The 227500-nt window shown below is 26.0% G+C and overlaps 27 protein-coding genes across 80 annotated transcripts in view; 10 read left to right on the top strand and 17 right to left on the bottom strand.

Annotated features, from left to right (window-relative positions):
• LOC124953372 (beta-1-syntrophin) overlaps window positions 1–4551 on the bottom strand; it is a 544606-nt gene extending 540055 nt beyond the window's left edge. Inside the window, exon 1 of the mRNA XM_047504641.1 lies at window positions 4320–4551. Coding sequence (XP_047360597.1) covers window positions 4320–4343 — 24 coding nt within the window. The 5' untranslated portion in view covers window positions 4344–4551. The remainder of the gene's footprint in view (window positions 1–4319) is intronic.
• A 13125-nt stretch (window positions 4552–17676) lies between these two features.
• On the bottom strand, window positions 17677–21719 carry LOC124953455. Its single transcript, XM_047504866.1, has 9 exons — window positions 21514–21719; window positions 21205–21324; window positions 21003–21120; window positions 20666–20924; window positions 20478–20582; window positions 18276–18289; window positions 18043–18176; window positions 17871–17964; window positions 17677–17764 (listed from the first exon to the last, which is right to left on the bottom strand). The coding sequence occupies exons 1-6, from the start codon at window positions 21673–21675 to the stop codon at window positions 18277–18279; spliced, it is 777 nt and encodes a 258-aa protein (XP_047360822.1). The 5' UTR covers window positions 21676–21719; the 3' UTR covers window positions 17677–17764; window positions 17871–17964; window positions 18043–18176; window position 18276.
• Window positions 21720–26812: 5093 nt separating this feature from the next.
• On the bottom strand, window positions 26813–29884 carry LOC124953540. The gene is made up of 10 exons (XM_047505065.1): window positions 29795–29884; window positions 29607–29609; window positions 29403–29522; window positions 29200–29290; window positions 28862–29120; window positions 28683–28787; window positions 28500–28590; window positions 27854–27999; window positions 27560–27692; window positions 26813–26846 (listed from the first exon to the last, which is right to left on the bottom strand). Exons 1-10 carry the CDS (start codon window positions 29882–29884, stop codon window positions 26835–26837), a joined length of 1050 nt encoding a protein of 349 aa, XP_047361021.1. The 3' UTR covers window positions 26813–26834.
• A 3106-nt stretch (window positions 29885–32990) lies between these two features.
• Window positions 32991–35828, bottom strand: LOC124953539. Its single transcript, XM_047505064.1, has 10 exons — window positions 35739–35828; window positions 35616–35694; window positions 35454–35525; window positions 34882–35140; window positions 34694–34798; window positions 34511–34601; window positions 33977–33994; window positions 33849–33886; window positions 33555–33687; window positions 32991–33125 (listed from the first exon to the last, which is right to left on the bottom strand). The coding sequence occupies exons 1-10, from the start codon at window positions 35826–35828 to the stop codon at window positions 33093–33095; spliced, it is 918 nt and encodes a 305-aa protein (XP_047361020.1). The 3' UTR covers window positions 32991–33092.
• An 875-nt stretch (window positions 35829–36703) lies between these two features.
• LOC124953453 lies at window positions 36704–40068 on the bottom strand. Of its 3 annotated transcripts, XM_047504863.1 has the most exons (9): window positions 39976–40068; window positions 39539–39658; window positions 39278–39453; window positions 38819–38923; window positions 38636–38726; window positions 37990–38135; window positions 37696–37828; window positions 36934–36988; window positions 36704–36779 (listed from the first exon to the last, which is right to left on the bottom strand). In XM_047504863.1, the coding sequence occupies exons 1-8, from the start codon at window positions 40018–40020 to the stop codon at window positions 36977–36979; spliced, it is 828 nt and encodes a 275-aa protein (XP_047360819.1). In that variant the 5' UTR covers window positions 40021–40068; the 3' UTR covers window positions 36704–36779; window positions 36934–36976. The 3 variants fall into 3 exon arrangements, with proteins under 3 accessions (XP_047360819.1, XP_047360818.1, XP_047360816.1); XM_047504862.1 differs by having other exon boundaries at window positions 36709–36988; XM_047504860.1 differs by lacking the exons at window positions 36704–36779; window positions 36934–36988 and adding an exon at window positions 37525–37628.
• Window positions 40069–41674: 1606 nt separating this feature from the next.
• On the bottom strand, window positions 41675–44445 carry LOC124953449. Of its 9 annotated transcripts, none has more exons than XM_047504845.1 (8): window positions 44138–44445; window positions 43750–43869; window positions 43209–43663; window positions 43030–43134; window positions 42845–42935; window positions 42202–42347; window positions 41908–42040; window positions 41675–41840 (listed from the first exon to the last, which is right to left on the bottom strand). In XM_047504845.1, exons 1-8 carry the CDS (start codon window positions 44351–44353, stop codon window positions 41790–41792), a joined length of 1317 nt encoding a protein of 438 aa, XP_047360801.1. In that variant the 5' UTR covers window positions 44354–44445; the 3' UTR covers window positions 41675–41789. The 9 variants fall into 9 exon arrangements, with proteins under 9 accessions (XP_047360801.1, XP_047360799.1, XP_047360800.1 ...); XM_047504843.1 differs by having other exon boundaries at window positions 41675–42040; window positions 42202–42239; window positions 42330–42347; XM_047504844.1 differs by having other exon boundaries at window positions 41675–42040; window positions 43209–43305; window positions 43399–43663.
• Window positions 44446–49134: 4689 nt separating this feature from the next.
• LOC124953450 lies at window positions 49135–52816 on the bottom strand. 2 transcript variants are annotated; one of them, XM_047504849.1, is made up of 9 exons: window positions 52701–52816; window positions 52246–52365; window positions 52036–52153; window positions 51650–51908; window positions 51440–51565; window positions 51235–51325; window positions 49609–49754; window positions 49339–49471; window positions 49135–49276 (listed from the first exon to the last, which is right to left on the bottom strand). In XM_047504849.1, exons 1-9 carry the CDS (start codon window positions 52788–52790, stop codon window positions 49226–49228), a joined length of 1134 nt encoding a protein of 377 aa, XP_047360805.1. In that variant the 5' UTR covers window positions 52791–52816; the 3' UTR covers window positions 49135–49225. The 2 variants fall into 2 exon arrangements, with proteins under 2 accessions (XP_047360805.1, XP_047360806.1); XM_047504850.1 differs by having other exon boundaries at window positions 51650–51716.
• A 14814-nt stretch (window positions 52817–67630) lies between these two features.
• On the bottom strand, window positions 67631–71129 carry LOC124953538. The gene is made up of 8 exons (XM_047505063.1): window positions 70810–71129; window positions 69925–70044; window positions 69653–69774; window positions 69323–69541; window positions 69109–69235; window positions 68527–68672; window positions 68240–68372; window positions 67631–67735 (listed from the first exon to the last, which is right to left on the bottom strand). The coding sequence occupies exons 1-8, from the start codon at window positions 70966–70968 to the stop codon at window positions 67631–67633; spliced, it is 1131 nt and encodes a 376-aa protein (XP_047361019.1). The 5' UTR covers window positions 70969–71129.
• Window positions 71130–71678: 549 nt separating this feature from the next.
• LOC124953537 lies at window positions 71679–73047 on the bottom strand. Its single transcript, XM_047505062.1, has 7 exons — window positions 73044–73047; window positions 72915–72981; window positions 72705–72821; window positions 72529–72619; window positions 72198–72343; window positions 71884–72016; window positions 71679–71732 (listed from the first exon to the last, which is right to left on the bottom strand). The coding sequence occupies exons 1-7, from the start codon at window positions 73045–73047 to the stop codon at window positions 71679–71681; spliced, it is 612 nt and encodes a 203-aa protein (XP_047361018.1).
• Window positions 73048–83113: 10066 nt separating this feature from the next.
• Window positions 83114–86093, bottom strand: LOC124953536. The gene is made up of 8 exons (XM_047505061.1): window positions 85935–86093; window positions 84956–85073; window positions 84620–84878; window positions 84298–84423; window positions 83738–83807; window positions 83570–83592; window positions 83248–83380; window positions 83114–83170 (listed from the first exon to the last, which is right to left on the bottom strand). Exons 1-8 carry the CDS (start codon window positions 86091–86093, stop codon window positions 83114–83116), a joined length of 945 nt encoding a protein of 314 aa, XP_047361017.1.
• Window positions 86094–94299: 8206 nt separating this feature from the next.
• LOC124953456 lies at window positions 94300–95800 on the bottom strand. Its single transcript, XM_047504867.1, has 5 exons — window positions 95673–95800; window positions 95301–95391; window positions 95037–95182; window positions 94728–94860; window positions 94300–94665 (listed from the first exon to the last, which is right to left on the bottom strand). The coding sequence occupies exons 2-5, from the start codon at window positions 95358–95360 to the stop codon at window positions 94615–94617; spliced, it is 390 nt and encodes a 129-aa protein (XP_047360823.1). The 5' UTR covers window positions 95361–95391; window positions 95673–95800; the 3' UTR covers window positions 94300–94614.
• Window positions 95801–96737: 937 nt separating this feature from the next.
• On the bottom strand, window positions 96738–109322 carry LOC124953452 (purine nucleoside phosphorylase). Of its 7 annotated transcripts, none has more exons than XM_047504854.1 (7): window positions 109304–109322; window positions 107289–107423; window positions 103267–103361; window positions 102808–103016; window positions 101897–102072; window positions 101132–101322; window positions 96738–100481 (listed from the first exon to the last, which is right to left on the bottom strand). In XM_047504854.1, the coding sequence occupies exons 2-7, from the start codon at window positions 107408–107410 to the stop codon at window positions 100258–100260; spliced, it is 1017 nt and encodes a 338-aa protein (XP_047360810.1). In that variant the 5' UTR covers window positions 107411–107423; window positions 109304–109322; the 3' UTR covers window positions 96738–100257. The 7 variants fall into 7 exon arrangements, with proteins under 7 accessions (XP_047360810.1, XP_047360809.1, XP_047360814.1 ...); XM_047504853.1 differs by lacking the exon at window positions 109304–109322 and adding an exon at window positions 107899–108065; XM_047504858.1 differs by lacking the exon at window positions 103267–103361 and having other exon boundaries at window positions 109304–109320.
• A 2133-nt stretch (window positions 109323–111455) lies between these two features.
• Window positions 111456–113014, top strand: LOC124953454 (phosducin-like protein). 2 transcript variants are annotated; one of them, XM_047504865.1, is made up of 4 exons: window positions 111456–111490; window positions 111795–112091; window positions 112172–112586; window positions 112703–113014. In XM_047504865.1, exons 2-4 carry the CDS (start codon window positions 111873–111875, stop codon window positions 112924–112926), a joined length of 858 nt encoding a protein of 285 aa, XP_047360821.1. In that variant the 5' UTR covers window positions 111456–111490; window positions 111795–111872; the 3' UTR covers window positions 112927–113014. The 2 variants fall into 2 exon arrangements, with proteins under 2 accessions (XP_047360821.1, XP_047360820.1); XM_047504864.1 differs by having other exon boundaries at window positions 111460–111620.
• On the bottom strand, window positions 112962–115901 carry LOC124953451. The gene is made up of 4 exons (XM_047504852.1): window positions 115600–115901; window positions 114363–114437; window positions 113812–114292; window positions 112962–113743 (listed from the first exon to the last, which is right to left on the bottom strand). The coding sequence occupies exons 2-4, from the start codon at window positions 114391–114393 to the stop codon at window positions 113227–113229; spliced, it is 1029 nt and encodes a 342-aa protein (XP_047360808.1). The 5' UTR covers window positions 114394–114437; window positions 115600–115901; the 3' UTR covers window positions 112962–113226.
• A 1568-nt stretch (window positions 115902–117469) lies between these two features.
• On the top strand, window positions 117470–118530 carry LOC124953368. Its single transcript, XM_047504633.1, has 4 exons — window positions 117470–117602; window positions 117879–118067; window positions 118136–118297; window positions 118372–118530. Exons 1-4 carry the CDS (start codon window positions 117543–117545, stop codon window positions 118471–118473), a joined length of 513 nt encoding a protein of 170 aa, XP_047360589.1. The 5' UTR covers window positions 117470–117542; the 3' UTR covers window positions 118474–118530.
• A 152-nt stretch (window positions 118531–118682) lies between these two features.
• On the top strand, window positions 118683–120485 carry LOC124953367 (polycomb protein EED-like). Its single transcript, XM_047504631.1, has 2 exons — window positions 118683–118917; window positions 119066–120485. Coding segments are annotated over exons 1-2 (1278 nt in total). The 5' UTR covers window positions 118683–118915; the 3' UTR covers window positions 120342–120485.
• Window positions 120486–120918: 433 nt separating this feature from the next.
• LOC124953366 (geranylgeranyl transferase type-2 subunit alpha) lies at window positions 120919–123949 on the top strand. 2 transcript variants are annotated; one of them, XM_047504629.1, is made up of 7 exons: window positions 120919–121157; window positions 121561–121671; window positions 121906–122030; window positions 122110–122297; window positions 122400–122597; window positions 122668–123276; window positions 123397–123949. In XM_047504629.1, exons 1-7 carry the CDS (start codon window positions 121155–121157, stop codon window positions 123834–123836), a joined length of 1674 nt encoding a protein of 557 aa, XP_047360585.1. In that variant the 5' UTR covers window positions 120919–121154; the 3' UTR covers window positions 123837–123949. The 2 variants fall into 2 exon arrangements, with proteins under 2 accessions (XP_047360585.1, XP_047360586.1); XM_047504630.1 differs by lacking the exon at window positions 120919–121157 and adding an exon at window positions 121232–121253.
• An 844-nt stretch (window positions 123950–124793) lies between these two features.
• LOC124953471 (receptor-type guanylate cyclase daf-11) lies at window positions 124794–152145 on the top strand. 15 transcript variants are annotated; one of them, XM_047504893.1, is made up of 18 exons: window positions 124795–125190; window positions 125372–125665; window positions 126467–127327; window positions 128753–129082; window positions 132283–132547; window positions 137551–137648; window positions 141285–141437; window positions 146610–146735; window positions 147747–147986; window positions 148453–148581; window positions 148693–148822; window positions 149034–149156; window positions 149291–149380; window positions 150651–150774; window positions 151069–151287; window positions 151454–151545; window positions 151709–151838; window positions 151992–152145. In XM_047504893.1, exons 4-18 carry the CDS (start codon window positions 129063–129065, stop codon window positions 152000–152002), a joined length of 1950 nt encoding a protein of 649 aa, XP_047360849.1. In that variant the 5' UTR covers window positions 124795–125190; window positions 125372–125665; window positions 126467–127327; window positions 128753–129062; the 3' UTR covers window positions 152003–152145. The 15 variants fall into 15 exon arrangements, with proteins under 15 accessions (XP_047360862.1, XP_047360849.1, XP_047360851.1 ...); XM_047504901.1 differs by lacking the exon at window positions 126467–127327 and adding an exon at window positions 131146–131291 and having other exon boundaries at window positions 124797–125190; window positions 128993–129082; XM_047504895.1 differs by lacking the exon at window positions 126467–127327 and having other exon boundaries at window positions 125551–125665; window positions 128993–129082.
• Window positions 152146–152282: 137 nt separating this feature from the next.
• On the top strand, window positions 152283–155376 carry LOC124953473. Its single transcript, XM_047504907.1, has one exon. The coding sequence runs from the start codon at window positions 152357–152359 to the stop codon at window positions 154253–154255; it is 1899 nt and encodes a 632-aa protein (XP_047360863.1). The 5' UTR covers window positions 152283–152356; the 3' UTR covers window positions 154256–155376.
• An 818-nt stretch (window positions 155377–156194) lies between these two features.
• Window positions 156195–158330, bottom strand: LOC124953470 (complement component 1 Q subcomponent-binding protein, mitochondrial). Its single transcript, XM_047504890.1, has 5 exons — window positions 158002–158330; window positions 157563–157713; window positions 157211–157413; window positions 156847–156935; window positions 156195–156760 (listed from the first exon to the last, which is right to left on the bottom strand). The coding sequence occupies exons 1-5, from the start codon at window positions 158213–158215 to the stop codon at window positions 156611–156613; spliced, it is 807 nt and encodes a 268-aa protein (XP_047360846.1). The 5' UTR covers window positions 158216–158330; the 3' UTR covers window positions 156195–156610.
• A 162-nt stretch (window positions 158331–158492) lies between these two features.
• On the top strand, window positions 158493–162368 carry LOC124953468 (nucleotide exchange factor Sil1). The gene is made up of 4 exons (XM_047504886.1): window positions 158493–159118; window positions 159493–159791; window positions 159904–160166; window positions 160249–162368. Exons 1-4 carry the CDS (start codon window positions 158998–159000, stop codon window positions 160997–160999), a joined length of 1434 nt encoding a protein of 477 aa, XP_047360842.1. The 5' UTR covers window positions 158493–158997; the 3' UTR covers window positions 161000–162368.
• A 1575-nt stretch (window positions 162369–163943) lies between these two features.
• Window positions 163944–180551, bottom strand: LOC124953469 (zinc transporter ZIP13 homolog). 3 transcript variants are annotated; one of them, XR_007102227.1, is made up of 7 exons: window positions 179856–180551; window positions 178640–179421; window positions 167113–167223; window positions 165983–166248; window positions 165291–165876; window positions 164468–164780; window positions 163944–164323 (listed from the first exon to the last, which is right to left on the bottom strand). XR_007102227.1 is itself a non-coding variant. In XM_047504888.1 (6 exons), exons 2-6 carry the CDS (start codon window positions 178860–178862, stop codon window positions 164605–164607), a joined length of 1362 nt encoding a protein of 453 aa, XP_047360844.1. In that variant the 5' UTR covers window positions 178863–179421; window positions 179836–180551; the 3' UTR covers window positions 163944–164604. The 3 variants fall into 3 exon arrangements, 2 of the variants coding, with proteins under 2 accessions (XP_047360844.1, XP_047360843.1); XM_047504888.1 differs by having other exon boundaries at window positions 163944–164780; window positions 179836–180551; XM_047504887.1 differs by having other exon boundaries at window positions 163944–164780.
• A 2811-nt stretch (window positions 180552–183362) lies between these two features.
• Window positions 183363–194792, top strand: LOC124953369 (F-box/LRR-repeat protein 7). Of its 5 annotated transcripts, none has more exons than XM_047504635.1 (9): window positions 183363–183542; window positions 184587–184686; window positions 190774–190973; window positions 191454–191728; window positions 192140–192406; window positions 192608–192977; window positions 193460–193663; window positions 193789–194010; window positions 194577–194792. In XM_047504635.1, the coding sequence occupies exons 1-8, from the start codon at window positions 183535–183537 to the stop codon at window positions 193922–193924; spliced, it is 1560 nt and encodes a 519-aa protein (XP_047360591.1). In that variant the 5' UTR covers window positions 183363–183534; the 3' UTR covers window positions 193925–194010; window positions 194577–194792. The 5 variants fall into 5 exon arrangements, with proteins under 5 accessions (XP_047360591.1, XP_047360590.1, XP_047360594.1 ...); XM_047504638.1 differs by lacking the exon at window positions 183363–183542 and adding an exon at window positions 190042–190133 and having other exon boundaries at window positions 184550–184686; XM_047504636.1 differs by lacking the exon at window positions 183363–183542 and adding an exon at window positions 186109–186237 and having other exon boundaries at window positions 184552–184686.
• An 838-nt stretch (window positions 194793–195630) lies between these two features.
• On the top strand, window positions 195631–203232 carry LOC124953339 (ras-related protein Rab-28-like). Of its 12 annotated transcripts, none has more exons than XM_047504572.1 (8): window positions 195631–195952; window positions 196047–196117; window positions 196252–196328; window positions 197336–197884; window positions 198034–200544; window positions 201744–201929; window positions 202024–202257; window positions 202369–203232. In XM_047504572.1, the coding sequence occupies exons 5-8, from the start codon at window positions 200470–200472 to the stop codon at window positions 202591–202593; spliced, it is 720 nt and encodes a 239-aa protein (XP_047360528.1). In that variant the 5' UTR covers window positions 195631–195952; window positions 196047–196117; window positions 196252–196328; window positions 197336–197884; window positions 198034–200469; the 3' UTR covers window positions 202594–203232. The 12 variants fall into 12 exon arrangements, with proteins under 12 accessions (XP_047360528.1, XP_047360532.1, XP_047360522.1 ...); XM_047504566.1 differs by lacking the exon at window positions 195631–195952 and having other exon boundaries at window positions 195959–196117; window positions 197336–197687; window positions 197795–197884; XM_047504568.1 differs by lacking the exon at window positions 195631–195952 and having other exon boundaries at window positions 195959–196117; window positions 198034–198268; window positions 200192–200544.
• LOC124953338 (hexosaminidase D-like) lies at window positions 202776–205848 on the bottom strand. Its single transcript, XM_047504564.1, has one exon. The coding sequence runs from the start codon at window positions 205397–205399 to the stop codon at window positions 203651–203653; it is 1749 nt and encodes a 582-aa protein (XP_047360520.1). The 5' UTR covers window positions 205400–205848; the 3' UTR covers window positions 202776–203650.
• A 4676-nt stretch (window positions 205849–210524) lies between these two features.
• LOC124953328 (shootin-1) lies at window positions 210525–219359 on the top strand. Of its 4 annotated transcripts, none has more exons than XM_047504546.1 (10): window positions 210525–210838; window positions 214251–214721; window positions 216047–216160; window positions 216489–216583; window positions 216681–216834; window positions 217250–217378; window positions 217684–217829; window positions 217922–218477; window positions 218558–218616; window positions 218693–219359. In XM_047504546.1, the coding sequence occupies exons 2-10, from the start codon at window positions 214256–214258 to the stop codon at window positions 218837–218839; spliced, it is 1866 nt and encodes a 621-aa protein (XP_047360502.1). In that variant the 5' UTR covers window positions 210525–210838; window positions 214251–214255; the 3' UTR covers window positions 218840–219359. The 4 variants fall into 4 exon arrangements, with proteins under 4 accessions (XP_047360502.1, XP_047360503.1, XP_047360505.1 ...); XM_047504547.1 differs by having other exon boundaries at window positions 214248–214721; XM_047504548.1 differs by lacking the exon at window positions 210525–210838 and adding an exon at window positions 213074–213340.
• Window positions 217126–220744, bottom strand: LOC124953329 (protein BCCIP homolog). Its single transcript, XM_047504551.1, has 3 exons — window positions 220567–220744; window positions 220022–220279; window positions 217126–219943 (listed from the first exon to the last, which is right to left on the bottom strand). The coding sequence occupies exons 1-3, from the start codon at window positions 220684–220686 to the stop codon at window positions 219404–219406; spliced, it is 918 nt and encodes a 305-aa protein (XP_047360507.1). The 5' UTR covers window positions 220687–220744; the 3' UTR covers window positions 217126–219403.
• Window positions 220745–227500: the final 6756 nt, after the last annotated feature.

Here is a 227500-nt window from a genome sequence, read left to right as displayed (position 1 = left end):
AAAAAAAAAGGCATTGTTTGAAAATGATAATAAAAAGAAGGAAAACGAAAAAAAAAAAATTATAAGACGTAATATTCATAATTGCGTGAGTACATTACGAACATTAAAGAATAAAATTAATGGCCTATCGTATTCCTTTTTGTTTTTATTTTTTTTTTTTCTTTGCTTTGCTTTTTCTTCTTTAATCCATGAAATAGTCAAACCATCATAATATACAATATAACAAAGTCGTCATAATAAACAAATTAAAAACGTATCAGGCATGGCGTGATTTTAAAATTATTTCAAGGAAAAAAAAGAAAAAAAAAAGAAAAGGAAAAGAAAAAAGGAAAAAGGAAATAATAAGAAAGAAGGAAAAGGAAACTAACCTGGGGGGGGGGGGGGGGGGGGGAAAAAAGCTACGTGAACTATGCGCGGAAACGATCCTAGAGGAGGGGAAAAACAAAAATAAGAAAACAAACAAAAAAGAAACAAACAGAAAAACATAAAAAAAGAAAACAACAAAAAAAAAAAAAAAAAAAAAAAAAAAAGGGGGGGAATAGAAAAGCAAACGAGGTTTACGCGCGAACGCGTTTGAAATTGGTGTGCGATTTTCGGGAACGAAAAAAAAAATAAAATGAAATAAAACAACAACAAGAAAAAAAAAAGAAAAAGAAAAAGAAAAGTTTAAAAGAGGACTTTAAAAAGAGAAAGAGAGAGACAGAGAGAGAGAGAGAAAGGGAAAAAAGAAAAAAAAAAAAAGAAACAAGAAAAACGGCGATATTACGGGAAAATGCGACATTGAACTAACGAACGATGCAGATAGAAATAATTAGAAATATCGAGGGAGAGTGGTGATTGCGTCGGAGGGAGGAGAAGTAAACATAACCCCGACTGACCAATAGGATTTGTTGTTCAATGTATGAGAGAGAAGACCTATTCCTTCCCCCCCCCTCTCTCTCTCTCTCTCTCGTACGCACACATACATGCGGACATACTAACGCACGTACAAGTACGCATGCGCGCGCGCGCGCGCAGTGATTCATCGGGGGAAAATAAAGAAAGAAAAAAAAAAAATAGAAGAAAAAAAAATAGAGATTAAAAAAAAAAAAAAAAAAAAGAAAAAAGAAAGAAAAACAAAAAGAAAGAAAGAAAAATTGGCTACACGGCCGAACGCGTCGCGTTTGTTCCGATTTGACTTCGGGCGAGATGACAGAAGTTTGTTAACGTTCTCTAGCTTTGTGCCATCGTCTACTATGCTTCGCAAAACTCGAAAAGTCGGGCACACTATGATATTCTCTTTCTTTCTTTCTTTCTTTCCCTCTCCCACTCTCACTCTCTCTCTCTCTCTCTCTCTCTCTCTCTCTCTCTCTCTCTCTCTCTCTCTATTTCTTTATCTCTCTTTAACTTTGTCTTTCTCTTTATCTCTTTATCTCTTTATACATGTTATATATATATATATATATATATCTCCCAAAGAGAGACAAAGACGAAGAAGAAAAAAAAGGGGGGGGGGGGGGGGGACAAAAAAAAAAGAAAAGAATCGCGACACATTGTAATATGATGAAACGAAACACGAACGTAAACTGAACTGAACTGAACTGAACTGAACTGAACTGAACTGAACTGAACTGAACGAAACGAAACGAAGGGAAACAAAAAAAAAAAGAAAAAAAAAAAAAAAAAGGAAAAAAGAGGTAGAGGAGAAGGAGGAGAAAGAGGGAACGCAACAAAAACAAGAGGAATATCAATAAAATAAGATAAACACGGGGCTCTAGCGCGTTGGAGAAATTTATGGCACCGATAAAACGACAAATCGTGAAACATGGCGTCGCAATAAAATCAATCGCGTCGTTCGTGCGTCCGAACGTAAAGAGAGAGAGAGAGAGAGAGAGAGAGAGAGAGAGAGAGAAAGAGATTAGAAAGGGATAGAACTACTTTGAAATTCAACATTTTTTACCACCCTTTTTTCTTTTCTTTTTCTTTTCCTTCACTTTCTTTTCTTTCTTCTTTCTTCCCCAATCCCCACTTTGATTTTTTTTTCTTCTTTTCTTTTTTTCTTTTTTTAATTCTTTGTACTTCCTTTCGTAAAGTAAAACTCGGAGTCATTGAAAACAGAGACACAAATTTTAATGACCCCTACGTACACATAAGACTCGCTAATAATTATGTACCAGTTTTGATGCTTTTGAAACGAACGTGATAACAGTTCTTGAATATTTTCTTTCCTCTTTCTTTCTTTTTCGTTTCATCTTAATTTTTCTTCTTCTTTTCTTATGTTTTCTTTTTTTTTTTTTTTTTTTTTTTTTTTTTTTTTTTCTCTCTCCCATAAGAGAAAAACGACAACGTGAAATTATTATCACAAGAGAATGAATAAAATATAAAGAATTAAGATTGAAAATAAAAAAAAAAAAAAAAAAATGAAGGGAGAATGAGGAAGATGCAAAGGGAAGACGGGGGGAGGAAAATAAGAAGAATAAGAAGAAAATAGAAAAAAAACAAAAAAAAAAAAAAAAGAACAAAAAAAGAAGCAGTCGCAATCATCGTACGAGTAGTAATAAATGCGTTAACAATTTTTGTTCGATTTGTTAGAGCTTTCGATATTCGTTAGACAAACTTTCTTTAGAAACGAACGAAATGAAATACGCCTGTGTACGTATATAGCGATTAAAATGATTGGCGTTAAATAGTTGGTTGTAAAAAAAAAAGAAGACAAAAAAAAAAGAAAGAAAGAAAAAAAGTGCGCCTAAGAAAAGAACAAAAAGGGAAAGCCGAAACAAAAAAAACCTTCTAAGAAATGAAAAATAAGAAAAAAAAAATGATGCTAAATATATACATAGCGTTTATGGCATAATATATAGCGTTTTCGTGCGCTTACGGATCACGTGCGCGGAAAGAAAACAAAAATAAAAATAAGAAAAAAAAAAAAACAAACAAGCAAACAAACGAAAACAAAGTACAAAGTACAAAATGAAAAGAAATTGAACGAGAAGCAAAAAACAAAAATTTCGAAGAAAAATATGAAAACAAAAATATGGAAAAAAAAAAAAAAACTCGAGACGAAACGGAAACGCAACAAAACGCAAAAAAAAAAACAAAATAAAACAGAAAATACTACAATTTCCTAAATAATAATAGACGAATAAAATTAATACGTAAATATTATTTGACGAAAAAAAAAAAAACTACAAAAAACGCGAAACTTTAATTGGTCCTTCTCTTTTTCTTTTTATCTTTCATATATTTTTTTACTTTTAATCCTTAATTCTCATCTTCTCCTTCTCCTCCTCCTCCTCCTCCTCCACCTCTTCCTCCATCTCGTGATAATAATTCTTTATTATAATCTTTTTTCTTTTATGGAAGGAAAAAAAAAGGATAAAAAGGAAGAAAAATAAAAAGCAAAGAAAAAAAAAGGAAGAAAAAGAAAAAGAAAAAGGAAAAAAGAACATTAAATGATTAGAATATCAAATACTTCACATGAACCTAACTATAATAATATAATTCTACGAAATATAAATAACAATAACAATGACAATGACAATAACAAGAACAACAACAATAATAATAATAATAATAATAATAATAATATAATAATAATAAGAAATATTTCGAATCGTTCGATGGAACAAATTGCATTTATTTATTTATTTTTTTTTTTTTTTTTTCTAACAAATGTCATTATTATTTAACAAGTCGTATAACGCACTAACACAAAACATTATTGATCGACACAACGAATTTGTAAATCCGTTATAATATTCGATAAATTATTATTTTCAAATATAAAACATTATATCTACGACAGATTAGTTGAGATAACTATATACATAAATACGATCATTTTTGTTTAAAATGTATAAAAATTTATTTTAACGAGCTCGTATATCTTTCGTTCGAGATATTTATAATAACTACGATGACGATATTGTTAATAGAACAAATATATAAATAATAACATTTACTCTAATCAAATAAGTGTTTCTATTGATCTCAGTGTCGTCAATCATCGATCACGATTTATGACGCTATAGATAAATTCAATTGATAGAAGGATGGTAAGTAAGGGTAGGTAGAAAGAGTTACCGATCGGTGACCTCTTCAACCTACCCCCGTCCCCCATGCCAACATCGCACCCTATCCTCGTGCCATTATATTCCCTCCATAACGTTCTGTTAATGTGTCGTTAATGTACCAAAGAAAAAAAAAAAAAAAAGAGAAAAAAAAAAAGAAAGAAAGAAAGAAGCAAAGCGATTGTATGTTACAGATGGCGGAAAAAAAAAAAAGAGAAAAAGGAGAGGAAAAGAAAAAAAAGTACAATAAGAAAAAGATGGAGAACTTACCGTTCTTCGCGCGTGTATGGGCATATGACTTCCGGATAGGCGAGAATGATGATTGTATGCGTTTGTTGCCTTTCGCTTCGCTCAAAGGGGCTCCTTCAGGCGACACCAGTTTGAAATTTATCGAATAAAACGTACGTGGGAAGGTACCAAAGAGAGAGACAGAGAGAGACTGAGAGAGAGAGAGAGAGAGAGAGAAAGAAAGGAGAAAGGAAGGAGAATTAAAGAGAAGGAGAAAGAGAGAGAGAAGGAAAGAGAGAGGAAAAGAGAGATAGATAAAGAGAGAGAGAGAGGGGAGAGAGTGAGAGGAGAAGATGAAGGAAGGAAAAAAAAAATTTTAAAGAATAAGAAATAATTCGATATTCGCGTTCTCCTTTTTCTTTCCTCTCTTTCTTTTTTTCCTTTTCTTTTTTCTTCTTCTTCGTCCTCCTTTAACAGGTTCGCCGATCTTCTTGACGAACTTGCCACCAATTTTCGTTGACATAACCGCCGGTGGGTTCGGCTTTTAACGGCGTCGACGACATCTCTTAGTTTCGGTAGATAAAAATTTTGCAACTTTTTATTTTGATCTGTACTTGATCTGCGTTAAAGAGAACTAAAGGTGACAACGGGTTCTAGTTGCGTCAAGGGTTGAAAAAGGTGGAGGGTTGATCGGTCAGAGTTTCGTCGATGATCCCAATGGATGTGGAGGGGGAGGGGAGGAAGGGAAGTTGCGGATTTACTTTTGATCGGTAAAAAAAATCACACTCTATCACTGTTTAAAACGACACTTGTTGTTAAGTGTTGTTAACGACACTTTCAAAGTCTCACCAACTATTTTTCTTCCTTTTCTTCGTTTACTTTCTCTTTATATATATATATATATATATATATATATATATATATATATATATATATGCATACATATATATATATATATATCCTCTAATCGTAATAAATAACCAAGTAAATAAATATAGATAGATAAAAATATAGAAAAAAACTCTTCTCTTTTTTTATATTATATCGATGCGATATAGTGAATGGAAGAGTATATAAATGAAATAAATAAACATATATAAATATATATATATATATATATATATATAAATATATAATATAAATAAATAAATAAATATATATTAATAAATAAATAAATAAATAAATAAATAAAAAAATATATATATATAAAGAGAGAGAGAGAGAGAGAGAGAGAGAGAGAGAGAGAAAATAAAGAGAAGAAAAGAAAAGAAAAAATTGAAAAAAGTTCGTCGAAGTGATCGACGAATTTTCACTGAGACGACATGTTATAAAGAAAAAAATCAACGAAGTCTCTCACTTTTCGTACCGTACGTACGAATTAACGAACGAGAGAAAAGACGCGACGCGTAACAACGGCACGACGATGACGAAGATGACGACGAAGATGAAGACGAAGAAATCCGAACGAGGAAGCTCCGTTTGCTTGCTCGCTCAGTCACTCGCACGCACGCACGCACGCACGTAGGGCATGTAGGGCACGCACGTACGGACTCTCGCCCGCCAAAAACTTCCTTTCGAACTAATTTTTCTTTATGTATATTTTTTCTTCTTTACGTAATCCTCATTCGAAGACGAAAATCATAGGCAACTTAAACGCGTCGGACGCGTGGGAAACGCGCGCCACGCGATACACACATAACCCCAATGTTGTATTGTGTCGTGTGTAGAAAGGACATCTGTTGAGAGAGAGAGAGAGAGAGAGAGAGAGAGAGAGAGAGAGAGAGAGAAAGATAAAAAGATAGAAAGATAGAATGGTAGATAGATTTTATACGAGAAAATTACGAAGCATTATACGCGTAAGAAAGAGAAACATTGAAACACGTATTACGTTTGTGTAAATGCATATATGTGTGTTTGAATGTTAAAGCACGATATGTAATATATATATGTGTTATATATATATATTATGTACGTTTAATATATAGATATATATATATATGTGTATGTGTGTAGTATGTAATACAGAATATACGGAAAAAATAAGATCGACCGACGTCGAGGACGTCACGAGTCGTACTGACTCGCTCGTCGACTCGTCCTAATCCCGTGCTCCTGGTTCCCCTCTACCAACTATGTTATTCGATGGTGGGGGTAGTCCTACTCCTCGCTTCAACGAATTGCAGCGACATCTCTTGGTAATCTCTTGACCTATCTATTAGGTTTCTACTCTTATCGACATAAGAATACTTTTTTACCGGCCTATTTATCTTCTTTTAATTATTAATATATTATATGATAGTATTGTATGTAAAAATATATAGTGACCGTAAAAAGTATTTGTACGTTAATGAACTTGAATAAAAACTTTGTAGAACTTGGTTTATTATAAAAAAAATTTTAAGGAAAAATATATATACATATTCTTAAAAATCTTTAAAACGAATATTATTAAAACATTATTATTATTTATTTAAATTTGTTATATTTATGAATTTTCCAAAATTAATAGAAAATATACGCGTAATAAGTATTTTTACATTTCTACGTTTACAAACAAAAACTATACATTTTAATACATAAACGTAAGAAAAAAGCAATTTATTTGCAATTTTAATATTTAATGAGATAGATTTTATAATCGTTTTAAGACTTTATGGCATCGAATTTATTAAATTTTTGATTTTAATACTAAAAATTTTATTTCACTCTAATAACAGTGCATTTTTTAAATTTTTCTTGAAAGAAATATGATAATTAAGAATGTTTTCTTCAAGATAATCCCATAAGTTATCTATAATACCTCATAAATTCTGTAACATTCAATTCTGAAAATTGTGAGAGAACTTTTAATTGATTTGATAAATTATATAGGATCCATTGCGTATTGTAAATATTGTGCTTTAATATATAAATCATTACCTTGTAAGAACACATAATTGTTCTGTAATACGATTTTATTTACATCAGCTTGAAGATGTTGTTTTAAAATATCAATATACAATTTATGATCCATGATAACATCGATAAAATGGAAAGATCCAACTACGTTTGCATTCATGCAGATCCCAAAACTGTGATCAAGCCTCCTCCATGCTTGCAAATTATTTTTCTCATATTCGATATTTTTTTTGTTTTCTCCATACAGTACATCGTCCATTAGACGATAATTATGTTAAATTTACTTTCATCGGTAAATATAAAATGATTTCAGTACTCTATAGAAACATTTATATATTCTTTCTATTGAATTCATTTACGAAATATTTTCTATGAGCTACTTTGCCATGGTATCTCGTAAACTCGTAAAAAATTACACACTGTATTATTGTACTACAAATTAATATTAAAATTATTTTTAAACTTAGCAGCGATATTTGTTGCACTTATTTTTAAATTTTGTTTTATTTTTCGAATTATCCATCGGTCAGTGTAATCATTTATTTTGCGTTTATATCCATTTCGTGGATTTATTTTTTAAAAGTTTTTTGGTCTCCATATCTTTCAATGATTCCTTAAATCGTGGAACATAGTCTATTTACAATTTTCAAAATTTCATTCAGTGTTTTGCCCTTATTATATAAATTTGTAATAATTTTCCTTTCTTCTTCTGTAATTTCCTTGCCTTTTTGTTCTATTTTACGATTATCACTGTTTAATATATATATATTTATATAAATTTAGAACACTATCTGTATTGACAACACAGTCTTCAAATATTCTAAATATTCTGATATATTGATCCTAAATATATTGATATAAGATGTATTATCTTGTATTTATCTTATGTACAATTATCACGAATTAAAATCAGAAAAACTCTACGAATACTTATTACGCAAATATTTTCTGCTAATTTATGAAAATTTGTTAATAATTTCATAAGAAATATAAGAGAATAATTATATTTTTATAACATTCGTTTTACAGATTTCTAAGAATATGTATATATATTTTTTTATTAAGATTTTTTTTTAAATAAACAAAGTTCTACAAAGTTTTTATTCAAATTGACTGTTGTACGAATATTTTTTAAGACTCACTGTATACAATTTAGCGTTTTCTTTCTTTATCTCGTTCTCTTTTGATTTTCGCATAATTAAGAGCAAGGAATATATTAAACGTTTTGATAATAAATCTATATGAACAAAAAAAAAAAAAAGATATTAAAAAAGTAAAATTACTTTTTTCTACACAAGTTAATTTATATTTTATACGAGTTTCCTATTCTCATTTCTTTTTTGTTCCTTTTAGATAACATTTCATATATCGAATAAGTCATCTGAAATTAGAAAATTTGGAATTTTAAGATCACTTTCTGTAAAAAAAAAAAAAAAAAGATAAAAAAAGGAATATTTCTGATGAAGAAAATATCTTTTCTTCTTCTTCTTCTTTTTTTTTTTGGCTTTTTCTCAAACATTTTACATATAAATATTCCCAATAGAAATAACATTTCGTTAAATATTTGTATAAAATATATATTATAATGTATACATTGGAATATAAAGAGAACAATTTTATGATAAAAAAGAAAAAATATGTTAGATAATTAAAAGACAGATTCACAAGAAGTATTTTAATATTAACTGTCGTATTATTGATAAACATTAATGATCAATGATTATGTTCGATTATTATCGAAAAGAAATAAAATCTCGGAATATGTAATAATATTAGATAACACATTATTATCGTTATATGATCATTTGAAATTATCGAAGATTGTAATAAACCGTAGAAAACGAAAAAGCTTTTTGCATTAACTAAAATAAAAGATTAATCGTTATAATTAAATACGTCAAACATATTTCTAATTAAATTCTTTTCTTTTTCTTTTTTTTTTTTGTTATTTTTTTTTTTTTCTTTTTTTTTTCTTTATCTTTCTTACCCAAGCAAAAACTTCGTGCGATGATACGAACATACCACCGATTGATAGTATGCACGGTTTCATACTTCTCATGATCGCAAATAATAAGAGTTTTTGAGTTTTCACTGAAAGAACGTAGAAAGGAACTTGACACCTGCAAACAGATATGTTATAAAAAATAATTAATATTACAACGATTAGAAAACTTTTCAAATACAGCTATGTCAAACTTAAAAATGGCTGTATTAATTTCTTTTTCTTTCTCTCTCTTTTTTTTTTTGTTTTTTTTTTGCTTTTTTAATATTTAAAAAAAATTTTTTTTAATTAAATTATATTAAACTTTATAAATACGAAGATATTAATTATTTCGTTCCATTGTGCACGACTTTTGAATATATTATTGTAGTTATCAATGAAATGAAATATTCTGTTGTATCTTAGAAATCTTACAATTCATTAGATGCGGCATTGCTATGATTCAAAAGCCGTTGTCCAATGTAAAAGTTAATGTATGTAGTTAATAGAGTGGAAATAATGTAGCTACTGCATTCAATTATTTCAATTTTCCTTTTCAATTCCGTATATAATTCAAACATCTGTGAGGAAAGATTAGATGTACAAGAAAATATTTATAAAAATATCCACAAAAAAAGTTTCTTCAATATTTTCCCATAAAGACATATATGCATATAAATACTCTGTAAAATAGCATAATATACAAACCATCATTTTTCTTTCTCTTTAAATGTAATCATATAATGTAAATCTTAAAAGCATTAAATATTCGTATATAAACCAACAATATATATGCAATTTTCTGAAATTTTATTTAACAAAAATCTATGTATAATTCTAAAGATATTAAAAGAATATAATTAACATATAAATTAGATTCATCGAAAAGTTTCTCTGTAAACGTTTGATTATTATTTTAAAAAATAATTTATCAAAAGGAAAAACAAAAAAAAAGAGCACAACTTTTTTATCCAATAATTGTTTACATACAAATCACAACAATATTTATCTCGAATAATTACATCATTATATGACATATTAGTTAAGTTTATTTGAGGATAAAAAATAAAATAAAATAAAATTTAGAATATATAGAAATATTAATGCCATACTTCAAAGTTACTGGAATTTATAGAAAATAATTTTTATCAATAAAAACAAATTAATATTGTGGACTTATATATAGCGAATATTTTACTTTAATTTAATAACTTACGTAAAGAAAATTAAAAACAATGAGGAACATTCCAAAAGAAATTATAATAAAGTAGATTGTCTCCGAAAAATCATTAATCAAGTCAACAAATCTTGAAAAGAGAATAAAAGATGAATTATCATATAATATAAATTAATGTATATATATATATATATATATATATATATATATATATATATATATATAGGTTTTAGATACACTAGCTCATTCATAATGCATTAATTAATATAAATTTATCTCAGACTAACTCGGTGACTCTTACAAAACGCTTTATTATATCAAATATCCAATCGAATTCCTCTTTAGGTGTTCTATTATAACTAATTTTACGTAAACACATCTGATGCTTTTGAAAAGGTTGATGTATCCTTCGTCTGTAACGAGAACAATTTCTAAAATAATGTTGAGATATCTGTCAAAAACGCGGGTTGATGATTAAGATAAAAAAAAATAAATAAATAAATAAAAAGAAAAATAAAAAAATAAATAGAAAACGTAACATTGCGAAAAATTAAATACATACATTATAATGCTAAATTGACTACAAGCGTGTTGTATCAATGTCCAATATGATGAAAAACATGCAGAGGCTATTGTCAATAACATATAAATCACTATCACTTGATAAATGAGTAAACTATAATACGACCATAAGCTTAAATCATTATTAATAGATATGGGTAATGTTAATTGATCATTATTCTTTTTACCAAAGAGATATAAGAAAAGATTTAAAATACTTGATGATATCAAAGAGCAACCATATAGAAAGTAAATAACTGCAATAGAATGCAAAAATGATAACTAAATAATATTCTATCCGTTAATTGTACGATTTTATACAATTATGTACATACCCACAATGACGTACGTATAAATTTTACTTCTTTTCGTATATTTTTCCATAATGTTAAATTCCTCCTCGTCGTATGTCCGATCATAATCGGATTTTATATGGGAACATAGTCTTTTCATCTTAAAAAAAAAAAAAAATAAAAAAAGAAAAAAATAAAAAGAAATATAACGCACTAACTTTCACAAATCCAAAAATATTTTCATTTTATAATGTAGATCAATCAGTATAATAAAATTATTACAAACTGCTACGTATTTAATGGAAGTTGCACTGTAGGTACATAGGATACATGTTGCAGTACACATTTGCTGAAGCACTTTGACGGACGATTCCAATTTAATATCTGTCGTTAATAGCTGGTAAAGCTGCAATTGCGAAACGTTTGTAAATATCAAATGTGAACATAATTTTTTTTTTATGCATATATACGTATATACATAATTAATACAGTAATTACTATAGAATAATCATCGTATGATAAATATATAAAATATAATAAATAATATAACTATCATGTAATTAAAAATAAAACAAAAAAAAAAAAGAAAAAGAAAAGTAATAACGACGCATATAAATCGAAAACAGAACAGAAGCAATTACCTGATGCAAAATCCCTGGTAACACGTAAATGGTTACTGTAGAAAATAGAAAAAAATGATTGGTTGAATTTTGATGGGGATGTATGCCTATTAAAAATTGTACCAATCGATTCGAAAAAAGAAAGTGTTGTTCGAAATTCGATGTTAGGCCTTTCAGAATCATTTCGACGTACATGTGTATGCATATCTACCATAAACTTGGTCAAAGTAAACAATGAACCTTGCTGCTTCTTTTTCCTTGGGTATTCTAATTGTCGATCATTATTTCATAGATAATAAAAGTAGTAAAAGAGATGAATTGAAAATAGTACTATTAATAATTCGATCGATAGAATGTAATGTTACAATGTTTTATCCGTTTCTTCATTCTCACAATAGACAGTTAACATGTTTTTTGTTCTCCCTCTCTCTCTCTCTCTCTCTCTCTCTCTCTCTCTCTCTCTCTCTTTCTCTCTCTCTCTCTCTTCGATACAATTTACTTTTCGTACGTAAGGGTTGAAACAGGTGATAGTTCTCGAACTATTAAACGAGGGGAGTTCTCCCCTTTTTTCTTTTATTTTTGAAAAACATGCACAGATGGCACTGTTTATCTGCAAGACCGTTCAGTCGATGTTCGACCGCCGTAGAAGAAGGAACGGAAAAATTATTATGTTAGTTTTTTTTTTTTAGTGAGATATAGTTGACTATATCGATGACATAATATTGCGCACGTTTTATATATATTATATATATATATATATTTATTATATATATATATATTTATATATATAATAAATATACGTTTTATATATATACATATATATTTATGAGGAAAAAATTATGCAATGATAAAATGTCGATAGATATATAATAAATCGTTTCTTAATTAAATAAAAAGATATCTTGTGATTGAAGGAATGCAATATACAAAATGTAAGTTATTTAACGTTAAATATTTTATTGGTAATTAATTATTTCGTTGCATTTTATTATTTAATACGAATGTATATATTCGATTTTTTTTTCTTTTTCATTTGCTTTTTATTTTACTTTTTGTTTATATAGAAGTAATTCAATTTTCCTTTTTTGTAATATATTTCATATATCCATTATTCCGATATAACTTTGAATTATTGTACATTGTAATACATTAAAGAAAATGAAAATGCTTTCTGTATCATCTGTAATAGATATATATATATAATATTTATATAATATATATATAATATATATATAATATATATAATATATATAATATATATAATATATATTATACATATATATATATATATATTTAATTAAATTAATTTTTACCGCAGCAAAAACTTCATGCGACGACACGAAGAAACCACCTATTGATAGTTCACATGGCTTCATGGTTCTTGTTAAAACGAATAACAGAAGCTTTTGAGTTCTAATAGAAAGATTGTAGAAGGGTACTTGACATCTATAAAAAACCAAAAAAAAAATTAATAATAATAATAATAAATATATGTATATAGAAAAAAAATTTTTATTTAAAAAATAATTCATTTGCATCTAATTAAAAAACGCGATAATAGATTTCAATTAATATAATATTTATTTTAATATTGATTACGATCAACATAAATTTCGTTTTAGATATAAAATATTATATAAGAAAATCGAGTGAGACAGAAAGAGAGAGAGAGAGAGAGAGAGAGAGAGAGAGAGAGAGAGAGAAATAAATATTTGGTAATTTTTTGCGATTTTTACAATTCTTCGAAAGTTGCGTTGCTGTGATTTATAAGCTTTTGTCCACAATAAAAATTAATATATATCGTAAATATAGAACAAAAGATATAAATGCTTTGTTCAATTATTTCAACGTTACTTTTCAATTTCAATGATATTTGAAATATCTGAAAACAAATTGCGATATATCACATATGAATGTTGATTGAAAACGAATTTACAATACAATATTTTTGTAAATAAATAAATATTGTGCCAAAATGTTTTATAAATTTTAATTGGAAAAAAATGACTGATCGACAATTTTTATTTCTTTTTTTTCTTATCTTCCACTTTTTCTTTTTTTTTCATTTTTTTTTTTTTTTTTCTTATACAAATGATCTATGAAAAATGAGGTTTTGCTTGAAAATAATTTTACTCTATGTCTCTTGAACTTTTCAGTATTTAAAACAGATACGTATGTATTGGATTCTTCCATATACGATGTTGATATTATCGAATTTTTTCCTCTTTTTCTTTTCTTTCTTTTTTTTTTTTTTTTTTTTAACATTTCTGCACTATCTATTAGCTTTTCTAATATAAGGAAAAGCTGGCAAAAGATAATTAAAAGGTAATTAAGTAAGTGTAAAATTATAGCTATATAATTAAATAATTTAGAAAACATTTATGGTTATGTGTGCGTATGCGGGCATGCGTATATGCATGAGTGTTTGTGTGTGTGTGTGTGTGATCATTTAAGTTTATAAAGAAATTTTACATTTAATTTTATTTTAAATTAAATTTTAATAAAATAATAAATAATTATCACATTTATTATAATTTAATTACTCACATAAAGGAAATCGATAACGATGAGGAACATAGCTAAGAAAACTAGAATTAAGTATAATATCTTGGAAAAATTGTTTAGCAAATTGACAAACCTTGAAAGAAGAGAAAAAAAAAAGATAAAAAGAAAAAAAGCAAACAAAATATAAAATTATTATAATAAAATATAATTAAATTAAATATTCATCGTAAACATATGCTTGCTCATTTATAATCCGTAAATTAAAGAAGATATGAATTAATTCGGACTAACTTGATAACTCTTTTATAACGAATAATAATCTCAATTATCCAATATAATTCGTCATAATTATGTATTTCATCGAGGCAAGTATTTTTTATATATTTTCGATTCTTAAATAATTGCCGTATTTTATACCTGCAATAAACTAAAATGAAATAATTATGTTTAAAAATGAAATATCCTTTATAAATTGATCATATACATTATAATACTAAATTGACTGCATGCGTGTTGTATTACTATCAAATATAATGAAAAATATATAGCAGCTACCATCAACAAAATATAAAGTGCTATTATTTGATAAATAAGCAAAATATAATATAATAATCCTGCTTTTGTAATATTATTATTGATGGAAAATGGTAATATCAAATCAACGTTATCCAATCCATAAAAGGTGTACAATAAAATATTCAAAATACACGGTGATATCACGGAAATAGCATAGAGGTTGTAAATAACTGCAAAAATTCAAAAACATATATGTATATATATATATATATATATATATATATATATATATATTTGAGTATATCTGTGTGTGTGTGTGTGTGTGTGTGTGTGTGTGTGTATAATTGCAATATTATATATATAATTATTGGCATATTTTTTTTCATACTTACTCAGGACTATCAACGTATAAAATTTGCTTTGTTTCATATATTTATTTATAATATATAATTCATCCTCGTGAAATATTAGCTCGTAATCAAGCTTAAAATGAGCAAATATTGATCTCATCTGAGGAAATAATATTTCTTTATAATTGTCAAAAGTATCTTCAATATGGAAAAAATAAATGAAATATAAGACAAATATAGTACGTGCCGTTACGAAACTGAAATAAGTTGTGCTATAGGTACATATAAAACTCATAGCTGTAAATATTTTCTGAAGTACATTGATAACCAATTTAAAATTAACCTCTAATATAAATAATTGATATAACTGAAAATATAAAATATTAGTAACAAATCAATGTGTTAATACGTTTAATCACATTTTAAAAAGTAATTAATATACATATTTATGTTCATCGAATCGAATAGAATAAAACAAATTTTCAATAAAAAAAAAAAAATTATATTAATAAATATTAATTAAATTAATTTAATAATAATTTTTATATTAATTCTTTAATAAAAATTACACTTTAATAAAAAATTATTAATGAAACATTAATTTAAAAAAAAAAAAAAAAAAATATATATATATATATATATATATATATATATATATATATATATAATTATGATAATGACAATGAGTAAATTAATCACGATAACATTTACCTGATGTAAAAATATTGGTGACGAGTACAATGTTACTACAGAGATAAATAATAATTGATCGTACGAATTTTGATATGGACGTAGGCCCATTATAAATTGAACCACTCGATACGAAAGGAGAAAGTGCTTTTCGTAATAAGTTAGACCTCTCAAAGACATTTCGAAATATGTAACTTTCAAAGTATCAAGATAAAAAATAATTTCCTAGAATTTTTCTTCATTAAGAATTTAAATAACTCTTCGTTTTACTTCGTAATAACTTGTCAAATAGTGACATGAAAATAATACCATAATGATCGGATCAATAGTATACAATCATAAAATATATTTTTCTTATAGATGTACCATATTCGTGATATTGAACCCTTCTTGATAAAACTATTATACATGTAATTACGAAAATAGTTGTTTCTTCCGAACGATTAAATGAAATAATTCATACCGTTTCAATCGAGAGTCATGCGCAGAAAGATATATTGTTTGCAACCATAGTCAGTCGTTGTCCGACCGCGGTACAGGACATATGGTTAAACAAACGCGATATACATTGTGCAATAAATCAATTAAATTCAATCGATTTCCATTAACGACACATTTCGTTTCAGTGTAGTGTCTTTTTATTAATGAAAAAAAAATCGATTGGATATACAAAAAAAAAAAAGAAAAAAGAAAAAAAATTATTCCTTTAGTAGTGCGATCAATGTTTCAAGTGTCGTTATTAAGAGAAATAAATAAAATTTCTAGAAAAAAAAAAAAAGGAAAGAAAAATATGCATCTAAATCTTCACAACATTTGCTTGTATTTCATACGAGTAAGTACATACTTTTATTCCTAAAAAAAAATCGTAGAACGATAGGAATAATTTTTCATATTTTTATTACGTCAAAATTTGTTTTGAAGTTAACGAACGTTCCGACAAACAAATAAACATCGCAAAAAAAAATGCTTTTCGCATTAATTGTAAAATAATTGAAGATAATCGTATTCGCAAAAAGAACAGACTATTCTCCACTTTCATATATTTTATTAATTCAAATAGCTGTTAAGCAAATTAACAAATCTTAAACAAAAACAATATAATGAATTTATACAAAGTGAAAAAAAAAATAAAAAACGTATTATAAATAATTTTCATCAAACATTGTCAATCCGATAAAATAAATAATTATTATGCACTAATTCCGTGACTCTTTTATAACTTTTTACAATATTATCTCGACAATCCAATTTGATTCATTCGAAATTTTTACGTTAGATCAAATCTTTCGATTAAATTTTTTATCTTCTAGAAATGATTTATATATTTTCAATCTGCAATAATGACGTACTAAAATGACATTTATATTCGATAAAATAATACTTCTGATAAAGATATACGTTTCTAAGATAAACTTAATAAATTATTTTATCAAGTACGCTTCATTGACAACAATTGTGCGTTGTACCATTATCAAATACAATGAAAAAAATATACTGGATAGAATTAATAAGATACAGAGTGTTGTAATTTTGTAAATAAGCAAATTATAATAAATCGCTAAGGGCTTTGGAATATTATTCATAAGAAAAGGTAATTTTAAATGATCATTTTCTAATCTACCAAAGCGATATTAGATAGTATTTAAAATGCACGAAGTTTTTATTGAAATGCAATAAACACATAAGATATCTACAATAAACAAACAAATAAATAAAAAACTTTTACATAATTGTAATAATAAATTTTCGGTTATCTGCATAAATAACAATGTGCTTATCCATGATAGAATGAGCATATACTTTATTCCCTTTAATATATCCATTGATAATTTCAAATTCATCTTTATTGGTAAGCTGTTCGGAATCAAACTTAAAGCGGGAAACAATTAATTTTATCTGAAAGCAAAATGTTCATTTTCTTTTTTTTACTTCATCAATCTTTTTTTCTTTTTTTTTGGAACATTGAACAATGAAGCTAATTTATTTAAAAAATGATACGAACTTGTAGGAATTTAAAGTATGTAGTACGATAACACAATCTGCAAAATTTCGACAGTTGATTCCAGGATGACATCTGACATGATGAACTGACAAAACTGAAATCAAAAACTCCTTATAAGATTTCCTAATGATTATTAATCATGACTTCTTAACAATAGATGATTAATAAGTACCTATTCAATCTTATTTCAGCACAAAAATTCCATTCATCTGAATATCTGAATAAATAAGGCCAAATGATGGTAAAGTATTATTCCGATCGAACAATGTAATTCGTTTGGCGTAACTTTAAAACATATCTCTTAGTCTTTTAATTTCGTAAAAAAAAATTCGGCAATATAATAACAATGATTACAATAATTCTAATTGCAATAATTACGTATAGATTAAAAAGAAATACATTTACCTCAATTCCAATCACTGGAAATATGTAAACAGTTATTACATAAAATAAAAATAAATCACCAATCGAACTTTGATTGGTTCAAACGTCAATTATTACATTGAGCAAATTTGTTTGAACAAAGAAAATGTTATTCGAAGAAGATCAGAACATTCACAGACATAATGAAGTATCTGACGTTCATTGTATCGAAGTAAACAACAAATTTTACGCTTCTTCATCGTTGAGCATTCAAATTGCTCCTCATTATAATCGAGAGAATAATAAGTAGAACAGTGAAATGAAAATAGTATGAATATTGATCGAATCTATAGAAAAAAAATCGTAGAATGTGTCATTCTTATAAATTTAAGTAATATTGAAAAACAAACGATATGATTCAAGTGAATTGAAAAACAAAAACAGATGGTAGATATCCTTTCGAAAATATAATTCAGAAGGACATTTGCAGTAGGATATATTGATCGCAACCCTTCTTAGCCGTATTCCGATCGTTGTATACGATGCACGATAAAAGCAATACGCAGTGCGTTCCGAGGTAATCGTCAGTGAAGTCCATCGACTTCATTCAGGTCAAAGTTCGTCTAAACTACGTTTCTATGGAAAAATAAAACGTTCGGAAGCGGAATATAAAAACATTCTTTAGTTAATTTTAAAAGTTTCCCAGAGATTATCTTGAAACAGATCGATATTTACATATATATGAATATATAATATTCATATATATATATATATATATATATATATATATATATATAATAAGCCATACATAAAACGGATAAAATTTTTATAAAAAAAATTCTGCACGTAACTATTCAAAAGTTTCGCTATATTTAATTCCAGTGACTACAATTTTGTATTCTCAGAAGGAAAGAAATGGTCGAATGATGATCATAATAATACTTTACAGATTTATATTGGCCAAAATTAGGTAAAGTTAATGTACACTGCGGTACACCGATGCGAAAGAGAATGCTTTTTGGAATAACTAAAATAAAAGATTCTTTTTTAGGATAATGAGATTTAATATCTATGATTTATCTTCTTCTACTTACCCCAGCGAATGCTTTATGTGACATAACGAACATACCTCCGATTGAAAGCACGCATGGCTTAGACCATCTCAATATCATAAATAACAGTAATTTTTGAACTCTAATTGAAAGAATATAGAATGGTATTTTACACCTACAAAATAATATTTGATCTCTTATACAACACATAACTTAATAGCTTCTACGTATAGACTAGTTATAAAAAGGTAGTTTTCTAATTAATGTTACGCATCATTTTAGTTATATTTGAAACAAGAGAAATAAATATTCCATATTATTCAATAAAAATCTCACAATTCTTCGCGAGCTTTTTCGCTATGGTTTATAAGCGTCTGTCCAACATAAAAATTAATAAATGTAACAAATATAGAGCATGCAATGTAGGAACTACATTCGATAACTTGGATTATATTTTCCCTTAATGATGAAACATGAAATATCTAAAAGCAAAGAAAAAATGTTATAAATTCTGTTTTTGCAGATGACTTAAATAAACATAGACTGCAAGGAAATATATTAAATCTCTAGAATCCAATTTCTTAATTTGTTCCATAAAAATGACATAAAGCGGTGAAATTGCTAAATTAACAATCGATTGTTAACTAATCACTTCTTTATAATCTCGTATATTTTCATTAAAAAAGGAACGATTTACTTCTCAGGGAAAAAAAAAATTATTATAATTGTATATAGAAAGCAATTTCAGAACGTTCCACCAAATTAATATACACGATTTAGTTATTTACATTAGTGTAATTTTACTAAAAAAGAATTTATAATAAAAATATTTAAGAGAATTAAAGTTAATAAGAAAAAACGGAATTTTAAACATGAATGTATTACAACATGTATTACACGAATGTATTACACGATAATGTAAAATATAATCATAACGATAGAGAAATTAAAATATTATCTAATTCTATCACCCCATTTATCGTAAAGGATTTACATACAAAAAACTTACATACAAAAAATCCAATATAATGAAGAGCATAATAAAGAAAATTTCGATTAAGTAAATTCTCTTTGTACAAGAGTTGAGAAAATCAACGTATCTTAAACAAAGGAAATAATAAAAAATATGTATCTTAAATCACGTTTATACAGATGGATATTTCGATAAAATGAACGATTATTCCAAACTTACCTCATGATCCTTTCATGACGCTTTATTACATCGACTATCCAATCAAAATCATTCCTAATTTGAATAAACTTCTGGCGTCTCTTAAAAGGATGGCCAATTTTGAATCTGCAATAAATATATTATAAAATAACATTAAAATACATAAGATAAGACTAAACGATTATTAGTTTAAATGATTATCTTCATACCTTATAACACTTAATTGACAACATGCGTGATTTATGAATACCAAATATGTTGAAAAACAAATAATTGCTACAGATATTGATATATAGATTTCTGTTGCTTGGTAAATAAGTAAACTGTAATATACCGGCCCAAGGTTTAAAACATTATTAATAGGAATAGGTAAAGTTAAATTAACATTTTCCAATGTACCCAATTGATATGAAAAAATACTTAAAAAGCAGGGAGTTATTGTTGCAAGAAAATACACGTTGAAGATAACTACAAAAGAACGTACATACAAAAATTTAATTGTAGTATTGCATTTTGGGATATCCGTGTAGTATTTCACGTCCATACCCATGATTGAAAACGTATGTAGTTTGCTCTCTTTAATATATCTTTCCGTAATATCGAAATCATATTTATTAGACATATGCTCATAATCAAACTTAATATGAGAAACAATTGCTTTTATCTGAAAGTAAATTTTCTTTCTTCTTATATATATCAGTTCCTATCTATTGGAAAAAAATAAAAAGTTTAAAAAAATGGTACGAACTTGTACATATTTAAAGTAATAATTAGAGTAAGTATATAGAAAACATATAGCTGCGAACATATACTGCAGTACTTTGATAGTTGTTGCTAGAGGGACTTCTGAAATGGCGAGCTGATAAAACTGAAGTCAAAAAACCTTTATAATGTTTCATTATTGTTAATCTATGAGTTTTATTCGCTCAACACACTGTAATTCTTAATCAAACCACTTATACTTGACATTAATTTAAATAAACCCGCAATAAAAAACAATGATTATAATAATTCTAATAGCCATAATTAAGTACACATTAATGAAAAATATATTTACTTGGTGTGCTATTCCTGGAAATAAATAAACAGTTATTATACACACATGAAACAAGAGATCTCTCGAATTTTGATAAGGTCTCAAACCCATAGTATATTGAAACAATTTGTTCGAAAAAAGAAAATGTTGCTCGAAGTAGGTAAGACCACTCGCTGCAGACATAATGAACAATCTGACAAAAATTGCACCGAGGTAAACACCACTCTTCACGTTTATTCCTTATTGCGCATTCAAATTGACCTTCATTACAGTTTAAAAAACGATTTAGAAAACAATGAAAAGAAAATAGTGTAAATGTCGATCGAATCTACCGCAACAATTCGCATAATATATTCCTCTCATACATTAACGTAGTATTGAACCTTTCCAGATACGAGTCAAGTACATCGAAACAAAAAAACAGATGGTGGTTCTCAGCAATTAAACGAAAGGAGTTGTGGTTACTTCTTTTCATAATGAAAGACATGCGCAATGTAGCTTGTTGATCTGCAATCTTCTCAGTCGTCGTTAGACCGCGGAATAAGATACAAGCTAAACCAGGCGTTACGAAGAAATAGTCAGTGAAGTGAAATCGATATTATTGACAAGAGTAAAAGTGTGTCGTAAGTTATACGGAAATAAGAAAAATAATAATTTATTATTTCGACTATCTTATGGGACATTTTCATTGAAATCAAATATATGATTCGATGAATATGTATATTCAAAGAAATCGAGGTGTAGGAAAATTTATTGATAACGAAGTTAATCTGTTACGAAACTCATAAGATGTTTCTTAATTTAAAAGAATTGTGACACTGTAAAATGTAAATAACTAATCTTCCGTAAATAAATAACTAATCACCGATAAAATTCGGTGAATTCCTGATGTGTCGTTGTTAATTTTATCGAAACAAAAATGAGGAGAGATATTTTGACTGAAATTATTCTTAAGCATAATGTAAACTACAATAATAATGATAGTCGATCCATATGTAACAAGTAATGGTAGACACATTTTATTTCTGCGGGAGGAAAGAAGTTCTTTTATTCGTATTAACAATCATTGCATTTCTTTTTCCTAAAATAAATTTTGCAGTTACCGTGGAAATTTAATATACATTTACAAAAGGAAATACTTTTTGCATTAACAAAAATAAAATATCGTTAATTAAAATAACTAAAATAATTAATAGATTCTATAATTGTATGATGTTTTCACCGAAAAATACTTACTGAGATGAGGCAAATAAATAATGGATTGAAAGCCAGCACGGCCTCATGCTTCTTGCTATTACGAATAACAGGACCTTTTGATTTCTTACAGAAAGAGAATAGAAAGAGTTTTTATCTCGGTATAAATATCTTTAAGTAAGCTATTTACAAAAATTCTTCACAAAAATGAAAAGTTGGTGGATATGTCTCCAATTTTGTAATTCTGAAGGATATGCTTAGTGGAGTATATTGATCGCAAACCTTCGCAGCCAGTTTTCGTTCGTTGTGTAGGGTGCACGACAAAAACAGCACGCAGTGTGTTACGAGGTAACCGTCAGTGAAGTCATCGATTTTATTCACGTCAATATTAATCTAAACAACGTTTCTATAAAAAAGGAAACATCAGCACGAGAAAAATAAAAATATTCGTTAGTTAATTTTAAAAGTGTCTCAGCGATTATCTTGAAAACTGTCGATAAATGAATATACATAAAAGTATATATAATAAGCCATGCATAATGGATAACAATTTTATAAAAAAAATTCTGCGTGTAACTATTCAAAACTTTGGTTATATTTAATTCCAATTACTACAATTTTGTATTCTTAAAATTAAAAAAATAGTCAAATAATGATGATAATAATACATCACAGATATATATAAGTAAGGTAATGTTAATGTATATTGCGGTACACCGATGCGAAAGAGAATGCTTTTTGCAATAACTAAAATAAAAGATTCTTCTTTAAGATAAGGAGATTTAATATCTATAATATATCTTTTTCCACTTACCCCAGCGAATGCTTTATACGACGATACGAATATATCTCCGATTGAAAGCACGCATGGCTTCGACCATCTCATTAACATAAATAAGAACAATTTTTGAACTCTAATTGAAAGATTATAGAATGGTATTTTACACCTGCAATATAATATTTGATCTTTTATACAACACATAACTTAATAGCTTCTACGTATAGACTAGTTATATAAAGATAGTTTTATAATTAATGTTACGCATCATTTTAGTTACATTTGAAACAAGAGAAATAAATATTCCATATTATTCAATAAAAATCTCACAATTCATCACGTGCTTCTACGCTATGGTTTATAAGCGTCTGTCCAACATAAAAATTAACGAATGTAACAAATATAGAACATGCAATGTAGGAACTACATTCGATAAATTGGCTTATATTTTCCACCACCGATGAAACATGAAATATCTAAAAGCAAAGGAAAGAGGTTTTAAATTTCTTTTTGCAGATGTCTTAAATAAACATAGACTGCAGGAAAATATATTAAATATCTAGAATCCATTTTGTTGGCGCGTTAATAAAGGAAAACATAATACAGTGTAATTAGGAAAAATACTAAATTAATTATAAATGTATGTAAAAAGCAATTTCGGAACGATCTTTCTTAATAATACATACGAAGTAGTTATTTACAATAGAATAATTATATATAAAAAAGAATTTATAATAAAAATATTTAGAAGAATTAAAGTTAATGAAAAAAAAAACGGAATTTTAAACAATTTTAAAAATGCGTGAAAGTATTACTACAAAATTACTTGATGTTATAAAATATAATCGTAATGATAGAGAAATTAAAATAATTTCTTATTCCAACATCCCACTTATCACAAATAAATTACTTACACATAAAAAATCCAATATAATGAAGATCATAACAAATGAAATCACGACTAAATAAATGCTCTTTGAAAAGGAGTTGAGCAACGTAATATATCTTAAATAAAAACAAAAAAATAAAAAATATGTATTATACATCACATCACTGAATAATATTGACAGTTCAATAAAATAGACGATTACTGTGAATTTACCTCAAGATCCTTTCATGACACTGTATTACGTCCACGATCCAATCGAATTCATCCATAACTTGTTTAAATTTCTGTGATTTTACAAAAGGATGTCCAATTTTCAATCTGCAATAAGTATATTGTAAAATGACATTATAATACATGAGATAAAACTAAACGTTTCTTAGTCATCTGCATACCTTATAATGCTTAATTGACAACACGCGTGATTTATGAATACCAAATATGTTGAAAAACAAATAATTGCTACAGATATTGATATATAGATTTCTGTTGCTTGGTAAATAAGTAAACTGTAATATACTGGCCCAAAGTTTAAAACATTATTAATAGGAATAGGTAAAGTTAAATTAACATTTTCCAATGTACCCAATTGATATGAAAAAATACTTAAAAAGCAGGGAGTTATTGTTGCAAGAAAATACAGGTTGAAGATAACTACAAAAGAACGTACATACAAAAATTTAATTGTAGTATTGTATTTTGGGATTTCCGTGTAGTATTTCACGTCCATACCTATGATTGAAAACGTATGTAATTTGCTCTCTTTAATATATCTTTCCGTAATATCGAAATCATATTTATTAGACATATGCTCATAATCAAACTTAATATGAGAAACAATTGCTTTCATCTGAAAGTAAATTTTCTTTCTTCTTATATATATCAGCTCCTATTTATTGAGAAAAAATAAAAAGTTAAAAAAAAATGGTACGAACTTGTACGTATTTTAAGTAATAATTACTGTAAGTATACAGAAAACATATAGCTGCGAACACATACTGCAGCACTTTGATAGTTGTTGCTAGAGGGACTTCTGAAATAGCGAGCTGATAAAACTGAAGTCAAAAAATCTTTATAATGTTTCATTATTGTTAATCTATGAGTTCTTATTCGCTCAACACACTGTAATTCTTAATCAAAGCACTTATACTTGACATTAATTTAAATAAATCCGCAACAAAAAAACCATGATTATAATAATTCTAATAGCCATAATTAGGTACACATTAATGAAAAATATATTTACTTGGTGTGCTATTCCTGGAAATAAATAAATAGTTATTATACACACTTGAAACAACAGATCTCTCGAATTTTGATAAGGTCTCAAACCCATAGTATATTGAAACAATTTGTTCGAAAAAAGAAAATGTTGCTCGAAGTAGGTAAGACCGCTTCCTACAGACATAGTAAATAATCTGACGAAAATTGCACCGAGGTAAACATCACACTTCCCACTTCTTCCTTATTGCGCATTCAAATTGACCTTCATTACAGTTTAAAAAACGATTTGGAAAACAATGGAAAGAAAATAGTGTAAATGTCGATCGAATCTATAGCAACAATTCGCATAATATATTCCTCTCATACATTAACGTAGTATTGAACCCTTCCAGATACAAGTCAAATACATTGAAACATAAAAACAGATGTTGGTTCTCAGCAATTAAACGAGAGGAGTTGTGGTTGCTTCTTTTCATAATGAAAGACATGCGCAATGTAGTTTGTTGATCTGCAATCTTCTCAGTCGTCGTTAGACCGCGGAATAAGATACAAGCTAAACCAGGCGTTACGAGGAAATAGTCAGTTAAGTGAAATTGATATTATTGACAAGAGTAAAAGTGTGTCGTAAGTTATACGGAAATAAGAAAAATAATAATTTATTATTTCGACTATCTTATGGGACATTTTCATTGAAATCAAATATATGATTCGATGAATATGTATATTCAAAGCAATCGAGATGTAGGAAAATTTATTGATAACGAAGTTAATCTGTTACGAAACTCATAAGATGTTTCTTAATTTAAAAGAATTGTGACACTGTAAAATGTAAATAACTAATCTTCCGTGATAAAATTCAGTGAATTCTTGAAGTATCGTTGTTAATTTTATCGGAACAAAAATGAGGAGAGATATTTTGACTGAAATTGTTGGTAAGCATAATGTAAACTACAATAAAAATGATAGTCGATCCATATGTAACAAGTAATGGTAGACACATTTTATTTCTGCGGGAGAAAAGAAGTTCTTTTATTCGTATTAACAATCATTGCATTTCTTTTTCCTAAAATAAATTTTGTAGTTAGCGTGGAAATTTAATACACCTTTGCAAAAGAAAATGCTTTTGTATTAACAAAAACAAAATATGGATAATTAAAACAAATAAAATAATTAATAGATTCTATAATTGAATGATGTTTTCACCGAAAAATACTTACTGAGATGAGGCAAATAAATAATGGATTGAAAGCCTGCACGGTCTCATGCTTCTTGCTATTAGGAATAACGAGATTATTTGACTTTTTACAGAAATAGAATCGAATGAAGTTTTATCTCGGTATAAATATCTTTAAGTAAGCTATTTAAAAAAATTCTTCACAAAAATGAAAAGTTGGTGGATATGGCTTCAATTTCTTAATTCAGAAGTATATGCTTAGTGGAATATATTGATTGCAAACGTTCGCAGCCAATTTTCGATCATTGTGTAGGATGCACGATAAAAACAGCACGCAGTGTGTTACGAGGTCAGTGAAGTCTATCGATTTTATTCATGTCAATATTAATCTCAACAACGTTTTTATAAAAAAAGGAAACATCAGCACGAGGAAAATAAAAATATTCGTTAGTTAATTTTAAAAGTGTCTCAGCGATTATCTTGAAAACTGTCGATAAATGAATACATATAAAAGTATATATAATAAGCCATACATAACGGATAACAATTTTATAAAGAGAATTCTGCATGTAACTATTCAAAACTTTGGTTATATTTAATTCCAATTACTACAATTTTGTATTCTTAGAAGTTAAAACATGTCCGAATAATGATGATAATAATACATCACAGATTTATATAAGTAAGGTCAAGTTAGTGTATATTGCGGTACACCGATGCAAAAGAAAATGCTTTGTACAATAACTAAAATAAAAAATTCTTCTTTAAGATAATAAGATTTAATACATATAATTTATTGTTTTTCACTTACCCCAGCGAATGCTTTATGCGACGATACGAATACATCTCCGATTGAAAGCACGCATGGCTTCGACCATCTCATTAACATAAATAACAACAATTTTTGAACTCTAATTGAAAGATTATAGAATGGTATTTTACACCTGCAATATAATATTTGATCTTTTATACAACACATAACTTAATAGCTTCTACGTATAGACTAGTTATAAAAAGGTAGTTTTCTAATTAATGTTACGCATCATTTTAGTTATATTTGAAACAAGAGAAATAAATATTCCATATTATTCAATAAAAATCTCACAATTCATCGCGAGCTTCTACGCTATGGTTAATAAGCGTCTGTCCAATATAAAAATTAACAAAAGTAACAAATATAGAGCATGCAATGTAGGAACTACATTCGATAATTTGGGTTATATTTTCCCTCACCGATGAAACTTGAAATATCTAAAAGCAAAGAAAAAATGTTTTAAATTCCCGTTATCAGATGACTTAAATAAATATAGACTGCAAAGAAATATATTAAATCTCTAGAATCGAGATTCTTAATTTGTTCCATAATGTGATGGAATTGCTAAATTAATAGTCAATTGTTAACTAATCATTTCTTTTCTACCTCATATATTTTCATTAAAAAAGAAACGATTTATTTCTCTGGGAAAAAAAATTGATTATAATTGTATGTAGAGAACAATTTCAGAACGTTCCACCAAATTAATATATACGATATAGTTATTTTCATAAGAGTAATTTTATCTAAAAAGAAATTATAATAAAAATATTTCAGAGAATTCAAGTTAATAAGAAAAATCGGAATTTTGAACATGTCTCAGGAGACATAAATTACTACAAAATTACTCAATGATGTAGAATATAATCGTAATGATAGAAAATTTAAAATATTTTCTAATTCCATACACCCCACTTATAGTAAATGAATTACTTACAAACAAGAAATCCAATATAATGAAGAGCATAATAAAGGAAATTTCGATTAAGTAAATTCTCTTTGAACTACAATTGAGGAAATCAACATATCTTAAACAAAGAAAATAATAAAAAATATGTATTTTAAATCACGTTCATTCAGATAGATATTCTGATAAAACGAACGATTATTCCGAACTTACTCCATGATCCTTTCATGATGCTTTATTACGTCGACTATCCAATTGTATTCATTCCAAATTTGGTTAAATTTCTGAGATTCTCGAAAAGGATGGCCAATTTTCAATCTGCAATGAGTATTTTGTAAAATGATATTATAATACATAAGATAAAACTAAACGTTTCTTAGTCATCTGCATACCTTACAACGCTTAATTGACAACACGCATGATTTACGAATACCAAATACGTTGAAAAACATATGATTGCTAAAGTTATTGATATATAGATTTCTATTGCTTGATAAATAAGCAAAGTATAATATATCGGCCCAGGATTTAAAACATAATTAATAGGAAAGGGTAAAGTTAAATTAACATTTTTCAATGTACTGGGTTGATATGATACAACATTTAAGAAACAGGGTGTTATTGTTGCAAGAAAATAGATGTTAAAGATAACTACAAAAAAAACATATATACAAAAATTTAATTGTAGTATTGCGTATTCGGACTTCCGTGTAGCATTTCACATCCATACCAATGATTGAAAACGTATATAGTTTGCTCTCTTTAATATATCTTTCCGTAATATCGAAATCATATTTACTAGACATATGCTCATAATCAAACTTAATATGAGAAACAATTGCTTTCATCTGAAAGTAAATTTTCTTTCTTCTTATAGATATCAGTTCCTATCTATTGAGAAAAAATAAAAAGTTAAAAAAAAATGGTACGAACTTGTACGTATTTTAAGTAATAATTACTGTAAGTATACAGAAAACATATAGCTGCGAACACATACTGCAGCACTTTGATAGTTGTCACTAGAGGGACTTTTGAAAAGGCGAGCTGATAAAACTAAAATCAAAAAACCTTTATAATGTTTCATTATTGTTATTCTACGAGTTCCTTCAAAAAAAGATTATTTATAGATGACTATACCATCTACGTTTAACACAAAATATTTATCCACACACTAATTATTTAATTTTATTCGCTCAACGCACTGTAATTTTGATTCAAATCACTTATATTAGAAATTAATTTGAATCAACTCACAAAACAATAATAATAAATACAATAATTATAATAGGAATAATCATGTAATTATTGAAGAAAAATACATTTACTTGGTGTGCTATTATTGGAAATCCATAAAGACCAGCTGAACATACTTGAATCAAGAGATCATTCGAACTTTGATAAGGTCTCAAACCCATAGTACATTGAAAAAATTTATTCGAAAAAAGAAAATGTTGCTCGAAGTAGGTAAGTCCACTCGCTGCAGACATAATGAACAATCTGACACAAATTGCACCGAGGAAAACATCACACTTCATACATCTTCCTTATTGCGCATTCAAATTGACCTTCATTACAGTTTAAAGAACGATTTGAAAAACAATGAAAAGAAAATAGTGTAAATGTCGATCGAATCTATCGCAACAATTCGCATAATATATTCCTCTCATACATTAACGTAGTATTGAACCCTTCCAGATACGAGTCAAGTACATCGAAACATAAAAACAGATGGTGGTTCTCAGCAATTAAACGAAAGGAGTTGTGGTTGCTTCTTTTCATAATGAAAGACATGCGCAGTGTGGTTTGTTGATCTGCAATCTTCTCAGTCGTCGTTAGACCGCGGAATAAGATACATGCTAAACCAGACGTTACGAGGAAATAGTCTGTGAAGTGAAATCAATATTATTGACAAGAGTAAAAGTGTGTCGTAAGTTATACGGAAATAAAAAAAATAATAATTTATTATTTCGACTATCTTATGGGACATTTTCATTGAAATCAAATATATGATTCGATGAATATGTATATTCAAAGAAATCGAGATGTAGGAAAATGTATTGATAACGAAGTTAATCTGTTACGAAACTCATAAGATGTTTCTTAATTTAAAAGAATTGTGACACTGTAAAATGTAAATAACTAATCTTCCGTGATAAAATTCAGTGAATTCCTGATGAGTCGTTGTTAATTTTATCGGAACAAAAATGAGGAGAGATATTTTGACTGAAATTATTCTTAAGCATAATGTAAACTACAATAGAAATGATAGTCGATCCATATGTAACAAGTAATAGTAGGCACATTTTATTTCTGCTAGAGGAAGGAAGTTCTTTTATTCCTATTAACCATCATTGCATTTCTTTTTCCTAAAATAAATTTTGCAGTTAGCGTGGAAATTTAATACACCTTTGCAAAAGAAAATGCTTTTGTATTAACAAAAACAAAATATGGATAATTAAAACAAATAAAATAATTAATAGATTCTATAATTGTATGATGTTTTCACCGAAAAATACTTACTGAGATGAAGCAAATAAATCATGGATTGAAAGCCAGCACGGCCTCATGCTTCTTGCTATTTCAAATAACAGGAACTTTTGATTTTTTACAGAAAAAGAATAGAATGAATTTTTATCTCGGTATAAATATAAAAGAAAAAGAAATATTAATTGTATGTTTTCGTATGGAACAATTTGTCATTATGACAATAAAATAACGCTTGAAATAAACTTTATTGATATTATCAACTAGATTAACACGTATATAGTAATATCGATTTTGGTTAATTAGTTATAGCCAATGAAAAGAAACAATTCCATATAATAATTAGAATTCTTCCAATTCTTCGAAAATTTCGATATTATGATTTATATGATTTGTCCGACATAAAAATTAATACATGCTATAATTATGGAATTAACAATATAACACCTCGCTACTATTATTTTGATCAAATTTTGAGGATCTTGGACAATGGTTGACATATTTTGAATTTGCAATAACCTCAATATAATACATTGTTAATTCTAGTTTAATTATCTAATAATACTTCCAAAAAAAAAAAAAACTAACACAATCGCGTACATTATTAAGCTTAATTAAAAATATGCATATTGTATCATTACCAAATATGATGGAAACGATAAACTAGCTATAATTAATACGACATAGATCGCTAACGTTTCATATATAAGCAAACTGTAATATAACGTCCGAAGATTTGAAACATAATTTGTTGTAATGGGTAATTAACATTTTCCGATGTATCAATGTAGTATCAAAAAACATTACAAATACACGGAGTTATTATTCCAGTAAAAGTGAGACTGAATATAACTACAAAATAAGGAAACAAAGAGAATATATATTAACATTGTTGTGTCCGTAGATATTTTCATATAACTTCACATGATTACGCACGAAACAACACGTGAATGTTCTCCTTTGTTTCGTGTACTATTCGACAATGGTTAATTAATCGACAAAAAAAAACTGCTAATAATTGTGTTTTAGATGAGTAAAAATTAACTTCGACTGGAGAAAGGAAAAACAAATGTTCTTCCTACTTAGTCAAATGTGTTTTAAAAAGGAAATCGCAAAAAAAAAGAGGAAAAAAATAGAAAAAAGGCGAAAAAAAGCTAAGCCACTGCAATGTAAATATAAACTGTTACGAAAATCATGCAAATAATGCTTTAATTATACAAAATACATAATACAGAAAACATGCTTTGGAGTGAATCAAGGGACGATTCTAATGTGATGCCTGTCGTAAAAGCTGATAAAACTAAAAAGCAAAAAATACGTTTACAGAAATCCTATAAAACAAATGGATTATTTGTATTTAAAACTATATAACACATAAATAGCTTACTTTGCTATTCAAATAAACAATTAATTTAATAGTAAGAGAAGTAATACGTGATCGTATTAAAATGCATAAAAAGTCGTGTTAATTCATGCAACAATTGCATTCAGTTGAAATATAAAAAAAAATTCGAAATGCAAATTCGAATTTCGACAATTCAAGAATGACGATAACAATAATAAATATATGATAAATTTACCTGATGAACGATTATTGTTTAAATGCAAAAAAAAAAGAAGTAAAATTTTCTGGATTTTTGGAAATACACCAATAATTATTCGAACAAATTTCTTTAAAATAAGAAAATGATTTTCGTAATAGCTATAGTATGTCAATGACATCATGAAATATTTGTTCTTCTCTGCTACGTAGTAAAAAGAACAAGACACAACAACGCATCATTACGCATTCTAAATAATTATCAATTCTAAACAGTAGTACAAATTGTAAAACACTGACATGAAGATAGTAGGATAATTATAGTATCAATAGAACGATAAATTAAAAATTTTCTATCCCCCTATAAAAATGGATATTATCGAACACATAGTAGTAAAAATATATTTCACGTAACTATAGAGATACATATATATTCACAAAAATTACAAGATGGTAGATATGCCTTCAATTTTTTAATTCTGAAGGATATGCGTAGTGGAGTATATTGATCGTAAACCTTCGTAGTCAGTTTTCGATCGTTGTGTAGGATGCACGATAAAAACAGCACGCAATGTGTTATGAGGTAATCGTCAGTGAAGTCAATCGATTTTATTCACGTCTAAACAACGTTTCTATGGAAAAAGAATACATCCAAGCGTGGAAAATAAAAATATTCGTTAGTTAATTTTAAAAATGTCCCAGGGATTATTTTGAAACTAATATATATTTACATATATATATATGAATATATATAAATGTATATATAATAAGACATACACAACGGATAAAATTTTTATAAAAAAATTTCTGCACGTAACTATTCAAAAGTTTCGCTATATTTAATTCCAGTGACTACAATTTTGTATTCTTAAAAGTAAAGAAATGGTCAAATAATAATCATAATAATAATTTACAGATTCATATTGGCCAAAATAAGATAAAGTTAATGTACACTGCGATATACCGATGCGAAAGAGAATGCTTTTTGGAATAACTAAAATAAAAGATTCTTTTTTAGGATAATGAGATTTAATATCTATGACTTATCTTCTTCTACTTACCCCAGCGAATGCTTTATGTGACATAACGAACATACCTCCGATTGAAAGCACGCATGGCTTCGACCATCTCAATATCAAAAATAACAATAATTTTTGAACTCTAATTGAAAGAATATAGAATGGTATTTTACACCTGCAATATAATATTTGATCTTTTATACAACACATAACTTAATAGTTTCTAGGTATAGACTAGTTATAAAAAGGTAGTTTTCTAATTAATGTTACGCATCATTTTAGTTACATTTGAAACAAGAGAAATAAATATTCCATATTATTCAATAAAAATCTCACAATTCATCGCGAGCTTCTACGCTATGATTAATAAGCGTCTGTCCAATATAAAAATTAACAAAAGTAACAAATATAGAGCATGCAATGTAGGAACTACATTCGATAATTTGGGTTATATTTTCCCTCACCGATGAAACTTGAAATATCTAAAAGCAAAGAAAAAATGTTTTAAATTCCCGTTATCAGATGACTTAAATAAATATAGACTGCAAAGAAATATATTAAATCTCTAGAATCCAGTTTCTTAAATTGTTCCATAATGTGGTGGAATTGCTAAATTAACAGTCAATTGATAACTAATTATATCTTTTCAATCTCGTATATTTTCATTAAAAAAGGAACGATTTACTTCTCAGTAAAAAAAAAAAATGATTATAATTGTATATAGAAAGCAATTTCAGAACGTTCCACCAAATTAATATACACGATTTAGTTATTTACATTAGTGTAATTTTACTTAAAAAGAATTTATAATAAAAATATTTAAGAGAATTAAAGTTAATAAGAAAAAACGGAATTTTAAACATGAATGTATTACAACATGTATTACACGAATGTATTACACGATAATGTAAAATATAATCATAACGATAGAGAAATTAAAATATTATCTAATTCTATCACCCCATTTATCATAAAGGATTTACATACAAAAAACTTACATACAAAAAATCCAATATAATGAAGAGCATAATAAAGAAAATTTCGATTAAGTAAATTCTCTTTGTACAGGAGTTGAGAAAATCAACGTATCTTAAACAAAGAAAATAATAAAAAATATGTATCTTAAATCACGTTTATACAGATGGATATTTCGATAAAATGAACGATTATTCCGAACTTACCCCATGATCCTTTCATGACGCTTTATTACGTCGACTATCCAATCAAAATCATTCCTAATTTGAATAAACTTCTGGCGTCCCTTAAAAGGATGGCCAATTTTGAATCTGCAATAAGTATATTATAAAATAACATTATAATACATAAGATAAGACTAAACGATTATTAGTTTAAATGATTATCTCCATACCTTATAACACTTAATTGACAACACGCGTGATTTATGAATACCAAATATGTTGAAAAACAAATAATTGCTACAGATATTGATATATAGATTTCTGTTGTTTGGTAAATAAGTAAACTGTAATATATCGGCCCAAGGTTTAAAACATTATTAATAGGAATAGGTAAAGTTAAATTAACATTTTCCAATGTACCAAATTGATATGAAAAAATACTTAAAAGGCAGGGAGTTATTGTTGCAAGAAAATACAGGTTGAAGATAACTACAAAAACAAATCATACATACAAAAATTTTTAATTGTATTATTAAGTATTCGGATATTGGTGTAGTATTTCACGTCCGTACCCACGATAGAAAACGAATATAGTTTACTCTCTTTAATATATTTTTCGATAATATCGAATTCATATTTATTAGACATATGCTCGTAATCAAGCTTAATATGAGAAAGAATTGCTTTCATCTAAAAGTAAATATTCTTGCTACTTATTTAAATCAATTCCCATCGATTGAAAAAAATATAATAAGTATAAAATAAATGATACGAACTTGTATGTATTTAAAGTAATAATTACTGTAAGTATAAAGAAAACATATAGCTGCGAACATATATTGCAGTACTTTGATAGTTGTTGCTAGAGGAACTTCTGAAATAGCGAGCTGATAAAACTGAAGTCAAAAAATCTTTATAATGTTTCATTATTGTTAATCTATGAGTTCTTATTCGCTCAACACACTGTAATTCTTAATCAAAGCACTTATACTTGACATTAATTTAAATGAATCCGCAACAAAAAAACCATGATTATAATAATTCTAATAGCCATAATTAGGTACACATTAATGAAAAATATATTTACTTGGTGTGCTATTCCTGGAAATAAATAAATAGTTATTATACACACTTGAAACAACAGATTTCTCGAATTTTGATAAGGTCTCAAACCCATAGTATATTGAAACAATTTGTTCGAAAAAAGAAAATGTTGCTCGAAGTAGGTAAGACCGCTTGCTACAGACATAGTAAATAATCTGACGAAAATTGCACCGAGGTAAACATCACACTTCCCACTTCTTCCTTATTGCGCATTCAAATTGACCTTCATTACAGTTTAAAAAACGATTTGGAAAACAATGGAAAGAAAATAGTGTAAATGTCGATCGAATCTGTAGCAACAATTCGCATAATATATTCCTCTCATACATTAACGTAGTATTGAACCCTTCCAGATACAAGTCAAATACATTGAAACATAAAAACAGATGTTGGTTCTCAGCAATTAAACGAGAGGAGTTGTGGTTGCTTCTTTTCATAATGAAAGACATGCGCAATGTGGTTTCTTGATCTGCAATCTCCTCAGTCGTCGTTAGACTGCGGAATAAGATACATGCTGAACCAGGCGTTACGAGGACATAGCCAGTGAAGTGAAATCGATATTATTGACAAGAGTAAAAGTGTGTCGTAAGTTATACGGAAATAAGAAAAATAATAATTTATTATTTCGACTATCTTATGGGACATTTTCATTGAAATCAAATATATGATTCGATGAATATGTATATTCAAAGAAATCGAGATGTAGGAAAATTTATTGATAACGAAGTTAATCTGTTACGAAACTCATAAGATGTTTCTTAATTTAAAAGAATTGTGACACTGTAAAATGTAAATAACTAATCTTCCGTGATAAAATTCAGTGAATTCCTGATGTGTCGTTGTTAATTTTATCGAAACAAAAATGAGGAGAGATATTTTGACTGAAATTATTCTTAAGCATAATGTAAACTTCAATAATAATGATAGTCGATCCATATGTAACAAGTAATGGTAGACACATTTTATTTCTGCGGGAGGAAAGAAGTTCTTTTATTCGTATTAACAATCATTGCATTTCTTTTTCCTAAAATAAATTTTGCAGTTAGCGTGCACTTTAATATACATTTACAAAAGAAAATACTTTTTGCATTAACAAAAATAAAATATCCTTAATTTAAATAACTAAAATAATTAATAGATTCTATAATTGTATGATGTTTTTTCCGGAAAATACTTACTGAGATGAGGCAAATAAATAATGGATTGAAAGCCTGCACGGTCTCATGCTTCTTGCTATTAGGAATAACGAGATCATTTGACTTTTTACAGAAATAGAATCGAATGAAGTTTTATCTCGGTATAAATATCTTTAAGTAAGCTATTTAAAAAAATTCTTCACAAAAATGAAAAGTTGGTGGATATGGCTTCAATTTCTTAATTCAGAAGTATATGCTTAGTGAAATATATTGATTGCAAACGTTCGCAGCCAGTTTTCGATCATTGTGTAGGATGCACGATAAAAACAGCACGCAGTGTGTTACGAGGTCAGTGAAGTCTATCGATTTTATTCATGTCAATATTAATCTCAACAACGTTTTTATAAAAAAAGGAAACATCAGCACGAGGAAAATAAAAATATTCGTTAGTTAAAAGTGTCTCAGCGATTATCTTGAAAACTGTCGATAAATGAATACATATAAAAGTATATATAATAAGCCATACATAACGGATAACAATTTTATAAAAAGAATTCTGCATGTAACTATTCAAAACTTTGGTTATATTTAATTCCAATTACTACAATTTTGTATTCTTAGAAATTAAAACATGTCCGAATAATGATGATAATAATACATCACAGATTTATATAAGTAAGGTCAAGTTAGTGTATATTGCGGTACACCGATGCAAAAGAAAATGCTTTGTACAATAACTAAAATAAAAAATTCTTCTTTAAGATAATAAGATTTAATACATATAATTTATTGTTTTTCACTTACCCCAGCGAATGCTTTATGCGACGATACGAATACATCTCCGATTGAAAGCACGCATGGCTTCGACCATCTCATTAACATAAATAACAACAATTTTTGAACTCTAATTGAAAGATTATAGAATGGTATTTTACACCTGCAATATAATATTTGATCTTTTATACAACACATAACTTAATAGCTTCTACGTATAGACTAGTTATAAAAAGGTAGTTTTCTAATTAATGTTACGCATCATTTTAGTTATATTTGAAACAAGAGAAATAAATATTCCATATTATTCAATAAAAATCTCACAATTCATCGCGAGCTTCTACGCTATGGTTAATAAGCGTCTGTCCAATATAAAAATTAACAAAAGTAACAAATATAGAGCATGCAATGTAGGAACTACATTCGATAATTTGGGTTATATTTTCCCTCACCGATGAAACTTGAAATATCTAAAAGCAAAGAAAAAATGTTTTAAATTCCCGTTATCAGATGACTTAAATAAATATAGACTGCAAAGAAATGTATTAAATCTCTAGAATCGAGATTCTTAATTTGTTCCATAATGTGATGGAATTGCTAAATTAATAGTCAATTGTTAACTAATCATTTCTTTTCTACCTTATATATTTTCATTAAAAAAGAAACGATTTATTTCTCTGGGAAAAAAAATTGATTATAATTGTATGTAGAGAACAATTTCAGAACGTTCCACCAAATTAATATATACGATATAGTTATTTTCATAAGAGTAATTTTGTCTAAAAAGAAATTGTAATAAAAATATTTCAGAGAATTCAAGTTAATAAGAAAAATCGGAATTTTGAACATGTCTCAGGAGACATAAATTACTACAAAATTATTCAATGATGTAGAATATAATCGTAATGATAGAAAATTTAAAATATTTTCTAATTCCATACACCCCACTTATAGTAAATGAATTACTTACAAACAAGAAATCCAATATAATGAAGAGCATAATAAAGGAAATTTCGATTAAGTAAATTCTCTTTGAACTACAATTGAGGAAATCAACATATCTTAAACAAAGAAAATAATAAAAAATATGTATTTTAAATCACGTTCATTCAGATAGATATTCTGATAAAACGAACGATTATTCCGAACTTACTCCATGATCCTTTCATGATGCTTTATTACGTCGACTATCCAATTGTATTCATTCCAAATTTGGTTAAATTTCTGAGATTCTCGAAAAGGATGGCCAATTTTCAATCTGCAATGAGTATTTTGTAAAATGATATTATAATACATAAGATAAAACTAAACGTTTCTTAGTCATCTGCATACCTTACAACGCTTAATTGACAACACGCATGATTTACGAATACCAAATACGTTGAAAAACATATGATTGCTAAAGTTATTGATATATAGATTTCTATTGCTTGATAAATAAGCAAAGTATAATATATCGGCCCAGGATTTAAAACATAATTAATAGGAATGGGTAAAGTTAAATTAACATTTTTCAATGTACTGGGTTGATATGATACAACATTTAAGAAACAGGGTGTTATTGTTGCAAGAAAATAGATGTTAAAGATAACTACAAAAAAAACATATATACAAAAATTTAATTGTAGTATTGCGTATTCGGACTTCCGTGTAGCATTCCACATCCATACCAATGATTGAAAACGTATATAGTTTGCTCTCTTTAATATATCTTTCCGTAATATCGAAATCATATTTACTAGACATATGCTCATAATCAAACTTAATATGAGAAACAATTGCTTTCATCTGAAAGTAAATTTTCTTTCTTCTTATATATATCAGTTCCTATTTATTGACAAAAAATAAAAAGTTAAAAAAAAATGGTACGAACTTGTACGTATTTTAAGTAATAATTACTGTAAGTATACAGAAAACATATAGCTGCGAACACATACTGCAGCACTTTGATAGTTGTCACTAGAGGGACTTTTGAAAAGGCGAGCTGATAAAACTAAAATCAAAAAACCTTTATAATGTTTCATTATTGTTATTCTACGAGTTCCTTCAAAAAAAGATTATTTATAGATGACTATACCATCTACGTTTAACGCAAAATATTTATCCACACACTAATTATTTAATTTTATTCGCTCAACGCACTGTAATTTTGATTCAAATCACTTATATTAGAAATTAATTTGAATCAACTCACAAAACAATAATAATAAATACAATAATTCTGATAGGCATAATCATGTAATTATTAAAGAAAAATAAATTTACTTGGTGTGCTATCATTGGAAATCCATAAAGAACAACTGAACATACTTGAACAAAGAGATCATTTGAACTTTGATAAGGTCTCAAACCCATAGCATATTGAAACAATTTGTTCGAAAAAAAAAATGTTGCTCGAAGTAGGTAAGACCGCTCGCTACAGACATAACGAATAATCTGACGAAAATTGCACCGAGGTAAACAACACACTTCACGCTTCTTCCTTATTGCGCATTCAAATTGACCTTCATTACAATTTAAAAAACGATTTAGAAAACAATGGAAAGAAAATAGTGTAAATGTCGATCGAATCTATTGCAACAATTCGCATAATATATTCCTCTCATACATTAACGTAGTATTGAACCTATCCAGATACAAGTCAATTACATCGAAATATAAAAACAAATGGTGGTTCTCAGCAATTAAACGAAAGGAGTTGTGGTTGCTTCTTTTCATAATGAAAGACATGCGCAGTGTGGTTTGTTGATCTGCAATCTTCTCAGTCGTCGTTAGACCGCGGAATAAGATACATGCTAAACCAGGCGTTACGAAGAAATAATCAGTGAAGTGAAATCGATGTTATTGACAAGAGTAAAAGTGTGTCGTAAATTATACGGAAATAAGAAAAATAATAATTTATTATTTCGTCTACCTTATGGGACATTTTCATTGAAATCAAATATATGATTCGATGAATATGTATATTCAAAGCAATTGAGATGTAGGAAAATTTGTTGATAATGAAGTTAATCTGTTACGAAACTGATAAGATGTTTCTTAATGTAAAAGAATTATGCCAATGTAAAATATGAATGACTAATCATTGGTGATAAAATTCAGTGAATCCTTGAAGTATCGTTGTTAATTTTATCGGAACAAAAATGAGGAGAGATATTTTGACTGAAATTGTTGGTAAGCATAATGTAAACTACAATAGAAATGATAGTCGATCCATATGTAACAAGTAATAGTAGGCACATTTTATTTCTGCTAGAGGAAGGAAGTTCTTTTATTACTATTAACCATCATTGCATTTCCTTTTCCTAAAATAAATTTTGCAGTTAGCGTGCACTTTAATACACATTTACAAAAGAATATACTTTTTGCATTAACGAAAATAAAATATCGTAAATTAAAATAACTAAAATAATTAATAGATTCTATAATTGTATGATGTTTTTTCCGGAAAATACTTACTGAGATGAGGCAAATAAATCATAGATTGAAAGCCTGCACGGTCTCATGATTCTTGCTATTACGAATAACGAGACCTTTTGACGTTTTACAGAAATACAATAGAATGAATTTTTATCAAAGTATAAATATCTTTAAGTAAGCTATTTACAAAAATTCTTCACAAAAATTAAAACATGATGGATATGTCTCTAATTTTGTAATTCTGAAGGATATGCTTAGTGGAGTATATTGATCGCAAACCTTCGCAGCCAGTTTTCGTTCGTTGTGTAGGGTGCACGACAAAAACAGCATGCAGTGTGTTACGAGGTAACCGTCAGTGAAGTAATCGATTTTATTCACGTCAATATTAATCTAAACAACGTTTCTATAAAAAAGGAAACATCAGCACGAGAAAAATAAAAATATTCGTTAGTTAATTTTAAAAGTGTCTCAGCGATTATCTTCAAAACTGTCGATAAATGAATATATATAAGAATATATATAAGAATATATATAATAAGCCATGCATAATGGATAACAATTTTATAAAGAAAATTTTGCGTGTAACTATTCAAAACTTTGGTTATATTTAATTCCAATTACTACAATTTTGTATTCTTAAAATTAAAAAATGGTCAAATAATGATGATAATAATACATCACAGATATATATAAGTAAGGTAATGTTAATGTATATTGCGGTACACCGATGCGAAAGAGAATGCTTTTTGCAATAACTAAAATAAAAGATTCTTCTTTAAGATAAGGAGATTTAATATCTATAATATATCTTTTTCCGCTTACCACAACGAATGCTTCATGCGACGATACGAATATATCTCCGATTGAAAGCACGCATGGCTTCGACCATCTCATTAACATAAATAATAACAATTTTTGAACTCTAATTGAAAGATTATAGAATGGTATTTTACACCTGCAATATAATATTTGATCTTTTATACAACACATAACTTAGTAGCTTCTACGTATAGACTAGTTATAAAAAGATAGTTTTCTAATTAATATTACGTATCACTTTAGGTACACTTAAAACAAGAGAAATAAATATTCCATATTATTCAATAAAAATCTCACAATTCATCACGTGCTTCTACGCTATGGTTTATAAGCGTCTGTCCAACATAAAAATTAACAAATGTAACAAATATAGAGCATGCAATATAGGAACTACATTCGATAATTTGGATTATGTTTTCCCTCACCGATGAAACTTGAAATATCTAAAAGCAAAGAAAAAATAATTTAAATTCCCTTTTTCAAATGACTTAAATAAATATACACTGCAAGGAAATATATTAAATCTCTATAATCCAGTTTCTTAATTTGTTCCATAATGTGATTAAATTGCAAAATTAACAGTCAATTGTTAACTAATCATTTCTTTTCTATCTCATATGTTTTCATTAAAAAAGAAACGATTTATTTCTCAGTGAAAAAGAAATGATTATAATTGTATGTAGAAAACAATTTCAGAACGTTCCACCAAATTAATATATACGATATAGTTATTTTCATTAGAGTAATTTTATCTAAGAAGAAATAATAAAAATATTTAAGAGGATTCAAATTAATAAGAAAAATCGGAATTTTGAACATGTCTCAGCAGACATAAATTACTACAAAATTACTCAAATATGTAGAATATAATCATAATGATAGAAAATTTAAAATATTTTCTAATTCTATACACCCCACTTATAGTTAATGAATTACTTACAAACAAGAAATCCAATATTATGAAGAGCATAATGAAGAAAATTTCGAATAAGTAAACTCTCTTTGAAACAGTGTTGAGTAACGTAATATATCTTAAATAAGAATAAAAAAATAAGAAACATGTATTATACATCACATTGATTAAGATGAACAGTTCAATAAAATAGACGATAATTGTGAATTTACCTCAAGATCCTTTCATGACACTGTATTACGTCCACGATCCAATCGAATTCATCCATAATTTGTTTAAATTTCTGTGGTTTTACAAAAGGATGTCCAATTTTCAATCTGCAATAAATATATTGTAAAATGACATTATAATACATGAGATAAAACTAAACGTTTCTTAGTCATCTACATACCTTATAACGCTTAATTGACAACACGCGTGATTTATGAATACCAAATACGTTGAAAAACATATAATTGCTATAGATATTGACATATAAATTCCTGTTGCTTGGTAAATAAGTAAACTGTAATATATCGGTCCAAGGTTTAAAACATAATTTATAGGAATGGGTAAAGATAAATTAACATTTGCCAATGTACCAAATTGATATGAAAAAATACTTAAAAAGCAGGGAGTTATTGTTGCAAGAAAATACAGGTTGAAGACAACTACAAAAAAACATAAATACAAAAATTTAATTGTAGTAGTGTGTATTCCAATTTTCGTGTAGTATTTTATGCCCGTACCTAGGATAGAAAACGTATATAATTTACTCTCTTTAGTATATTTTTCCGTAATATCGAATTCATATTTATTAGACATATGCTCGTAATCAAACTTAATATGAGAAATAATTGATTTCATCTGAAAGTAAATTTTATTTCTACTTATTTAAATCAATTTCCATCCATTGAAAAAAATATAATAAGTTTAAAATAAATAACACGAACTTGTAGGTAGTTAGAGTAATAATTACTGTAAGTATAGAAAAAGCATATAGCTGCGAACATATACTGCAGTACTTTGATAGTTGTTGCTAGAGGGACTACAGAAATGGCGAGCTGATAAAACTAAAGTCAAAAAATCTTTATAATGTTTCATTATTGTTATTCTACGAGTTCCTTTAATAAAAGATTATTTATAGAAGATTATACACCATCCATGTTTAATGCAAAATTTTTATTCACACACTGATCATTTAATTTTATTTACTCAACGCACTGTAATTTTGATTCAGATCACTTATACTAGAAATTAATTTGAATAAACTCACAAAACAATAATAATAAATACAATAATTATAATAGGAATAATCATGTAATTATTGAAGAAAAGTACATTTACTTGGTGTGCTATTATTGGAAATCCATAAAGACCAGCTGAACATACTTGAACCAAAAGATCATTCGAACTTTGATAAGGTCTCAAACCCATAGTACATTGAAAAAATTTATTCGAAAAAAGGAAATGTTGCTCGAAATAGGTAAGACCACTCGCTGCAGACATAATGAACAATCTGACACAAATTGCACCGAGGAAAACACCACACTTCATACTTCTTCCTTATTGCGCATTCAAATTGACCATCATTACAGTTTAAAGAACGATTTGAAAAACAATGAAAAGGAAATAGTGTAAATGTCGATCGAATCTATAGCAACAATTCGCATAATATATTCCTCTCATACATTAACGTAGTATTGAACCCTTCCAGATACAAGTCAAGTACATCGAAACATAAAAACAGATGGTGGTTCTCAGCAATTAAACGAAAGGAGTTGTGGTTGCTTCTTTTCCTAATGAAAGACATGCGCACTGTGGTTTGTTGATCCGCAATCTTCTCAGTCGTCGTTAGACCGCGGAATAAGATACATGCTAAACCAGGCGTTACGAAGAAATAGTCAGTGAAGTGAAATCGATATTATTGACAAGAGTAAAAGTGTGTCGTAAATTATACGGAAATAGGAAAAATAATAATTTATTATTTCGTCTACCTTATGGGACACTTTCATTGAAATCAAATATATGATTCGATGAATATGTATATTCAAAGCAATTGATATGTAGGAAAATTTGTTGATAACGAAGTTAATCTGTTACGAAACTGGTAAGATGTTTCTTAATGTAAAAGAATTATGCCAATGTAAAATATGAATGACTAATCATTGGTGATAAAATTCAGTGAATCCTTGAAGTGTCGTTGTTAATTTTATCGGAACAAAAATGAGGAGAGATATTTTGACTGAAATTGTTGGTAAGCATAATGTAAACTACAATAGAAATGATAGTCGATCCATATGTAACAAGTAATAGTAGGCACATTTTATTTCTGCTAGAGGAAGGAAGTTCTTTTATTCCTATTAACCATCATTGCATTTCCTTTTTCTAAAATAAATTTTGCAGTTAGCGTGCACTTTAATACACATTTACAAAAGAATATACTTTTTGCATTAACAAAAATAAAATATCGTAAATTAAAATAACTAAAATAATTAATAGATTCTATAATTGTATGATGTTTTCACCGGAAAATACTTACTGAGATGAGGCAAATAAATCATAGATTGAAAGCCTGCACGGTCTCATGCTTCTTGCTATTACAAATAACGAGACCTTTTGACTTTTTACAGAAATACAATAGAATGAAATTTTATCTCGGTATAAATATCTTTAAGTAAGCTATTTACAAAAATTCTTCACAAAAATTAAAAGATGATGGATATGTCTCCAATTTTGTAATTCTGAAGGATATGCTTAATGGAGTATATTGATCGCAAACCTTCGCAGCCAGTTTTCGTTCGTTGTGTAGGGTGCACGACAAAAACAGCACGCAGTGTGTTACGAGGTAACCGTCAGTGAAGTAATCGATTTTATTCACGTCAATATTAATCTAAACAACGTTTCTATAAAAAAGGAAACATCAGCACGAGAAAAATAAAAATATTCGTTAGTTAATTTTAAAAGTGTCTCAGCGATTATCTTCAAAACTGTCGATAAATGAATATATATAAAAATATATATAATAAGCCATGCATAATGGATAACAATTTTATAAAGAAAATTCTGCGTGTAACTATTCAAAACTTTGGTTATATTTAATTCCAATGACTACAATTTTGTATTCTTAAAATTAAAAAAATGGTCAAATAATGATGATAATAATACATCACAGATATATATAAGTAAGGTAATGTTAATGTATATTGCGGTACACCGATGCAAAAGAAAATGCTTTGTACAATAACTAAAATAAAAGATTCTTCTTTAAGATAAGGAGATTTAATATCTACAATATAATGTTTTCCGCTTACCACAACGAATGCTTCATGCGACGATACGAATATATCTCCGATTGAAAGCACGCATGGCTTCGACCATCTCATTAACATAAATAATAACAATTTTTGAACTCTAATTGAAAGATTATAGAATGGTATTTTACACCTGCAAAATAATATTTGATCTTTTATACAACACATAACTTAATAGTTTCTAGGTATAGACTAGTTATAAAAAGGTAGTTATCTAATTAATATTACGTATCACTTTAGGTACACTTAAAACAAGAGAAATAAATATTCCATATTATTCAATAAAAATCTCACAATTCTTCGCGAGCTTCTACGCTATGGTTTATAAGCGTCTGTCCAACATAAAAATTAACAAATGTAACAAATATAGAGCATGCAATATAGGAACTACATTCGATAATTTGGCTTATATTTTCCCTCACCGATGAAACTTGAAATATCTAAAAACAAAGAAAAAATAATTTAAATTCCCTTTTTCAGATGACTTAAATAAATATACACTGCAAGGAAATATATTAAATCTCTATAATCCAGTTTCTTAATTTGTTCCATAATGTGGTTAAATTGCAAAATTAACAGTCAATTGTTAACTAATCATTTCTTTTCTATCTCATATATTTTTATTAAAAAAGAAACGATTTATTTCTCAGTGAAAAAGAAATGATTATAATTGTATGTAGAAAACAATATAATTATTTTCATTAGAGTAATTTTATCTAAAAAGAAATAATAGAAATATTTCAGAGAATTCAAATTAAGAAAAATCGGAATTTTGAACATGTCTCAGGAGACATAAATTACTACATAATTACTCAATGATGTAGAATATAATCGTAATGATAGAAAATTTTAAATATTTTCTAATTCTATATACCCCACTTATAGTAAATGAATTACTTACAAACAAGAAATCCAATATTATGAAGAGCATAATGAAGAAAATTTCGAATAAGTAAATTCTCTTTGAAATAGTGTTGAGTAACCTAATATATCTTAAATAAAAACGAAAAAATAAAAAATATGTATTATACATCACATCACTGAATAAGATGGACAGTTCAATAAAATAGACGATTACTGTTAATTTACCTCAATATCCTTTCATGACACTGTATTACATCCACGATCCAATCGAATTCATTTATAATTTGTTTAAATTTCTGTGGTTTCAGAAAAGGATGTCCAATTTTCAATCTGCAATAAGTATATTGTAAAATGTTATTATAATACATGAAATAAAACTAAACGTTTCTTAATCATCTGAGTCATACCTTATAACACTTAATTGACAACACGCGTGATTTACGAATACCAAATACGTTGAAAAACATATGATTGCTAAAGTTATTGATATATAGATTTCTATTGCTTGATAAATAAGTAAACTGTAATATATCGGCCCAGGATTTAAAACATAATTAATAGGAATGGGTAAAGTTAAATTAACATTTGCCAATGTACTAGGTTGATATGAGACAACATTTAAGAAACAGGGTGTTATTGTCGCAAGAAAATAGATGTTAAAGATAACTACAAAAAAACATATATACAAAAATTTAATTATAGTATTGCGTATTCGGATTTCCGTGTAGTATTTCACGTCCATACCCATGATTGAAAACGTATATAGTTTGCTCTCTTTAATATATCTTTCCGTAATATCGAAATCATATTTACTAGACATATGCTCATAATCAAACTTAATATGAGAAACAATTGTTTTTATCTGAAAGTAAATTTTGTTTCTTCTTATTTATATCAATTCCTATCTATTGAGAAAAAATAAAAATTAAAAAAAAAATGGTACGAACTTGAACGTATTTAAAGTAATAATTACTGTAAGTATACAGAAAACATATAGCTGCGAACACATACTGCAACACTTTGATAGCTGTCACTAGAGGAACTTTTAAAAAGGCGAGCTGATAAAACTAAAGTCAAAAAATCTTTATAATGTTTCATTATTGTTATTCTACGAGTTCCTTCAAAAAAAGATTATTTATAGGTGACTATACCATCTACGTTTAACGCAAAATTTTTATTCACATACTAATTATTTAATTTTATTCGCTCAACGCACTGTAATTTTGATTCAAATCACTTATATTAAAAATTAATTTGAATCAACTCGCAAAACAATAATAATAAATACAATAATTCTAATAGGCATAATCATGTAATTATTAAAGAAAAATACATTTACTTGGTGTGCTATCATTGGAAATCCATAAAGAACAACTGAACAAACTTGAACCAAGAGATCATTTGAATTTTGATAAGGTCCCAAACCTATAGTATATTGAAAAAATTTATTCGAAAAAAGAAAATGTTGCTCGAAGTAGGTAAGACCACTCGCTGCAGACATAATGAACAATCTGACAATAATTGTACCGAGGTAAACATTACGCTACACGTTTCATCCTTATTGCACATTCAAATTGACCTTCATTATAGTCCGTAAAACGATTTGTAAAATAATAAAATGAAAATAGTGTAAATATCGATTTACACTAGTAATAATCCACATAATGTATTACTTTCATATATTTCAGTAGTATTGAACCTTTCACGATACGAGTCAAATATAATGAAACATAAAAACAGATGGTGCTTCGCAGCAATTAAATGTAGTGAGTTGGAGTTGCTACTTTTCATATCGAAAGACATGCGCAGTGTGGTTTATTGATCGGCATTCTTCTCAGTCGCTGTTGGACCGCGGAATAAGTCACATGCTGAAACCGGCCGCGGAACAATGTGAGAAACAGTTAGTAAAATTCAATCGATTTTATTGACAACACGATGGATCGTTCGTTCTACTGTTTGAAAAAAATTAATTAAAAACGCAGAAAAAAGAATTCTTCTGTAGAGCGAAAGTGCAAAATATTTTTAATGTGTCACAGTGCATCCATCGAAGAAGATCGATATCTGTTTAGCTACGTAAAATCAAATATGCGGAATAAATGGATATAAATTATGCATCATTATATATATAAATGGATAAAAATTATGCATCATTATGTCTGGTATGTTTTATACGATTCAGTACATTTTTGTATTATTAGAAGGAAAGAGTGATAACAATAGTTCACAGATTATTAGGTAAATTGAGATGAAGTTAGTGAACACTACGATATGCCATTGCGAAGGAAAACGCTTTCCGCATAAGCTAAAATGAAAAATTTGTCATTAGCATGATCCATAAAACACTGGTAATTTATCACTACTTACCCCAGCGAAAAATTCATGCGACGCCACGAATATACCTCCAATTGAAAGTATGCATGGTTTCGAGCTTCTCAACATCATAAATACCAGTATTTTCTGGACTCTTATAGAGATCATATAGAACGGAATTTTAGACCTGTAAAAAAGTATTTGATTTAATAGAAACAAAAAAAAAATTATATTTTCCTCGATGTATATTTCCATTTTCTATTCTAGCGGACAATCTAGAAATATATGAAAAAAAAACATTTTATAATATGAAACGAATCTTACAATTCTGCATGAGCTTCTATGCTATGTGTCATAAGCGTTTGTCCAAGATACATATTAATATATGTAATAAGTGTAGACCCAATTATGTAAACGCCACATTCTATTAGTTCCCATGTATCTGTCAAAGCAGCTGATAAGTGAAATATCTAAAACCAAGTATTTTTTATATAGAATAAATACTATATAAATACTATATAGAAAATATTACTAAAAAAGATACTTTAATTTTTTCCAGTCGATATAAACAAGCATGCTATGTCGCTAGATATATTAAACCTCTAATTTGTATGATTTATAAACCATTTTTCTATTTCGTAAATTAAATTAAAGGAATATAGTTTATATCTTTGCTGACTGAAAAAATTTAAAATTATTGTACGTACAAGGTAATAGAAATATTGTCTTTCCCGATTAATCTGCAATTTTTTTTTTTAATAATTTTAAAGTATTACAGTTCTATTTTAAAACTCTCCCAATTACATTATTAAACAAAATAAATGTGGAAGCTAAATGAAATTTTCAGAATGTAGATATATAGTTGGTGACAAAAATAAATGGGCAGACACTTGATGTAAATATCAATGCATTTTACTCGAATTAATAGTACTGTTATGTCCTTATATATTGTTGATTATATACTATATAATATACAGATTATTTAATCAATAATTAGAATTCATATTTACATTTTTGAATAAACAAGCCGCATTTAACGTTAACGTCAATTATTTGTCGAAGGACAAAACTAAATCGACACATAATGAAGTATGTAATAAATAAAATATAAAATAATATTAATAACTAGCATTGACACTTATTACTTGAATCATTGCTTCGAAATGTTTTTAAATACTGTTTATTATATATTCAATATAATCTTTACTAATATTTTTGAATGTTGTCTATAAATTTTGTAAAAAAATCGATCTTATTAATTTACTTATCCAATAATACTTTTGCATCCAATAAACTCCGTAAATTTTCTATAAGATTTAAATAAGTGCTCTGTGCTAACCATTCAAATGATTTAATATTGAAATCGTCAAAAAATTTCTTATTTTTCTTAGCAATGTGTTTCGAATCATTATTTTCGTGAAAGACAAATGCTTCACCAAGATACATTTTTAATGCTTAATGCTTCTTCTAAATTTTCCTTTAGTATATCAATATACTTTTCTACATTCATAATTTCATCAATTTGTACTGAATTTGTATTTGAAATTTGTATGTGAATTGATATTGAAAAAATTGTTTGGAATTTTTATAAAAACATTGTTAAGCGATTGTCCGCTTATTTTTGTTTATTAACGAATAGCTAATATTTTCTTTATAAATTCGGCTTCGTTTATAAATACACATAAATATAAATTTCAATTTCTCACTAAATAATCTCTATACTATAAGGACATTTAATCAATGAAATTTAAATCCGTAGCAATAATGTCAATTTGATTATAGTGAATAGATAGTTATGTCCAGAAAATGTCCACTTACTTTTTGTCATCGTATATATAAATATAATATTTAAAAATTATTCGATGTTATAGAAAATAATTGTATTAACGCAAAAAAAATCGACAAATTTCTACATTAACGTACCTTGGTCATTCGAAATGAATTACTTACATACAAGAAATTTAACACAATAAGGAACATCACAAAGCACATTACAATTAAGTAAATAGTCTTCGTAGTGGTGTTAAGTAAATCAACAAATCTTAAACAAAAACAAAATAATGAATTTATATAAATTAATAAATAAAAATGATTTTTATTAAAATCATTAACATAATCACAGGAAAGATCCAAGAAATAGATATTTATGACCTACTTCGTAACTCTTTTATAATGTTCTATTATTTCAATAATCCAACCGAATTCATTCAAGATTTTTTTATCATATTTAGTCTTTTGATTTAATTTTCGATGATCCCGAAAAGGTTGAGATGTTTTCATTCTACAATAAGTACGTTTTAAAATAACGTTTAAATATATTATAATACATGAAATAAAAATAGATATTCATAAGGAAACCGCATACCTTATAACCCGTAATTGACAACACGCGTGTAGAATTAATAACAAATAATATGAAAAACATATACACCCTATAATCATTAAACCAAAGATTCCTATTATTTGGTAAATAAGCAAACTATAATATATCGGCCCTGGTTTTAAAACATTATTAATAGGAATGGGAAAAGTTAAAATAACATTGTCTGAAGAATCAATGTGATACCAGAAAATATTAAAAATGCTAGGAATTACTATTACAATTAAATAGAAGTTAAAGAAACCTATAACAATCAAAAATATAAATATACTTATATGTATATATATATATATATATATATATATATATATATATATATATAACGCTAATATTATGTCTGCATATTTCTTAATAGTATTTCTGTTGCTCACCGATGATAGTATACGTATACATTTTCCCCTCTTTATTATATTTTTCCATGATTTCCAATTCATCTTCATCGGAAAGTTGCTGGTAATCAAACTTGAGTTGAGAAAAAATTTGTTTCATCTAGAAATTAAATGCATTTTCTACGTTTTTAAAAGTTTTTAACCTTCGTTTATCATGAATAATGCTGTTAATTGGACAAATATAACACGTACATGTTCAAAACTGTAGTATACAGCAGTGTATATACCCAAAATAGAAATTGTAATTAACATTTTCTGTAACACTTTGATCGTAGATTGAAAAGTGACATCTGATATGGCGAGCTGATAAAACTGAAGTCAAAAAAAGCTTAAAAGCTTTTATTTTTGTTACATTGCGAGTACTTTTAGAAATAGGCAATGTCTAAACAATTATTTCATCTAATTTTAGGATAAAGATACTATTAATATGTAGATCGAATGAATAAAAATTACTGATGATATAAAATGAGAAATAACTGAAGTATTAAATAGACTGAAGAATTTTATTCACTCAACGAATTGTGAATTGGAAACGAAATACTTATATTTGAAAGTAATTAAAGAAAAAAAAATCACAATACAATAACAATGATTGTAATAATTTTAATAGGGATAATCAGATATATATAAAATATAAAAGTAATTACTTGGTGTACTATAATTGGAAACATATAAATAACAACTGTACACACTTGAACAAAGAGATCATTCGAATTTTGATAAGATCTCAAACCCATAGTATATTGAAATAATTTGTTCGAAAAAAAATAATGTTGTTTAAAGTAGGTGAGACCACTCTCTACAGACATATTAAAGAATCTAACGAAAATTGTACCGAGATAAACACTACGCACCACGCTTCATCCTTATTGCGCATTCAAATTGTACTTCATTATAGTCTGTAGAACGATTTGGAAAACAATGAAATGAAAATATTGTAAATGTCGATCGAATCTACAGTAATAATACACATAATGCATTCCTCTCATACATTTCCGTAGTATTGAACCCTTCCCAATATAAGTCAAATACTTTGAAACATAAAAACAAATGATGCTTCTCAGCAATTAAATGTGGGAAATTGGGGTTGCTACTTTTCATACGGAAAGACATGCGCAGTGTGGTTTATTGATCGTCATTCTTCTCAGTCGCTGTTGCACCGCGGTATAAGTCACATGCTGAAACCGACCGCGGAACGATGTGAGGAAACAGTTAGTAAAATTCAATCGATTTTATTGATAACACCGTTTATCTTAGTAAAAAATCAATTAGAAACGGAAAAACAAAAATATTCCATTGTAGAGTGAAAGTGCAAAGTTTTGTTAATGTGTCACAGTGCACTCCTTGAAGAAGAATGATACCTATATACCTACACAAAATTGGACATGTGAAATGAATGGAATTTGAATAAAAATTCTGTACCTTTATATTCACATCATTTAGTATACTTTATACGAGTGAATTCAATTTTGTAATGTTAGAAAAAAAGATGTCCTTAACTGATAACGATACTTAACAGATTTGTATTAGTCACAATGAGATGAAGTTAACGAATACTGCGATATGCCATTGCAAGAGAAAATGCTTTACGCATTAACTAAAATCAAAAATTTTTCGTTAGCATGATATATTAAACATTGGTAATTTATCGATACTTACACCAGCGAAAACTTCATGCGATGCCACGAACAAACCTCCGATTGAAAGCATACATGGTTTCGAGCTTCTCAATATCATAAATATCAGCAATTTTTGGACTTTTATAGAAATCATATAGAACGGAATTTTACACCTGAAAAGAAGTATTTGATTTAATAGAAACAAAACAAAAATTATATTTCCCTCTGTATATAATTTGATTTTTTATTCAATATTGCGTTTCTCATTAGATACAATAAAAACATCTTAGAAATATCATTTTATAGTATTTAACGTATCTTACAATTCTGCGTGAGTTTCTAAACTATGATTTATAAGCAATTGTCCAAGATACATATTGACGTATATAATAAATATAGAGCCGACTATGTAAATACTAGATTCTATTAGTTCCCATGTATTTTTCAAGACAGTTGATAAGTGAAGTATCTAAAATCAAATATTTTTTATATATAAGATTTCATTAAAAAATATTTCTTGAATTTTTTCTAGTCGAAATAACATAACATAAGCAACCATATAATCTTGCTGGATATACTAAATCTCCATAATCTGATTTGAATAATTTATAAATAAATTTCGAATTTCATAATTTAAATTAAAAGAACATGATTTATATCTTTGCTGAATTAAAAATTTGAAGTTATTGTATGTACAAAGACTGTCTTTCCCAATTAATCTTGAATTTTTGAAAAATAATTTTGAAATGGTAGTACTATCTTATAACTATATCTATTCCAATATTAAGCAAAGTAAATGTAAAAACGAAATGAAATTTATAGGATGTAAATATATATATATATATATATATATATATATATGTAATATTTAAGAATTATTTGATGTTACTGAAAATAATCTTTTTCGTACAAAAAAAATAGACTAATTTTGACATTTACATGCCCTATTCATTTATAAGGAATTACTTACATAGAGTATATCTAACGCAATGAGGACCATAATAATGCATATCACAATTAAGTAAATATTCTTTGTAACACTGTTAAGCAAATCAACAAATCTTAAACAAAAGAAGAATAAAAATTTTTTACAAATTAATAAAAAAATATTTTTCATTAAAAATATTCATGTAATCACAGAACAAATCAAGGAATAAATCATAGAAATAAATATTTAGAACTTACTCCGTGGCACTTTTATAATATTCTATTACGTCAACAATCCAACCAAATTCATTGTGGATTTTTTTATCACACCTAACTTTTTGATTTAATTTCTGGTGGTCCCGAAAAGGTTGACTTATTTTTAATCTGCAATAAATATATTGTAAAATAACGTTTAAGTGCATTATAATAAATGAAGGTCATACATCGTTTCTAGATTAACTGCATACCTTAAAACGCTTAATTTACAACATCCGTGTTGTATTAATACCAAATAATATGAAAAACATATACTGGCTAGAAATGTCATAATATAGATTGCAACTGTTTGATAAATGAGCAAAGTGTAAAATTTCGTTCCTGAATTGAAAACATTATTAATGGGAAGGGGTAAAGTTAAATTAATATTTTCTGAAGTACCAATGTGATATGAGAAAATATTCAAAATTGTGGGTGTTATTGTTGCAATAAAATAGAAGTTACAAACAACTACAACACAGAAAAGAAAAATATAAAACAATAATATTACATCTACGCATTTCTGGATAATATTTCTGATACTCACTGACAAGAGTATACGTATACATTTTGCCCTCTTTATTATATTTTCTCATGATTTTCAATTCATCTTTACCAGACAGCTGCTCATAATCATATTTGAGTTTAGAAAAAATTTGTTTCATCTAGAAATTAAATGCATTTTCTACATCTTTTAAAAGTTTTTAACGTTCGTTAATCATGAATAATGGTGTTAATTGGACAAATATAAAACGTACATGTTCAAAACTGAGGTATATAACAGGGTACACTGACACAATACAAATTCCAGTTAATATTTTCTGTAACATTTTGACCGTAAATTCAGGAGTGACATCTGATATGATGAGCTGATAAAACTAAAGTCAAAAAATGCTTAAAAGAATTCATTTTTGTTACACTGCGAATACTTTTAAAAAAAAAGGTAATATATAAACAATTATTTCATCTAATTTTAGGGTAAAGTTTCTATTCACATACACATCGAATAATTAAAATTAACTGATAATATGAAATGAGAAATAAGTGAAGTATTAAATAGACTGAAGAATTTTATTCGCTTAACGAACTATAAATTGGAAACGAAATACTTATATTTGAAAGTAATTAAAAAAAAAAAAAAAAAAAAAAAAAAAAAAAAAAAAAAAAAAAAAAAAAAAAAAACCACAATACAATAACAATGATTATAATAATTTTAATAGGTATAATCAGGTATATATTAAAAACAAAAATAATTACTTGCTGAGCTATAATTGGAAATATGTAAACAACAAGTGTACACACTTGAATCAAGATATGATTCGAATTTTGATAAGATCTCAAACCCATAGTATATTGAAATAATTTGTTCGAAAAAAAATAATGTTGTTCAAAGTAGGTGAGACCACTCTCTACAGACATATTAAAGAATCTGACGAAAATTGTACCGAGGTAAACACTACTCACCACGCTTCATCCTTATTGCGCATTCAAATTGTACTTCATTATAGTCTATAGAACGATTTGGAAAATAATGAAATAAAAATAGTGTAAAGATCGATCGAATCTATAGTAATAATACGGATAATATATTCCTCTCATACATTTTCGTAGTATTGAACCCTTCCTGATATGAGTCAAATACATCGAAACATAAAAACAGATGGTGCTTCTCAGCAATTAAATGTGGGGAATTGGAGTTGCTATTTTTCATACCGAAAGACATGCGCAGTGTGGTATATTGACCGGCAATTTTCTCAGTCGTTGTTTGACCGCGGAATAAGTCACATACTGAAACCAGGCGCAGAACGATGCGAGAAAACAGTCAGTGAAGGTCAATAAAGGACAATCGATTTTATTGACTACATCGTTTATCTTAGCAAAAAATCAATTAGGAATAGAAAAAAAAATATTCTATTCTAGTGCAAATTCCTTGAAAGTGCAAGGTTTTGTTAATGTGTCACAGTGCACTCCTTGAAGCAGAATGATATCTATATACCTACACAAAATTGGACATGTGAAATGAATGGAATTTGAATAAAAATTCTATACCTTTATATTCACATCATTTAGTATACTTTATACGAGTGAATTCAATTTTGTAATGTTAGAAAAAAAGATGTCCTTAACTGATAACGATACTTAACAGATTTTTATTAGTTACAATGAGATGAAGTTAACGAATACTGCGATATGCCATTGCAAGAGAAAATGCTTTAAGCATTAACTAAAATCAAAAATTTTTCGTTAGCATGATATATTAAACATTGGTAATTTATCGATACTTACACCAGCGAAAACTTCATGCGATGCCACGAACAAACCTCCGATTGAAAGCATACATGGTTTCGAGCTTCTCAATATCATAAATATCAGCAATTATTGGACTTTTATAGAAATCATATAGAACGGAATTTTACACCTGAAAAGAAGTATTTGATTTAATAGAAACAAAACAAAAATGATATTTTCCTCTGTATATAATTTGATTTTTTAATCAATATTGCGTTTCTTGCTATAAACATACTGATACACAACGTTTGACGTTTGTATACATCGAAGTAAACATCATATTCCATGCTTCTTCTTCATTGTGCATTTCAATTGATCTTTCATTATAATCGATATTACAATTTGTAAAATAATAACAGAAAAATTGTCGAATAATTAGAAATCTATAATTTATAATTATCGAATCTATAGAACATAATATCATAATATATTTCTTTTATTTATCTTCGTAATACTGAAGTCTTTGCGATAGGATTGAGTTACAGATGATTATTCCATATAATTAAATTTAGATTATTTTAGGCACAACAATTAATCCCAAAAGAATACACTATAAAGTATGATCTATCGATCGCAACTCTTCTCAGTCCGATCGTAATACCTGATTATTTCTGTATTAGAGATAATTACTATGTATCGTAACGAATAGATATCTATTGGAAATACTTAGATGATTAGAGTTTCGAGTTTATTGATCATGTGATTCAAACATCCCTTAAAATAAATCCTGTGATTGTATATATATATATAGGATGAGCACTATTTTTTTGCTTTGTTCCTTTTTTTTTTCTTTTTATTACGCGAGAAAAATTACTTCGATCAATGGTCGAATTTATTATAATGTTCGAAGCAAAACAATATTAAGTCTAATAGTATGAATAATATTTCTACATAAAGTACAACATTTTAAAAGAACATTTTTAAAGTCAACATTTAAAAAAATTAGCTTATTTCTATTCTATATTTAATACAAGTTAGTGGATTATTATTCTTATTAAATACATGAAAGGTTATTTATTATTATATTAGATGTATATAATATATATATTGAAGAAAGAAAATCCTTACTTTGTAAAAGTAATTTTGATATTTTTATGAAAAAAAAAAAAAAAAAACGAATAACAAAAGAAAATTTTTTCAGCATTTAAATATTTATTTTAAAAATATATATAATATATTAATATATATTTATATAATATATATTAAATATATAATGATTATACATATTGATTACACATATATATGTTGAAGATAGTCATTACATATACGGAAAAAAAGTTATGTAAATGATTATATATATGAAAAAAATGTATATATATTCTTCATTTTACCTTTTTCTTTTCTTTTTTTTTTCTATTTTTTTTTATAATAACAATAACGTCGACGAGAACGAATTACCATTATCGTTAACAATGAATTCTTATTGAAAACATCATTATCGCAATTTGCACTTAATGATTACACAGAAACATATGTGCCCTTAATTATGAAAGTGGTCTAAGTCATATATTTCTTGTTTCGAGATATTTAATGAATTGCGTTTGAACGAATTAAAAAATATTTTTATATTATGCGACATTTTAATTTATAATTTTCTTAGTCTTGATTAATGGAAATTTATTATGAATATGAAATTTTGTATGAATTTCATACGAAAATGTTGTTTTTAAAGCTCTAATTGACTTAGATCATTTTCAAAATTAATTGAATGTTCTATAAATGACTTAAAGCAATAAAGAACTATGAGTTTTATTTGAAACAATAACTTTAATGAAATAATTCATAAACATTTATTAATTATTTTTAAAAAGTAATCCATTTTTATCATTTTTTCTAGTTTTTATGATTCTTAAAATGTTCCCGATAAACTGAAGGGGTGGTGTATAATAGAAGTAATTTAATATTTTCGTATATTTTTGGTCTTCCTCTTTTAGGTGAAAGATCCAAAACGTGGAATTTAGAATCATCTAAAGAAGTTTTATAGAACATTTTATAAAGCTCATTTTTTAAGAATCTCATCCATTGAATTTTCCATAGTATTCGCTGGAATTTTCTTTTGCTTTTTTCTGGTCCTCTGCAAGACAGTTCCTAGCTCGTTCGGCATTTTGTAAACATACATCATGACTTTCTCTAAGATGTAATTTCTCTTTCTCATTATTGCATGCTTCGATTTTTCCATTCAGTAAATCGCATTTTTGGCATGTGTCTTTTCGAGGAGTATGGAAATTTAAGTTAAATTCAGTATTAAATATTTTCCTGTAGATCCATTCCTTAACAAAGGATTGATTATTTTCCTCACATTTCTCCACATATAAGCTATACATGTCACGAATATTTCGGTCAAATAAATTTATGTTCGTAATTTTGTACGGTATGTAGTTAAAAAATGTTTTGAATCGCATAAAGTATGTTTTCGAAGTGTTTTAAAGATATGTAAAATAAATTGAGTATTGTTTTTTTTCAATTTGAAGCATCTTAAATTATGTTGAATGGGCACCTTCAAATTTTATAATGAATCTGATTATTAATCTTGAAAGTGGCCTAACTTCATTCTTGATAAGAAAACGCATATTATTCACTTAATAATTGTCACTATTTTAATAGGAACTATAAATTTAACACTCTTAGATACACTTAAGTAATATAACTCATTAGTATCCTATACGTATATTTTTAAATTCATTGAAACGCAAACCCTTAAATATCTCGATTTGAAGATAAATGGAGTTAGGCCACTTTCAAAATAAACTGCTCATATATATATATATATATATATATATATATATATATATATATGGAAGAAATATATATATTTATGTGTAGGGAAAAAAATACTTATGTATGTATAAAAGAAAATATAAGGAAATCCTTGCTTTCTAATTTTGATATTTGTGTTACGGAAAAAAAAAAAGAAAAGAAAAGAAAAATCTTAGAATATAAATAACGAAAGAAAATTTTGCCTTTTTATTTGTTTCATTTCATTTATTTAATTTATTTTTTGTTTTAGGAATAATTCAATTAATACTTCGAGCGATTCAACGATTTCACGTAAGTCGAAAAACGAAATGAAATGAGAAAAATGAAAGGTACTTCAATACATAATATTATTTGCGTCATTTGTTATATTTAAATTACACGTAAGTACATTATTTTTTAAATAGAAAAAAATAGAGAAAAACAGAAAAAGAAAAAGAAAAAGGATTTTTGATTTATAGCAATAGATCTCTTGTTTTTATTATTCCAAAATAATTCGGTATTAACGAACGCTATAATATACCGTAGCAAATGAAAATGCTTTTTGCATTAACTACGATTAAAAGGAAAAAAAAAAAAGAAAAAAAAAGGAAGAAAGAAAAAGAAATGTATAATTAGCACGATACATTACACTTACAAATATTTTAATCATTCTTACTCCAGAAAATCCTTCGTGCGACGATATAAATAAATCCCCGATTGAAAGCACGCATGGTTTCATACTTCTTGTTATCATAACAAATAGCAATTTTTGAGTTTTCACGGAAAGTCTGTAGAATGGAACGTCACATCTGTCAAAATATTATTATTTAACATATATACATATATATACATATATACATATATATATATATATATATAATTTAATATTTAATATTTAATATATATTATAATATATATGAAATATATTCCTTGCAATAAATATTTATTGATATTTTGTAAACCATTTTGTGATATTTAACTAATCTTACAATTCTTTCAAAGCATCATCGCTATGATCCATAAGCTTCTGTCCAAAATCATATATCGTATATGTAAAAAATATAGATCCGCCAATGTAAATGGAACATTCGATCACTTCGTGTGTATTTTGCAATATCTTGTATTTTGTACAAGACGTTAATTCGAAGATCTGGAAAGTAAATAGATTTATAAGAAATTCGAAAAAAAAAAAAATTTGTCACTGATCATTTTTCGAACGGACAAAAATAAACATACTTTATGACATATGCCATTATTATCATTATTAACGTCCCGATTTTATTTTGTCAAAAGACAAAAAAGAAAAAATAAGATAAGATTACATTGTTGAATTACATACTATTACTCTTTCAATATTTTATATATATATATTTATTAAAAATAAAACTATTTATAATTAAATAAACGAAAAGAGACAATTATCGTATATAATTATTCTTGCCTCTGTCGTATTTTTTTGTTTTTTTGTTTTTTTTTTTTTTAATAAAATGAAAAAATTTGTATCTATAATATCTATTTGTATTTATAAAATCTAAAAAAAAAAAATAAATAAAAAAAGAATAAAAAAGAATAAAAAAGAATAAAAATAAATAAAAGTATGAATAAAAAAAAGAACAAAAATATCAACAGACGATATATGTGTATAAAATTTAGAGCACGTACATCGTATGGCAATGAAGTATTAATAATAAGTGAACATGCGCGTTATAAGCGCAATGAATTAAAAAAAAAAAATTTGAATTAAAAAAAAAAAAAATCACGAATTTAAAGAAGTTTATATAAAAGATAATGGTTTTAACGCAAAAGGAATAGAATTTCAATATCCATTAATTTTACTTATTTCAATTAAATAACTTACATTAATGAAATCCAATATAGTAAGGAACAATGTAAATAAGATCACAATAAAATGAATTATTTTCATAGAACAATTTAGAAGATTGACAAACCTAAAAACAAAAATAAAATAATTTATTATCTTTTTAAATTTAACGAAGGAAAGAAAAAAATAAGATGAGAAAAGTAGAATAGAAAAAAAAAATATAATATGAAGTTCGCTTTGTTTAATTTTTAAATGAGTTTACAAAAATAATTATTTTAAGCTAACTCTATGACTCTTCTGTGACGTTTTATTATGTCGACGATCCATTCGAATTCCATTTGAAATTTATCATTCAACCAATTCTTTTGTTTATATTTTCGTTCTCTCTGAAACGGCTGACGTATTTTATACCTGCAAAGAGTACGATAAGGGGAAAAAAAAAGAAAAGAAAAGAATATTTTAATAAAAATTTGTATTATTTACAAACTAAAAAACCCACCTAATTACGCTGAATTGACAACACGCGTGTTGTACCAATATCAAATATGATGAAAAAGAAATACTGCCCAAAATTATTATCAGATTAATTTCTATCGTTTGATAAATAAGCAAACTGTAATATAGAGGTCCTGGCTTTGAAACATCATTAATTGGAAAGGGTAATTTTAAATGAACGTCGTTTGATGTACCAATGAGGTAAATAAAGACATTTAATATATGCGGAAATATTATTACAGTAGAATAAATATTGTAAATAACTAAAACGATAAGAAGAAAAAGAAAAAAATATATATATATATATAACAGTGAAGTTGTTCTTTCAGTAGCTGTTTATATTAAATTATTATATTGTACTTACCGATTACACAATACGTATATATTTTACTTTGTTTCGTGTATTTGTTAAAAATGTTCCATTCATCTTGATCGGTTAACTTCACGTAATCATTTTTGATATAACTGTGAATTAACTTTAACTAAAATAAAATACGTTACTTGAAACATTCTTTATCAATCAATGAAATGTTTTTCTTATGTGAAAGCAAAAAAAAAAAAAGAAAGAACCGTTAATAGAAACAAAATTGTAACGAACTTGTACAGATTTGAAGTAATTAGTACTATATGTACAGAGAATAGACCAAGTAGTAATCATATCCTGCAATACTTTAACAACCATATGCAATGTGTTATCTGACGTAGCGAGCTGATAAAACTAAAAACTCAAATTTTAGTTAGTCGTTTATGCATATAATTATATTTTAAATTCGTAAATCAATTAATAATTAATTTCAATAAAAGTTTTGTTTCTTCGAAATAATTAAATAAAAAAATATATATATATAAAATAAAAAGAAAACATATATAATAATAATTAAAGTAATTAAAATGTCTTAATGGTTGTGTGTTAAATTAAAGAAAAAAGAAAAACAAAGAAATGTATAAATATATATACACATTTATATATACATATATATATATATATATATATATTTACCTGATGAACAATCGTTGGAAATACATAAGCGATTATCGTACACAATTGAAATAAATGATCGTTCGAAGTTTGATTGGGACGTATACCGATAACATATTGAGCAATTTTGTTCGAATAAAAAAAATGCCGTTTGTAATATGTTACACCATCAACAGACATGATGATGTAGCTTCCGTGTTCTACGGCGGGTAATAACAATAACGGCGAATATAAACAACAAACAATGGCTCTCCCTCCTCATTGTTTATTTTAATAGCCCTTTGATTATTGCAAGTTGTACGATTTAGAAAAATTTTATAAGGAAATAATATCATAATGATCAAATCTATGTAAGAACGATACGTTAAAACCTTTTCCCATGTTGATTTTAATGATATAATGCAATTTAATCATAGATTAAGTTGCATGCGAATATAGAAACAGATGATTATTCCCAATACTCTTCAACGAAGAGAGACATCCCTTACTGTTCGTAACTTTCAAGAGCATGCGCAGAACGGTCTATCGATTGCAATCCTTGTCAGTCGATATACAACCACGATGGAGGACACTTGCTTTAAAAAAGTTGCAATTCGACGAACTTGTCATAAGTTTTATACTTTTGTGAAAAAAATTATCTGCGTGTAAATAAAGAAATTTCTTTTTTTTTTCTTTCTTTCTTTCTCCTATATAAGCAGACATAGCAAGGATTTATATAGAGTGTGCAAAAAGGTAAGCGACAAAAATTTTGAGAATGATAATTTCTTATATGTGGAATAGAAAAGAAATACTTTTTGACAATATGGATCTGGAAATATTTAATTTTTGAGAGTGATAAGACACACACACACACACACACACACACACACTCTCTCTCTCTCTCTCTCTCTCTCTCTCTCTCTCTGTGTGTGTGTGTGTATGTGTGTAAAAGACAGAAATATGATAAAACAAGAAACTTAATCGGATTTGGATTCAGGTACAATTTAATATTTATAATTATTTCTACATTAAATCAATTTTAATGTTTTACTGTCTTTATACCATAACAAATCTCATATTTTTTTTTATTTCTTCTATACTGAAATTAACGAACACTATAATATACCATAGCGAATGAAAATGATTTTTGAATTATCTGAAAAGGAAAAAAGAAATCATGGTTAATACAATCCATAAAATATATATATATAATATACATTAACATAATTATTCTTACTTTTGAAAATACTTCAAACGACGATATGAAAATACTGCCAATTGAAAGAAAGGATAATTTCTTACTTCTTGTTATCATGAATAATAACAATTTTTGATTTTTCACGGATAAAGTGTAAAACGGGATTTGACATCTACGAAAAAATATATTTCTCTGTTTTTTCTTTTTTTGTTTCTTTTTTTTTTTTTTTTAAAGAAACTTGCATTATTTTCAATTTTATATATTCTAAGTAATATTCCATATATATACTTAACTTGTCACTTGAATATTCTGTAAGTAACCGATGTTATTAAAAAAAAAAAAAAGAACAAAAACAAAAAAAAAAGGAAGAGAGAAAAGAAAGAAAAAGAAAAAATCTTTTTTTCTAAAGTTTTACAAATCTTACAATTCTTTGTAAACACCATTGCTATGATTTATAAGCCTCTGTCCAACATAAAAATTAATATATATACAAAACATAGAACCAACAATATAAGCGCTACATTCGATTAATTCCCTTATATTTGATGACTCCGCAGTTAATTGAAATATCTAAAAACAAATATGATAATAAAATATTTATATTCATTGGGAACGATCTGTATGAACATATATATTTCAATATGTATTATATAATATTAACCATTTGTAAAGTTAATTTTATTCAATTAAGAAAAAGAAAAAGAAAATGTATTATATGATATTAACCATTTGTAAGCCTAATTTTATTCAATTAAAAAAAAAAAAAAAAATAAAAGATAGATAATACGTCCTTAAAACAAACGTACATAAAATATTATTTTTCCAATATGATCGTTGAATAATATAGAAAAAATCTTTAATCTTTCAATTAGAAGATTAATATTAAGATGATTAATACTAATTAATAATTATTGAATTAATTTAAAATTTATTATATTTTCACACATTGTATATATCTCATACTTATTTCAAACGAAAATCTTACACTGAGAAAATCCATTACAATAAGGAGCATTGCTAAAGAGATCGAAATAAGATAATTTACATTGGAAAAACAGTTTAAGAGATCGACAAACCTACAAACAATAAAATAATAACAAATAATTAATAATTAATAAAAATATAATACGAATTATGCTTGTTAAATTTTTAACGAGTTCAATTAAATCATTATTTTGAACTAACTTCATGACTCTTGTATGACGTTTTATTATATCTACTATCCAATCAAATTCCTTTTGAGATTTTTTATTAAACCAATCGATTCGATTTGATTTCTTCATATTCAGAAATGGTTGACGTATTTTCAATCTGCAAACGATATGTTTAAGTATGATTAAAAATATTATTAAAAATAACATTTAAATGATAAATAATGATTATATTTCAAATAATATTCTTAATCATTTATAACTTCGAAGATATTATACCTTATAATGCTAAATTGACAACATGCATGCTGTATTAATATCAAATATGATGAAAAACATACACTGGGTAAAGTTATTATGATATAGAGTGCTATAGTTTGATAAATAAGCAAACTATAATATAATGGTTCTGGTTTTGAAAGACCATTAATAGGAAAAGGTAACATTAGATGAACATTATCTAATATTCCAAGTGTATACAATAAGATATTAAAGAAACACGGAGATATCGTTGCAATAAAATAGAAATTGAAGATAACTAAAATAATCAAAAAGAGATATATAATAAGAAACTTCGTAGTTTTAATTATTCATATAATATAAAATATTTAAATTCTTACCAAATAAAAAATAAGTATACATTTTGTTTTGTTTCATATATTTTTCAAATATATTCCATTCGTCCTGACCAATTAATTTCTCATAATCGAATTTGATATAAACGTAAATTATTTTTATCTGGAATAAGATGTTTCAATTTCTTCTTTAATTAATTGTTCATCTTGGATATGGAATAACGAAGTGATTTCAAAAAAAATTAAGTAATACGAACTTGTACGAATCTAAAATAGATGTTACTATAATTAATCAGAAAACATAATGTGGCTAATACTTTTTGCAGCACATTGATAGCCAAATATAGTTTAACATCTGACGTGTAATAGAGCTGATAAAACTGGTTTAGAAACAATACATTTTACAAATTCCATGTATTAATAAATTAAACTTTTTATGGATATTAACACGTATGATATATATACAAGCTATTTAAAATTGATATTATATTATTTTCGATACAAAAAGAAAAAAAAAAAAGGAAATTAAAATATCATAAATAATTATTCACTATAGTGAATATCACATTAAACACAAAATTAAATCTTTCCTCTTCGCTTCCAAAGCTTTACTAAAGAAAAAAAAAAAAAAAAAAAAAAGAAAAAAAAAACAAAAAAAGAATTACCATTCTCTCCATTGCACTTTTAAACATAGGATTTACTTCAATAAAAACAAACATAAATTACCATTTGTATTATCATTAACTAATAAGTACAAAAAAAAACTTTGCAAATAATTATCGTAAAAATAAACCGGTTTTTTTTTAAATGATATAAATAGAGAGAGAGAGAGAGAGAAAGAGAGAGAGAGAGAGAGAGAGAGAGAGAGAGAGAGAAGAAAATTGAGAGAGAACAAAAAAAAGTAATAACAATAATAATAACAATAAAAAAAAAAAAAGAAAAAAACTGTAACAATCACAACAAATATACGATTACCTGATGAACAATAGTAGGAAATAAATAAACAGTTGTCGTACAAAGTAATAATAATTGTTCATTAGAACTTTGAGAAGGCCTTAGACCTATCAGTAATTGAACGAGTCGGTTTGAAAAAAAGAAAAATTGTTCATGATAAACTTTTTGAGAAAACATCACAGACATTGAATGAACAATCTGATATGACGTTCTCTCTCGATCGAAATAAATACCAAATGCTTCCCCAAACTCAATCTTAACTTCACACTTCCCACTCCCACTTCTACTTCTTTGTGTATTCTAATTGACCTATACTTCTATTTCTTTGTCTATTCTAATTGACCTTCATTGTAGCCAAATGATATATTAGTTTACAGTGATAAGAAAATGTTATCGTGATAATTTTTATCCATAAAATTATCACGTTAAAGCTTCTTTTTTTTCTCCAATCCCTCGTCCACCGATTAAAAATTGTTTTACTATTATTTTGTCAATATTATCCGCTATTGCATGATTACATATAAGTATGAAAAACAGATGTTCGTTCACACGAAGGGAAAACGAGAGACTTCTAATCGTATAATATCAATTTTCTAAGTCATGCGCAATAGCGTTCATTGATCGAACAGCTACTCTCGCATTCATTCAGTCGTCGTCCAACCACGATGTAGGACACTTGGTTAAAAAGCGGCTTGTTTTGTAGCTTTGTAAGATTATAATCTTTTTTATTGATTTATTTATTTCTGCTTTTTTTTTTCTTCTTATTTATTTTGCCGTTTGCCTGTACATTTGCATATGGACGTGTGAAAAATTGTGAAAAATTATAGAAAAAAGAGAAAGAAAAAGTGTATAGACAGTGGTTTAAAAAATTTTCGTGACCAATTCGTTAACGAATAAAAAGGATGATACGGAAAAAAGGGATATGAATGAAATGTGAACACACTAATACATTATTATATTTACTACAAGTGAGTATGTTATTTTTCATTTGGAAGAAATGAAATTTTTGAAAATTTTCGTGTTATCTATTACAATTCGTCTACATCATATTGTAATATAACATTGCGAATGAAAATGCTTTTTGAATTAACTGAAATAAACAAATCATTTGTTGTTATTAATGAAATAATTAAGTAAAATAGCTTGGCTATTTTAATATACGATACATAGGGAAATTTAAACAACGATAATTTATTTATCAACTGACCCCAGAAAAAATTTCATTCGATGCTATAAATACACCGCCGATTGATATTTCGCAAGGTCTCATGCTTTTTGTTATAGTGAATAAGAAAAGCTTTTGAGTATTTATCGAAAGCATATAAAATGGAACTTGATATCTGAAACAAAATGATAAATTATTTTATACACGAAATAATGTTTATCGATTTAAAAAAAGAAAAAATATCTTTCAAATAAACAATAATAAATATTTATTATCGCATTTTAAGTCAAATAAATGATCGTTTTTAACGAAGCTTCGCAGGATCTTACAATTCTTCGTAAGCTTCATTACTATGATTAATAAGCATTTGTCCAATGTAAAAATTAATATATATAGTCAGTACAGATCCAATAGTGATAATGAGACATTCAACCAGTTCATTTATATTTTGCAATAACGTTGATAATTGCAACATCTAAAAACGAATATTACATTCACAGGTGAGATATTTATAAAAAAAAAAAAATTAAACAAATATTATCTAAAATATAAATTCAAAATATATTAAATAATATGCAGGAATAAAAAGTATTTTACGAATAATGCACCATTTCACATTTTAAATCGCTTCACCTATTATTGTTTACTTCTTTTTCTTTTCTTTTCTTTTTTTTTTTTGTTTCTTCTTTTTTACTTACGTAAAGTAGATCAAAAAAAATTAGTATCATCGCAAACGAAACTTCAACTAAGTAAATTATCTTAGACGAATTGTTTATCAAATCTACGAACCTTACAAAGAGAAAAGAGAAAAAAAAAATATATATATATATACATACATACATACATACATATATAAATTTTAATAAAGTAATAATAAAGCTACTAGAAAAAAAAGCAAAATGATTTTCTACTAACTCCGTTATTGTTGTATAACGTTTTATTATATCGACCATCCATTCCCATTCCTCCTGATACGTTATATTACACGAAGTCTTACTTTTACATTCCTGTTCATTATACAATTGACGTATTTTAAATCTGCAATGAATATATCATATGAATATATCAATTAAAAAATATTCTGAATTAAAGCCAATCAATAATTTTCACGATCAATGAACGTACATTAGAACGCTAAATTTTATACATGCGTGTTGTATTGCCAGCAAATAAGATGAATAACAGATGCAAGTTATTGTTAACAGTATAAAGATAGCTATTATTTGATAAATGAGCAAAATATAATATAATAGTCCTGCGTTGAAAATGTTATTGACAGGAAGGGGTAATGTTAATTGGACATCGTCAATTGATCCAATGATATAACGGAAAACATTTAATACACTTGGAATGATTAATGAAAATGCATAAAGATAACAAAAACCTGTCAAATAAAAATTAAATTTATTATATTAATTATTAACTATTTTTTTGTTATTCGCGTGTAATATTTACTTACCCACGAATATAATAGTAAATAATTTATTTTTTCTCGTATATTTCTCGTATATAAATATTTCCTTCTCGTTCGAGAATTGTTCGTAATCACGTTTATGATAGGCGAATAATTTTTTTATCTAACGTAAGGAAATGTCGGCATTTTTTTTATTTTTTTTTTTTTTTTGTTTTTTTTGTTTTTTTTCATTTTGTCATCATCATTTATAAATATTAATAAATATTATCATATGAAAAATTTAATGCGATAAATGATATAAAGTTATACGAACTGTGGCGGAACGAAAATAAACGGCGCTGTAAGTGCAAAGAATGCACAAAGCACTTAACACCTTTTGCAGCAAATTGAAATTGGATTGCAATTTAAGATCCTCCATGGAAAGCTGATAAAACTGGAAATTATATGTTATCCCAAATATGATGTGTAATACAATATAAATGAATTTTTAAAAACAATAAAAAAAAAATATATATATATATAATGATTTAATATTATATATTAAATCATTATATACATATATATATATAATATATAATTAATTAAATCATTATATATATAATGATTTAATATATAATGATTTAATATTTTGCATAGATATTAGAATTAATTTCGTGAACTTAAGAATATTCATTCGGAAGAAAAGGATTACCCAAAATATACGTGACATTTTTACAATAGTAAAATTATTTCCTTTTTCTTTGTTTCTTCTAAAAAATAAATATATCTTCAAATATTTAAAATCAATGTGTTATTTAAATAAAAAAAAAAAATATATATATATATGCCTTTTGACAAACTTTGACATTTAATATCATTATATTTGAATCATTATTCGAAATCTGACGGAAATTGTTGTTTTCTTTTTTCTTTTTTATTTTATTTATTTCTATTTGAACTGGGGTCTAAATTCCGTAATAAATCAAATAACCAATACCATAATATATATATTTATATATTTATATATTTATATATTTATATATTTATATATATATATATATTTCTACAATTAATTTTTATCCAAGTATACATTAATTTAAAATTAACGTAAAATTAATAACTTAATAAAAATAATAATAATAATAATAATAATAATAATAATAATAATAATAATAATAATAATAATAATGACGTATAAATTTAACAAAGAAGCATTCACCTGATGAGCAATCATTGGTATTAGATAGACAGCTATTGTACACCATTGCAACAATTGATTAGTCGAATCTTGACTCGGGTGTAATCCTAATACAAACTGAACGAATCGATTAGATAAAAGGAATCGTTGCTCGTAGATAGTTAGGGATCTTAGAGACATTGTGAAGTATCTAACGTCATCTGCTTCGAAATAAAGAACAAATTCTACGTTTTTCCTTCATTGCTTATTCTAATTGACCCTTATTATAAAGTTTTTCTGAGTTTTGGAAAATAATGACATAATAATAGTATCATAATGACATAATCAATAGATTGTAACGTTAGAATATATTTCTTCTATAGAATTTTGCTACATCGAACCCTTCTCGACATGACTGAGGTATAGATAAATATTAAAAAATATGATTGTTCACTTAGGCAAATACACGTAGGATGGTGTACTTTATATTAATGATTTTCATAGTCATGCGCAGTAACGTCTATTGACCGCGACTGTTGTCAATCGCTGACCGACCACAGTACAGTACAGGTGTTTAGGAAAGATCAGTAAGTGTTAGAAATAAATAGATACATAGAAGAGCAAGTGCGGTATTACATTTTATTGCGAACGGATATATTAAGTGCATACTTTTCTTCGTATAACAATACAAAGTGTACTTATAATTTTATAAATCATTAATGTTTATATAAAAGTAGATTGACGATAAGATATGTGAACTGAACGACATTTAGATTTACAATAAATCATCTTTACTATTTTAGATGATCGATAAATTTCAAACAAATGAGATGATTTTATTTTTATCTGAATTAAATGATATCTTTGATATCTAATAAAATTTCTAATATTTCAATAATCGGTTAATTATCTCAGTTGTAACGATTATAATATACTATTGCGAAAGAAAATGCTTTTTGCAATAACTGAAACAATATTACGGTTTTTAATTTAAAAAATAGTCTAATAGATCTTCGAACAGAATAAAATAAGTTCCTTATTTCGACAAAAAAAAAAAAAAAAAAGAAAAAGAAAAGAAAAAACACTTTAAATGATGATAATTTATTTGACACATACCCCAGCAAAAATTTCATGCGATGCCACGAATATACCTCCGATTGAAAGTTCGCATGGTCTCATGCTTCTTGCTATGATAAATAACATCATCTTTTGAATTTTTATGGGTATCATGTAGAACGGTACGTGACATCTGTAAAATAGAAAACAACTTTTCTTTAATTAATTAAAGCAAGTTGTCTTAATAAGAATAATCAAATATAGGTTATTACAGTTCCAATTTTTTTATTTCTTTGTTTTTTTTTTTTTTTTTTTTTTTTTTTTTAATGTAAATAAATTAAGACCTTGGATAATGAAGTCTTATAACAACTTACAATTCTTCAAAAGCTGCTCTGTTATGATTAATGAGCATTTGTCCAATATAAAAATTAATATATATAGAAAATAGAGATCCAATAATTACAATGATGCATTCAAATGTTTCACTTGCACTTTGCAATATCGTAAATAATTGCAATATCTATAGATAAAAATCATATCTATGAAAAAAATATTCATAACAAAAATAAAATGTAATCTCAAAATATAAAAATCAATACGTTGTGATATTAAATATGCATATTTAAAAAAAAAAAAAAAAAAAACAGTATAGTAAGGTACACCAATGTTAATTACACTTACAAATATCTTATACATTTCACTTACATAAAGAACATTAAAAAAAATGAGGACCATCGAAAATGAAATTCCCACTAAGTAAATTATCCTAGAGAGATTGTTTATCAATTCTACAAATCTTAAAGAATCGAAAATAATGAATTAAAATAAAAAATATCAAAAAAAAAAAAAAAAAACGGAGAAATAAATTATATAGAACTAACTTTGTGATTCTTAAATATCGAGTTATTATATCAACTATCCAATCTTCTTGATTTATTTCGTCATACAAAGTTTTATCTGCAAAATTGTATTTGCCAAATGGTTGTCGTATATTAAGTCTGCAACAAATATATATTTTAAATTAATTTTTATCTTCGTGATAATATATTGGATTAAAAAAAATAACAACACTGTCGAAAATAAATACTTACATTAGAACGCTAAATTGAACACAAGCGTGTTGTACTAATATTAAATACGTTGAATAACATATACAAGCTATTATTAATACAATAAAAATTCCTATTAATTCATAAACAAGTAAACAATAATAAAGCAACCCATCGTTGGAGAAATTATTAACAAGAAAGGGTAATGTTAATTGCACATTGTCGACTAATCCAAAAATATGATAAAACACATTCAAAATACTCGGAATCGTTAATGACAAACTATAAAGAATGCAAAAATCTGCAATGCGAAAATATATTTACTTGAAAAATCGTCTTTATAGTTGTTCGTAGAAACATACCTACTCACGAGAATGATCGAATATAATTTGCTTCGTTTCGTATATTTCTTTAAAATGTTTAATTCCTCTTTGTTCATTAACTGCTCGTAATCATGTTTCATGTAAGAAAATATTTCCTGTATCTAAAAATGAAACAAACCTTATATATATTTCTTATTATATATAGAAATACAAAGATAATTTGATAAAAAATACGAACTGTAGAGAAACGAAAGTAAACAATACTGTAGGTACAAATAATACATAATAATCCTAATAGCTTCTGCAGCAAATTACAAGATGATTGTAAATTAATATCCAAAACAACGAGCTGATAAAACTAGAAGATTTAAATATAAGTATAAATCCAATATAAAATATTAATAATGAATTTTTACAATTAATTAAATACACTCATATACATATATATATATATATATATATATATATATATATGTAATGACGTGTTAAGGTTATTTATTTGAAAAAATCCAATTTTTAATGAAAATAAATTAACAAAATGTAAAACATAAAGTTAATAACTATGATAATAATTATCATATGTACGTTCAGAAGAGAATCACATACCTGATACACAATCAGTGGTAATACATAGATAACTACTCCACAATATTGAAACAATTGTTCATTAGAACATTGTCTTGGATGTAAACCCAACACTAATTGAACAAGTCGATTCGATAAGAGAAAATGCTGTTCGTCGTAACGGAAACATTTCGAAGACATGGCAAAGTATCTGATGTCTTCTACTTTGAAATAAAGAACAAATTCTTTCGTTTCTCCTTTATTGGTTATTATAATTGGCCTTCATTATAAAGTTTTATTGAGTTTTGGAAAACAATGACATGATAATAGTATCATAATGACATAATCAATAGATCGTAACGTTAGAATATATTTCTTCTATAGAATTTTGCTACATCGAACCCTTCTCAACATGACTGGGCTATAGATAAATATTAAAACATGTGATTGTTCACCTACGCAAGTATGCGTGGGATGGTGTACCTTATACTAATGATTTTCAAAGTCATGCGTAGTAGCGTCTACTCATCGCGATTCTTATCAGTCGCTGACTGACCACAGCGCAGTACAGGTGTTCAGAAAAGACTAGTAAGTGTTAGCAAAAAACAGATCGATACGGCAGTGTATGTGGTGTGACAGTTTACTGCGAACAGATATACAAAGTGCATATTTTTGTTCGTTGAAAAGTACAAAGTGTGCTTATGGTTTTACAGTCATTAAATCAATAGGATTGATAATAATGCATGTAAAATGAAAGATATTTAGGGTTACAATCGATCATCTTTAATACCTAGTCAGTACAAGTTAGTAGATTTTATTTTCTTTTTTGATTTCTTTTTTTGTGCGAAAAATAAAATCCACTTAATATAATTAATAATATAATAAATCTCATATTTGAATCGTTTTATTATTTCTTTTATAACATATTATAATATATCATTGCAAATGATAATGCTTTTTGCATTAACTGAAATAATATATCCGTTGTTAATATAAAATGTTCACTATAATTTGATATGCATAATACACATAAAACTTTAAAAACAATGACAATTTACTTACACCAGCAAAAAGTTCATGAGATACTACGAACATACCACCGATTGAAAGTTCACATGGTCTCATGCTTTTTGTTATCACAAATAATAACAATTTTTGAGTTCTTATGGAAAGCACGTAGAATGGGACTTGACATCTGTAAAAAAAAATTATATAGATATATATATATTTCACTGCTTTTATAGAATATGTAATCGAAAAAAAATCTTACAAATAATATTTGTTAATATTGAATTCAGTATTTGATTGAGATCTATTTCTATCATTTCAAGTGTAACAAAAATTTACTGTCCGTAACAACGAAATTAAGACTTTTCTGTCGAAATTTATAATATCGTACAATTATAATCATATGAGATAAACAATTTCATATATCGTATATATACGATATTAACAAAAGATGAGAGACTTCATGATCATTAATCAAGTACAATTAGAGACAACAGACAATTATTTATTGCGCGAAAATAATTCTGACTGACGGAATATTGCGACGAAAAAAAGAAAAGAAAATTTAAATTTTACTACCTCATCTAAAAAAAAAAAAACAAAAAAAAACAAAAAAAAACAAAAAAAAAGAAATAAATCAACTTATGCTAAATTATAACCCCGTCAATGCTTAAAAATTTCTATATAGAACTGACAAATAATATTATTGTAAATGAAGTAATAATTAATAATATTATAAAAAATTAATGATATATAATAAAACTTTATTGTAATTATTATACGAGTAAAATAAAATTCTCTATATCTTACAATTCTTCGAAAGTCTCGTTGCTATGATTCATAAGCATTTGTCCAATGTAAAAATTGATATATATAATAAATATGGATTCAATTATTGTGATCCCGCATTCAATCGTTTTGCTTATATTTTGCACTATCGTAGATAATTGAAATATCTAAAAAAAAAAAAAAAAAAAAAAAGAGAAAAAAGCAAGGAGAAACAATCACATGTAATAATTCATAGGAATGGATATCATTAATATGTAAATTCAAACAATGATAAATCATATGTCGTAACAAGTGTTTATATTGAAGTACTATTACAAAAAAGAAAAAGAACGAAGAAAAATAAAAAAATAAAATTACTTAACTTTGTTAAACTTATTGCATACTTATTACTCACATAAATGAAATCAAATATAATCAGGATCATCGCGAAGAAAATGGCGAATAGATAAATTATCTTTGAACAATTATTTATCAAATCAACGTACCTTGAAATGAAGAGAAAAAAAATTTATTAAATTGAATTATAATGAACGTAAGAAAAAAATGACCATTTCGAACTAACTCCGTAACTTTTGAATGATGTTTTATTATATCGACTATCCAATCGAATTCGTCACGAAGTTTAATACTATAAGAAGTCATTTCTATATAATCCTGATTATTTTTAAATGGTTTGCGTATTTTCCACCTAGAATAAATACATATTTATATTAAAAAAAAAAAAAAAAAAAAAAAAAAAAAAAATACAAAGAATTCATTAATCCATTCATTCGTCGACATTATTCATTAATTAAAATATTTCAAACAATAACATACACTATTAAACTAAATTGCATACACGCGTGTTGTACAAATATCCAATAGGTTGAATAACACACACATGTTAGTATTAATATAATAAATATAGCAATTATTTGATAAATAAGTAAACTATAATAAAATAATCCTCCATTAACAATATTATTAACAGGTAAAGGTAATGTTAAATGAATATCATCCAATAATCCAAAAATATACAGGAAAACATTGAAAACACTTGGAATCGTTATTGAAATAAAGTAGAAATTACAAATACCTGTAAAAATGTTATATAACATATAAATAATTATATAATGATATATGAATTTTATATTAATTATTTTCATTTACTTACAAACGATAAGGATAATACAGAATTTACTTTCTTTCATATATCTGTTCATAATTTCAAATTGGTCATCCCCACATAATTGCTCGTAATCAAATTTAAGATGAGAGAAAATCATTTTAACCTATAAAATCGTTTATTTTCACTCTGTTATTAAATATTCTATATGAATACAAAACGATGAAAATTAGATGTTAGAAAAATAATACGAACTGTTGCAAAACAGAAATATATTGTACTGTAAGTACAGATAACCGATAAACAACCTAATATTTTCTGTAGCAAATCAGCAGTCAATAATATTTTAATATCCGACATAAAGAGCTGATAAAGCTGTAAAATCATTAAACATATAATTGTTTTTTCTTTTTTTACAAATTCAATCGATCCATTCAAAAAAGTCTATGTAATTGGATTTGAAGATAATTCAATTACACATAAATGAAAATGTTTGTTTGAAAAAAAAAAAAAGAAAAAAAAAAAAATTACAATAACTATAAAGTCAATAAAATTACTATATGAAAACGATAATGATTATTGATGCACATTGAAAAATTTATATTAATAATTGTGGAAAAAAATAAGAGGATAATAAAAAGATAAATAAAAATAAAGAAGAAATGAAAAAAAAAAAGAACTTTTACCTGGTGTAAGATCATTGGTAATACGTAAACGACTATCATAAAAAATATAAACAAAATCTGAATCGATGTTTGTTCGGGACGTAAACCAATTATTAATTGTACCAATCGATTTGAAAAAAGAAAATGTTGTTCATAGTAACTTAGACCTCTCAAAGACATTGTGTGTCTTACGTTAACTCGAGCGAATTAAACGACTGACATTCTCTCATCCTCCCCCTCTGCCACTCCCTCCCCCCCTCTATGCCCTCACTACTTTATTAGTCGAGGGTAAAGGTAAAAAAAAAAAAAAAAAAAAAAAAAAAAAAGAAAAAGTAGGTGTGACACAAATATAATATTCACCGACTACTATAATATTCGATATAATAGATGGGTGGAAAAAATTCAATAAGGGGAAACAATAATGAAATATATTTCTTTATCGTACACTTGTGATATTTTTTATTATAAGCGTAGAAACAGATGGTCGTTCCCAACAATTAAACAATTAAAAGAAAGGAAGTTTTAATATATTAATATTTTTTTTCTTTTTCGCAAAGCATGCGCAGTAAGATCTCTATTGATTGCACTCGTTGTCACTTGTCGTCCGAACGTCGTACAGGATGGATGTTTCTTTAAGAAGTAACAATATTGATTATTCATACACGTGTATTTGTATATATGTATCTCTCTTTCTCTCTCTCTCTCTCTCTTTCTCTCTCTTTCTCTCTCTCTCTCTCTCTTTCTCTCTCTTTCTCTCTCTCTCTCTCTCTCTCTCTCTTTTTCTCTTCGAATTTTATATATTACATTTCAGGAAAAAAGAGAAATAAGAAAAGAAAAATAAAAGAAGTAGAAAAAAAAGAAAAAAAAATAAATAAAAACAAAAAAAAAAAGAAGTTGTACGAACGAGAACGTAACGAAGGAGGTTTTTATTTTTCTGACGACAAGTGAAAAAAGAATTCGTAAAATAATAATAATAGTGCAAAATAATAATATAATAAGATAATGATCGAATCTATAATAGTGTACGATTATGTTAAAATATTTTTCTTGACGATTACAATATCAAGAAAAGCATAATCATTCGTAACATATGAAAACATATGTTTCTTCACAACTACGGTAAATATATACATTAATTTTGAAAATTAATCGATGAAAATTAAGCCGTCGAAGTAAACATTGTTTTGTCCATCGAGTTATCTTTATCGACAACTTAACTCGTTATATTTTGTATATATGTAAAAAAAGAAAAAAAAGAAAAAAAAAGAAAAGAGAAAAAAATTCGTGCGAATCTAGAAAGTGTATTTCTTTCTTTTTTTTTTTTTGAGAGAGAGAGAGACAAGATTGTACCGTTCAATGAATCGAATGAATCGATGAATCTCGATTGAAAAATATACAATATGTTGGTTACGCATAATATAAGATTTTATTATACTATTTAGCATTACTACCATACTTGATACAGGTGATTATTTTTTTCTTCTTCTTAGAAGAAACGATATATTCGATGGATAATAATCGATACTATGTTTTTATTTTCGTTTAAATAGTTTTAAGTTTATAACATACTATAATATACCGTGGCGAAGGAAAATGCTTTTTGTATTAACTGAAATAATAAATGATATTTCTTTTTTTTTTTTTGTTTTGTTTTTTTGTTTTCTTTTTTTTTGTGATTTTAAATGTGAAAGAATATTTTAATGATATTTATTAAAAAAAATAAATGTAACATGCTACTTACCTCGGCATAAACTACGTGAGACGCTACAAATATACCACCGATTGATAGTTCGATCGGTTTAATGCTTCTCGTTAATAAGAATAATAGCAGCTTTTGAGTTCTTACGGAAAGATTGTAGAATGGAATATTACATCTGAAAGTGAGAAATATTTCTTTTTTTTTTTTTTTTTTTTATCTAAAACATTATATAAATTATTCATTATTAATACACATTTTAAATTAATTAAATGAAGTTTCGTATTCAGCTATATATATGTGTATATATGTAGGTATGTATGCATGTATGTATGTATAATAATCTCACAATTCTTCAAAAGCGTCATTACTGTGATTAATAAGCAATTGACCAACGTAAAAGCTAATATATGAAATAAATAGAAATGTTGCCATATAAACGAAGCCCTCTATTATTTCTTTTACATTTAGCAATACGCTAAATAGTTCAAAAATCTAAAAGGAAATTAAACGAAATAATCAGATATTTATTTAGAAAAAAGAAAAAAAATGAAAAAAGAAAAAAGATTTTTCGATAAAATCATCGATAATATAATAAATCATACAATGATATTAATAATTATATTATATCTATTACGAAGATATGACTTACATATAGGAAATTAAAAATAATCAATAGGAGCGCAATAATGACTGCAATCAAGTACATTATCTTATAAAAGTTATTTATCATATCAACGAACCTTAAACAGAAAAAAGAAAAAATTAATTATGATAATATTGTAATAACTTGATATTCATTAAATCGTATAGTATGTACGTTTGTGCTAATGCATAATTTCATAGAAAATAAAAATATAAAAAAGATAAAATAAAATAAATAAAATAAATAAAATAAATGTATAAAATTATTAGATCTGAAAAGAAATTTATTTATTCCTTTTTTTTTTTTTTTTTTTTTATTTCCTGAAAACATTATGAAGATTTATTTTTTATAATGTATATCTTTTACATTTCATATGTTCTTTAATATCTTTTTTAATACAAATTTGCAAATGATTATAGCAATTTTTTTATATACATACGTTTATCGTACACAGTTGTGATAATTTATAAAATACAAAAAAAGAAAACAAATATTTTAATAATTATTTCACAACGGTAATAATAAGTTTTTTTTTTTTTATTTTGAACAGACCCATTCGAAAGTCACACCAAAATTTAAATTGCTTGAAAAATTTGAAATCGATTCGACTTATGATTAAAGAAAAAAAAAAACAAAAATCCACAACAATATTCAAAATATAAAAATTCTTTAGAAATGGCAGAATGTGCGCAATCGAAATAATAAAAAGTATGTTGCAATATTAAGAACGATATGAACAATTAAATACAAACGAATATTATGAAAAATTAATTCGATAAAAAAATAAAGAAGAAAAAAAAATAAAATAAAATAAAAACAAAAGAAAAAGAAAAAGAAAAAGAAAATTATTTCGAACTTACTTCGTGATTCTCGTATAAAACTTTATTATATCGATCATCCAGTTGCATTCCTCTTGAGGTGTTACATTAAGCCAAGTGTTTTGCGTGTGTCCCTCATCGGTCTTAAATGCTCGGCGTATTTTCCATCTAAAAAAAAAAAAAAAAAAAAAAAAAAAAAAAAAAAAAAAAAAAAAAATGAAAAAAGAAAAAAGAAAAAGGTTTACCGAAAAAATAATATCCAAAGATATACTATCAAATTCACTATAAATAATTATCAAATTGTGCGATATTGGCGATATCGACGTTTTGAAAAAAAAAAAATAAATAAATAAATAAATAAGTACTAAGTAATTTTTATAAAAAAAAATATCGAATACGTACATCATAACACTGAATTGACTGCACACGTGTTGTATCAATACCCAATAAGATGAATAACACACACTGCCTATTGTTACTATAGCAAAACTTGCAAATATTTGATAAATAAACAAAATATAATATAAAAATCCTGTGTATAAAACGTTATTCACTGAAAATGGTAATGTTACATTGTCCGTCATTCCAAAAATATACCGAAGAACGTTTACGACACTTGGACCTGTCATTGAAATAAGATGAAGATAAAAGAGAACTGTAACGAGAAATATAATAATGTAGCGTTTATTACATCGTACGCATTAATTTTATTACAACCAACCTATTAAAAAGTAAACGTATAATTTCGTTTGTTTCGTGTATTTTTCGATTATTTCAAATTCCTCCTCGTCCGTCATTAACTCGTAATCAAGTTTTATATGAGCAAACAACAGTTTCATCTGAAAGTGTAACATCTCCATTTTGTGTAACTCGAGGTTTCGTAAACAAAAAATAAAAAAGAAAAAAAAAATTAAATAAATAAATAAAGTTAATGAAGTGAAAAAATCAAACAATACGAACCGTTGTTAAACTAATGGACATTTTATAATAACAATAGAGAAAATACAAAGCCGGTATCATTGACTCGAATACTTTTATAATCGATTGCAGGTTCGTGTCAAACATGTAGAGCTGATAAAACTAAAATTGTGAATTGTTTCTGAAATAGGACGTAATAATTTCTTATGTTTTTTTTTCTTTTTGTTTTTTTTTTTTTTTTTTTTACTTAAGCAATAAATAAACAGACCCGAATAATGAACGATTATCTTTTTACTGAAAATAATGAAAATAATTATTTATCCGCTTGGTACATCATTGAATTGTATTCAATATTCTTTAATGTTTATTTATGTTATTGATGAAATAATTAGTTGTAAGAAAATAATTTCTTTAATATTATTTCTTGAAAGCTCTTAAAATTATTCATTTGTAAAGAAAAATATAATATAATTAATCGATAAAAACGAATTTATGAAATTGCTTGTTTAAACTGAAAGATTTCTTGAAAGATTTAAAAAAAATTCATATCAAAGTTAATTCGTTCTTAGAAAGAAAATATTAGATCTTTAATAATAAAGCAAAACGATATTGACAATTTATCCTATATTTTTAATCGACATAAAATAACATCGGAGAATAAAATTTCTATTCATGTATGTTAAAAAAAAAAAAAAAAAAAATAAAGTACAGTAATATATATATATATTTATATATTATAATCGTATAATAAAAAACAATTACGTATATATTTAATACAAATATGTTTACCTGATGCAATATTATTGGTAATATATAAACAACTATAGCATAAAACAAAAACAATTGTTCATTAAAACTTTGATTAGGACGTATTCGTATTAGAAATTGAAATATTCGACTTGAAAAAAGAAAATGTTGTTCGAAGTACGTTAATCCCCTTATGGACATTCTGAAGTGTATCACATTTATGGCAAAGAGATGACCAATAAATCCAACATTTCTCCTTCATTACGCATTCTAATTTTGTCCCATTATAGCGACCGATATAAAGTTTTTCTTAAAATAATTACACGGAAATAATAACATAATGATACTATTCATTGAACGTAACGTTAAAAAACATTGCTTCCCTTTTTACAATTACAATATCAAAAACACTTCAAGATACCATAGTATTATTTAATTATGAAATAGGTAGTTGTTTATAACGATTAAATTAAGAGTACTATACCTCAGAGTTTCAACTTTGAAAGGCATGCGCAGAAGAATCGATCGATAGTAAGACCTTTCGTCAGTCTAAATCCGACCACGGTAATGGATACTTGATAAGAAGAAACAGTGTCTGTCATAATAAACAATATAAAGAGTATACATAGTCGTCTTTAAAGACAACGTAACTCGTTATACTTCGTATATTTCGTATGAAGAAAAGAACTTTTGCGACTTTAGGAAGTGAAGTGTCTTTTTTTAGAGAAAGAAATAAAGAGAAAGAGAGAAAGAGAGATAATATTGAATAAATGATCTAAATAATTAGTGAATCTAATTAAAAATTGAATAATTCTTAATTAGTCATACAATATACATTTTGTAGTACTATTTACCACTACAACCATATAGGATATTAGTGAGTATTTTGTATTCTTTTTAGAAGAAAAGACATCTTTGACAAAGTACAATTGATATTATATTTTCACATTCATATAAGTAATTTAGATTTGTAAAACAGTATAATACACCATAGCAAAAGAAAATGCCTTTTGTACCAGCTAAAATAATAAATGATTTATCATTATATATAAAGGATATTTCAATAACGTTCTTTAAAAAATTTCATGTTACTTACCGCAGCAAAAACTACGTGTGACGCGATAAATATACCACCGATTGAAAATTCTATCGGTTTAATACACCGCGTTAATAAAAATAATAACATTTTTTGAGTTTTAATGGAAAGATTGTAAAATGGAATATTACATCTGCAAAAAATATTTTTTTTTATTCATATAATAGATTATATATATATGTATATATATATATCATACAATTCGTCGAAAGTGTCATTGCTGTGATTAATAATCAATTGGCCAATATAAAAAGTAATATATATGATAAATAGAGATCCAAGCATATAAATGCAGTAATTGATTGTTTCGCTTATACTTTGCAATATCACAGTTAATTCAAATAACTAAAATGATATTATGTAATGATGAAAATTTAAAGAAACAAAATATTGTTCATTAGATAAGTTCAAAATATAAGATAAATAAAATGTAAAAATATTTTGTTATTATTTTATTGATATAACTTACGTATAAGAAATTAAATAAAACGATTATCATCGAAATGAAGATGGCAATGAAATAAATCTCCTTGAAAATATTATTTGCAATAATAATGTACCTTGAACAAATAAGGAGAAATTAATTAATTTTTTTATTATACCATTTTGGATCTTTCTAATTTCATTCTTTTTATATAAAATAGTCAGAGATAAGCGAATTAAAAAAATATATATATATTTCATGCTTAAAAAATTGTATAAACTTATATTTTGTAATAATACATTAATAAATTGTCTATTTTCTTTCTCTTTTTATTTTTAAATTTATATCATTCTTATATTATATTTTATCTTTTTATTTTTAAACATTAATGATTGAACAAGTTAACTCAATGTTCTCACCAATATTGATGGTACACGAAAAATACAAACTTGATTCAACTTTTTATTTAAAAAAAAAAACACTGCAATTTTCAATAAGTAAAAACTATTTAAAACTTGCATATGCAATGAAAATATTAAAGTAAAAAATTAGCATTATTATTGCAATAAACCGAATATTACAACAAGTAAAGAAAATTAATTCCATTAAAAATAGTTCATATTTACTTCGTAATTCTTGTGTAACACTTAATTATATCGACTATCCAATTGTATTCTTCCTGAAGTGTTCTACGCAGCGAAACCTTTTTTGTACGTATCTGATCACTCTCAAATGGTTGACGTATTTTTAATCTACAAGAAAAAATAAAGTAATGTTCATGACATCACAATTGGCCGTTAAATAATATGAATCTTTTTATATCAAATGAAAAAGAAAAAGAAAAGAATAAAACTAATATACCTTAATGAAAATTCTAACAACGTTTATTAAACAATCTAATAATTATTTTAGATAAAAATTAATATACTTCGTGAAATAAATAATTACATCATAACACCAAATTGACCACATGCGTGCTGCAAGATTACCCAACATAATGATGAGAAAGCTACAATTATTGTCATCATAATAAAAAATCCTATTATTTGATAAATAAGCAAATTATAATATAACCATCCTGCATAAAGTACATTATTAATAGGACATGGCAGTGTTAAATGAGTATCGTTCAATGTTCCAAAAAAATACATGAAAACCTTTGAAATACTCGGAAAAATTATTGCAATAATAAATAAGTTGATGATAACTGGAACAATGCAAAATAATAAATATTCGAATATATCTTGTATGATAATTATTTTTTATCAATTTTATTAAGCTTACCAATGAGAATAGACGCATACCATTTACTTTCCTTAGTATATTTTTCAATAATTTTCAATTCATTCTCGTCCTTCGCAAGTATGTAATCTATTTTTACATGAGCTAACAATAATTTGATCTAAGAGGATCAAACAATTATTTAGGTAAGTATTTTTACATTATTACATTTTTGAAAAAAAAAAAAGGAATAATTAATCTAATAGCAATGATACGTACCTCTAATAAATTAACGTAAACGATATAATAACAGCAAAGAAAATATGAACCAGGAATTATTAACATTAACACTTTGATAACGAATAATAAATTCGCACCTAATATGTAGATCTGATAAAACTGCAATGGAAGAATGCTTATTAAAACTGACGCATCAATTTATATATATATATATATATATATATATATATATATATTTTTTTTTTTTTTATAGTATGACATTTTGAACTGAAAATAATGACACTATATTGTGATAGTATATCCTTAAATTATTTAATCCGAGTTTCATACCAGTTAATATTTTTTCATTTGTTATCGATACAAAATTTCTTAATAAAACAATTATCACTATAATTTTATTTCATATTTATATACTTAACTTAAAAAAAGAAAAAAAATTATGAAAGTGATCGAAAACATAAATCACTTCTTCGCGCCAAGTTGTAAACGGAATTAAAAAGAGATTATAAAATGTTAATCTGCCTTCAGAAAAATATTAAGCAGATAATAACAGAGATTACAAGAATTGAATATTAATTTGCATTAAAATGTTTTAATTAAATAAAAAAAGAAAAGTCAAATTTAAGCGATACGATAGAACATGCAATACAATTGAAAAACTTCCCTACTCACACATGTTATATTTAAAAATCAAAATGAAATGCAGTAATTCTTGTATAATAATGAAGTGCAGTAATGAGTGTATCCATTATTATGATAATAATAACAATCATCGTACATATTTATAGATAGATACGTTTACCTGATGCAATATCAATGGTAATACGAAAACTAATACCGCACAAAGCAAAATCAACTGCTCGTTCGAACTTTGATTAGGACGTATACGTATTAGAAATTGAAATATTCGATTTGAAAAAAGAAAGTGCTGTTCGAAGCATACTAATCCCTCCAGGGACATTGTCAATTATCACTTGTTCAGTCCAGCGAAGTCAATGACAAACTGTGTACGTTTCTTCATCACTTGGACTTTAACTTTTCTCAATATTTCAATCGATTTAAAATTGTGTAAAATATTAAAATAGAAATAAGTATCGTACTAATCGTAATCTATAATATCTAACGATGAAATTTTACACCCCATTTTTATAATTATAATAACAAACATCCTGAGATATATAATATCTATTTTCCATAAGTATGAAAACAGATGATTGTTCCCAACGATTGAAAGAAGGGTATAATTTCTTTGATCCTTAGTTTTGAAAGACATGCGCAGAAGAGTCGATCGATTGCAGCCCTTCGTCAGTCAAAGTCCGACCGCTATAACGAATACTTGCTCAAAAAGGAAGTATCCTTTGTCATAATAAACAGTATAGTCTATATCTTTGTCAACGCGATAATTCATTATACGTCGTATATCGTGTCCAAAAATAAAAGTTATATAAATATTCAAAGTGAAGGTCTCTTTTTCTTTTTTTTTTTTTTTTTTAGAAAAACCGTAGCCAAATGAAAAATAAACAAAACGAAACGTTGATACGCTATATATTATTAATATTTACGTTTAACATCGTACTTGATACAAGTGAGTATGCTTTTTTTTTTTGAAAAAAAAAAAAAAATAAATAAATGTCATATTTTTTTTTGTTTCTCATAAGATAGTTCAATTTTCAAAATAACAAACATACATTTCGAAATATAATACATAGTTATATTGTGTTAAATTAATTGCATATGTTTTTTATTAATACCCAATGCATATGAACAAATCACAATTTCTATTGTTATTAGAATTAATTAGATAATTTTAAATGAATATCGTTCGACGTTTCAAAATATTCATAAGAAAAATACTTGAAATATTTTAAGGTGTTATTGATAAAAAAAGAAAGAAAAAAAACACCGGAATCATTTAGCCTTGAAAATCTGAAAGTAAATATAAATTTTTTCAAAATTTAATAATATTTTAGAAGCTTAAATCCCTTAACATAAACTATTGGACATGTATTTCCTTATTTTTTCCATAGAATCATTTGGCCAAAGCTCATTAAAATAATCGAGTGAGTTATCATAGTTTCTCCGTGCAAGCATCGTAAAATGCATTTCTTTGTGTTTGAAAATATTCAAAAAATCTGAGTATCAACTATTTACGCATATAACTAAATAGGAAATCGCTACTTCACGTATATAAAACATAAAACTCCTTTTTATTTGTGCATGAAGTATTCTTATAAAGAATATCATTTTTTAAAACGATTCTTTTTAAAAGAAAATAAACCTTTTTCAAAACACCATAGATAGAATTTTCATTTTTAAAATGAGATCTTATTCATTAAAATCGTTCAAGAGTTACGTCTGTTCTTCTCGATAACGTAAACCATTAAAAATTATTTCAAACAATTAAATAAGAAGAAAATCTTCCCTCTACTATCAATTTTGGATGAACATATGTAGAAGATTACGTTAACTGCAATTATTGTCAATCATTCTCCGATCACGATCTGGAATATTAGCTTAGAAATGAATAAACAGATCGTTATAAAAAATTATTGAAATGTATTTTGTTTTGTCGATAATACAGTCCGTCAAACGTACTATATTTATGCAAACAAGTTCGGTGACAATACGGAAAGAACATAGTCTTGAAAGGGTGATTATTTCAAAATTGGCCAAATATTTTATTATAATTATAAAAACTAATGAATAAAATAATTCTATTAATGTCATACATAATGCACATTTCGATCGTTAATATCATCTTATTATTCTTCACATGTGACTACATTTTATTTTATTAAGAATTAATTAAATATTTTATATATATATATATATATATATTAATAAATATACCTTCATTATGGAGATAATTAAGCTTGTAATTATTGAGCGCTGTAGTACATCATAGCAAAAGAAAATCCTTTCCGTATTAACTAAAATACTAATTTTGCCGTTATCACAATTTATTTAACTTAATAATTATTTTTAATAAATTAAAAAATAATTTATTATCACTTACCCCAGCGAATATTTCATGTGAAGACACGAACATACCTCCAATCTAAAGCATACTTGGCTTCCCGCTTCTGGTTATTATAAATAATAATAATTTTTGCATTTTTATAGATAGCATGTAAAATGGTATTTTACATCTGCAAAAGGGATACATTAGTTTTTAAACGTAATTATTAATAGATATTTTTATCAATCATATCATTATTAAGCCCTATAAATTAATTTAATAAATTGTAATATTTTCTGTAATAATTATATTACTAGAACGAAGCATTGTTATATCTTACATTTCTTCGAAAACTGCGTGGCTCTGATACAAAAGCTTTTGTCCAACATAAAAATTAAGGTATAAGATAAATATAAATCCAACAATACTAAAAATGCATTCCATTGTGTCCTTTGCACTTTGCAATATTTCCAATAATAGAAACATCTAAAAAATAATCGACGTAACAAATCAAAATTTTTTTCAATAATCTCTAGCCTATTAAAATTTAACATAAATATAAATCAAAAAGTTCTTAAACATTTAAATAAAATATAGGGTAATGGTTAATAAATAATATTGGAATGATCAATAAATAAAAACAATGTTTTTCTTTTTAATAGAAGAAAAAAAAAAAAAAGAAAAAAGAACAAAAAATTAATTCGAACTTTTCATTTTTATTTTCGATCAATCGGGCAAACATGATTAATACTTACATAAAGAAAATCAAAGACGATGATGATCATTGAGAGGAAAACTGCAATTAAATAATTTATCTTGGAAAAGCAATTTATTAAATCAACATATCTAAGAAAGAAAGAGAAAAAATTAATTGTAATGAAATATATAATATATAATATATATATATAGATATATATATATATATATATATATATATATATATATCAGAGAAAAAAAAAGAAAAAAAGAAGGAAAAAAAAGAAAGAAAAATGAATTCGCACTAACTCCGTTACGTTTCTATAAAAATTTATAATGTCTACTATCCAATCGAATTGCTCTCGAGATTTTTCGAAAAACCAAATAGTTTTTCATATATTTCGAATTGTTTTTAAATGGTCGCAATGAATATTAATCGTTAATAAAATGACATTACATACTTTCATGATAATATTATATTGTCAAAAACAAATGTATATCTTTAATTATGCACGTACATTATTATACTGAATTGACAACAGGCGTGTTGTACGAGTACCAAATACAATGAATAAAATAAGCAACCTATTAATAATAGAAAGTAGCTTATTATTATTTGATAAATAAGTAAACTGTAATATAGCAACCCTGCGTTTGTAACATTATTAACTAACTGGTACGGGTAACGTTAATTGACCATCATCCAAAATATCAAAATAATACAGAACAACATTTAAAATACATGGAGATATTATTGAAATAATATAGAGACTGAAGAGAACTGAAAAAAAAAAGGAAAAAAAAAACAAAAAATACATGAGAGTCAATATAATTGCAATATCGTATTTGTAGATTTTCAAATAAATATTTTCATGATTACCTATGACAATATACACATATAATTTAGTTTCTTTCGTATATTTTTCTATAATCTTCAATTCCTCTTTGAACTTCTCGTAATCCAATTTAACACGATTTATAATTAATTTGACCTAAAAATAATAAAATATATTTTTCCTTAATAAATATATCTTCGACTTAGAAAAAAAATTGAATAAAAATACAAGAAAATTTCTACGAACTTTTATAAAGCGATAATAAATCGTACTGTAAGAAGAAAGTATAAGAAAACATCCTGTTCCTTTTTGCAACACTTTGATAGTAGATTGCAGGACAAAATCTGTCGTGAATAGCTGATAAAACTACAGACAAAGAGATCTACTTAAGGTAATCAAATGTAATAATATTCTCAAGATTAAAAAAAAGAAAAAGAAAAAAGAAAAAAATAGATAATATTTATTCTTTCGCATTGCATTGATCCATAAAATGTTTAAATAATTGTACATTCATTTAAGAGAGATTCATTTAAGAAAAAAAAAAATAATGGATAATAATTATGACAATAAAAATAATAATAATAATAATGTACATTTAAAAGAGATACGTTTACCTGATGCATAAACCCTAAAAATATGAAAGCAATTATTGTAAAAAAAACGATCAACTGGATCTTTGAATTATTATTATTATTATTATTATGTAAACCCAATAGCAATTGAACTAATCGATTCGAAAAGAAGAAGTGCTTCGCGTAAAAGCTTCTATCTCTTGGAGTCATTGTGAACTGTCGAGACAAAGTGTAAACAATATATCTAGCCTCCTCTATCGCTTTATTATAAATTCTAATTGATATCATATTACGAACGATAGCAAATTAATATTAAATGACGATATAAAAGTAGAACTATAATAATTTAATCCATATGGCGTAACGTAAAGATATTTCAACCCTTTATACATTCATAATGTACTTATGCGATACGACTAACATAGATTACAATATACGTATGATAACAGATAATATAGGTGTTACAATCAATAGATACGAGGGGAGATGTATTTATTATTATTTATTTTGCGACATGCGCAATAGACTCCGTTGACTCGTTCATTCGAACTACGACCATAGTCGTGGACACTTGTTTAACTCTTTCGCGTCGAGCGCCGCATATATGCGGCATCCACTCGACGACCTGTGGGTACGGGCGCCGCATATACGCGGCATCCACGCCACGACTTCTGCAGACGGGGCTGCCGTATCGAAAGGGTTAAGAAGAAACTCACACATCTTTATGACGACTAGAGAGTGCAGTTCACAAAAAGTGAAGTCGATAATATTGTTCTCATAATGTCATACTAAATGTGATGCTGTTTATTTATGATAAATACTATATTGAAGTATATCGAGTAGTAAAAGGAAGAACAATATGATTCAAAAGAGGAATAAAAGTAAACAATAACAAATAGCATATATATATATATATATATATATATATATATATATATATATATAATCTATTAAATATCAATATATACTGCACATTTTAATGATAACTATCATCGTTTTATTTACTACAAGTAAGTAGATTCATCCTTGTATTACAATTGTTGGCAGGCATTCTCCGAAAACAATCTAAAATATTAATTTAACAATGAAAAAAAAAATAGATTGCTATAATTATTAGTAACAAACACATGACTTTGTCGTTAATATAATCTGTCGAATTTTCTATACTTATAAAAATAAGTTCTATAACAATAAGCAATGCACATACACGGAAAAAAATGATTAATTAAAAGAATACTAAGACTAATATTATGATCATAAGATAATAAGTAGTTAATGTAAATGAACAATAATCCCATATGCACATTTTCCATCGTTATAATCATCTTATTATTTTCTATAAATGAATACATTTTATATGAAATAAATTAAATTTTTGACATTACAAGTGTAATTAGTAATTAGATCTTTTTCTATCGTTAAAACATTGCATAGAATTATTGAACACTATAACATACCGTAGCTAAAGAGAATGCTTTACATATTAACTAAAAAAATATATTCCTCGTTAAAACAATATATAGATATTATTTATAATATATAGATTTATTGCTACTTACCGCAGCAAAAGATTCATGTGATGAGACAAACATACCACCGATTGAAAGTACGCATGGTTTTCCACTTCTCATTAGTATAAATAGTAGCAATTTTTGATATTTTATAGAAAGATTGTAGAATGGAATTTTACTCCTGCAGAAAGAAAAGAAAATTTTTTTAATCAATTAATAGCTAACCCATTGAATTGCATTTTAAATAGAACTTATTGTTATTAGTTATTTAATTAATATTTGTATTAAATAAATTTTTACTAATATTCGTCAGACGTTATACAATAATTACAAAGTTTTACGAAAAACTTTGAAATATCTTACAATTCGTCGAAAACTGCGTCGCTATAATTTAACAGCTTTTGGCCAAAATAAAAATTAATATATATGGTAGAAATGGAAGTAACAATGTAAGTACTGCATTCTATTATTTCGATCACATTTTGGGATATTATAAATAATTGAAATATCTAAAAATAAATCATTAAATAAATACATATTTTCCAATGATCTCCAAAATATAAACATTAACATATTAATAAATAATTCTATTGTACATGCAACATACTATCCAATTTGCCAATAAATAATGTCAGAATTTTCAAGAAAAAACATATAGAAAATAAGATGTATTTATGTAAATATAAATAATTAAATATATCAATTTTTTATTATAATTTTCAATTTATGTCAAAAGTATTACTTACATAAGCATAATCAAAAACAATGAGAATCATCGCTAAGAAAACTACAAATAAGTAAGTAATCTTTGAAAACTCATTTAACAAGTCAACATACCTTGAATAAAATATAAACAATGAATTATACGAATCTATATTATGATTCTATATGTGTTACAAAAATGACAAAATTAATTTCAACTAACTCGCTAAAGTTTCTATAGCGTATTATAATGTCGACCATCCAATCCCATTCTATGCGAGGTGTTCTAAAGTAACAAATTCTTTGCATATATTTCGAATGCTTCTTAAATGGTTGTCGAACTTTAAATCTTTAATGAAAAAAAAAAAATTGTAAAATGTTAAATACGTAATTGCAATTGATTCTCAAATAAATAATTTTATGATCAAAGACGTACATTATAACGTTGAGTTGATAAATCGCATGTTGTACCAATATCAAATATCCTGAAAAACTAATACTGCCTATTGTCGTTACAATAATTAGCACTAATATCTGATAAATAAGCAAACAATAATATAGCACGCCTGCGTTTGTAATATTATTAACGGGAACGAATAAGGTTAATTTATTATCGTCCAATGTACCAAAAAGATATAAAAAGATTTTTAAAATACACGGTGATAATATTAAAATAGCATAGACGTAAAATAAAACTGTAAAAATACAAGAATCAATGTAATTACAATATTGTAATAATAGTTATTATTTTACATGAATATTTAAATATTTACCTAAGATAAAGTACACATAAGATTTATTTTCTTTCGTATACTTTTCCATGAAGTGTAATTCTATCTCGTCGGACAACAATTCCCAATCAAGTACAAAACGAGCGAAAAGTGACTTCAACTGAAAATAATACATTCTGATACGATAACTGAACGTATTTTCGATTTGTAAAAATGTACGATAAAGCGAAGAAAATACAAAAATATAATACAAACTGTCGCGAAACGAAAATAGGTGGTACTATAAGCAGTAATCAAACATATAGATGTCATTATTTTCTGCAACACTCTAATAGGCGATTCCAATATAATTTTTGAAGTGAGAAGCTGATAAAACTGAAGTCAAAGAACAATTTCACAAATTTCATGTAATATAACATAATGTTAATGATTTGCAAACATAAATCATCTTATTATATTCAAGAAAAAAAAAATATATATATATATCAATAAAAATAATTAAGCTTAATATAATAACAATTATAATAATAGTATTAATCTTCAATACATTTAAAGTAAAGGCACGCTTACCTGATGTACAATCCCAGGTAATATGTAAAAAATAACTGTACAAAATATACACATTGGCATCTTAGAATTTTGATCAGAACGTAGATTCAATATTGATTGAACTAATCGATTCGAAAAGAGGAAATGCTCTTCGAAGAAGTTCACACCTCTCCGAGCCATCATAAAGTATGCCTTATAGTTCCACGACGAAATAATCAATGTATCTATATCCCAGCTACTATTACATTATTCATTCTAATTACCATTCATTATATTTACAATAAAAAGAACTATGTTTCAAAATGACGATAGAAAAATGGAAATATAACTATTTAATCTATAAAACGCTACGTAATATATGTCGTTTTATACGTGCATATTATCTAACATTTTACAATTTCAAACTTATTTTCCCCTATGAATAGAAACAGCTGATTCTTCCCAACAATTAAATAAGGGTGAAATCTTCTTCTACTTTCAATTTTTATGGACATGCGCAGAAGGTTGTATTGACTGCAACTATTGTCAGTCATTCTCCGACCACGGTCTATAGCTATTATATTAGCTTAAAAAGGAGAAAACAGATCGTTATAATATTTATTGAAGTGTACTTTACTTTGTCGATAATACAGTCCATCAAATGTAATATACTTATACAAAGAAGATCGGTGACAATTACGCAGTACATATAGAAAGCGATTATTTAAAAAAAAAAAGTAAGACGAATATTATAATTATAAAATCTTACATGAAATAAATAATTAATATCGAACAATAATGTCATATGTGCTTTTCCATCGTTACAAACATCTTATTATTTTCTATAAAAGTGAGTAGATTCGATTTTCTATGAAATAAATTAAATTTTTCACATACATGTGTAGTGATAATTAAAACTATTTCATCGTTTAGAACATAATATAAAATTATTGAACAGTATAACATACCGTAGCAAAAGAGAATGCTTTTCGCATTATCTAAAATAATATATTTCTCGTTAAAACAATCAATTGAATATCAATTATTTATTATTACTTACCGCAGCAAATGTTACATGTGATGATACAAACATACCACCGATTGAAAGCACGCATGGTCTTCCGCTTCTCATTATTATAAATAATAGCAATTTTTGATAATTTATGGGAAAAGTGTAGAATGGAATTTTATTCCTACAAAAAAAAATATATTATATTGTATATAAATTAATAATTGGTCACCCATTAAATTACATTTTGAATAGATCTTATTGATATGAATTATTTCACTCATAAGATTTTTTACTTTACAAATATGTCAAAAATAGTATTTACAATTATTATTGTAATAAAACTTTGAAATATCTTACAATTCCTTGAAAACTGCACTGCTATGGTTCAATAGCTTTTGGCCAAGGTAAAAATTAAGATATAGTATAAAAATAGAACCAATACTATAGATGCTGCATTCGATTGTTTCAATTACATTTTGTGATACTTTAGATAATTGAAATATCTAAAAATAAACCATTTAATAGATAAACATTCTTCAATGATCTCGAGAAATATAAAAAACTGAACACATCAATGTAATTAATTGTAATATCCGATTTATATTAAAAATATACACTTACATAAATGTAATCAAAAACAATGAGAATCATCACTAAAGAAATTGTAACTAAGTAATTCATCTTTGAAAAATTATTTAGTAAGTCAACATACCTTGAAAAAAAAATATAAACAAATAATTATACTTATATATTTTAATATATATATATATATATTAATACATATATATATAATATACACATAATATATAATATATATAATATATATTATACTTATATATTTATATAATATACACATAATATATAATATATATAATATATATTATACTTATATATTTATATATTTTATACTTATACTTATATATATTAACAATGAATCTATATTATAAATATATATATTAAATGATGATGAAAAAAAAATTATTTCGAACTAACTCTGTGACAGCTTTATATCGCCTTATAATGTTGACTATCCATTCCCATTGCAGGCTAGGCGTTTTAATGAAGCAAACTTTTCGCGTATATTTCGAATGCTTCTTAAATGGTTCCCATATTTTGAATCTTTAATAAAAGAAATTTTTATATATCACATTTAGATAAATAATAAAAATTGATTTACAAACAAATATTTTTTTATGATTATACACGTACATTATAATATCGAATTGATAACACGCGTGTTGTACAGCTAGCAAATAAGCTGATAAACTCACAAAGCCTACTGTCGCTATAAGAATTATAACCGAAATTTGATAAATGATTAAACAATAATATAATAATCCTCCTTTTGTGACATTATTAACAGGAACGGGAAAGATTAATTGATCATCGTTCAATACACCAAAGAGATATAAAAAGATTTTTATAATACACGGTAATAATATTAAAATAACATAGATGTAAAATAAAACTGCAACAATACCAATACATATATCATTCCAATATCGTATTTATAATTATTTACATTAATTTATTCTTATACTTACCTAGAAAGATATAAACGTACGATTTAGTTTGATTGGTATATTTTTTCATAATGTCCATTTCATTCTTATCGGTAAACTGTTCGTAATAATATTTGAAATTTGCGAAAAGTAACTTCATCTAAAAACAATGCATTCTCTCAGGATAACTAAATTTATCTTCGATTTATATAAAAAAAAAAAGAAAGAAAGAAAAGAAAAAGAATGATACAAACTGTTACAAAATGAAAATATGTTGAGCTGTAAATACAGAGTAAAGTTACAGATGTTATTAATTTCTGGAGCAATTTTAATGTCGATCGTAGCTTAAACTCCGACATGAAAAGCTGATAAAACTGATAAAACGAATGCTTTTAGAAAAATCCGATATAATATAATGCATTAATTATTCTTAAATAATCATAAATTTTTATTATGTTGCATACCTACCAAAACAATTTCTATACTTAGGAGGATTTATTTAAAGGAGAGAAAAAAGAAAAAAGAAAGAAAAGAAGAAAGAAAAAAAATCAACGTAAATATAATAAAAGTTATAATAGAATTATTAGATGTCTATAGATTTAAATAAATACACTTATCACCTGATGTATAATCGCTGGTAATACATAAATAGTTATTGCAGGAAATATGAATAATAGATCGTTCGAATTTTGATCGGGACGTAACCCCAATATTAATTGAACTAATCGATTCGAAAAGAGAAAGTGCTGTTCGAACAAGTTTACACGTCTCGTAGCCATTGTGAACTAACTTACGTTTTCGAAGGTATAGTAAGTAATCGATATACTTATTCCCCTTTCTACTTTTCATCAATATTATTTCATTATTAATTCTAATTACCATCTATTAGAATGAGTAGCACACCTCATGTAAAAAAAAAAAAAAAAATAATAAATTTATAATAATTTACTCTATACAAAGATAAATCTTCCTTTCATAAAGGATGACGAAACTTTTTATACGTTTATATGCCTATATAATATGTTCCTATTAAAAATATGTTGCACTTAAGTAGAGAAACATGTGGCTGTTCCCGACAATTATGGGAAATTAGAAGGGAGAGAAAAATATTTGCTTTTTATTTTTTCTTTTCATGGACATGCGCAGAAGGTTCCGTTGACTGCAATCGTTGTCAATTGCACTTCGACCACAGTCTAGAACAGTACTACCTTAAGAAAAATGAGAAAATAGATTTGCTATAACAGTTATAAAAGAGAGACTTATTTTTTTTATAATATCAATCAATAATATCAATCTGTGAAACGTATGATATTTTTTCTATAACAAGTCCTCTGACGATAAGCCGTGAATGTATTCGTCAACGTGTGATTGTGACAGCTCTATAGCCAATTGTATTATTGGAAAAATTAATAGAAAAAAAAAGTGTGTTAATGTCGAACGAAAATAGTGATATGATATGGTTGAATTTTTTTTCTATATACATAATGTACCACTCAATAATCATTCCTATAATCGTATTATACATATATTTTTTATTTCATTTGAAACTAATTAAGTCTTTTATGTATAGATGAAAAATGAAAAAAAAAAAAAGAAATAAATGAAAAAAAAAATTAAATAAAAATAAATTAAAAAAAAATAACAATATCTAAGTTTTAATGTTACGTTAATTTTTTCTGTTTAGATCCTGCTACAAGTTACCAGCGATAGAGATATCTTTCTTATTAGAATAAAAGGATTATAATTTTGATAACTTTTGGAGGATATGTTAGTTCTTAATGAAACTAATTAAAGAAGATCGATCCTAAATTATTAATTAGAAGAAGGTAATAGAAGCTTTCATGTCAAATAACATTTCGCTTCCCTTTTTTTATTATTCTTTTATTTTTTTCTTCTTTTCTCTTTTTTTTCTTTCCTTTTTTTTTTTTTTTTTTGTTTCCTCGATACAAACACCGAAAAAATAAATGGTAACGATCTTCTCTTTGCATACTTAATTAAGTAAATCGCATTTAATCGTAAATGCAACTCTTTCTTATTGTTTGATTAATTAATATTAGTAATAATAATAATTACATAATAGAATGGTGGTGAAAGATTGTTTTCACTTCACTCAGAATTGTAAAAGATAATATTTAATTTACAAGTAAGTACCGTACGCAATAAGAACAACAACAATAAAAATAATAATAATAATAATAATAATAACAGAATAATTAAGAAATTATTTTAACATATAGTCGGTATTAATTAAAATAATTTATAATTAATATATAAACAATTTAAGTCGAATAATAATAGAATATATATAATAGAAAAATATTTATAATTCGATTGAAATTTTCAAAAGATGATAGTAACAATGATCAAATGAATTTAGAAAAAATTGTACAAATACGGAGTTTTAGATTAATCTGATATATAATTTAGAAATAATTATAAAGAATTTTCAAATATATTTTTTATATAAAATAAAAATTTTTTTATAATTATCTAAAGTCTCGTAAAATTTTCTATATAAACGATAAAAGAACGTGTATTAAATGCTTATGTAATATTATTATATATTTAATATTTAAATCTCTGAGGCTCTTGTGTTTTCGAGACATATGACTTTATATTGAATATTATTTTAATTTTGTACTACTAAATATAATATACAGTTTGAAATTAATTAACAGTCAAATTAATTTATTATATAATTCTTCAATAATTCATAATATATAAATTATGTTTTACAAATCGATCCTTTAAATTCCTGTCACCACTTACGGTTTGTAGCATAAATTAAAAATATTACGATATTTAACACATTAAAACTTATAATTACTATATAAACAAATATGAAGATCTGTTTAAAAAAAATTGATTTTTTCTTTTTTTTCTTTTATTTTTTTTTTTTATTTTTTTTTTTTTTTTTTTTTTTTTTTTTTTTTTTTTTTTTTAATGTTTCAACTAAAATTACAGACTTTGTCGAAATGGATATCCATAAATTATATAATGACAAAAAATAAAGGATCATTATATATATATATATATATCCAATTTCTTTTGTATTAGATGTATTACTATATTTCTGTGCTTTGCAACGAAACATTCATTCTTTATAAATATTAAATCAAAAAAAAATAATCGAAAACAGAAAACAAACGACTTATTTATTTTTTTATTTTTCCTTCCTTATATTATTTTGATTTTCTATATTTTATTCTCATAGAAAGCCTTTAAGATTTATCCAGGCCACAGTGCAATAACGACTGTGCATAGATCGCCTATTGTTGTTTGTTCTATTGATTTTCATGACAATTATTATAAAATTTCAAAAAAAATAATAATAATTAACATTAACGTTTCAACAGACATTCACCGCGTATTTTAGCTTAACATTAACAAAATTGAATAAATGCATGGATCACGCTATTTGAGCATGAACAAATCAAAAATAATCCCTTTATCTTATGTTTTATGTTCCTTAATATATGCTGATAATAATAAAAATCATATCAATCATTATCAATAATAATAAAAATAATATAACCTCAAAGTGGACATATTAATGGAATATCTCTTATTTACTGTTCTTCCGATTATTATTAAAAAGAAATATTCAATATTTTTTCTATCGTCGATTTAGAATTGATCTGTTAATATATGGACATACATATGTATGTACATACAAAATTCTACAACGTTAGAATGCCAATCGTTATTTTCAAATATGTACAAGTAATAATTAACTGCAAAAATAAAATAAATTACATTGGAAATTTGCAAATATATAAAAGTTATCAAAATTATTCTGAATATCTCGTATATTTCGATATATTCTTAACCAAGGATTGAACTACATTGTATCTAAAATATTGTTGTAATCGATAAAAGGCCCAGTGTAAACAATTAATTACATATTTTAAAATAATATCTTCGTTAAAAGATCCTTGATCACTTTCTTCTTTATTATCTTACATTAGCGAGATTTTAATTGTAAATTTTTTGTCAATGTCAAATAATTCTCTTGCTATATAACAAAAGCGAGGATCTTACGATTCATTCTAACTCGATAATGAAAATATGAAAAATCATTTCTTATCAATATCTATCATGTCCTTTATACGCATAACAATCTTTGAAATGAATTCATGAAGTATCGGTTGCCTCGTCTTTCCAACGTCTATCACTTGCTCATGATTGATCTCAGAGTGATCATCATAATCGGTCGAACATAGGTTTGTGATTAGGCTAAAGGCAAAGACTGTCAAATCGCAATGCCTTGCTATTATCACCTCGTGTACCGTGGACATACCTGAATATAAAAAGAAAAAAAAAAGAGAAAAAAAAAAGAAAAAAAAATAAAGAAAACAATAAAATTATTTTAAATATTGTTTAAATTATTTTTATTATATTTATTTAATATTAAATAAATATTAATATTAAACAAACTTTTATTATATTTATTTAATATTAAATATTTATATTATTATATTTATTTTATTCATATTATTATATTTATTTAATTATTTTTCAAATAATATTTGAACATTTTAACATTAATAAACAATTAAAAATCTTTTGTTTGTCGATATACAATACTGCATGTTATCCTGAGTCATAATAAGATCGACGTTTGATACAAGGTGGATCAAAAGTTTTTAGGTGATTTTAAAAATCAATAATTCTTTTTTGAAACTTTTTAGGCTCGTTTTCTTTTTTCAAATTAGGCTTGTAAATAATCTGAAGAAAAACAAAAAATTAGCCTAAAAAATTTCGATAATGAGTGATCGATCTTTTTAAAATCATCTACAAATTTTGACTCATCCTGTATTAAGAAAAATAATAATAATAATAATAAAATGAATAAATAAATAAATAAATAAATAAATAAAATAAAATAAAATATGTAACAATAAGAGTTTCGTCTTAAGATTGTTTCGATAAGATAAAAAAGAAACTAACCAACGGCGTCGACACCAAATATTTGAAGCATCTTCAGTTCGGCAACCGTTTCAAAATTAGGGCCACCTAAACAGGTATATACACCTTTATGTACTATATCATTGATACCCATTTCTGATGCCACTTCTTCTCCTATTTTAATTAATTCAGTATTGTAAGCTTTGTTCATTAATGGAAACCTAGGACCGAATCTGTAATCGAATAGATAAAAAAAAGACTTTCAATATTTTTTATCTAATATTTAAATAACAATTTTTCAAACCTAATCTCGTAATAATACAATGATAAAAGATTCGACATGATCTAAACCATTTTAATTAAATACTTTTCTATTTAATTCATTGTCGTTCTATAATATTTTTAATCAAAATCTTCTTCGATCGTAAATAAACGTTTTTATTAAATATTACATTTATAATCTATAAAAAAAAAAAAAAAAAAAAAAAAAAAAAAACAAAAAAATATACATGTATACTGATCAATCAATTCAATAATAAATAAGAAATTAATTGTTAAAAAATTTCCTTCGTTAATGCAATTCAAAATCTATTCCCCATTTTAAAAGAGTCTAATCAACAATGTGATTGTTATTAGGGTCATAATTTTTTTAATTCAATTTTTACAAATGATATAACTCACTCTTTATAATTGAAAACGATTTTGTTATTCTATATTAATGTTTTTCATTTGAAAAAAAAAAAAATAAACGTAGATCATGAAGAATCGTGAAAAATGTCTAAGCGAATAAAAAAAAAAGTAATATACCGATCGTCATTGGGTCCTTGAAGAGGATTGTTACCAGCGAAACCCATCAGATTCACATGATCCTTCATTATCATAATGTCACCGACCTGATAAGTTGGATTTAGTCCTCCAGCAGCATTTGTAGCAATAAGGTGAGTAACTCCTATTAGCTTCATCACCCTGACAGGCATTGAACACTAATTCAGAAGAGAATTAAATGTACAATATATTTTTATTTCACTATCTCGTCGTTAATTAAATGTTTATTATCATTTAAATCTTCCTCGATGTTAATTAAACATTTTCATTATGATTACGTTTCTTTCTCTTTATCGAATCATTTGACAATCCTCTTAATCATTTAATAAATAACTCTTATATTTTTTATTCTTTTTAAATTACTATAAAAATATTATATCACTTAGTTTAATAAATAATGTACATATTATGTCATCATATATTATATTATTTCAAATTGTAAAACTGCAAGTTTAATATAACTCTTTAACGAACTGACAATATAAAAAAAAAAAAAGAAAAGAAAAAAAAGAAATTAATTTCAAAAGTCTCGAGAAAGTTTAATTGATCTTTAATATCATCAAAGGACTACTCATCCTATATAATGTTGTTCATTTAAATATAAATATTTTTATTTTTTTTTTATATATATTTTTTATTTTTTATTAATAATAAAGCTTTAATTAAGTACCTATATACGTTACTATACGTTAAGTACTTATATTACATGTACATATATATATATATATATATATATATATATATAAACTTAATTAATATGTATGTAACTAATATGTATATATATATATACATATTAGTATATATATTAATTAATATATATACTATAATTAATATAATAATAATATAATTAATATATATATTAATTAAGTTTTTTTAATATCTCTTTGATTTACCTTCCAAAGTGGATAACCCTCGTAATAATGAAATCTTCCTTGCATACACATAACCGGAACACCCTCGATATGACCAAATACCATCTGTCCCGTGTGTCCTTCTACTGTTGATACAGGAAAATGTGGTATTTCTTCGTAGGGAAAGCAGTATTTGTCGACTATGGAATCAGCGATCGAACCTGGACATAACTCGTTTTGCTCACATGATCCTGTTCGAAAATAGAGACATAAAGCTTTTGACAAAAAAAAAAAGAAAGCAAACTAAGCGAAGCAAAGTAATATCCTGAAAACCCAATAAATTCATCACAATTTGCATTTGCTGATGTCGACGAAACAAATGAGTCGCAAACTAAGCGATTAGTTTTCAATATGCTGTCAAATATTAAATAATAATAATGATAATAATCAAAATGAATTGCTTTGATAATGACGACAAAAAAAAATGGCGAGGATACTAACCCATACCAGAACCACATATTATTCCTATTTTTGGACGTGTTTTAACACGATTGAGTAAAAACTGTGCAGATTCCTGCAAAGTTTCGAACGTGTACCTGAAATGGAAAAAAAATAAAAAAAAAAAATAAATAAAAAGAAATAATAATAATAATAAACAATTATTTAATTAATTTATATATAATATATAATATATAATGACAATTACATATGGGGAAAAAGTAAATGAAAACTATTATATTTGTAATTATAATTTTTCGAAATGATACCTTAATAATTTTCTGTTCAATAATATTATTATAATGCTATTTTGTATCTTTCAATACTTTTGTATGAGATCTCTCAATAATATTAATTAATAATAATTAAATTTATAATTATATAAGTTACATTTATTAATTATGTTTTTTTAACTTTTTTCTTACAAAATATCGAATGTTTTTTAATTTATTTATAAATTTTACTAAAAATATGACAATATTAATCACATAAATATATACATATTTTTCTTTTTAATAATTCAATTATATTATATTAGATAGTTACATTTTTTCAACACAAATGACATTTATAAAACGAATGATTAGAACTGTTAATTAATATTTGAAAAAGAAAATTATAATAGAAAAGCAGATAATATGAAATAAAGTTATTTTTTAAATTTCATGTCACTATGAACGGCAACAGTTTATCAATAAGATAATTCATTAATAAACCAGCAACTTTTCTACTTAATTAAAATCTTCATATTCTGCAAATGACTAATTACTGATTATAGAGCAAAACGAAATTATCTAATATCTAACCAATTAGACTAATGGATAGAATTAATCGTATCATTTCTTTGAAATCTCCAAAATCAGATATATATATATATATATATATATATCCCTTTGTCTTAACCAATTAGTTAACCCGTTAATTTAATTGTACATATAAAAACTATCATAAATCTAATTTATAACTATGTAAAAAAATATATAATTAATTTCTTTAATTAACTTTTGAATAAAAAATTTAATCAAAAACGTGTTCTAAAAAACTAATATTTATATATATATATATTATATATATATAATTGTATTTATATTTAATATACAACATATGTATTTATATTTAAATTAAAGAAAATATTAATTTCGTATTAACGTTCTAATGTAACGTAGTAATGTATATAATGTACATCATCTTATATATACATATAATTATAATAACCATATATATTTTATATACAACAATATATTAATTTCTTCAATTAGCATTCGTATAAAAAGTTAATAACAAAAAAATGAATAATTTTACATATTTCGTTCGAAAAATATTTCATCACTTTCTTCTTAATTATTTTTAATTATTAACAATGTGATTGTGCCTCAAACAAAAGTTGGAAACGAGTTTCTTTATATTTAAAATATATATATAACATATATAAATATATATATAAAATATATAAATATATATAAAATATATATATATATATATATATATATATATATATATATACAATCTGTAATTTTTGTAGAATGAAATAATGTAATTCTTGAACATACTTCAAGTTTATTACGAAGCATTGGTTCCAACGTCAACGTTAGATAATTCATTACGTCTGCTTGAGATAAATTAATTCGAACAAGAAGAAAATGAAGTAGTGACTCTTGTAAACACGATAAGAAGAAACATTGCGTAAACTCAAAAGAAGAAACGTTTTCGGAGATAGTTAGAAAATCTTATGTAATTGATTTTCTTCAATTTCTGCTTTTTCTTTTCTTTTTTTTTTTTATTTTATTAAATCGATAAACAAAAAAAAGAACAAGATTATAAAAAAAAAAAAAAGCTTAGAAAAGTAATTATCCAGATAATTTAAACTTCAACGAATAATTTATTGTGAAATATCATCACGTGATCGTCGCAAAATTTTTATGGGATTTTAACGACGAATCCGATTTAATATTTAGTTACGATAACAAATAGTTTTATTTATTTTATTATAGTTAATCGATAGAAAAATTATATTAAAAATAAAAAAAAATCAGATGCTCGAAGAAATCTCATTATAATGCGCGATCTCTTTTAATTATTACAAACGATTATTGTATAAATGAAATAAACCAATGGAGATTTTTCAGAAAGAAAAAAAGAAAAATTGTGATAAATAATTCATTTTTTTCAATCTTCATTTAAATCTTTCGTATTATCTTTCGATGATAATAGGAACGTTGATCACGAATAAATAATTATTTATATATATATAGTTCTAATTTCAACTAATAATTAATATAACTAAATTTCATAATTCGTTCCGATAATATACTACATGAAATTTTTGTAAACAACATATTTGTTTCGAAATGAAAATAGTTAAAATAATTGTCAAACGATATCACTATCGATTCCGGGGATTGCATACTACGTATTTAAATAAACAGACTTGTGACATTAAAAATAATAAATCGATCGATAGTACGAAATCAGTACAATTTCGAAATACAGTTTATCGAGCTCTTTGCTAGTTTTGCATTTAAATATCATTATCTATTTAAAAAGAAGAAGAGAAAAAGAAAGAGAGAGAGAGAGATTTGTTGTGGGTGTGTACGCGTATATGTGTGTGAATGATTACGTGCGTGCACGCGTATATATGTAAAAGAGAAAATTAATATTAAAATTCGTAAAATTAATAAAAGTATTAATAAAGGTATTCATTTGCAAATTTCGTCATAGCTTTAATTTTTACGTTTATTAATTAAATTTTCTTTTTCTTTTCTTTATGTTTTTTTTTTTTTTTTCTTTGTTTTTTATTTCATTTGCTTGTTATTATTCATTCTCCTGAATATCCTCTACATAAACTCAAAATTATGATATACATATATAGATATATAACGTAATAAAAATTATATATATATATATACTCACACACATACACACACTTAAATTCAAGAATAACATAAATAAAATTTGTTGTTATTTTATTTATGTAATCCTTTCGAACAATCAAATTTTTCGTTTATAAAGAATCTTAGAATTTTTTCTTTTCATATTTTTCCATATGCAGATATACTCGTTTGCTAAAAATAAATACCTATATTTGTATGGAAAAAAGTTTATAATTTTTAGAATTTTCTCAATATACTATATAATTAACTATACACCATACTAATTGTTTCCCGAAAAAAAAATCTAATTATTTCAAAACAAAAAATATATCGTTTAGATTATTTTTATAATCGTCAGGTAATATTCGTGTATAAAAATGATTTAATTTAATTATTTATTTAACTACGCGATTAAGAAATTATCAAACATTCAATACAAATTTAATACTTCTAATCTTAGACAAATAAGTATTCGAGAATAATAACCCGTATTACTTCATCTGTGGAAAATAAACAGAGAAAAATAGTGAGTAATGATTCGATATGACCAAAAATATACTCTTGACTATAAAAATTTATAGAAAATCTTTAATATCTAATCATTGTTTATTAAAATATTGTATTTAAATTAAAAACACTTAAAAACAACAATTGTAATAATACACAGTATTTAAATATAATAATATTCAATATAATTGAGTTATTATTTATAAAACCCCAATTAGTATAAATCCAATCATATAAATCGTATTTACATTAATAATACTTAATGTCAATTAAAACAAAACAAAAAAATGGATTTTTTAATTGGCACCGAATAAATTAATCACCATTATTATTTCAACATTTATATCTTTTTGTAAAAAAAAAAAAAAGATAAAATACAGCCAAATTATCATTCAATAAATTAAAATCATCATTTCTTTTTTTAACATTTGTATATATATATATATATATATATATATATATATATAAAAACACGAAAGACATAAATCAATCCTCGCTATACACAGTCCTCTTAATTAGAGCAAAAAAAAAGATTGTTTAATTAACACTCCTATTTCAATTTACGTATTTCAATTCATATGAAAAAATAAATAAATAAATAAAAAAAGATCTTCGCTGTAAGATCCACTTAATTGAAATAAAACTTACGTGGACTGACGATTGTGTTTGACCGTGGATGGGGAAAGAAATTCATCACCCTTAGATCGTTGAATTATTTCGTAGTTTTTACTAAGCCCGTTGATTGGAATGTCGTTGTCCGGAAACGGCATATCTTCTTCTCTTCTTTATCAATAAAGGTTAACAACAAGAAGAAAAAAAAAGAACACAAAAAAAAAAAAAGAAGAAATAAAAATAAACGAAGAAAGAACCAGGTACGTTGAAAAGTTAATTATAATACACAAAATTTTTTATCCGATTTATGTATGCACACTTTTATATTTACATAATATTTATATATACCTATACACATACATTTATATATTTATATATATATATATTTATTTATTTATTTATTTATTTTTATTTTCTTTCTATTTCAAATTAATATTTATATACATATATTCATATAAATTAATATATATATATATATGTAGTAACACGCGAATAATTTATCAAATTTATTTCAGAAAGAGAATATATCTTTTATATTATAGTAAAAGAGCGTCTCGATGTTGACTCCTTTTATAAGCGAACTCAAAGCGAGATAGAAAAAATATTATTAACTCCAATGAGACGACCAATGATCTTATACACTCACTTCGGTCTCCCACCAATGAAAGTATGCGTTAACAGTAAAAATTATAGAGAAGGGAGAACGGAAAGAACATTTCATGATAACCCATTACGGACCAAGTGCTCCAATTGTCGACATTAGCGTGAACTCTCTTATATTTATTTTGATCATCTCTCACTTCCTCTCTCTCTATTTCTCTCTTTCTCTCTTTCTCTTTCTCTTCTTTTCACTCTCACTATCACTCTCACTCTTACTCTCACATACACACATTGTCTCTCTCTTTCTCTTATTTCGTATAATATCAAGAAACTCATATAATCGTATCTTACAATATTAAGATCAAGAGAGAGAGAGGGAGAGAGAGTGAGAGAGAGAGAGGGAGGGAGAGAGAGAGAGAAGAAGATACTCCTTCTAATGATTTCGAAATTATAGTGAGGAAGGTCACATAAATTTAACGTCGTACTTTAAAATGTTTCCCCTACGAAAACGAAATTTACATGTATATATAAACAATATATATAAGTAAACATGACAACAACAACAACTATGACGAATAGATCGTACCACGAATAATCAACGAACTTTGACTTAGAAACTGAATCTAGTGCGTCGTAGGATATTATAACAATTCTTTTCTTATCAGATCATATCACGATTTTTCTTCTCGTTCTTTCGGATATATGTTGTTTTGTTTTTCTTTTTTGTTTTCTTTTTTTAATTTTCACTCTTTCTCCTTTACACCTATCCTCATCCGCTACCATCGACTCGCCGCACGCTTTTAATTCGATGTCTTTTACGTTTTACGAATTTTTATTTTGTATTTCTTTCTTTTTTTTTTTTTTTTACCTTCTCTAATGTTTTTCTTTTACCTGTTATTTTAATAGAATCGTTTTTAATTCGAAATGAATTAATACAAAAACTATTAGGAAAAAATATGATCTCGTAACGTGTTTGTATAAGAGCTCTTATATCACCTCATTTGACCTTTCGATTGAATACGAAACATACGTATAAATAAGTAGAAATATATGTCTAATTTAAAAGTATATAACATCGTTCAAGGTAAGTTAGTTAACGTAATTAATATCTTGTTAGTTAGTTTTAAACATCATTACGATGATAAATATGGCCTGATATATATGAATATTAACTTTCTGTCATACTTCATTTCTTTAAATCTAATTAATTGTCTTTACTAATTAACTCTACTTAATCTCAAATAGATCGCATTTCAAAAATTTCAATATCAAATATCCATAATATATCCAATCGAACTATAATTATCATTTTTTTGATAACTGATAAGTAATCTTAATTCTTATTTATTAAATTAATCTATTATTTGTATTATTCACTAAATATTATCGATAGCATAATTCATATGAAAAAATTTTTAACGAATGTGAATAACAATATAAATAAAACTTACTTTTGTAATTAGATCATGATAAAGTATGTTGGAGTTTCTGTTCGACACGATTTGTTATGATCCAATCTCATTACAAACTGGTTCTCAAATGTACCTCGATTACAATTAGCGATACCTATTACGTATATTTGCCTTTTACATTCTAATCTTATCGATTATTCTACGATCCATTAGTCGTCGCAAATTATATACAATCATAATGATATTTTTCTTTATTTTTTTTTTCTTTTATCCTTTTTTTCCCACTTTTTTTCGTTCTTTTTTTCTTTTACCCTTATCTTCAGAAAAATGCAGCACGTTTTATTTTGTTTTCCTATTTTCTATTTTTTTTTATTTATAAGGTATTATATAATTCATCTCGATCATTTTATTCATTACACATATCTCTATTATCGATAATATAAAATCGTTTTTATTTTTATTTTAATCATTTAATATCGAAAGATTAACAATAAAATTCGTAAAAAAAAAACAAAGTACAGCCACGAATAAATATAGAAGATTTTATATGAAGTATATATATATATATATATATATATACACACACACACACACACACACACACACATACACTAACTATTATTAATATATATATATATATATATATATATGTGTGTGTGTGTGTGTGTGTGTGTGTATGTACTTAATTTATAGTATTATATTATATAAATATTTATATATATATATATATATTATATATAAAATTTATATATTATTTAAATATATGTATTTATATATGTATATAAGTATATAGGAAAAATACTTAATAAGATGACAATTCATTATTTCTTTAATCCTTGAAAAACATAAGTAGAATATACATATATATATATATATATATATATATATATATATATATATATATATAGTTGTGAAACAAGATCAATAATACATAAATGATAATATCGATTACTACTACATTAAATTTTACTTAAAACAAGCCGCAGGGGTTCTTCCTTATCATTGACCTCGGATAAATTATCTAACACAAATAACGAACATAAAAATAGAATAATATTGCGCAAAAACTCGCTCGTCAAAAACATTCCGAATGATTCGTTCTAAATTGTAATAAATGAAATTATACATTATGTGCAATTACAATTTTTCAAAAGTAAAAGAAAATAAAAGAAAGTATTAGATTTAATTTTTACATGTAAACGTAAGAAGAGATAACAAAAACAAAAATATGATTATATTTAGGTTGAATATTTTTTTTTTCTCTTTTTGTTAATCACTTGCGACTATAGTGAATCGTCAAAAAAAAGAAAAAAGAAATATTCGCATAAGTTTATTCAAAGTATATTTTGAAAATCTTTCTTTTTTTTTTTTTTTTTTTTTTTTTTTTCTTCATATATATTCCATAATATTTTTATGTTCATACTCTATACTAAATTATAACCACTCTCATATTAATGTCAAAGTAGATAGAATTATTTAAAAAACATATAATATACCTAATATACCCTTTTTTCCTTTGAATAAACACGAATTTAATAATAACGACAATATATACCATATTTGCATTTTTTATAAATAGATCACGTTGGCATTATATTCTAAAAAATGAGGTAGAAACCAAAATGATAATTTACTTTCATATCTTATTTATTCAATTATTATACTTTCGATACGCTCCGTTGCTAACAGAATATTCATAGCCCATCGTTTTTTAAATCGAAATTTTTTTATAAGATCAAAGTTATTATATTCAACAACAACGTATTGCTTCTTGGTAGAATTTCAAGTTAGAGTCACTTATAAAAGTTGTCAGAAATATTTCGCATAAGAATATGTGTGATACATTTAATATTCTATATCTTTATTCAACTATCATAATGTACATCATTATCGGTACAATACTATAATAAAAATTCTATTTTCATTAAGCTTCCAAACAGTAAGATATAAATAGGTGTATGTATGCGCGTGTGTATGTGTGTGTGTGTGTATGTATGTATGTATGTATGTATGTATGTATGTATGTATGTATGTATGTATGCAAGAAGATTTCAAATGTTTCTATCCAATCAATTAATTAAAATAATTCGAATATTCCCGCGCACTGGTCCGTGCGTAAAAGTGACATCTATATTAAAGTTGTGACCGCTTTTAACTGGACGATGTACTGTCGATAAAAACGCATTTAACATTACCGAGCAACTCTGATATCAATATATATCGAAGGTATATCACATATGTACCGTTTTGTTAAGTCTCTCAAATCCAATTTGTAGGAGAATGAGATTTGTTGTTAATTAATTTTGTCGGCTTTATCGATAAAAAATAATTACGATAAAAAATTAATAATCAAATTGTGCGTAAACGTTCGATCTTGCATCGTTAATATTTATTTATATAAGAAACACATCAATTTATTTTTAAGTAATATAGAAAATAATATTCTTTTTGTTTGTCATAAGTAATAAGAATTTTTGTTTTCTTTTTTTTTTTTTTTTTTTTTTTTTTTCTTTTTTTTTTTTAATTATAGAGAAGTTTAAGTAAAGTCAAGTGCAAAAAAAAAATTTATCAATCATTCGTCAAGTACGTGAAAAGAAAATTCCAAAGGATGTCTACGTTGGAAGATAAAATTTTAGGAGAGAAAAGTCATTACTATTGTAGCAGCTCCAGCGATGATGAAAATGATAGTGAGGATTTTGATAAAGAGGTTGATAAAGAAGAAGACAAATATATAACACATTCAGATGCATCTTCTTACTCCAATGCACCTTCTTATTCAGAATGGGATGGATCTTCCAGTAATACAGGACCAAAAGGTGTCCTTAAAGTAAGTCTTTTATTTAGAACAAATATATATATATATATATATGGAAATGATCTTTTTAATAATCTCATTTATTTTCAAAGGATTGGCAACGATTCAAACAAATAGAAACAGAAAAACAAGCAGTACTTGCAAAAGAGAGAATAGAATTAATTAAGAAATTAAGTCTTTCATGTCGCACTGATTTAGATGAAGAAAAAGAGAAATTGGAAGAAACAGATCCAGAACTTGCTGATCTATTAACAGATGAATTTCTAATAACTTATCAAAAACAAAGAATGAAAGAAATGCTTGCAAAAGCAGAAAAACTACGTTTTGGACAACTCATTAATTTAGAAACAGCAGATCAATTTGTAGAAGCTATTGACAATGAGGATAAATCGGTGACCATTATTATTCATATATATGAAGATAAAGTCATTGGATGCAAAACCATGAATGGATGTTTAACAGCTCTTGCAGAGGATTATCCTTTTGTCAAATTCTGCAAAATTTCAGGTATACTTTTTTATTTATTTATTTATTTATTTATTTATTTATTTATTTATTTATATTAAAATATTATACATCTTTTTATCATAATCATAACTAATCAAATAATCAAAAATATTTAGGATCTGTGGCTGGATTGAGTAAACATTTTAAACAGAAAGGTGTCCCTGCTTTATTAGTCTATAAACAGGGACAAATAATTGGAAATTTTGTCCAATTGACGGAACAATTGGGATCAGATTTTTATGCTTCTGACGTAGAATCATTTTTAATAGAAAATGGAATGTTAGCCGACAGAAGCTGTGTACCTAGCATTATTTCAGGCATAAAACAAGAACCATGTTAATAAGAAAGTACTTTATTAAGTAATAAGTAAAAACATATTCCTAAGTATCATTTATTCTATAAATCTTCATATACAACATAAGCATTCACATTTGCCGATTCATTTTCTATATATTGTTTATAGATTATATTTATTTCTATTAAATAAAATTTCAAAATGTTATCCAATTACAAATAATTAAAACAAATATAATTAGAATCATAGATAAATATAATTAAAATATAATTAGAAATAATTATAATCATTATATTAGAGATATTATCATAAACAAGTATAAAAAAAAAATATACATATATTTTTTCAAAGCATTTCCATAATCTGTTTTTTCTTTTTAATAGCACTACAGAGGTGTAAGTATGTCTCTAAAATATTATCATATTCTGTATTTTCTAAATCACGATAAAGCTTTTCCAAAGATTTCTTTCTTTTAATTTCTTTACTTATTTCTAACAATTTATCGTCTAAAATTTTATTTAATATTCTATACGAATCGATTGTTTTTGGTGTCTCTGTATACATTTTAGTTAAGCAACTTATTTTAGCTACATTAGTTTGTACTTCAATTACTTCCGATTTTAATAATAAGATCTGTGCTTTTTTATTATACACTTCATTTATATCTGTATCTTTTAATTTCCTCCATTCATTCATCATATCCATATATTGTGATACATAATTTTTATATTCTCCACAAATGTCCTCAAACTTATCTATCCACTTCAATATTTCAAAATCTGTGTTTTCTTGTAAATAATTATTAGCATTAAATCCATTTAATTTTTGAAGCTCTTTTAAATTACCACCCAATTCCTCATATCTATAACAATAAACATTACATTATTTATCTGAATGATATAAATTGAATATAAATAAATTGTTACTTACTTTATCATATAATTATGTATTTTTTCATGCATTAGTGCTTCTACAGAAGCTTTTATATTTAATTTTTCCTCATAACTCAGTTTAATATCAGGAAAATCTTGTATGCCAAGTATCGTTAAATCTTGTAATGTGTGTTTAAAAGTTATTGAAAGATTTTTTATCTTATTTATTTCATATGATTCTAATAATTCTTTTAACTTCTCTATAGTTTCTTCAGAAAGTGTAGAGTTTTTATTCGAACATAATTCTTTTATACATTCGAAAATCAATTTTGCCTTTGCATAATCACTGATACTATTCTGACATGTAATAAATAATTTCGTAATATCCTTAAGATCATTAATATCTTGATCTGTACTTGTTGTACCTTTACTATTTTCAATGAAACTGAAATGATCCTCGAGCTCGTTAGAAAGTAAAATTGAATCTAATTTACCCATTAATCGCGAACTTAACGAAATTCGTGATATGGTAGATATATCTAAAAATTAAATAAATACATTTTTTATATGCTTCCTCAAAATAATTTATATTTATCTCATTTAGATTACCTGATAATTGACTTAAATCGGGATTATTCATGATTTCTATCGTGTAGCACTTAAAAAATATCGAATATTTAATAACTGAAAAGTGAAGGTAATATCATCACAATTTTTCGTAAAAAAAAAAAATATATATATATATATAAACGTATTGTTATTTTGATGAATATTCAAAATATAAATTATTAGCTTTGTGATGTTTATTATGTTACATATTTGTAGTGTTTACCACCTTTCATATGTAACGTATACGACTTCAGCGACAACCACGGATAAAATATGAACTACACGTTTAAGAAGTATGCACATTGTAACGGTGAATAAATTTGTTAGGTTATATCCCGCTTGTGCGTAATTAAATTAATTAATTTAACAATCGAATTAATATATATCAGAGAATTTAGTATATAATAAAAATAATAATAATATATTTGACGAAAGCAAGAAAAAATACTTCTCTGAAGATAGATTAATTAGAAAAAATTTTTTTACTTAATTGTTACAATCTTTATATCTTTTATTTCTATTATAATTTTTATTTAAATTTATATAAATAACTAAAATCGTGTATTAGGACGATATTATTTGCAATCCATAAGATATATAATATAACATAAAAAAAAGATAATAAAAACATTAGTAGAAGAAAAATCGCTGAAACATATTTTTTATTCTTAAGTATATGAATATATGATGGTAAAGAATACAATAGTACAATAGAAAATATAATATTTAATTTAAAAAATATAAATATAAATAAAGAAAAATAAATAAGAATAATAATGAACTATTCTTATTGAGACTTTTCTTTTATCAATTCAAATTGATTAAATGTTTAATTAATTTCTATGTAAAAATATAATGGAAAAATTCTTGGACATTCCTTTTTACAAACGATCATTTGGATTATTATAAGAAAATCATGAAGTTTTGTTTATAATTCAAACATTATTCATCTTCTTGTTCATTTTTTATTAAAATTCAGAAATATTCATGAATACCGATGTATATATCAAAATGCAAATAATTATTAACGCATACGATGAAATAATAAGATTTTATCCTGATCTTATTAATCAAAACATAAAGAACCAATCCACAAATAAATTTCCGAAGAAAATTCACTCAAATACTTTTTTACTAATTAATTACAGTCAACAACAAATCTCCGCTCGTGCCGATTCGGGGATCTTCATGTCCTCAACATAATTGAATAATCGAAGGAACTTAAAAATTCACTTACTACTTAAGATGTTCTGCGATGGCTCCAAAACACACGTCCACGATTTAGGTCGAAATTGAGGGTAAATGGATTCGTAAATGATTGAAAATCAGAGATAGATCAAAATTGATCGAGATTCTTCTTTTAAATGATGCACTGACTTTAATTATTTATTAACGAACGATCGATGAATTTACTTCGCGAAACTCTATTGTCTTTTATAAATATAATCTGCGTGATTGTTAACAAAAAAAAAGCAAGAAAAAACTTTGCGAACAAACATTGACTATAACGACAGTATTGCACGTACTCGATTCAAATATACACTTGTTATTTCAATCGCGAAGCACTGCCTCTATTTCGTCATTTTTTTTATTTTTTCTTTTTTTTTTTTTTTTTATTTTTATTTTTGCGATACAAATTCATACTCGATTTCATCATTGCTTCGCGCACCATTGCAGCGATGTTTTGAAAAAAAAAAAAAAAAGAAAAAATATAAACGAAATTATTGCTATTAATAATTATAATAAAAAATTGTAGAAATTATTGAAGAAATGTTTGAAATAAAAATATACTTGGTTTAAGTCTTCAATGATGTTTTGTACGATGTGTATATCTCTTGTCACAAAATGGCGAAGAAAAATTATGGATGAATTTTTTATAGCGATCAAAATTTTCATTTACTTCGCGATCAAAACACTCTTGGTACTTTGCAATTTTTTGTCTTTTTATTTAACAACACGAACACATTTTTTTTATATAAACACACGAACTCCTCCCATTCCATCGCGCACATTTGCAATGACATTTTGAAACGATAAAATAAAAATTAAATTATTAATATCGTTAATAAAATTATAAGAGAAAAAATTATTGAATTTATTGAAATTAAAGAATTTTTATGTTTACTCATAAGAATGCAAAAAGATAAAAAAGTATTCGTTAACGAATACGAATAATTTTATGTTAAATTAGAATTATTTTGTGTTACAAGTTATGTAAAGTTTAAAAGAGTATACAGAGTTGATTATTATATATTATAAATTATTATTATATAAATATTAATAACTGATATAGTTCGCTATATTGTCATGGATATCTTAAATGTATGTTAAATAATGTGACAAAATGTTTATTCTAATCTATGAGTACGGAATAAGAGAAACACGATGTTTATTGTTTAAGATTCAATGATAGATTGGATTAATCGTTATCTATCAAAATTACTCGAATCCTTTCTTTTCAATTATTTTTTTACGATCACTGACGACAATGAGAATAAAATTAATTTATTCAAGCTTACTTACATGAAAAAGATGAGCTGGCATGTTTTCTTGTCGAAATACGAACTAACTTGATAAGTGTCGACGTATTTTTTTTTTTTTTTTTTTTTTTTTTTTTTTATAACATATTATTAATACGACTTAAATTTGATAATTTTTATCCAATAATAGCACGCGAACGAGTCAAATAAAATTATTTAATATTTAAGAAATTCATTTGTATTCATAAACTATTCTCGAAGAAACAACATTTTTTTGATGCGATTTTTTTCAAAAAAAAAAAAAAAAAAAAAAAAAAATAATAATAAAGCTTTTCTAAAAACTCGACGTAACCATGTTCTCATTTTAAAACTTCATCTTTAAAATGATATCTTGTTCATAAAAATAATTCAAAAATTATATCTATATTTATTGTTAGCATAGATCATTATCAGAAGTCATAAATGGTTTTAATATAAACCGGCAAAATGTGTCGTTCGCAGCGCCATCTAAAACTAGTGACTTATCAAACAAGAACCAATAAGAACGAAGGTTTTGAATTAACCTTAACTGTATTAATACTAGTTGATAAATAGTTTTAATTTTTTCATTGTTACAGTTGGTGCAGTAATTGATATTGCGCAGTTTGAGTAAGATTTAAAATTTATTTTACGAATTTTCCAGTATCTAAAAAGTAAAAATATGAACAAAGTTCTTCAGAGTTCTGGTATTCAGAGGAACGATATTCTTATATCATTCTTAGTACGAGATTTTAAATTATTATTTCTCTTAAATAACTTTTTAACTTGTATTTTAGATATAATCCAATAACCCTTATGTTTGTTATCTATTTTTTTTTTCTTTCCTTATATGTTTCTAGATAGTATATAAATAATTATATATATATATATAAACTTTAGAGGTTATATATGGTGTGTCAACTATCCATATAAAATTGAGTACAGTTATTAGTAAAATATTTATTTAAATATTGTATACTTATTTTAAAGAAATAATAATAAAAAGAAGCATGTTTAGGTAGTAGGTACAGCAGAATTACGTGAACATATATCTGATGGACTTCATAAGTGTGCGAAAGAAAGAGAATGGCGTATAGAAGTACATAAATGTGAATCCATAATTCAGGTATTAGAGAATAATATTTCTATGTGCATTGACTTCATCATCTTCGCATTTGATTCACGAATGTCCATATCGTTGGAACAGGTAAATAATTCATTTTTGTTATTTTTATTTCTTTATTATTTACTTATTGTTATTATTATTTTTTATAGATCAAGATAAATATAGGTTTAATAGATGATCATTTTATAATCTCTGGTGCTTGCTGTTTGGTACATGGTAATGGCATATTAGATGTTATGGGTTTTGTATTTCACAATTTAAAAGAAATACGTAATAAGTATAACATTCGATTTTTATCTGCCAATGCTTTTGTAAGTTACAATAAGAAATGATTATATTAATACTTAAATATATTATATGATTACAAAGTATTTTATTTTTTCAGGATTCTAATAATTGTATTAACTTGGGAAATAGAATATTAAATGTAGCATCGACGATATTAGGTTTAGAAAGTCGAATACCTACAATAGCGAATATACCATAAAATTATTACTATAGTATTGACTGAATAATATATTTACATGTACATTCGTTCACATAACATATTTTGTAACCTATTTTAATGACACGCAATTTAAATCCCTCTTGAATCTGTCATTACTGGTTGGATTTTGATTTGCAAGATAGTGCCATCTATTGGACTTACCTATATACTAACATAACATAACAGTAGCCAATCAGCACGAACCGAAGTTGGTAAAATGTTTTACCAACCGAATGAATTATAGTTTTTGTTTACGATTCAGCTTGTACACCCTGGGTTCAACTCATTCAAGTTTGATTTCGTGGCGGGTGTTCATTGCCCGCCTGACGCTCTAACGCTTGGTCGTGTTTTTTTCGCTACGTTATAACATAAATTTAATACTTTGAATGTAGTTCAGTCGTTAAACGAATAAATAGATAATTTTATTGAACACTGTTTATAAATGTATATCGTAAAAATCTTTTAAATAATATTTATATTATTATAAAAATATATTTTTGTTAATGTGAATAATATATATATATATATATATATATATATGTATATATATATATTATTTAGTCCATTAATATATCATTTCTAAAATGAAAAGGACTTCAAGTAAATGCCAAGCATATGCGTCTAGTTTGGAAGACAGTGAAAATGATAGCGATGAAACTGAATGTAGTATTGGTAGTAATTCTACAGCTGGTACTCATCGTAGTGATACACCTACACGTAATGCTCGCTATAGAAGGAAAGGCAGACGGAGAAGTAAGACAGCAAAGTATAAACCTTGCACTGATAAACCGTTATACAAATATTGTTGTAGTATCAAAGAAGATCACGGACAACCACTCTTTGGAGTACAATTTAATCATCATTTAAAAGAAGGTGAACCATTAATATTTGCCTCTGTAGGAAGCAACCGTGTGAGTATTTATGAATGTCCAGAAGGTGGGAATATTAGATTACGTCAGTGTTATGCCGATCCTGACTCTGAAGAGAATTTTTATACATGTACTTGGACTTATGATGATTCTGGTAAACCATTATTGGCTGTGGCAGGATCTCGAGGTGTAATAAGAGTTATTAGTTCTGTAACTATGACTTGTATTAAACATTATATTGGCCATGGTCATGCAATAAATGAGTTAAAAACTCATCCTAAAGATCCAAATATATTACTCTCTGCATCTAAGGATCATGCATTGAGATTATGGAATATAAAAACAGATGTATGTATAGCAATTTTTGGTGGTGTTGAAGGCCATCGAGATGAAGTGTTAAGTGCTGATTTTGATATGAAAGGTCAGCGAATTATTTCTTGTGGAATGGACCATGCTTTAAAACTTTGGTCATTGGACAAGCCAGATATGCAAGAAGCAATTAAACAGTCATATTATTGTAATCCTAGTAGAAATGGAAGACCATTTGACTCTATACTTCAACATTTTCCAGACTTCACAACACGTGATGTACATCGTAATTATGTGGATTGTGTTAAGTGGTACGGCGATTTTATTTTAAGTAAATCTTGTGAAAATTGTATTGTATGTTGGAAGCCAGGCCGTCTTGAAGACACTCAATTACGTAATGGAGAAACTAGTGCTACTGTTTTACATCGTTTTGAATTCAAAGAATGTGATATTTGGTTTATAAGATTTTCTATGGATTTTTGGCAACGTACTATAGCATTAGGAAATCAAGTAGGTAGGACATATGTATGGGATTTAGAAGTTGATGAACCTGGTCAAGCACGTTGTTATTCCTTACAACATCCACGCTGTACAGCTCCAATACGACAAACTAGCTTGAGTCGAGATGGCAATGTACTATTATGTGTTTGCGATGATGCTACAGTATGGAGATGGAATCGTGAACATTGATATATTGTTATATTTCAATTAACTAATAGATTAAATGCAGGAAAACTTGTTGTGATTCAGAGAAACATATTAATTTAGTACATATTTTATACATAAACACATGATATTTGTAACAATTTTACAATTATATTAATGGTTCAATCAGATGACTTTGACATTTCATATTTTTCTATATACAATCCATTATAAACTAATTCCAAAAATAAACTGATCTTTTCATAAATAATACATTTCTTAGTAATAGCTCAAAGTATTTAAGAGATAAATGTTTTTCTTTTCTTTTTTTTTTTCTTTTTTTTTTTTTTATTATGAAGGATCTTGTTTAAATATTATATATATATATATATATATATATATATATATATATATATATATATATATACACGCACATAATGTTTATATCTTTTATTTTATATATTATTTATGCATATAAAAAGGACTAAAATGTTTCATTATGAAATACAAATTTAAGGATACATTGGTTTACTTTTTAATTGAATAAAATTGTCTTGGAAAAAAATCTATATTTCTTGCGGCATTATTGATTTTCGCGCCATTCAATAGTTCTATACGTATTTTATTTTAGAATGTTGGTACTTTCCTCACGTTTACACGTGTGAAACATCATTCGTTCCTACTTGTACAGTAGTTACTTCTACATATAAAATAAATTTGTGTATGGATTGTACATAAATACAAACTTGTTAAGTTATGACATTGCTTTTTTGATATTTATATATCAGTTTTTGTGTAACAATCTATACATATATATATATATATATATAGTTATTATAAACTGTATAAGAATTCATAATGGTAAATTAATATTTTATTAAATCATTTTTATCAGATTTATAAGTAAAATAAATTTATTAGTGAATATAAAAAAAGAATTTGTTACGTTAATACGTGGTAAACAAAAAAAAAAACAAGATATAAATATATGTAATTCAAATGCAAATCAGTATCATCAAAATTAAACACTTATTAACATATACATGTTTTTAATATAATATTACGTTTGATTAGATTTTATTTATATAGATGAAAGAAAAATTTATATGTATTCCTTTTTATTAAGTTAATTATTATAATTATCATAAATAAATCATTTTTATATTAGATACAATTATGTTTTATATTTTGTACGCAATGTTAATGTTAATCGTTAAACATCCATCAATTATATTTTATCAAATTTAATAATTTTTTTTTTTAGCACGGTCGTGTTAAAGTACGCACAACTGCTGAACAAGAGGAAATAAAAAAGAAAGAAAGAGCAAAAAAATTAGTTCACTATAGAACTGCTATGACAGAGATATTTAGAAAGGTTGTTTTCAATTTTTATGTAACAATTGAGAACTTTCATATTTAATGATTTAGATCTTTGTCTAAAGAAATTAATTATTCATGATCATGTTTAGAAATCATTTGCATTCTATTTGAAAATTATTCTATATAATGTAAAATATATGATGTAACCTTTTAATTATTTATTAACTTAGAAAATAGTTAATTTTGATAGATATAAAGGAATTAAGTGTCATTTTTTTTGTCTGTTTAGAGAGAAAATAAAATATGGGACGACGAATTGTTATTATTAACGGAGAAAATCCTTTTACAAAATCCAGATGTTTATACATTATGGAATATACGTCGTGAAGTATTTCAAAATAATAAAAACATTTGGTAAGATTAATATTAAATAGAGAAAATATTTTCACTCATACACGTTATATTTAAATGAACAAATTAATTTAAAATATAGGAACGAAGAAGAGTATACAAGTATGCTTGAAAAAGAATTAACATTGAGTGAGAATTGTTTAAAAAATAATCCAAAGTCATATAGTGTGTGGCATCAAAGATGGTGGGTAATGGAACACATACAAAAACCTGATTGGGAAAAAGAATTAACATTATGTACAAAATGTCTTAATCTTGATGAAAGAAATTGTAAGTATTATTATAAAACATATAAATAATTAAGAATAATATTTAAATGTATATATAGTAATATATTCTGTAATAATAGTAATATATTTTAATTTGATTCAGTTCATTGCTGGGATTATAGACAATATGTGGTAGAGAAAGCAGGAATATCTGATCATGCAGAATATGAATTTTCTACTACGAAAATATTAAATAATTTTTCTAATTACTCGTCGTGGCATTATAGAAGTAAAATTTTAACAAAATTATTTTATAATGACTCCGAAGAAACACCGGTTATGCAACAAAAACGGGAAGAAGGTTAATATTAAAATTGCATTACATACTTCTTACATTTCAATTAATTTTCTAATATCATTTTATGATTTAGAACTTGAACTCGTGATGAATGCAACATTTACGGATCCTAATGACTCCAGTGCATGGTTTTATCAAAGATGGCTTTTAGATAATTATAAACCTAAATCTCATAGTATATTATGGAGATCTCGTGTTACAAAAGACATGGTCACTGCTGTATTTAATAGCGATATATCTGGTGAATCTGAAAATATTTCATTATTTGTAGATAATAATAAAATAGATATTCAATGGAAATCATACAGAGAAAAAATATTTTCTAAAGTATGGACTGGAATTTTGTCTACTTCGTTAGAGAATTTAAGTGAATTAGAAAATGTTTATATAAATATAAATGATAAAAATTATCAATTATATTACTCGCAAAAGGAATTTGCATGGATATATAAATCTGATTCATTGATAATTAATGAGAATCATAACAAGGAACAATTAAATGAACAATTAGAAAGTTACAAGCAATTAGCAAAAATGGAACCAAATAACAAATGGGCTATATTAATTGGTATCTTTCTTATGAAAAAAATTGATTTTATTAATTTTAATAATATTATATTAGAAGATCTAAATACATTATCGCGTATTGATTTTCTACGTTCAAATTATTATAAGGATTTACGTAAGTATATTATATATTAAAATATTCTATCTAAAAAAGTTATAAAAATCATAGATTAATATTAGATTGACAATAATTATGGTTTACGTTGATCTCAATTGATATATTTTTCATTTTTAGGTAGTAAATATTTATTGGAATATACATTTAAAAAAATATGGGAAGAAGAAAATGATTCAGAAATCCAAACAAAAATTGATTTATCTGGATTAAATTTAACAATGCTTCACAATAGTCATTATTTCACATTTTTTGAAGAAGTAAATCTTAGTGCCAATAATTTAGAAACATCGTTGAATCAACTCTCAAGTTTTCAATATTGTAAAAAATTATCATTGTCTAGTAATCAGATAAAGTCTTTGAAACATTTTCCTACATTAAAAAATCTAGAATTCTTATCTTTACGGAATAACGAAATATCAGATATAAATGAAATATCAGATCTCATAAAAAGGCACAATTTAATGAAATTAGATTTAAGGGATAATCCTATTTACGATTTGTATAAAAATGATCTTGGCATCGCTAAAGTTATTCAAACAAACGTGATATTGATTTGAAAATATTATAAAATTGAAAATATCGCGGTTTAATACAAAATTGTATTTCTTAAAATTATTTATGTACACATACATACATAAGCACACACACACACACACACACACACATATGTATATATAAAAATTTTACATTGAATATAAATAATTTACTTTTTCTGAAAGAATTCAATTTCACTCAAAATTATTTAATAATAAAATTGCACGAACATCATTTTAAATTATAAACTTGTAAATTTATCAATAGAGTTATTATTATAAAATCGATAACATTGTTTATAAACGCTGTCTATCAAAAATTCGTTCAAACCTTTAATAATAATAAATTATTAAATAATAATATTATAATAATTTAATAATAAATTATCAAATAATAATAAAAGATATGTTATCACGAATGATAAAAAAGGATGACTTGTCGATAAGTAACACTGTCGCAAGCAACGTTATCGACGAAGTAAGAATCGTTGCCTGTCATAGGCGCAACAAAAATATTCATATTAATAATGCAAGAAAATCGATAAAAAAAGAAAGAGAGAGGGAGAGGAAGAAAGGTATGAAATCCAATCTAAAGGATGAAATCCAATTTAAAAACATATTGGAATAAAGAAAATAACGTGGCAATACATAAAACATTTCTACATTTCTATAAACAAATTGAAGAATCGAAGTATCCGAAATTTCAATTTTTTGTTTCTATGAAAAAATTAATGATAAACTTCAAATACGATTTTAATCAAGTCACGAGTAAAGGATAAAAATTCGAACACGGTGTAGACAAATGTATTTTAGGGTGAGATGGGGAGGGAAACAAACAAAATAAATAAATAAATAAAAACTAAAAAAAAAAAAAAAAAAAAAAAGAAATAAATAAATGCATAATAAAAAAATGAATAAATAAAAGAAACAGATTTAATTTCATACGGAGATATTTTTAATGAATGAATAATAGCAAGAAATAAAATAAAACGAAAGAAAGAAAGAAATAAAACAACGTAAAGAGAAAAAAGATGATGAAGAAGAAGAAGAAGAAAAAGAAGAATAAGGGCAAATAAATTGGAAGGGAGAAGAAGCTATGATACGAGATGGTAACCTTCAACAAAGTTCGAATAATACGGTAGGGTGTCGTGGATGCGCATTGGCTTAGTAACTCCCCCGTATATGATGTTGTTAACGCGCATCCTCTAGATTTTCCGACCACGACCGTCAGTATGCGGTCGTGCATTCCACGCGGGCACACCTGTTTGCTCTCTCTTCCTATAGTATTATTTCAACGCGACTATGTTCACGCATTGACATACGTGTTAGGGGTATAACATATACAGAGAGACATAGAGACTTCTCTTCGTTAGACAAGGTCGCTAAGCTTTCATTATCTTGTTTCTCTCTCACTCTCTCTTTCTCTCTCTTTCTCTTTCTCTTTATCATGTTAATGGAGAATGAGATAAATTATCTGATAATTAAGGATAACTAAATATATATATATATATATATATATATATATATATATATATATATTTATTTATTTATTTATATAGATATTCTATTTAGATGTATTATTTACCTATATAGACAAATAGAAAGATAGAGAGAGAGAAAGAGAGAGAGAGGGAGAGAGAAATAGATAAATAAATAAAAAGAAAAAGAGAAGAGGGAGAGAGAAATATGCAGAGATGGATAGATAAATAGATGGATAGATAGATAGACGAATTTATAGACGGGCAGAAAGAAAGAGACTGAAAAAGAGAGAGAAGGATAGATTTAGTCGAGAAAGAGGAACGTCCTCGTGACTTCAACCACGTGTCTTCTCTCATCTTTCTCGTCATAGACGCGTAAGAGCAATTTTCTCTTTATTGATACTTCGTGTCAAACTCCCCTCTTTTACTCCGTCCCCGTAAGTGTGTCTTCTTCTTCAACTTCTTCTTCTTCTCTTCTTCTTTTTCTTCTTCTTTTTCTTCATCTTCTTTTTCTTTTTCTTGATGGATGTACATATATCTTAACGGGGTTATCAAACGAGAGTAAGAAAGAACTTACATGTGTTTTCTCGAGTACTTAGTTTTATTTCTTTCCTTATATCATCTTGAAATTCGATTTAATCCAGGATCTATGGATCACGCTTTATCCTCTCCTTCTTTTTTATTTCCTTGATTAATTTTTTTTTTCTTTTTTTCTCTTTTTTCTTTCCTTATTCTTCTCTTTTTTTCTTTTTCTTTTTCTTTCTTTTTCTTTCTTTTTTCTTTCTTTTTTTTTTTTTTTTTGCTTTTTTAACTTTCCATCGCGTACGATCTCATCCTTGTTGTTTCATGTATAATCCTGCATATGATATTATTGCATTTTATTAATCTGACATTAGAATGAATGAAATTTAAATCTAATCGATAACAATCAATTTTGATATTATTTATTCGTTTTGAAATATTAGAAAATTATTAAATCGATATGAATTTTCCTCGCATCTTCTGTGTATCATTTATTTTCTATATAATTCTTTTATACGATAATGTACTGTCGATTGTTTAGATTAGATGTTTTAATATTTAAGTATTTAAACATCTAAATGTTAAATATTTAAATGTTTAAATATATAAAAATGATATATCTTTTCTTATTCTTTTTCTTCTTCTTTCATTAAGGAACAAATTAAACGATCGATAGAGTATCCTTACAATATTTATGTTCCCTCTCTATATCGTGCACGTATACAAGTGATTCTGTTAGCACGTGCTTGTTCGTTCTTTCTCTCTCTCTCTCTCTCTCTCTCTCGTGTTCGAAAATATGCACATACCTTCATAACCATGATACGTGCTATATATATATATATATAGTACTCGGTGACAGTTACAATTGATTTTTCACTTCCATTCCACTTAAACATTGGAGTTTTTTATATTTCAATCAATAAAAAAAATACAAGTGCGTTTGTCATATATTTGTAAAAAAAAAGAAGCATTTTATATATATATATATATATAAAATACAGAAAATAAGTCCAAAGTTCTTAGATGATTTTAAAAATCAATTACTCATTTTCAAGACTCTTTGTATTAATGTTTTCTTTTTTCTGGATTGTAAAAAAATTTCCTAGATTTACAATTTAACAATTTGAAAAAAAAAAGTTAAAAAAAAGAAGTTCATTTGAAGGGTCCGAGAAAGGTCACATAAAGGATTTTTTGGCCTACCCTATATTATTGATCGTTCGAATTTATTTATTCTTATTAAATCAATCTCTTATAAAATATTATTTTCGATCAATAAATATGTGCGTGCGTGCCTGCGTGCGTGACTGCATGCGTGCGCGTATGCGTGCGTGTATGCGTGCGTGTATGTGTCCATGTATATAATAACGAGTATCTAATTGAGATCTTAATTAATTGCAATCTCGATGGTTTCCTCATCTTCCTCGTTGACAAATCAATAATCAATGACCGAATAGTACAGTGAATAACAATTGTGTACGTAGATATTATATAACACACCTGTGATATCGAGTTGACGTAGGTATAATAATTATTTTGTTAAAGTAGGTATATATATATATATATATATATATATATATATATATGTATATATGTATATATATTTAACGAGATACGTATTGAGTTGTATAATTAATAAAATATTATAGTACACGTTCATTAAAACGACTAGAACAGACGTGAAATTTCCTTTATAAGTATCGTGATATCGTTATCATTGTTATTAGTAATATTTTTTATTCGTTGCTCGTGAAAAATGTGATAATTTTTGACGGGGTTGACTTTTTTCTTTTTTTTTTTTTTGCTTTATAAAGAGACGAGATTAAATTAATAATTTTGTAATAAATTTTGTATTTTTTTTTGTTTTATTTCTTCAATTAATTTGACAGTATAAATATTGGTAATAATATAATTAAAAAAAAAAATTCTCCTTCTTCGGGATATAATTTTTTTTACAAATTTTTGTTACAAAGATATTCTCTTTATTGTTAAACAAAATAAAAATAAAAAGGAGAAGTATTTTGAAAGACAGTACTATATTCTTATAATCGATATATTTTTTTTCATCCAAGTAAAACTCTTTCAGATGATATCGGGAAAATAAGATTTCTTTCCATACCACATATAAAATATATCAAGGAAAATTATATATGTATATTTTTATTTACTAAAGCTTTTGTGTTTTTTGTTTATTGAAACGTAATTTACAAAAATTTTTATTATAATAATTACGCAAGGATATAAATAAATGGATAGATTAACACGGATAGTATATTAAAAAAATTTTCATATTGACAAAAATTTACGAAGAACAAAGAATTACATTGCAATAATAAATAAATAGTTTAAACAAAATTTTTCCTCTTATATAAATAATATTTCAGTAAAGAAGAAATAAAAAAAAAACATGTAAAACAAGAAAAGAAAATATGACTGAAAACTGACTGAAAAATAACTAAAAATAAACAATTCCAAAAAAATAAAAACAAACAATTTCAAAAAAATAAAAAAGATAAAAAAATAACTGATTACATCATATGTTATACACACATATATATATATATATATATATATATATATATATATATGCGCACATATATACGTTGTGTATTTTACATTATTCAAATTTTAAATAATAATTACATACTTATAATTTTTTTTCTGATATTCCTCCTATTGTTATTTAAAGTTTAAAAATAAAATAATAATAATAATATATAAATGATATTTAATCGAGTAATTAACAATGTAAGAATTCTGCATATTTTATACGTCCATAGAGATAGGTGTTGTATTTCGCAAAAAAAAGACAATATGATAGTAAAGAGAGAAAGAGAGAGAGAGAAGGAGAGAGAGAGAGAGAGAGAGAGGGAGAGATATCTTGAGATCTTGAGATCTTGAGATCTTGAGTGACACGTTCTAAAGTCTAACATATGTTATAAGATTGCAGTTCATATATAAAACACACACATACTTACAGTCGTAGCCATTGAGATGATTTTATGGTGGCCCCTTCCTTGTCTATATGTACCTTTATGTTGAGCTTGAATGTGAATGGACAGAGAGATAGATAGATAGATAGATAGTTAGAGAGAGAGAGAGAGAAAGAGAGAGAGAGAGAGAGAGAGAGAGAGAGAGACCTTCTCGATGAGATAATACGACCGGCTGTGATATGCCATTCAGGCCCGAACTCGGGACCGTCGAATTGTGAGAGAGATCGAGAAGCGAGGGTGGACACACATCAGTTGCGATCATGCTCACCATAAAAAACGAGTGAGTATAAAAATTAATATATATATATATATAAATACGTATTTATATATATATATATACACAAATACATATATATTTAACGAGCTTGTCACTCTTGGATTCGCAAAATTCAAATAAAATATCTATCATTTTCCCGCTCATTTCTGTTTTTTTTTTTTGCTTCCTACTCCTTCTTTCTTTGATTCATTGTATCTCTATCTCTTTCTCTCTCTCTCTCTCTCTCTCTCTCTCTTTCTCTCTTTCTCTCTTTCGCTTTATCCCTCTTTCTCCATCTTTCTTTTTCCCTCTTTCTTCGTCTCTCTTTCTCTTTCTTTTTCTCTTTCTTTTTCTCTTTCTCTCTCTCTCTCTCTCTATATATATATATCTCCCCCCCACCCTTCTGTTATCCCTCCCTCGTAGGCGCTATTATCGATCTTACATGCTTCGCTTGCCACCTCACTTTTTATAAGACTTAATTTTTATTTGATAATGAACGAACAGTAAACAACGAAATTAGACAAAATAATCAATAATGATTCCTTTATTTCGGATGTTATAAACAGATAATTAGTAGATCTCTTCTTATTATTCTCTCTCTCTCTCTCTCTCTCTCTCTTTCTCTCTCTTTCTCTCTTTTCTTTTCTTTCTTTCTTTCTCTCTTTGTTCTCTCTCATTTTAATTATCCAATATCGGCAAGGTTATCTTTATCGATTTGTTTAGTTATGGTTTACGGTATTTTTATGGTATGACTTTTTTAATATACTAGACATTTAAAAATGGTACGATCTTTTTTTTTGTATTTTTTTCTTTTCTTTTTTTTTTTTTTTTTTTTTTTTGTTAAATATTCCGATCGATACATGGTCGATTAAAACTTCTTAATTTGGGGCAAAAGTTCCTAAATGATTTTAAAGATCAATTACTCTTATCCGAGTCTTCGTAAGCTTTTTGCAATTGGATTTGTAGTTTTACAATCTGAATACACAAAAAAAAAAAAAAAAGAAGAAAAAGAAAAACGATTTGCTCGAAAAAAGTAGTTCGAAAAAGTGTAATCGATTTTTAAAATCATCTAAAAACTTTTTGGAGTTCTCTCATTCATTCTGTTGCTCATGCTATACACGTTTCGATTTGTTCACTTTGTATATTATTTTTTCTTTTTATTTTGCTTATCGAATCTAACGAGTAACGAAATCGTCATTGTTAAGAAATCATATTAAATTAAAGTTTTTCTTCTAAATTTAGAAAAAAAAAATTCTTTTTTTATATCTTACTGTAAACTTAATTTTTCAATATTTTTTCAATATGATCGTAAATGTCACATATTTCTAGACATGATTTCTTTTTTTTTTTTTATTTTTTTTTTTTTTTTTTTTTTTTTTTTTTTTTTTGTAGAAATTATGTTTGTGTAAACACACAGACAAAGAGACATTTAAAAAAAAAAAAAAAACAAAAACAAAAACAAAAAAAACAAAAAAAAATACGAAAACTATATAATTATTTTTGTTGAACTTTATTTGCGTGTTGTACGTCAATATTACAAATGAAAAAATAAAAAGTGAATTGTTTTCTTTCGAAAGAAGAAAGTCGTATTTTTCACGATTTACTTTTCATAGAAATCAAAGTGTCTGTTTTCTTATATCAAGAGATGAGAGAATCGGAAGGGAGAGAGAGAGAGAGAGAGAGAGAGGGAGAGAGAGAGAGAGAGACGGAAAGAGTTAGAAAGAGATAGATAGAGATAGAAAAAGAGAGAGAAAGGTGCATATCTTTTTTCTCTCTTCCCTTTCAATTTGTTTTCTCAAAAGGTAAGAAAGAAAGAAAGAAAGAAAGATGGAAAGATGGAGAAATTATTCTATATGAAGCATAAAATGCGAACGATGAAAAGAGATAGAGGGACTCTACTAATTTTTCTTTTCACCTAACACACACACACACACATACACACACGCGCACACACACACACACACACACACACACACACATAAAGACTGATGTGTTGTTAACATCACGCACAATCAGTTGCCATTGAAAACATTACCAATCTACCCTTTCAACTCTTCTTTTCGCTATTTTTCTTTCCTACGGGATAGAGAACGACGACACAAGACGTATCCTGTTATTTCGACGTTCTCTTGGTAAATCTAAAAAGAAAGAAAAAAAAAAAAGAAAAAAAAAAAAGAGAGAAGAAGAAAAAACGTGACGATATATTAAGAGCAAAATTAAGAACGAGTATCGCGTAAGTTTAATATTAAACCATTTATTGTGTTGTCCTTTTATATTCTACGTGTAATTTATTTTCTTTTTCTTTTCTTTTTTTTTTCTTTTTTTATTTTTTCTTTTTTTTTTTTTAGGTGCTTCTCGCACAGCAGCATGCTCTGTAATTGTAATTAAATGTAATTAATATGATCAATTAGGATGCCTGTTTCTCGAATATCGTATATCTTTTTATTTTTTGCTTGTAATATGAAACACGTCTTAAATATTACATTAAAAAAAAAAAGATCGTCTAACGATGTTTTTATTAATTGTAATTTTTTTTCCTTTCTTTTCTTTTTTTTATTTATTTATTTATTTATTTATTTATTTTTTTTTTTTTTTCTTTTATTATTATACCTTTCCAAAGAATCATTCATATTGTAATAAGAAAATCATGTAATATTTTTATTTCTACATTTTTGTTTAATTCGTTTTCGAATAAAAATATTCGATCGAATGTGATTTTTTTCGAATTTTTTTTTTTTTTTTTTTTTTAATTTCTTCGATTTAATTTTTTGTAATTTTTTATTCAATAATTCATCGATTGTAACAAGAATGTTATATAATTTTTATCTGTACTTTTATATAATACTGTTCGTAATGAAATGTTAATTAAATACGATATTTTATATCTCCTCTTATTATTTTTATTTAATCTTTTTGTTTAAATTTAAATTTCCATTCGACTTCATTGATATGGAAGAAATAAGAAAATCAAATAATTTTTATTTATCACTTCAACGTAACTCAATTATATTACCAATACTTTTACTAGTAATAGTTAATGTAATTTGGTAGTGATATTACATTTTACATTAATTTTTATACAAATTTGTTTCTTTTTTCTTTTATTTTATTTTTTATTTTTCGTGAATTGAAAATCTGTACAAGAGAAAATAATTTTCTCCGATAAAATATACGATTGAATTAAATTTACAATAATTAATGTACGAATGTATAAATAATTGCAGCATGTCACCGCGTAACGGATCCTGCGTGGCAGAGATAAGCTCGGTAAGGAGTCTTTCATCGGAGGATGTGTCGGCAAAGGCAAATCGTAAGAAATCCTGTTGGGCACGTGCCACGGATCCTGCGAGTCGTCGTGGCCGAAGGATTCAATTGTTGCAAATGTTGGTACTACCGTTCATACCGATCCTAGCTTTGATCGTACAAACTGCCAATACGCTCCACGACATATTGATTTATCGGCAGGAAGTATCGGACATCGAAACACAGGTTTGTAGTTTCTTCTTTGATATAATTTTTTCTTTTTTTTTTTCTTTTTTTTTTCTTTTTTTTCTTTTTTTTATTTTTTTTTCGTTATTTGATAATATAGTTTATCAAAGTTTTAATTTTATTTTTATTTTTTATTTTTTCTTTCTTTTTTTTTTCTTTTTTTTTTTTGTCTTTTTTTTAAGTCGCGAACGAAATTAAAAAGGAATACAAAAAGCGAAATAATTAGTTCTCGTCGCTTGACCGTTTTCTTTTTTTTCATCATGAACAATATACATTGTCGAAATGTAATTAAAGAGGTATGGGAAGGCATTCTTCGTTGTGTTATTTATTTATTTATTTATTCACTTTTCCGTCAAATTATTTTTCTCAAGCGTTTTTAAAAAAAAAAATTATGAACGGCATAAACTGTAATTATTTTCAAAATTATTAATAATATATGAAATAAATAAATTCTGAAGCGACAATGTACGATGTTTCATTACGATTTTACAATTGAATATTTTGCAAAGACACGTATAAATTTAAATTAAAAGATTTAAAAAAAATTTGAAAAGATTTTGAAAGGCACATTTTTATATTCTCTTATTCTTGTCACGAAACGAAAACGAATTATTTTTCCTTTCTTTTTCTTTTCCTTTTTTAATTATAGGTCGCGAATTGAAAAAAAAAAACTTCATTCTAAAAACCACGTCCAAGTGTTATTAATATTTCCTTTCTCTTCTTTTTCTTTTTCATTATTTTTTTTTTTTTCTTCTTTTTAATTCATTCGCAATCATATCGAATTTTAATTCCAATGCGTTAACAGATGAAAGAACGATAAGCAAAAGAAAAAAAGAAAAAAAAAAGAAAAAAAAAAAAAGAAAAAAAAAAAGAAAAAAAAATAAGGTAAACAAAAAAATACGAGACTAACTTCGCAAACAAATCGATAATGAACCAACTAAATTGGCAATTATGTCTAATTACTATTATACACGTAGAGAGTATCTTAACGAACTTATGTAGATGTGCATACGCGTATGTGTATGCATGGTGTCATATAACAGGGACGAAGAGGTGAAGGGTAGATAATCGTGTATATATAGCATACAATTAGACAGAATAGGAGTAATTCCTAGATATCGATTGAACCAACTAAAAATAACGAGTGAACGGTAAATATTCCACGCCTATATATGTATGTACCTACTCGATAAAGTGGACATAATACTACCAACATTAGTTCTAATATTAAAGATATTTTCATTTCTCCATCGTTCTTACTTCTATAATTGTATATTTTTTAATGACTTATGATTTTCATCTCGAAATGAAAGAAAAGGAAGAAAAGTATATTTTTTTTTTTTATTATCGAACATATCTGCATATATATAATATATAAGATTTAACGTTTTATTAAAAAATTTCATTGCTTTTAAATGATATATTTTTTATGTAAGGATAAAAAAAGAAGAAAAGATAAAATGAATGAATAAATGAATTTTATTATTTATAAAAATTCGTATTGTACATATGAATAATGTTAAAAAAAATTGAATAATTTCATTATCGTCATATATTGATAATTTTTTTTATTGGAAATATTGCATGCTCTATTGGTAATTTTTATTGGAGGATAAAAAAAGAAGTAAAAAAGAAAAAAAAAAAAAAGAAAAAAAAGAAAAAAAGAAAAAAAAGAAAAAAAAAGAAAGAAGGGGAAAAAACAAAAAATTGTATTTCATTAAAAAAACATTGATTGTTATAGTTTATTTAATTTATTAAATTCTATCGATGCTATAATTCTAAAAATAATATTTGCATAAAAATAAAATTATATTATCAAACAATATTATAATGCCACATTTTAAAAGAAAGATAATTATTCGTCGAATATATATATATATATATATATATATATATATATATATATATATATATATATATATATAATAAATGCACTTCTCTTGTATCGAATTACTATTTGAGAAACATGATTACTAGGAGTAGAACAGGAAAGATAGGAAAGCATAAATGCATCGATGTCCTCGTTCTCGTGCTTATCAAACTTAGTTTCCTTCGTCATCAGTATTATCACTGTCGGTCCACGCATAAGTGCCTTCGAGTTTGATGTGTTACTCATTTTTGAATAATTTAACTATGAACAAATTTCAGAACAAATTTCATGAAATTTTCCTTTTGGAAAATTTACTTCGATGATAGACGATAAAAATACTTCATTCTTTTTTTTTTTTTTTCTTTTTACATGTAAATCATGCAAAATCAAGCTTAATATAACAATTTTTTCTATTATTTAATTAATGCCATTACTTATGGGTTTTTTTTTTTTATGAACAATCTTCTTTTTCTTTTTTAGTTCTCTAAATATTTAAGTGTTTCAATTTAAAAAAGAAAAATCCTCTATGTATAGGCACATGATGTATGTGATATTGTGATATATTATATATTATATATTATATATTCCTATCTTTTCTGTTTTACTCCTAGTAATCATGTTTCTCAAATAGTAATTCGATACAAGAGAAGTGCATTTATTATATATATATATATATATATATATATGTATATATATGTGTAATAAATATTGACAAAGCAATTTTACTTCAACATGCTACTTCAGCCTACCATAAAAGTATCCGGTACTCTATCCTGTCCGCTCTTTTTCTTTCTCTCTCTCTCTCTCTCTCTCTCTCTCTCTCTCTCTCTCTCTCTCTCTCTCTCTTTCAGTATGTGCTTTACAATTAGTTCCCTTCCCTTTCGGAAGTTACATCGACAGAGAACTCCAGCCATTAGTCGCGATGCTTTCCAAAGTGCATGTAGCACGTACGTAAACATAGTTAATTTCACAAAAGATCCATTAGAATACGGTCATACAACTGTTAGAATACAGTTACACAGCTGTCGAGATTTTTATTTATTTTCCATTTTTTTATTCTATTTTATAATTTGTCTATTAATTAATTTTGTATCTTCTTCTATTTCTCTATTTTTCTTTTATTTATTTCTTTTATTTCTTAATTTCTTTATTTTTAATTTCATTTCACTCACACCGAAATTAATGTACCGATAAACAAAAATAATTATAATACAATTAGGCTTCGTACATCGCACGAAGATTCATTTAGTTTGTAATGTTGTCTCATAAAAAATATTACTAAAAATAAATTTGAAAATAAATACGAAAAGAGAAACAAATAAAAAAAGAAAAGAAACAAAATAAATTTTGTCATGATACTTATAATTTATTTAATATGTTATATTTATCAAAATATAACATATTAAAGCTAACTATGAAAGAGTAATATAAAGTTCCGTATATATTTATATATATCAATGTAAACTGAATATATGATTATTAATAATTATTTTTTCGATCAAAAAAAAGAATATGCTTATTAATTATTTATCAATTTTTATATAATTCTATAAGTCTGAATGTATTTTTCTTTTGTATTTTATAAAAAATAAGACAAAATTATAGTCCATAAAGAATTGTTTATAAAAATTGTTTATAACAAATTGTTAATTAATTTTTTTAATACTTTAAAAAAAAAATAGAATAAAGAAAATTCTACTCTTTAAAATAATGTTTGATTCGTATCTCTACGACTTTTTAATTCTGGAAATATTTCCATATAAATGGGAAACATTTATATTGACTCACTGACCTATATAATTTCATTCAAATTTGCTTAATGACACACTGACCTAAAAAATTCCGAGAATTTACGTGTCCTTACTATTGCTTCTACTAACTACTATTGCTTACGAACGAGTTGTAGTATTTAAATTATGAATGAAATCTTTCGATGGCGATATCTTCGGAATGAAAAATCGTAAAGACTTGAAAGAAACACCGTTTTCAAATGTAATTCATTCTTTATTTATTTTAATATCGTAATAATATCGTTATAATAAAATCGATTTTATTAATAATTTTTATGATTGAATTTAATGTGCATATATATATATATATATTTTTTTTTTTTTCGTAATAAAAACGTAACTATAATGAAATCATTTAAATTTTTATTACGATTATGTAAATTTTATATTGTTTATTTAAAATAAGGGATAAAAAATCTATTGATAGTCGTCAACTTAATAAAAAGAAAAACTTTTTTTTTGTCATAAGGATATAATTGAAATATCTCCTAAATTAATTATTTTTCAACATACATGGGTTAATACTAATTTTTTTTTTTTTATATAAAATGTCAAGCCGCATCGATTAATGCAATCAAAAACTCATGATACCATTTTAAAAAAACTCGGCTGACATTTATATGACCTTTATGAGTCTACCTAAAAAAAAAAAAAGAATTATTGTCATTTTATGGTCTCTTCCGTACCGTAAGATTTTTTTCATATTTCTGAAAAAAAGGGAGATATTCAAGACGATTAAAATTACTTTCCCACCTTGTATATACATATATATAATATTACATTAAAAAATATAAAACGTTCTATAAACAAATGTTTACATACTTCGATCAATTATATTGCAATATCTTGATGCAAAATTTTTTTTCCAATACAGAACTTTTAGGCATATAAATAATATTATAAAAATTAGATAACACATAAAACGTCTATTTGCAGAGAAAAAGATGACAATTATTCAGTAAAATTAATTCACAGAAAAGTTCATTTCATACGTAATATTATTGTAAACTGGAATAAAAGACTCGAGGTATAGATATTAATAAATTGAATATTTCATTGTATGTATTATATACATATATATATATATATATAGATATATATAATACATTATTAATAGATTTTTAACAACAGTTTATTGAATAATGAAAATATTCATTTGTTGTATAATGTAATGTAATTATGATAACGTAATTGCAATTACGTAGTTGTGATATTGAACGATTATAACCACAAACATCATATATATATACATATACATGTATATGTATATATATATATATATATGTATACACACACACACTTATATTTATATATATATATATATATATCTTCTATCGATATAGGTAACCATAGCTACAGATTTGGGCAAAGTGGTAACCAGGATGCAACTCGAAAGATCCGAAGTAGCATTCTTTATTTATACCAATGGCAGCACTTTAAGGTATTTATTTATATACATTTATTGATTTACATTAAAATTACATTTTCTTATGAAATCGTTTAGTTATAGATTTGTTCGAACGACTAACAAATTTTGCGAGTATATGTATATCTAGTAAATAAATATAGTTCAAGGATACTTAAAAATAAATTTTATCGGAATTTCTTTTCTTTTTTAATTTTTTTTTTTCTTTTTTTTTTTTTTGATTTTATAAAAATAATTTCTTTTCCTTTTTTTTTTTCTTGTAGAAAATTCTGAAAAATTTTAATGAGGAAATAGTTCTCTATTTAACATAAATCTATATTTTAAAACATGGTAAAATATATTCATATTTTTATTTCATTATTTTCTAAACATACCTATGTATATAGTGTATATATATATGAAGTATAAACGCACTTGATTTTTTTCTTTTTGCAAATTCTTAAATATTTTAAACAAATTATTGAAAGAAAAACATTTTATCTCTTTATTCTGATAGACCTATATTGATAATTAAAACAAAACAAAAATGATGAAATTGTTTCTTCCTGAGTTTATTTATTCATTTTTTATTTATTTTCATTTTCTCTTTTCCTCGTTATTCATTAAATGTACACACATGTGTATTATAGGTATATACGGGAAAAATAATAATTTTTTTGTTTTTCTTTTTGTTTTTTTTGTAAATTCTTAATACTTTTTAGAAGAAATCGTTAAAAGAAATATTCTGATTTCGTATTATTAATAAAAATAAGATACTATTTTTACTTACATTTTTTTTCTCGTAATTATTTAATAAACTTGAAATCTTTAAAAACGACCTAATTTTCTTTTTTTTTTCTCTTTTTTTTTTTCATGTATACCTTCGTATATTTTTACCATTTCACTTAAAATCTTACTGATCGCTTGATCTCTTCTGTATATACGTGACTCACGTGAATGGAAGGAATAGTTTTATCTGAATAAAACGAAACCTTTAATGCGTCCACGAATGAAAACAAATGGAACCTTCAATGAATTTTAATCGACATCATTGCAATCCCTTTTTATTCTCCTTAAGCAAATAAAGAAAAAAAAAAAAAGAAATAAAAAAGAAAAAAAAGAGCACTATAAACTGCATTAATCATTAATTAAATTTATTTTTCAATTTCTTTGATATTACTTTTTATGTATTGTTATATAAAAAATAAATACATCATTAATTACTACTATTGCATTCGTTTATACTACTTTTTATACTTTATCGTATTAATACTTTAATACTTCAAAATAAAAAATACATTTAGTTAAGAAGTAAACATATTGAATTAACAGATTTAAATGAAATTGCTATAAAATAATTATTATAATATTTATTTATATATTTATTTATTTTCTCTTTCTTTAAACAATTGTTTTCATACGACATACCAATGACAAAGTTTTTAATTTATTACATATAATAATTACATTATTTTATAACATTTTTTTATATAAATACTAATATTTTCTTTATTATATTATAAATAAATAAATAAATATATATATATATAACATTGTTTTTAATATTTAAAAATTTTTTTTGAACTAATTGTCTGAAATATAATATGCTTAATTAAATGAATTGTTTGGAAAATATTATAATATTTATTTGTACTTTTTTATATGTTATCAAAAGCAATGTTTAGTTTATTATATAAAATATCATTGATTATTATGTAACATCCTTCCATATTATTTTATAAATTATTAAGTTTAATATTATATATGTATGTACGTGTATAGATAACATTTTTATTATATTAATAATTTTTAAACAAACAGGCTAAAATAACATATTTAATTGATATAGCTTCGATAATGTCATATTTATTTATAGTTTTTAAAATTTTTATGTACATCAGTAAAGACACAAACTTTATTTTATTTTATATAATACAAATTACATTATTACGTGTACAATTTTTTTTTCTTTTTGTATATGTTGTACAATTTTTATTTATTTTTATTATTATTATTATTATTATTATTATTATTATTATTATTACTATTATTATTATTTCTATATAATTAAAAGATATAAATAAATTTAAATGTTAAAAAAATAATAATTGTTTATAAAAAAAAAAATTCGTGTGATTAAAATTTTAACTTTAAGGCAAAGTTAATGATTATTATTAATTATTATTATAATGAGATTTAAATAAAAGATGTATGATTGTCTTTTTGAATGATAAAGAAAAAGTAATAATTGTTCATAAGAAAAAAAATTTTTCGATAATGTTTTAACGAAGACGAAATGGAAAATGTAAAAACAGTTTTCTTATTGATCGATTTCTATTCAAAGTAGAATTTTTATCTCACAATCTGTAAACATTGGATTCGTATGATGCATATTGGACCGTCGAAGGCCCTACACTCGATTAAAACTTCACGATCAGTGAATCGTGCTTTATTGACCCGACCCTTCTGCTTCGATTCTTTCGCGCGAGCAACGTGTTAATCATCGAGATTGATTAAATAATTTACGATGTCAATTGAAACGAGAATATTTACATATATTTTTTGTTTTTGGTTATTTTCTTTTTTTTTTCGAATTCTTTCTTCGCCAATAAATTAATTATTATATTGCCTTTTTTTAACTTTTCATTATTTCTTTTTTTTTTTTTTTTTTTTTTTTTTTTTTATTATTATTATACATTAAACCATACAAAATATCGTTCAGATTTTATTTAACAGCTCAGTGAGTTTTATTTAAGTGAAAAGTGTCAGGTTTTTCTTTATGTACAATTATTATTTATATTTATTGTTTTCATAAATATTTCTTTTATTATTATTTTTAATACATCATATATATAATATTTAATATATATATATATATTATCATTTAAAATATAAGACATATACTATATGTATTAAAAATATTATTTGAAAAAATGTATTTATGTGTGTTCTTTTAAAATGACAAAGTAAAAAATATTATTCCTAAATAATTACAAATACACGATACTAGTAATTACTATTTTATAATTTTAAAAAAGAAAGAAGAAAAATAAAAAAAGAAGTATTTCAACTTAAAGAAAAGCAATAAACACGTAAAGTTTAAATTGCAAAAGTTTAAATTGCAATGTGGAAGTAAAAAAAAATATTTTTAAAAGTTATAATAACTATTTTATTTTTATTCTTTGCAAATTAAAGGAAATATTCTTTTAATTTAAGTACGTACGATAGTGAAGGACGTATTAGGGACAATATATAATCTCCCCTCCCAAAAAAAATGAATAAATAAAAGAAAAACTTGGTCAAGTGGAAATGATAAGTCACATATACATACATGCGGGCGCTTGCATATATATATATATATTATATATACATACACACACACACACACACATAGTAAAATTTTGTCCTCTTAACGCAAAATTAATTATAAATTAAATTTTATTTTTATTAAATGAAAAATTTTTTGTTAATAAAAAGAAAAAAAATATATATATATAATGAACATAACTCTTTTAGTATATTTAATACATTGTACGTCATTATTGCAACTATTTTTTTATTCTTTTATTTTTTTATTTTTTTTTTTTTAATTCGACACGCCTCAGTCCCTTTCGTTTTTTATATTGGCTCACATTAACTTTCTCTTTTCTTTCTTGTATCTCTTTTTCGAAGGTCCAATCTGACACAAAGATTCGCTATAACCGATCATGCTCTGCATAATATGACAACCTGGCCCTTGGTTTCCGTCCCAAGAGACGAAAGCAAGACGCAAACATACGATGTTGTTAGCAAGGAAGCCTTTCAAGCACGGCTCGAGGATTTCAGGTAAATCAAAGTTACTAAATTTTTTTTTGCAAAAATGTATTACAGAATTTTCTTTTTTTTTTTTTATCGAGAACAAAATTTTGTTTATTTTGATAGGATAGAAAGGAGAAACTAAGAAGGAAAATAATTGACTAGGATTATAAATGATATTTGATAAAATTCGAAACCAAAAGGAAAAAAAATATTGAATTTTTTTTCTTTATTTTTTTTTTGTTTTGTTTTGTTTTGTTTTTTACATACAGAATAAGTGAGCCAAACGTTTTCAAGTGATTTTAAAAATCAATCAATCTTTTTCTAATAATACGAGAATAATTTTATCTTTTAGATTGTAACAAATGTTACAAGTCTCGGTCGTAATATTTTCAGAAAGAAAAAGAAAAAAAATTAGCCCAAAAGGTCTCGACAAAGAGTAATTAATTTTTTAAATCATCTAGAAACTTTTCGCCGACCTAGGAACTTTTGATCCTGTTTATGTATGTATAATTGGTTATGACGTCAAAGAAGAGTAATGCTTTAAGGGCCAATTCGACCAAGCTCGGTTAACTTTAATCGACGATTAACTCGATTAGCAATATAGCAAACAGTTATCCTTTTAGCTGTGTGACGTTCTTGATCTATATTTTTGTGATATCAATAATCATTTTAAAAATTCTTTACATTATATGGAAGAAATAAAATATTAATGAAAATAAGCTAAGAGAATGTATATAACCTATATTTCTATACTATATGTAAATCTTTTCTAAATGATTATGGATATTACGAAATTGTACGTTAATAACGATATACAATTAAAAGTTTTGTTATTCGTTATACTGTTGATCGAATTAATAGTAATTAATTAAATTTAATCGAATTCAATTAAAATTCCTCTAAAACGTTTTTTAATTCGTATCTTATTCTTAGATGTACTTCTGTGTAAAAGCAATACACTCATATGATGAACTAATGCGTGACACTCCAATCGTACATAACTTCTAATTAATAAATTGCTTATTAAGATATTACGTGCAATTGGAAAATTAGTCACGTGATTAAGGTTAGATTTCTATCATTTTGATTATTAATCATATTTTCTATAGTATTATTAATCATCACATTAATCTTTGTAAGATTACGATTCTAATCTAATTATATATGATATTGAAAAAGAAAAAAAATATTATTGGAATAAATTCTTAAACTATTTTATTGTAGAATTAAATAAATCGAAAAATTAAGGTTAGATTTTTATCGTTTTGATTATTAATCATTCTTTTTATAGAATTATCGATCATTAAATTAATCTTTGTAGAGAATACTGTTTTAATCTGATTACATCTAAGATTGTAATAATGAAAAGAAAAAAAAAATATCATTTGAATAAATTTTTTAATCATTTCGTTGTAAAATTAATTAAATCGAAAAATTAAGGTTAGATTTTTATCGTTTTGATTATTAATCATTCTTTTTATAGAATTATCGATCATTAAATTAATCTTTGTAGAAAATATTGTTCTAATCTGATTACATCTAAGATTGTAATAATGAAAAGAAAAAAAAATATCATTTGAATAAATTTTTTAATCATTTCGTTGTAGTATTAATTAAATCGAAATATTAAGGTTAGATTTTTATCATTTTGATTATTAATCATGATTTGTATAGAATTATTGATTATTAAATTAATCTTTATAGAGGATACTATTTTAATTTGATTGATGACGTAAGATTATAATAAGGAAAAGAAAAAAAATAATCATTCGAATAAATTCTTAGTTTGTTTCGTTCGTAGAACAAAATGAATATTCGATAATACGTGGAAAATTACAAGAAGAGGTAGCATTCCCTCGAGTCATCGTTCCGACACTTGTTGAATTTCCATTCATAGTACAAGTGTGTGTACACTTCTCTTCTACACCGCCAACCATTATGGCGGACATTAAAATACGATCGAAGTTAGACCTCATTTAAGTACTCTACTTAAAATACTTTATGGAAAGACACGATGGCGTATCTTTCATTACCATCTCATTACCATTATATTCTTATCTCTCTTCGCGTCTTTTTTCTTTGTTCTTTTTTTTATTTTTTCAATATTATTGTTTTTTTTACGCATAAAATATAATTGTTATTTGAATTTTCCCGGACTTTTCCATTGGTTCGTGTTAAACACATCGTTTCCAACGAATACAAAATAATATAAAATAAAGCTCGATGATAATAATAATAAAAGAGAAAAGAAATATATATATATATAATAATATATAAAAATAATATATATATATAATAATAATAAATATATATATATATATATATATATATATATATATATATATAATAATATATATATAATCGATAAAAATATGAGAAATAATTTGAAATAGTTTATAGTAATGATTCTGAAATCAAATGAGTTTCGTGAGATTTTTGTTTTATTTCATAAATTTTAATCGACGAGATATCTTAACGAAGTTCGATATAATAATCGATAAAGATGAGAAAGAATATAATGCAAGTAAACTAGAATGATTCTCAATCATTTTATATTCTTTTTGTAAAATCGTGATTATCTTTTTGATTAATAAAGGAAATTAATAATGGAACATGGTATAGTGTGTGCTATTTAAAAAAACAAAGAATAGGATCCAAACAAGAATATATATGTATATATGTATATTTAGAAAGCTATAGTAATCTAACCTAATCTAATATTATATATTATATATAAATAGTACTACTATAATACTACATATATATATATATATATATATATATATAATATAATAGCAGATAGCAAAAAAATTAGTACATATCATACCGTATTCCATAATCATATATATATATATATATATATATATGATTATGAATTGATAGGTTATGATTATATATGATACATTAAATTTCAATAGAAAATTAATTAATTAAATTTACAAATTAACGAGTAAAAATTTATTTCTAAAACAATACATAACAATATATATAACGTATAATGTAAGTAGTCGAAGAGAAATAATACAAGAGTCGATAATAGTATAACCATAGTATACCCCATAGGAGAATATTTATAGAAAGCACGTTTTTCATTCCGCCGGAATGAAAAAGCTGCTCGGCTTCACAGCAGAGGCACGTATAGCCAATAAATCGATAGGACGATAAAGTATCGATATGGAAAATTCTGCCTATCATAGGCGACGGGGACGAGAGTCCGAATATCATCTTTCACATCTTGTCAAACACGATCTACATTTCGTTGGCCATGAGAATACAAACTTCATTCGTATCTCGATCACAGTAGTGTCACAATCATCAGTCAATTTTTATTTTTATTACGTAACTGTGTTATTACGTATGTGTATACACACATATTATATACATATATATATATATATATATATAAATCTCTTTTAAAAATTTTGTTATTTTTTTGTTAACATTCCATTGTATCATCGATTCATGAATCGATTGTATTTGCGGAAAAAAATTAAAATATTCCATTGACGAAATACTACTTCGCATAGTCAATTATTTTCATTGATTATTAATCTTTGTAGATTTGTCCATCAAATTAGTTTTACCTTTAAACAAATATTCTACGTAGATCGATATTAATTTCATTGAACGATATTATCCGATATCATTCCGACGAAACTTTCATTAGGTTAGAATTTCACCGTAGATCAATCGAGATCGATTAACATCGATCGAAATTCATCCATAAATCGAAATTATTTCTACATCGATAAAAATTCATTGTAGAGATATCGAACATTATTATCGTTGACTAAATTTTACCGCAGATAGAAAGTTATTTTCGTTATTAGACGTCATATTCGCCTTGATAAATTCTTCATATCGATGAGCAAAAAGAAAAATAAAAAAAAAAAAAAAGAAAGAAGAAGAAGAAGAATAAGAAGAGAAAGAGAAAAAAAAAGAAAGAAAGAAAAAAAAGGAGAAAGAGAAGAAGTAAAAGAAACAGAAAAAGAAAAAGAAGAAGAAAAAAAAGAAAAAAAAAAAAAGACAAAATGTCAATATGGCGCGGGACGAGTTATTAATTTCCATTTACGTGCATATGTACATAAATAAATATTTACTACATATATACGTACATATACATATATTTACCTACATATATATACATATATATATACATAAATATATGCATGCATGCATCACATATACACGTGCATGCGTGTTGCACACATACACACACACACACACGCGCGCGCATATGACCAGGGGGGAAAAAAGATAATGGAATGGCGTTGACGAGGCCATAAAGAGAACAACAAAGTGGTAACAGATCATTAAGTATCTTCAAGTTGCTTCGAATGAGAAAGAAAGAGAAATAAAGATAGAAAAAGAGAGAGAGAAAGAAAGAAAGGAACAGAATGAAGAAATGATAAGATCTCATTGTTAGGTACGACAAGAAAGAAGATGGTACATATTGACAGTAGATCAGAGCTAAGTACCCACGAAGGTGTAATAAATTCTCTCAAAGAAACTCCTTCGGGAGCTTTTCTCATTCCATTTTTCTTACTATCTACTATATGCATATATATATATATATATGTATGTATGTATATGTATATGTATATGTATACATGATGAGGTTGTCACGCATGAGCGCGTGACCGCTCATTTGGAGCACTTGGATGTATTTTTAGACTTTCTCTCTCTCTCTCTCTCTCTCTCTCTCTCTCTCTCTCTCTCTCTCTCTCTCTCTCTCTCTCTCTCTCTCTCTCTCTATTTCAACACATACACATACGTATATATATATTGTTCTTTGTCTCTTGTAAAGAGTTTGGCAAATAGCTTTCAATATGGCGGAATAGAGGACAATATTGTATCGTTGATGGAATTTCTTTCTTTCTTTCTCTTTCTCTCTCTCTCTCTCTCTCTCTCTCTCTCTCTCTCTCTCTTTCTATTGAAACGAAATATTAAAAAAGAAAAAGAATATACCTATGTTCAAAGAGTAGCACAAAGAGAGAGAGAGAGAGAGAGAGAGAAAATATATAGTTTCTTTTTTCTTTCTCTTTATTATTATTAATTAATATTATTATTATTATTATTATTATTATTATTATTATTATTAGGTTATTATTTTCTTATTTATTTCTTTGTGCTTACATTTTGCAAAAATAAGAAAGAATGGTAAAATATATAAGGAATAATTGCATTTTTATATTTCAGACAGAAAATAAGCTCGGAAGAGAGTAGTATAACGGAGGTGATGGCTTGGTACACAAGCGTAAATGCCGCCATGCTAGATCATTTGACCAATCAGATCAAGGAAACAGATAACAGCGGTGTATGGAGGCGAGTTCTTTTCTTTATTTAATTTATTTTTTGTTTCTTTCTTTCCTTTTTTCTTTACCCTTCTTTTTGTCTTTCTTTTATTCTTTCTTTTTTTCTTCTTATTATTAAATTTAATAACTCACATTTATATTAAATATTGGAACAATTATTTTTTTTTTTAAATATCGACTTCGATATTAGATAATGATTCTCAATGGAAGCGTCACGAAAGTTCTTTTTTTTTTTTTTTGTTTCCAATTAAATTTTCATAATATTCAAACAATCGTCGTATTATTTAATAGCAAATTTGTAAAAAATATTACTATTACTACTATTTACTATTACTACAGTAGTCAATATTGTGTCAAAAGTTTAGAACTATTGATTCAGAGAATGTAAAGGATTTTATTACGTTATTAATTAAAAAAAAAAAAAAAAAAGAAAAAAAAAATAAGAACCTCTAATTAAACTAATAAACAGAGTGGGCCAAAAGTTTCTAATATGGGCCAAAAATTTCTTGATGGTATTAAGAACTTATCAATCTTTTTCAAAACTTTTTGACCTTGTAGTTAAGTTTGTAAAGTCGTACAATCCGAAGAAAAAAAATTAGCTTAAAAAGTTCGGAAAAAGTATAATTGATTTTTAAAATCATCTAAAAACTTTTGGGTCACGCTGTACAACAAAACCAGCAAAGTAGTATTCTTTTTATCATTATTTCTCTGATTTCTTTTTTGTCTTCTTTTTCCTTTATTATTCGATCTATCTTTATCTCCTTTATATTATAAATTATTTTATATAAAATTGATTTCACATTATCGTCAACAATAGTATTAAATATATTTGATAACGTTAATAAATCTACTACGAAATATCAACAGTCATAAATGAATGTTTGCTACTGATTATTTCTTTTTTATTTTTTTTTTTTTTTTATTTATTTATTTTTGGCAATCATTGTACATACAATATGTACATAATTTTATATAATACGTCTAGCTATATAAATACATATATATCTCTTTTTATATACAGATATTTGATAGCCTTCAAAAATCTATTACGAAGCATCGAAAGTCTTGGCATCGCTTCCGTTTATGGAATCAATTATTTTGGACGTGGAATACTTTTAGGAGAAAACTATGTTAGTTATGTACGTCATGAAGCTCTAGGACGAGATCTGTTGAACGGATCCCTCACATATGTGCCTTCTTTAAAACACTTTTATATCGACCTTACTCGAACAATGTCCGACTATGGCAGGATCAAATCTAGGTATGTATAGCAGACATACACACACACGCACATACACGTACTTATATATAATTAAATCAAACAAATAATATATATATAATTATTATTATTATTTATCTTCCTGTCTAGCTATAATTTGTATAAATTTTATATATTTATACAAATATATTATTATATTATCAATATTATTTATTCTCGTTTCTCAGAATCGGTTTAGTTAGTATTTCTTTAAATTTTCGAACTAATTTTTAAATTAAATAAATAATTTTTACATTAATAATTGTTATAATTATTATTATTATTAAGAGCAAAAAAATTCGTTAGAAAATTTCTAATATTATTTAATAATTAGATACATATATATATATATATATATATATATATATATATATATCTGTATGTATAATAATTATTATTATATTATTACTATTAATAAAAATAATGAATTTGTATTTTTTTTTTCGCCCCTTCCTTTTATTAATCGCAGGCGAGATGAAATTCTTCGGAATCGAAAGCGAGAGCCTAGCGTGGAAGACGCCATTGCTTATTTTGATTCAATGGCGACCTACGTCGATGAACTACGTAAACTTCAACGCGAATTACGTCATATGATACGGTAAATTTTTTTTTCTTTCTTTTTCCTTTTTTTGTTTATTTTTTTGTCACGATCATTTATGGCAATATAACGAAATATATATCGTTTTTTTTTTTTTTTTCTTTTTTTCAGGGATTATGTTAATTCAACTTTGCAAGATGCCAGTAATAAGGAGGTTGCTGGTATAGCCATTGTTGTTTTGGTCCTAGTTGTTTCACCTATTATTATAATATTAGTACGCAATGCAGTGGCTACTATTCAAGTAAGTTAATTTTACTAAAAAAGAGGAAGAAGAAGAAGAGAGAGAGAGAGAGAAAGAGAGAGAATGTGATTCATAATGAGCAAAATTAATTAGTAAAATAAGTTTTTTTTTTTTTTTTTTTTTAAGTTAAAGTTTCATTTCATTAATACATTTAAAAAAAAAATCTATACGTGTAAACTTATACATTTCTCAAACGATATCAACTTTTTAGATGTATGCTGCCAATTTAGCGCAAAAAGCTCGTGAATTGAAGAGAGAGAAGAGAAAGAGCGACACTTTGCTCTTTCAAATGTTACCACCTAGCGTAGCTCAACAACTAAAACAAACTCAACAGGTATATTAATTTGATTTGATATAACGAAAAAAGAAAAAAAAAAAAGAAAAGAAAAGAAAAGAAAAAAAAAACAAAAACACCAAAAATATTCGATTTACGAATAAGTTAATAAATCAAGGTTTACTACGTACAAGGTGCCAGCTGAGTATTACGAAGCAGTGACCGTTTACTTCAGCGATATCGTTGGGTTTACTGAAATTGCCGCTGAAAATACACCGCTCGAGGTACAGTGCTTTTTAAAAAAAAAATTCTTTCAATTAACGTGTGATATTGTTTAATTTAAAAAGCTCGATTATGTCTAAGTATGATTATCCGCGTGATATCATAATTAAAACTCTTATTGTATCTAAATATTCAAATATTTCAATTATTCGAGTATTACGACTCAAAATTCAAATCTAAGTATCCGTATATTCGGATTTAAATCCGAGTATTCAAGTGGCTCCGATTTCGTCCAAATCTTTTATAGTGATTACTCCAAATATATATATATATATATAAAAGCTCTCCTTCATTTAGATTCTTATTACGATGAGAAGAAAAGTAAAACGATATAATATAAGAAATTTAAAGAGATTAATATATTAATATTTTATTTAACTATTATTATATGTCAAAATAATAACTTACTAATTTGATATAAGAAAACAAGTTTACTTATATATTTTCCAGGGACGCAAACATGATATAATTACGTTTACAATATTACTCCCGCAATTAAAGTAAGCGCACTTGCTGATGATATTATTTTTCTAAAGGTAAAAGGTTTTTGAAAATTTAATTTCTCTTAATTTTCGCCATATCAGGTGAAATCAAATTGTACAGAATTAGCACGGTTCCGCTAAATAAACATCTCAAATTCGATAAATACTTTTGAACATACTTTACGGTATTATTATTTTTTTTTTTTGCGAATATGAAATCTAAAAAATAATTTTTTATATGTATGTCTCATATTCTGAGACGTATCATTTATTACAGGTGGTATATTACATGAGTAATACTTTTTTCTTTTTAAACAGTAAAAGAAAATACTGTTTTTATAATTTTTCTTGTTTAATTTTATCTGACTCGAATACGAGATCCTTGTAACGAGAATACAAGAACGAAAAGGAGAATAAACTAATTAGAAATAGTGATTTGCGAATTGTATTATTTTATTACAATCGTTTGAATTGTAATCAGATCTTTGTCGTAAATTAATTATTTATTTATCAAGAATTTGGGTAAATACATTTTAATAGTAAACTTTCTAAATTTACGTCGTAAAATGATATCAATTGCATTTTCATAGAAGATTTGATTCTTCGACGTTAGTCGATCAATAAACAAATATCCGAATATATATCCAGATATTTTAATATAAATTTGATGAATATTCCAAAACTCAAATATTCATAAATTCGAATAAAAATAATAAGAGATCCCTAATGATATAATCAATATTTCATGTTTACGTTTTATTTAATTCTTAAAAATTTGTTCCTTTTTCAGGTTGTCACATTTCTCAATTCGATTTACAAATTGTTCGATGCCCGTATCGAATGTTACGACGTTTACAAGGTCGAAACCATTGGTGATTCTTATATGGTTGCTTCCGGTTTGCCAGTTAGAAATGGTACAAAATATTATTTCATGAAATTATTGAATTCTTTTTCTTTAAAAATTTTTTTCTCCTTTTTCTCCTCTTTTCTTATTTCATTTTTTGATTAATTAATAAATTATTCTTTTTTCCTTTCATTTGTCTTATAAAATGAAATTATTCTTATTCATTGTTATTTCCTTAATTTTTGTTTATTCTTTTTTTATTAAATAACTTTTTAATAATTTAATAATAATTTAATTTTATAAACGAATCGTCTATAACAATCAAGTGTCAATATTATTATTAATTATTTGTTTGTATATAAAGGTGATAAGCATGTGTCCGAGATTGCAACGATGGCTTTAGACCTATTGGCTGCTTCCTCGGTCTTTCAAGTACCGAAACGTCCCGGTGAACGACTTCAAATACGAAGTGGTGCACATACAGGACCAGTTGTGGCAGGTATCGTGGGCAGTAAAATGCCACGGTATTGTTTATTTGGTGATACGGTAAACACGGCGAGTCGTATGGAATCAACAGGCGAAGGTAACATTAACAATAATAATTTAAAATAAATTTTGTTTAATATAAAAACAAAAAATAAATAAATAAATAAATAAAAATGAGTAGAACTTTTTTTAACGCAGATGTTTTAAAATAAATGATGAATAAAATAAAGGAGAAAACACGGTAACTTAATTTTTTTTTGCAGCTTTACGGATTCACATTAGTTTAGAAATGAAAAAGGCCTTAGACGCTGTTGGAGGATTCAAAATCGAGCATCGCGGTTTGGTAGACGTTAAAGTACGTTTCTTTTTTATCTATTGATCTGTTCCAATCATAAGTGAATCATCTTTTACTTGTATTAAATCATAAATATTAAAAAAAAAAAATCTTCATTGATGATCTAACTTTAATACATAATATACACACATACATATACATATATATGTATATACATAAACAGGGGAAAGGCCTAATGGATACATATTGGTTGGAGTGTAAGGATGGTGGGATTGCAAGAGCAGCCGAGCTGGACTTGCCGTCATTCTTTGAAGATGTACGACCAGTTTTCATGCGCCGTTTACGAGAGGAAGGTAAGAAAAAAACAAAAAAGAAAAGAAAAATTACAATACTTTAATCCAAAAAATTATAAGAAAAAATCTATTGTGCGTTTGATTAAGACTAGCGATTAAAAATTTTTCCAATGAGAAATAAAATATTTTCTTGTTAAAATTGAACGATTATAGGTACCCTCTGATGCGAGCCCTACTCCCGGCGAGACCTGTGGTACATAAATCGTCCTGTACGACCTTGTATACGCCTATCTCAGCCAAATCTTATCGACCACTTGAAAAAACCTAGCCAAGGTCGTAAAAATCGACTCTCTCATCCGAATCTTCATATAACGCCAGTAAAAACTCAACCTCAATCACAATCGAGTATAGAATCGCAAGATTCAGTTACTTATGACGGTACACATTCAACTACACCCTGTCCACCTAGTTACTCGCCGGCGAGTCAAAGGAGTCGATTGTCACAACCAAATCTACCGACATTGTTGATATCATATGAACGTCGATCTGGCGGTGGTTCGCCCGATCGTCGTATAAGAATGTCACAGCCAACCTTGAATTCAAGTTTCAGCGGCATCAATTTCGTTGGTATGAACCGTGGTTCGCGTTTATCTTATACGAGTTTGAGGGCACCCTCAGGCGACAACAGTATAAACGAGGAGGAGAGACTTTCAACGCCTAATGTTCATCGACTTGGTGGTAGCGCCGGTGAGAATATATCCACGGCTGATAATGGCTCGAGATTCTCACAACCTGATGTCAGACGTTTTGCCTTACGGCAGGATGTACCAGCTAAACGTGAAAGACTCTCTCAGCCTACTCTTCTATCAGGCGATTATTATCCAATTCGTGGACAACAGAGATTATCTCAACCATGTTTGTCCACCGTTAGGGACTCTGGTATACCAACGATGATACTCCAATCACCATCGCCACCTCCCATGAAGCACAAAAGATTTTCACCGATTTCTGCAGCCACTCATAGAGAACGTCTATCACAATTGGATATTGGCGGGAAGTATAGAAATTGGAAGGATGTCTCTAATTCTACAATGAAATTTAATCGTGATAGATTCTCTATACCCGAATTGGAAACTCAGAATGATCTGAAATTGATGGCTGGTACGCCTAAACAAAGATTCAGTCTTGACAGTCAATTGACACGTAATCAGGATAGTGGAAGATCGAGATTATTACCAATAGCTAGCTCTCCAATCTCTGAACATCAACAGAGCAAATTTGATGAGATTACCGGTACTGTAAATCCCGGATCCAATAAACTGAAGACTCCTACGCGTGAATGTTTAGAAAGCATTATCGTTGCTAGCACAACACCTATCTTGCCACCGGGAGATCGAAGATTATTCGAATCTACAATAGCACTTAGATCTATCTCACCGACGGCCATTTCATCTATAGCACCTGGAACCAAATCAACATCTACGTCGATAACTACAACCTCAACAATGGCTATGATCAAAGGTATATCAACAACTGTCTTACCACCTAGAGAAAGAATGTCTGTACCAGAGATCAGAAACTCAAGTTTACGTCGTTTGTTGGATCCACCGACTAGACAAAGACACAGCATTACAGGTAATCTTAGACAATGTCTACTTTCACCTAGTAAAGTCCATGATATCACGAGGAAACCATACAAATTTTCTATCGACGAAGCTTTGGAAAAATTAAAGAAAGAAAAAGAAAAAGAGAAGGATAAAGATAAGGACAAAAATAAGGAAGAAGTTAAAGAAAAAGAGAAAGAAAATATCATGGCCAACGAGCCCGATCTCGATATAATCCAACCCCCAAAACACATTCAACGCCATTATTCTTATACCTATGATATCAATGACGAAGGTAGTTCAATTGGTAAGATCTCAGTTAGTAGTATACCTAAGAAAAAATTTTTAGAGAGTAACTTTGATGAGAATGAACAAGTGATTACAACCGTAATAGAAACTGATGTACCAGTTATATTAGGTACACCGAAATATTTCAAAAGAATGCAAGCTTACTCAAGTGAGACACCTAAATGGATCAGAAAGTATTTAGACAGTAGCGACGGTCCTAAATTTGGTAAGAAAAGTACAACGGGCACTGGTAATAAAGAGACCTCAAAATCTAGCAGAAAAGGTAGCAGAAGAAAAAGTTCTTTGGAATCGATCGAGGCTGAAAAAAAACCAGAGAATAAGACTCGATCGAAATCGGTAAGTAGCGGCGAAAGAAGTCCAATGATGAAGAGCACCGGTATCAGTCAAGAATTCATGAACAATATTAAAAACACTTACGTTAGGATCGTGCCAACCAGTAATATGCAAGAGAACAGATATGAAATAGCCGTAGGATCGAGTTGGACTCAAGGTAATGACAATCATGGATCGTATGGTGTTGTTGATGGTGATGATACCGATTCGGATGATTCTACCTCTATTTAAATGCCAAAGATATAGTTATTTTTCCAAATGACCGCCAATTAACATCGGAATGACTTGAGAGAATCTCACCATTGTATCGCTTATATCTCACAACTATGCTATATGCATACATATATATATATATATATAATATATTATATATTATATATTGTATATTATATTAAACTGTATATTATATCATATATCATATATCGTGTGTCACGTTTCATACATTATACATATATTATTATGTTTCTAAATGTTGAATTTGTTGGGAAAAAAAATGATACCAGGATACCAAGTGACACTAATCAGGAATCATTAAAATATAATTTGTAAATTTTTGTTAGATTATTTCTTCTTTTCTTTTTCTTAAAGATTTTCTTCTTTGTTACAAATCAAAATATTCAATGTTTTAAAGGAAAAATTAATAAGTGAAGTGCATTAACGTATGTCATTTTTGATTGAATTTTGTACTTAAATCGTATTTTCAACACATGATAAACTAATAAAGGTAATAACGAAGCATTAATTCACACAATATGTAATTAATTATTGATTTCTATAATGATAATTATAGAATGACGAGTCAATAAAATATGAATGATAAAAATAATGTCAAACATTGTACATACGTCATTGTTTAAAAAATTAAATTATTCTTTAGATATACGCAAGTATATAGAAGATTACTTATTCAATGCTTTCAAGTTTTCAATTATATTATCTTTATTTCTTTAATGAATTAAATAACACACACACACACACACATATATATATATATATATTTTGTTTTTTTCTCCCTTTTATATTAATATAATTTTTATTGTTATATTGATGCTTCATCATTACGATCTTTATTAATGATAAAGATTGAATACAAATGAAATCGATGGTTCCTTTTATTAAAATAGCTGAATTATTTTTTAAACTGATACTAGTCATCCTACTGAACAACACAAACGTGATTTAATAATTTTTTATCTCAATCAATTATCGAGATGGTTTCCAACTGGTATTAGAAATATTTGAAATACTATTTTATATATTATGGATGCCAAAGTATATGAATGTAAATAAAATAATATTTCAGATATACATATAAGAGAGATTATAATATTAATTAGTTAAATAATTTCTTTTAATACTCAAAAGTTAGAAATAATAATTGTGAATAAAAGCGTTTTTGTTGTAATTTTATATTTTTCTTCTTTTTTTCTATATTTCTCTCGATATATTATTTTAATGAAATTAAAGGCAATATAGATCATTTTATATGATATTTATCAGAATAAAAAATCACTTTTCTCCAAAAAGTAACATTAATAAACGAATAATATTAAGTTCTATTTTAAACAATACAAATGAATTTTTGTATTAAAAATGCTTTGAAGGAACATTTATTTTATATAACTGAATTGTTTCATATTACTCTTTCGCATTACATGCTTATGTTATATATAATATGTTATATATTATTTTATAACAGAAAAAAAAGAAAAAAGAAAAAAAAAAAAAAGAAAAATGTTAGAGCTTTCAAAACTATAAAATAACGTAGATATTAAATGTTGTGTAACGTGGAATAATAAATGTTACTGTTGTCAATAAAATACATTTATTACCTATAAACATTAATAGAATAAAAAATAGATTAATAGAAAATAAACGACAATAAATGATTTCATTCATGTAATTATGTTTGATTCTGTAATCGTTAAAACTCAATGAAATGAAATGTTGATCAATGAAATATTATTAATTCATAAAAAAAGATATGATTGTTTCGGTATCCTCTATAAACAAAAAATATAAATGAAGATAAAATGCAAATAAAAACTAAAACCTTGATTAAACTATTATATAATTCATCATCGTATATGAAAAATATAACTATACATATAATGATATATTTCAATGTATTTAGAACTGGGAGAGATGAGTAAGACAAATGGAAACAAAATTTGGTCTAATGAATTTTTAATTTTTTTATTTGACGTATTTAATTCCTATTTCTGATTGAATATACAGACAAAAGATTAAACCTCTACAGCAATTTTAAGATCTCACAATTAATATTCTTTCAATTCTATTGCTTTAAAACAAATTATTAAATTACACTTTTTATTATTTTTTTTTTTTTTCCTTTATAATATTATTACTATTACTATTATAATTATACAATTATAATGAAAAGAAGATAAAATGAAAATATTTTTTATAAACTATTTTATAAAGATTCAACGCGATGATGTTATTTATATTTGCATGATAAATATTTACTTTTTTAAATACATTTTCATTAACAATGTTTAAGAACTTAATATGATGATTACACGTTTCTATTGCAAAATACAAATAAGAAAGCAGTAAAGAAACTTATTTTTTAGAGGTAAATTTTGAAAGACCTTCTAATAAACTAACATACGCTGTATGTTCATAACTTGTACTAAGTTCGATGATTTTTTCAGCAAATCCATTTGAAATACCCTTTTCTTCGAGATAATTCATCAAGAGATCGTATAGATACTACACAAAAAAAAAAAAAAAAAAAAGAAAATATATGTAGATTCATAAAAGCAAAGTATTATATCCTATAATACAAAGATACTTACACCATCGATGATTTCACCAGCGACTGCATATACTTTATCGCTATGTTCTCCTTCGTAGAAAGTTATTTCGTCTATACCAAAAATGTCATCTGAAAAGTACAAATGTAATTTAATATAAAATTTATTTTATTAAACAAATAACAAATGTAACTTTTTTTTTTTATTATAGTGCAAAAGTGTCACATTCTCATTTAAATATTTCATAACAAACAATTATGAATAAAAGAACTTCATAAGAATGCATTTGATTTTCCAAAGAATAATAATCAAAATGATATTGATCATCATTTTGTACTCAACACTTTGGTTATTTGTATAACGCATTATATTTTTTCATATGAACTATAAATAAACGATTACTTACTATAGCTATCATCAGCTCCAGATGCTCCTGGTTCGCTATTAAATGAACATGTAAATCCTAAAGTTTGATTTCCTCTTACTATATCAACGGTAAATGATGGTTTGCTTTTCATTTCTCCAATATCTGCATTATCACTTTGAGGATCAATTTCTGGCTCAGAACTGGTATCTACCGTATGATTTACATTGAATGAAACTCTAATTCTGTTTAGAATTATAAAATTGAGATATATTAGTATTAGAAATTAGAATGTACAGTTATTACTTTATATTGTATTATATATATATATATTTTTTTATATATATGTATTATATATATATAATATATTTTTGAACATTATATTTAGTCTTACATTTCGCCTTGATTACTCTTCTCAAGAGTAACTTCAGCACTATCCAGAGATACCTTAAAACCATCTAATTCTGTTGGGATAGTTTTTAACTTCTGAGCTTTCTTTTCTGCAACTATTTCTTCAGCCAAGAATTCTACTAATTCCTTCTCCGCTAATGATATAAATAATAAATACATTTTTATTAATCTTAAATAAACAAAATTATATACAATTATAACATGTTAATCATGTTAATGATTAAAATGTTAAACTGAATAAAGAAATATTACTGAAATGTAAACAATTTAGAAAAGACTAAAAATGTTATAAAATTCTGATTATATCTAAAAGTGTAATATTACAATAAGAGATAAAACGTTAATTAATAAATAAAAATTAATTCTCATAATTAATAAACTTATTACACGTAGAAAGAAATTTTGACAACAAAATTATTTACCTTTCGTATGAGCATTTCTATTACATTTGTAATTGTAAATTTGTAAATTCTGAATTTTCGGAACGGCAAAAGATATTATAGCATCGTTCTGCCGGTTGCACATGTTCCACAATGTCCGATATAAATTGCTATTCGTTAAACTATTGTTAGAAGTTGAAGATAAAATATTTTTAATCGTAGACCCACGAAGCAGATTTCTTACTAAACAATTCATCTTTTTTTAATTTTTTTATAATTTACTTAATATAATTCTTACGAAATGCAATAAGAACAGCGTGAATGAAAGAAGAGCATCTAACGAATAGTAATAGAAAATGGTTGCATCACGATCTACCAACCTTATATTATTTCCTATTTTATATAACTTCCGAAACGGAAGTAGATTAATTCAGAAATGTAACTTCAGAAAACCCTAGCTGAAAATAACTAATATGGAATAACCTCCATGTTTTTTATTTTAGTTCACTTTTACGTCGATAGATGACAGTAATACTGCCCTTTATGAAAGTGAAGTAGTTTATGTACGTCGTATATGCGATTATTCAACAGTCTTTGTAACATTCGATTAATTCGATTGTTTCATAATTCGTTTAAGTTAAATTCATCGGTAGCAGTGAAGTGAATTTTTTTGAATTGAATAAATTTATATCGGATATTAACACGTTGAAATATGTTTAATTGAAGATCAATACATATTTACATATGAATATTTTGATGATCGAAGGCCAATGTTTACTCAACATCGAGTTTTTCTATTCTAAAATTTATCTGTTTTTAAGAAGTCTTTGGACACTAACGCCGCGTAGCGTTAAAAATCATAAGTACACGTTCAGTAGTTAAATTAGGTTCAGCACCTGTTCAAAATTTTATCAGTTATACGTGATTTAATATTTCCTCATTAATTTAAACAATAGAATTTTTAAATATCTGATCTGTCCATTTGTAAATTATTTTATTTAATGTGCTGTCAAATTTTTTTTATATTTGTCCATAAAAATGCATACTAATATACGACTTTATTTATTTCTTTTCTATTTCAATTTAATTGTTTTTATTCGTTCGGAAAAAAACGAAAGTGTTTTTGTACCATCACGTGAATGGCAAACCATTAAAAAAGGTAATTAATATGATATTTGATAATTAATTTAATATGATAATATAAGACATCTTATAAGACCACGTCAGTTGAATTGACCGTTCGATAATCTATCATAATAAGAAAAACTGTTTAACATTTTCGAAAATAAAAATTTTTTTCATTCTTTAACGGTATTCTTATTTAATATAATATAAACAATTTTCATTTATTTTCTTTGACAATATTTATTATTATTAATTAAAGATAATGAGAAAATATAATAATGATACATTAGATCGAATTAATTTAATAATTAAGATATATGTAATAAACAAATTGAAATATTTATTTACTTTATGTATCTTTCATATATACGATATATTTATTGAATAACTAATTGTAAATTTTTTTAGGTGAACCAATACCAGGAGGATTACATGTACGACATAATTTTCAAACTGGAGTTACGGAAGCTAAATTGATGGATGACGAGGAAACAAAGGAAAAAGATTTTAATGAAAATACCAATCAATCTCATTCAAAATCGTTGATATTACACCCGGACAAAACATTGCTGAAATCAGAAGATGATGAATCTGTGAAATCTACGAAAACTAAAGAATCGGAAACATTAAAAGTTTCGATTATGGAATTAAAAGCTAGATTGAAGAAGATTAAAGAAAGCGTAACTGATTTAACATCTGAAATAAATGTAATAAGAAATATCTATTGCAATAATTTACATTCATAGACACATTATAGTTAGTATTTTATAATCTTATTATATATATATATATATATATATATTTATTTGTGTTTTTAAGGAAGAAAGTACGCAGGCAAAAGTGATGCAGAAAATGAAAGCTTATGAAACATTGAAAGAAGAATTGAAATTGGCCAAAGTTAATATTACCACAGATGCCGAGATTTTGAGTAATTTATTCAAGAAATTTCAATTATACAAAGATCCCATGCGTACATCTTCTTTATTGAATATAGAAATTGAAATCATTTTGGATATACTTAATGGTTTTGAATATTTAATCCATCAAATCGACATTGCTCGTTTATTTGCAGATATGGAAGGGTAAGAAATCTTATATTTTTTTTTTTTTTTTTTTTTTTTTTTAACTAAAGGATAAAAAGGAAATTGTTTGATATATTTGCAGGATAAGTAATATCATATTACCATGTCTGAATAGTACGTACAATGAAATAAAAGCAGAAGGGTTAAGGCTTTTAGGTGCTGCTGTTCAATCTAATCCAAAAGTACAAGAGAAAGCATTAGAAAAAGATTTGATACAGAAACTTCTACATATATTATCAACAAATAGTAAAATTTTGGTAAAGTCCAGATGTCTTTTTGCATTGAGTGCCTTAGTACGTCAGTTTCCTGCTGCTCAGAAAGCTTTGCTTGATCATGGTGGTTTAGAAATTTTTGGAAAGATCTTGAGCAAAAATCAGTTACAAACACAATTAAAAGTTATGAAACTTATTAATGACTTGATCGTCGAAAGGCAAGATATAGAAAAAATTTCTGATATTAAGAAACGTGATGCGAAAGCAACAGAATATGCTACCACAGATTTTGAACAAAAGTTATTAATGCATGGATATTGCAAATATTTAAATGATTTAATGATCAAAAGTTTCAAGTATGAGCTTCGTGATCAAAATGAAATCGACAATTATGAATTACTAGAAGTTGTAAGTGAAAGTATGATTATGATTAATCCCATATGTAAAAACGAAATTTATATCCAAAATATACTCCTAAAAGTTATAAACGACGTGTTAAACCATTATCAAAATTTAACTGGTAGTGTAGAATTAGATGACGCCGACATAATCAATAATCAGATACAACTAATTAAAAAATTGAAGGGAGTCCTTGAAATGTCGTTGCATGAAGAATTGTAAATAATTTTGATGGAGTTTGTATACAAGATAGAATATAATTATGTATCATAAATAAGTTTAACACAGGGAAAGAGAATACCATTTTCTTATTAATATTTAATGTAAAACAAAACATGAAATTGTGATCCTGAAACAAAAGATTTATCATTATGTTTTATATCTACAAAAATTATAATGTATTATAAAGGCTGTAAATAGGTTATTATTCTATGTGACTGATTATTTTATATAACGTAATTCGTATAGTCTAAATCAGAACAAGTTTATAAAAACAAAAACAATATATATTATTTATTTTCAATTTGAAATTTCTTATAAACGTGTTTTGATTATAGACCAATGTAAAAAATGTACTATACAATACACATATATATATATATATATATATATATATATATACATATATATATGTATATATATATTTATATGTACGTGTATATATGTGTATATAAATATACATATTACAGAGTGATATTCTCTTTCCGTTTGGTAAAAAGTTAATATAAATTGCATTAAAGAAAAAAAAAAAAAAGTTAAAATCTTAAAGACATTATCAAATCTATTTTTTGTCATCTTGATGTACTCTTGCAACATTTTTCAATTAGATTTAATTTTTCGAAATTCGTAGATTAAAATTAATATCACTCTGTTAACATATATATATATATATACACACATACATGTACATATTTATACATATTTATATATATACACAACGTATGAATGTTTTTAAAACTATAGGAAACTAGAATATAGAAGAGTACTATGTTTTTAATATATAATTAATATCAAATTATGTTAGAGTAAAAAAAAAAAAACAAAAGAAAATGCACAAATGTTATATTTTCACTATTTGAGAGCAATTATTTATTAAATTATTTTGCAGATCTAGTTATATCGACTACCTCATTATATATACTAATTATATTGACAAAATTGTTTTCAATATAGGATATTATTATGATACAAATATAACCGGATAGAATATAATATAGTTTATTTACAAATTTTAATGATTACATATATTAATTGGACTCATTATTATGTCATAACTTTCAAAAAATATTAATACGTGGGGAAATATATTTTAAAACAGGGTTTGTATATACAGGTGCTTTGGAAAGGCACTCATGTACCATGTTAATTATTTTTCTTTTTTTCTATTTCTCTTTCTGTTGTTTATTCTTTTTTTTTCTTTTTTTTTTTTTTTTTTTTTTTGTTGTTTTTCTTCTTTTGAAAAGAATACCTTGTTCTTCTACCTTTTAAGTACAAGGATTGTTTTAGATCATATATAATTACAATGACATATAAACAATATATACATTTCGCATGTATCCGTTTTGAATAAAATAATTTAAGTTACCATTTGGATATAAATGAATTTGATTACATTGAAAAAAAAACTTGATGTGTATCTTTTTTTTTTCTTTCTTTCTTTTTTTTTGTTTGTGTTTACATATATGAGTTTAGAGAGAACGATATTTGTACATTCTAGGCATTATGATGAGAGACGACTAGGCCTATTATCTTGATCGTATATATATATACTCATTTGTTTATTTATTAATAACAAACGATAACGTGATAATCATATAATTATTTCATCAAAAAATTCAATTTGAAATTATTCGATAATGATTATTATCAATTTAATTAAATTTTTTTTTTCTATCGATAGATAACGAAATTGTGTGCGTGTGATGACGCGCGCGCGCGCTATATATATATGTATATATATATATATATATATATATATATATCTAATTTTATAAAATATTACGTATTGAAATTTATTCCTCGAAAGATCGTACATATCTACATTATTAATTTCTTTATATAATATAATTTGTGTATACATTAACTTTTCATTTTCGTTTACAATTTATTTATACAATTTTATTTTCCCATCGTCGCAAAATATAACATCAACATAATCGTTCGTTCTCACTTAAATAGATTTATGGGTTTTTCTTGAAAACATATACTCACATAGAATTTTTTTTAGGAACTCAAACATATGTCCTTTCTCTCTCTCTCTCTCTCTCTCTCTCTCTCTCTCTCTCTCTCTCTCTCTCTTTTCGGGTAAGTATATTTATTAACAGTTTGCGTACCAGAGGATTTTGACAAAACATGATCGAAAAACGCCAAAGAGCGCGATAGCATTCCTTTAATTACGTATCGAAAAAAGCCAAAGAGCGTGATAGCGCTTGTCATGTTCAATGTGGTAAACAAAGGGGCCGCGCTTCTCGTGTTTGTTTCTTTTATACCAACATTCTTTTTGTAACTGGTAAAAGGATTGGACGTAGTGTTATAAAAGTGCAATTATCATTGTTAATAACTGTGTAATATTATATTGGATTATTGATAGCGATGCGACGTAAATGCGTCTGAAAGGCTGAGCGCGTTTCGACAAATTTCGATTTCGTGGGCCGTCAATTCTCTGTTTCGGCCAAATGTCCTGGCTTTTTTCGACACAAAATCTGAAGATGCGCGAAAATGGCTCGTGGTACGCAAACGGTTAAATATATTTGTATGTACTCTTTCTTTCTTTCTCTCTCTCTCTCTCTCTCTCTCTCTCTCTCTTTTATATACGGAAAATTTTGTATCATATGTGATCTCATCTAATTTAAAAATTTTATGTTCTATTTAAAATGCCCTTTTTTAATTTCAATGTCAAAGAAGGGGAAGCATTAAAAATTATTTACACGCCTTCACCTTTTTTCATAACATGAAATGTCATTCGTCAATTCGTTACACATCTCATATAATAATAATATTGTAGATACAATTTTACAGAATTCAATTGAAAATGTAGTTTGCGATCAACACAATATATATATATATATATATATATATATATATATATATATATATATACATATATATATACATACATAACATCACCTATTTCAATTTGCCAATGTAAATAATTCATTTCAATTGGTTGGCTTATAAGAAGAAAAATATTAAATTTATTTAGATACAGAAATGTTATTAACTTTGAAGATTATAAAAATAAATTTACACTCTTCTCCTTCGATTATAAGAATACTATAATATTAGTTAGTTTAAATGATTCGTATAGTAAACACATTCTTAATTATTGTAAAGGATCACAGAGTCTGAAAAGTAGTGCTTCCCTCAAGCTTATTTAAACTGTTTTTAATATTTTAGGATACTTTTAATATATATATATACATAAACTCCTATAACTTTGTAAGATATAGCTTATGTGTTGGAGCATGTAATAATGTATCCATATACAAGAGTATGGTCATCAATCGTTTCCATTTGAATATTCAACTTCTTTTGATGACATTTTATCTTAATAAAGCAACAAAATTATGTAATTTTATGGCAACATATAATCTCTCTTTTGGGATAGTCACTTATAATATGTGTGTGTGTGTGTGTGTGTATGTGTCTGTGTATATGTATATAGAAATATATGTATATATATATACATACATAGATTATTTAATGAAAATGTGTTCTTATAGAAATTTGTTGTACTTCAGAAAAGTACCATCATAAAATGATCAACAGATTTTAGTACTCTATATAAATTTGTTCAAATTAATTCCTTTCCTTGGATGAAATATCCCTTAGTCGCAAAGAATTGTTAAAATTGCCATTAACGTAACACCAAATAACAAAGCAGCGAGTTGCTTTAAAGATTCCTTGGGACTAGATTCTTTAAGCAGTTCTGGTAAAATTGTTACTAAGCCGATATGAAGGAAACCACCTGCCGTAAATGGCAAAATCCAACTTGTTCTTGCCTCTGTAACAAAATGTGATAATTTAAAAAAAAGTTATATTTATTATTAAAGCAATATAAAGACTGACTTAATTAATAAACCTCAAATACTGAATTGCAGATAGTCATAAGAATGAATATTTTCTGTAATTAATCAAGGTCGTAGAAGTTATCAGTAAAGATATGAAGTGTTGACATACGCAATTTATAAATAGTTCATATAATCATACAATAAAGTCTGTTTTTCAACTTCATCTTATTATTTTATTATACAGGATGACCCATATAAAGTAATAAAAAGTATATTGTTAATATAACTCATATAAATTGACCCATATATAAAGTAATAAAAAGTATATTGTGAATATAAAATTGAAGTTTATCAAGGAAAAAAAAAAAAAAAAAGAAGAAAAGAAAAAAAAAGAAAAAAGAAAACTAAAAAAAGTGTTATCTTTAAATTGTACTTTCATTAATTATCTATTCGTATAAATCTATTAATAAGAGAAAACTAAAAATGTATATCATTCTACTAACCAACTTCACCACCAGAAAAAATAATAGCGGCTAAGGATCCAAAAATTCCACCGGTTGCAGTTAAAAGTTGTGCCCTCGCAGCATCCCATCTGCTGAATCCACTGCGAAGTAAAATAGCGAAGTCACCAACTTCATGTGGAATCTCATGAATCAAAATAGCGAACGTCGTTAGGGCGCCTAATCGGAAGGACATGAGGAAGGAACCTCCTACAGCCAATCCATGAGTAAAATTATCAATACAATTTGCCATAAGATTGAGATATCCTGCTATGTGTTTTGATTTAGTTTTTTGGACAACAGTATTAACAGTTTGCCGAGTAACTTTTTCCTTTGTTTTAGATGATACGCATTTTCTGTCAATGATACATCCATTCAACAATGAAGATGATGACGATGAAAGACCATTGTTCTTTGTAAAATTCTTCAAACAATCGCTGACTTTACCGACCGACATATTATCAGATAGAACTATGCCATTTGTATGTTCTGATTTTAAGTAACCATTTTTTTTTGGTTTCTTTACACCATTACTATTAATCTCCATGTATCCGTTCTTCATTAGTTTGTTTTCCAAGAAGGGTTCCATCTAATAGACAAAAAAAAGACATTTCTTTATATTATATTATCTTTATGTTATAAATAAAAAAAATTGTTTTAATATTTTTATTAACGATTTAAAAAAATAATTATACCTCCAAAAGTTCATTATCCGTACAATGTTGAACATAGCCATTCTTTTGTTTAATCCCAATCAAATTAATACAATTATTGTTCTCCATTTCTTCTTTATCGGTTTCAAGATTTTCTGTAATATTCTTAGATGTATTTTTGTTATCATCTACTTGTTGTTCCTCTGGATCATAATCGAATGCAAAAATTTTTTCGACGATGACAAAAACCAAAAAACCGGTGAGAACCCAAAGGCCACAGGGCATAGATGGAGGATTTGAATTTTCAGCTAAAAATATTAAATTAAAATATTAATTTAAAAATATTTCATTGTTAATCAATGATAGTAATAAGAACAATAATAATAATAATAATAATAATAATAATAATAATAATAATAATAATAATAATAATAATAAAAAATAATACCAATAACATCAACAATAGTAATAATAATAATAAAAAAATAATAATAATAATAACATTAATAATAATAATAATAATCGAAGAAACAAATAGTAAAGAAAAAGGACAAACAAAATTGAGTACTTTTTATTGAGTTTCTCCGATAGGATAAATAATTTTGCTCGAAGAAAGAAGAGTATTAACGTAAAATGAAGAATTGTAATCGTCGTATGCATTCTCAGGACAAATCGGAAAGGTTCGTCGCTATTGGTCGAGAAAGAGACGGTTCAATTTATCGGGGCACAGCTGGTGATTCAAATCCGTAACCAACGTATAATAGAGTTCGAAGGCGTTCTACAAAGAGTTCATAAAGCCTCTTCCACCGGATGGAAGCTTCTTCTAATACACATAGATATACACAGTACTTAATTCAGAATATACAGAGCGTTCCAAATCGCGAATTGGTTTCTAGATATGAAATTACTGCACGTGTTAATTATATAACACACACACACACACATACAAAAACACAAACACAATCTGATGTTAAAGCTTAATCTAAAAAAACGAAATATCTTTTTTAATTCACAAATATGAATTGTAACTTTAATCTTATTGAAATTTTTATTAATAGACAATAATAAATCTATTTCATTTAATTCAATTCGTAATAATCTCATTTATCAACCATTTTTATATGGTTCTTTTTATTGTATGATAATTTCGATCGTATTTCATTTTTTCTTACCTCGTTTCAATGAATCGTTTTCCCATGCTTCTGGTAAAAGATGTAAAAAAACGTCACCCAAAAGACCACCAACGGCGAAGCTTAAAAGCAATTTCAATGTTCCTGCGCTGGCTGGAAAAAGAGGAAAAAAAAAAAAGAATAAGAGAATATAATACAATCTTATTTATTTATTTTACTTTTTAACTTAATGGATAATCAATAATATTATATTGAAGTAATACGATATTGAAATTAAACGTAACATTTATGATCGAAATAAATATAAATATATATTCGCCATATATATGTTATATTAATTTTTTCTAATTTTGATTTTTATAAACGATGATTTATATAAACACGTATGGATGCCGTCGATTAATCATCTTGTAAAAAAAAAAAAAAAAAAGAAAAAAAAACAAACAAACAAACAAACAAACATATATAATAGATAAGAGAAAAAAAAAGAAACAACAACGAAGTTGCACTCAACAGGGGTTGATTCGTCGTATCAGATTATATCATGAAAATAATTCGAAATAGACATAGTACAATAAAAGCGTACATATATATACATATATTTATGTATGTATATATGATACACACACATATGATATGTATGTACGTGTATATTTATATATATGTACATATTATAGATTTGTGAACTAATAATGATGTACGTGAAAAAAAAAAAAAAAAAATATATATATATATATATATATATATATATATATATATATACACAAAACACATGATCGATTGGAGAACGTATGGCAAACGAAGATAAGGTCAAAGTTAACCTCTTTTCAACGAAAAGTCGTTTATCACGAATTATATGATCTTTTTTATAGTCAAGTCAATGAACATACAAAATGTAATTCGATCGATACACATATCTTCCAGAAACATGTTTTTTATCTTTAGTTTATGTGACTTGTAAATAATAAATATTACGTTGCATATATATGTGTGTATATATATATATATATATATATATATATATATATGTATATACATATTTTCTTTTTTTTATGAGAATACATCAAATATTTTCCTATCAAAATGGAATTTCCTTTCAATACGAAAATTTTAACGAGATAAATTATTTCAGCAAGCACAAACGCGCGCGCTCGCACATACATTTTTTTTTTTTTTTTATTAGTAATATTATTAGTTACATATCGATTCATCGGGCATTTGTAATTTAGTTTATAATGTTATTTTAATCTAAAAATTTATTCTCTTTTTCTCTTTCTTTAAATAATTCAATTCGTAGAAAGCGAGTGAGAAAAATGATATTTTTTTTTTTTCCTTCTCTTTTATATATAAATGAAAACGTTTTTAAATTATATTTCAAAAATGATCGCTCCGAGGCAACATTTCGATGAGTTCAAATTATTCACGCCGATTCTACGTTTGTTTATAAATAATTTTGTTTATAAATATTATTCCAACTTAAACGTTGGGTTTTTCTTTTTCTTTTCTTTTTTTTTGTTTTTTTTTTTTTAAATAAACTCGACGATGTGCGAGCGATGAAGGAAAAAGAAAAGGAAAAGAAAGAAAAATAAAAAAGAAAAGAAAGAAAAGAAAAGAAACCAAAGAAAGAAAGAGAAAAGAAAACCATAAATAAAACAAAAAAAAATATAATCAGTTGCAATGTATAATTCACGAGAAATTGATAAAAAGTCTAAAGAGAGAAACGTGACTTTATATGATGGTATTGCATTAAATCTATTCTTATTATCGATCATACCATTACAATACGAAATAAATATCAAACTCGTAGCGATATAATAATTGATCCAAGTATACATTGGACGTATGTAAATCGTTCGATGGAACTTTTTTTTTTTTACTTTGGAATATTATCATTATTGCAACATATTAATACGATTCCCTTGTATAGTATCTGTTTGATGAATTGACGCCATATTGTTTATGATATCTCGTTGATGTTTTATATATATATATATATATATATATATATATATATATATATATATATATATATATATGAAACGGAAATGAAACTCTATCTCTATATAAGCAATTTGAAAAATAAAAGATACGATATTAGCCGATGTGAATATTCTGATGCTTCAATGAATTCTAAGAAAAATTATACTGAAAAACCCAAACATTTGAAAAATGTGAATAAAAGAGAGGAAAATGGAATAACCAGATTTCTAAATTAAACATTCTTTCTCATCAAACTAGATGATACGTATTATATTATGCGCTTTTTATCTAAAACATCCCGCGTGATGTGATATATGGTAGGCGTATTCTCAACGTTACTCATGGTTCTTCTTGTTGTTCGTAACAACGCGCAGAAATGCAATGTAATATCAATGAAAAAAAAAAAAAAATAATTTTATCTCCGACTTGAACGTATGTGACTGCCCACAAAGGATAAACGTACGTTCTATTTACATGCGAATATTGTTAATTTCTTTGTTTTAATATTAGCTGACAAAAAAAAAAGAAGAAAACGATAAAAAATGATAAAAAATTTATAATTCTTTTTTTTTTTTTTTTTCGTTTAATAATTCTTACGAATAGTTTATTCGCATTTAATGTAACATCCAAAGAAGCTATCGTAAATGATTATGAACGGAATCATGAGCTTCCTCACTATCTACCACGAATAACTATCTTGTTAATTAACGTAACAATCTTAATTGAAGATCTCAAAACATCGATTACGACTAGCAGGATAATTGTTGATAAAAGACATTTGTGTGTGTGTTTTATTTTTCTTTCTTTCTTTCTTTCTTTCGTTCTTTTTTTCCTTTCGAAACATGAAAATGTGATCGTTTATATACTGTTCGATATGTAAAACGTTATATATAAAACACGCTGTTTAATTATTTCGAAGAAAAGAAAACGACGAAAATAATCGTTACGTCATTAAGTTCGACCGTAAAATCGATACTATTCGAGAATCGTTAGCAATTCTAATAGAGCGATTTAATTTCTTCATTGATCGAATAAAAAAAGAAAAAGAGGTCATAAATAATTAAACAGCCATAATATGTAATAAGTAAAATTATCATTAGTAAAATGAACAATATTATCATTAATAAAATTTATATTCATATATATATATATATATATATATATATATATATATATATAAAGTATAATTATATAGTAAGTATAAATTATCGTATTTCTATGTGTTTTCTAGGATAGAAAATTATTTAGGTTATGTTCATATATATATATATATATATATATATGCACACAACAAACACACACACATACATACATACATACATACATACATATGATGCCAAACACACATACACAAATCATATGACCGGAATATGGCGTGATCGATAATAGTCACAGCAATATTTTTCATAAAAAGATATTGAATGTTTATTTCTATCATGATTCCGATCATACAATTTGCCATGCGATTGAAAACAAGCGTAAGAGTTTGATTGACCTTAAATGAACTAAACGAATCGCATTAAAGAAATTTTATAATTTCCAATTCGATAACGAGTCTAAAGTATCAAAATATTCATTCATGAATGTGTTTACTTGTTAAACGATAAAATACTTGGGTTTTCCGTTGACGATGTGTCAAATCTTTCTATATGAATTATTATTATTATTATTATTATTTACGTAGTGAATATACAAATATATATATATATATATTTTTTTTTTCTTTTCATTTTTCATTCTTATATTTCACGTGACACGTTTCAAATTAGCCTTTCAAATTTATTCTAAGCGCGAAAAAAAAAAAAAGAATAAGAAAAAATGTTTTAACATCAACTTATATTCTTGCTAACTTCTAATAATAGGTTATATTTCTTTACAAACGATGAAAGATCAAATATTCTAGAAGTCTTCACTTGACTTCACTTTTCTTGTTGCCCATTAAACCTATTATATTTCTTGCATCATTTGAATCCCCGTATTATTCCTTCTTTTATTTTCTATGAATTAAATAATTATTATAACTTTTCTATATATGTTTATACTTATACACATGTATAATAATATAATATTATTTTAATCTTTTCAGAGCAAAAAAAAAAAGAAAAAGAGAGAGAGAGAGAGAGATAGATAGAGATAGAGAAAGAGAGAGAGAGAGAGAGAGAGAGAGAGAGAGAGAGAGAGAGAATTTTTATTACTGTTAAAGATAAAATAATAATAATGATAATAAATATATAATAACGAAAAAATATAATGTAAATAATAAAAGTAAACTAAAGAAATTTATATTTTAATACGGTTAGATAATCATTATACAGATTTTATTATTACAGATATGTTAAGTCAATAGTAAGAAGACGAGAGATTAATCGTTTAACGAAATAAGACAAAGAAAAAAAAGAAGAGAAAAACGAAGAAAAAAGAAAAAAAAAAGAAAATATGATAATTAAGTCGTAACGGAGTATCTTACTTGATTAAAGTTCATATATGAGGATTAATATGAAGGACAAAAAGTATGTAATATTACTTCGTTATTGTGTAATTTTACAACGTTAAATAGAAAAGAAAACGTCAAAATAGAGGTTATGAGATTTTCATTCGATGATAGATCGATAAACGTAATTTTCTACTTTATCGATCGATCCAAATTTTTTTTACGATTACATTAAGAACGTTGATATTATGCGTAAAAGAAATAGTTAAAATAAATAATATATAAAATTGATGTTTTAGAATCAACTCATATATATAAGAGTTATATAATTACATTATTAATATATATATACATATACATATATATATATATATATATATATTCATATATTTATATTTATATATTATATATTCATAATTAATTATATATTCATATATTTATATGTATATATTACATATATATATATATTATAAAAAAAAAAAAATTGGTTTTTTAAGATCAACATTAAATCGTTTAAAAATTTTAATAAAATAATTCAAAAAATATTAAACATTTCTCAACAACTATAAATCCGATCGAACGTAATATCTTCGTGGCGATATTTAATATTTCAATCTATAATAAAATAAGCGACTAAAGGTCACCGTGATATTATATAATTATAATACGAGTACATTACTTTTCCTTCTAGAATACTCGATAGTAGACATAGACATTGTCGATTATCGACATCGACAGTAACGATAGAGCATTGACAATAGCTATGAAAGACGAATAATTAAAGTCTCGTTTAAATGAATAATTTTAAAAAGTTAATATAGATTTATAATAATCATTTATTTTTTTCTACTTTTTTTTTTTTTATAATTTATTATCTCAAAGAAAAATGATTAATTATTATTTTATTATGAAGAGATATATGACCGTTATTATTAATAACAATTAATAGCAAATGAAATATTAAAAAAAAAAAAAAAAAATAAATAAATAAATAATAAAAGATAATAAAGAGAAAATAAAATATCTCATCGCAAAAATCATGATTTCAATCATAATTTTGTAATAGGTGTTATTTAAAAAAAATTCTAAATACAATATACTTTCGCGTCATCATTAATTAGATGAGATAAGACGATTGCGTGCAATTTTATCGACTGTAGCTTAATCTCTCACAATGGTTTATGATAAAAAAAAAATTAGAAAAAGAAAAAAATATATACATATATATATATAAAAAGTCAAAAAGAAAAAAGGACAAAAACAGAATTGACAATAATAAAAAATTACTTGCGATAATATGATACCTATTTTCTACATACTTTCTCTCCTCCTATTTCTTTTCCATGAAATATCGCAATATCATGATTTTTATTATTATTATTTGTATTACTTTTTATTATTATTTTATTTATACTTTTTTTTTACATATCGTCGGTAACATTATCAACTCGATAATACTCGATAGTAATTTATCAAAATTTTATTTTCGATTTTATCATCGAATTATCGATTAGCGGATTAAATAGAGATAGCGACTGCTATAAAGAAAAAAAAAATAAAAATAAAAATAATAAAAGGAAGAGGAAAAAAAAGAAATGAAAAGAACAGTAAAAGAAAGAATAAAACGTTTTGGAAAGATCATTAAAAAAATAATAATAATAATTAAAAAAAAAAAAAAAAAAAAAAAAAAAAAAAAAAAAAAAAAAAAAAAAAAAAAAAAAAAAAAAAAAAAAAAACTAAAATAATTTTCGTCGTTAAAATGTGACATTCTATCAATGTAATGACCTTACATTCCGCTCTTGGACAGACAAGAAATTTTACGTGCATGCCACGTGAGAAGACTTTGAAACTAGTTTCATGACCTTGCTATTACGATGGTATTAAACATATGAATAAGACAGAGAAATAAGGGAGAGAAGGTAGATAAAAAAATTTAAGACAATGAGAAAAAGAACAATATGTTAATTTCATCGAACAATATCACTTCACTATTAATATAATCCTTTCCTTTCGTTTTATTTTTTTGTTTTCTTTTTTCTTTTTTTTTTTTTTCTTCTTTTGTTTCGTTCAAGTTTATGTTAATTATTTAATTCACGATGACAATGATAAAGCCATTGGTAAAGTAATGAAAATGTATCCCATAACATTTATTGTCCGTTTTTATCTCTATCTCTATCTCTATGTCTATCTCTATCTCTATCTTCTCTATTCCTATCTCCTCTATCTATCTCTGTTTCTGCTTATGACGTTGCTTCTATACATCTGCTATTCTGTCTTTATGAAATGCATAACAAACAGAACCAACCATACAAGCTTGTCCTTCGAACAAGATGACAAGCTAAATAAGATGCAAGCAAGTTGACAATTTAGATGACTTTATCTGAAACTCACGTTGTCTACGAAAAAAAAAAAAAAAAAAAAAAAAAAAAAAAAAAAAAATAAAATAAAAATGTCTACCTTGATATATAATACTCTGAAAATAATTGATGTAATAATAACGGATTAATAACGAAGTATGATATTTTTGACAAATCGATATTTAAATGCTCGGATAAAGAAAAAAATAAAATAATTTAATGATTTATTATCGTCTACTTAAATAAAATTATATTGTACAAATTAATATTTAATTTCATACATGATAAAATTATTATACGAAAGTCAGAAACATTATCTCGTATTTAAATATAATATATTGTGATAAAAAAAATAAGAAAAGAAAAAAAGAAATATATTATTGCAAATGTAAATAATAAAATATTGCATTATAATAAATTAATATTTAATTGTATACACGATAAAATAATAATAATAAAAGTTCCATATTTAAGTATTACACTGATAGAGCAAAAAAGGAAAAAAGAAATAAAAAAAATTGCTAATTGTTATTGCGAATGTAAATAATAAAATATCGTAAAAATAATAATTTAGTTTTACACATAATATAAATAATTGTACCAAAATTTCAAACATTGTATATTATATTTATCTATACTGTATGTATGAATACGTGCGCGCGCGCGCGCGCGCGAGTGCCCGCGCGTGTGTGCTACTTGGCATACGAATTGTATTAGCGAAATGTCGTTTCTGCGCAGTTTAAATTTCTCGACGTAAAGAACGTAATCATGTTTCCAAGTATCGATTAAATAGAATAATCTTCTAGCGTAGAAACTTTCACTAGAAATAACAGAATTCGGATGATGAACCATACATCAAACGTGTTAAATAAAACGTAAAAACTATAATATTAGTTATACTTATATAGAAATTGTGTCAAAAATTTAGAGATTATTTTTTTTTTCTTTTCTTAAATCAATTACTCTTTTTCTAAAGCTCCTGAGAACTTTTTTACAATCTGAAAAAAAAAAAAAAAATAATAATAAAGGAATATTAGCCTGAAGGAATTTTTAGTTTAGCTAGGAACTTTTGATTCTTTTAGAAACTTTCAGCCCACCTTGTATAATCATTAAAAAGAATCTAACTTGTTTATTATAATAATAACAATAACAATAATAATAATAATAATAATAATAATAATAATAATAATAATAATAATAATAATAATAATAACAGGAGTAATAAAAATAGGAGAAAAAATAAAAATAAGCATTAAAAAAGTGAACATAAAAAAACGATTAGATTTTTTTAACAATAATATGTATAAAAAAAAAAACTTTCATATATATATATATATATATATATATATATATATATATATATATATAGTCTATGACTTTAAAGTTTTATGACGGAGTTATGGAGTTAAAAATAAACAGAAAAAGAAAAAAAGAAAAGGGAAAATAAAAAATGATCAAGAAAAATTTACAGACAAAAACGATATTATTTCGATCGAAAGCGAAATCATTTTAATTCGGCGTTATCATTATTTACGATTAATGTATTTCAAGTGAAATCAGATTACAGGAAACTTCGTTGTCGACAACATCGATTGCAAAACTTTTCTTTTGAGATAAAAAAGATAGAGAATGATATGCTGGGCTATACAACATTCCACCACCACCACACAACACGTTCAGTGAGCTTGATCCTAAGAATTGCTTACGTCAGATTTTGCGAGAGAACAAAAACGTACTCCTGCTAGTAGAATTTGGATTTCTCAATGCGTAAATAATCATGGCCCACGAGACAAGAATTTTGAATTGAAAAAAATATATAATATTTGTATGTACATTATTGTATATTATTTATTAATTCGAGAAGAAAGAAAAAAAAATATATATAATATATATATATATATATATATAATATACTTAAATTAATAACGAATTTATATCCGTATGTAATATTTTAAATGATAACAGCCGAATATATCTCCGATCTTATTGTGTTCATAAACAAATAATTCATATAAATAGATTATTATAGATTTTCAATGGGATAAATGTAATATTTATCGATGTTATTTCAAAGGGTGATCGTTATTGTTATCAACATACAACAGATCATGGAAATTTTTAATAAAACAATTGTTGAAAATATCCAACGAATACTTATCATCGATATTTTATCGAGTTAAGGAGCTTTGATGTTCAATCAATCGTGCAATCACATTGTTTACGATTACTGAAGTACGAAATACGGTTCGATGATATTGTTACAATAATTATTTTTAATGACGAGCCGTAATTATCTTTTGGAGGATTCATCTCGATCCTGTCATTTATTTCAATTTTTCTATAGTTCTTTTTCTTTTTTCGTTTGTCTCATTTACAAATATGAATTGTCCAATTCGATGGACGACATTGATATTCATCAATTCATTATTTTGATTAATGCTTATTTTGATCGATACATTTGACTTTGAAGTCTATCCAATTGCACGATCACCACACGATTTCAGATTTTTATCTTTGAGAAGTAATTCGAAATATTGTCCGTTAGTACAACCATAAGTTTCACACGTAAGAAGAATACGATGAAGCGATGCAACACATTGATATTTGTTTAAATATCTTTCACGATTTGTTATCTATTCGACATTTTCTTTTTTTTTTTTTTTTTTTTTTTAAATATGCATCATTATTCGTGAGTTCGGTAATGTTTTCGAACATTCATTGAATTAATTTAACCCATTTTTTTATTTTTTTATTTTTTCCATATCGGCTTATATACATCGAGAATAATTGGAAAAATATTCAACGGTTCAAAGCTCCAGGAATTGAAAAAAAAAAAAAGAGAAAAAAGAAAAAAAAAAAAATAATCATAACATCAAAAATGTATGAACGAAAAAAAGAGAGAAAAAAATACAGTGTCTCTCTCTCTCTCTCTCTCTCTCTCTCTCTCTCTCTCTCTCTCTCTGTGAAATATAAAGCTGGGATAAATGTTACACTTTTTCCCCACGTTAAAACTTAGCAAATCTTTTTTATTCGAAACATTTATTCATAAAATCAATACGAACGGAGATATGTATGTACATTCCGGCTACAATCATTTAAGAGTAGAAAACATTCGATATAAAAATTTGACGAGTTTATTGTTTTGAAAATGTTAAAGACAAATTGAAATTAAAGATACGTATATACTTTATCAAAATTATGAGGATGGTGGGGGGAGGAGAGGGGAAGGGAGGGGAGGGGAAGAGAGGAGAGAAAGGAAACACTATATTGTTATTCTCACTTATAAATGAATTACGATGCGTATTATTTACTTCGATGTATTTCCAATGACGGAGATACTTAGTTCTGCCAAAATCTAATGCCAAACAGTTCGGCAAATATATATATATATTTATAGTCATTTCCTTTGTTTGTCTATACTTCTTTTTTTTTTTTTTTTTCAATCGAAAATCCTTACGTCATTTAGAACGTTTTAATTTGTTCAAGAATATTCTTTCGTTCTATCTCATTCCGTTTATCTTAGCGGTTCTCAAAGTTTTTGATTATGCGGCCCTTTGTTCGTAATGTTATCGAAGTAGAAATGTTTATAATATAAAATTTTTAGATATCCATATATTATTTTAAAGATACGGCCATTATGTTAATCATGTTATTCTCGTAAACTCGGAAGGATATTTTACAAGATAATTTTCTGCAAAATATTTTATAATTCAATAATTTCCCACTCTTTCGGGACCTATAAAAAAAAAAAAAAAAAAAAAAAAAAAAAAATAATAGGCTGAGAAATATCGTTTTATCAAACAAATAAAAAGATAAATTCTATTGAGATTATTATCTATCTTTATATAGATAATAATCTCTAGATTTAAGTCCATATTTGGATGATTTATATGTGAAAATGTTCAACAGTGTATAATGAAACGTCTTGCAAGCGCGTGCAAATGACAATTTAATGAACGATTGCATAAGTTTTTATTTATAAAAGGTTGATGCCATCGCACGTTAATTATATCTCATACGAAAATGAAACAGCAGAACGATGATGATGCTTTGAACTAAAGAAAAGATAATAATAATAATAATAATAATAATAAAAATAATAATAATAATAATAACAATAGTAATAATAATAATAAAAGAAAAAATAAAAAGCAGATAAAACACACGTTTGTATAACAATATTCTTGTGAAAGAAATACGAAAAAGTTTCGTTGAAATGAAAAAAGTATAATAAAAAGATTTTCAAGTGTTGCATTCAAATTCTAACGGTTTTTAATTCCAATACTGACCAATCGTGGCGCTGTGTTCGTCGTTCGATAAAAGAATTTCTTTGTAATGAAGTTCGACAGCTTTTTTTTTTTTATTTTTTATTTTTCGTCGTTATTTCACGAATGTTTCATAAAAAAAAAAACAAACTAAAAGAATGAAAAAAAAAAAGAAATGAGGAAAAATGTCGAATGACATTCTTATCTTTATCGAAAAATTATGTAAAAAATTTCTCTTTGAAGCACGAAATTTCTCATTGAAATGAGAAAATAAAAAGACACTGAACTATTGCGTTGAGTAAATATTTACGATTATGACGTAACGTGGCGCTGCATTCATCGTCCGATAAACAAATAATTTCATCGGAAGAAAATTCAAAATAGTTTTTTCCCTTTAACAATGCTTTTTTTCATTCGTAAATGAAAATGAAGAAAAAAAGAAGAAAGAAAAAAGAAGGAAAAAAGCGAGAAGAAAAAAAGAAAAGGAAAGAAGTCCTTGCGTTAATTATAATAAATTAAAAATATAATAAAATTACCTCCATTCTTGAGATCAGCGCCTTCTTCAATGGGGATGATTAAAAGTGGTAATACACCAGCAAGACCAACCATAGTACTGCCAAGTATTGAGAAGAACCAAGGATTGTAAGTTATATAATAGGAATATTCGTTCCAAGGTAGAGAAATATCGTCGTAGATCATCTTGAAAATGAATCCGGCTGTGTCCTCGGTGCAATTTCGCGCGCACATGTTCACCGCCATATTTGTTATATATATCGCCGCCGGCGAATGCGTCTCGGACGGCGTATGTGCGTGTATGTATATGTATATATATATATAAGTATGTACGTGTATGTATATATATTATGTATATATATATGTATATATGTATGTATGTATGTGTGTTATTACCACTCTCCTTTTTTTATTTATTCATTTATTTCTTTCTCTCTTTTTGAACTATATTATTAATATTATTATTACTATTATTATTATTATTATTATATCACAGTAGGATCAAAGTTCTTTTACCGTATAAGAAATTACTCTTATTTCATCAGTCGATATTTCTAACTCGATATAACATTGAAAAAAGTAGAATAGATGTGGAATTAAAAAAAAAAAGAAATAAAATACGAAGAAGAAATTAAATAAGAAGAAGAAATAAAATAAGAAATAGAAAAAAAGAATAAAAAGGATAAGAAGAAGTAAAAGTGGTAGTGGAAGAAAATTTCACAAGATTCTTATTTGTCGTCGTCGTTCTTCTCGTTCTTCTTGTTATATTACTTTTCTGTTTCTTTAGTGGGCAAGGAACGTAAGCCTAAAAAAAACAAAGTAATATGGACGCCTGTAAAATGTGACAATTCTAATAATTTTTCAAAACTAATTGTACAAAACGATATGTAAGAAAGAAAGAAAGAAAGAAAGAAAGAAAGAAAGAAAAAAAGAAAAAAAAGGAAAGAAAGAGAAAAAAGTAAGTAAGAAAGTCAGGTTATGTTATATCAAAAGAGATTGAAGGGAGAGAGAGAGAGAGAGAGAGAGTGAGAGAAAGAGAGAGAGATAAAATGGGATAAAAGAAGCAAAGGGAGATGTAAAAGAGAGAAAGAAGAAGACAAAAAGAAAGAAGGAAAGAAAGAAAGAAAGAAAGATTAGTTGACAAGAGAGACGGAGTAAGGGGGGAGGGGGGGGTTGAAAATAAATAGTGGGAGTGAGAGAAACGTTCTTGAATGAACACCTGCAACCCCTCGCGCGCACCTTTGAAGCACTAGCACCGTGAGCGAGCCGACTAGCCTACACTGAGGACTGAGTTCGGTCGCTTCGAGCCGAGTTCGTCGCCGCGCCTCTTGGCCGGCGTATATATTTTTCTCGTCTCTCCTCGAGAAGAGGAAGGAAATATGTACTTGGTAGACGTCCCCTTTGGTTCTTTTTTGTTCTTTTTTTGTTCTCTTTTCTTTTACTTCATGACTTCAGGAGCCTAAAAGATTGACGATTATCGTCGGCGTTACGTTGTTTTTCATGTACGCCCGCTCGTTCCTCCTATCGTTTTCGTCTTTCACACTTTTGAGCGCATATGTCGTTCTCTTTCTCTTTCTTTTGTCACTGTCCTTTAAACGAAAGATTTTTTCTTTCTCTCTTTCTCTTTCTCTTTCTCTCTCTCTCTCTCTCTCTCTCTCTCTGATACGTATAATATATATGTATATGTGTGTGTGTGTGTGTATATATATATATATATTACGTATCTCTATTCTCCTTTTCTTCAATTATTTTTCTTTGAAGATCAATTGAAATGAAGCACATGAAGACGATCAAAAAAAAAGGAAGGAACGTTGTTGGCACGAGGACGCACTTGGAAAAAAAAATAAGCGAATCGTTTTAAAATGGTGGACGAGAAAGGTACACCATTACGAGACACGTTCTAGACTGATCGCGTTGCGCCGTAGGCAGGCCCCTTTATACTATCCGCCATGTTTGCGCGCATGTCACTCCGTATACGATAAAGAAAGAAAGACGGAGAGATAGAGAGAGAGGGAGAGAGAAAGAGAGAGACAGAGAGAGAGAGAGAGGAAGACAGAACGAGAAAGACAGAGAGGAAGAAAGATAGAGAATGTGCGAAAGAGAGAAAAGAAAGATAGAGCAAATAGAACAAAAGATATATATATATATATATATATATATAAACAGAGAGAGAGAGAGAGAGAGAGAGAGAGAGAGAGAGAGAATGAGGGAATGCGCGAGTTAAGAAGAAAGAGAGAGAGAGAAAGAGAAAATGACAGATGGAAGTGAACGAGAATGAACGAGTATATGTGTAAGACGAGAGGATAGGAGGGAAAGGGAAAGGCAATAAGTGATGTAGAAAAAAGGGAAAGAATAGAATGGAGTCTTCTTTTATGTCTCTTTGCTATTCCTACTATACTACGACCGTTTACGAAAAAGATCGATAGAGAGGCGCTGCTGTTGCCGCTACACTGCTGCTATTACTGTTGCTGCTGTTACTACTACACTACTGTTGTTGCTGTTTCTGCACCTGCTCCTTCTTCTTCTGATCTTATTCCTACTGTTGTTGTTGATGTTGACGTTGTTGTTGTCGTTGTTACGTTCGGCTATTCTCGTCGTACGTATGTAGTATATCTTCGGCACTTTTTCGTTTGAAAGGAGTCAGGGAAAAATTAGAAAGAAAGAAAAAAAAAAAAAGAAGAAAAAAATAAATAATATAGAAATAATAATATAGAAAACGTTTAACGAACGAAAGGAATGTCGTGTAACCCGGTAACGTCGATTGACTTTTGTCTCTTAACGAACAACCCTAACCGATTCGATTAAATCTTTTTTCTCGTTCCTTCTTTTTCTAAGATTAATATATATATATATATATTCTTCTTATACTAATGCTCCTACCTCGCTCGAATTTATCGAGAGATAAATTTTATCTCCGTTCACTCGAAGAACTCCTCGATAAGATCTTTTTCTTTCGATCGAAGATTTCGAAACGGTTGCGAATTATCGAAATCGTACGGACCATGCGAATGATCGATGATGAAGTCTCTCTCTCTCTCTCTCTCTCTCTCTCTCTCTTTCTCTCTCTCTCTCTCTCTCTCTTTCTCACTTACTCTTTTTAATATTTCTTTCAGAAAAGTATAATAACATCAATCTGGAAAACATTATCAATATTATTATCATTATATCGATCGTTACAATGATCGATATGACGATATATATTTTCTCTTATTATTTTCATTATATTTACAATCGATAAGAAAACAAAAATATATTTTGAGATCGACATTTTTATCAGAAAGATATATAAAAATTATACATAAGTGTACGTATATTATATATTATATATTTTATATTTATATTATATTAATTATATATAACAATCATATAATATATACGTATATATATATATAAATATATATATATATATATTATGTTATATATATATATATTTTCTTCTTTTAATAATGAACTATGATTGAACAATAGCAAATTTATATTCACTGAGAATAAATGTACATTTAATGAAGAAACAAAGAAAATGATAATACGATTATTTCTAAAACAATTAAAAAACAAAAGAGATTTATCATAAACGATATATTATATTTTATAAGTATCTCTAAACACATAAGTATAGATCTATAGCGTAAAAAAATGTTATTTAAACATTTAATAATGTTTAACATATGTATTTAACATTATTACAATTTTCCATTGTCGAATGAAACTCGACAATGATTTGATTAATTTGGTCGGTGCTATTATCAACTTTTATAGGAATATTTATTACCGACCGTCGGTAAATCATTTATAATTCCATCGCTCGTTTACAAAAAGAAAAAGAAAAAGAAAAAATACGAACGTTTCAATTTCTTCTATACACTTGTACAATTCATGAGAATTAATTAAACAAATTTTAAATGGATATCAGCTAAAAGTTCCAATTTGATTCTTGAATAAGCAGTTATAACTTTATCCCCAGTATAATATACGACATTAATTCTTTTTATTTTCGGTTTAATCAAAATGACATTAAAATAGACTGTACGATATATTAATTTAAAAAATATATGAAAATTTATAGAAATTTGATTGGAATTTAATTTTTTTATTTATTTATTTATTTTTTTTATAAAGAACGTAGCAAAAGATATGGAAAATTTTTAATTATAACTTTTGTATTTAAGTTTTACGATCCATAATCCATAAAGTTTGCTATTATCGATTAAAACGATCCGTTCAACAATGACTGATCGACGAATAAGTAATTACCAACTTTCGTAGAAATGTTCATTATCGACCGTCGGTAAATCATTCGTAATTCCATCTCTCGGTCATAAAAAAAAGTACGAAAGTATGTACTTTTTGTACACACTAATGCAATGTGCGGAACTAATTAATCAAGTTCTAAGTGGCTACCAGCCAAAAGGCTCGAGTTTGACTCTCGAACAAGTAGTTTTAACCACCTGTAGTAGAACATATTACATTTAATTCTTCCGATTAATCGTTGAATTATAAAAATCATTAAAATAAATTATTTACATGAAACGTTAATTATAAAATTAATAAAAATTTACATAAAATTTGATCGGTATTTAATTCTCTTTTATTTTATTCGTTTATTTATTATAAAAAAAAAAAAAAAAAAAAAAAAGGAAGGCTAAAGAAAACGTTTGAAAAAATTTTCGAATTTAAGCTCAGCGCAGAACGTATCGTAAGTTACGTTTTCGAAATCGTTGAAATAGTTTTTGCATGATGCCGCGATTGCCCTCTACTGGCCGTACAACTCCCACATGGCATCCACAGCCACTCCAGTAATTCTATTTCGAGGAAGCAGAGAAACTTTCAAGATTATTTTAGTTACATTTTTCTCCTCTCCGACTGTCGGTTAACATACAGGCCGACTTATATTAGATCCGTACGAGTTAACATCAAGATGACCGAGTAGGTCCATTTCCGTTCAGTCGCGAACATCTTTTTTCTTGGATTACTAAAGAAAAGGCAGAGAAAAAGAAAAGAAAAGAAAAGAAAGAAAAAAGAAAAAAGAAGAAAAAAAAAAAAAGAAAAACAACAGAAAAAAGATAAGAATCAATTGTATCAGGCCATTTAAACGTTCGACATTTCATTTACTATATAATGCATTTGTGCCCGGTCAAAATATCATCGAACAAAAATTGTCGAGAATTATAATCAGAGTGACTCGAAATCGATGAAAAAGGAATATTCTTTTTTTGGTATCGTTTTTATACGAATCATCATCGTTGACATTTCCAAGATAAACTCTAATATCTGTCTTATCATATAAATACATTGGAGAAAAAGTCAATTTGTTAGACAACGGTATAAAAGTGAACACATATAGACCAAAAAGTAATATACATTTTGTTATCATTTAACTCATCTTCGTTCGTAATACTAATTCTGTGTTGTGAGTAATTATTAGTGATAATATTTCGATCGATCGAACGAGAGGTCGATCGATCGATCGATCGATCATTTGAAAATTAAAATCCTGTGTTATATGTGCGTACATAATCGTCCATTTTTTTTCTTTCTTTTTTTTTTTTTTTTGTTTTTTCTTTTTTTCTTAATTCGTCCCGTGTAAAAGTATTATTTTCTATACAAGAAAGAAAATAATAAATAAATAAATAAATAAATAAATAAATAAATAAATAAATAAATAAATAAATAAATAAATAAATATAGATACACACAAATAAAAATAAATAAATATAGACACACACACACACACACGCATACACACAAACAAACAAACAAATATACAAGGACACGGACACAGACACATACATACACGGACACGTCAAAAAAGAAAGAAAAAATTCCATTAAAAATCTTAACAATATATATTATTATTCCTTTTATATACGTTCGTTTTCTTGTGTACTTTCGTGTCTTCTTCCTTGTCGTTTTTCTGATCGTTTTCAACGTTCAACATACATACATACGTGCCATCATGGATATACGAAGAATGTCCAATTGGAATGTTCTAAGCGTGGAGGCAGCACTGCAACAACTAAATTGTTTCGAGGAGGATGGAAAAGAGAAGATCATCAAACGTTCTAATACGGTGAGATCGACAAAACAAATTATAAATTATATTAAAATATATTGTATATATTTTAATAACGAAATCATTGAATGAAATCGTTGATGATTATCAGACGATTTAGATTTGTGACGATTAGATGATGATTAAAAAAAAAATGTTCTTTTCTTTCTTTTTTTTTTTTTTTTTTTTTTTTTTTTTTTTTTTTCTTCCTTTCTCTTTTTTTTTCTTTTCTTTTCTTTTCTTTCATAATCAAACGAGAAACGTTATTACTCGTCGAGGATCGGATTAGTTTTTAATATAAAAGTTGTTTTCTTTTTTTTTTTTTTTTATTATTAAAATATTTTCAATATATAAATTTTAAATATAAATTGAAAATATAAAATTTATATTACAATTTTTCATATAAGAAACAAATTCTATTATATTTCGCGTGAAATCTTTAATCGATCTGTGTTAGAAAAACATCGAATCAAAAACAAAATCAAATAGTTTGATTTTATTTGAAATCATTGAAGTAATTGTTTTACGTTCTTTTATTTTTTCTTCTTCTTTTCTTTTTTTCTTATCATGTTACGTAATTCGACAATAAAAATTGTCCTCCCACATCTTCCACGGACATTTTAATATTCCCATTAGAAATGAAATTATAGATGAATAATGACGTTCTATCGATCCATTAGATTATTATTAGGATATTTTGTTTTGTTAAAAAATTTGACATCTCGACCTTCTTCTCATACGTTTTTAAGCTTCTTTTCTTTTCTTTCTTCTCTCTTCTTTTGAACGATTCAAAAAGCTTGTGAGTTGTTAACTTTCGAAAAAACAAAAAAAAGAAAATAAAAAAAAGAAAAAAAAAAGCATTCACCAGTCGCTTATACATTTGAAGATGTTTGACATCGTTTGATTAAAAGGGACAAATGGTCTATCGATCGGTGATAAAATTTTTTTGATCATACGAATACCAAACATACATACACACACAAACAAACACACACAGAGAGATATTGTCGAGGAATGTAAGAGTCATCTTTTGGCAACCTTGATGATCTCGTCAAGGGACATTGGGATGTTCATCGGCATGCTTTTAACATCCTTCTTTCTCTCTCTCTCTCTCTCTTTCTATCTCTATCTATCTATCTATCTATCTATCTATCTATCTCTCTTCCACTTTTATACTGAGACGTAACGTATTCATCGATGATGCCTCCTGAGTATGTCAATAAGAGAGCTATCTATTCTGGCGCACGAGTCATCCATCGGTTAGCATGCTTTAGCTTGTCTTTATTTATAACTAATTAAAGTCAGACTCACAGTTGGTAGTTTGCTCTCTTCTAGATCGGTCAAACGATTAAAAACATTGTTACGATTACGGTCATAATACATTATTTCATCATTTATTTATTACCTGATCCAATTTCAAAGTTCTTCTAATAATTCTAGTGACTATTATATTAGTCCAGGATAATGAGTACTTGGTCACATATAAATGTTGTACATGCTACTACTGCAATATCGAGAGAAGAAATTGGATATAATACACGTAGAAATCTAACATCAGCTAAAATAAAGGTAAATTGTAATATATAAATATATATATTTATTTATATATATATATATATATATATATGTATTTGTAGGTATAAAAAAAAAGGGGGAAAAGATAATAACATTTTGGAAGTTTTAATCATTTTTTCTTTTTCACTTCTTTTTGTCATTTTTAAGTTCATTAATATCTTTTTTCTTTTTTTTTTTTTTGTAATTTCTTTATATTAAATTTATTATTTTTAATTAATTATTAATTTTTTAAGATGTTAGATTTTTAATATATTATAGATTGTATTATATTATATTATATTATTACTGTTTTAATACTGTATTATTACTGTACTATACTATAGTTATAGAATAAATTATATATATATATATAGAAACAAGCTCTACTTGAAGTTCATGCCAAGTTCAAATGAAGTTTAAATAGGTCATATGTAGGGTTAAACTTTAGATAGTTTCTTCGTACTATACAATACAATAACATGAATAATAGATAATTATTATCAAAATTAGTTGAAAGTTTCATAAATAATATTAGATCTTTGTGTAAAAATTCAAATATACTAGTGTATGGTGTATCCATTTTAATTAATAAATATTTATATTAAGTATATAAGTGTATTCAATATCGTTCAAATTAATTTAAATGAATTGACTCTTTGAAGTTTAAATCAAATTTATAATTAAATCCCCGAATCATTTCAAGTACGAGTTTCGATTTCGAAATTAGAAATAATTAATATAATTAAAAATTGAAAATTACGAATATATATATACATATATACAGTATATAAAATTACAGATATTATATATATATTTTTTTTAAAAATATATATATATATATATATAATAAAATCGATATGAAATTATTCAGAATCGAATTGGTAAATAAGGAAACCAAATGAATGAATTGCGTCGTGCACTTTTAGGGACTCCCCTAATTTAATATCATATATATATATATGTATGTATGTATATATACATGTGTACTTATCATACGTACTATATACAGGTTGGGCCAAAAGTTCTTAGTTGGGTCAAAAATTCTTAAATAATTTAAAAAATACTCTTTCTCAAGACTCCTTTTTTGAGATTTGTAATTTTACGATCCAAATTTGCAGTTTTGCAATTTGAAAAAAAAAAAAAATAAATAAAATGAAAAATCTATTAGCCTAAAGGACGTTGTAATGGAGTAATTGATTTTTATACTTAGTTAGGAACATTTGATAACATTTAATAATTTTTCATTCACGCAATAAATATATCTATACAAGTTTAATTGTCACAATCTTAGCTATCCGACGATTAATTCTCTTTTCTTTCTTTTATTATTAAATTTTTTATTTAACATAAATTTTCTTTCGATTTCAAATAAATAAATTTTATTTTCTTAAATTGACTTCTATTTTAATTAATTGTTCTTTTATTTTATTCACTCTTTTATTTAATTTTATTCATCCAGTTATTGTACTTGTTATTAACTATTAATTTATAATATTGTTGCTTTTAATATATTTTTAATAGATTTTTTTTTAATATATTTCTTTCTTATTTTGATTAAGATATATTATTTAATTTGTATATATCTATATATATGTATATATATTTAGATATTTATTTTATATATATATATATATATATATATATATATTTATACATAATTAATTTTTGATTTATTTAGATATTATTGTTATAAATTATTAATTAAAATGTTAAATTTTCGACATTCTAATCAGTTGGCACGACTCGTTGAAATCTAGCCAACTGTTTGTCTCTCTCACGTTCCTCAAGCAACTCACGTTCATTACGCTCAATTATTTATCGACAATTAATCGAATTAAAATCGAAAATAGGATATATCTCATGTTTATGAATTACGATCGTTTAAATATGTACAAATTATAAAGTGTGTTATAAAAAAAAAATCATTAAATTAACATTTTCACATTTTTTTTTTTTTTTTTGTAAATTTGTACGATCATTATATGGCATTAATTGATAAATATATTAGATTTATTAGAGCTAATTATTGGATTTTTAATTTCTGTTTTTTTTTTTATTTTAAATATTCGTATTTAAAAAAAATTTATTTTCTATTAGACAATTGAATTTTCATTTATAGTAGATATAAGTAATTGAATTTCCAATTAGATTTTCTAATAGAAAATTTATTTTCTATTAGACAATTGAATTTTCATTTATAGTAGATATAAGTAATTGAATTTCCAATTAGATTTTCATTCATTCAAAAAGATTTACTTAATTATCTTTTTAAGTTACTCTCATTAGAGAATTTATATTTGATTTGTAATTATTTATATGAAGTCATTGAATTAGGAAATATTTTTATTTCAATGATAATCGAATTTTGTTGTTTATTTATTACAAATAGCAATAATATTTCAAATTATTTTTATTACACAAAAATAGTTATTAAATTATTTGAATAGAATAATTGAACGATAATTTTCAATTAATTAAACAAATTTTTAATTATTTCAGAAAGGAATTAAAATTTCAATTAATTTTTTTTAGAAAACTAATGACAATTTTCGATTATTTTTTATATAAAGATAATTTTTTCATAAATCTCTCTCTCATAATATTTATTTAAAATTTATAATAATTGAATAGAACAATGAATTGATTTTTCTTTCATTAATCTTTCTTTCTTTTGACTCATTTTATTTGTCTGCATTTATTCATTCCATTCTTCTTTCATTTTTATTAATACTTTTCTTTCTTCTTCTTTTGATTCTCCATAATAAGTCATATAAATGAAAATATGAAAAAAAAAAAAAAAAAAAAACAAAAAAGAAACCAAAAAAAGTGGTCGATAAACATTCGCGATCGAAACGTTTATATATGAATTATCGTTTATAACATTTATTCGATCAATTAACCTTTTCTTATTTCCTTTTTTTCTTTTTCTTGCCACTTTTTTCCACGTGATCAATCTTCATCATTTTAAAATCATCAAATGTGCGAAACAGAAATACTGGCTCGTTGGCGATAGCGTAGGTAATGATTCTAAAATAAAGTGTAAGCGAGACTAATGTAGTCTTATATTTAGGACAACGCGCATGCGCGATCCGATTAAAAGGGCAGAGAGAAGACTTGTGGCTTCTGCGAAACGCGAATCCGAGCCTCGTGTCACGATTTTCTCCGATCGCAATTATAAAATCTTAATTGTAAATTCGTTCTACCTTTTTGTTTGTTTTTTCTTTTTTTTTTTTTCCTTTCATTTCTCCCCTCTCTTCATTTCGATCGCGTCGAAAAGTTTCGACGATTAAAGAAACAAACATACACACAGACAGACAGATTGACGCATATATATACATACACACACACACACACACGCGCGGAAACAAAAACAGAAAAAAGTATCTATCTTGAATTAAGAACGTTAAGTGCAATTTAGTGTTTGGTTTTTCATTAAGTTTGAACTTGAGAAAAAAGAAAAAAAAAAGAAAAAAAAAGGAAAAAGAAAAAAATAGAAACAAAATAGAAGAAAAAGAAGAAGAAAAGAAGAAGAGAAGGAGGAAGAAGAAGAAAAAGCATAAAGAGCGTACTCATCTTTTTTCGGAATTTATTTATTTATATAAGTGAGAACGTGGTCAGGTTTTTATTTTTGTTATTTATTTTTTAATTTCTCTTTCATTTTTTAATTTTCCTCTGTGTTCGTGGATTTTTTTTTGTTTTATTTCTTTCTTTATTTATTTATTTATTTTTTTTTTATATATATACACACATACATATATATATATATAAATACTTGTCGTATTGATATCGTATCGAGAAAAAATAACACCATGGATCTAGGAGGTGTAGATGTATGGGGTCAGATCGCTGTGGAAACGTCTCAGATGTTCGTTTCCGAAGGTGGTGTTATTAAGAGTCGTTTTGCAGCCACCGTAAGTTGTCGAACATGTTAAAAATTTCTCTTGGAATTGATCTGGATTTCTGTTTTTTTTTTTTTTTTTTTTTTTTTTTTTTAATTTTTTTCTTTTGTCCTCTTTTTTATTTTTTTTATGTAGGACAATAAAATATATATATATATATAAAATGATACGTAGGTGAAATAATAAAATCTCAATTTTGTTTAGTTGCTCTACGTATATGTTAATATATACGCATATACTTTTCTTTTTTTTTCGTTTTCTCTCTACGGTGCGTATGTTAAATAATTTTTATTAGAATAGATCATTTATATTGACGATATTTTAACGATTAATAAGCCATTTATTTGTTCGCATTATTAATGCTTTGACTCTTACTTATTTTTTATTAATTAAGAATTAATAATTTTTTGTTTTGTAAATCAGCAAATTTTTTTTGCATAAATTAGTAAGTTTTATTTTTTCATTTTCCAAATTAGCGATTATTTGTTCAATATTTTTTTCTTATATTTATTTTTTATGTTTATTTTTTTTTTTCTTTTCTTTCCTTTTTCTTTTTCTTTACAATTGATCTCAACGATTCCAACAAATTGTTTATTTGTAATTATGACTTTTCTTTTGTCATTTTGTTCATCGTAAAATATTTTCTTCTTAGACGATAGAAAAACTACCGGACAAGGTGATTCTAAATGTCTTCAGTTATCTGTCGCATCGAGAGATATGCAAGGTCGCAAGGGTTTGTAAAAAATGGAGGCAAATCGCTTACGACACGCGCCTTTGGAAACACGTATCATTGAGACCGGAAATCAGTGGGCTCCATGTTGGATCACTCGAAAGTTTATTACATTTAATAAGGTTAGTAAAACAATATCATCATATTGTTAATTAAAACGACCTTTCTTTATACATATACAGTTTATGTCTCCGACGTAATATTGTCTGCTGAACGATGCCAAGTGCGAAAATAGAAGAAACATACTTAAATTTCTGTTCCATGTATAATATCTTTTCTTTACTATCATTATCATCATTAAATGAATAAATATAGTATCTTTATTATTATTGTTTTTATTATTATTATTATTATTATTATTATTATTATTATTATTATTATTATTATTATTAAATAAATATGGCATTCGTATTACTATTATTAAATATCATTATTATTAAAGATTATTGTTATGAAATATTTTTAATAATATTATTAATCCATAAGTATGTTAATAATTAATATCAATATCGTTGTTATTGATATTAATTATTTTCTGATATATATATATATATATATATATATATATATTTAAATTAAATAAATTAATTAATAATTTACAGCATACGTTTCGGTGCATCTTTACGATACATCGAGTTACCTATCGAGCTTATCACTCACACCGTCCTCCATGAATTAGCAAACAAGTGTCCTAATTTAACTCACATGCTACTTGATTTTTCGACCGCCATGCAGTTGCACGATTTCTCAGAAATGCAAGCATTTCCGACGAAACTTAAATACATGTGTATCTGTCTTTCGGAAGTCATATTTATGGAAGGTTTCATGAGAAAGATTTATAATTTCATCAATGGTTTAGAAATACTTCATTTGATTGGTATGTTCAACTTATGTTTGTAAAAAATTTGTTAAAAAGCTTTGAAAATTACTAACACAGACAATATTTACAAATATATATATATATATTTTTTTTTTATAATTAATTCTTCCATTTTTATAAAGGTAACTTCTTTTATGGAAAAAAAAAAATTTTTATTTTTTTTAAGTTGAGAATCACTGTCACATATCAACATTTTTCTAATTAAATGACTACATATATATAATAAATAATCCTCCTATATTAAAAAAAATAACTTCTTATAAAAAAAAATTAATTGAAGACATTTAAAATCGCACTATTTTAACAGAAACATTTACAAATAAAAGAAAACATTTTGTCTATATTTACAAAAAAAAGAAATCGCGATTAAAAAGTTCATTTATAATCGACGATAAATTGCCATTACAGGAACTTACGAGAAAGTTGAGGAAGAAGAGGAAGAAATTTACGAGGTTATAAACGTTCACAAATTGAAATCGGCGACGCCGAATTTGCGTGTGATCAATTTATATGGGATAAATTTCGTCGATGATTCCCATATAGATGCGTTTTCCTCAAATTGTATACAATTAGAGTGTCTCGCTGTGAATTTTTGTGCCAAGGTCACCGGTTCGACCATGAAGACTCTATTCCAACGTAGCAGAAGATTGAAGTGTCTTCTAATGCAAGGAACAAGTAAGGATCGACATTATTAATATCAATATCATTATAATGATCTATCCTAATCTAAATTTTCGATTAAATATATACAAAGATCGTGTTAACGTGTATTAAAATTAATTTGCAATGAAAATTAAGATAAATATTTTCTTCGATAGAATTCATTGATCAAAATCATTAAGGATCATTAAATAACAATATCGATAATGTTTACAGATTTGCAAAGCGATTACGTTATGCAAGTAGAATGGGAAAAATCCAGTATTCAAGAATTGGACATAACAGCTACGGATATATCAACTGAATGTTTGATCGACATGTTAACCAGAATACCTGGTCTTCGTTTTCTCAGTGCCGGCCAATTAAACGGTTTCAATGATAGCGTGTTAAAGGCATGGGTGGAATCTGGCAATCCACGAAATTTAATTGCTTTGGACCTTGACAGTTCGGATAATTTAACTGACGATGCTTTGCACAAATTCTTATCGAGACATGGCCATCAACTTTGGGGTATTTTGTTATCTGGAATGCCACATATCACCGATCAACTTTGGCAAAGTGTTTTACCGATTCTCACTAATGCCAAGTAAGAATTTTCATTTTCTTTTTCTTTTTTTTCCTTTTTCTTTTTTTGCTGAATAATTCGAAATGTTGATACGTGACAGTGGTTTTCAAACATTTTCTTTATTTTATTATTATTATTATTTTTTTTTTGTTTTTGTTTTTTTTTTAATTCGTAAAAGCGTTGAATCTGACAAAATAGTTCTCGTCTTTTCGAATCAATGAGATTTCTCTAATAGTAAATCTAACAATGATTCATTTGCTTCGTTGAATTCACAAATTTCGTAACACGTGAAAAAATTTTGTTAAGGGCAAGTAATATGTATGCTTGGGTATTTAGTTTATTTTATTTGTTTATTTTTTTTTTTTTGTTATTTAATATCATATACAGATATGTCTTTTGACATAGATATGTCCTATAGATTCACTATGATTTAAAATTATAAAACGATTAAAACGAGTTTATACGAGTGAGGTGTAAGATTCGTATTAACAATTGAATTACAGAATTCTCGTAATGGGTACCCAAGAGAGACTTGGCGTTAATATTCATGTAGATCAGCTAATGGATGGAATCGCTAATAATTCTCCTAATTTGGAACGACTCGAGTTACGTTGGGATCCAGAAAATTTAAGATTTTCTGATAAAAGTCAAAAAGCCATTGACATTTTACGCGTTAAGTGTATCAAACTCAAGTGTTTGGTTTTGAGGTAGGTATATCAAATACGTAATGATATAAAAACGAAATAAAATAAAAAATAATGAAAGTAAAAAAAAAAAAATATATATATATATATATATATATATATATATATATGAAATATATTCCTTTCAGCGATGGAAGATATTACGAGATCGTTAAAGCTAATTTCGAACGTGCCGATAGACTGACGGTCGTACGAACGACGACATGTTGCAGAGTATCAAATTATTATTTATTACAAAATTACAAAGATTTGATTTTTAATTGATGTCAAACGTGACGTATACATAATAATGGTTTTACGCTAATGATTTCACGCTAATGGATTTTCGAAATTAGACGATATTTACAAAGGTAAACGAAATATAAGAATTTATATAAATATATACTTTTGTCGTTTAAATGAGTTCTTTTACTTTTTTTTCTTTTTTTTTTTTTCTTCTTTTTTTCTCTCTTTACAATCGCGTTATCGATCTTTGTAAATATTTCGTACAAATTATATTATAAAATTAGAAATTAAGAAATCTATTGTATAAAGTATTATACAGAATGGATCTCAAAAGTTCTTAGGTTTTCTGTAGTTTGAAAAAGTCTTGATAAATAGTAATTGATTTTTAAAATCATTTAAAAACTTTTCGTCCATCCGGTCTATGTTATAGTAATTCTATTATATATAATACATATACATAGAATACAGACATATATAGTACATAAAATAAAATTATTTATTTATTTTTCTTTTTCTTTTTTTTTTTTCCATTCAAACAACCAATCAATCAATCAATTTTTTTCCCTTTATTTTTAATATCAATAAGAAACCAGAGAATTGAAATCTCATGGAATAATATATTACATTTTTTCTTATTGTTTTTCGTTTTTTTTTTGTTTTTTTTTCTTTTATTTCTTTTTTTTTTTTTTTGATACGAGCAACGCTCAAATATATCCAGGACAATCGATTTTCCGTAGTTACCGATGTGGTATACAATATAATATGCCTCATTATTATCGTCGAAACGAAGTAACCGGCATTTTGGCAATCGATACAATACTAATTATTGCACTTCGAATTATTGGGGACAATAATATTCGTCGTTTATTAGGAGCATAAAATAATCAATTATAGATTGCGAAGATTTATATATATATATATATATATATATATATTTTATTTTATTTTATTTTTTCCTTTTTTCAATAAATAAGAAGATTTATATATATATATATATTTTATTTTATTTTATTTTTTCCTTTTTTCAATAAATAATAACGTATGAAATACATTTTGAAACCAAATAAACAGAACGGGAATATATCGTGATTGATTTTATTGTTTTATCCTTTATAAAAATATAAACAAAAAATATATACTTTATTCATTAAAAACTAAAAAAAAAAAGTGAAAACATATGTATATACGTATGTATGTATGTATGTATGTATGTATGTATGTAAGTATGTAAGTATGTATGTATGTATGTATGTATGTATGTATGTATGTATGTATGTATGTATGTATGTATGTATGTATGTATGTATGTATGTATGTATGTATGTATGTATGTATGTATGTATGTATGTATGTATGTATGTATGTATGTATGTATGTATGTATGTATGTATGTATGTATGTATGTATGTATGTATGTATGTATGTATGTATGTATGTAGAAGTTCTTGACGAGAAAAAACGTTTATTACAAAATTAATTGTAAAAGAATTGATTTTACATTATTGTACATTATACAAGGATCATTATTATATAACAGTACGTAACTTTTACTTAATATTTTAATCTACACAATTTAATAATTTAAATGAAAAGCTTTACTTTATATATATATATATATATATATATATATATATATATATATATAAATATATAAAGTTTATTTATTAATCATTTTTATGAAAGGTTACTCTCGCATGTTTAACCTTATCTATATATTTACTACGGAATAGCTTGCATTTGACAAGATCTTCCATCAATGAGATTTGTATATAGTAACGTGATTGGTCGAGTTCTGTTTGAATAGAGAATCAGCCAATGAACGTTGACTTATTCAATAGACCAATAGTGATGAAGCTATTTCTATAAAAACATGAACTGTGTGATACGTCATATTTTTGTCCCATTTTACTTCGTTCCATACTTGATATTCCACATAAAAGAAAAATAAAGAGAGAGAGAGAGAGAGAGAGAAAAAAAAAAAAGAGAAAGAGAAAGAAAGAAAGAGAAAAAGAATATATCAAATATACATTGCTTCTCATTTGAAATTATTCGTCACGTAAAAACGAAGTAATCATTTTTTTTTACCAACGCATTATTTTTATTAAGCTTGATCTTTTTTCTATTGTTATATATCTCTATTTTTATATTTATATATCTTAAGCATGTGACATAAGGTGATTTAACAACAAAAAATCATAAATTACGAACAAACATAAATAAAAAGAGAAAAATGTAAGTATACTTTTTGTTATTGTCATCTATTTTACTAAAAAAAAAAGTGTTATTTATATACAAATCAATTATTACATAACCAAACTAATCAGAATTTATTATTAATTTATATTAATTTATTTGAAATGTTTCAGAAATTGGAAAAATTTCTTTCATTCAATTATCGTGTTCATATAATCAAACCAACTGACAGGTTCGATGATATATAAAGGTAAAATAAATTCTTTCTCATTTTAAAGTTATAACAATGTTATTAATATTTTATATTTATTATAATCTATGAATCAAATTAAACGAAGAGATTGTTATTTATAGTATTGATATTTTGTTTTTCTTTTTTTTTTTTTTCTTTCTTTCCTTTATTTAGCTGCTCAATTTTGAATTATCCTGTATTTTCAAGAGTAAAGTTTGATATAATTGTTTTACCTCTCTAGAGAATAATTTTTGACAATTGGCATTGAGGAACAGAAAGAATCAGTCGAGTGCGAGATTTAGATTAATACGGGACAAAAATCTGATGAGAGCTTTACAATAAAGTCGTATTCCTTGAATCTCTTAACAGCTTCTTCATTATTTCATATTTTTCAACAGAGTTATAAAATTAAGAAACATTTGCTTTCGTAAGAAATTATAGAAAAAAGAATCTGCTTGCGAATTTTCGTAGAAGAAGAATTGGTATTTAATATTTGAAAAAAAGAAAATTTATTTTCGCTAATTTTCTTAATCAAAAAGAATCAAAGATTGTAGACGATAAAAATCTAGAAAATATGACATCTACGATAGAAAAATTTGGAATAAGTTTTATTGCCAATTCAAAGAGCGATAGTTGGAAATGTAAAGAGACAATTCAAAAAATTATAATGAATTTCTTTTATAAAAAAGAAATATAATTAATTATTAAAATAAATTATTTTTCAAGATTCATGAAAATTTGAAATAATATATATATATATATATATATATATATATATACATATATGTTATTTTTAAAAATTTATTATTAATTTAAATATATTACGAATAATAAAATCTATGAGATATTATATTTTCAAGAAATATTTATTGATGAATTTTAAAAAGTCATTTTATTAAATTTCATAAATATTTAAGGAAATTTTTCTCATCTATGATTTAATTCTTTTTATAATCATTGAATCACACCAAATTCCTATTCATGAAATCTATGAATATTAAATAATATTAAATTTTTTTTTGTAGCACTGTACGAAAATCAAATGGCGACAAAGTATTACAGATTTCTAAAGAATTTACGTGGATAATTGTGAATCGTAGACTACAATTGTTCACAATATCAGAACCTTTATTATGGCAGCATTTTCCAATGTCTGTTGATGTAGTTTTGGCGTTAAAGGATTGGTCTACTTAATAATAAATGTCTCTTAGTATATTATAATCAATGACGATTATTTTTATGAAGATTGAAAAAACATGAGATTAGTATTGAATTGAATTGAAAAATACTATATTTCTCAAGTCCAGTCAAGCCATTTGACGCATCTGTTTCGATGTGGGAAACACAAAAAAGACTGGAGAATCGTAATATTTTTTTGTGAGTAAATCAAACGATCATTAGATAAGAATTAAATCAATAGTAACAATTATTGTAATACATATTACATTCATTGCTTGTTCTGCTAATTACAATAATTTCTTTAGGTTTTCTAAAATAAGCATTCAATGGAACTGTTAATGTTCAAAGATAGTAGTTCTTAGTGTCATTTTGAAATTTTTTTATACATTACAAAGGTAAGAAAAAGTGCTTGAAATAAATAAAAAAAAAATTCTTTGTAATCCATTTGTTTCTAATGTCATGATATTATGTCGACCTTTTCCACAATTATAATATTTTGTCATCATCAATTATTATATATGTTACATTAATTCTTTGGTAATAGAATCAACAGAATAAGTAAAGGCGTTAAGAGTGAATATAAACTTAGGACAAATTTAATCTTTTCATCGTGAAATTTTAATAATGAATCTTGAACAATAACGACAACAACAACAACAACAATAACAACAACAACAACATTAAAAATTTAATTCTCTGAGTAACCAACATATAAATATATTTTATATCTTTTGATTCGTTTAGGAGTTCTTAAACTTTCTATGCATGATATTAAGTCGGTATGTACTTGTTTCTATAAGACTATTATCCTCATTGTTATCATGATCGTTATCACCACGATCACTATCAAAAGTTTAACATTGCCTAACATCACAGATAAATAAGTGATACTGTTATCGTATCGTATTTGTGTATGGTTTTTATCAACAAACAATTAAAATCTTTTCATTTATTATTATTATTATTATTATTATTATTATTATTATTATTATTATTATTATTATTATTATTATTACCACAAGGATCTAGATAAAAGTTCATTGATACATAAAAAGTCGTTGACTGTGTGATAACAAAGATATACAATTATTGATTCGTTATACACATATAGTCAGTTTTTTTTTTTTTTTTTTTTTTTTAAATAGATATTTACATTATTTTGTATAAAGATAAATTGTTTATGTACACAAGTGTTATAGGTTACTCAAATATTTATCGTGCATAATAAACATTCGCACAGTCTGGTAAATTACATAGTAATTTATCAGGGTAAAAAGGAACTAGGATGATAAACCACGAGTCGGAGCACGTATAGCTTTCCTCCTTCTCTCCCCCCTCACCCCCAGGAAAATAATCCTTATCATTTACCTTGTTGCGATAAAAAAAAAAAAAAATGTTTTAATACTAAAATCGCCTATAACTATCAAATTATTCATTGATCCAAGTGATATTTTATATCATCCCCACTTCTTCACGTTTCCACTCCCCCATTCTCACCCTTCCTAAACAAAATTCTATGAACGAAATCCTTTGATCGGACTACGTTCGTTAAAAAATTAAAATGACCTGAACAACAACGAGCATGATCAGGGTCACGATATCACAATTTACCTTTCACCTTTAATAAGATAATTTTATCTCTCTTTTATCTTTATTGACTTAGACGTTCTAAGGTCGTTTTAATTTCTATGAACGAAATAGATTTCGTAGATATGGATCTAAGAGCCATCGTAAAATCAAATTATCTTTGATCTCTCGGAAACAAGATTTTGGCGACAATAAATAACACTTTTTAAATACATTCACAGATCCAATTTATTCGACTTGGTTGGAACCACTTTACGTGTGTCGATAATCTTTTTGATTGTTCTCGGTTGACGAAGAAAAAATAAAAAGTTTAGATATCGTATAATAATCTTGATCTCTCGATCATCGTGATGATGAATAAATCTTTTTTTTTTTTTTTTTTATTGATCTACTTAACAATCGCCAGTTAGAAAACATTTCGAGTTTTTAGGGATGCAAAGAATTCTTACCAGTGACAATCGACTATTATTAATTATTATTTAATATTAATTATAATAATAACGATAATAATAATGAATTATATTAAAAATTCGATTTATCTTATTATTCATAAATACGAGAAAACTTCTTGAGAGTCAACTTTCTATAATGATTTATAATTAGAAATTTAGAAAAGGAAAAGAAAAGAAAAAAGAAAAAGAAAAAAATATACATTGCTGGCCCCCATTCTACTGACCAATAACGATCGTTTAATACATATTTTATGCTTATTGTAATACTTCATAAAAAGAAATGCTGTTAAAAAAAAAAAAAAAAAAAAAAAAAAAAAAACAAAAAAAAAGAACCCTCAAAAAATCAAAAAAAAAAAGGAAGAAAAAAAACAATTAAAAAATTGTGTATTACAAAAGAAAAAAATTTCGAGTGAACATTTTCGTTTAACTTAACATAATGAAAAATATATGGAAATGCATTTATAACGCGTGAATATGAAAGAAGAGTAAAATAAATAAAAAGAAAATAAATAATAAAAAAAAAAAAAAAAAAAAAAAAAAAAGAAATTAAAAAAATAGAATAAAAATTAAAAAAAAGAATCTACGTCGATGTAAAACATGCACGGTTATACCATAGGTAGTGCTTAGTTATCGATTTTTTGTTAATTTATTCATACCGGGCAGCGGTGAATACCAGGAAAGGACGACACAACGTCGACGTCGACATCGACGGCGCGTACTGGCCACTCGGTCGACCCGTTCGATTTTCATTGGCGACTTTCATACGAACGGACACGAGCAACGCCTTCGTTAACGCGTTTATTAGTCCGACGCCATACTTTCATATCGTTCGTATATTTCTTCTTTTCTTCCTTCTTCTTCTTTTCTTTTTTTTTTTCTTATGAATTCGAAAATCGTATTAACCAACTTAATTATCGTTTTAACTCAATCTAATTCAATCTATGTCCGACATCGAAGAGGATCTTGCCGAGAGGCGACTAAAAATTGTTCTTCTCGGTGATTCCGGCTCTGGAAAAGTAAGTTTCTCAAAGTTTTCATTTTTATATATATACATATATAAATATATAGATATATATAAAAGAAAAAGAAAAAAAAAACGAAAAAAATAATAACAATAATAACAATAATAATAATAATAACAACAATAATATATATATATATATATAATATTGTATTATTAAAATAATATATTATATATATATTATTTTAATAAAATAAGAAAAAAAGATTTAGATATTTTTTTCTCCCCTTATTTATTTATTTTATTTATTATTATTATTATTATTATTTTTTTTTTTTTTTTTTTTTTTTTTATACGATTTTATACGTTCAAATTGTTTATTATTTACTTAATAAAATTCTCGATAAAATTCTCAATAAAATTATGTTAGAAAATGTTTAATAAAATAAAATAAAGTAAGGCAATGTAATTGCTCCAATCGATAAAACCTTAACGTTCATGAGCTTTTTCATGTCGTTAATAACACTTGCATGTAATGTTGAACAACTTGTGGCATTCCTTTAATTGATCGAGATAAATATGAATTTATTGATCGGTAATGCAGTTTACACACGAAATTCCTTAATATAAATGAATAAATTATTGATTATTCTAAGGTACGTGATAATCGTAGATATAAAATTGATTCACGTTATCTTTTATCTCGTTCGATGTATATATATATTCGAATTGAATTTTATATTTCCCGGGTCAAACGAATAAGAATTATCGATCGGTAATACAGTTTTAAATGAAATTTTAATTTATTATTTCTTCTTTTTTTTTTTTTTTAATTTTAAAAGATAAAAGAAATTTTAATTTATTCTTTTCTTATTTTATTATCTCGTTCATTAAAAATACTAATATCATTTTGAAATTTTCCCATGCGAATGATAAAGAAAACAACGATTAAGAAATAATTTTTCATAATTTCCCGCGGAAAATTAACGATATTAATAATTATACGATATTTAATATTCTATTTTCGATAATTGAAAATTCAATGATCCTTCCTAATTATATATATATTTTTTTCTTATTATTATTTTTCTTTTCTTATCTCTCGTTGATAAAAGTTCAAAATTTAATTTTGAATTTATTACGTTATATTCTTCCTCAACGATCAAGAATCAATTTTTATAATTGACAATTGTAAATAATTGAACGATACAATATTTTATTCTCGATAATTGAATTTCAAAGATCCCTTTTTAGACGAGCATCGCTTTGAAATTTTGCACCAACGAATTTACGAGACAATACACACCAACGGCCGGCATTGATTTCTTTTTAAAAAATATTACCGTTGGTTCTTACAAAAATGTTAACCTACACCTTTGGGACGTCGGAGGTCTCGCTTTACATGGTAACATGTTGGACAAATACGTGTTTGCAGCTAACGTAAGAATTTATTAAATATTAATAAATAATTTAATTATTATATTATTATTTTTTTATTAAAATAATTAAACTCTATTTATTTCATTAAATTTAGATCGTCCTTTTGGTATATGATATTACGAACATTACGAGTTTTGAAATTCTTGACGAATGGGCCAATAAGATACGTGGAATGAACGACAGTATTGAAGAACCACCATTAATGGCATTGGTCGGTAATAAATGTGATATGGAACATCAAAGAACTGTTAAAAAAGATAAATCTCATCGTTATGCAGCAGAAAATGGATTTCCATATTATGATATGTCTGCGAGAACTGGCGAATCGGTAATTATATTTTAATGTATTTTAAATTTGCGCGCCGAATATCAATATCTGTTACCTTTTATTTTAGCGCGTCATTCAAATTAACATTTTTTATATGTTTCTTTTTTTTAGCTTTCCTTGTGTATCGTAAGCTTGGCCGCACAAGTTTTAGGTGTACGATTATCGAAAAATGATCAAGATTTTCATAAGCCGATTATTATTGCTGAAATTGGAGATACAGTGGATATGAACACGATTCATAAGGTTGTAAAAAGATTTCCTAATAAGAGACACCATCCGATTTCCTTTCATTCACATTTTCCTATGTCAAAATCAACTGTTTGCACTTTACAATGATTATTAATGAATATATATATATATATATATATTTATATATATATATATAAATAATAATATTTAAGAAAATAAGAAAAACATATTCGATGAATTAAGACTAATAATATAGCTCGTTTATACTTAGATGCAATTAATTTTTTTTATTAAGTAATCAACATGATAATGACTATAAATTAATAGAATAATTGAAAAACAATTTTATTGATATTTTCCTAAGGGCAATAATAAGATTAATATTTAGATTATAACAAGGTTGAAAATATTTTTCAATAGTTTGTACAATTACCATAGCATGTTTATGAACGTGTATGTGCGTGTGTGTGTGTGTGTGTGTGTGTTGGTTTGTGTGTGTGTGTGTATACAAATTTAATTTCATAAAATATGTCATACCATGATTCAACATAGAAACACATACTAATATCAATTAGGGAAAAAGAAGAAGTATTTATTAGAAAGGGATCAAACTTTTCATGAGAATAAAATTACATTAATTGTCTTAAGATTCCTACAACTTACACTAACAATGAGTATGACTATACATGCTCTTGTACAAGTCATGTATACATATTATAACATTTACTGTAAAAGGTATTTGCAATTAAATTAATTAATGCAAATAATAAACCAACTTTGGTATAATACATATTTGCACTTTGATTGTACCACGCACAGAGATTTACCGTAAAATTCACTTTTGTGTGTTTAACACGTTCTTTTGATTTCGAAGTAAATAAAGATTTTGTTATTCATAATGAGACGAACGTGATAATTTAAATCACGGACGGCGTAATTGATCAGATTATTGAGCCCTTCTTTTTATAATGTTGTTGTTATCAAGAATTTAAAAAACATATATATATATATATATATATATATACATATAATTAACTTATTATTGCATTGATTATCTGTTATTTGTAAGAACAAAGATAATATATCTCAATATTCAATTGTCTTTTTTTCTTTTTTTTTTTTTCTAATAAATTTTTAATCAGTCTCTTATTATCTATTTCTGTTATTCAGAATGAATTGTGTACTCTTGAAAAATAATTATTTTTCAATCAATCTTTGTCAATGGTCTTCTTGGCCATGTATTCTTTTCAAGAATTTTCTCCTCTGCCTCGTACAATTGCGTGATCTTTTCATTTAAAGGCGTAATGTACGTTTCTAACCATTCTTGTATCGTATAATTATCATAAATATCTTCCATTGCAGAACGCATTTCTTTTTCAATATACATTATCTCCAACTTATGCCTATTTAATTCGTCTATTATACGTTCAATATGACTTGGACTTGAGAAAGAATATTTTAAATTGTATGGCTTCAACCATCCTTTAAAAATGTTCTCTTGTTCCATTTTATTTATTTCTTGTATTAAAGAATAAAGTCTTAATGTAACTGCATATACAGATGATCCATGAAAGCCACATTTCGTCCATCCATATTGAGGTTCCGGTATACTCAAAGAGATTATATTTTCACATTGTAATATATCTGCTAATTGATTAGGTATCTCAATAGGAAAACCATTCAGATTCGATACCTGTAAGGCTGCCAGATTAATGGCAAGTGATGGAATGGCTGTTGATAAAAGTTCACAGAGTACGCTAAAATGATCATATCTTTGCCATCCTGTTAAAATAACACCTTTAAATGTAATTTGATTAGAATATTTTGTAATAATTTCTAACCAACGTTGATGATTTTCCAAATGATAAGTTATATCCGTATAAAATCTATCTGGTGCAGTAGCTCCTTTAAAAGCTGTCGCGACCCAAACACTTTTCCAAACAGCACCATAACTCTCCCATAATTGATCTGTCAGAGTGGAGCCTGGATCGGTTGTATATTTCCATACGACTGGTTCCACCATTAAATGCAAATCTTTATCTATTATTTCTTGAGGTGAAATTTCACGAAATTCATCATCCCACATTAATACTGTAAGCTGTGGATACTTTTCCTTGATATAACTAGCTACTTTAGATACATGATCAAGGAATAATTGTTTTTTAGTCCAATGTTTTTTAACCATAGTATTTACACACCTCGAACAATCTCCTATCTGATATACTTCATCAGCTCCGATATGCAAGTGCTTCGAGATTGGATGAGCTGCTACAATTTGATCTATTATTTCATAAATTAATGGTATCGTTTTATTATAAGTAGGACATACTACTTGTGGATATCTTGGAACTTCTCTATAATCCTTATATTTATCAAGCTTAAGAATAAATTCCAAATGTCCAAAAGTTTGTATCAATGGAATGACAATAAGATTATTTTCTTCTGCTAAGTTCTGAATAATACGAATATCATCTTTGGTATAACAATTACCAGCGCTTATGTCTTTTATTTTTTCATCAAATGGAAACATATCCTCATATTCTATAAGTATTCCAGTGGCACCTAACTTTTTAAGTAATGGTAAAAGATATTTATAATAACCTATTTTAGGTGGAGCACCCTTTAAATCTAAATGAACGATTTTGTGTCCTTTGAACAATGGATTGGACGATGAATATGAATTACCATTGATACCATCTCCAAATTGTCTACTCCTGGCAAGTTTTGCATTTCCTGCAATTTGAGATTCCATTTGTTGTTTCCTGACTATACTTATAGGAATCTCTGTGAGATCACCAAGTGGATAAACATCTTCAATCTTCATTCGAGAATTAATCTTATCGGATGAAATAGTATCTATTTCATTACTCAGAATATGATATATAACCACCATCAATGTAAAAGTAATCATTACGATTATCATGAGAGAAGCTCGGCCTCTTAGCCGTGTCATGTCAATTAATAGTAAAACGGAGCAGCATTAAGATTCAATCACAATAATTTATTTTTTATCGCCCAAAAATCCTTTCAATTCTTTGCAAAACAATAAACCGGTATATCGTTTCGAATATTTACAAAATCGACACTAACAACACGATGTTCTATTCATACTGACATTATTCTGTTCTTTCTTATCGTGAGATAACACATTCTAATATTATCCGTTAAAAATATAATTGCATTAATTACAAGCAGAGATTATTATTTGCGTATCTCCCTTTGTAAGATAGTAAAAAAGTCACTAGATCTTTCAACTTAATAGGACACTTTGACAAGCAGTTCTACCAACGAATAGGATATCTCAAAATAGCGCCATTTTAAAATGACAAGTTTGTCAAACCATATCAAAAATAATTTTTTTTCTTTTTTTATTATAAATCGATCGTATAATTATCTTATTGATAAATCATGTTATCATTTATTCGATTATGATAAACATTCGAATGACAGAAAAAAATTTAATTAAATTATCTTTCTTTTGTTTTATAACCTAAAAATTTAAATATTATTAAATATACATATATAATACTCGATCAAGCAGCTGCGTAGTTGTTAAAATTATGCATCAATTTCCATGATTCGCCGGAACACCCGTTAGACGATTAATGAACATGAGTCATCTCATCATATTCAACATAGTTATGATCGACAGAGGGGAATAATTCGAGACAATAAGCGACTTAATAATGATGGCACATAATCTGCGTACGAATGAAAAAATGCACGAGAACGAGAAAGCTTCTGTCGAGGTCAAACTTCTTTTTATCACGAATTTTACGACCTAACGAATCAAATAATTTTATATATATTTTCTTTAATTTTTTTTTTCTTTTTTTATATCATAATTATTTTAATATCATTTCATATATTTTTTATCTCCCGACTTCGACAGGAAATTGAACAAAAAAAAAAAAAAAAAAAAAAAAAAAAAAAAAATTCAACAAGATCAAAAAAATGTTTATTACATAACTGTAAAGATTCGATCAGATAAAGACGTGCATTATTGTAATACTGACGAAAATCTGATAATAAAGTAAAATACATTAATATTTACACGAATGGCGGGAAATAGGTTAAATTAAAATTTTTTCATTCATAAAAAAATTTGACCGCGAAAGTTAAAATGGATTCGTATCATCGGTTAAAAGAAGAAGCATAAATTTAGAACGAAAATAGACAGAGGGTAAGAATCTATTCGTAGAAAGGAAGAGTGCTTAATCGAAACTGATTCCTATTAAATCCGAACGAATTTAAACACCACGATAGAGTCAGCACTCTTTCGTGGTAAAGCAAAGTAGACAAAGAATTGCTTGGTGATTATTCAGAACTTTATGACTCAAGTGTCGAATACATATAGACTTTGATCTTTACATCCTTTTCTCTCCTCTTCCTCCTTCTTTAGAAGTGATCTGGAGTAACCTTGAACCATCATACATTAGGGTCAAAATGAATTTTTAATGAATTACAGTTGTTCGACTTCTATCAAATGAAAGAATAGTAGTAGCATGATTTTCTATTGGGCAAAGAGTTTCAAAAATTAAGTGACATTGATCTTAATATCCTTTTCTCTTTCTATCTCTTTAAATGTGATCTCATGTGATCTTGAATTATTATACATGAGAGACCAGATGAATTTTTAATGAATTATAATCGTTCAACTTCTACCAACATTGAAAGCATAGTAATATGATTTTCTATCAAGCAAAGAAGGGAGATGAAAAATTAATTAACATTGATCTTTAGGTACTTTCCTCCTTATTTCTCTTTAGATTTAATACTCAAGTAACGTTGAGCCATCATATACAAAAGATAAAATTTTCTTAAATTAAGTGAATAGGAATTTCTATTTATTTTAATTTATATCTAATACAGTAGTATAGATTGTCTTTTCCAGTTTGATTTACTGTAAAAGATTTTTTTAGTCGTCCTATTTTTATATTATATTTATATACCTTTAAACTTTGTAATAATACTAAGAGTTACCATAGTAACTGTCATAACTGAATAATTATAATTTATTATAATTATTTCAATGTCCTAATGATAATTGTTTAATATCTACAATAAATAAAATAGATTTAAATATTCTCAAATATTAATGTAAGCCTGAACTTATATTAATTCCATTAACATCTTATTGATATCCATTCTCTGTTCAAAATAAATTACAATATATATTAACACTTATTATAACCTATAATTCGAAATAAATTTTATTAATATCAAAGTTCTCTATTATTATATTATTTTAAATGATTTAAAATTAGATAAATGCAATTTTCTAATTACATCTAAATCGTCTAAGCTAATATAATTATTTAATAATTATATTATTTAATCCATTTTAAAAAATTACAAATATAAAGATATAAATTATTAAAATATCGTAATATCCTTTGAACATAGACTAAAGTATAAATTATTGGCTTATAAATTAATACTTATTAAATATATTCGTATACAATATTGTATATAAATATACAATATTCGTATATTGTATATTTATTATTTATATAAATACGAATACCTATGTTCGATATATAAAGAAATAGAATCTCTTAGAATAAGAAATATTTAAAATAGGTTAGAAAATCGTACAGTAACACACACACAATATATATATATATATATATATATATATATATATATATATATATATATATAGTTTCAATGCATATACTAGAGAAAAGGAAAGAAAAAAAAGAAAAAGAAAAACAGAAAAGAAAAAAAAGAGAGAGAAAAACAATACCACTATGCACAAAAGATTCTGAGCACTTTGCACCTTACACATCCTTTCACTACTACGGCTGATAGGAGAGTCCTCATAGTTGCGACTTTATACGTGTGAAAATTATATGAATCATATACATGCACACACATATACACATAGATAAACACACACAGAGATATTTAACGGACAACGATTGGTAGGTTGACCACGTGATTACGACATATATCGTTTACATCTTTTATCAGTCTATTTTCATAAAATAATACTTGACATTATATACATATACCTTGAATTTATCATCGTATGATTCTTAATCTATTTTATTAGATATTATGAATTATTTTCTATTATACTATCATGTTCTCTCTTGTACGTTCAATTAAAATAATATGTATTGTAAACATAGTGTGCGTGATCATTTCTTAGAATTGTTATTCTTTCTATATTCTTAGTTCATTGACTTTTATATTTCTCATTGTATAGTATACAGTATATGTATGTTACATACAGTGTACATATTATATATATATATATATATATATATATATATATATATATATAGATATATATATATACATGTAAACACACATTCAAACGTAATTTAGAGATCTACGGATCTGTTAGGAGGTCGTCGAATCAATTTTTCGTTTTAATTTTCATTGATTAGACAAGAGTAATACGTATACGTTATTTCATTTTATTTATTTATTTATTTATTATTGTTATTATTATTATTATTATTAATATTATTATTATTGTTCTCTTTGATAATTTTAATCGTATATTAATTTGCAATATGATTTTTTATATTTAAAAAGAATACTTCTTAATTTCGACGTTTTATTGGTATAACCTTAGTTACAAAAAAATACATTGTACGATTATCCTCTTCTTTTCTTTTTCTTTTTTTTTTTTTTTTTTTTATAAAAGAATGTTACCTGAATATACAGCTAATTTATATATGTAAAATAAAATTCTTTCGTTGGATTAAAACGAAAAAATGTCGAAATTGCACTTGTGTATACATACATATATGTACATACATATGTATATATATATAAATTCTCGAAAGACGGCAAGTGTGTTACAGACTGTTGACCGCCGAGGTAAACTCATGCGTTGTTTACTTATCATACTCCTTGGAAACGAGAAACATTTTCAAGAACGTTATTCCTTTCTCAGCACTTTTAAAGAGAAGTCGAATGATCCTCACCGTTCTTTTAACGATCTTTTAACGATGTAGAAAAAAAAAAAGAAAAAAAAGAACAAAAGAAAAAAGAAACAAAAAATTCATTATATTTTTAACTTCATTAAATTTAAACGTGAAAAAATATCAAAAGACCATCCAATATGACGTTCTTCCTAACAAACAATTTCTTATTTCGGTATACTTAATTATTATTTATTCTATTATATAAATGTAAAAAGAAAAAAAAAAAAGGAAAAAATATAAACAAAAACATCTTCCTGAAAAAAAAGTTTCGAAAAGAGAAAAAGTAAAAAAAAAAAAAAGAAAGAAAAAAAAAAAGAAATAAATTTATTCTCCCTATTAAGAGAAAATATTCTCATTCCTTTTCTCTCTCTCTCTCTCTCTCTCTCTCTCTCTCTCTCTCTCTGTCTCTCTGTCTCTCTTTCTCTTCCTTTTTTCTTCTTTTTTCTTTTTTTTGGTATACATAAACACATCATAGTCCACACTCGTAACATTAAAACCGTGTGGTAATTGAGTGTATCCAAAGCACAGCTTGATTAAGCAACAATACGCCTGGAAGGTTATTTCTCAGTGTGTACGTTGCACATTCTCTGAAGGAAAAACCTTCGGCGCGAAGTCAGTCGCACGTGCGTACGCTTTAAACACGTACACGAGAGTGAGTGAGAGCAAGAACGAAAGATATAGAAGACAGAGATAAAGAGAGAGAGAGAGAGAGAGAGAGAGAGAGAGAGAGAGAGAGAGAGAGAGAGAGAGAGAGAGAGATAGGGAACAAGTGAGAGCGAGAGTAAAAGAAAGAGAGAGAGAAAACGAATAAGAGTAAGAGAGAAAGAAAGAGAGAGAGAGAGAGAGAAAGAAAGAAAGAAAGAAAGAAAGAAAGACTCGGTAGCATTCATTTAAAGGAACGCATTCTTGACGTCGTCATCGTCATCGTCGTCAACGTTGTCAACGTTGTCGTTGTCGTCGTCGTCGTCGTCGCCTGGAACGCCCTCGGACAATGTGAAATTAACAGGGAACACACAGTACGAGCTTGAACGTCGCTCGAAACGCACGCGATTCTTTGTTACTCCTCGAAGAGAGAGAGAGAGAGAGAGAGCGAAAGAGAGAGAGAGAGAGAAAGACTGTTGCTTGTGATTTTTAATTTTTATTTTTTTCTTCTACTTTTGCTATAAGTTTACTTCGTTGTGACAATTTCTTGTTTTTTATTTTACTTTATTTTATTTTATTTTATCTTACTTTTGTTTCTGTTTTTTTTTTCTTTTCTCGTCTTTTTTATTGGTGCGCGCCATCGTATAGAATACAAAAGAGAAATTTATTCGTGTGTGATTGTTCTTCTTTCTTTTTGTTTTGTTTTCCACCTCAACGAGATCGAGAGTTCAAGATTCTTTTTTTCTTTTCTTTTTTTTTTTAATTTTTTTTTTCATTTTGCAGAAGAAGCGATGCGTCAGACGATCGTGAGTGTAAACATCTGCGAGAGAAAACGCATTTTATTATATTACAATGCTTTCATTGTTGGCACAACTTAATTTTATTCTCTTTTTCAAGCCATTATGATAAATACGGATTTTTTTTTTTTTGGATAATGAAGCAATTTGTTTCTTTGGTTTTTTTCATTATTTTTTCGTTTCTATTTCTTTTTAATTACATATTTTTTATTTTTTTCGATAACTGAGTTTAAGTTAACTGTAACTATAATTAATTGAATATATAAAATGTAGCAATTTTATAACATAGTAGCAACTATATAACATAATATATATATATATAGTTAATACATTATCATTACTAAGTTTAGTTAGCCATAATTGCAGTTAACTAAATATATAGCAATAATATAATATATAAAATATAGTATATATAAATAGTAATTATTTGTAACTATAAATAATTACATTAACTATATATATATATATATATATAGTGTTAACATTATAGTATAACTAACAATAAGTTTAGTTATCGAAAAAATCAATATAGTACATAATCTTATATATCCATTTCTAATTCTTTGTTTATCTATTAAAAATAATGAAAAGATCGTTTGAAAATGTATTTGAATAAATCGTTAAATTTCGTACGTGTTCGGTTGGAGTTCGGTAAATTCCGACGACAAATGGCGGAATTTAACGATATATGCCGATCTTTTAGATGTTCTGCCGATCGATCTTTATGATCTTTAGTCGTTTAATAACGCAAAAGAGAGAAAGTGAAGGGGAAGTCGATTCTTGACTTTAAGCGCCAATAGACGTAGATTTTATCTTCATCTATATAAACGAGAACACGCATCGTTTAACTATGATTTTATAATATTAATGAAATTGTAGGAGTACAATTATGAGCTACAAAAGAAAGGAAAAAAAGTTGGAGTTAAATCGATTAGAAATTTTTTGTTTTGTTTTCTATGTTCGTATGTACGTATGTATTTATAATACTAGTTTTTAAATGCACGGACATAGTTCTAGAATAAAAAAAAAAAAAAGAAGAAGAAAAGAAAAGTAAAGTAGGACGATCGATCATTAAAGTATAAAGACAAGGGTAAATTTATGAACGAAAGAGAATGACGAAGTATGATTTGACAGCGATAGACATAAAAATCTTAACTTTTATCTTTTCCTTTTTTTTTTTTTTTTATCAACACAGATTTCTCTAGAATCATAAAAATTCCGAAGACTTTTATGACTCATCTTACACATGTTTTATATGTATATATATATATATATGAACATATGTATGAACATACGTACATATATATACATACATATGCAGATTGAAAAAGCTACGAACGTGTAGGAAGCAAGACCTATTGTTTCAAGATAATTACCAACTTAGTAAGCTTTGTAAAACTGTCACTTCGAAGACGTCATTTTCTTAAAATTACTACTCTCTTATCTCCGTTGAATATTTTTCACATTGGAATATTTTAGGTTAGATTTGGAAAGTAATTATGATATGAAATGAAAAGGAAAACCGGGTCATTAGTCGTAAGATTATTATTATTATCATCATCATTATCGTTATTCATTATTATCATTATTATCAATGGCGCTGAATCTTATAGGTTAAGCCCTTAAACGTTAACGAGTACTCGAGACGTCGATGTTTCCCGAATGACGTCTCTTCTGTTCCGTTATAATGAACGGAATATATATATACATATATATATATATATATATATATATATATATATATATATATGTATAATGGAGAATAGTGACGCATAAATTCCAATGAATTAACGTTAAAAGGTCTGTGGGAGATAATGATGATTATCATTTTGACTCCCACGTAGCCCGATGACACGTGCTAACTTTGTATATTTTCCAAAGTTTTAGGTTAGAATTGAAATTTTTTTGTTTCTTTTTTTTTTTCAATTTTTTTTTTTCTTCAAAATAAACATGGCTTCTCTTCCTAAACACACACAATATGCTCGCTCGCACGATCGCTCGCTCGTACGCGTGCACTGTGCACACACAAGTCAATATATCGACGAAATTTCTTATAAAAGATTTTATATAACAATCTCTTTATTTTCATTTGTTTCTTTTTTTCTTGTTTTTTCTTAATTAAATTTTTTATCTAAAAAAACTACGTACATACATACGTACATAAATATGTACCGATAAGATTTTTTTTTTTTTTTTTTTTTTCTTTTCAACTTAGATTTTTTATCGTTTGGTTTACAAAATTGTAAGAATGAAAAAAAAAATAAATAAATAAATAAAATGAAGAAGGTATCCGTGACCACAATTGCGCGTTACATCATTCTTATTGATTAGATTTACTTATAAAAATGTTTTATCTATAAGGAAAAGTAGTCTTTCTTATCTCGATGTGTTAGCGGTTGTAGAATCGAGATTAGTCACGAGAATCTTTTGACAGTGCTGCTATTTTCAACTTGGCTGAAACACGGGGGTGCGCTTGATATGTATACACATATACAATACGCATACATATATGTATGTATATTTTTAGAAAACACAAATGTTATTAACACTTTAGCGGTCATGCACTTTGAGTTTTACTTGAACCCCCGATATTACGAGTGTGACAAACTATTATCCCTATATCTAAATCGTTAATCTAAATTCATTATTGTATATAATTCGATATATATATATATTTTATACGATGATTTTCGATTTTTTTCTTCTTATATTTTCTCTTGTTTTTTTTGATGGTGGGAGGGGAGGGAGGGGGTAAATTTGGGAAAACCTCTTCATTTTCTTCTTTCGCGTTAAATTTTTATCGTTATTGACATTTTTCGTCTGTTCTAAAGATCATAATAGTGATATAATTTCTAATTATTTGTTTTGTTTTCTTATATTTCAAATTATAATTATAGATAAATATACGAATGAGAATAATATTTGTATCGAATTAATGAATTAATTGACATATGTATGTATAATCTGTCATATGGATAAATATAAGTTTTCATTTTGTTTTGATATATCTTTCAAAATGATAGCGTTAAAAATGTTATGACTTAAGTCATGTTTACAATTTCACTGTCACATTTTCATGATAAATAAATGACGAAATAATTTATTGATTAACTTTTTTGCATGTGTCAAATAATAAAATAAATTTTATTGTCAATGCACTGTATACGTACATATAATATAGTCCGCCATTTTTGTGTAAGCATTGTATACGTAGATATATTTTTTATAAAGTAATTATAAAAATTTTGTCGATCTAATTTCTTTAGTGTATTAAATAAAAAAAAAAAACGAACAAAAAAAATCAAATAAAAGCATAATATTAAATTTAGTTCAAATATATTTGAATTAATTTTGTTTAACTTTATTTAATTTAATTTTTTTCTTTTTTCTTTTTTTTTTTTTTTGTGTTAAAAAAAAGTAGCGATCATGAACAAGACAGAATTGAACATAGTTCTTACCACGGAACCTCCGAGGACGACAACAGCATCAGCAGCAACGAACGTAATTCATTCTCACATTCCTGTACCGAGGATAACGAACGTTCAAGCAAAACCACAAGAACAACGATGTTCACCAATAAGAAGAGGTTCTTTCGAAAAACTTGGTAGAACAACCTCGGTGGCCGCTCAAAAAGCTAATTTTGAGAAACTCGATGCCTCGGTACAGCTAAGATCAAAGCATAACAATTTATCGACATCCAGTATAGAAATGCGAAATGTCGATGAGAAGACTAATCCGATTAATCCTTTTAAAAAAAATGATTATACCTTTTCGAAATTAAATGGCAATGGTAACAGTAATACCAACAATTGTTTCCTCGAGAACAAATGGAAAAGTAAATACGAGGAGTCCGAAAAAAGAAGAAAATTATTATTACAAAAGGGCGAAACTGGTTGGTTATAATTCATTTTTTTTTTCTCTTTCATACCATTTGAAATTTCGTAAAGTGATTCTAAAGTTATCCTCAGGATTTATTAATTAATAGATTATAAGAATAATAAGGAAAAATAAAAAAAAAACAGAAATCTTAAATGGTTTTCTTTATGTTTTTTATTTTTTTATTCTTTTCCAATTTCGAGTATTTTGTTTATTTTTAATAACTGTCCGTAAAGTTCTGTTTTTATGATTTATTAATTGACAGATCAGTGAAATCAAAAAATACAAAGAGAGAGAGAGAGAGAGAGAGAGAGAGAGAGAGAGAGAGAGAGAGAGAGAGAGAGAGAGAGAGAGAGAGAGAGAGAGAGAGAGAGGGAGAGAGAAATAATAATTTGTTATCTTTTGTTTCGATTTCTTTCTTTTTTTTTTTTTTCCTAATATTTCTCAGGTTTATTTCTTTTAATTTATAATTGATTATTCAATCTTTTCAGTTTAAATTTATTAATTATCGCGTCGATAAAAAAAAAAAAAAAAAAGACAGAATAATGAAATAGAACAGGACAATAATTTTCCTTTTTCTTTTTTTTTTTCTTGTTTTTCTTCTGTTCTTTTCAATTTTATTTATTTATTTTCTTTAATCGATTGAATCGAACCGAATATAGCGTCATTAAGGTCGGCCATGCAGAGAGTAATAACGTCATTCGGAATTCAATTAGATGTTGGTTTTTCTCAGTGACAAACTTATTTGCAATCGACATTGCATTGATCATGATTATAGTTCACGGTTAAACTGCGACAGTGTGTATATTGTATATAAAAGTGGTATCGTCCGTTGTGATTCACTCTTGCACTCTTGGATTCAAAGCCAATGACGTTTTATTAGTCACACACGCCTTTAAAACGTGATCGGATTGAAAATTAATAAATATAAATACCCGACCGTTGCATGTCGATCGTTTTCCTAGATCGGATCTATAAATCGTACGGGCGTATCGCTCGATACGATGATGCATTTATATATTCGTGATAAAAATTTTCATTATAAAATATAAATAGAAACGAGTTTCTATTTAATTTCTCCTTTTCTTTTTTTTTTTTTTTTCCCTTTCATTTTATTAACAAGTAAAAAAAATCCCGATTTATATAATAAATTATAAATATAATAAAAAGTAAATGTAATATCTTTTCGTTAAAATAAGAAAATAGTGAATTATTATTAAAATCGAATTATCAAAATTTTAACTGTAATATTGTAATGATAATATTGTAACTTTATGTGCAACCTTTTTTTATATTATAAAAAAAAAAAAAAAAAAATTTCTAATTAAATGATTGTTGCAGCAAACAAGGAACACACAGATTTGGAAAAAAAATATCAACAATTGCAAAGGCAAAATGGTACTTTGCAATCGCAGGTTCAGGAAAAGGAAGAAAAGTTAAATAAATTAAGGACAGGTAATAACTTTTAACAAGAAATACAATTGATTTATACCGTTTGTATAGATAATGTTTAATAATTAAAAAAAAAAAAAAAAAAAAATTACGTTACAAATAAAAGAAAAATATTCAATGTATTAAACGAAACATTTCTAAAAATTATTATTACTATTTATTAGAAAATTATTGAATTAATTGAAATATAAAAATTATTCACATAAAAAAGAAAAAAAAAAAACAATAAAAAAATATATTGAAAATGTTTAAACGAAGCGAGACATTTATAATGATCATTATTTATAACAAATAGTTAAGTTTTGATTGAAATAAAAATTATATTTTTCAGTATCCGAAGCAGTATGTAAAGAATATGAACAATTAAAACGTCAATATGACATTGAAACTGGTGCAATGCATAAAGCTATGCAGCAAGCATCAGAAGTAAGTATACATTTTGTATATATATTTATATATATATATATATAAATTAATATTATTTTTAAAAATATTTATTAAATTTAATATGTATTCTTTTCAGTGGTATAAACAAAATCGTGAATTGAAACGAAAATCTCAGATTATAGCGCAAAAATATTTACAAATTCATCCAGGAGGATCGGTCGATCTCGATATAACCGACGAGGTAGATTCTAATTTCGAGGATTTGGATCAACTTCGAGAAACGGTCAGAGGTAAAAAAAAAACGAGAAAAAAAAATCAATATTATCATAATTGTATATGTGTATATATAATATATTGTTACTTCATATATATTTATTACATATATCAAGTGAACGAAAATAATATTATTATAAATATATAATGTATATAAAATATTTAACATATAACAATATGACATATATTGTTAAAGATAAACATATACACATACTCGCAATCAATATTTTTATAAAAACTATAATTACGTTTAAAATTGTAAAGTTAATTAATTAGTTAATGTTTGAAATTATTTTTATGTGTATGTGTATGTGTGTGTGTGTGTGTGTGTGTGTGTGTATGTAAATATAATTATAATTATATAATTTTTTTTAATATAATTATAATTATATAGTTTTCATAAAAATTAATGAAAAAAAAATTTCTTTATAGAACTAAGCCAAGAGATAGCTAAACTCCAGACCGATTTAAATTCAGCACGATTGCAAGAATTCGAAGCTCAAGAACAAATAACACTCTTGACAACTCAATTGGAAGAGGAAAGAACACTTAGACAAAAAGGTATTATATTTTACGCAAGATGTTTCATTTGTAAAGAATAACAATATTATGTAAAAATAAATATTTCTTTAATTAGTCGAATATTATATGACATTTTTGAGCAAAGTTTATATCATTAAAAATTTTTAACGAATTTTTACCTTAGTTTATGATATTACCTTTTATCATAAAATTTATAAAAGAGATATTTATTATTATTGACATAAATTTTTATAATATCTCTTAATTCTTACAAACAATAAATAAATCTTATTATTAATTTAATATCTTTGATATTGTGAAAAAATTATTCTATTTATTTGTAGCCGACGACAAGATAAACGAGATGAAAATGCAAAAGGAAAATATGGAAAGAGTTACAAAGATGGTAGCAAAAGAAGTTCAAGCATTAAAGACTCAATGCGATCGTGAGAGAGAAACAGCTAAAATAATGAAATTGGAAGCTGACAAGGTAAACGGCACATTTTTCTCCTTCATACATCTGCCTTTATTTTCTTTAAAATCGTTGTGTATAATCTTACGAATAACTTTTTATTGATCTAGGCGCAGAAAGAACGTAACGTTTTGGCTCATCAAAGTGCTCTCTTAATGGCCGAAGTTGGCGATGATCCAAACGGAAGGTTGTTAACTGTCCTTCAAGAAGTAGAGTCCTTGAAAAGACTATTGGAGGAGGAACAACAGAATCATGCATCACAGATTCAGATGCTACAGGAAAAGTTAGAGGAAAAGGAATCCAACGTGGAGTTTGAGATAGTTGAAGAAAAATTGAAACTCGCTGAATCCGAATTAGATGTCATGCAACAGAGAGCTGAAAGAGCTGAGAGATCAGTAGACAATTTGGAGGATGTTATTAGAACTATGAAAGAAAAAATAATTGATTTGGAAGAAAAAATAGCTAGACCAATTCCGTCTTTGTTACTACCACCTCCACCCCCACCACCACCACCACCACCACCATTGCCTTCCTTATCGTCAACTGGAAATGCAACAGTAAAATTGTTAACGAAGGAAAAATTGCATTCTGAGTCTAATGCAGTTAGCGATATGGAATGCATGCTTGGAATACCCAAGAAAACTTCAGCTGTCACACAACAGCCTGGTAGGAAGTCAAACAAATAACTTTTTGATAAAGCTTATATTTTTTTTACTATCTTTTGTTTTTTTTTTGTTATGTTTCAGTCATCGATGATATTATTAATCAAATAAAAGGCGGTCGATTCACATTGAAGCAGACGGATGTAAGTAATAATTATAACATGATATTAAATGTATGATTATTATTATGAATTATAATTTATGATATATTTATCACAGAAACAAAGAGAAGAGGAAAGAAAAAGACGACAGGAAGCAGAAACTGCACCACCAGCTGTATCAGAAATGCTCAATATATTGGGAACGATGAGAAGAAGAGCTAAACCAACAAGACAATATCTTCAAGTCACTGACACAAAGACGTAATTAATGAGAGGGAAAAAAAGAAAAGAAAAGAAAAGAAAGGAAAAAAAGAAAAAAGAAAAGAAAAAATGTTTAATAAATTAAGTGAGAAATGTTTGTTTTTTTAAGTTTATAAAGAATATCTCTCCAAGGAGGGCTGTATTATTTATATTATTATAAAAATGTGTATTTTTCTTCTTTTTTATACTGTTGTTAGATGCGCGTCTTAAATAAGAAGTTAACGTTTATAAAAATGCAATAAATAAAGTATAGGATGAGAAGATATTAATATCAAGGAAAAAGATTTATATATGTATTTCAAAGTTTCCAGTAAGTAGTAGTATGAAAAGCTCATTTACACGTTCCAATGTACCACATAAGTTACATGTATTTCTTTTTTCTTTCTTTTTTTTTTTCTTTTTTTTTTTCTGTAGAAACGTATGAAAAAGTGTTTTCTTCGAAGCTTATTATTATTAATATTATTATTATTATTATTATTATTGTTACCTTAAGAATGAAAAGTATATTGATATTTCTGTAGAAATTCAAGCGAGTTTCGTTATATATCCGATTTACGTTAATTCAAGATTAAGATAATTGGCCTTTTATTGTATTAATTATAGTTTGCAAAGTTGAAGCTTCAAATAGTAATACTCGTCTGTATGGCTTCATTTCATCATCAGTTTCAGTCCACGTTCCAGATAAACCACTATCTGATTCATTTTCAACGGAAAATTCAAAACTAATCAAAGCTTTTTCAGCAAATATTTCTTCTTCTGGATTGCTCCATATAATCGTTGGAGTTTCACTGTTATTCTTCTTTTTATTTTTCTTTTTCGTTCCACTCCTTTTATCCTCCATTTTGTATAATTTACATATAAGTATATAATATGAAAAATTAAATGGCATTTGCCTATTGCTAGCACGTTTCATTTCTGAGATTAAATTTTCAAAAAGTGGTACAGATATTTGGGCAGGTATGTTAATGAACCTTTCGTTAATAAGTAAACCAATTGGTTGCGAATCGTTCTGAAGTACATTCTTTATCATAGTATAAGCTGCATCAGTGGCATGATCACTAGATAATTCTTTCAATAAATCTCTTAATTGTTGTATGCATGGAAGATTCTAGGAATGATTTTTCATTAAATGATTTGTAAAAAAAAATGATTACTTTTTTTTTTTTTTTTTTTACAGTTTACTTACCTGTCTATCAGATATATTAATTACTGTAGTAATACCAAAAACGTCGAATGTATCTTCTACATCTTCCTCGTCGGATCCTTCAAAATCTTCAGACTGTTTTACCACAGATCCTATATAATTTTGTGAGACTATCAAATCGGTTAATCCACCCAAATCTATATGCGCTTTTAAGAAAAGTTGTTGCAATAATGTTTTAATTCCATGATAATCTGGATCTTGTGGATTGCGTCCTTCAAAATCTACTTGGATTTCTAAACCCTATGAATACAACAAAATTTCATTTGTAAATAAAATGACATTCACATTGTTACAAATATGTTAATAAGTATCTTATAAGTTCATCGAATAATTTCACTCTTATACATTAATAAAATACATATTTACGATTTGAAACAATGTTGACATTAATAAATATAGCTTACGATACATAATTAACAATGAATAATGCGACATAAAAATGATATCATAAATTGCACGTGTCAAAATTAGGTTAAGTTCTTAATTGAAATTATTTTTACGAGAAAAAAATATATTTTATTTCTTACCGATTCTCCCACTTGTTCTTGCTCGTCATCCTCGCCACTAGATGATTCTTGTTCATCATCATCATTTCGTTTTACAACGACATTCTCTTGAATTTCTCGTTTTTTAACCGGAGCAGCCATTGTCACACTCGATACCTCTACGTTTACTATGTTCACCGCCACGTGATGAACAAGCGTGCTTGACAGATATTACAAATTCATGATAAAATCAATAATCCTTTCTTAAATTTATCATCCAATTTTAACAATTTATTTTTCATTTAAATAATGATATATATATATATATATATATATATATATATATATATATATATATGTGTATGTATAAAATGAAATATTTTCGATATATTAAATATTAACACTTCATTTGATTTGCCTACGATCGATAATATAAACGATCACTTTATCAATAAAATCAATTAATAAACGTTCTATATCGTTAGTATTTTATTTTTATTATATTAAATTATTTATAAGAAATAATTGTGAAATTTTTACAAATGTGAATGAACATTTTAGATATAATTTCTTGGGGGGGAAAAAAAAAGAAGAAAAAAAGAATTGATTTTTAAAAAAGAATTTAAATGTCCCGCGCAAGATCGCCGCAGGATGTCGCCACGATAGCCCTTCGGGTCTAAAATCAGTTGGCTCGTGAAAAAAAGCGAGTGAGCAACGGTTCGTTAACTCCCCAAGAAGTATTTTGCATAAATCCACAAGTGTCTCTTACGTATACAACACGTTAGAACGTACCAAAGAAAACGATTAGGATTATCAAAAGGTAATATCATGCTCGATATCTTCCCTTATATTTCTTATATTTAATCCCATTGGAATAAGAAAAGGGACACGAACTAAGAAAAATCTGAATTTGGATCGTTTAGACGCGCTCGAACGAGACTCGACTTTTTCGATCCTTTTAGTTCGTTCCTGTTATTCCGTTAAAATGAAAGCGAGGAAGAGATGGATAAAGAGAGAAAGAAGAAGGGTTAGGAAAAGGGCGGGAGGGAGATAGAAAAAGATAACTGAAAAAAAAGTAACGGTCGTTCGACATGCGCCTTTGAAACGTTTCTTAAGCACTGTGGCGCCTTTTGAAAAAGATTCTAAGAATATAATACGATATTTCTAAATTCTTTTCTTCCTCTTGAGAAAACAATAACAACAACAACAACAATAACAAAACCAAAAAAAAAAAAAAATGAAGAAAAAATGAAACAAAAGAAAAAACGAAATAGCGTGGAATAGAAAAGATTAATTAAAAGAAAAATTTCTCAACGTGCTCGCCAACCGCGTTTTTTCTCCCGCCATTTTTTCTTTTTCTTTTCTTTTCTTTTCTCTCTCTCTCTTTTTTTTTCTTTTTTTAATCGAATCGCATCTACAAGTACTTTCGTTCTTAAAAATCTAAATATATATATATATATGTATATATATATATATATTTTTTTTTCTTCTTTTTCTTTTTTTGTTTCTTTTAAATACTCCAATTCGAAATCAAAATCAATGACGTTATCGAATATTTGAAATTGGAATTGATGAAAGTGAGAGACATGAGATAGAAGGAAGAAAAGAGTATAGATAGAGAAAAAAGAACTGAAGGAAAATTCGAACTCGAGTTGTATTATTCCGCGCGTTTTACTGCGCCTTCTGATTGGTCCTCGGTCTTCGGTCATGTTATGGCAATGGATCTCCGACGGAGGTCTAGACGAAATTCGATTAAAGTTCTTGCGCATGGTCCGAAGGAAGAGGAAATCTTGTTTTCTCGAATTTCCCGGAGTCTGTCAGGTGGCACCATGTATTCTCTGTCCCTGGAATATTTCTCTCTCTCTCTCTCTCTCTCTCTCTCTTTCTTTTCGGTCTTCTTCGGTCTCTCTCGTCTGAGCTCTATTATACAGAACGGCGGCAGCCGTTACGATACGGCGCAGTACGAGTTACCTTTTCTAGGTTAAACAGACGCGTTTCTTCTCTCTCTATCTCGATCTCTCTCTCTCCCTCTTTCTCTCTCGTATGTACGTCGTCGTTGTCGTCGTTGTCATTATTATCGTCGTTGTCGTTATTGTAGTCGTCGTCATCGTCATCGTTATTGTCGTCGTTTTCGTCGTTTTCGTCGTTTTCGTCGTCGTCGTTGACACCTTCGTTTCTATCACTTTCTATAAGCCATTATTACGTTATAATCAGATTGTTCAGAGTTTTTAAATTTTTTAACATTAATTCTCCAGTTAAATTATTTAATATAAATAATATATCGGAATTGTTGTTATTGTTATTGTTGTTGTTACTGTTGCTACCGTCGCCGTTGCTGTTGCTGCTGCTGATGTTGCTGCTGTTGCTGCTGCTGTTGTTATTGTTCTTCCTTTTTTTTTTGTTCATTTTTTTTTCTTTCTTTCTTTCTTTGTTTTTTTTTTCTTTTTCTTTTCATTTTCTCTTCTTCTTCAACAAAAATTAAAATTTTTCATCCCTACATCTAGTGGACAATTAATATTTTATAATTCTACATACATACGTGAGATTTTCTGTGAGAGTGATTTTTACCTGTGCCCTGGGCTGGTGAGATGGCAGCCTCTTTCTCTCTCTCTCTCTCTGTCTCTCTGTTTCTCTCTCTCTCTCTCTCTCTCTCTCTCTCTCTCTCTCTCTCTCTGTCTGTCTTTTCTCTGTTTTTCTTTCTTTCTTTTTTTCATTACTACCCTTTTTTTTTTTTCTTTTTACACACACTCACTCTATCTCCCTCTCTTTCTTTTTCTATCCCTATCTAACTCTGTCCTACTTCTCTTTTCCATCTGGTGTTTATATTTTTTTTATTTCATTTCTCCCTAGATGTGTTCGGTTGTCTAAATGTTTCGATTATTATAGATCTTTTTTCTTTCCTTTTTCTTTTCTCTCTTTCTCTCTCTCTCTTTTTTTTCTTTTTCTTTTTCTTCCCCGTCAGATTATATGATAAATCCTAACATCGATGTATTTATTATATTCATCGATAGTTTCCTGTGTCGTAAATAAATGTTACATATGGGTTAATACATGTATCACATGTACGTCCACATTTATACATATACAATATATGTGTACGTTTGTGTATAATATATATATATATATAGAATGCATACGATCGTTTGATAGAACGTATACGATCGCAAGTGCTTTACCATATTGGCTGTATTTTCGTTGTTTTTAGCGCTGTTCTACATTACATATATGTAGCATATATATATATATATATATACATAGTTGTTTCACCTGCTTGGACTCTCTCTCTCTCTCTCTCTTTCTAGTTTTCATTACACCATCGTTTCTTGCACTTTTCGCCATTGGACTATTATTTTCTCTCTTTCTCTTTCTTTCGCTCTCTCTCTCTCTCTCTCTCTCTCTCTCTCTCTCTCTCTCTCGTTTCTACAATGGAAGAACGTTTTCCCGTTTTTTTTTTTTTTTTTTTTTTTTTTTTATAAAAATCATTGCTATCTCTTTTCCTTTTCTTTGGTTTCTTTTTCTCCTTCTTCTTTCTCTTTTTTTCTTCTTCTTTTTCTTCTTTTTGTTTCTTTTTTTGTTTTCATCTTTTTTTATAATTCATTTTCTTCGCCGTTAATTAAAAGAAAGACAATATCCCTCGATAGATATTAGTTTTCTCTTTTAAATGTTTCTACGAATGACATTGTTATCGACTTTATGCATTTCCTCTCTCCATAATGACAAATTCGCAGTTGGGAAAGTAATGATCGTAATTTTCTTTTTCTTTCTTTCTTTCTTTCTTTTTTTTTTTTTTTTTTTTTTTTTTTTTTTTTTTTTTTTTTTTTTTTTCTGAAAAAAAAAAGTCTTTGCCTGCATTACGTTTTTCAAAAAAGGATAATTATCGTTACGGTCCGCGATTTTCTTCTTTTCTTTTTTCATCTTTTTTTTCTCTAACGATTTTAATTCAATAAGAAAATTGCCGATTGGAAAAGTAATGATCATTGTTATTATTTATTTATTCGTTTATTTATTAATATTACTTATCACGTAAACATTTTTTAGATTATATATAAAAAGTATTTTTCGTTGTTTTAGTTTTTTTTTTAATTCGTTTGAATCGAAGAAAGGAAATTGACAAGTGAAGAAGTAACGACTGTATTTATTTATTTATTTATTTATTTATTTATTATTTTCTTCAGAACATTTTTTAGATTATATGATTCGACGAAAAAGTATTTTTCGTAGTTTTATAATTAGTATTTTTAATTCATAATTTTTTTTTCTTTTTCTCCTTTCTTTTTTTATTTTTTTTTTTCTAATTTTTTCCTCCGTGACATCTTTCAAAAAGAAAAAGAATATAGTCACGATCTTAATTCTTGTATAATTTTCTAACGATTTGAATTGAATAATGAAATTGTCAATTTTAAAAGTAATATTCATTCATTTATTTATTTATTTATTTATTTATTTATTTATTTATTTTTTTATTAAGTTATAATATTCGATGAAGAAGTAATTGTCATGATCTTAATTCTCGTTTAAATTTCTAATGATTTCAAGGAAAGTGGGGAATTAATGACCATACTATTACCATTATTGTTACTATTATTATTATTTTTATTGTAGTTTTTCTTCTCGACAAAAAAGATATTGTTAATGTATATGCTCACTTACATATTTTTTATGATTTCACAAAAAAATTGTTAATTCGATTATCATCATCATCATCATCATCATCATCATCATCGTCATTATTATTATTTTTTTTTATTTTTTTTTTCTAATGACATTTTCAGAGAGATTATTTAGCTCGATGAGAAAGTATTGTCACAATCTTTTACCTCTCTAACTTTCTAACGATTTTAAGGAAATTGGAAAAGTGTTCACCATACACACACACACACACACGCGCGCGCGCGAACATACACACACACATAATTTTTTTTCTTTTTATTAAAACGACATTAGACGAAAAAGGACAGTATTAGTCGCAGTTATCTTACTTTTCTAAACGATTTCAACTTTCTCTGTTAAAATAAGTTGTAGTTGTTCTTCATTCCGTTCGTTTCGTCATCGATGATTGCACATTGCTGTCAGTAGCAACGACACTTTCATTACGTGCCGATAATTAGAGAGAAACCGAGAGTAAGAGAGAAAAAGAAACAGATAGAGAGAGAGAGAGAGAGAGAGAGAGAGAGAGAGAGAGAGAGAGAGAGAGAGAGAGAGAGAGAGAGAGAGAGAGAGAGTTACTCTAGCGAACGACTTTATACTAATTATCTGTTGCATTGTATGTCGCTTTCTCTGTATATGTGTCCTCGTTCATTGAAATGACATCATCGACGACGCTTCTTCTTCTTCTTCTTCGGCTGATTAATATAAGACATTAACTACATTCTTGTTGATTGATGTTTAGTTTTTTTCGATGTGAACAAACGTGTGGACAAACGAAAAAAGAAAAAGAAAAAAAAAAAAGAAGAAGATAATACAAAAAGACACGTCTAATTTTTTTTTTTTTTTTTTTTTTTTTTTTTTATATATACAAATTTACTCACATTTTATTTCTTTTTCTTTTTCTAATGAAAATAATTCTTTCAATATGTATTATAAATAATTAATTGTTTTCAATGCGATATCAATGATGAAATAACAATTTTATCATATTTCTTAAAACTTACATACATACATACATACATATGTACATGTAAGTGTGTGAATGATCGATTATTAATGATTAATTATTAGATATGTATTTTGTGCAGTGAATATTGATTTTATTATTGTTTTTTTTTTCTTTTTTTCTTTTTCGGGGATGATTTTAATTCTACTTTGCAAAATAGAATTTTAATAATAACAATTATACAATTTTTTTTTATTGATAATATTTGTATAGAATAATTTTATAAATCATATCGTTTTGATACGATATGTAGGTAACTTTGTTTGTTTTGGTACTTTGGTATTGAGAAATAAATATTGCTATAATTAATAATAATAATAATAACAGTAATAATAATTATAAAAATAATAACGATAACAATAATAATAATAATAATAATAATAATAATAATAATAATAATAATAATAATAATAATAATAAACACGTTCAATATATATTAAAAGAAATTTTAAAATATGAAATGAAATTGATAAAGCGAATACATTTATACAATTATACAAATTTATTATTATTTTACTATTTCTATTTCTTTTTTCTTTCTTTCTTTCTCTTTTTTTTTTTTTTCTTTTTTTTTTATCTTTTCGAAAGTCCTCAATCGTAGAATATCCGGTGATTTGGACGAATGAAATTAAGCCATACGGCTACATCGTAGGGGCGTGCTAAGGGCGATGCAACCCAGACGCAACTGGTTGATTTATTGGTGCTTTCGCGTGTAGAGAAAACCTAGCGTAGAGGAGGATACCGAATTGGATTACGTTGTGCGCACAAATGACTTTATTCAAATGCGATTTTAGAATATCCCTTCCACCCCTCCCCCTTATCCACGACTCTCCCGACTTCTCCGACTACTATCCTCACACTCCTCGTCGCTCATTCGTCGCAACTCTCGCGTCATTCGCAGATTACAAAGATAGATGAGATTAACTCATATTTAGATAAACCGGATCGTCTTTAGCAAGACTAAAGTGTGTGTGTGTGTGTGTGTGTGTGTGTATGTGTGTGTTCATTGATTTAATCCTTTTTCAATATTAATATCACATATATGTATAAGTATTATATATATGTATGTATAATTTATAACATATATATATATATATATATAAGTATGTATATACCTATATGTATATGTACATATATATATATATATAATAGAGTATATATTCACATAGGTATATACGTATATTATATATATTATATATAAACATTATATACAGTACGTCTGATTTAAATGCATACACGCGATTATTTTCTTAGGTATTAAAAATGCGAAAAATATTTCGGATGAACGAATATTTATATGCTATCAAGACGCATAGTATAATT

This window comes from Vespa velutina, chromosome 12 (genome assembly GCF_912470025.1).
Source record: "Vespa velutina chromosome 12, iVesVel2.1, whole genome shotgun sequence".
In the NCBI taxonomy this organism is placed as follows: Eukaryota; Metazoa; Arthropoda; class Insecta; order Hymenoptera; family Vespidae; genus Vespa; species Vespa velutina.
The sequence above is the reverse complement of the archived record's forward strand: the minus strand, read 5'-3'. Positions and strand labels throughout refer to the sequence as shown.

Excerpts from the sequence above, each read along its gene's own strand:
- LOC124953449 (XM_047504839.1), bottom strand. The coding sequence starts at position 44,353 with ATGAAGTGTGGTGTTTTCCTCGGTGCAATTTGTGTCAGATTGTTCATT. Across the intron at positions 42,936-43,029 it reads TGTCATGAAAGGATCTTGAG|ATATATTACGTTACTCAACA; the intron begins GTAAATTCACAA and ends TTCTTATTTAAG. Across the intron at positions 42,041-42,201 it reads GTAGAAGCACGTGATGAATT|GTGTAAAATACCATTCTATA; the intron begins GTGAGATTTTTA and ends ATTATATTGCAG.
- LOC124953470 (XM_047504890.1), bottom strand. The coding sequence starts at position 158,215 with ATGAATTGTTTAGTAAGAAATCTGCTTCGTGGGTCTACGATTAAAAAT. Across the intron at positions 157,714-158,001 it reads TAGAAATGCTCATACGAAAG|CGGAGAAGGAATTAGTAGAA; the intron begins GTAAATAATTTT and ends TTATATCATTAG. Across the intron at positions 156,761-156,846 it reads CTGGTGAAATCATCGATGGT|TATCTATACGATCTCTTGAT; the intron begins GTAAGTATCTTT and ends TTTTTTGTGTAG.
- LOC124953339 (XM_047504576.1), top strand. The coding sequence starts at position 200,470 with ATGTCCGACATCGAAGAGGATCTTGCCGAGAGGCGACTAAAAATTGTT. Across the intron at positions 200,545-201,743 it reads GTGATTCCGGCTCTGGAAAA|ACGAGCATCGCTTTGAAATT; the intron begins GTAAGTTTCTCA and ends ATCCCTTTTTAG. Across the intron at positions 201,930-202,023 it reads AATACGTGTTTGCAGCTAAC|ATCGTCCTTTTGGTATATGA; the intron begins GTAAGAATTTAT and ends CATTAAATTTAG.
- LOC124953451 (XM_047504852.1), bottom strand. The coding sequence starts at position 114,393 with ATGAATAATCCCGATTTAAGTCAATTATCAG. Across the intron at positions 114,293-114,362 it reads CGATTTAAGTCAATTATCAG|ATATATCTACCATATCACGA; the intron begins GTAATCTAAATG and ends TTTAATTTTTAG. Across the intron at positions 113,744-113,811 it reads ATACATAATTATATGATAAA|ATATGAGGAATTGGGTGGTA; the intron begins GTAAGTAACAAT and ends TTATTGTTATAG.
- LOC124953328 (XM_047504546.1), top strand. The coding sequence starts at position 214,256 with ATGAACAAGACAGAATTGAACATAGTTCTTACCACGGAACCTCCGAGG. Across the intron at positions 216,161-216,488 it reads GTTAAATAAATTAAGGACAG|TATCCGAAGCAGTATGTAAA; the intron begins GTAATAACTTTT and ends TATATTTTTCAG. Across the intron at positions 216,835-217,249 it reads ACTTCGAGAAACGGTCAGAG|AACTAAGCCAAGAGATAGCT; the intron begins GTAAAAAAAAAA and ends ATTTCTTTATAG.
- LOC124953539 (XM_047505064.1), bottom strand. The coding sequence starts at position 35,828 with ATGGGTTTGAGACCTTATCAAAATTCGAGAAATCTGTTGTTTCAAGTG. Across the intron at positions 35,526-35,615 it reads TGCTTTGATTAAGAATTACA|AAGTTCCTCTAGCAACAACT; the intron begins GTGTGTTGAGCG and ends TCGCTATTTCAG. Across the intron at positions 34,602-34,693 it reads CGTCATGAAAGGATCATGGG|ATACGTTGATTTTCTCAACT; the intron begins GTAAGTTCGGAA and ends TCTTTGTTTAAG.
- LOC124953471 (XM_047504898.1), top strand. The coding sequence starts at position 129,063 with ATGCTCACCATAAAAAACGA. Across the intron at positions 148,582-148,692 it reads GAATTACGTCATATGATACG|GGATTATGTTAATTCAACTT; the intron begins GTAAATTTTTTT and ends TCTTTTTTTCAG. Across the intron at positions 149,157-149,290 it reads AACTAAAACAAACTCAACAG|GTGCCAGCTGAGTATTACGA; the intron begins GTATATTAATTT and ends ACTACGTACAAG.
- LOC124953537 (XM_047505062.1), bottom strand. Across the intron at positions 72,620-72,704 it reads CGATATTTAAGAATCACAAA|ATTTGTAGAATTGATAAACA; the intron begins GTTAGTTCTATA and ends CGATTCTTTAAG. Across the intron at positions 71,733-71,883 it reads CGCATGAAATTTTTGCTGGG|TTATTGCAAAAAGCATTTTC; the intron begins GTATGTGTCAAA and ends ATATTGTTTCAG.
- LOC124953368 (XM_047504633.1), top strand. The coding sequence starts at position 117,543 with ATGAACAAAGTTCTTCAGAGTTCTGGTATTCAGAGGAACGATATTCTT. Across the intron at positions 118,068-118,135 it reads TGTCCATATCGTTGGAACAG|ATCAAGATAAATATAGGTTT; the intron begins GTAAATAATTCA and ends TATTTTTTATAG. Across the intron at positions 118,298-118,371 it reads TTTTATCTGCCAATGCTTTT|GATTCTAATAATTGTATTAA; the intron begins GTAAGTTACAAT and ends TTATTTTTTCAG.
- LOC124953450 (XM_047504849.1), bottom strand. The coding sequence starts at position 52,790 with ATGGGTTTGAGATCTTATCAAAATTCGAATGATCTCTTTGTTCAAGTG. Across the intron at positions 52,154-52,245 it reads TATACTACAGTTTTGAACAT|ATGAAACAAATTTTTTCTCA; the intron begins GTACGTGTTATA and ends TTTAATTTCTAG. Across the intron at positions 51,326-51,439 it reads CATTATAAAAGAGTTACGAA|ATTTGTTGATTTACTTAACA; the intron begins GTAGGTCATAAA and ends TTTTTGTTTAAG.
- LOC124953536 (XM_047505061.1), bottom strand. The coding sequence starts at position 86,093 with ATGTCCCTGGAGGGATTAGTATGCTTCGAACAGCACTTTCTTTTTTCA. Across the intron at positions 85,074-85,934 it reads TACCATTGATATTGCATCAG|ATCAAATTATTGTTAGCTCA; the intron begins GTAAACGTATCT and ends TGATCCTCTTAG. Across the intron at positions 83,808-84,297 it reads TGTTACACAAGAATTACGAA|GTACATTATTATTGCAAATA; the intron begins GTAAATATGAAC and ends TATTTGTTCAAG.
- LOC124953454 (XM_047504865.1), top strand. The coding sequence starts at position 111,873 with ATGTCTACGTTGGAAGATAAAATTTTAGGAGAGAAAAGTCATTACTAT. Across the intron at positions 112,092-112,171 it reads GACCAAAAGGTGTCCTTAAA|GATTGGCAACGATTCAAACA; the intron begins GTAAGTCTTTTA and ends TTATTTTCAAAG. Across the intron at positions 112,587-112,702 it reads CAAATTCTGCAAAATTTCAG|GATCTGTGGCTGGATTGAGT; the intron begins GTATACTTTTTT and ends AAAAATATTTAG.
- LOC124953473 (XM_047504907.1), top strand. The coding sequence starts at position 152,357 with ATGTCACAGCCAACCTTGAATTCAAGTTTCAGCGGCATCAATTTCGTT.
- LOC124953540 (XM_047505065.1), bottom strand. The coding sequence starts at position 29,884 with ATGGGTTTGAGACCTTATCAAAGTTCGAATGATCTCTTGATTCAAGTA. Across the intron at positions 29,291-29,402 it reads ATTACTTAAAATACGTACAA|TTTGATTATGAGCATATGTC; the intron begins GTTCGTACCATT and ends TCTCATATTAAG. Across the intron at positions 28,000-28,499 it reads TTATATTGGATTTCTTGTTT|ATATTTCAAGTTTCATCGGT; the intron begins GTAAGTAATTCA and ends CTTTGCTTTTAG.
- LOC124953329 (XM_047504551.1), bottom strand. The coding sequence starts at position 220,686 with ATGGCTGCTCCGGTTAAAAAACGAGAAATTCAAGAGAATGTCGTTGTA. Across the intron at positions 220,280-220,566 it reads AAGAACAAGTGGGAGAATCG|GGTTTAGAAATCCAAGTAGA; the intron begins GTAAGAAATAAA and ends TTGTATTCATAG. Across the intron at positions 219,944-220,021 it reads TTAATATATCTGATAGACAG|AATCTTCCATGCATACAACA; the intron begins GTAAGTAAACTG and ends AATCATTCCTAG.
- LOC124953538 (XM_047505063.1), bottom strand. The coding sequence starts at position 70,968 with ATGTCTCTAAGATCCCTAACTATCTACGAGCAACGATTCCTTTTATCT. Across the intron at positions 70,045-70,809 it reads TACCAATGATTGCTCATCAG|TTTTATCAGCTTTCCATGGA; the intron begins GTGAATGCTTCT and ends TATAATTTCCAG. Across the intron at positions 67,736-68,239 it reads CGAATGAAATTTTTTCTGGG|CTACAAAACAAGCCGCTTTT; the intron begins GTCAGTTGATAA and ends AATCTTACAAAG.
- LOC124953338 (XM_047504564.1), bottom strand. The coding sequence starts at position 205,399 with ATGACACGGCTAAGAGGCCGAGCTTCTCTCATGATAATCGTAATGATT.
- LOC124953469 (XM_047504888.1), bottom strand. The coding sequence starts at position 178,862 with ATGGCGGTGAACATGTGCGCGCGAAATTGCACCGAGGACACAGCCGGA. Across the intron at positions 167,224-178,639 it reads CGCTGATCTCAAGAATGGAG|CCAGCGCAGGAACATTGAAA; the intron begins GTAATTTTATTA and ends CTCTTTTTCCAG. Across the intron at positions 164,781-165,290 it reads TTTTTCTGGTGGTGAAGTTG|AGGCAAGAACAAGTTGGATT; the intron begins GTTAGTAGAATG and ends ATTTTGTTACAG.
- LOC124953366 (XM_047504629.1), top strand. Across the intron at positions 122,598-122,667 it reads GCAACAAAAACGGGAAGAAG|AACTTGAACTCGTGATGAAT; the intron begins GTTAATATTAAA and ends TTTATGATTTAG. Across the intron at positions 123,277-123,396 it reads AAATTATTATAAGGATTTAC|GTAGTAAATATTTATTGGAA; the intron begins GTAAGTATATTA and ends TTTCATTTTTAG.
- LOC124953456 (XM_047504867.1), bottom strand. The coding sequence starts at position 95,360 with ATGAATTACTTAGTTACAATTTCTTTAGTGATGATTCTCATTGTTTTT. Across the intron at positions 95,183-95,300 it reads TTGTTTTTGATTACATTTAT|ATATTTCAATTATCTAAAGT; the intron begins GTAAGTGTATAT and ends GTTTATTTTTAG. Across the intron at positions 94,666-94,727 it reads CACATGTAACATTTGCTGCG|ATAATGCGAAAAGCATTCTC; the intron begins GTAAGTAATAAT and ends ATATTATTTTAG.
- LOC124953468 (XM_047504886.1), top strand. The coding sequence starts at position 158,998 with ATGCATACTAATATACGACTTTATTTATTTCTTTTCTATTTCAATTTA. Across the intron at positions 159,119-159,492 it reads ATGGCAAACCATTAAAAAAG|GTGAACCAATACCAGGAGGA; the intron begins GTAATTAATATG and ends AAATTTTTTTAG. Across the intron at positions 159,792-159,903 it reads ATTTAACATCTGAAATAAAT|GAAGAAAGTACGCAGGCAAA; the intron begins GTAATAAGAAAT and ends TGTGTTTTTAAG.
- LOC124953453 (XM_047504860.1), bottom strand. The coding sequence starts at position 40,020 with ATGGGTTTGAGACCTTATCAAAGTTCAAATGATCTCTTTGTTCAA. Across the intron at positions 38,136-38,635 it reads TTATATTGGATTTCTTGTTT|ATATTTCAAGTTTCATCGGT; the intron begins GTAAGTAATTCA and ends CTTTGCTTTTAG. Across the intron at positions 37,629-37,695 it reads CGCATAAAGCATTCGCTGGG|TTATTGTACAAAGCATTTTC; the intron begins GTAAGTGAAAAA and ends TTTTTATTTTAG.
- LOC124953369 (XM_047504634.1), top strand. The coding sequence starts at position 184,573 with ATGGATATACGAAGAATGTCCAATTGGAATGTTCTAAGCGTGGAGGCA. Across the intron at positions 192,978-193,459 it reads CCGATTCTCACTAATGCCAA|AATTCTCGTAATGGGTACCC; the intron begins GTAAGAATTTTC and ends ATTGAATTACAG. Across the intron at positions 193,664-193,788 it reads CTCAAGTGTTTGGTTTTGAG|CGATGGAAGATATTACGAGA; the intron begins GTAGGTATATCA and ends TATTCCTTTCAG.
- LOC124953455 (XM_047504866.1), bottom strand. The coding sequence starts at position 21,675 with ATGTCTGCAGCGAGTGGTCTTACCTACTTCGAGCAACATTTTCTTTTT. Across the intron at positions 21,325-21,513 it reads TTCCAGGAATAGCACACCAA|TTTTATCAGCTCGCCATTTC; the intron begins GTAAATATATTT and ends TTTTGACTTCAG. Across the intron at positions 20,583-20,665 it reads TGTCAATTAAGTGTTATAAG|ATTCAAAATTGGCCATCCTT; the intron begins GTATGAAGATAA and ends TATTTATTGCAG.
- LOC124953452 (XM_047504854.1), bottom strand. The coding sequence starts at position 107,410 with ATGCCGTTTCCGGACAACGACATTCCAATCAACGGGCTTAGTAAAAAC. Across the intron at positions 103,017-103,266 it reads AATATGTGGTTCTGGTATGG|GATCATGTGAGCAAAACGAG; the intron begins GTTAGTATCCTC and ends ATTTTCGAACAG. Across the intron at positions 100,482-101,131 it reads ATTTGGTGTCGACGCCGTTG|GTATGTCCACGGTACACGAG; the intron begins GTTAGTTTCTTT and ends TTTTATATTCAG.